Genomic DNA, 243,793 nt, shown 5'->3' on the forward strand with positions numbered 1-243,793 from the left:
GTAGTGAGCAGTATCTCAAAGCTTGGCTGGACCTTCCACAAGGGAACTTTGTGCAGTTTGCATATTTTACTTGAAAAGCTTTTTGTCTCTTCTGTGTGTTCTCAGTGAATGAAATAATAACACATTTTATTTGCATTCATTCCCCAGTTCTGAAACTGAACTGCGTTTCTGATCTAATTATCCCTCCTTACCCAAACAAGTGTAATGGCTTTAAAAAATTTCCCTGCCTTATTTTGACACACCCTACATCTGGGTTTTGGTACAACTGTGGGAGACTTTAAACACTACTTGTAGCATGGAAGAAAAGAAGGTGATATTTAGTAGATCTTCGCCTTCACTTTTAAGAAAAAAAGAATCCAACCATCAAACCCATTGCTGGCAATCGAGAATGCTGTTAGACTGAACTCTCTTCTGAGTGAACAAACACTTAAAGATCTATTTATACCTGCCCTTAAGCAGACGTACTGTAGGTGGAAATGCTATAATTATTTCCTTGTACTGGTTTCCACTGTCCTATAAAGGTCTCCTGGCAGCAGTTTGTTAAAGAGCTACTGCCAGACGTAGGAAAAGTTTAAACAAACCCAAGCTAATAACAAAAGTGATTTGACTGATACCCAGTTTACCAGCTGTAATAAAGGTAAGACACACAGGAGTGCTGCTAAGAGACAGGTCTTTATTGTCTAGCCCTGGTCCCTTGAAATGGTTCAGGATTACAAACTGATCACATGACAGGGATCAGTATCCAATGTCTCCAATAACTACTGATACAACAGCCCAATAATTTTTCTGCATTCCCCCTTTCTTGTCAGTGCATATTTTCAAGTTAATTTTGTTTGGGAAAGAGCAGCTCTCCTTTAATCAGCTTCCCACTTCTCTTATTACCCCTGGACACCTGGCTTATATCTCTGAGCTGAGGACCCACTCCACCCGCCACCATGTTAAACAAACAAGATCACAAAAGCTGAAAATAACTTTTACTGACTGCCATTACAACACAGAAACGTCTCGTCACCAGATAGGAACTACAGCTGCTTCCCAGGCAGCTTATGTGAGAGTTACACACATTCCGGTACTCCCAATATTATGGCCACAGGCCATCATGCTGGATATCAGTTCACAAGTTTCATGGCATTGATCGCAATGTCATAAATACAGTAGATTGTGGGCCAGGTAGGAGAAGATAATGAACACAAGAGGAAGCAGCTTCTGTTAACACATGGCGGTACTATGGAAGTAATTTTTAATTTTCTAGAGTGGGATTTTTTTAAAGGCGCCCAGCAGGTTGATTTATTTGTTTGTTCGTTTGTTTGTTCTACGCTACAGTGTATTACAATGAACTGGCTAGTGATTATGTTTACCGCTGCCCTCTACTGTGTGGAGTCCAAACTGCTCAGCTGTTTGACATAAGACATATACACTACTAAAGATGATTTTCCTTCAGTTAAAATGACGAGAGCCTGTGCTTTTGGAGCAGGAGGATGTGTGTTCCATCACTGATATTGCCATGAAGTTCTGGCTGGTGTGATGCGCAGAGCAGTAGCAACTGTGAATTACTAAAAAAAGTAGCAATTTAGGGTGATTTTAGCAAAATATATTTTGGAAGATTTGCCAGACGGCTGACAAAGGCTAATTAAACTCTTGTGTTTTTCAAAGCCAGCCATATTGCCGTCCTTAGACAGTCACTTAGGACTGACATTGCTCAGTAAGGCTCTCTTTTATGTTTGCCTTGTTTCTATTTATTTCTAGCTGCAGAAACAGATGGCATGGTTTCTTTTGTTTCATTAAAAAATTCCTTAATCTAAACTTTAAAAGATTTGTCTTCAGAGATCAAAGTCAGCCAAATATATGTTTGCCATTTTTCTGTTTCTCAAGGATACAAGCTTTCAATTCAATCAGGTAAAGGTGACACCCTAACAGAGCACCAGATTGAAATATTGGATGACTCGGCTAAAGTAGTGCTGATCAGCAAATTACAGGGTAATAGTAAACACCTAAATCATCTAGATTATCAAATGTAAATTTAAACCAAGGACCAATGGAAAATTATGCCCCAGCTACCACCAGCTTACACAGTTTACACAGCTGAGTGAAGGCACTGATTACTGACTTAGGAGCCACACGCTTCCGAGTGCTAAGTCAGGTCTGCCACAATCTTTTGCATACTTTTGAGCAAATCACATACAGACAGTTTTTCAAAAGTGGCCATTGATTTGGCTGCCTCATGTATTTAATGTTTGGGTGTCCAACTTGAGACACATTGGGCCTGATTTTTCAGATTGACTGCTGTAGACAACAGCCAGGACTCATCTGTGTCACTCCTTTACAGTGCAGGACAGTGTGATTTTTGGGGGGTGCGCTGAATGTATTTTTCATCCTGGCCAGTAAGATTATTCCTTGACCAGCTGTTGCCAGGTACATTTTTCAGAACCTACTACTTGATGGCGCTACTGAAAGGATTCAATGTTTGTAAAGTGCTTTGCAGATGTAAAGGCCTATAGAAGTGCTGAGCATTAATATGGATGGTTTGTGTATGCTTTAGATATAAATCATCTTATTCTGTCTGACCTATTCTCCTAAGTAAGAATCATTTATTCCTTGGCAACTCATCCATGCCACTATTCTACCTTTTCACAATAGAGCAGCAGCCTCAAGCTGCAGATGTTTGCCCCGAGGACCCTGATGCCTCATTGCATGACAAATTAAAGGAGATTTAGTAATCTGACATGCTGAATCCTGGTTCCATCCCCAAAGGTGACATTCAAACCAAACCCCTGAGTTTTGCATTTCTTTTCGTCTTAGGTTCAGACTAGGACATGGCTCTTCAGTTGACTGTGTGAATTCTGTTACTGTGTCTGTTCCAGTAGGATTAGAAGGCCTTAGAAAGGGATTCTGTTCAAGCCTTTTTGTCTCTGTCAATGACTTTAGACACACTAGCTATATTTTGGGGCATGGGGCACAAGCCACAAGGCATAACCAAAGCAGCTGCACTCATTTCATTCTGTGGGTACTGCTGCAAAAAGCCTAATAACCTCCTAAATCCTTACTAAGAAATGCTACTACTGCTGCTGCCATTGTTTCCGCAGCACTTATTTTAAATGCATTACTTCATCTGGTACGTGCTGCCTTTTCCTCTGTTTGCTATGGAGGACATTGATTTGGAGGACATTCTCTCCTGGAATTTAATTTAACTGGATTCCTCACTGCTCCCTGGGACGAGACCTTACCCTTTTTGCTCTGGGTGTTCCCCTGTATATTTGAAGAATTTCTTTCCAAGGGCTGGTTTTCACTGCAAAATTAACTCACGTTCTTACTTGAGTCTCGTCCACGCACCAAAATCTCTCATTTGTGTATGGTGGTACTTTGTGCCTCCTCACATTTCATTGCAAAACTGTCCTGATTTCATGACAAGTACTCATGCAAAAATATTCAAACGTATTATGTCTCAAAATACAGGATTATTTTCAAGCAAAAGGATATTTCCAATGAAAATATTTGGAAACGTATTTGCATTTTCAAATGCTTTCGAACGGAACAAATGCATTATAAGAAGTTTCACAAGTTAAAAATTATGTGACTCAAAATCAACCAAAATGAAATTATTAGAATTTCTAGGGAAAAGAATTAAATGTTGACATTCATAAAGTCTTAGTTACTAGAGGGTTATGAGTCAGAGTCCAGGGAAAGGAGATGAGTTTAGAGAGTTGGGAGTTTGAAAGACCACAGTGGGGGGAACTGCACTTGTCAAGATGACAGATAAATGAACAGATAAGGTTGCAGCAGAAAACTGATCAAGTTAATGCAGAAGGAAAGTGAAGTCTTGTGACAGCAGGTGGATTTGTAGCATCTAGCCCCAAGAAGTGGAAATAGGACTATGGTGAAAGTAAATAGTAGATTTACTTATTTGGAGTACAGATAGCTAAATCAAGAGCTTTCAACTCTGAACGTGAGTCTCAAAAAAGTTCCAAGACAGTTTAAAATGCTCCACCATTCACCCTAATCAGAGGGTGAGTCAGTACTCAATTATGTTCATCCAATTTTGTATTCCGTTTTCTATGTGTTGGTGACAAAGCAGTTGAGATAATATAGTCATATGGCAGAATCATCTTCTTGACAAAAGCTGAGATATATTAGCTAAAATAAAAATTATGTGGCTCTCAATCCTAATGCTCCACTGCATAAGCTAATCATCATAAGGGGTCAGGAAGAAATCTCTCTCTCCCATCTCCAAACCTGGTTTGGTGGTGCATCATAGGGTTTATATGCCTTCCTCTGAAGTATATAGTCACTGTGGATAGTTCTCTGAAAACATCCACTCAATGTGCAGCGGCAGTCAAAAAGTGAACAAAAATGTTGAGAATCATTAAGAAAGGGATAGATAATAAGACAGAAAATATGTTGCCTCTATATAAATCCATGGTATGCCCCACATCTTGAATACTGTGTGCAGATGTGGTTGTCCCATCTTAAAAAAGATATATTGGAGTTGGAAAAGGTTCAGAAAAGGGCAACAAAAATTATTAGGGATATGGAACGGCTGCCATATGAGGAGAGATTAATAAAACTGGGATTTTTCAGTTTGGAAAAAAGGTGACTAAGTGGGGATATAATAGAGGTCTATAAAATCATGACTGGTGTGGAGAAAGTAAATAAGGAAGGGTTATTTACTTCTTCTCATAACACAAGAACTAGGGGTTACCAAATAAAATTAATAGGCAGCAGAATTGAAACAAACAAAAGGAAGTATTTTTTCATACAATGCACGGTCAACCTGCGGAACTCCTTGCCGGAGGATGTTATGAAGGCCAAGACTATAACAGGGTTCAAAAAAGGATTAGATAAATTCATGGAGGATAGGTCCATCAATGGCTATTAGCCAGGATGAGCAGGGATGGTATCCCTAGCTTCTGTTTGCCAGAAGCTGGGAATGTGTGATAAGGAATGGATCATTTGATGATTATCTGTTCTGTTCATTTCCTCTGGGGCACCTGGCATTGGCCACTGTCAGAATACAGGATACTGGGCTAGATGGACCTTTGGTCTGACCTAGTATGGCCATTCTTTTGTTTTGTATATGCTTGTGGCTACCGTTAAATACAGAATATTGGACTAGACTGGCCATTAGTCTGTTAACAATATAGCAATTGCTACTGTGTTCAAGATAAAATCTGTAATCTTGCTTATTAATAAAAAAATGTACAGTATAATAGTTTCTACTTGCTTGTAAATTCAAGAGAAAATAGTCTGTTGTAAAGAATGAGCTGGCTTGTTTGTGTGTGTGTACGTACATTTATCACTGCCTTGCACTGGGTAGATTCAGAATTGCTCAACTATGTATTATAGGCTCTTTACTGTTAATGACAAAAAAATATTCTTCTTTGGTTGAAAAGGTAAGGACCTGTGATTTTTGGAGAAGGGGGATCTGAGTTTTATCCTCACTGCCACGGAAGTACAGAGTAGCCATAATGTGCAAAATGGTAGTTATAAAATCCTGGGAGACCTAGACTGGTCGCAACAGATTTGACATAATGTATTGCCATTAACGGAGGTTGGTACAGGGTTAGATGGACCATTCGTCCAATCTGGCAAGGTAAATACAGCACTATGTTATTTTAGAGAAAGTGTGCCCACCAAAAAGAAGGAATTAAGGGGTTGGAGAAGAGAGTTGGTGGGTTTACTATGCTTTGGAGTTGTTGTAATAAGTGGATGATTTATTTTGAGTGAGCAGTGACAGATTCAGTCCTCCCATAGTGATTCCTTATAAAAATGGGGAAATTGGACCGTGTTAGAACCTGCTTTCCAACTCTCAGGAAGAAAAATAGGACTTGAGTCTTCTCTCCATTACACTAGTTTCACATCTGTGTAACTCCATTTTTTTTAATAATAGCTGAATTGTGGCCAGATCCGAAACCCACTGAAGTCAACAGGAGATTCCCATTCACTTCCTGGGGCTTTGGGTCACATCCTTAGAGGATTGGGACCAAATCCTCAGCTGTTGTAAACTGGTGTAGCTGTATTGGGTTCAGCTGGCTCTTTATGTCTGCAGTGGTTATTTCAGGCATCTGGAATTTCTTTCTCTATCCCCCACTCATTTCCTTCTGCAATCTGTTTTAGCTGCACAGCCCTCTAACACAGGTACATTTTAACTGGAATGGTTTCAAATTTCTCCTCAAATGCAACTTTTTTTTTTTAAGCAGAGATTCCAGTTAGTCTCTCCTCAAGCTACTATCCTCTTTGGAGGTGGAAAAGTTTGGTGGGTTCACACCAGGGGGAGAGTACCTACAAAGGAGTCTTAAGTGATGTTCAGTCTTGGAGGAATTGTCCTTTGAAATGTAGTGCCCCAAGTTCAAATCTCACTTTATCTGGATGGGGACTTCCTCATTTAAGGCAGCTTTGAAAGCCTGTTCCTCTTGTGAAAACAATTTCCATGCTTCAGAGTAGCAGTCGTGTTAGTCTGTATCCGCAAAAAGAAAAGGAGGACTTGTGGCACCTTAGAGACTAACAAATTTATTTGAGCATAAGCTTTCATGAGCTACAGCTCACTTCATCGGAAAATACAGTAGGAGCATTTTATATACACAGAGAACATGAAACAGTGGGTGTTACCATACACACGGCATCGAGAGTGATCAGGTAAGGTGAGCTATTACCAGCAGAAGAGAGGAAAAAAACCTTTTGTAGTGATAATCAAGGTGGACCATTTCCAGCAGTTGACAAGAACGTGTGAGGAACAGTAGGGGGAAAAAATAAACATGGGGAAATAGTTTTACTTTGTGTAATGACACATCCACTCCCAGTCTTTATTCAAGCCTAATTTAATGGTGTCCAGTTTGCAAATTAATTCCAATTCAGCAGTCTCTCATTGGAGTCTGTTTTTGAAGTTTTGTTGTTGTAATATTGCGACTTTTAGGTCTATAATCGAGTGACCAGAGAGACTGAAGTGTTCTCCGACTGGTTTTTGAATGTTATAATTCTTGACATCTGATTTGTGTCCATTTATTCTTTTACGTAGAGACTGTCCGGTTTGGCCAATGTACATGCTGTGTGTTTTAACGAGACATTGACATTCAAACTCACTCTACTTTGAAGTCACCATCATTTATATTGTCACAGCTTGACAGCACAGCAGGTTACTGGAGGCTTCTTGAATTAATGCTCTAAGACTCAGTATTAATGAATGTAACTATCAGCTTTACTGACTATGTCTACTCTGCATGGTATCTATTAAGGACTAACTAAGCTACCAAATTCCTGTTCCAGCACACACTGGGCTGTATGCAAAACACTATTAATTATTATTATTTATTATTTGAATTGCAATAGCATTTAAGAGCCCCAATCATGGACAAGGACGCTGCACTGTGCTAGGTGCTATAAAAACAAAGAACCAAAAGATGGTATTTGCCCCAGAGATCTTACAATCCACGTAAAATACAGGATTAATTCTTTGGGGCTGCATCATCAATGCTTGTTCTAAGATATTGATCAGGAATGTGATGGGATCTCCCACGGACATTACAAAAAATTTTTTTTGCTTTAGACTTTTTTTCTTTTAAATAAACACTGTACAGCAAGAATTCAGTCATCAGTGCTGAGGAAAAGGTCATAAAAGCAGTTCAGACAAGGTGTCTCTTTTACAGACTACATACAGGAGCAGTTGATGAACTAGCAATGCTTCCATTTAAAAGTGACGTGAAAAGGATAGGGGGGAAGAAATAACAGTTTTGCCCTCTTTTCTTCCCAAGATGAATAAGGCCAGAAAGGTTGGGGTTCTCCCCTCCTTATACAACCAAAAGGTTAGCTTTTTTTTTTTAACATGACAAATTCAGGACATATTTACCTTGTTTTTCCTGTAACACTAGAGAACAAGGAGGGGATGATCGTCTTCCCACTGGCTTTATGGGAACATTGTTATTGGCTTCAGTGGGAACAAATTCAGACTCGCAGTTTACAGGATCAGATAGCAGAGAACTGTTGAAGACTTTTATTCATATTATTTAATACTCTTTGCTTGTTTTACTTTTCTGAAAAAGGAGAGGTTCTGCTTTAAAAAAAAACACCTTAGAAATGTCTTGTCTGTTTGTTCTAGGTCTCTCATGGAGGATCCAGAAGTGTGGACTGAAAGCTCACTGTTTTTAAATGAAGAGACTAGGGTGTTAAAACTTTAACAGAAGAGCTTCTTTCTCTTCTGTTTGTCATGACTTTGTGCTAAACAGCTGTTTAAAAACAAACAGAAACCAAAGAGTTTAAACAGTCTGAATGAAAATCACTTTCTCTCTCAGTTACTCAAGTTTCACACCCTTAATATCTCTGATAAACTTACTAGTTTTCCAGGAAAAGAGGGTCTTCCAGCAAAATACAGGGTAGATAAGACTTTATTCATAATGTTGAAAAACTAACAATCCCTGGTTCCCTTTAAAGGTGATCTGAAAGGAAGAAGAGACAAGAAATGGGGGTTATGCCCTTTTTTGCTCACTAAATAACAGTTAGACAGTCACAACTCCATAATTTGTCCTATAGTCAGGTACCATGGAACTAAATGACCATAAACTGTCATTCTTCCATTTAAAAGGTACACTGTAGGAGAAAAAGCATCCTGAGTTTTAATAAAATTTTCCTTAGATGCTGGTCAATCTAGTGTATAAAACATTTAAATAGCAAGCCTTCTAGAGGTGTTTTTAGAAAATCTTTCTTTCCTGGCTTGTTTTCCTCATTTTCTACAGATTTTTTTCGCTATTCATTAACAATTCCCCATTTCTTTTTCTATATCATTAATCCTGTAAATTTATATATATATATATATATATATATATTTCTCATTGTTATTTTTCTTGACGTTTTTATTTATATTCCTCCTTATTCCCTACATTCTCTCACTTCTCTTTTTGACTGGCCATTCCAGGACCTCCTCCAACACTCAGATTACCAACTGGCTTTCCTGTTGGCCTGTTCCTCTAGAACAGAGCCTTCCCAGCATCAGCCATTCCTTAGGGGGGAATAGAAAATATGGGAGCTGAAGCTAAATGGGGAATGGGGCTTTGACCCTAGATCTTCACAAAAGGATGTCAAGTTTGTCTTATTTTTATTCCTCTGTCTTAGCCAGCAACTGAATTTTGTGTCTTGCCCAAGACTCTTGTGATTTTTCCCAAGGAAGAGGCAACTTCCCAGCATCAGCCATTCCTTAGGGGGGAATAGAAAATATGGGAGCTGAAGCTAAACGGGGAATGGGGCTTTGACCCTAGATCTTCACAAAAGGATGTCAAGTTTGTCCTATTTTTATTCCTCTGTCTTAGACAGCAACTGAATTCAGTGTCTTGACCAAGACTCTCGTGATTTTTCCCAAGGAAGAGGCAACTTTGATACCATCTCACTTTAGATTAACAGAGACCACCCCCACCCCTCTGCCCCAACACACTGCTGCTGAATGACAGATCACCTTTTCTTTATAGGCACAGCAGTGCTTTGTAAAACAGAGCATATTCCTTAGTGGAGTTTAATGCCATTTTATAAAAATCAGTTGTGCCTATCCTGCAAAGACAACACAGGCTTGGAGAAGTTTTTCCATAGTGAACTGATTGCAAGGGGCTGAATGTAACCATACTGGCATGTTGACTCCTGACCCTTGATATTCAAGCTCAAGTTCTTGATAGCAATGCTTCTAGAATGTGAACCAATGAAAGACTCTCATTAACGTCATTGGATTTTGGAACAGGACTCCAGAGCTTCTAGACACTGGACAAAGGTAATTTGTTCTCTTTTGGATACAATAACCCAATATAAAACCCAAATATGAATCCTGACCTGAAGAAGACCCTGAAATGAATTGTTTCCAGACCCAAATAATGATCTCTGCAACAGAATCCAATCACTTTGAATTACTTGTTTGAGTGACCACTCAAATTATCTATAGAAAATAATGTCTTCACTACTCATCAGTCCTGCTGGGGAAATCTTTAGTGACAGCTACAGAAAAATCACTTTTTCCACATTCCAGAGACTGTCTTTATTTATCTCAGTTCCTACTTCATTATCACCATGGCTACTAACACCAGCAAAGACCAAAAACTGGATCTCACAATAAAGTCAGGACTTGTCTCATGCAGTCCACCTCAAAGCCCTAGAACATCACCACTTTGAACTTCTCCGCTGATAGTTATTCCACATTTTATAGGCCTGATTTTTCACTTTGTTAAAGCAGTTTTACAATAAGGTTCTTCCACTGACTGAGCCTGATCGAACTCCTTCGGAAGTGGTGGTCAAAGATCTTTTAAAGTTAAGCAGCATCTGATGCAGTCACGTTTATGGAGAAATTATTGCCTGAGTTGATAAAGTTAAATATAAGAGAATCTACTCTACATTTCAGGATCACAGTAACAGGAGAAATGTGTGGGAGAGCAATCAGGATGCATGACGCTGGTCACGTTTTAGATAATAGGGATAAGTGTGTTAAAAGCTGCTGCAAGGATAGAAATGTGTGTGTTGGGGGGGAGGGGGGCATACAGGGGAAATACATTCAATATTTTCCAAATCCAAGCCCCAATCCCGGCTGAAAGGAGAGATTTGCTTCCACAAAGAAAAGCATTTAAAAAGAGACTGCGTCTGCTTCAGTCCTGTACTCTACAAAGCTTTGTTTCATTATCAGCGTAAATGTTATATACTCTGCAAAAGGCAGCATTCACTCACAGGAGAAGATCAAAAGACATAGTCACTGAAGGTGTGGATAGTGAGAATAAATTCTGTGTGTATATCAATATACTGATAATTCTCAATATGTTGCTTCACTTAAGCTAACTGTATTTATACAGTACTAATAATACATTTTCCCACGATAATGTAAATCTTTTAAATTGTAATTTGGTACTTGTGGGTTTACCGGTGAGGACCCACAACTCTATAACCACCCCACAAGTACCTTTATGTAAAAGGTACACTATCAATTATTTTAGGTACCAAATTTAGATTGTTTTTTGGGGAAAAAGAGGTAGGTATTTTTGTTCTAAATGTACACATTCCTTTACTGTGTTATGTGAAGCCAAACAGCACTAGGCCAGTGTGTGCACTGGAAAGTGAACAGGACTAGAAACAAACAAAGGGGCAGATCCTTCAACTGAATGTATGTGGGTAGAGCATTGTGTCCTTGCCGAATTTCTGGGGCTCTACATGAAGGTAGGACCTGATCCTAAACCTAACCAATCTATTTACATATAGTTTGTCCAGTTTGAGTGAAATGTAGAAAGTAACCATGTTGGAAAGGTGAAGAGTAAAAGCCCTTAGGTGTCTATTTAAACCTATCCCTATTTAGGACAGCACTTCTGCATGTGCTTAAATCCCACTGGCTTCAAGTTAAGCAAGTGCTTAAATGCAGTCGTGAATCGAGATGTTTTCCTAAACTGGGGCCTTAATAATTAATGGTGGTGATAGTATCTCTCATTGACAATGTCCTTTATTTAACAAAAAAACAAACAAAAGATCTCCCTGAAGATAAAGTTTTATCCAGCAAGCCTGTGTTCTAGAAAAGTATGTTTGCTGCAGCCATGTTTGTAAATCAATATTCAAAATAAAGGTGGATACACACTGTTAGCTTGATTCTCCCCTTCCTTGTATGTCATAGAATTATTTACATTTTGTGCAAATTAGGTGTAAAACCATTGTGATGTTGTAGCTCTTTGCCCTCACTTTTCACAGATGGAAATGACTACACAAGAGGAAGGCAGTGGAGAATCAAGCCTAGTGTATTAAGCTGGCTCTGCTGAGATTCCACATTATTTCACTGGAGTTCTTTTCAGTTTCCTTTGTTGCCATTTGCTGTAAGTAAATGAAGCCCCAAGCTCCCCTGTCATATAGCTTGGGTCCTGCCTTTTCAGAGACCACCTCTCTCCCTATGCTACTGTAACTCATTGGTCGCTGTACATTACATGCTCCCCTCTGAAGATGTGAGTCTGTTACCACTCTCCACTATAGAGCTCAGCTCTTTAGTTCAGGCTGTAGCGATTCATTTATTTTAGCTTTAGAGGTCCCTGATTCAATCTCCAAGATGGCAGCCACCACATGATACTGCCACCACTGTTGTGTTTGGTGGCTGGGCTCAAGATGGAGCTCCCCACTTCGATTTAACAGAGAGGGAACTGCTGATAGGGCCTCCCCGTGGCCTTTGACTCCCCCTCCCCACATTGGTCTGAAATAGCTCATATTGTGCTGGTCTGGTAGGGAAGAAGGTGGGCTAGGTTTTTCAGGAAGGAAAAGGCACTATACATATTTTCTCTTAAAATTAATCATCTGGTTGGATAATCTTAGTAATGTGGATGAAGTTTCGCTACTGGACATATTTTTATTGGTTTTATTTTAAAAAGATTTCCCTAGAGCATAGGGATAGGTGCTTTTTTGGTTGTATATTAATAAAAATAAATAAAAGACATTGTAGGTACAATTCCACGTTCCTTGTGAACCCAAAACTCTTGTTTAAAATCAGTTGAGAGTTTTTGGTGTGCAAGGAATGCTGGATTAGACCCTGTATCTTTTAAGATTCTGGAAATTCGATATTAAAGTATTATGGAACCCTACTTTTGATGTACTGTATGTGGAAGGCATAAAATAGTCACTACAGCGTTGGAGTAAGTGTTCTCTTCCCAGACAGATGAAGGACAATGTCATGACTTCCTTTGGAAGTGCATTTCATTCTTCCTGCTGAAGAGGTTATGGTTAGCGTCTTTTCTTGCAGTGAGAACCATGTGTCCCAAAGTGTAATGATTTTTTCTATAGTGTATGATAGCATTACTACATTAAACATTTTCATTAAACTATAAAAATGTCCATTTCCATCTTTAGAACTATAAAAGAGGTAAGGATCCCACAGCTGCCTTAATTCTGAATTTGTTTTCTTTGTGTATTTAAGTATTTAATTCAGATCACAACGGTTTCATGTATTTAATGTTAAAAGCATTTAAAAGAAAAAGCTTCCGTTTTTTATAACCTTTTAAGGCTTGATCATCACAATTTTGTTTAGCAGCCCAGCAGCAGAATTCTTCAGTTTTTTAAGACAGCTTGCTAAGCGGATTTCCAGTTGGTGACTTATAAATGCAATGAAAGCACTGAAATTTAGAGATGGAGTGCGGGGCAGCATTACTACGGTTAATTCTGATTCCTGCCTCCAAAATCCTATCTTCATCACTGGACCTGAAAAGAAGCCATTTCCATTACCTGATCCATGAAGTTGTGTGTAGCTTTTTACTGCTCCCCAACAAGGGAAGGGGAAAACTCCTTCTTCCATCTCCTTTAAGACTAGACTCTTAAGCAAAATAATATGATGGAATGTTTATTGAAGCAACTGACACCTGCTAATCTGTTGCAAAAACAATCAATTCCTTTTTTTGTTGTTGCCCCAAGTAGCCCAATGATATTTTAATTTAAAAAATATAGCTTTGTCCTTTTACTTGAAATTACTTTTTGCAATTATTTCACATTATTTGAAAATCAGATTGTAAAAATAATAATCCGCCCCCCCCCCAAAAAAAAAAAACCAAAACAAAACCACACTGTCCCTAAGTCGCATCTGGGGACTAGATCCTGCAACGATTACTCATGGGAGCAGTACCAATATTGCAAATGCTTGCAATATTATCATGAGTCTTGTGATATTTGATGATTTTTTAAAACCCCAGCTCCTGGAGTCTTGTGATAACATGAGAATCCCAACTTCTAGATTCCAAAGATTTAAGAGTCCTGATGTTTCTTATGACCAGTACTTTCAAATTTCTCCTGGGACTTCATGCCAAAATTCTGTATTATTACACAAACACAGAGAAGGAGAGGGTGGGGGCAGTTTATATTTTGTTTTCTAAAGACTGTTCCTGCTCATTTGGCTTATTGTCTGGTTTGAAGCTAGCCATAAAAACTAAGGTTTAAAGCAATAATTGCAGCCTAATAATACACACAACTGATATTAAAAAACAAAACAGTGAACTGACTTTTAAGGAGCCTGCATACTGAGGGCCTGATTCTCCACTCACATAGAATGGTTTTAATCTGATATCACTCCATTGAATTAAATGGTACTATTCCTGATTTCCATTGGTGTGTGAGGAGAAACAGCTTCTGAATATTTGGACTCTTGACATTCCTGAAGCCCAGAACCAGTGCTGCATTCTTTGTTACATGCAATGATTTTTTTGTTTGTTTGTTTTTAGTTGTGGCAAGGCCTCATCTAAAATCATATGCCTCTAGCATTAGTCTTTATCCAGTTAAGAGGTAAACAAGTGCTCTGTTTTACTATTTCTTTTGTGGGTAGTGCCCAAGGGCCCAAATCAGGATCTGGGCCCCATTGTATTAAGCTCTCTACAAACATTTTGGCATCTGCCTGTTTTCACTAGGGCACACAGCTCATTTTAGATTAGCTGTTGCTTAACTTTCTTAACCAGCTGTGTACTGCTTTCCTTGCTCCTGGACAAGTCAGCCCTGTGCCTGGTGTTTTTTCGTGGCAATAATGAATAGGGGAAGTGGGGAGATGGCTACTCCATTCACTGCTTCTTTCTTTCTCCCCCCCCCTTTAATTATTTCCCCTCCAAACTGAAGTTTGACGTATTCCTCCTAGATACTGAATGACCAATCAGATGGTTACTAAGGAGTGAATCTAGCCAATCGGTCATCGTTGCTACCTGTGGGCAATATTTTTAGCAGGGAAAAAAAAGAGGAGAAGGAGAAAAAGAAATATAGAAGACAATTACATTCCAATCACCTGGTGTGTTCCTGGGTGCTGGTTGTGGCTGCCCCTCCCAAAAACTGGTTTTGAATACTCTGCCCATCCCATTCTCCCTACATTCTGGGGATGTAACTCTCCCCACCCCCCACCCCCAGCAGGGGGTACCAGCTGCAGTCAGCCTGGCCTAGTGTGGCTCATCTGTCACTCCTATAGAAACAGGATCTTTGCCTGCTCTCCCTTTTCTTTTCTCATCCCTTTCCTCCCAGCCTCCTCTCTCTGAGTGACAGTTTTCCTCACCCAATGGCTTTTCAAGGATCACCCTTCCCACCTTCTCTATCCTTCTTTCCCTTCCTCCCCTCCCTCCTTGTCTCCCCCCTCTAACTCCTCCCTCCTGCCTCCCCTCTGACTCTCTTCCTCCTTTCCTCACCCTCCCTTTTCTTCTCTCCCTGCTCCCCCCAGGTGACTCAGTGGCAGTACAGGCTCACACTGATTGGAGGAGGTGACACCAGTGGTGGTGCTAGGCCTTGGCCCTTGGTGACTGACACCTCTGGCAACCCGTGGCAGGACACCAGGAGGTGTGGCTGCTCCCTGCATCACCCCCCCCCCCCCATGCCCCATCCCTGTGGAGAGGGAAGATAAGGGGTGGAGGGGGCAGGCCCAGCCAGCCCCCTTGCCCTTGAGGTGGCCACAAAGGGGGCTAGGGTGACCCTAGCAGGCAGCTTCTGCAGTAACACTTCTCGGGGCAGCGGGGGGGGTGGTATTTACTGTGCCACATTCACCTCACCAGCTCCCTCCCTCCCTAATCGGTTCTCCCCTCCCGCTGCCTTCCAGGGCGCTTCCTTCCCAGGCACCCCAGAGATCATGGGAGTTGTAGTTCCACGCAGGCTGCCTCCATTACTGAAGGGGGTGACGTAGGGTGTTGATGCAACCAGGCTCTGGGAATGGGAGGGGAGAAAGGGGGGGAGGGGGTGAATGAGTTGACGTAGAGGGCGGACACTCCTCCTTGGCCCCTGAGATGGGGGGGATGGGACACAAAGGGAATGGGGGAGGGTATATGGAACTTGGGTGGAAGCACAGGGAGGAGTAGATAGATTTAGGGGGAAGGAGAGAGCTGGGGGGGGGATATACAGGGAGGTAGTAGAGAACGAGATGGGGATGGGAGAGAATGTATGGAGAAGGGGAGGGGATAAAGAGCTAGGAAGAGACGTGGGGAGGATGGGATGCACAGCAGTAGGGATGGGAGAGAGGGGTATATAAGGAGGAATTAGGGGATAATCAAGGGAAAGCAGCAGGGGAAGGAAGGTTACAGGAGGAAGGGAGATGGAGGAGGCAGGGGAATGGCAGGTGAGGAAGGGCCAGGCAGGGCAGTGGGAGGGGGAATAGGGCAGGAGGAATCAATCAAGGTGTGGGAAGGAGGAGCATGGGAGGGGTCAGGCAGAGGTAAGGGAGGGGGGTGGGTGTTGGATGCAAAAGGCAGGTATACGGGAGAGGGAAGGAATAGGCAGGGGGTATAAGGGTTGGGAGGAGAAGGGGCTCGGGAGTGGGAGGGCGTTGGGTGGGACAGACAGGTATATGGGAGAGAGGCAGGGGGTAGCAGTATCAGCAGAGTTGGTAGAAGAAGGGGCGAGGCAGAGTGGTGGGAGGGGGATGGGAGAAGGAGCGGGTAGATCGGTTGGGAGGAGAAGGGGCCAGGCAGGGTGTGAGAGATGGGCAGGGGTGTAGGCAGGGGAAGGGGGTCGAGAGGGAGGGAGGGAGGGGCAGGCAGGGGGATGGGGGCAGATGGGTTGGGAGAAGGGGCCAGGCAGGGTGTGGGTGTGAGGGATGGGCAGGGGTGTAGGCAGGGGTAGGGGATTGAGAGGGAGGGGCAGCCAGGGGAAGGGCGGGGCAAGGCAGTGCGCTGGGGGCGGGGCGGTGGGACGGGTAGGGCGGTCATGGCGGTGGGAGGGGCACGCAGGGCACGGCAGCGCGCTGGGGGCGGGGCCGGACGGGGGGGGCGGGGCAAGGGAGGCGATATATACGGGCGCGGTGGGAGCCCCCCGCTGGAGAAGGAGTGAAGCTGCTGTGGCGGAGCGCGCCCGTCCCGGGGTGTGAGCAGGGCAGCCCCCCCCCCCTCCCTCCCCCGCAGCGAGCCGGCTCTCGGACATGGGGCTTCGGCACTGAGACCCCCGCACGCTCACTGGGACTGTTTGCACTACCCCCTACACCCACCCCGGGTGAGTACCGCCGCCGGCTCGGGGGCGAGTGCCGGCTGGGCGGGCCCGCTAGGGTCCGGGGCGGGGGAACAGACGCGGTGAGGTGGCTGTGAATGAGGTGCCGGCACAGACCGGGAGGGGCAGTAGAGTGGGGGGAGGGCAGTGGGGGGGTTGGCACACGCGGGGGGGGGGAAGGGCAGTGGAAGGGCAGTGGAAGGGGAGGGGGGTTGGCGCGGGGGGGGAAGGGCAATGGAAGGGGAGGGGGGTTGGCGCGCGGGGGGGGAAGGGCAATGGAAGGGGAGGGGGGTTGGCGCGCGGGGGGGGAAGGGCAATGGAAGGGGAGGGGGGTTGGCGCGCGGGGGGGGAAGGGCAGTGGAAGGGGAGGGGGGTTGGCGCGCGGGGGGGGAAGGGCAGTGGAAGGGGAGGGGGGTTGGCGTGCGCGGGGGGGGAAGGGGAGTGGAAGGGGAGGGGGGTTGGCGTGCGCGGGGGGGAAGGGGAGTGGAAGGGGAGGGGGGTTGGCGTGCGCGGGGGGGGAAGGGGAGTGGAAGGGGAGGGGGGTTGGCGTGCGCGGGGGGGGAAGGGGAGTGGAAGGGGAGGGGGGTTGGCGTGCGCGGGGGGGGAAGGGGAGTGGAAGGGGAGGGGGGTTGGCGTGCGCGGGGGGGGAAGGGGAGTGGAAGGGGAGGGGGGTTGGCGTGCGCGGGGGGGGGAAGGGGAGTGGAAGGGGAGGGGGGTTGGCGTGCGCGGGGGGGGGAAGGGGAGTGGAAGGGGAGGGGGGTTGGCGTGCGCGGGGGGGGGAAGGGGAGTGGAAGGGGAGGGGGGTTGGCGTGCGCGGGGGGGGGAAGGGCAATGGAAGGGGAGGGGGGTTGGCGTGCGCGGGGGGGAAGGGCAGTGGAAGGGGAGGGGGGTTGGCGTGCGCGGGGGGGAAGGGCAGTGGAAGGGGAGGGGGGTTGGCGTGCGCGGGGGGGGGAAGGGCAGTGGAAGGGGAGGGGGGTTGGCGTGCGCGGGGGGGGGAAGGGCAGTGGAAGGGGAGGGGGGTTGGCGTGCGCGGGGGGGGGAAGGGCAGTGGAAGGGGAGGGGGGTTGGCGTGCGCGGGGGGGGGAAGGGCAGTGGAAGGGGAGGGGGGTTGGCGTGCGCGGGGGGGGGAAGGGGAGTGGAAGGGGAGGGGGGTTGGCGCGCGGGGGGGGAAGGGGAGGGGGGTTGGCACGCAGGGGGGGAGGGGAGGGGGGTTGGCACAGCCCCATGCAGGAGGGTTGTGGAGCCAGAAGGGGGGGTGTTGTCATGGCCCCGTGGGGGGTGAGGGCTGTGGAGCCGGGGTCGGGGGGTTGGCACAGCCCTGTGTGTGGGGGGGTGGAACTGGGGGGGTTTAGCACAGCCCAGTGGAGCTGGAGAGGGGGGTTGGCATGGTCCCATGAGGGGGAGGGCTATGGAGCAGGAGTGGCGGGGGTTGGCTTGGCCCCATGGGTGGGAGGGCTATGGAGCCAGAGTTGCGGGGGGTTGGCACAGCCTCGTGCGGAGAAGGGCTATTGAGCCGGAGTGGGGGGGGGGTTGGCACATTCTGGGGGGGGCTGTGGAGCAGGAGTGGGGGGGGGTTGGCACAGCCTCGTGTGGGGAAGGGCTATGGAGCTGTAGTGGAGGGGTTTGGCACGGCCCCGTGTGGGGAGGGGCTGTGGAGCCGAGCTGGGGCGGGGGGGTTGGCACAGACCCATGCGGGAGAAGGAGCAGGACCTGGGAAGTGGGATTGGAACAGGCCTATGGGGGGGGGGGAATTGACCCAGCCCTGTGGGGGGGGTGGGGATCGGGGCAATGAGAATGTGGGTAGGGCCTGACACAATTGCATAGAGGTACTTCGGTCAGTGGCAAAGCCATGGCATGGGGTGCGAGGACCCTCCCAAAGGGGTTCATTTTACACATCATGGTTCAGAGGAGTGAGTTTTGCATAAACTGACTCGTATATATCGTTGTGCTTGGGCATTTTAACCGGCACTAACAGCCTTTAGGGCTCTGCCTAATCAAGCGAAGGTTGAGGGGTGTCACTGGGAGTGGGGTACACAGGAGAACTGGGTATTGGCCTTGTTAGTGCAGGAGAGAGTGCCTGGCTTATCCCCTTTCTCTCCAGTCATCCCTCTTCCCCTTCATTTTGTCTCTTGTGGGCTCAGAAAATGCTCTTCCTCCTTCTCTTGCTGCTGCTGCTGGTAGAGCTCCCAGGGCTGTGAGCAGAAATCTAATGAGACCCAACTGTCTGGTTATGTAACTCCCCACACAGTGCTTAAGGCTCTTGTTTTTAACCCCCACCGCCATTGCCATTAGAATAATTAACATGCTTAGATACCTTAGAAATGTCATCCTCCCTTTAAAAAAAAAACACCTGTTTGCAGTGTTCAAGCTGTTTGGTTTATTCAGTTGCTTGTACCACGGCTCAATTTTGGGGCTTACAAGAATTTGTAGTTTCTGCTCGGTGTTTTTGAGAATCATTTTATCCTAAAGGACATTGGGAAGGGGAGATGAAACAGATGGATTAATAAATCATTTTTAGTGTCCCTTTTAACTACCCCAATCAACTTTTTCCATACCGAATTAGTCTCCTTTTGTAAATATCTTCTGTTTGCCCTTGATCTTTCCTTATCCCCGCCCAGTGCTGATCCAGCAAATGTTTAAAGGTCGCCTTATCATACAGCCTCTCAGGCTGTTCCCATATCATGTTTGAGGGGGAAGAGGGGGGAGATTAAAGGAGGCTTTAAAAATGGGGTTAAATTTTGCAGAACTACCCAATTGGGGCAGGATATAAAAAGGGATTGCAGAATTTGGAAATTGGCTTTGACTTTTCCAGTTTCTTAATGACTGATTTACTAAATTTTGTAAATTGTCATGCTGTGCCAAACAAAAAACTTTTAGGTAAAATACTGCTGTAGGTGTTAACTCAAAATGTATTGTTTTTTTGCTTAAGCTATGATTGAAACTCCATCTTTAAATCAGACTGTTATACTAAGGTATTGCAGGATTTTCAGTAGCAAGGCATGTTATTTTATATATTGCTCTTGTCCCTTGTTTTAACTGTATATTTATGTGAACTTCTGTTATACCCTTAATGAAGGAGTGACTTCCATGGCTCCATTTTATATACAGTATAAAATCTGAAGAGGGAGAGAGGCAATCTCATGAAAATGAGGATTGACCCTATTGGCTATAATAGCTTTATAAAATTCCCATATATGTTGATTTGTTTTAAAATGTGCATTTAGCTGATATTTAAGCAGTTTTTATAGAAGATAGGAATGGATTCATTGACCATTACTACCAGCCATAATTAAGACTGAAAATGTGTATTTGCTGTATTGTGTGTGCATAATGTGTGTTTAAAGTATTCTTATAATAGTTCTAGAGGGAGAGGAAAAGAATACCTGTCCTTGGTCAGTAGACACTTTTTTCAGTTGTATTTTCCATCAAATGCACAGTTGGTGCAGGTGTTTGGCTTTGACTTAAAACGATATATGTGGCATAGTTAAATTATACAAGTGCCAAAATGCATCTAAAACAACCAGTAGATTTTTTTTTAGTATATCTGTAACTTAAAGCCCAACTGATATGTTTGCAAACCTTAAAATGAGAACTGGTTCTTTGACTGAGACCTTTTACACTAAATTAATAGCTTGGTGCTAAATTTTGCAGCTGAGTTCTATAAATCACCCAGAATAGGGGATTGGTAATTGAACCCCTGACAGGCCTGGCACGGTTAGCATTGCTATGACGTCCTAGACACACACTTGCTGCTTTGCAAATAACTTAAGGGCTGAACTGCAAGCTCAAATGATTTTGAAATGACTTATGTTGTACTCATGAAACACCTTCCTAATGCATCTTCCATAGTATTGTTTATAAGTTCTGCAGAATGTATTTGAGGTCCTCTGTTTTAACTGTCATGTTCATAGGCAATATGTTACAAATGTCTTCTGATGGGAAATAACCTATTCTAGGTAGAGTGAGAGACCAAAATATTAGGCTTTGGAGCCTGATCTTACGCTTTCCTTATTTGGATATATTTGCTTTTGTTTTTTCTTAAAGGAACAAGAACACTCAAGGTGAAAGGATAATAATCTACTAGAATCAGCACTTTGAATGAAATTTTGTTTCCCTGTGGCATCTTGAACACTTTTTTTTCTTTGGGTTTTGAAACAGACATTAAACTTTGGCATAGCAGCTATGCAGGTTGAAATCCAAGTAGCACTCAATTTTATTATTTCATATTTGTATAATAAGCTTCCCAGACGACGTGTCAACATTTTTGGTGAAGAGCTTGAAAGACTTCTTAAAAAGAAGTATGAAGGGCACTGGTATCCGGAAAAGCCATACAAAGGATCAGGGTATAGATGTATACATGTAGGGGAGAAAGTGGACCCAGTCATAGAACAAGCATCCAAAGAGAGTGGTTTGGACATAGATGATGTTCGCGGCAACCTGCCTCAGGATCTTAGTGTTTGGATTGACCCATTTGAGGTTTCATATCAAATTGGTGAAAAGGGACCAGTGAAAGTGCTTTATGTGGATGATAATGAAAATGGATGTGAGTTGGATAAGGAAATCAAGAACAGCTTTAACCCAGAGGCCCAGGTGTTCATGCCAATTAGTGACCCGGCATCTTCAGTGTCTAGCTCTCCTTCTCCTCCCTTTGGTCACTCTGCTGCTGTGAGCCCAACTTTCATGCCCCGCTCCACTCAGCCTTTAACCTTCACCACTGCCACATTTGCTGCCACCAAGTTTGGCTCGACCAAAATGAAGAATAGCGGCCGTAGCAACAAGGTCGCCCGCACTTCTCCCACCAACCTTGGCTTGAATGTCAATGACTTGTTGAAGCAGAAAGCCCTTTCCTCCTCCATGCACTCGCTCTATGGGCTTGGCCTAGGCAGTCAGCAGCAGCAACAGCAGAAGACTTCTGCCCTTTCTCCTAATGCAAAGGAGTTCATTTTCCCTAACATGCAGGGTCAAGGTAATACCAGTAGCATATTTCCTGGTGACAGCCCCCTTAACCTCAGTCCTCTCCAGTACAGTAATGCCTTTGATATGTTTGCAGCCTATGGAGGTCTAAATGAGAAGTCTTTTGTTGATGGCTTGAATTTTAGCTTAAACAACATGCAGTATTCTAACCAGCAATTCCAGCCTGTTATGGCTAACTAAAAATAAAACAAAAATGAAATTCAAATAAATCCTATTGTACAAGTTCAAATGCACGTACCCAAGGGTGTATCTTTTTTTCCACTTCTTGAGACTTTTTTAAAGCTTGTAGTATGAATACATTCAAGCTTGGTTAGATAAATAAACATGCATCTTTTTTCATTTGCCAGCCAAGCACAAAGTTATTTTATACTGACTGTACATTAAAAAATATACTCAAAATATGGCCTCTTACAGTATTTAAGATATAGCAAGGACATGGCTGATTTTATATATATATATATATATATATATAAAAAGAGGCACTAATAAGTGGGTTTATTGGTCTTTTTCTAATTGTATAATTTAATTTAGTACAAAGTTTGTAAAATATCAGAGTATATATATTGTTTCTACAACATGGTATTGCATTTATATCTTTTTACTACAGTGATCTGTGAGAGCTGCAGCAGCTTCATGTTGTATTTTTTTTACTGAAATTGTAAAATATCCATCTTAGACATCAATTATTCTAAAAAAAAAATTTAAAGTGTACAGAATATTCCTTAGTGGTGGAATTAAAATGTACGAAATATTTGCTTTTTTCAAAAAGAAACACAAATTGTATTTTCTGTTAAAGTTTAAAGATTTTTGCTATATATTATGGAAGAAAATGTAATCGTATATATTAATTTTGTACCTACATTGTGCAATACTTGAAAAAATGGTATAAAAGTATTTTGAGTCAGTGTCTTACATGTTAAGAGGGACTGAAATAGTTTATATTAAGTTTGTATTAAAATGCTTTAAAATTAAATGGCTGTTGTGGTCTTTGTTTTAGTATTGTGCTGAGCATAAGAGCACTGCAGTTATTGTGTTGTAAATGCTAATGATGCAAAAAGGTCTGACTCAGTGCATCACAAAGGAATGATGGAAAGTGGTTGCTCTACTTGACACACCGCGATAATAGGTTGCTTTACCTAAAATAGTTCTTGCAAAGCACACAGCTTGATTAAGTACTTGGCTAGCATTATTTGAACAAACATTCACAAACAAGTTTTCCATATGTGCAGTCATTTACAACTGGATCAGGTGGTGGTTTTTTTAGTTTACCCTTGAGAATTAAGATTACAAGTTTTTTTTAATGTTGAGTTACTGTGTGATATGACCTATCTAGAAAGGACTCAGGTATTGCAGTGAAATTCACTTCCCATGTAATCTGAGTGGATTTGAACTATTATCTCTAGAGGTCATAGACCAATACGTCAGCATTATGTTTCTATGTTAAGAAGTAATAGCTCAGAAAGTAGAGTGAATAAAATTTTTGATTTACAGTCAAACATTCTTAAACTTTCATCTTATAATCTATTTAAAAAATTAATGTAACTACAGTATTTGACAATGAATAAGTTATATTCCAGAAATAGATGGAACAGCTGCTGTTCTAATTTACTGGGCTTCCAAAGCATGAACATTTTACTTGAGTTATCCATATGAGTGTCTGGAAGAAAATTCAGAGGCTGTTAGACTAGCCTGCTGCCTTGAGCTGACAAAACAGGTTAACTGACAGAATATTTTGGAGGTATTTTCCCCATTCTTGCATGTTCTTTTGAGCACTGATGCTCATTGATTTTCTTGAGGGGTACTGGAACTGTCTTGCATTAGTTTTAATCCTTAAAGCAGCTAACAGAATCAACAGTTTGTTCAAACTGCCCACTGTAATTCTACTTTTACAATGGGAGCAAGTTAATGGAACTATAATTGACAGTATAGTGCCTCATATTAAAAATGCATTTTAAGCTAAAACTCGATAGTTAAATTTGTCTGAACCTTGATTTTTCTAAAACCGGCCTTTGTGAATGGGGCTTGGTCCTAGCCCACTTGAGTTTACAAGACTTAGGCACAAAATCACCACATGGTTTGGTTTGAGAAGAAGAGTCTAGCTTTTTCTAGGAGTAGCCAAGTACAGTACTGGAAGTAAAAACAAGGTGAGGTGTTTGGCCTGCAGTGGAGAGAATGGGGCTATGAAGAAGTATTGGGCTAGCAAAGGGATTTGTCAGAGATGCAGGACTGACAATGCTATCCTAAGTCCCATGATGACTAAAGTTCAAACACAGCAATAGTGTGTGTGGTTTTTTTAGGCGTTCATTCCTCCCTGTGTTTAACTAGCTTGTTTGTATTGAGTTCACCATCTGGCTTACCTTGACATTAATCAAGCAACAATGAACAAGTATAAATGAAATTCTACAGCTTAGTATCCAGTTTTAAATTAAGGCTTTTATTTTAAAAAGGAAGTAAGTACCTCTGAAAGGTGTTCAAATTCAAATCTGGAAAATGTCAAGTAAATAATACCCTGAAAAATACACTCTTTAACCTAATAATGCTGTTATGTTGTTCATGTGTCTAGACTTAATTGTTTAAAAAAAAAAATTGTCCATTCAGCCTGGATGATGATGATTATCTGAGCTCTCTAAGACTAAGGTGGGGAGATGTGCAGCTGGTTTAGGAGGCTTGGATAACTGGGATCATAATATATAGTCCAGAGATTTTTCATTCCCCATGTTTTAAATAGGTGATTTTTCCTATTACAGGCTATTGGGGTTTCTTCTTTCATTGCTTATCCTCTGCCCATTCCAAGTCATTCACTTTCATAGTATCCATCTCTGGTGTTTTATAGATGGAGGATGATACCAGGTGAGGAATAATCTGCAGGAAGGAGAGACCCTTTTTTAAAAATCTGGTATGCGGCCTATTTTATTCACTTAGTTGATCATGCACTAAAGTCTTGGAGTTCAATGTTGCCTCAAACATTTCCATTGCAACATTCTGTCCTAAATGAGTGCCAAGTAAATCTTCTCCTGTTCAGTTTACACATACCCAGTATTCTCCCATCACAGAAATACTTCCTTGTGAATACAGGGAGAGAAATGGCCAAAAGGTATTGGGAAGGGGAAAGAATTTGCCCATGTAAGCAATTTCTTCATATTTTTTCTTCTGAACGTGCAATTTATTCCTTTAAAATCTCCAGCGTTTAACTTCCAAAGATGCCTTTGACACCAAAGAAAGGGGCAAAAATGTAAGTCTGCTTCTTTCCTCTATGCATGAGTAATTCCTGCTCTTCCTTTGAGATACTGCACAACACAAGTTGAAAAAAAATTCCCATGTCCTACTGTTAAAATCTTAAACCAATCCAAAGTAATAAACTCCTTAGAACTAAGTTTTTTATAAATTGTGCAGGCTTGTAATTGTCTTGATTTTTGGATTGAATATGCACTAATTAATAGTTGTATAATCACCATTTGTGACATTTAAGTGCAATTTATTTTAATAGTCCCTTTATAAAATACTGGCAGGCTGTACATATTTTTCTATGATCACACAGCCATAAAATATGTGGAGATACAAAGCACCTCCCCAAGCAGAAAATAATGCAGGCATTGCACATGTGATACTTATATCCTTGCTCAACTAGAATAGAATCTTTTGTTATGGACAACAGATTGTAGGACTTCATCGCAAGATCAAGCAATGAAGATTAATCTGATGTGTGGAGATAAAAATAGAACACCCATCCTCACATATTAGTAGGAAATCTCAATTACTCTAAATAATTACCCATTTTGCCATCCCTGTCCTTCAGATTGAGCACCTGGTGTGTCTTTATTTAGATCAATGTTGTCCTTGTATTGTACAACTGGGACCAGAGTCTGATGGCAGTTATCCCGGTGTAAACCTGTACTGTATCAAAGTATGTGAAATAACTCCAGATGTACTGGTGTTATCTCCACTGAAGTTACAGGAGCTGCTGTGGTGTAAATGAGATCACCCACTGCTAGAGTATCATGTGCTGCAAAGTGCCCACAAAGGGCATTCTGCAGTACGGCAGTTTGAGCTATGGCATTTTTTCACTCAGCTCCTTAGGGGTGCTTTAGAACTGATTTTTGTTTTACTTGCACTCTTTTCTCAATCTCATGTGTTTTTTTTAATGACTTTAGTTCATTTCAAATATCTAGCATTTTACTTTCCATTACTTAACATAGTGTTAACTCAGATTAAATTTGTAGTTTAAATAGAGCCTAGTGACAAAGAGCTGAAGTAAGATTATTGTTGCACAGCGCACAGCACACAGCAGTCAGGAGCAAATCCTGTCCTAGCCTTCAGGCTCTCAAAGGCTGCCTTTGATACACAAGGTGGAGAATGATTTGAGGGGTGAGGGTGCACACCCCTTTATGCAGTGTGAAGCAAAGCTCTACGGTCCCACTGTATGGCAAGGGTGTGCAGGCCCAGTATGAGATGGATACAGATTCTACTCCCCAGATCTTCCATGGCGGGTGGGTTTTGGCGATGGAGTAGGTTGTGGGGGCTGCTGCAGGAGGATTTCCTTCTGCCCCCAAATATCTGCTTGGCTCAGTTACTTGGGCTGGGCACGGTATTTTCCCCTTATAATGTGAATCTGTTCCTGTTAAAATCAATTGCAAAACCCCAGTGGCAATAGGTTCAGGACCGTAGCGAGTATCCAGCATGAGCATCCTTAATTTTCTTTTAACTTTACGACAAGCCTACATAATATTTTTGTCTTTTAAAAATAAGCTTTTAGGCTGGGGCTTGGCAAGAATTCCTCACATTTTACTTGTGTTTTTTGTTTGTGCAATAACTCAAAATGAATAAAGGTCTGAAGTCTTTATTTTATTAAATGGATCTTGGTTAATAAGTTTTAGCCACAAGGTCTTTAAAAGATTCTGACGATAAACCTACAATTTCAACGTTTATAGTGGAAATTCTGGCATAAATGTAAGTGTTCTACAGAATTTCATAATGAAACTAGAACCTAGTGGGGAAAATATTTTTCAGGACAGTATTTCATCCCATTTAATAGTATTGTAAATGGAGAAATAATGTTGAGGGCATTTTTTAAAAGTTAATTTAAAAAATTGCTGCACATTTTTGCAGAGTTTTTGATTTTGTCATTGAAAATATTTTTGATTTAAAAAGTTACAGATTCTAAAATTGGAAAGGAGCATTATGATCATTTAGCCAAAGAACCTCATCCTATAATTTCTGCATCAAGCTACTGCATATCTTTTAAGAGATGCTGTATAAAGAGGACCCTCTCAAATTCATCATGACCATGAAAAATGCGTCATGGACCGTGAAATCTGGTCTCCCCTTCTAACCTCTGCCAAAGTTGGTCTTGTGTGTGCTTTTACCCTATACTACACAGATTTCAAGGGGGAGACCAGCATTTCTCAAACTGGGGGTTCTGATCCCAAAAGGGGTTGCTGCGGGGGGGTTGCAGTATTGCCACCCTTACCTCTGTGTTGCCTTCAGAGCTGGGTGGTTGGAGGGCAGCAACTGTTGACTGGGTGACCAGGTCTGAAGGCAGCACCCCACCAGTAGCATTTTTAAAATCCTATGACTGTGAAATAGACCAAAATGGACCATGAATTTGGTAGGACTCTATGTGTAAAGCTACCTTATTCAAATGATTTATTTTGCATTTTTGCAAAATTGCTATTTACCAGTGTCTTTTCCTTTCACAATACAGTAAATATAAAAGGTATTCCTGCTTTTTTTGTATAGCGTAGGATCAGACAAAAGTAAGTATCAAATGTGAGCAAACAGAATAAATTTGCAATAAATGTGACACAAAGCATTTATATAATTTGACCAGAACAACAAACTTGGCCAGCTGCACAAAGGCAATGAACAGTTGTTAGCTGAGACAGACTAGTGCCATCAATATTGTAGCAAATGTTTAAAAAAAATCAAATCAGTAAGTTTAAAATCAGATTAACTTGTAGCTGATGGGTTTAGGAACTAGTAATGGCAGACACAAGCTTTCATTTTTAAGTCTATCTCAGTCCAGTCCAGGATGATAGCGTTTAAAAAGTCACGTTTGAGGTATCTGTGAAATGAGGTTAGAGGCTCATTGGCATAGCAGGATGTGGAAGATTCCATAACTGATGCCTAGTTATGTCACTTGGATAAAGGATCTAACTCTTTTGGGCTGAAATCCAGCAGCTTTCACCAGCACAATTCTCCTGATTTTTAGTTTTGCTAAGAAGGAGATTCAGCTCATTTGCTAATCATACAGCTACTCCGTGGTGCTGGAACAATTTTTATAGTTGGGGTACTGAAGGCAGAAACCATGTATTCGGGTTGTTAGTAGTACTTCAAGCCAGGAGATGCGCCAGTACCTCTTGTTCCAGCACATATGCAACTACTCAGACAAGAAGTTACTAGGTGGTATGTCACATGACTTCTTGGGGACTCTAGCCATTGTTGTTACAGTATCTTCCAATCCATTCTGAAATCAATAGTGTGAACCAAGGGGGATATGGCACTCTGTGAATAAAGAGGGAATTGAGTGGCATGGTAGATACAGCAAGCCAGATCCTCAGCTGGTATAAATTGTTGTAACTAGAGTTGCCAACCCTCCATGATTGTCTTGGTGTCTCCAGGAATTAAAGATTAATCTTTAATTGAAGGTTATGTCATGTGATGAAAGCTCCAGGAATACCTCCAACCAAAATTGGGAACCCTAGTTGTAGCTCCACTGACTACAATTGATTTGAACTATAATGATAATCCACATGTTGAGGATCAGTCCCGCAGGCACAAAGGGACCCACCTCCTATATATTCCTTTCCATTTTATTTCACGTAATCTTAGGCTGCTGCACAAAATAGCTTTCGGTGTGGCCAGACAGCCACGGTAGATGATTACCCCTGGCTGCCATAGCAAAGTCACATGGCCAACAGTCTAGTACTTTGTCTGTGCCACTGCTTTGGTGGAAATGTTTAATAAAAAAAAAAAAAAAAGCTATGACTAGCAAACCATCCAGTTGCATTTCTGCAATATCAAGTAACCAAACAACTAGTTGTTAAATCAGCTGTTTGCACCAACATGGGACCAAATCAGAGTTCACTTTAGAGCTCTGATACCCTAGACTATTCTATTAATGTTTCAGTAATAAATACCTCAGTTTGTATTCCTAGTTTTGAAGCAGATGAAGCAAACTGACAGTTCAGCACTCTTTTTTCATATCATCAGCAAGTTGATTTAAATTGAGTGTACAATGTTGGCTGCATTCCTTTTACAAGCAGCATAAAAACTTTGCTAAATTGAAGTGCCAGAATTGTAAAATCCTGCTGAAGTGATTGTTTCCAGAAAACAGTAATGGGAATAGTTAACACTGTTACTGTGGCAGCATGTGTGGCTTTTGTCCTGCTGGCTTTATTTTAGTGCAGGTAGTAAGGAGGTTTGCATTACAGAAGGGAAAAATATTTAAGACTTATATAGATAAACTGCATTCCTTTTGGCAGTATGAGTTCTTTACCTCACTGATAAAATATGATTGGTGTGCACAACTGAGAACAGGTGTAAAATATTTTTAGAAAAACCTTGGCATATAATGCAGACCACTACCCCTTTTTCCTATATTCTTATTTTTATTAAAAAATAACTCATGGAATATTGATGTTTGTAGATTTTATGGAACTTGCCGTGTTTTACTGTGTATATTTGATGATATCTGTGAGACTTCATCAGAGTAACTGAGACTGGGGTGACCTCTCCTCCTCCAGTTGTTCACCGTGGCTATTTTAAAACTAACTTGTTATCTACATGCCTTCATACGGTTTACATAACTGCATTTTCTTTCCTCCATTCCCAAGAAGAACGCTAAAGGAGAACAGTGACACCTTGGATGGAAGCTAATAGTTGGAGTTAGCTCAGCATCCATATCAGTTTCTATGAGTGGGTTATGATGTCAACAGATCTGGGCAATGCATTTAAGTTCCTTGACCTCATAGACCTTAAGGTCAGAAGGTACCATGCTGATCATCTAATCTGATCTCCTGTACATCTCAGACCACAGAATCTCACCCAACTGCTCCTGTAATAGACCTATCACCTCTGGCTGAGTTACGGAAGTCCTCAGATCATGATTTAAAGACCTCAAGTTACAGAGATTCCACCATTTACTCTAGTTTAAAACAGCAAGAGACCTGGCCCCATGCTGCAGAGGAAGGAGAAAGCCCCCTGGCTGTCTGTCAATCTGACCTGGGGGAAAATTCCTGTCCAACCCTGAATATGGCGATCAGGTGAATACTAAGCATGAAAGCAAGACCCACCAGCCAGACACCTGGGAAAGAATTCTCTGTAGTAATGCAGAGTACTTCCCAGCTAGTGCCCCATCTCTGGCTGTTGGGGATTTATGCTACTAGCAGTCACCGATAGGCCACACGCCATTGTAGGTAGTCCCATCATACCATCCCCTCCATAAACTTACCAAGCTCAGTCTTGAAACAAGGTAGGTTTTTTGCCCCCACTGCTCCCCTTGGAAGGCTGTTCCAGAACTTCACTCCTGTTTAACAATAATTAATTCCCAGCTCTTCCACTCAAATGTCTTCTCTTGCTTCTCTGCCTCTCCCTCCCCACCCCAGTAAGGACCTGCTCGTCTGGTGCTCCTCTCATGCAGTAACTGATCTCCAGTTGCTCTGCTTCACTAGGATCACTTAACCTGCGACTCTGGAGGACATCCAGACCTCTTTTACACTCCATTTCATCCCATTCTCATCTCTTAAAACCAAATGTCCTGCCAGCCCCACACATCCATATCAGAAACTGTTTCAACTCCGACTAGTAGCCTCAGCAAGAGGCCTGGCATTAACTGGCCCAGGGAGCCTGAGCCACACTCTCATCCCATTTCCTCCAAGTTGAGGCACAGTGGACTTTCGTTTCTCAGCTGTTGAGAGAGCATCCAGTCACCAGCACTCCCCTCAGTAAAAACAAAGCAAGCTTATAAGGATAATACATGGCAAACGTGGTAGAGTTAAGGTATGTACAGACATGAGTGCTCTGTATGTCACTGATATAAAACCCAAGTGCACTTGATGTCTTAGAGCTCCGGGGCTGGTGGCTCAGAGCTCTGGGGTCCCCCCACCCCCTGCTCCGGGTCGGAGCTCCGAGTCCCACCACGGCAGCTGGGAGCTGGGGGAGCCCCCACCACCCATGGTGGCTCAGAGCTCCAGGGCCCCCACCGGCTGACCACTCCAGCCTTGCTGCCCCGGGGCTGAAGTGGAAAATGTCACAGACATAATCTTAACCTTACGTATAAATGAAACGGCCCGTTCAAGTATCTGTGAGTTCCCTATTAACAGGGTGACCAGATGTTCCGATATTTGGGGCTTTGCCTTATATAGGTGCCTATTACCTCCCAACCCCTGTCCCAATTTTTCACAGTTGCTGTCTTGTCACCCTACCTATTAATGCTGAGACAAATCAAGGGAGGCAGTGTGGCATAGGGGATAGAGCACTGGACTGGGACTCAGGAGCCCTGGATCTACCACTAGCCTGTTGGATGACCTTGGGTAACCCAATTCACCTCTCCTGTTCCTCTGTTTCCCCATCTGTAAAATGTATATAATGGTACTGACCTCTTGTGTAAAGCGTTTTGAGATGTACTGATAAAAATTCTATATAAGAGCTTAGTATTATATTATTAGTACTTTTCTGCCATCAGTAGTGACCTTGTATTGACCTTGTCCAGTTTTCTAAATACCCAGTACATTTCCTCAGAGGCCAGCCTGGCATTCTCTGCTTTCATCTCCTTTAAGTTTTATGGCCTTTGATGGTCTATTTTGCATCTTGCAGTTCAGCACATTAAGATGACTTTTAATGTTCAAAACAAGAAATGCACAAAATAAGCAAAGCACTTGACTTCCATCTTTTGTCATGTGCAAGAGCCTGACTCATCCACCAGTGGAGCAGGAAAGCTCCCACAGTAGCAGGATCTGACACGTTGTCTGTTGTGTACCTATATTTATGAGCATTTGTGTATGTGCATGCATGCACCTTTACGTATATAAGTGTAGCAACCTGTATGGAACTTGGAGGGAGGAGCACAGATTACAGGAGGGAAGGGCTTGGAGGAGGTATCATGAAGTTAGTCTGTATGGACATGGCTTGAATGCTAACTGCAGCTGCAGCATCTCTGTAAATAGTTCTCTTAATAAAGAGCCAATTTAGTTTAAGAAACATGGAGATCTCATGTTTTTACCTAGCATGTACTACATGAAACAATAAGTACAAATATTTCAAGATAAATTGCGTGAAACTCGTGCACCAGCATATATACTGAAAACACCTCCAGACAAATCAAAGATTAGACTCACACGAACATTTTGCAGAGTAAAGGGAAAAATAAAAAACCTTGTGACTTATATGAGATTCTTAAGGTGTTGCCCCACATGTGGGCACAGAACAGGGAGTCAGGACTCTTGAGTTCTATTGCTGGCTCCGCTATTACCTCCCTGCATGATCTTAAGCAAGGTATTTGGCCCATTGTCAAAAGTTGCCTATGATTTTTGGGCATCCAACTTGAACCTGATTTTCAGAAGTGCTGGGCACCCTCAACTCCTGTCAAAGTCAATGGGAGCTGCGGGTTCTCAGCCACTCTCAAAATCAGATATTTAAAGCATCTCAGACTGGGTATCTCAAAATCATGGCATGCAAAATCAGAGTCCAGATTTGAAAATGTTACTCATCTGGAGGTAATGCCTGCTTTACAGGGATTTGTGAATCTCACATTACAGAGTCACAGAGTTTAATGCCAAAATTAGTCCGAAGTATTACAGCCCACATAGAGGCAGAGACTAGGAGGGACCAAGGTGCACCAACACCTGAGGCCCGCTGCAAAGGCAGGAATTGATAAATTGATAAAGTCAGATATATCCGGATGATCCTGGCAAATGATCAGGATCATACTACAGAGGAAGCTGAAAAAACCCGAAGGTCACTGCCAGCCTGACCCAGGAGAAAATTTCTTCTCGTCCCCACATCTGGTGATCAGTTATGCCCTGAGCAGGTGAGCAAGATCCAGCCAGCTAAGCGCCTGAGAGAGAAGCTAATTGGTGCCATTGCAGAGTCCTGGTCCATCCCATCCACTATCCCATATCCAGCTGTGATCACATCTGATACTTCAGAGGAAAAAGGAGGGGGAAGAACCTTCCTGACCTCTGCAGGTGATAAGCTGAAGCCCTGAAGCATGAGATTTGTAAAGTGCTTTGAGCTTCTTGGATGAAAGGTGCTGTTTACCTTAAGCACAATTTCTTTAGTGTGCAATGCATGATGATTATGGCCGCAAGTTTGTCACAGAAGGGTAAAAAGTTACAGACTGTGATTTTCCCATTGGTCCTGGGTTTTTGTGTGTCCCTGACTCACCCCACAGCAGTGGCTCTTGAGGCTCCTGTCATGGGGCTGGGCCTGGCTCCCTGCTCCAGATGTTGCAACCCTGCATGTGTGGTTGCATTGCCACTCAGGTTTGGCCCAGTTGCCCCTCCATATGACAAGGGGCTGAGCAAATGCTAAAGAGCTGTGTGACCTGGCACACAAGGTCACAAATTACAATGCCCAAAGTTGAGAGCCAGCCCTAGCCTGTGGTATGCAAGAGCTGTTGCTGTCTGCGCTCAAGGTAAGTGTGGGGTAGACTCACTCTCAAGATCCCTCCCCTCCCCACATCGGCTGGGTTGGGATTCAGGTTGCAGTGCCATGGCAAAGGGGTCTGCTGGAGGTAGTCCGTTCCCCCTCATTTGTCAGAGCTTTTTTTCTTTTTCTTTTCTTTTTTTTTTTTTTAATAAAAAATCATGGAGAGGTCTCTAAGCCTGTGACTTTTACAAAATTTACCATGACTGCTCCAAGACTTTTGATAAAAGATGTTGTAACAAATCTGCAGTCCTAATGATGATATTCCCTGTTAGTTCATTAGACCATTACAATGCTGTCCTTAAAGACTCATCATTTCAGTATTGCCAGCCAATCAAAAATCACGATAAAGCCCTGCAAATCATCAGATTATTTTAACCATCATGAGATTAAAAAAAACTTAGGAGGCATTCAGTCTGGTTCTAACCTCTAAAATGTTTCAAATCATCCAGCTCTCCTTCTTTTCCCCTCTCTGGATTTTATGCCGCCTTCAATGCCTCCTCCCTCTCTTCCACAAATTCTTTCCTAAGTATCACTCCTTTTACTTAAAAAGAAAAGGAGTACTTGTGGCACCTTAGAGACTAACCAATTTATTTGAGCATGAGCTTTCGTGAGCTACAGCTCACTGTTTCTGAAACCAAGCCCCTCTCCCCATACCACACTAGCTCCATAATTTGTGCCTGATCACTTACAGTTTGTACTAGTTTTGTCTGAGCTGGACTGTAAACTCCTCAGAGCAGGGATCTTCCTCTGTTTTCAGAGCCCTGTGTACACCTCAGCAGGTCTATTAGGGAAGACACAGAGAAGTGAACAAACACTCCTCAGTAATCTGTGCTCTCGTTAACACCGTTCAAGGAACAAATGCTGCAAGAATGACTGTTATAAGCAATACTGTTTACATGATATAATTAATTAATCACATAATCATGCTGTAATAATCGCTTGTATTTATATAACCCCTTCCATCCCAGAGCGTCCCAAAGCACTTTGCAAACGGATTCACAAACTATATATATGGGGATTACGATACCAACTACTGAAATGCAGCCATCTTGTGGGTGAAATGCAGCAATACAGAGCAACGTGATACAACAGTTTCTGACAGGAAGTGAAGTTAACTATATCTACTTGGAACTGCTGGAGTGAATTTAGAGAGTCAAAATATAGCTATTCACTACTGGTATTTGCCTAGGACACTGAGGTTAATGCCCCTCCTCTTAAAATGAGTTTTGGTGAAGGATTTTTTAATAAGAGGTCAGAGTTTGGTTTGAGATCTCATTTGAATTTGGTATTTTGATTGATGCACAAGCTGCTTCCTCATGCTTAAACTTCGGACTGTGGTTCCTGTGCTGAAATAGGAGATGAGCTATGTATAAGAGGAGTGGGGATGATATGTGAAGTAGACTTGACTCTGACGTGCCCCAAAATTCAGGGTATTTGGATTGAATATCCTCATGCGGCCCATTATAGAGGTAGGCCTAAACCATGCCGTTCTGATCCAAATCCAACATTCCTGGGCTTTAGCTCTGGAATCCTTATATCTGCATTTGCTTGAACAAAAGGGTTCATTTTAACTGGGTGCACTGGGAGAGGCTCTCTTTTCACTTGATTCCCAGTTGGCTTTCTGGAAACTAGCTGTGCTAGAGTACTCAGCTTTGAATAACTTTGGAGAGTGTCCCTCTATAGGGCATTGTTGCGTCAGATATTTTTGTCATTTGTCAGATGTAATTAGCTATATTTGCTAGCAACAAGTCATCCAGTAGCTGGAACAGGGTTGTTTTTTGGAAGGTGGTGAGGATCATATAACTCTTTCATAGCCAGATGGAAAATGCCCATAGCTGTTGGCATTTGTCAAATTACTGCTGTAATTATCTGTTTGATCCATAGACTCTTCTTTCACTCCCCACTCGTGCTCCTGGACTCTAATCCTGGATCATATTCTTCAGCCTTCTCTGTAATTCCATTTATTTTAGGGGTTTGAAATCAGATGGGCAGCAAAGACTGAATAATCTTCTGGCAGCTTTTTCTTTCTTTACATATTTTTTTCTTAGCTATATAATAAATCTTTCTGTGGAGACAGGACTGCTACTTAGGGATGAAAGGTTATGGCCTATTGATTTGAGCACAAAGCTCAGTATCTGCTACTGTCCTTCACCTCACTTTGCTTCAATTTCCCCATCATTACAACAAGGGTATAATAATATTTACCTACTTCACAGAGGTGTTGTGAGGTTCACTTAATGTTTGCCCTCAAAGTGAAGTCTATCTATATGAGATACTTGTATGACCCTCATCATTATAGTACCTGAGCACCTCACAATCATTAATGGATTTTATCCTTACAACAACATTATGAAGGAGTAGCAGTCTCCCCATTTTACAGATGAGGAGCTGGGAAGATTAAGGGTAGGAAAAAGATCACCTAGGAAGTCGGTTACTTAGCTAGGCATTGAACCTTTGCATGGTGAGTCCCGTCCAATGTCCTATCAAGTATCCCATCCTTCCAAAAGTGACTATAGAAGTGACACTATTAATTTGTTTTTCAACTGTACAGTATACTCCACTTAATCAGGAGGTGCTTCATTGGGACAGCTCCTTTATTGGGACAGCTTCATGGGAATGGATGTAGCGCCTAACGAGTTAATGGCAATGACTGCTGCTTAACTCAGACAATAGTAGCATAAATTCTTCTCAACAGGGACACATTTGGCTGCATGGTGCCAAGGGCTGATGTAACACTTCATCAGGTGTTAAATCGGTATGTAACTCCAAACTCCAGCTTTTCCTTACAGAGGTTGGTAAGAACAGATTAAACGAAGAAGAGATTAAAGAAAACTGGAATTCTGTTAACATTATTTTCACCCATTTGTAGTCCTTTTTTGACTGTTTTTTAAATGGTTTCTTTTAAATGGCCACTCCGTCAGTGCAATCAGCTGTCTCAGTCAAAGGCTTTCTGTGGTGTCTGGTTTGTTCTCATGTTGCCAGCCAGCACTGACCTTTTGCTGTTTGTGGCATAAGAGCTGTTTGTTTTTATGTAGATCAGGTGCCAGTGATGCTAAGCAAAGCACTAACAGCAGCAGAAGCCTTGATGACCATATGTCTCTCTAGTTCACATTTTGTTAGTGAATGAGAAGAACCTGAAAGGCCTGTGAAACAGGGATTCATGCAACCACTTTTCTCTTTGGATATTTCCCCCTATATTTAAAAAATGACACATGATTTTTTTTAGGCTGAGCCTTTTGAAAAGGCTATTAACACCGAATGCTAGTCTGAGGCCTGGTTGAGATGCAGAGCCACACCAAAACATATGTGACAAATGTCCATGGTAGCCTTTGCTGTATCAACGACTCATTCGCTGAGATACAGCTGTCCCATTAGTTGTTGTAATGTATTGGTATAATCGATTGTTCAGCCATGCCCTGATATTGCAGAAAGATAAGGGAGAAAATATTTCCTTCACTTTTCCTTTTTTTAAAAAAACCCTAATTGCTCTAAAATTATACAAAGCTTCACAAACAAATAAAAGTGGTGAGAGGTTTTTGGGTTTTTTTAGTCGGTGATAACCGCATTAAGCATGTGGTGAAGGAAACTAAAGAAAGAGAGAGAAAAGAACTAACAAAGGGAAGAAATATAGAGGAAATAGAGAAGAGGGGAAATTTCCCCAGCATTTGCCTAAGCTTCCTCTTTCGTGAAACTCGTTTATTCCTTTTTTTTTTATTATTATTTTTTTACATTAGTAAAAATGGAATGTCAAGGAAAAGTGTTGGATTGACAGCTCTGCAGACTAAGGGCCTGGTCTACAGCCCATTGAAGTCAATGGAAAGACTGTCATTGACTTAATGGACTTTAGCTCGGGCGCTGTAGTCCCCTGTCTATCCACAGCACAGGCAAAGGCGGCAGTGCAAGCTTTCCCCACTTCTCTGGGCTGGAGGTTCCACTTCTAGGGGTGAGAGCATAGTTCAGTTTGCATGCCTGAACCATACCTGGCTTCTGTCCTACGACAGCCAACAAGGGTGTCCAGCCAGAAGATTTTTTTGAATGTGTTGTCTACATTTGTGCATTAGGAATGGGGTTGAAACCACCAGCTCATTTGATGCAGGCAGCTGACCAGCCACTGGATAATACAGTGACCTAGCCCTTCAATAGGGCATTTTATGAATATTAATGAATTGCAGTGTGTTCTTGTATGTGAACTGACTTTTTCAGCCAAAGAAGGAGGCTGATGATGGAGTATGGAGAATTGGGTTCATATGAGGGTCAGTGCCATCTAGGATGCTCTATTCTCTCAGATGAGATAGGGTAGAGGATGGTCCTACCTGGGGTGCCAACCCCTAGGTAGAGGAGCAAGAGACCAAGCTCTGCCTGCTCATACCTCTGCAGCCCACCTCCAGCAAAGCTTACATTCTCCTCCTGTTCCATGGAGAATGCGCATTGAGGCTGCGGAGACTTTTACCCCTGTGGAGCAGAGCAGATACTTGGGCTGCATGCTACTGCCTAGGACTTGGTCCCATGGGCCTGAACATAAACCAGTCAAAGGCAGTGACCAATTTTGCATTGACCTCAGTGGAAACAGCTTCAGACCCTATGGGTCTATGTCATGGAAAGAAAATAGACAGTAGTTGTGTGATGCTGGAGAAGCCTTGTGTTGGATTAATGGGCATGTGAGGGTGGAGGGAGAAGGAGGTAGCTCTGTGTTTCCACACCCCTGTGTGACAGTAGCCTAGGGTTGGCTCACCACTCTGTAATGCCCATCCCTCCCACCACTCTGCATGGGCCGTATTGGGAGATAACTGATTAGGATTGGGTGATTAATTAGTTAACAGAGGGATTCAGCTGTCAGTGGGGACTGTTAAATGGGAGACAGGAAGGGAAAGAGGGAGGTTGAAAGCAAGGGTAAGGAAGCAGAGATTTCAGAGAGGTAACACCTCCCTCCCCTCCCTTGTGTCACAGGGGCAGGAGCACCATTGGGGTCTCACAAGCAGTTGGTGGGGAGGTTGCCAACAGGCCCTTATTACAGGGGACCTCCCGTATTTTTTGATCTCTGTACAACAAGATCGGGAGTTGCTGAGTGCTGCAAAAAGTAGCAAGAAATATGCCTGGCGAATGTAGGTGAATACTGCTTAGTATTATTATTTATTATTAATGATGATGATAATAATATCGGGTGGGGGGGTCTTAAGAAAACAGGCCCTTATTTTTGAAATACACTAGAATGCTGGCAATCGGGTGAAGGTGAAAAAACATATTGAATATTTCCAGAAATTTTACTGAATAGTATCAATTTTGCAAGCTAGCACAGGAATTCTGCAGCCTATGAAGAAAGCACTCAGGGGATAGGCTTTACTAGGTCTGATCCTGAGCCACAAAGTTGAGTTGCTGAGTGGGGTTGGTGCTTTTCTGTGCCACCCCTCTTCTCCACCCTAGTGCCCCCTGGTGGCTGGGCTGGGCCCTTTGCTCTGGCTACATGCCTGGCGCTGAGCAAGCCTGGCCCGGCCCCGCCCCAGGCATTGTTAGGAGATGGTGGCGGAGTATGGGCTCTTCGGTGGGGCCTGTGCAGGCTGCGCAGCAAGGCCTGGCTGTGGCAATGCTGTTCCCTTGGCAACCACTGCTCCTCTGTGAGCCAGCATCAAGTGCTCAGCATCCCCCCTCCCGCACAGGCAGCCTGCGGGGAGCCCCAGAGAGGCCGTGCCACCCCCGCCAGCTGGCAGCAGTAGCAGCCCGAGTTCCTCCGCCACTTCCATTCTCTATGGGTAGAGGGAGGAGACCCGCCGGTGGTGGCTTGGCACCATGTTGCCTCTGAGGCCACCGCAGCAGCAGTACTATCAGCCGGGGGATAAAATTTTACCACATGTGTTGGGTAGGCTTTGCCCCTCTCTGCCACCCCCTTTGGGCACCCCCACCAGGGGCACGCTGAAGCTTGGGAAAAGCCTGATGATGATAGGGCCTGAAGCTGCATAAGATGTTGGTAAATAAAGTACACTGTGGTGAACTGACATAAGAGTGTGTGAGGACTGCTGGCAAAAAGAACTCCAGAGTGAGGGAGCGCACCTTGGGACACCCTCCCAAATCAGGGTTTTTTGCTGTTGTTTTTTTCTAAGCCCACTGACTTTGGGATTGTTGTAGGAAGATGGCAGTGGCATGGTATAATGCACCCTGAGGAATAGCCGTATCTAAACAGAGTAAGGCAGTGGTTCTCAACCAGGGGTACGCGTACCCCTGGTGGTAAGCAAAGGTCTTCCAGGGGGTACGTCAACTCATCTAGATATTTGCTTAGTTTTACTACAGGCTACATGAAAAGCGCCCCCAAAGTCAGTACAAACCTAAATTTCATACAGACAATGACTTGTTTATACTGGTCTACATACTATACATTGAAATGTAAGTACAATATTTATATTCCAATTGATTTATAACTATATGGTAAAAATGAGAAAGTCAGCAATTTTTCAGGAATAGTGTGCTGTGACACTTTTTTTTATTTTTATGTCTGATTTTGAAGCAAGCAGATTTAAGTGAGGTGTAACTTGGGGGTACACAAGACAAATCAGACTCCTTAAAGTAGTCTGGGAAGGTTGAGAGCCATTGGAGTAAGGGACCATCTTGTCTGGCCACCAATGCCAGATATTGCAACCCCTCAGCAGCCAATATTAACTAGGACACTCAAGCCGAGAGTGGTTTAACGTGAGTGTGGTTGCAGGCAGGGCATTCCAAGGCATAGGTGTTTGAACTAAGGGTGCTGCCGCACCCCCTGCCTTGAAGTGGTTTCCATTATATACAGGATTTACAGTTTGGTCCAATGGCTCTCAGCACCCCCGCTATACAAATTGTTCCAGCACCTCTGTTCCCAAGGGGGATCAGAGTTGTGTATTCTGTTGAATTCTAAGGTATTCTGCAAGGCCCATCTGTTCTCTCTCACTTTGTGAGTGGGGGTTGGTTAGAAAGGGGTGTAGTAGCTGGGGTAGGGGTGGTGATTTCTAGGAAGCCACAATAACACTTCCCTCCTCTGTATACAGTGCTGTAGCATGCTGCTTGGGGTTGGAAAGATGGAGTATTATGGCTCCTTCTAAAATCACCCCCTCCCAAACCCATTTCTTTGAACCCCAGCCAGCGATGAGCTAACAGCCTGCCTGGAGCATAAGCATGGATAGGTCTCATAATTGTATCCTAGCTCCTATAACTGCAGATGCTGCTGTTCATATAAATCTCTGATCCTCTTTTAAAAAAGGTACTAAGCTATTTGCCCCTCAGTAATATCTTGTGGCATTTCAGCTTTCACACCACCCAGAGAGCAGAACCTCTGTTTTGCAGCCACTACTGATCTGTGCTATTTGAGTGGCCATTTAGCTCCAATGCTGATTGAAAAAACCATAAAGACCAGAATTTTCAGCCACAAAAAAGAAGAGAGAAACATACTCAAACATGTTTCCTCTCAGGCCCTTTATCAGCTGATGGGATTTTTTTTCAGTTGCTTTTTTTGGGGTGGGGAAAATGTTGTTTTTCCTCCTTTTTATTTTACTCCCTGGATATGGCTAGTTGAAGCCTTCTTCAAGCCACAACTCAAAAAATCCCTCTCCTCCAAAATAAATACACCAGCACAAAATTCTGCCTTCAGTTTCATGTGTGTAACACCCTCTGGACTTTAATGGAAGTCCCATGTGACTATCTTTATTCACGTGATCAGTCCAGTTTAGATCAATGGGTCTGCTTGCGTGAGTAAATTTGCTCTCCACTTCAGTGTTTGCGGAATCAGACCATTTGAATCTGTTTTCATCCAAACCCATTTTGTACTGACAGGCAGAGCAACATATTATCGCTGATGCAAATTAATATTAAATGAAACAACTGTCTTGCACATAAACCACTAATGCTTTATGTAAACATTACAAATACATAGTGGTTCTAGATCCATATTTGAAAAAACAAATTTAATTTTTAGACAAACCAATATAACCTGCATGAAAACTAAGTGAACTGAAACTCCAAGCCAGTAGCAGTTTTGGATGAATGCAGGTTCTGGTCTGAATACATTGTATAAACAAACTAACATGTTTGAAAGCAAAACCAACAGAGTTTGCAAACGCATTTATTTCAGCCACAAACCCATCTGCTATTACCAATAATGGATTCACAAAATGATTGTGTATTTGCTCAGTTCACAGTCCAATGAGTTCTGCACAGATAGCATGATTCACATAAATCAATATGCAACACACACACACACTGATGATAGGGGTTTGCATTGTCACCTGTGCAGCATCTAATGTTGTTTGGATTAGAGAGGAGATATAAAGTTTTTAAAAGCCCTGTGATATTTTAAGGCAGTTGATAAAACTGTAACAATGCACACTTAATTTTGTATGACTCCTGCAGGATGGAGCTTCTTTTAGCCCCAGTCCTGGAGCTACTTCTCAGCTAACTACAGCCTATAAGTGAAGGAAAACTCCAAAATACAAATGAACATAGGCCAACTAGATCTAATATCTAATCACTGCAAGTGAGTATAGATACCTTTCTTCTCTGGGTGCAGTAAAGGAGAAGCTTTAGAGGAAAGGAGAAAATATTTGGGCTACAAAATGAGAAACATATGGAGTGATTTAAAAAGTACCAACTGATAACGTAGAGCCTGATCCTGCAAAGTGCTGAGTTGTCAGTGGGAATTGAACCCAGAACATCACACACTATAAAAGCATAGACCTCCACTGCTAAAGAACTAAGTACTGTAGGAGGCAGCTGTAGCAGACTGATCCAGCCACTAGAGGGGGGATGTTGTTCCCTGCTGTAGTAATGTGGGCTACTCTGAACACTCAGCTCTTCCTGAAGTCATGTCCCCTAGCTTGAACTGGAGCTGAGCAAAGGGTGCAAAATACTATCTGCAGATGTTTGGCTGACTCTTAGTGCCTGTCAAGGTTCCTCCCCCACTCTGAACTCTAGGGTACAGATGTGGGGACCTGCATGAAAAACCTCCTAAGCTTATCTTTACCAGCTTAGGTCCAAACTTCCCCAAGGTACAAAATATTCCACCCTTTGTCCTTGGATTGGCCACTACCACCACCAAACTAATACTGGTTACTGGGGAAGAGCTGTTTGGTTACTGGGGAAGAGCTGGTTACTGGGGAAGAGCTGTTTGGTTACTGGGGAAAAGCTGGTTACTGGGGAAGAGCTCTTTCCCCCCAAAATACTTCCCAAGCCCTTGCACCCCACTTCCTGGACAAGGTTTGGTAAAAAGCCTCACCAATTTGCCTAGGTGACTACAGACCCAGACCCTTGGATCTTAAGAACAATGAACAATCCTCCCAACACTTGCACCCCCCCTTTCCTGGGAAATGTTGGATAAAAAGCCTCACCAATTTGCATAGGTGATCACAGACCCAAACCCTTGGATCTGAGAACAATGAAAAAGCATTCAGTTTTCTTACAAGAAGACTTTTAATAAAAATAAAAGTAAATAGAAATAAAGAAATCCCCCCTGTAAAATCGGGATGGTAGATACCTTACAGGGTAATTAGATTCAAAACATAGAGAACCCCTCTAGGCAAAACCTTAAGTTACAAAAAGATACACAGACAGAAATAGTTATTCTATTCAGCACAGTTCTTTTCTCAGCCATTTAAAGAAATCATAATCTAACACGTACCTAGCTAGATTACTTACTAAAAGTTCTAAGACTCCATTCCTGGTCTATCCCCGGCCAAGACAGAATATAGACAGACACACAGACCCTTTGTTTCTCTCCCTCCTCCCAGCTTTTGAAAGTATCTTGTCTCCTCATTGGTCATTTTGGTCAGGTGCCAGCGAGGTTACCTTTAGTTTCTTAACCCTTTACAGGTGAGAGGAGCTTTCCCCTGGCCAGGAGGGATTTCAAAGGGGTTTACCCTTCCCTTTATATTTATGACAGTGCCCCTGCAGCATTGGTTTTCCACAAATATTCTGGGAAACTAGTTTCCTGGCTGGGCTGTTTGTGAAAACAGTGCATTTTTTCTGTTTAGTTCAGAATGTGTCTGGAAATTAAATTTCAAATTCACAGTTGTGATCATTTACACTGTAAATGTGATCCAGAGAGTGATGCTCATCCAGTCAGACAAAAGAAGCCCGTCCAGCTGAAACAGTAGGTAAAGTGAATATCAAACAGTTGAAACGGTCCTCATTATGGTTATTATGATTATTTTATTCTTTACAATCTAGTAGTGCCCTGTGGCCCAAATTAGAGTTTAGAGTCTCATTGTGTTAGGTGCTGTAGGTTTATATAATAAAAGGCAATCTTTGTCCAAAAGTGCTTACACTCTAGCCTGAGAGTAGCCCATGGGCGGTAATATGTCTCCATAAAACACGCATGGAATAACTTAAAATACACCCGTAGACAATAAAACAAACAAAGCTGTAGAAAGACAAAACAAACAAATCTCCCCCCAAAATCCACCGGCTATGTGTGAATCAGACTAAATTTGTCAAATACTTCATTTGTTACACATCACTTGCTAGTGAGCAAATCTCACCACCCAACAGCAGCAGTAGCAACAGCAGCAACTCCTCCTGAACGTTTCCTCCTTTTGCCGGCTTAAAAAGTTGTAAAGCTAAACCTGAAAAATAAAATTAATAAGTACCTGGTGTTCAGGTGCATCTTGGGATGAATGAATGACTGTGTGTGTGTGTGTGATAGGGTGTGTGTTTATGTGTCAGCTGTCTAGATGTATGGGTGTGTTTGTGACTGTCATGCAGGACTAGACCACTGCAGTTTATAATTTTGCAGGATAAAAAAGCCAGATCCGGAAGACCCTGTCCAAAGAGGGAAGGGGGAAAAAAGGCACACAATCTTAAATTAATTTTTTTTAAAAAAGATAACATAAAGTCCAGAGGCAGAGAGTAGGGCACAATGTTGCTAACCTTTGTGATTTTTTTATAAGGTATATCTTGTGATATTTGGTGAGTTTTTGAAAGCTTCAGCTGCTGGAATCATGTGGCTAGATGAGAACCTCAGCTTTCATTTAAAAAAGAGTTTGTAGCCCTTGTGGCTGCAAAAAAAGCTTGAAAATGTGACACCCCCTGCCAGTGGCCCAGTCATCTTAGCAGAACTGTGTTTAAATCCTGTTTTATGCCATAAAACAAATTACTGGAGTAGATCTGATTTGTTTGGCTGTGATCACAACATGAATGTTCAAGCACTGGAGCTTTGCTTACATTAATACTTCTGAAAAGCTCCTTTTTACCTTGAGTGCCAAAACCAAAGGGAGACTTTTGTCTTTGCCATTTACCCCGAGCTGGTTAGTTACATCAGACACAAGATACTGTGTCCATCTCCTGATTGGAGGACTCTTTTAACTCACTTACACAGTGCAAATTGTGAGTTGCAAATATTGCAACCAAATATCCAACCTGAAAGTCATGGTGTGTTAGTTAATTACCTGAGTCAGACACATGTGTTAGCTACAATAAGTTGTACCAGGAATTGTGAATTTGATTGCAGTGTTCATCTTTCAGATGATTTGAAGCTCCAAGATTATTCACTGAAGTGATTCATGAATAACTGGGCCAATACAATTAGATATTTTAAATTTGATACTTTTTTCCTCCCCCTCTATTCAGAAATAAATTATTCATTGTGGATTATTTCCGCATCTCTAGAAATGTTTGATTGGCTCATTGTACTTTCTAATGAGTGTTTTCACAATATACCACAAATCTCTCCTTCCATATTACAGAGCAGCTAAAAATAAAATCAATGAAATGGGGGGAGTTTTGCCACTGATTTCAATGGGGCCAGGATTTTGCCCTGAAAGTATAAATAATTCAGCAGAGTATCTAAATATCAGTTCAATTGGTTAAAGCAAGACAAATCTATTCATAATAAAAACAATCTTCACTTTAAAGGGCTAATTAAATAAACAAATACAAAGTCAACAATTAAAAAAAAGAAAAGGTCTCGTTAGCAATTCATACTGTGATGTCAAGTGCCACCTGGTGTTAGTTTTAGGGACAGCAACAGGATATTGCCTCGTGCACCATAGGGTGTAATTTTAATAAAGTAGCAGTAGCACGTTTAATTTTTTTCCAGAGTTTCAGAAAGGAATTTTTAGCTGTTCTGGGGACTTGGGCCTCCAATATGCTGGGATCATATTTGCTGTAGTAACCGCACGTGACACTTTTCAGCTGATGGCATTGTATTTTGACATAAGTAACTGAAGTCATAAGTGGTTCGATTTTTTTAGACAGACCAAGAGCCTAATCCTACCTATTTTTATTCATATGACTAGTCCCATTAACCTTAATGGGATTAGTCAAGGGTTTCAGGATTGGGTCCAAAATGACCTCTCACAATGGGAAGGGGTGGTTAGGACGAGGATCCATATTCCTCTGCTTGTTTGTATCTATCATACACTCATCAGGCAGCACCTTCTCTACAAGGTGATGATAATACTTTGTGCTTCTAGCGTGCTTTTCATCCAAGGATCTTCAAAAATGGATTAAAACTCAGAACACCCCTGTATGGAGATAAGTAACTCCATCTGGTGGTGGAGAGATGAAGTGACTTGATGCAATGTGACTTAGCAGAACTGGGAGGAGAACCCAGGTCTTCAAACACCTAGTTCCAGCTCTGCCCAACATAAGACATGCCCTGTGGTGTGATCTGGTCATGTTAGACTTAGGGCTCCAGAGTTTGAAGCTTGTGTGAGCATGGCTATTGCCATTCCCTTTCCTCTAGCTGTAATGTGTGTATTGCATTTTTGAGGACAGCGTGGTAGGAGATTTTGCCTTTAGCAGAATTGAACTTTATGGGATTCGAAAAACTCATGGATAAAGCTGTCCCCAATTTTTAAGGGAATCCCAGTTTGCTGGACAGCCCCTGACAGGATGTGGAACTGTGAGGTCTCTGTCTGCTCAGATTTGTCTCTGTTCATTACTAGCCTCTACTGGATGGAATATCATTGAACCATGTTCAGCAGATCCAGCTGTGTAGCAGATCTATCAGCTGCAGCCGATCTGAAACAGAGTAAAGATTTGAGGAGGGAAAGAGAGCTTGGAGGTGAGTTGCATATCACAAGTGACCTTATTGGGGGGCACCCACATTCCAAAAGCTGGCCCTGCTCTCATACAGCTGTAGTTGTTGCATTGTTCCCTTCAGGTCTCCACTAAGAACAACTTTCCTGTTGCTCCTATGAATATCAGTGTTGGGGGCTGGTAGAGAGCATTGCAGTCTGCATTCTTCTTCCTCTACCACACGTTCCCCATTCAGTGTAATTCAGTCCATCCCTTCAGTGAAAAGTTTGGTCTTCACCAGCTGAGGCTCTGGAGTGAAATGGTCACCCCTAGTTCCGTGCCATACTCAAAGGACGGCACAGTTTACTGTGGATAAACAGAGAACAACAGAGCTGATAGTCTGACATCTTTCACTAGCTCTGAATTCTCTCTCCTTGACTCACACACACACCCAGAGACGTATACGCCAAACATACACACACACACGCTTGCTGAGCCTCACAGTTTATTCTCAGAACATATGGATTCTATGTGTAGATATGTACATAGAGTTCTCAGTAAAACTGGCATTCGGTGCAGGATAGACTGTACTTCTCCAAGAGAATTTGCATGTGTGGATGATATCAGAGAGTACAGCAGCTGGTAAAAAGGCACAAAAGCCTAATGCAGCCAAAGCCCTGGGAGGGTGAATTGTGGGATAAAGTGAAACCATATGAGAGGTTTTTTCCTTCTTCCATGACAACGGCTCCTCTCCTCTGCAAATGGTTCAGCTATAGAGAAATACACGTGGACTCCACAGGCTGAACCATCTCTGACACAATGGGGAATGGGCTCTTCATACTATAAGGCAGTGGTCCTCAAACTATTGTACTGGTGACTCCTTTCACATAGCAAGCCTCTGAGTGCGACCCCCTTATAAATTAAAAACACTTGTTTAAATATTTAACACCATTATAAATGCTGGAGGCAAAGTGGGGTTTGGGGTGGACTTCAGAAAAGCAGACTTTGACAACCTCAGGGATCTGATGGGCAGGATTCCCTGGAAGAATAACATGAGGGGGAAAGGAGTCCAGGAGAGCTGGCTGTATTTTAAAGAATCCTTATTGAGGTTACAGGGACAAACCATCCCGATGTGTAGAAAGAATACTAAATATGGCAGGCGACCAGCTTGGCTTAACAGTGAAATCCTTGCTGATCTTAAACACAAAAAAGAAGCTTACAAGAAGTGGAAGATTGGACAAATGACCAGGGAAGAGTATAAAAATATTGCTCGGGCATGCAGGAGTGAAATCAGGAAGGCCAAATCACACCTGGAGGTGCAGCTAGCAAGAGATGTTAAGAGTAACATGAAGGGTTTCTTCAGGTATGTTAGCAACAAGAAGAAAGTCAAGGAAAGTGTGGGCCCCTTACTGAATGAGGGAGGCAACCTAGTGACGGAGGATGTGGAAAAAGGTAATGTACTCCATGGTTTTTTTTGCCTCTGTCTTCACGAACAAGGTCAGCTCCCAGACTGCTGCACTGGGCAGCACAGCATGGGAAGGAGGTGACCAGCCCTCTGTGGAGAAAGAAGTGGTTCGGGACTATTTAGAAAAGCTGGACGAGCACAAGTCCATGGGGCCGGATGCACTGCATCCGAGAGTGCTAAAGGAGTTGGCGGATGTGATTGCAGAGCCATTGGCCATTATCTTTGAAAACTCATGGCCATGGGGGGAGGTCCCGGATGATTGGAAAAAGGCTAATGTAGTGCCCATCTTTAAAAAAGGGAAGAAGGAGGATCCTGGGAACTACAGGCCAGTCAGCCTCACCTTAGTCCCTGGAAAAATCATGGAGCAGGTCCTCAAGGAATCAATTCTGAAGCACTTAGAGGAGAGGAAAGTGATCAGGAACAGTCAGCATGGATTCACCAAGGGCAAGTCATGCTGACTAATCTAATTGCCTTCTATGACGAGATAACTGGCTCTGTGGATGAGGGAAAAGCAGTGGACGTGGTGTTCCTTGACTTTAGCAAAGCTTTTGACACGGTCTCCCACAGTATTCTTGCCAGTAAGTTAAAGAAGTATGGGCTGGATGAATGGACAATAAGGTGGATAGAAAGCTGGCTAGATTGTCGGGCTCAGCTGGTAGTGATCAATGGCTCCATGTCTAGTTGGCAGCCAGTATCAAGTGGAGTGCCCCAAGGGTCGGTCCTTGCGCCCGTTTTGTTCAATATCTTCATTAATGATCTGGAGGATGGCGTGGATTGCACCCTCAGCCAGTTTGCAGATGACACTAAACTGGGAGGAGAGGTAGATACGCTGGAGGGTAGGGATAGGATACAGAGGGACCTAGACAAATTGGAGGATTGGGCCAAAAGAAATCTGATGAGGTTCAACAAGGACAAGTGCAGAGTCTTGCACTTAGGACGGAAGAATCCCATACACCGCTACAGAGTAGGGACCGAATGGCTAGGCAGCGGTTCTGCAGAAAAGGACCTAGGGGTTACAGTGGACGAGAAGCTGGATATGAGTCAACAGTGTGCCCTTGTTGCCAAGAAGGCCAATGGCATTTTGGGATGTATATGTAGGGGCATTGCCAGCAGATTGAGGGACGTGATCATTCTCCTCTATTCGACATTGGTGAGGCCTCATCTGGAGTACTGTGTCCAGTTTTGGGCCCCACACTACAAGAAGGATGTGGAAAAATTGGAAAGAGTCCAGTGGAGGGCAACAAAAATGATTAGGGGACTGGAACACATGTCTTATGAGGAGAGGCTGAGGGAACTGGGATTGTTTAGTCTGTGGAAGAGAAGAATGAGGGGGATTTGATAGCTGCTTTCAACTGCCTGAAAGGGGGTTCCAAAGAGGATGGATCTAGACTGTTCTCAGTGGTAGCAGATGACAGAACAAGGAGTAATGGTCTCAAGTTGCAGTGGGGGAGGTTTAGGTTGGATATTAGGAAAAACTTTTTCACTAGGAGGGTGGCGAAACACTGGAATGCGTTACCTAGGGAGGTGGTGGAATCTCCTTCCTTAGGAGTTTTTAAGGTCAGGCTTGACAAAGCCCTGGCTGCGATGATTTAGTTGGGGATTGGTCCTGCTTTGAGCAGGGGATTGGACTAGATGACCCCCTGAGGTCCCTTCCAACCCTGATATTCTGATTCTATGAACCCCCCATGTAATAACCTCATGACCCCCTGAGGGGTCCCGACCCACGGTTTGAGAACCCCAGCTATAAGGAGTCCTTCCCTCTTTGCACGCCTGCAGGGACCATAATGGTGCAGAGCATGAAGGGAAACATTTATACATTGGCATGCGAGAAAGTAAATTTGCAGTTTGTGGGAGGCTTGCAGTTTCATTCCTGTGTGGGACTCCAGCACAAGCTTTTCTTTTACTGAAGGGCAGGATTTGTTGTTCTGAAAATACGAGTTATTCGTGCATGTTCTCAGCTTGTCTTTGTTCTGACAGAGTTGGCCACAAACTGAAGTGTGCAGAGCACAATATGCAGATGTGTAATTTTCACAGAAAGGTGAGAGATTGAAAATAAAGAGCTTAATGGAAGGACAGATGCTATGATAAACAGCATGGGTCAGATTCAACCCTCATGTAACTTCATGGACTGCAGTGGACCTACAGCATGGATGGATTTTTCCCTCTTAGATGATGCTACAAAGACTAGATGTCTTGACATCTTTTCACATAGAGAAGCAGTGCAATGAACTGCAATGTCTGACCTGGCAGCCCTGCAGAGAGGTGCAGACAAAAGGCTCCAAGGCTAGTTTTACAAAGGTGTTTAGATGCTGAAAGATGAAGATAGATGTTGAGTGAAAATCAGTGGGATGAAGATAGACGTTGAGTGCCTAGTCTGCATAGGCACTTTTGAAAATTCCACTAGGCACTTTTCTGCATATTTAGGTGCCTATACACCTTTGAAAATTTGGACTCAAGTGACTTGAAAGAAACATGGGGCTCAATTCTGCTCAAGGTTACTTTGAGTCAATCTGGACTGACTCCAAATTAGTCAATTGACTTCAGTCTTTCAGGAAGTCATATATGAAACTGCATGTGAACTTTGTGGCTGAAGCTCATCTCAAAAGACGGATCCAAACCAGAACTCCAGATCCAAACCCGAACAGACATTGTAGAGAGTCAGTATGAATCTAATTCAAATTTCATGGCTCAGTGTCATCAACTGACCGTCTTTAAAGCCACCAAACTCCAAAACCAAGCCATTTTTTATTTAGCTGTCAACACGGATACAAGTTTGAGAATCCAAGGGTGATATGGTGTTTTTTTAACAAAGTCTGTAAATTTCTATGCATACTAATTGTAGCCCTCAGGTTCTCAGCAAGTGTTCGGAGTGGCCCTCAGAGTTGTGATTATTAGGGCCTCACTTCAGCCTGCACAGCTGGATCTGCTGAACACTGCTTGATTATATTCTATCCAGTAGAGGGTAGTATTGCACAGAAACAAGATGGCTCTTTACGATCCTAATGCCTTTTGGATATGGTAATCAAATCAGCAGCTACTCTTCCATTCAGAGCACTGAGCCCTTCATGATTCAGGTCTGGTATGCTTGGGCTGAGAGAGAGAGAGAACAGGCCTGAAACTCTATATTGTTAGTTTCTTTCCAAGTTCCTTTTCTGTCTGCACATAGTCAGCTCAGCCTGACTCTAAAGTGCTTTGCCAAGCCAGTCCACAATGAGTAATTGGAGAGCTTGAGATTTCTTTCAGGATGGATCACTGACTTTCTCTGTCTCTTGCTCCCCACCCTTTCCCCTTCCACCTGCATTGCTTTGTGTCCTTAGTAAAATCAGACACCAATAAGAGTATAGATATTACTAGACCAGATCCATTGTCTTTACAGTCCTGTATGCTGTCTCTGACAGTGGCCAAAACCAGATGCTTCAGAGGAAGGTGCAAAATGCCCCAAAATGGAAAATTCTGCAATAAAATGCTCACTGAGGAAGTTTCTTCCTAACTCCAAACAGGCAATGGCTGACCTATGCTCTGAAGCAGGAGAGGTTATATTCATCCTCTGTTCTAATGAATGTCACTTTCGCTGTGGCCCCTGCAGAACCCACAGAAACGTGGCCTGACACAAGTCCTGTGAGTTTTGGAGGAAATCCTCCAAAATACTGAGGCTTGGGCCAAAAGCCTACGGTTAGGCAACTGTGCACTCTGCATGCTTTATTAAGAAAGTTCTTCTGTGGGATTAATGAAATAGGGGCAGGTCCAGGGTCTCATTGTAGCCAGAAAGAGTTTTGCTTGATTAAGGACCCCAGAGTCTCACGTACAGCACAGCCTTAAATACCTTTCTGTTGGGTCCCTTAACTTTCAAGTTTGAATGTCACATCATTTGCCCAGTCATAAATAGCTGTGAATTAAACAGGCTGTGCTGTTTTTTACTAATAGATATGTGCAGTCATGTTGTGGTGTTATCTTCATATCCCACCGGTGTTTGCATTAGTAGGTCAGGACCTGGATCTGATGTTTTTGATGAGATTTAGAAAGTGGGCAGAACTTTGATTCAGTTGTATAATTTCCATTCAGAACACGTCTCAGCATCTGGGCCTGGGTTTCATTTTTTGTTCTCTGACAGCAACAGTAAATCAATAAGGCAGTTGGAGGTCAGGTGTAGTCAATCATTAACTACAGCCTGCTTTGGGGGAAATATGTAATATTTGACTTTAAAGCACAGGGCCTAAACCTGAAGGTCTCACTGATGAGGCCTTGTCTACACTAGAAAAGCTTTGCTGGCTTAGCTATACCAGTATAGTTATACTGGCAAATACAGCTTATACAAGCATAAAAGTGCTCCTGCTGGCATAGTTTATACCAGTTCCCTGAAGGCTTGTCTACACTACAGAGCCTTGGCCAGTATAGTTATACCAGTAGAGCCCCCTAGTGTAGCCACACTGTAAGCAGGCAGGAGTTCTTTTGCCGACATAGCTACCCCACCTCCCCCAAACAATTTTGGCTATGCCAACAGAAGCACTCTTTAGTTGGCATAGTTGTGTCTACACTGTGGGTTCTAATCGCATAGTTCCTCCAGGTAGGAAGTGTAAGCAGGGAGGTAGCCAAACTTCGTAATGTAAATCTGGCCCAAGAGACATACCAGCAAAACCACTGTTTAGGATGGTGTAGGTGCACGAACTCTAGGGTTTATGCCAGAATAGATATGTCAGCTAAAAACAAATCACATCCTCTCGGTAACAAAGCTATGCCAGTATTTTAAGTGTAGACCAGACCTCAGGGTCAGGTTCTCCCACCCGTACTCACACTGAATAGCATGGTGCTCTGTGAGTGGTCCAACTGAAAGCAATTCTTGACATTACTTGGAGAGTGAAATACAGCTTAGTGTAAGAGTGATGGAATCTGGGCCTCTGTTTTTATTCAAGCACAATCCCATTGATCTCTGAGAGTTTTTTCCTGCATTAGAATTCAAGAGTTCAGAGGACTGGGTCCCCAAATTTTCAAACCTGGACACCCAGAGATAGGTACTTTTGAAAATCCCACCTTAGGTGCCTAAGGTAGTTAGGTACCCAAATCCCACTAAAAGTCCATGAAAATATCACCCCTAAATTCATATTTAGGTGCCTCATTTTCAGAAATGGTTGTCATTTTACTTCAGAAGTTGATCTGGGATCTCAGCACCTTTGAAAACCATGCTCCATGAAGTCTGGCCTTAGGCACCCAAATCTGGAAATGTTGGACAAATTCACACTACATACACCCCAAGCTTCAATGCCCCATTCTGCTCTGACATGCTCATTTCAATTTCACCTTCCCAGACCCCTTCCTTCTGCAGAAGTACATCTATGTGCCTGTTGAAGTCATTCATGTACTTTGTTTCAATCACCCTCCCTAGTGACTTATTCCATGGGTCTAATGCATTCTGAGTGATGTTTGCTTTTCAGCCTACTTCTTGAGACTGTCATTTTCTGATTCATATGCTGGTTGGCTTCCATATAACTGTAGGCTCATTGTGTGAGGCATAATGTGTTGCCCTTCTCATCCTCGCAATGGAGTAGGAGGTGAGTAAGTATCACTAACGTCCATTACTCTGTCCGATTTTGGTTCTCCTCCTACCTCTCTAATTGCTCCTTTAGCGTGTCCTTTGGAGAGTCCTCTTCAGACCCGCCTCCAATTGTCAATAGAGGTTCCACAGAACTCTGTCCTTGGTCTCCTTCTCTTCTCCCTCTGCACCTTATTTCTGAGTAATCTCAACCACAATCGCAAATATAGTTACCATCTTTATGCTGATGACTCTCAGATCTATCTCTCTACCCTAGACCTGACTCCTTTCTGTGCATATTAAACTCTCAGCCTCTCTCTCTGATATCCCTTCATGAATTCCACCAACATCTCAAGTTCAACATGGCTAAAACAGAGTTCTTAATCTTCCCCCAAAGCCTGCCCTGCTACCCCCTTTCTCAAACACTGTGGACAATCCCATCATCCTGCCTGCCACTCAAGACTAAGGGAAAATTCACAAGCCTTTCATCATGTTTATGAGACAGGTTAAAAAACCCCCAGAATTGCTAAAGTCACAATAAAATTGAAAGAGTTGGCAATCCTGTAAGTCCCGACCTTGTGGTTGTAGAAGGTCCCCGTGGCACTTTTGGAAGAACAGGGATGCTAAACGTAGATTTCCTTCCCAATTTTAACTCAGTCAGTTACATTCTGCCTCTCTTAACTTGCCCAACAGTTTCAGGCCTTGCCTTCACTCAAAAGCCATACTGCCTTAACTAAACCAGTCCATTCCAGTATAGTGCAATCTATACAAACCCAGTTAAAGCCGTGCAAGCTCCCTCGTGGGGATACAGTTATGTCAGTATAAAGATTCTTTATACCAGTATAGCTATTCCCAGAAAGGAAGGGGCACAAGTGATACCATTATAAGGTACCATTAGCCAGGATAACTATTAAGGTGGCAATGTGTCCAGGTTTTCCTAGGATTGTCCCTCTTTTGAGGTAGCTGTCCTGGGAAATATGTAAGGGTGCTCAGTACACACTTAAGGTTGACACCTGGCCAGTTTTTGTAAGTGCGGGGGTTTTGTTTCACTGGGGACACATTACAGTGTTCTAAAGCTCATACCCTCATGGGCCAGACTGCGGTGCCATTAGTAGGAAAAGGTAAGAAAAATGATAAAATAACATAAAAATACTGTGTGTGTGTGTGTAAAATAGTTATCTCACATTGTAGTAGTAATTAGCTATAGTTGGCACTAGGACCCTTTTTCTTAGGGGGGATTGGAGTATGGCTAATGGCTGTTTTTGTTCGTGGAGGGTTGGCCAGTGGGTAGTGTTTCTGCACCTTGGAAGTGGCAATCCTATAGAAACTGCCAGTTGTCCAGTTCTATGGGCTCAGGATCATCCTGGATGTCCCGGTTATTTTGTACTTCAGAGGTGACAACCCTAAAAACTGTATGCATACTAGGGGTTGTACCAATATAGCTGTATCAACCAACTTAGTTATACCAGTGCAAAAGCTGTGTGGTGTAGACTAGGCCTTAGCTGGATACAGTACTACTCCTCATGTCCTGGCCTAAACTGTTGTCTAACAACACATAGAAACATTAAACAGCGGCCAAACTGTCCCTCACAGTGGACAGCACTTTGATAGTAGGTGACATGATCTTGATAGATCCCTTATCTACACACAGCGGAGTGTTGTGAAGTTCAATTAACTAATGTTTGGGAAATGTGTTGAGATCTTCAGATGAGATGCAATGGCTCATTCCAGTGCTAAGTATTATTAATGGATTGCACCCCTTTTCTGGTATCCGCAGTATGTCATAATGATGTTCTCTTCTTGCCCAAAGATGGGGTAGCCAGGAGACATGACAGCCTTTTATCTTTTTTAATAACTGTCAGGAAGAGGCATAATCCTGAAAGGAAAAGTGGGTGTATTCCATTTGCTTTGGTTCATATCCAGATCTGCACCCTGCCAGCAGGATTGTAATTAAAAAATAAATAAATATTTCCACAGATGAAATTATACAAAACCTACTGCAGTGCAGCCTCCCTCATATTTTGATCATGGCAGCTCCTGTCACTTTGAAATAACCAGTTGATATTGCTCTCTGAATGATCCCCCACAGCTTTCAGTGTTCATTTTACTGTCACGTGGGCCTTGTATGGACTTTGTTTTAATTCTGTCTCATGCAGAATTTTGGCCACTCCCTTCGAGCCGGCCTGTCCTGACCATTGTATGGGTATGCAGCGGGGGAAGGGTTTCAAGGGGACTTTCCCCGGTGCACCCTGTGCAAGGGTTAGCATCAGTCAGAGTCTCTGTGCAGGGGGAGCACAGGAACTATGCTCACTCTTTGCACCCCCCAGAGTGCAACAGGAGGAGGTGGGCCAGTATGCCCCAGAGTGCAACAGGAGGAGGTGGGCCACATCCCCTCTTTACCGTGAGCAGTAGAGCTGGTGGGTAGGCCAGATGGAGCAGGCCATACCAAACCAAGGGGTAGGTAAACCAGCACACTTCTACAAGCTGCCATAGGGACCGAGCCACCTGCACTCACTCTGATGTGGTGCACCTCCACGCTGTCACGCTGCAGGCCAGATTTATTTACACAGTCTGTCCCTTAGCGACCAGAAACTGAATGATCCCATAATGCATGCCTGTGTGGAGGGGAGGGGTGGAAACAATTAGGATAAATGCTGAATGTTATTTTTAATACTCATGTTTTTGCTCCATTTTGTTTCAATGGAGCTATTCATGGAATAAGGTAATCGGTGTTATCATTTTTATGACGCTGATTCATCAGTCCACCCCTATTCAGCAGAGTGCACTTTGCACACATGCACTTTATGCACATACTTAACTATTAGGTATGTGCTTAAGTCCCATTGACTTCAGTGTGACCTAAGGTTAAGCATGTGTTTAAGTGCTTTCCTGAGTAGTGATCCTGAGATTGGTTCTGACACCAGATTTCAGGGCTTTAATTTACTACCTGAAGGCAGAAACAATTACCTGATATTTGCTATTCAGTACATTTTCACCCCTCGGAGTATGCCTCCAGAGTCGTTTGATCATTCCCCTGTTCGCAAAGAAATCCTCTAAGCTCCTGGAGAAAATAACTGTAGAAACCCAGCCTTTATTAAACACTCACACTTAGATTCCTTCATGTCAGAAAAGGCGATTCAGTCCGGAAAAAATATGTCAGACCTTATTTCCTGGCTGCCTAAAAAATGACAAACAAGCTGCAGTAATGTTGGTGAATGACACACAGCAGAATTACCTACAGTAGGTGAAGAACTCCAGTGGAATGCAAAGCATGAGAGACATTGGCATAGCCCAGCCCATAATGCGATCATCATAAGAATGTATGTAAATGTTATTACGTTTTTATTGTAATTCTTCTTACATCCATTTAAGAAAGAGACAACAAAAATTATACACTTATTGTGCTGGACAATGTGCCGCAGTACAGACTAATAGAACACTTGGCTTTTTAAAAATTTGGTAGCTAAGAAGAGCTTTAATACTGACTTTGTTTTTTGAAACTCTTCTATCAGGCTTTGCTTAAAATGTGCTTGTTGATGAATTGTATCCCAGACCAGGGTAAAACGAAAGGGTTTGATTCTCACTTACACTAAAAGCCCCTTTACCTTGCTCAGAAGCCTTAAGGTGGGTGAATGGCACCTTTAAGGCATCTTCATATTGCCAGAGTAGTGTAAAGGAGCCTTAGTGTAAATGAGTCAGGGCCTATATTTAAAAGTTGTGTCAGGCCATATTTAAAACATTCTTATTGTCCATTAAATTTCATCCTTGAAGTCTTTGTTGCCACATGCAAAATATACAATATATGTAGGCCTTAGGGATTAGGAGTCTCCAGTGAAGTGCTTAAACCCAGCATCTAGCCAGGTAAACTTTTTACATGGACTTCCCCGTGTCTCATTCATAATCAGACCCAACATACACGTGTGTGTGTGCATGTCAGCACCTTTTACCATCTAGAATGCAAAGCTTTAGCTACCTCCTGCTGCCTCTTGGATTAGCCAGTAGATGGCACCACAGAGTAATATTAACAACACCCTCTTACCTTTAAGCTAAAACATTTCTGGACCCAGACCATTGCTTGAACTGGTCTTTGTGCAACAGTAGACATTATTGCTGGAGCTCACTTAAACAATTGAACAAAGAGACTAGTAATAATGATAAGAATGACATCTGTAAGCATACACACTCATAATCTCAGCTCACTGACATTCCTTAACAGAGGCAGGGTATTTCTGAGATCACCCTTCTTGTTATTTAAAAATTGTGGATATGCAAATTTTACCTTTTAGACACATAAATATTAGTAATGATCAATATTGTTTATACACACATGCATATTTCTTTCTCTTGCTGTATGTGTATTTATACATACACGTATATATAGTGGCCACACTTAGAATGTTTTAACTGATTTGAGAGAGATTTCCTATATATATATAATGGGGAATACTGTTTAGAATGGGGGAAGTTCAGATTAATTGAAGCTTTTAAAGTGCACCTACTGTGTGTTTGTTTATGAATGTGTCTATAATGTGTGTATACTGCTCTGTTTTTCTCTGTGTGTATCACATAATGGTTAGAATGTGTATGGCACTTTTCTATCTTTAATTTTATTCTGACTGCTATAATTCTACTCTATTACCTGGAAAATCAGGCATGTTAACAATTAAGCAATAGATCCCCACACATGCTCAGATGCAATGGCCTTCCAAAACCAAGATAGGAGACATCCCACTTCCAAAGACTCTTCATGTTAGCTTTACACCACATTTATTTAAAACAAAAATAGGAACGTGCATTGAAATGGGTGGTGTTGATGTTGGACTCAACACATTGTGAAATTGTGGTTCTGGCTTTGGACATGTATTTGTTTTTGTGGCTAATAGACCCAGAATGATTGCCTAGTTTACTTCAGTGTTTTTTCTTCCCGTGAGTAAGGACTGCAGGGCTTGTATTCATTGTATTCAAAATTGGCACAATCCAGAGAAAATTCCTTTGTGGATTTCTATGAAAAGGTGAGCACATTCATAATGCATAGATTGACTTGACATGTGTAATTATAGTCAATATAGACAATAATTTACAGTTTTGTCTCTTGTAATGTACTTAATGTTGCCATGAGGAAACAAAAGTTTGTGACTTATTTTTAATGATTTATCATAACATTTCCATGCTGTAAGTGAGACAGATTAAATCGACAGTACGTGCAATTTAGCTATGTATCAATTAGCTACAAAAATGCTAAGAATTTGGTCCTTTATGTTGGAAACTACACAAGAATTATATAATTATTGCAGTAAATCAGCTAGTTAAATGGCAATTCTATATAAACAGGTTGATTTCAAAGTAAGATTAATAGCCATTCATTGATATTTTATGTGATTGCCAAAGAGCATACTACATTGTTGCTAAGAATCATTAATGGATTAAAATAAGGGTTCTGCATATTACATACAATGTATCTTCAGACAGTAGCTTGTCTTTAGTTTCCACACTAGCCTTGCTTTTGTTAGCCCTATACAATACACAGAGCTGAAAGGCTGACTCACGTGAGTAAGGTTAGTGTAGTCCTAAGAATTCTTTCAGAAGCTCACAGGTTTTCTTGTGGATGACTTCACGGAGCTTTCGTACACGCCGGACACTGGAGATGCCCACAAAGCTGTCTGGCTGCAGGACGGCCATCCCATTGTGGACATCACCCATGATGATAAGCTGACCATCCACTGTGGTCATATTGGGGCATGGGCAGCTCCAGTCCATATTTAAAAGGGTGATTTCTAGAGGTTCCTTCCCCAGGAATTTTAATCCCATTTTTTCATCTTTTAGAATCTCCTCCACTGTCACCAAGGCGTGTCCCGAGTCTTGGTCTTCGGTTAGTTCCGTTATATGGCCCAGGATAACAAAGTCGCTTTTGCAGAAGCTTGTCACCAGCTTTTGGCGAGGTTTGCAGGCTTTGCAGTGCGTGTTCTTAGGGAAAGGACACATCTCTTCGCAGGCCTCTTTGCTCTCAAAGTTATTCTCATTGCCTCCACAGCCACCATAAATGAAAGATTGGCATTGCTTTGTCAAACTGTTGTATGCCCATCTGGGCTCATAGGCTTTGCAATGACTCTGAAGGGCTGGCAGGTTGCAGATGTTGATTGGGCCATTCATACACGTTAACATACAGTTCTCATAGGTCTCAAAGTGGTTCAGGTTGCTATTACAGTTCCCATAGATGAATGTAAAGCAGTTGTTTTTCTTTGCATCATAATACCACCTGGTCTGCTCTTCCCCACAGTCTTCACTGTCTGGCTGCTTCAGACATTCATCGGTTGGGAAATGGGTTTTGTTTTGGGACGCTTCTTTTGATGTAGGTTCTCCTTTGACGACTGACAATGGGAAATCAACCCTGAGAAGGCCACCGATGTTTTTTGCAGTGCATGTGTAAATGCCTGCATCTTGCAGCTGGGTGTTATAGATTACCAGCTGGGCAATGTTGGTAACCACAACATTCCCCCTGACGTGATTCGGCCTCATAATGATTTTTTCCTTACTGTCTATTTGCTTCTCCCAAGTAATTTCTGGTTTGGGTCTGCCTGTGACATCGCAAAGAAAGCTAACAGTCTCTCCCACATACACTGACTGATGGACTGGATTGTTAACTAGAGCAGGTGGCAGGATATCAGTGATGGTTGTCTCTGAATAGGCTGTGGTAGGGCGCACTGTAGTCTCTGGTGGGATGGGGCTGGTATTTGGCCAGGTCAGATGGTACCGACAAGTGACTACATTTAGAGTAATGCCTTTGGTGCAAGCTTCTGCATCCATATAACACTTGTTGTAATAGGTGAGTCCATCGGAGGCACAGGTAAAACTGGGCTCTTTTTCACACCTATCTTTGCATTTGCATACAGGCTGTCCATCCCAGATATCACACTCTGAGCCTTGCTGGATACACATGAAACGGTCACAAGTTGCCTCTTTGGGCATCCCGACGGGTCCTTTCTTCCCCTTGATGTCCATGTACCGAGCTGCCACACAACTCTTTGTCCCACAGACATTAGGACAGCACTTCTCAAAGGTCTCGCATTCCTAAGACAAAACAAAACAACCAAACTGTTATTGGGATGGTTTATCATTTGAGAACTACAAACAGATGGAGAAATTCCTTCTTGTGGTGACAGGGTGCTCTAGTGGTTAAATCAAAGGGCTAGGTGCCAAGGGACCTGGGTCCTATTCCCAGTTCTGCTGAAGACATCTTGTATGACCTACGGTAAGTCATTTCATTTATTTGAATGTCCACTTGCCCATCAGGAATATGGGAATAGCATCACTTCTCTATCTCAGTGGGGATGCTGTGAGACTACATTAATTGGATTTGTCAAGTGTTTTGAGATCTTTGAATGAAAGGTGTGAGAAGGGCAATGTATCATTATTTCTAAGCACCTAAAGCAATAGTAAATCCTTCACAAAATCATATCGAACATTTGGTTATAGAAGTAACAGCGAACCCAAATGAACCCTCTTTTAGTGCCAAAGGACAAGCCTCCTGAAATAAGAGCAGATGGAAAGTCTTATCATATGGTTATAGTCATTAATCCCTTTTATTGTCCTCAGAAGTATGTAGAGTATTATTTGAATTCCATGAAACTAGCAGCATACTCTTGGAGTGGAAACTGCCAAACATCTTTAATTGTTCACAACATATTATAAATGGAATAGCTCAGAACTAAGGCAAAACTAAGTTCTTGCTCCAAAATTATTTTGTTTTCCATGGAAAACAAAGTATCCACTTATGGGCTAGCCGTCACTTATGCGTCTCTGTCAGTCTTAGTTTTAAGTGCAGCATCCATGTTAAATATAATATTGGTTATGATCATTTTTAAATTGTGGTTAATTATAGTAGTTGTTTGCCTTTCTAAACAGAAAACATATTTTTGTGTGGTTTGTAGAACTGTAGACAATATGTGGTTCATGGATTATTGTAATGAAACATGAACATTGTTACCCTATACAGAATAGGACAAATTCTGCCCTTAGTTACACAATTTTGATCTCATAGAAGCCAGTTGGGCATCTCTGTAACTGATGGCAAAATTTAGTCATGCTGTCTTTTAATGCCATCAGACTAAACAGTGATATGGCCATTATTCATGTGCAATATCCTTTCATTGACGGGAACCAGAGGATCTACTATTTTAGCTCCTTCCCCATTTCTAACTATGCAGCGCTGTGGTCCAAAAGCAAATCTGCAAAACATAATGGACTAAACATAAGGCTGGTGTAGCTCTAATAAAGCCATGAAAGCTCGGCGGATTTACACCTGTAGAGGATCTGGCCCAAAGGCTCAGACTCTGAATGGGACTATGGTCTGCCACTCTGCAAACCTGACTTTTTTTTCCAAGTGGTTTCTGGATTTTCACTGTTTGACCGGGAACCTGTGAAAGGAATGCCCGCAACCTTTGAAAGAGAGTAGTAGTCATTCTTTAGCGTACCTGAGAGTTGAATTTAAAAGGCAACTTAATATGCCATTGTAACCAGAAAAGTAATATAAAAATAACATCCTAATATATCAGCTCCTTTTTTGTCTTTAAACAATATCTGCTTAATTGACTGCCACACATAAGTTTTTGCTACTTTTAGCACTGCAGAAATGATCCAGGTAGTGGAAAGAGAGCCAAATCTTTTCCTGCATCATGACTGTCAGCTTGGTTCCGACTGCAAAATCTTTCCTGCTGAGGAAGTTGTAAGAAGCAGAAAGAGCAAGCATGGATTTTCAGATGCCATTGAGTGGCTATGCAGGCAGTTTTAAAAATGACCTTTTGACTTGTAAGATATGTGCATTTTGTTCTGGGGGCATCATATGAGAGAGCATCTGCATGATTATTTTTACCATGTTATTTTTTGAACTACAGTCAGACATTACATTTCAAATGTAGCAAAGGCTGGTGATGTGTATGCCAACCAATAGGCATCATACAGAACTCTCTCTTGGGAAACATAGCACTTGATGATGGCAATGAAGAATGATGAGGTTGTTGAAAATGCTAAAATGCAGTGAGCTGGCCCAATAACATGTCAAATTCCCGAGTCTAAGCTGATGAGGTTCTCTTTGGTGAGGCAGTGAGTGAGAAGGATGAACTATGAAAGCCATGTAGTCACAAAGTCATAGGGTCAGTTAAAGAAGTGACTCCATTAAAATACCTCTTGACTTAACCAACAGGTCATCAAACATTTTTATAAACACAGTTTCCGTTAAACACATGAGTTGTCTGGGTTGGATCATGTACACATTATCAGTGCTCTTCCATTTATAATTGAAAGAGACTGCAACATCATGGAGTAAACAAACTAACAAACCAACCAACAAAAAATCCATTTCCCATGACGAAGCATACAAAACTGTGCATCACTTACCAGGTCTGTATCACACTCTCTCTTGCAGGTGCTTTGGGCATCTACCCACAGGTTGGGGTTCATCTCATTTGGACATATCCCAGCGTGAGAATACCGTATTGGAGGTAAAGCTTTACCCTCTAGAGGAAGCTCCAGAAGCAACAGGACAGTGGTCTTCCCCAGCAAGATCCACATCCACCGAGTGAATAATGCCAACAACATCTCAGAACTTCTCCAGAGAAATGTCAACAATTGGGTTGGGTTTCGGTTTTTTTTGTGTGCCTTATATTTTCAAAGAAGTCCAAATCCACCTGCCCTCTATCAAACTTCCGCAGGTTTCCTTTCTGTCTTTGTTGGTAGTGCAGTCTGGTCTAGACCGCACTGGATTAAAAGTCTTAGGAAGCAACCCCTTATTTTAAGAGAAATGCTAATAGTCCGTACAGAGTTAGCGGTATTTATACCCTGCCTCCGTTTAACAAGTCGGAAAAGGTAAACTTGATTTCTTTGACAGGCACACGTTTCCTATGTCCTGGTGGCAGTCAGGCAGATTTGTTGCAAGAAAAAAAAGCTGGAAAGAGTTTAAAAGGCTGGAACTGGCACGGTGGGACCCCTGCATGTTTCTGAATGCAAGGAGGCCTTCTTAACCCCTTTAGACCTAAAGTACTTCCCTACGCTAGGAATGGCATTTACTACTGAAAGAGTGCTTGTCTAAATAATATGAAGCCACAATCAGAGGGATTTCTGTACACTAAAGGAATACACAATCACGTGTTTAAAAGAACAACTAATAGGATTGAAGCAATTAAAGCTAGGATATCACATTTTAACAAAGGAAGCGGGAGGAAAAATAACATATTTAAACTTAGGATCTGCAAAACAATATGTCTTTGCAATTTGCCCCTGGACTCCTAGGCTGCTTTCTTCTTTGCAGCACTGGGATTTCCAGTATGCTTTTTTTATACTTCACTCCAACCCCACCATCTAGCCATTAAAAGTTTCTCTGAATTCCTCCACATTTCATAAAAGTGAAATCGCATTGTACAGAGCTTTGCTGACCTCTTTAACGAAAAAAAAAAAGAGTAACAGTTCAACTCTATGGAAACCTACGTAAAGGAATGTACAGCATTTTTGCATAGGGGAAAAAATGCAATCCAGCCACGGTCATAGTTCCTTAATTATTACAGTAAGGGGCTGATCCTGCAAAATGCCGAACACCTGCCAAGAGCTAAAGGGGAGTCATGGAAGTCCATGGGAGATGAGGTTGCTCAGCACTTTGTAGAATTAGACCCTTTTGGGGCAAGATTCTTGTCTCGCTTAGGACCTGATCCTGCAAGATCCTGAGCACTTGGGAGGCCCTTAACTCCCATTTGATTTCAGTGGCTGAGGAGGGCTCTCAGGACTATGCAAGATTGTACCTCTCTACCAGACTTACACTGTTGTAACCCCATTGACTTCAGTCACGTTACTCCTGCTTTATGTTGCTACTAATGAGAGCAGCATAAGGTCCTGTGTCAGTAGGTTTTCCTATGGGACTTACCACCTGGATGTAGTTTTTTTCAGTGTACAGTTGTGTCTGATTCTCTTCTTGCTTACACTGGTTTCACACCAATCTAACACGATCTCTGTGGTGTTACTCCTGAATATAGGCAAGCTGCCCAATAAATACAAGGCCTACTCTTCAGCTTTTGTACATCAGCAGAGCTCCGTTGTCTTGAATGGAGCAGTATCTGTTTGCACTAGTTGAGGAGCTGGCTTAATTTTTTTTTAAAAAAAAAGGGGAAGGAGGAAAAAGCAAATTGGAAAAAATAAAATAAGACACAGCTGTGAAATGCTTGTTCTTCCCCATTCCTAGTAAACAGTTCTATCTGTTATGGATTGTGCAAAGCCACTTGATGATATGCATAAGATTTGAATTTCTGAATATTCAGAAAAAAGTGTTTTTTTTCTAAATTAGATATTCACGAGTAACTAAGTCAACTGTCATGCAATATTTTACATTTGATTTATTCCTTCTGAAACTTTACAAACCTACATGATGTTTGTACAAAACGTGGCTGGGATCAAAATGTTTTATTCACTAGTCGTTTACAAAGACTAGTACAACACCCTGTGATGTCTAGAAAAGCCAACTGAAAATGACACACTTCCAAGAGAAAAGTACCAAGTGGTACTTAAAATTCTTACAGCTCTATTAAGAACAAAATCACTTGTATTAGTGCTTCTGTTGACTAAACAAAGACACTTTATACGGTAAAACTGAGTCAGGAAGGAAACTTGGTAAGCTTTGTTTCAGAGTAGCAACCGTGTTAGTCTGTATCCGTAAAAAGAAAAGGAGTACTTGTGGCACCTTAGAGACTAACAAATTTATTAGAGCATAAGCTTTCGTGAGCTACAGCTCACTTCACGAAAGCTTATGCTCTAATAAATTTGTTAGTCTCTAAGGTGCCACAAGTACTCCTTTTAGTAAGCTTTGAGACTGATGTTTATATGCAGAACTAGAAAGAAGTATAATAATTATGAGTTCTATTACAGGGCCACCTAGATGACCCAAACGAGATTTGGCTCCCTTCTCACGTAGTCATACAAACAGGAGAGTTTAAATGGGATTTAAGAGCGGTTTGAGGATAGGGCAATAGACTGGAAAACTTGAAGGTTCCTGGCTCTGCCCTGATGTATCACCTTGGGTAAGTTATCTCACCTTTCCATGCTCAGTTTCCGCTGCTACCCTTTGACTGCCTTGTCTGTTTAACCTGTAAACTCTCTAGGAAAAGGACTGTCTCTGACAATGGGTCTGTACCCTGCTTAGCACAATGGGGCTCCTGTAATACAAACAATGACAATACGTGCCTAGACCTTGTGTTGGTCTTCTGCACAGCAGTGAATTTCACCCTATGTTTGGAGATGCTATATTTAACTTTTATGGTGCCCAAGTGTCCCACTCCAGGGTACAAACTGATCACTTCCTGACAGTAGGAAGGAATAAAATTTCTTCCATATACAGTCCTGCCCAAGGGCATAATCTGTGGTTTGGGGAGAGGCAGAAAGTGTACCGTCCTCTAAAGAATCAGGCATTGGCCAGTGGATGCCAGACTTGGTTGATCAATAGTCTGCTTCATTGTGGCAAATCCTATGTCTCCCACAGAGTTTCTGAAAATACTCTACTGCCATAATGAAATATATCTCTGGGAAATATTTCATTCTTCCTAGAGGTGCCCAGATACTACTAGTGTATTAAAAATGCATAAATAGACAGACTGAGCTATACAGCTAGAGAGATTAGGTGGAACTCCGTAATACACAGAAGAATTCTATGGAATGTTTTGGGAATGTCTTGAAAAAATTCTAAAGATCAATGACTCCATTTGGTGTGGTGATTGTATCAAATATCCAATCCAGCTGACTTAGCTGATTGTCTGTTGCAAGTCTATTGAAATTTTCAAGGAAAGTCCATTAAAATGTCTACACTTGATGTATTTATGCCCATGATCTTGTGGGCTGCAGCACTAAGGTTGTAAATGAAATATAGGAAATAGGTGTTTGCTGAGAAATCAGCCTTTTTTTGGAAAGCTTTTATAAAGGGAACCTGTGAGAGAATCAACTCACAGCCTATTCCTCTAAGATGCTGAGCATCTTCTACTTAGACTTACATGAGCTGACAGCTCTTGGATCTGTATCTCAGCTGATTTTTCCCCTGCTGGACTGGAGCAATAATAGAGGTGCACTAACAGAGTGACCCAAAGGCCATTGACATCAATGGTATGTCTCCTATTGTCTGTCTTGGGCTTTGGATCAGGCCCCTAGGCTCGGTGGCAGAGTAGTGATGAGTTCTGTTGAGCAGGTCTGCACTACTTGGGCATCTATCCAGCACTGACTAAGCCTCCTCATAGTCCCTTCCCAGCATACTCTAGGTGATGTGTAAAAAATTAGGATGGTCATATGCAGTCTCTTCATTTGTTGGTCATGAATCTAGAGGGGGATCTTTGTAAGACATTTCACGCTGGAACATCAAAACTCCCTACTCAACACCTGATTGCCGTAGGAACACCACCTTCCCGAGTGATGGTAGCTAGGTCAGCAGAAGTGTTCTGCCATCTAGCTACCTGTGTGTACTTCACAGGTTAGGTCGACATAGCTGTGGTGCTCAGTTGTGTGGATTTTTCATATCTCTGCACACTGTAGCTATGTTGACCTTAAATTTAAGGGTAGACTGGACCTGTAATACAATGGCTGTCAAAGACAGGAAGGGGCAAAAAAGTGGAGGAAGGAGAACAGGCCGATCCTCAGGGGTCCATTACGACACAAATCATTTCTCTGTGTTGTTTGGAAACAAGATCCCTAAGACGGCCCTTGTGGCTCTCCACTCGTGACCTCGTTCCAGCCAGAAAAGCTGCTTTCCTGCTCCTGATGTGGAGACAGATTTATTCTGACCAAAATTCTAGGTTACTCCCAATTCCACGGCTTCTTACGTGAGCCAGTAATCCTCACCCCAGGGAGTGCGTTTGAAGCTCCATAGCTATAATGTCAGCAGTTGCAATTATACCTTCCTCAATGCCCTCCAAATGTCCCCCACCTCCCTGAAAGCTTGAATACCCTCTTTCATATCCACAAAGTTTCTTCAATACGCACCATTACTGGGGCATCCTAATACGGATTTTCTCCCTCTTTACATTCATGGAGTCGCCAGATAAATATTCCCTTCTTTAATTGAGGAGGCACCAGCTTTAGGTAATGATGGATGGGCTATGCAGGTAGTATCAAGAGAGCTTGACCTGTGTATCTGCTCCCGAGGACTCACATACAGTGAGAAGGGGCTGAGGACAGTGGAGAAGAACCTATGCAGCATGTCCTATGTATTTTGCCGTCAGTATACCTGCTTAGGGCAAAGATCTGGCCTGTTCCTCACTGATGCTCTGGAGAGTAGGGGAAGTGGGGCAGGAGAGGGCCCAGGTGAAACCTCCCTCTCTATCCCCATCTGGGCAAGAGCAGGGCAAGATGAGGAACTACCATTTTCTGGAGTACTAGGTGAGGAGATGACGAATGAGCTGGATGGTCCCTGGGGGTATGCCCAGCCAGCCCAGCAGTGTGACTGGGCCTCCAGCCTTCCTGCACCTGCCTCATCAGCAGGCACTTCTTGGAGCAGTGATGAAGGGCTGTAGAACACATTTCCCTCTTGGCTCTGGGGAGCCATCCTCTCCTTGCACATGCAGAAGGCCCCAGGCACCCCTCAGTTCTCCACCCCAGTGTGGATGCCTCCCAAGAGTTTGCCCTTTGGCGGTGGTCCAGTCTAGTGCACAGCAAGAATAGAGAGCAGATGAAAGTTTAAGGCCTAAAAAGACTCTGGAGAAAAAAATATTTTTAAAAAAACTCTTTTTAGCTCATTTAAAAATTAAACATGTTCTGTTTTATATGATCATTTTATTGCATGTTAATGTTGAATCTATTGCTCAGGCACTCGTAGAAAATGACACTGCCAGAGACCTCCTGGAGCACAGAGATGGTGACGGAGCTACCAATCGCTTTAAATGAGAGATGAACTTCAGCTTTGTGGATGGTGACAGCCCTCCCATGTGTGTGGGGAAGCATGGGAGACTCATGAAGGTCCATGTTTGAAAATGTAACAAGTGGGCATGGTATGGTGGGCTGATCAGAGGTGAGCATTGACAGTTTACTAGTAAATGAGAGATGATTGGTAGCATGGGGAGTGACTGTGAAGGGCCTTGAAAGTGAATATAACCCCACTGAAATGGCACATTTGTAACCGAGGGCAGATTTGGACCCAATATACACAATAGGAATAGTGTGTCTGGGCCATATTTCTGAGGCTGTTTGCATGTATAATTAGTGACAGAAGCATATTTCAAAATCCCCACATTTCAGATTTTGCAAGTGTTTGCTGTTAGCGCCCATAGCTAATAATTATTTGTTTCTGAATTCTAAAATAACTAATCTCAGATAATGGTGTGTGAGGACAAACGGTGGGAACAGGGACATGTTTTAGAGCTCCAGTCGCTCACTGAAATGAGGCTGATGTTTGTGCGTGTTCTGATGCTCAGTAAGCAGAAGTTAATATAGTTAGACAACAGGGCTCAGTTTGGGGGAAAAATCAATAATGTCAGGGAATTTATTACAGGGTTATGGGCCACCTGCTAGAACTCAGCATTAGGCCTGTATTACGTTACACTTCAGCAGAATCTATTAACATTGCAGTAAGTCCACGCTAGTGCTAGAATTGTTATTTTATGCTTCACCAGATGGCTTCTGCTCAGGGGGATTTATCTTTGAGTGCAGACATATGACTAATCATCACTTGCTTTCTCTTTCTTTACTAACGCAAGTGGGGCAGGAAGCAATTGCCACTCTGATGATGGTTCATTATTGCTGGGTTTATTCTGTCTGAAACTGCACAGCAAGAGGTGAAGAGAGTACAAAAGAAGATAATCAACCACTTATCAATGAGATATGCGGGGAAGCTGGGCTCAGAAGAAATTCCAAGTTACCAGGCCATCATATCTCTCTCTTTGTTTTGTTTACAGCTGGCCCACCCCGTCCCCCAAAAAAGCGGAGGGCGGTAATAGAAAATACAGTTTTGGGGTTGAATTCAGAGAATAGTTTTGACTGAAAAAAATGGGGAAAAAATTCTGACAAAGTCAAAACATTTCATTTCAATATTTTCAAAACAAAAATGTTTTGACTCTATTCAAAATGACATTCTGAGGAACTTAGAGTTAAATAAAAAAATGAAAGAAAAGAAAAAAGGTGCATGAAATATCCCAAATGATATAAATAAAAATGTTTTGTTTTTTGTGTGTTGGTGATTGTCATTTTAGGTGGACTCAAAATGAATTTTGTTTTTCAATGTACCCCACAAAATGAAAACTTGGTTTTTTGCCTAGCTCTAGTTTTCATGCCAAAGCTTCTGTCAGCCTCCATGGGAATTTCTCGCACAGACCAATGATGGGAAATGGCCCTTTGATTAGGTTTTTGGTGTTCAAGGAAAACGTAAGCACTCCAAAGTAGACCTGAAACGCCAGACTTGGAAAGGAGAACTACGGGGGCAATGGTGGTGGGAAGCAAAATTAATAGTGAAGGGTCAAACTGGTTCCTCCTAGGGAAAAACCTGCAGCAGAAGGACTGAGGGGTGTGGGAATTCCATAATGTTGGCTTGGCTTTGTAGCCTTTCTCCAGTGATTGTTGCTTCAGATGGTGGGGGACACAGCCTCACCTTGTAGGAAATCTGCAGGGAAGGGAGGCCTGCATCCCTGATGGCAAGCGCATCCATGCAGAAGGAAGGCTTCCCATCTGAACCCTCTTCCCACATCTCCTCTTCCCATCCCCCACCAGCAGCAAAGCTCTTTCTGCACACTACCTATTTGCTGCACATTAGCTTCCCATTGGATTTCCACAGGGAAATCTATGAGCTGACCAAGGGATAATGCCATGGGGAATGTCTGGTCCCCTGACTCACTCCCTATCACCTCGCCCTTAAAATCCTACAGAACTCAAATAGAGTGGTGGAGTTTCTGGGGAGGTAGCACTCTTCCCTTCTGCATCTCCTCTGAGGAAGGTCTCTTCAACTCCCAGTAGCTCAGGGAACAATCCAATGAACTTAATGTGTTTTAAATAACAATAATAATCAGAAAATTGCGTTTCTCCTTTAGATTTCAAAAGGCTTTACAAATAAATCTTCATTTAACTGATGGGAAAACTGAGTCACAGAGCCATGAAATGACTTGCCAAGGTCATCCAGCAAGTTAGTGGAGGAGCCAAGAATAGAATTAACATCTACCTCTGGTCCAGTGTCCTAGCCATTAGACTATGCTGCCTTTGAGGAGTAAAGGGGTTTACTTTGCTTGGGTAAGTGCTTAGTATTATATTTGATTAGCTATAAGTGCTAAGTATTATTATTTGATTAAGAGAAAATTAATGCTGAGCAAATCATGGAAAATATGTTCAACAAATGCTTGGTTTGTACCTTCCCATGAATTTGTTTCAGTTTTGACCTTGCCCCATCTGTGTTTCTCCGAATTAATTTTACTGGCAGAAATGCCAAATGTCAAGGTTTTATGTGCAAGTATTCAGGACAGCAATCTGACACCAGCACATATAGATATTTCCTCTGGAAGCACTTGCTCACTTGCCCAATCAGGAAACAGAGACAATACTATGTGCCTAATGTGACCAATCACAACTAAGCAATACAGTACAAATTTCAAATGACCCCAATAAACCCATAAAGGAAAGTATTTTTGAAATGATAGTAAAATTAAAATTGTATTCATAATTAAATCAGAGGAAAACACTACCAGTTTGTGAATGTTCTGTGGACAGAAAAAGAGACTGAAATTGCCTAAGAAATCATCAGTTGTGAATTTGTCATTCAGCTGTACAGGCAAAATAAAGAAAAAACATGAAAGAAAATTTTCTAGGCCCCTCTCACTGTTTCACCCTATATATCATTACACAGCAATTACCACAATATAATTCCAGATACTCTTAGACTATCAATAACAAACATAATAATAATACACATTACTTGTTCTATAGTAGTGCCAATGATCCGTAATTGAGACAGGGCCCCATTGTGCTAGACACTCACAATAGTTATTTACGTACTGTACCAAGGTAAATGAAAAGAATGTTGAGGTCTGCCTAAGACTTTGTCTACACTGGAACTTCGTCGGCAAAACTTTTGTCATTCAGGGGTGTTAAAAACACACACACACACCCCGAACGACAAACGTTTTATCAATGAAAAGTGCCAGTGTGAACAGTGCTTTGTTGGCAGGAGCGCTCTCCGGCCGACAAAGCTGCTGCTGCTTGTGGGGGGTGGAAGTTTTTTGTCAGCAGAAGAGCTCTCTCCTGCCGACAAACAGCAGCTACACTGCATGGCTTTTAGCAGCACGGCTATAGCGGCACAGCCGTGTTGCTAAAAGTTGCGTGGTGTAGACAAAGCCTGAAACACAGCAACGTATGGGAATTCAAGGTTAAATATCAGCCCTTCTGTACCAAAACACAACAGGGGATCAGCTACTGTAGATAATGTTAAGGATGCTACCTTGGTTTGAGCAATGATCTGGGGTTTGAATATGAGCTGTAGTGCTTTAGTGAACTTAAGCCAAAATGCATAATGTTATTTTAATGATTTTTTTAATGTAAATGTCCTTTGGTTATTTTAATGTGGTTTTTATTGCAATATGATCTGTAGCATTAGAACAGTGCCATGCACTTTTATAGCATCTTTCATCCAAGCAAATCAGGGCACTCTGCAGATATGCATTAATTTAGTCTGAAGCAGAGCCGTGACTATTATTAAGCCCATTTTGCAGATCAGTCTGGATACTCAAATGGCCCTTATGGATCTGAGCACTTCTGTCTATTTACAGGTACTCACAGTGAGGGAAACTGACATGTTAAGTGACTTGTTCAGTGTCACATAATGGCAGCTTTAGAAAGACTCCTGCTTCTAAGCACTTGACACACTACTTTCCTTTTTCAGAGCTTATGAGTTGCAGATACAATTGCCATGCTGGTTATTTGTGATATGATATTATCTAATGCAAGTATCTATTCTTTAATCTCTCCATCTTTAAAACTCTCACCTTTCCTTCCTTTTCTAATTAAAACCCAACAGTTTCACCTCATTTTGCTTTGTAACTGGGAATTTCATATAATTTAGATACAATAACTATAAATCATCCCAGATTCACTCCAGACTGGGCCCTCTTGTTCCCTTGAAAGGTTTCTGAACCTCTTAATGAATGTGGTCTGAGTTGTATGTTTGTAATGAAAGACAACACCGGCAGATTTTTGCCTGGTTTTGTGTTTCACTGCAACCTCAGCTCCAATGGAAACTAGAGACTGGCTTGTACCAAACCACTGGACCCAAACTCCCCTGAATTTTGGAAAAGTTGGGAACCAGATTTGGATTCAAACTTTGCAGCTTGGGCATATCACATGCATCATTCTGAGTGATTGGGCTTAGTACCAAAATATGAACAGTGAGCACATATTTTTATATAGCTAGGCTGGGGTTTTCAAAGCAGCCTAAGGGAGTTAGATACCCCATCCAAGCCTTAAACAATAACTAGTTTGCATCAAAAGGAAATATTTCAATCAATTTCTGCAAACGTCATGGGATCCTTTTAGACTACGTTCCATCCTCTCAGATTTAAATATAAATGTGATCAAAATCTTTTTCACTAAAGAGTTATTACATTCCCTTAGGCTTTCCTCCTTGTTAGTATTTCTGTATCAGTTGCACAACAAACACACTCAGCTCTCTGCTTCTGATCATGCTCACAGTATGTACTCTGGGACTAATGATCCCCATAACTGGTAAGTTGAACATACTCCTAGCCTTTCCAAGAGGTGTCTTCATCCTGTAAGCTATTTTGTTTCAGTTTGCAAGAACCCTGCATACCTTTTCGCCATCAGACACCAAGACTTCACATTCTCAGCATAACACAAACCCAGATGAAGGCTGTCAGAAACAGTTAGCAAATCTGTTCAGGCTCTGGAAGACCTGGAGAGCAATAATACACAAAGAGGACCAAATTCAGATCTGGTGTTTCTCCATTGACACCAGATCTGAAGGTGGCCTGGGGGTTTTACACGTATTGCCTACCAGTCAAGTTTGATCTATTTTGATTGACCACTACATTAGTGAGATAATCCTAAATGCTCTGGTTATAAGATATTTATCAGCAGTCTAGCATTTAAGGGCCCTTAACAAAGTTGCTGTTTTCAATTTTACGATAATTAAACTAATCTTTTATTTTAATCGCTTATTATTTCTAGCATGTCTAGTCAATTTTCAGAAAGTATCATTGCAGTTTTGAATGATCTATTGCTTTCAGCACTTTCTTCTACCCTGGAAAGGTCCAAGAAATCAGACCTTGACATCATGATGGTCATAGTGTATGGAGAAGCTATTTTCAATAATGTTTGAAAGGGTCTTACACTTTATTAGTTATAATTTTTCTCTGCCTCCAAGGTCTGTACAGTGGGCTGATGGTATTAATAATCTATCCAAGTGGTAGCCCTGTATTTTAATGATCAGAGCAGCAAGTCTTTGTGAGTGGACAGGTACAAAAATAGTATAATCAGAGAGTGAGTTTTGCTCTGTATTGGCCTAAAGTACTCTGTATTGGCCTAATTTTGCCCCCATTCATGTCAAATGATAAGACTCCCATTGACTTGAACGGGGGCATTAGGCTACTGCTGAGCCCTCCTGAAAACCCCATCCATACAGCTTTCAGAGTAGCAGCCGTGTTAGTCTGTATTCGCAAAAAGAAAAGGAGTACTAGTGGCACTCAAACAAACCCACTCTCCTGTTGGTAATAACTTATATAAAGTGATCACTCTCCTTACAATGTGTATGATAATCACACACGGGGGGGGGGGGGGGCGTGTTAGGAGAAAACCTGGATTTGTGCTGGAAATGGCCCACCTTGATTATCATACACATTGTAAGGAGAGTGATCACTTTAGATAAGCTATTACCAACAGGAGAGTGGGTTTGTTTGGGGGGAGGGAGAAAACCTGGATTTGTGCTGGAAATGGCCCACCTTGATTATCATACACATTGTAAGGAGAGTGATCACTTTAGATAAGCTATTACCATCAGGAGAGTGGGATGGGGGGAGAGAAAACCTTTTGTAGTGATAAACACCCATTTTTTCATGATTTGTGTGTATAAAAACAAACATCTTCTGTATTTTCCACAGTATGCATCCGACGAAGTGAGCTGTAGCTCACGAAAGCTTATGCTCAAATAAATTGGTTAGTCTCTAAGGTGCCACAAGTACTCCTATCCATACAGCTTGACTCTCATTTACACAAAGGCCTCCTTACAGTGCTCTGGTGATATAGAGAGGGCCTTAAAAGTGTCCTGTTACACTAGCAGAATGGTCTTGATGTAAAATGAGAATCAGGCTCACACTGTGTTAAAATCTCTACTTTTCTGAATCCTATGGATTGCATATAGAATACCTGATGCTGTGGTGTGGTATAAACAACTCAGATGCTCTACATAAATCATTCCTGCCTTTGTCACACATCCTAAACTCCTGTCAATAAAACCCTATATGATGCCATCATGTATTTGTTTTCTGTGTCTCACATAATTTAGGCTGTAATCATTCTTTCTTCCATTGTAAATCGTGAATTCAAACTACTTCTATCTCTATCAAATACAAACACACAGAGAAAACAAAAGTTTGGTTATTTTTTTCTAAAAAAAACCAACCACATTTTATTTATGGAAATTTCACAGATTTTACTCACCAAATAGTTTTTTTTTTAAATGATATATTATAAAAATACTGAAAAATGACAATCTATGCCCCCCAAAAATCACGATCCTTGTAAACCACTATTAAGAGAAGGGATGCAGATGGGAGAGAGAACAAAAGTAGCCAATGGGTCAAAATCAGTGTCAGACTACATCAATTTGTTCTGCATTTGCAGAATGCCCAGCACACGGGGGTCCTGTGCTATGGCTCTTGGACGGTGTGGTGATATGGATAGTAATTTTATTAGTAGTAGTATTAGTTATAGTGCCCAGCTTGGTGGGAGGACTCCTGGGTTCCCTTCCTGTCTCTGCCACTGACTCAGTCTGTGACTTTGGGCAAGCCCCTTAGTCTCTGTGCTGCAGTTTCCTCCTCTCTATAATGGGGATGCTACACTATCACATAAATTGTAAACATACAATGACTGGATTTAGTATTTTATATTCCTTCTTGTTGCTGTTCCAGAAATTCAGGCAGTGGAAGCAAAAATATAAACCGTCTCTCACCTTCATCCCAAAAATTGTTTTTCATAATATCCATATCCATTGCTTTGCATTTCTTAAAAATATATATATATATATATTTATTGAGAGATTTGAACTGATTTTGGTTACCAATGGGTAGTTACACAGAAAGTATTTGCATTCCAAAGTTCCCAGCACCTTTACAATGGTTAGCATTACAGTCACAACCCTCCCTTCCCCATTATGTTTTTTAACTTAACCAGTATTCCTCAAGCTCTGGGAACCTAATGGCGGTAGCATCTAAGGGTACATCTACACTGAAATTAAATGCTGGTGGCCGGCCCGTGTGTACTGGCTTTGGCTACAGGACTGTTTAATTACACTACAGTGTAGATGCTTGGGCTGGAGCAGGCTCCGGACCCCCACAAGATGGGTGGGGGATGGGAGGGGGTGTCCTAGAGTCCGGGCTCCAGCTCCAGCCTGAATGTCTACACCATAATTAAACAGCCCCTTAGCCCAAGCCAGCTGACATGGGCCAGCTGCCTGTATTCAATTGCAGTGTAGACATATGCTCAGAATGTACATTTGGTTTCTAAGTTCCCAGTTCCTTCCTGATTTTTTTGAGGAATTTCTGCTGTACCAATGGGGTGGCACATAAAACCAAGTTAATGCACAGTAGAAGCTTTCATGGTCTCTAATCTTGATGACAAAACTACTCGAACAAACACGTCTTGTGTCACCAATATATATTATGTAAAACCTTGTGACTTTGATTATATGTCTATAATACAGATTAGTCTGTTTGGGTGTTTGGTGCTGACCTCCGATAAGCTCCTAAAGTATTAGCAAGAATTTGCAAGTGACAGGCAGGCAGAGGCGCTACTCTGTCTAATCCTATTCTAGGAACGCCAATCATATTGTTCTAAACAGTTTGTTTCCCTCCTCATGGCATTGGATTATTTCTACCCCTCTGCCTCCCCGCACACACAACTGCTTTGATGTATCACACATATTGAAAGATTTAGCTAACGTTATGGACTCAAGCCAGGGTGACAGCAAAAACAACTTTGAAATAGGACACAGGGACTGCACCCGCAGGAAGGTAATGCTGTCAATCACCAAGGAGAGTACAAGCTACCCTTTAGTTACAGCTCTGCTGATTACTGTATTGAATGGTATAGGGTCTGATCCAAAGCCCAGTCTAGTCAATGGAAAGACTCCTATTGATTTCATTGGCCATGTATCAGGAACATGAAGAGGAATATCAGACACAGAGGTATAGTCCATAAATTTAAAACACTGTGATTCACATTTGTGATAGTTTTGCACACTTGCCTGAAAAGGTGAAGTGCTCTTTGCTCTATGCAGACAAATAAGGCTTACGTGGTGCATGAATCTCACCCTGACCTTCTGCATAGGGGGTCAGTTTCATGTAAAGAAAATAAACTAGTTGAATCAAATTTAGGCCTCACCTCAGCAAAGTACTTAAGCAGTTTCTTAACTTTATGCATGTGCTGAAATGCATTGCTGAATTGAGGCCCTGTCCTTGTTATAAGCAGCTACAACTCCCGGTATAATCATAAGAACAGCCATATTGGGTCAGATCAAAGGTTCATCTAGCCCAGAGTCCTGTCTTCTGACAGTGGCCAGTGCCAGTTGCCCCAGAGGGTATGAATGGAACAAGTAATCATCAAGTGATCCCTGTCACCCATTCCCAGCTTCTGGCAAACAGAGGCTAGGGACACCATCCCTGCCCATCCTGGCTAATAGCCATGGATGGATCTATCCTCCATGAACTTACCTAGTTCTTTTTTTAACCCTGTTATAGTCTTGGCCATCCACAACATCAAAAGGCAGGGATGGATTTAGCCCTTAGTCATTTGTTGCCGTGATGGCTGTCATATATGGCTTGAGAGAGTCCAATGAGGGAAGGCAGTCTGGGGGGGAGGGAGGGACAAAATAATGTCAGAACTAGCGATGGGTCTCTGCCAACCCCTCCCCCCATCCCCCATGAACTCATGGTCCATCTTTTTATTCTGTGTGCATACAGCACCTAGCATAAGGGGATACTGGTCCATAACTGGGGCTCCTAGGTGCTACTGAAATACAAATAAATAATTAATAATAACTCTGAGAGGGGTTGGGATCCATATATTGCAGTTGAGACTTGCTATGAGTCTGAGCCAACCCAGTTTTAGACATTAATCCACTGAACAATTTTCAGTTGTTATCCAAAGTTTTTGGACTTCTTAACATGAGCCTCTGAGCTGATGTACCACTACCCTTGGGTTCCAAATTCCCTGCCTTGGTGGTTCAGAAATTTTCTGTGCACGCCCCAAGGAACAGCAGTGCTCAGTGACTCATTCCGCCGCACTTAGTACAAACATTTCAAAGTGTGCACATTGAGCACTGATGTAGATAAGACCATAATAAAATCACAAGGCCAACTGAGAATATGGTTGAATGATATACACATATATTCATAGTAGTCACTTGTGTGGTGATGTTCTTCCCAACACTGCAGTCCTTACATAAGCAAAATTCCCCTTAAAGTCAATGGGAATTATACCTCTGGAAGGAGTGTAGGACCTGGCTTCAACTACATGTCCCATCACAAGATGTGTCAGTTTCATGAGTCTGATGTAATCAGAAATCTATTCTATACAGGTTCTTATGTTGTGCTCATCACAAGAGTATCTGGTTACATGCGGTGGCTGTGACATCATAGCTGTGAAATAAGACAGTTTTAAAGTGTAAAAAAATCTCGAACAGCTCTCACATTTTAGCCAGAGTTCTGTATACAAATGAATTAAGATCAACTGAATGTTGATTGGCTGAGTCACATATGATGTCACAATTCAACCACACAAAACTTTGGAAAAGAATATTGGAAAAAAATATAGAACAAACAACTTTGTTTATTTAGAACACTTTGGAAGGAAAACAACTTTGAAATTTTGATTTCCCGCTCCCTTCCCTAAAACAGGTTTTTGACCAGCTCTATTCAAAGTTTCTCTAAGCAATAGCAACTTATACTGTATCCGCAAAAAGAAAAGGAGTACTTATGGCACCTTAGAGACTAACAAATTTATCTGAGCATAATAAGACCTAAAAGTGGCAATTCGTCAACAAAAAAACTTCAAAAACAGACTCCAACGAGAGACTGCTGAATTGGAATTAATTTGCAAACTGGATACAATTAACTTAGGCTTGGGAGTGGATGTGTCATTACACAAAGTAAAACTATTCCTGCCCCCACACTGTTCCTCACATGTTCTTGTCAAATGCTGGAAATGGCCCACCTTGATTATCACTACAAAAGGTGTTTCTCCCCGCCCCCCACTCTCCTGCTGGTAATAGCTTCACCGTACCTGATCATTCTCCTTACAGTATGTATGGTAATACCCATTGTTTCATGTTCTCTGTGTATATAAATCTCCCACTGTATTTTCCAATGAATGCATCTGATGAAATGAGCTGTACTCACAAAAGCTTATGCTCAAATAAATTTGTTAGCCTCTAAGGTGCCACAAGTACTCCTGTTCTTTTTGCAAATACAGACTAAAACAGCTGCTACTCTGAAACCTGTCATTATACTGTATTGTTATTTAGGTTGAAAGGAGTCAGAGAACCATAGCATAGTGGAACGTGGAGGCCATTAATCAATGCCAACTTAGAGCCTCCATATCTCAGCTTGTGTTTATGGTCTAATTGATAAACACTGTGTCACTACCAAGGCAAAACTCGGGGATTTATGGGTTTGTTTTAGACCAGATTGGAGCAGCTAGAGGTCACAGCAGGATTTATTTTCTTGGATTGGTTTGCATGCATGGATTAAAAAAGAATATCCAAAAAAATATGTGGTGAATGACCAGCATCTGCACCTCATGTTAGAAACGTTACCTCAAGTCAAAGTTCCTCTGAGAACAAGCAGGCAGGAGCAGCTTTTAGTGGAAAATAGCATGGCAGAAGGTATGGTGGGTTTACCACACTAAGTTAATGGGATGGAGTGAGACAGGATGGACATTCCCAAAAGTTTTAGAGTGGGAATTTTAAAAGCACTCATCACGGGCCTAACCCTGCTCTCATTGGTGCCATGGCAGAACTCTCATTATCTTGAGTAGGAGAAGAGGCAGGTCAATACCAGGCACTTGTGAAAATCCAAGTGAAATCCACCCTTGTGTAGAGAACTGGCACTGTTTAAACCAGGCATAAGTGGAACTGAAGTGGCACCTAAGCCTCATGTATTTGCACTTTCACTTGAGATGGAGATGAAGCAAACAGCAGAGGTGACTAAATCGAGCCAACATAACTCGTTAGAAGACTTTTGGCCCCCCACCGGATAAACACAAAACTTGAAAAGTTTCAGACTGACAATGACCTGTTTTGAAGATCAGTGGTTTGTCAATCATACTATTGGGTGATACTACGTAGCACTGCCATAGTGCATTCCAATTGAGGAACTTTAGATACAAGAAGGGAATCTTTGGTTTCAGTGAAGTGCTTTTATTTAACAATCACATAAATGACATCATAGATGAAAATGAATTAAATATTTTACTCAGAGAGCCCCTAAACTGACTGACTCCACTTTCTTTGTAGCCAACTTCGTGTTACATTCCTTCATGGTCCACAAGATGGCCACACTCACACCTTCATTAATTAAGCTTCACAACACCCCAGGGAGGTATTATTATGATTGTTTAATACTTACATTAAGGTAGCAACCACAGGTGCCAATCAGGATCAAAGGCCCATTGCATGAGGTGCTGTACAAAACACAAAGATAGACACAGCTCCAGCCCCGCTGAGCTAATGATCTAAGAAAAGTGACCCAGAAACAGTGGGAAGAGGGTACAACCGAAACATGCCTCCTTTTTACTGGTTTTAGGAATGGGCAAAATGGGGTGCAACGAGGATATAGCGACAATTTTCAAACTTTGCTGCCTAAAGATAGGCAGTAACATCCATATTTAGGCTGCAAAGTTAAGCACATGTGTAAATCTTTGCTGCTTACATTGACTCTGTCTCTGTCACTCATTAGAGTTTTAACCGAACTCCCCAACAGAGTTTAGATTTTCCTGCAGAGAGCTTTCTGGGAAAACCACAGGAGTGATGGGGACAGGGAAGTACCCCATCTTCCTCTCACCCCTCTTTATTCAAACACTCAAGTTTCTTCAAACACTCAAACTTGTCAGCACCAATCAGGTTAAATGCATGTTTTAATCTGGGCATTGATTTTTAGCTCCTCCCCTCTTCTCCCCACCAGACCCTTCATCCCCCCAGCCTTAAAGCCATAAGAGCTTTAAAAATGTTTTTTAAAAGTATAAATTTTAAGGTCCCTGGCTTTACCTAAATCATATTTCTAATCGCCTTAACCAAGCCTGGGGCATGTTCAAATTGTTATAAACATCATTTTGGGTGGGTTGGGGGGATTATATGTTTCAAATGCGATTATACAGCGATATATACGTTCCCTGTGTAATCAGAAATAAAACAATTATAATCCTCAGAAAGACATTTAACAACAATTCTAAACTACTGAGGATTTGATTAAGGGTGTTGGGGAATTAGAACTGAGATGTGAAAAGGGGGAAGGGAAAAGACTTCAAATGCTATTTTCAAAACAATAGGTCATGGTTTTCCAAAAAGGCTTATACAAGGAACAGAAAATGATTCAGTGAGGCTGCTTCATTTTTAAAACAATTGATACAGAGTTTGAGTTACATTAAGTAGTTCACAGAAGATGTGAAAGTAATAAACAATCGAACAACAAATCACAGGAGCCTTGATCTCAGACCAGAAAAGGCAAAAACTAAGGCCCTGATCCTGCAAATACTTACCCGTCTATTTAAGTAAGTGAGTAGTCCTACTGATGTCAATGCAACTACTCACGTGCATAAAGTTAAGCACGTCGTTAAGTGTTTGCAGGATCAGGGCCTGAATGTTGCTCCCAAGGTTATATAGAAGAGCTGTATTCTGTTTTATTAATGGAGTTGCCAACATTATATTTAAAAAATATGGACCAGACCTCAGATGTCTCCAAGCTTGACTTGAACCTCTGGGGGCAAGTCCCTTCCCCCCACCCCCATGCTTTCTAGGGGTTCTCTCTCTCCAGCTCTGGATGCTGCAGAGAACCCAGGGACTCAGGTGCTGGGCCAGCAGCGGCTGCAACTCCTGTTTAGGTTGTGCACAGGTGCCAGGAGGAGCCGAGCTGGAGGCTGCAGTTGCTGGTCTTTTTCTGCTGCGCCACTTGCATGTGTTGTCGGGACTTGGAACCAGAACCTTATGATTCATAGCACAGATCTCTACCACTTGAACCAAAGGAATATCACCATTAGCGTGTAACTGCAGTAGGCTTCTATCCTTTGTGCAGACTAGCCATTGGAGTGGGACACAAGGCACATGGTGCAAGTGTGTTACATACCCTCAAGGCCCAAAAGTTTCCAGGGGAGTGCAGTGTGTACAGAACTTTACACAGAGCCTGATTCTCTGCTACGTTGTATTACCATTTATTCCTGTGCCAAATGCTCTCAGACCAGACCTCTCCACTCCCAGCAATGGTAGAATTTTACATTCACCCTGCAGAAACCAGTGGAGAACCACATCGTGGATGAGCTCAGCACTTGATAGGCTTGGGCTAAAAATGAATGTAATATAGGGGTAGGGGAGCTGGGGGAGCATGTGATTTGGTCTGGTTTTTCTGGCATACATTTTGTTAGTTCCAGTGTTTAGGGGTATTAGATAAGTCAGAAAATCCAGAGTACATGGGGAAAAGAGGGAAGGCTAGCGGTGGGAGGCTGGAGGCAAATAAACCCTCAGCTAATCCTCTCTTACATAGACTTTCATGAGAGAACCAGTCTCACCACTCTAAAGAACACTGTGTAATTATGGGGTGGTGAACCCGCGTAGCATTTAAGTATAGACATAGTAATTTGGGCATAAGAACCAGATTCTCAAAGGACTATTATAGTCACCTAACACCAATTGAAATCATTTGGAGTTAGGCACCTAAATACCATTGAGAGTCTAGGCTTTAGTCCCAGCTGGGAAACTGTCTTGCTGAGTGACCCGCTGACCTGAAGTGCTCAGATACCACGAATGATGTGAGGGGTGTGGTATAAAACCTTATGTAGAATGAAAAAGAATTCTGAACTTGGGCAGCCAGGGAACTGCTCTGTGCCTCAATTTCTCCCATTTTTAAAACGTTGCATAATATGCTCTTTACTGAGAAGTCCTTTGAAATCTGCTCTGTGAAAATGCTGAGGCTGTTGGGTTTTGTTTGTTTTTTGCATTAAAGGCATATGACAGAGTATTACAGTATACAAGTGCAAAACTGGGTTCTGAAACTCTTATTGTTGTTCTACTGCGACCCCTAGTGTCACAATATATTTTTACTAATAAAGCTGTTGATTATTCGGGGCCCACTCATGCAAGCCTTCCGCACACAGAATCCCCCTTGATGTCAATGGGAGTAACACAGAGGGAGACCTTTTAGAATAGGACCTTCTGTCCTTTTTTCCTTTTGGATGGAGCAGTAATTCTGCCCTCATCTTTATGGATTTTCCAGGCCCGTATATGTTCAGATTTCTTGTGTTTTCAGAGCACCCCAGAAAGTATTTGATGTTAGGAATTAACATTTATTGCCACTATTGCCTTAAATTTTAAACTTCATTTTGTGTACATGTAGTATCAAATGATGTCAGAAACATTGAGGGCCATCCACTCAGCTGTCTGAAAGGGTCTGACAAAGTGTTGGAACTGTGGAATTGAATCACTGGGCCAATGTGAAAGTCAAATTTTAATGCACAAGCCTGTGAGCAAGACTTAACAGATACATATGGCAATGAAGTTCACTGCAAGGAGTACAGGTGTAGGTGACCAGGGTTCTGTTTCTGGACTGACTTGTTGTGTGGCCTTGGAAAAGTCACTTGACATTGAGATAATCAGAAGGTGAATAAAAAAAGCCTAAAGCTTTATTATTATTAATTAACTTGAGGGAGAGATAGCTCCATGGTTTGAGCATTATTCTGCTAAACCCAGGGTTGTGAGTTCAAATCCTTGAGGGGGCCATTTAGGATCTGGGGCAAAAATGGGGGATTGATCCCGCTTTGAGCAGAGGGTTGGACTGGATGACCTCCTGAGGTCCCTTCCAACCCTGGTACTCTATGATTATTATTATTTAAATCTCATGATTTTAAGCCCAGCTCCTGATTTTGTTTTGGGGGCTGGGGAGCCGGCTTCTGAACGCTTGCTTGGGGTTGGCAACCCAGACAAAGGGTGGGAGCTGCAAACTGCCGACTGAACACGATGCCCTACCCAGGGCTGACTGAGCCTCCGCACCAGCCCGGGAGTGGGGGCGGCTGGCGATCACCGTGTCCCTCCCCACAGCCAGGCCCAAGGCAGCCCTGGCGGCCCAAGGCCCTGTGACGGGCTAGGAACGAAAGGGCGAGGCGCGGGGTGTCACTGGGAATAGGGCCCCTGCGAGGCGAGCTCCGGAGCGGCGGGCGGGCAGTCCGCTCCCGGGGGCGGGAAGGGCCCTGGGCCCGGGCGGAGGCGGCCAGGCCAGGCCGGGGGGGCCCTGGTCCCCAGCGGGAGAGCGATGAGCGGCCCCCTGGAGGAGCGGGAGCTGCAGGAGAGGCTGCGGGAAGCGGCCGCTCTGGGGGACCTGGAGGAGGTGCGGCGCCTGCTGCGGAGCGGGGCGGACGTCAACTCCCCAAATGAGATCAACGGCTGGTAAGTGCCCCCCCCCGGCTGCCATGACCTTCTGCGCCCCTCCCCCCCCCCCGGCTGCTATAACCTCCTGCGGCCCCCCCCCCCGGCTGTTATAATCTCCTGCACCCCCCCCCCGGCTGCTATAACCACCCGCGCCCCTCCCCCCCCGGCTGCTATAGCCTCCTGCGGCCCCCCCCCGGCTGCTATAATCTCCTGCACCCCCCACGGCTGTTATAACCACCTGCACCCCCTCCCCCCGGCTGTTATAATCTCCTGCACCCCCCCCGCCTGTTATAACCACCTGTGGGCCCCCCCGGCTGTTATAACCACCTGCACCCCCTCCCCCCGGCTGTTATAACCACCTGCAGGTCCCCCCCCCGGCTGCTATAACCTCCTGCACCCCTTCCCCCCTCCACCCCCCTGGCTGTTATAATCTCCTGCACCCCTTCCCTCCCCTGGCTGCTATAACCACCTGTGCCCCTCCCCTCCCCTCACTGGCTGGGACAGCTCAGTCGGTCACCCCCTGCCAAGGAGCTGTGTGCGGGTCTCTGCTGGGAGGGCTGGGGCTGGGTAGTGCTGCCTGAGGCAGGGCTGTGTGAGAGCAGGGACTGGCAGCCCGAGGGGTGGGTGTGTGGATGGCCGGCTAGCCGGCCCCCATCCCTGTTGGTATCAGAGGAGGGGTTTGCGCTGGTGCCCTTTTTCTAAGTCTCTCTGACCCGCCCTGCTCTCCCGCCCGAGAAGTGGCTGCATGACTCGTGCTAACGTTTGTACGGTGCCTTGGCATTCTCGGGATGAAAGGCTCAGCTCTGTGTAAGGGAGGCAAGCGGGGCCTGTGGATAGCGCACTGGACTGGAACGAAGGAGACTTGGATTCTGTTCCTAGCTCGGCCACTGGCCTGCTGGGTGATCTTGGGAACCTAAGGTCGGGGCTCTGTGCCTTGGTTTCCCCATCTGTAAAATGGGATAATTATATTGATCTCCTTTGTAAAGTGCTTTGAGACCAAGCCATGAGAAATGCTATATAAGGCTAAGCATTATTATTAACAAAAGTATGAATGCATGTAGCCTGTAAGGTTGGCACCACGCTTTATTCAGTGTGATTGTGTTAACGTGGTAGCACTCTGATTTGTAGTATCAGGGCTTGGATTTATCTGTGTAGATGGGACCAAACTGAGTTATCTCATGTTACTGAACCATGATAAAGCCCTGGGTCAAAATTTTCAAAAGTATAACCCTAAAATGGGGGTTCCAGAGTTCTTATTTAGGTGTCTTAAGTCAGTAGCTGGATTTTTCAAAAGTGTTGAGCACCCTGCATCTCCCATTGACTTTATCGAGAGTGGCTTGATGCACTGTAGTACTGAAAAAAACAGACAGTTTTTAGTGGAGAATGGCATAAGAAGACTCAATATTTGGGAGCTGAAGTACAAATTTTTAACAGTGCAAGTGCTTTATTACTGAAACAAACTACCAAAGGCAGTGGTAGATTCTCCATCTATTGATGTCTTCAAGTATGGATGCCTTTCTGGAAGATTTGCTTTAATCAAACACATTTTGGACTCAGTACCTGGTTGAAATTGAGTGGCCTGTGAAGGTCAGACTTGGAGATCTATAGGCCCTTATGGTCCTAAAAATCTATGAATATATAAAATAGGACTGCTCGTTTATATGACTAAATGCGGACTTAGGAGGTCTAACTTTAGGCCCTCGTTTTTGAATTTTTAGTCCAAGTCTTTACAGGGGTCTACTAAGTCTATTGTCTGCTTTAATTTTTATTGCACTATATTATATAACAGTTAACATTGCTCAAATACAGGGACTACCAACACTATTTTATTAATAGCATGAAGCAGTGTTATTTTTGTTTGTTTAGCACTGACAATGTACTCAGTGCACACTGGCTGATCGAGGTAAAGGAAGTCCCTGCCCCAAGGAATTTACAACTGAATCATGTTCAGTTTGAACGTGGAAGCGATTCTGGTGTCTCCCAAGTCACCCTTATTCTACATGCAACCTGAGGCAAATGGATTATTATTATTGTTGGCACATAATGGTTTAGAACTCTGGATTTTGTGGTTGGGGTATAGTTCATTGGAACTACAAAGTCACCAATATATTTTCTTTACACACAGGACTTGTTTGCACTGGGCATGCAAACGGAACCATGCTGAAGTGGTCTCTTGCCTGATTGATGCTGGTGCTGATAAGGGGATTCTCACAGCTAAAGGAGAACTGGCAGCCCAGTTAACGTCAAAGAAAGAAATCAGGAAGATTATGGGAGGTACAATTTACATATTTTGACATTTATTCTAAAATAGTTGGTCTTAGTATTTAGTGGTTTTTCCTTAGTTCAATAGACTGACAGCATTTCTATTATAAAGAGAGGGTCCAGTCTTGTCCTTAAGTCACACCAGTAATGCTTACTCATACAAGTAGTTTCATTGTCTTCAGTGGCATAATTCATGCAAGGAAGGATTGCAGGTTTTTCTAGGGTTTATATCTTTGCTGTGAACATGTTTTGTGCCAAGATGAAACTTGTGTTAGATGAATTTTGTGGCAGTGAATTTTATGAGTTTACTTTTTTACTCACTTTCCAAGAAGTTTTGCTCTTCCAATTCAGTTACCTGTTTTAAAAATTTTTTTTAGATGGAGTGTGCCTTTCTATAATTGGTAATCCCTTATCTATGTATATGAGTTTAAAAGATTATACCCCATGTAGGTAAATATGTTAACGTCTTTTGATCTTCCATGTGCATGTACCTAGTGCCTTGCAGATATTTATAAATGTATTCTAATATGTTGTAAGAAATTGTTGGAATCAGGACTCCCGAATTTTACTCCTGGTTCTGATACTGATTCACTCTGGGCAAGTTACTTTGGCCTCAGTCATGCTCCCTCGGAAATCAGTATAAATATAAGTGGAAGAATATTTTATGTCAAGCAAAGCCTGAGACAGAGCAGGTCGATATGGACCTTGCTATAGAGAGGAGACGGAGAGTAAGAGGGTGTATGCCGTTTGATTTGCATGACACATTCAGGTTTAAAGGTGATTGCTGATGTATTTCCTCATATGATTTTCAAATTTGTTTAGTGTGGTTATTATTTCACTAGTAGATAAACCTATTTTACTTTTTTTAGTATGATACTATAAACTGATGATTGCCAACTGCAGTTCAAAAACTCCTCTTGCTAGGAAAGTGCTTTCTCAAGGCTTGTCTATATTGTCTTTACTACAATAATTATACCACTGTAGTGAAAGCGACATAAGCTAAAATGGAAAAAGGTACTCCTATTCGGGAGTGTGTGCACTATAGCAATATAATTATACCGGTATAACTTTATCAGTAAATTTCCCTGTGTAAATAAGCCCTTTGAGACCTCTTTTAGTTACAGAACTCAGAATGAAACTGCTTTTCCAACTCTCATTGAAGTGTTTCCATTGAATTAAATGGAGTTGAATCAAGCCTCAAGCCAAAGGCTTTTCTTATAAGCACAAATAGACCTGGTCAAGCTGAACCAAAAGTCTTACAAGGCCATTGTATACAGAAGCAACTGCTACGTTTTAGGAGTGATGGCTTCCCAGAATGTCATAGCTGTGTTATGACTTCCTGGCAGTAAAACTTAACCTTCTCCATACACACGACAAAACACGTTGGTATATTTAAAAAGCTTATGCCACACACATGCAGAGAAGCAAGCCCAAAATTAGATATGTGACACTCTTAGAAATAGTGCAGATATGTCTGATTGAGCCCAGTGTTTCTGTACCATAGAAATTTCACCTTTTGTAACTTTCAGTGGGCATGCGTGTATATGTTAATAATATTTCTATGGGGAATAGGCCTCTTTTAAATTCAGGCTGGTAACTGACAATCCACAGAGTGTGTAATAGCTGCATGATTGCTGTGTAAATGCATGTGCAGCTAAGTACAGGCTGCCATTACTATTTTCACAGTCATTTGTGTGATTGGTATAATCTTTGAAAACTGGTTTTTCCTTTGTCTGGGCAAAAATCTGTATCTATTACACACACGCACAGCAGGACAACATGACTTGGGTTCTGACTTTTGAAAGTTTAGGCTGACTTGTCCAAGGGAAATGAGCTCCCACATAATTCCTGCCTGATACGTTTGTCTGGTCACTAATAATTCATGCCCAGCTTTTTAAAGGAATTTAGGTGTCTAGCTCCCATTGATTTCAAAGGAAGTTAGGTATCTAAATACTATAAAAGCTGGGCCTCATTTACCAGGTATAGGATATGTGTCACTTTCACCCTCCTAAAGAAATTTAGTTGTGCATCCCCAGGAAAACTGAGAGCATCTTGTTTGGGCTGCCTTGGCATTCTTATTGTTAATGGGCCTACGCCTGCAGTTCTTATTCAAGCCAAATTTGTTGCAATAGTTCAGCGAATGTGAGGACTGCAGGATTGGACCCTATGTTGAACACCTGCTAACTGAGAAAAATGTTCCACTTCCTTTGCTGGCATCTATGAAAACCAATTATTTTAAATAATGTCTTTAAAAAAAATCATATCAAAACTAAGATTTAGCGAAGAAACTACTTCTCAATCTGATCCTTTCCGAGATGGTGAACAGGCATTGCTGTATTTAAAGGCATCGCTTGTATCTGCTTTTGATGGTTTAATTATTTTTCTTTGGCTTTTTTTGGCTTCCCACTCAGAGTTTGTATAAAAATTTCTTCCCTCTTGATTTTTATTCTTTTCTTTCATTTCACACTGCCAACATTTTGCCATGTTTCCAAGTGCCCATAGGCTCAAGCTACATTGGTGCAATTCTTGTGATTTTTGCAAGATGATATAACTTTGTGAGACACAGTAGGAAAACTCTAATTTTAAATTTAAATTGGGGAAGATGGTAATATTTAAATAACAAGTTTTTCTCTCTCTCTCTTCCCCACCCTGAAGTGGAGGAAAATGAATTTCAAGAAGTGGAAGACTTAAACTTGCCAATTGTTGCGAACTATTTGGCCAGTCCACCCTTCCCTTATGTTTACACTAAAGAAAGCAACAGCATTCCAGCCATCTCAACAGCATCCCAGAATGAAAGCACTTCCGTCTCTTTTGTTTCTCTGTGTGAAACTAGTCCTTGCTCATCAGCAACTCAGGTCGAAAGCATATGCACATCCATGTCGTCACACAGCGAAGATTGTTTTCCTGTGGTACAATCTAAGGAAGGCCAGCCCACCCCATCAGCACCCATCGTGGTGCCAGAATATCCAAAACCTAGAGTCCAGAATGGCCCCATTTGTCAGCCATCTATGTCTCATAATAGAGGCCTCTTTTCTCCAGTAGCATCTAAACAGCCTGCATCTCAGCAACAGAATGGCTCTCCTACTGGGGCTGCACCAACATTTCAGCCACTTTTCTTCACCGGAACTTTTCCATATAATATGCAAGGTAACAAAGTGTAATTTTCCAAGATTGTGCATCTTGCTACCACATTGCTGATCCATGTTTGCATCTCTAGTTGGGAACTGAAGTGAGGGTGTGTTTCATGTTGCTCTTGATCTCTCTTTCCATCCTCTAGGAGGAGAGGTAGAAATGTTGCGGGAAATGTCAAAGGGACAGTATGGTGGCAGAGAGAGCGATCTAGTCCCGCTCTATTTCAAATGCTCTCCCCATTCTGCTAACTAGAATAATTGTTGTATTATTTATACAGTACTATAAATGTGTTACAGACAATTACATCTGCTTTTCCACTTCTGGAGAGATTCCAGTCTAAAACCCAAACAATATAAAAATCACAAATTTTGCCAAATATGATACAAGGTGTAATAACTCTCTTGTAAACCAATACAACTTGTAATTTAGGGCTTGTCTATAGAGGGAGTTATTCTGGAATAGCTGGAATAAGAGTCAATCCACTTCAAATTCACACCCTGCTTTGTTCCAGATTATTTTGTGTGTAGACAAGCCCTTAGTAACAAACTTAGCTTCTTTTTCTGAGGTTCCTTTACATCTCCTAATACTGTTTTCAAATGATTTTCATTGCTGTTGAAACCAAACCCTTCATTAGTCATACTGGGTCTGCTCTGTTACACTGATGTGAATCCAGAAAACCTTTCTTAAAGTCAGTGGAGTTATTCGCAATTTACTCTAGTGTAACTGACCAGAATGTGGATAATTACATGCATCCTGTTTGCTCTCACAAGTGGAAGATCTGATATATCATTGTAACATTATTATGAAGCTGTGCTGCTGTTTGTGTTTAATCAGAAAAATCTGTTTTAATTCCCATTTCAGCCATAACTGAATTGTTAGAACCCCCAAAATAGAAATTGTATTCCAAACCAGTCATTTTGTCCTGTCTCCCGCCACCACCTCTTTATCAGGCCCCGCTGCTCACTGTAGACACAAATATACCACAAACTCCTAACATTGCCATCTCATAGAGCATGTGCAAACTGATTCAGCATTTCTGGTAGCTAAGAGGGCTCAGATAAAGAGAGATGCAGATTTTCTTCACTTGAGTTGCTGAGTCAGATCCAGCTTGAGCCCCTGAGCCTGCAGGCGACTCCATGCTGCAAGCCCCAGATGTCAGTGAGGTTCCATGCAGTCACACGGGTGTGAGAAACAGTTTGAGATTGGAACCTCTGAAAATTTTTCTGTTAATCCTTCAGTTTAATCTTTGTGGGCTTTGCAACATTACTTTGTCTGGCTGATGGACAGGTGTCCATATCACAAAACTAGCACTATTTTCCCCCTTGATGAAAGGGCAAAGACTGACTAGACTATCAATTCTCAACTACTTTCTTGCCTCCTGAGGTGGTCCCTCCAGCTTAGAGTTGAGTGTTAATAAGTTTGCACCACACTTGTCTCTGCTGTATCTGATCTGTGTGGAAGGCTTCCAGAGACCATGGTACATATCTGGCCCCTATTACAGTAGTTAGTCCTGAGGGCATTCTCACCAAAAAATTAAAAATTCTGTGGACATTTTAAAATTCTGCAAGTTTTATTTGTCAATAAATAAATACAGAGGCTTCAGCATGGCAGTGGGGAGCACAGGCTACTGGCTGGCAGGAGGTCTGGGTGCAGGAGGGCTCCAGATGCAGGGGTTGAGGTTCAGTGTGGTAGGGTTCGGGTATGGAGGGCTAGGGGAGTTCTGGATATACCTGGTGAGGCTTGGCAGGGGTGTCTGGGTATGGGAAGTCCAGATGCATGGGAGTTCGGTGGATGGGGGAGCAGCTCCCCATACAGTGACCCTTTCCCCCACAGTTGAGGCGCGATGAGGGCAGGAGGATGCTGAGCTGGGGGAGGTTTCTGGGGGTGGTTCTGACACAGCCCCAGACACTTCTTGCACGGGAACTGGAAGTCCTGTCCTTTCCTGCCTCCAGCTCAGCCACAACTAGCAGCTGATCCCGGGCTCAGGGTAGGAGCTACTGGCTGGGGTGTTCCCAGCCCTGCGGTGATTTACCTCTCTGCCGGCTGCTTGAAACTATGTACCTGCTCTGCTAGGGAGTGGTGTGTGACTGCTCTTGCAGCTTCCCTGTCAGAAAGTCATTTTTCTGCTGGAAAGCAAAGAAATCTGGGGGGGACATGAATTCAGTGCACGCGCAGTGGTGCAGAATTCCCCTAGGAGTATACAGTAGTATCTGTGCTATCATGAGCACTAAATTCACAGGGGAGAAGAAAGAGGAATCCATTCTGATAGAGGCTTTAGAATATTGTATAATTTTCTTTTAAATAAGCCCATATCATTTTAAGGTTTCCTCTGCAGTTTTGGGTTGTTTCCTTCATTGTGGATATGTGTTACTGGACTTTCTATGGGTATCTCAGGTTTAAATCCTTGTAAGAGTGACTCTGGTGTTATGCCAACAAAATCTGAATTCAAATAATAAAATGTAAATTCTCCCTCAGTTTCAGTCAAGATTGTATCAGACCTCTTCCCACACCATAATTATTATTTTTTTATTTTTACTAGAACTGGTGCTTAAGGTAAGAATTCAGAACCTTAGGGAAAATGACTTCATTGAGATTGAATTAGACAGACAAGAACTGACCTATCAGGATCTACTCAAAGTCAGTTGCTGTGAACTGGGTGTTAATCAAGAGCAAGTGGAGAAGATTAGGAAGTTACCAAATACGTTGGTAAGAAAGGTAAGAGGAACTTCCATATTTAATTGCTAATCAGATATTATTCATTTTATTTCTCTGTTACCTTGGACTTTGGAGTACAAAGATCAGCTACTGACTTTAGACTCCAAAGAATTGCACTCTGTTCACGAACTGACGACCACATAATTTTTTTTTAAGTATTCAGGCCCAAAGAAATATTTCATAGGAGGGAAATAATGCAGTTTCATCATGATCTAGTAAAAAAGTATTTCTTTTTATCAAAGTGGACAATAAACTCTTAAAGCAGGAGAAATCACAGGCACCTATAGTTGCCAGGTAATTGAAACATAAGACAGAAAGCACAATGTGCATGTTTCTCTCTTAAGCATGTCATTAGTATGTGGAAATGGAAGTATCTTTGTGTGCATGGGGGGGGGAGGGGAGAGTGGAGAGAATACCCTACCTCAGCTTTTGTTGCAAATCATGTATAAGGGTACCCCATCAGCAATGTAAACATTCCTTTGTGTTCAGACAACACAGCTCTGGTGGGGCTGTGTCTGAAATCAACTGACCTTGTCTGCATGACTTTCAGTTAATCTGACACATGCACTGACCTTAGCAATGTTCCGGTCAGATCCTTTTACTGCTTAATTCAGTAAGTACAAACAGTGGGTACTTGAAGAATGGAAAAGTCATCTTAACGGTATTGAGAGATTCCATCATGGAGCAAAACAAATAATGACACATCTGTTAACTAGAAAAAATAGTACTTGTACCTCGGAGTGGGCAAACTTTTTGGCCTGGGGGCCACATCTGGGTGGGGAAATTGCTTGCAGGGCCGGGGCAGGGGGTTGGGGTGCAGTGTGCAGGAAGGGGCAAGGGGTTGGGGCAGAGGAGGGGTGTGGGGTGTATGAGGGGGCTCAGGGAAGGGGGTTAGGGTGCAGGAGGGGTGTGGAGTGCAGGAGGGGGCTCAGGGCAGGGGGTTGGGGTGCAGGAGGGGTTCAGGCTCCAGCCTGGTACTGCTTACCTAGAGTGGCTTCAGGGGGCAGCTCCCTGCCTGCCTGCCCTGGCCCCACGCTGTACCACTCCGGGAAGCGGCTGGCACCTGCGTGGCCCCTTGGTGGGGTGAGGGGGCGCGCAGAGGGCTCTCCATGTTTCCCTCGTCTGAGGGTACCTCCCCCAAAGCTCCCATTGGCCATGGTAACCTGTTCCTGGCAGAGCTCCCCCCTGCCCCCCCCCAAAAGCCCTGAGGGGCCGGATCCGGCCCATGGGCTGTAGTTTGCCCACCCATGTTGTACCTGGCAATTGGTTAATGCTTGCTTTCACAGGCTTGACCTTGTTTATACACATTAATGGTAAATACATTTGTAGACATTTGCTTTTTTTGTTTTCATCCATTTAAGGACAAAGATGTTGCAAGACTTCAAGATTTTCAAGAACTGGAGCTGGTTCTAATGAAAAGTGACAACTCTCCTTTTAGAAATGCTGCATCAACACTGACGGAGAGGTCTTGCTACAATAGTAAAGCATCAAAGCTGACTTACTGAACTTTCTAGGATGTGAGAATTATATGCTGCTGTCTTCTGAAGCAGTGGATTAATTGTGTGTGAAACCTTAAGTTATTGTTAGGGTTAATATTTTAACTAATAATAGTATATCTTTGATATTTACTATCCCCTTTGCTTTTTTTTAACTTAATATTGTATTCAGATGAAGGGTACCTCATTTGTCTATTAAGCTGACATGCTTCAGATACAAGTCAATAAAGTTTATTGGTTGTATCTGGCATAAGAAGACAGCTGGTCAACTGTTGGCATGAAAAGTAAAGACTTCTGGAAAAATCAGTCAGGCACAGTTAGATAGCTGTATCTTTTTTGCATAAATTATAAATTTGGGCTTCTATGGCTTGTTGCCCCCTGAAAATGTAAATACTGCCCTTATTTCTCAGACTCCTCTGGGTGCAGTCTCTGCTGTCACCAAAACTTTTAAGTGAACTGATGAAGATGTAAGGGTTTGTATTAGAGAGAGAGAGAGTCTTCAAGAATTTGGTTTTCTATTGCTTTCTCCTTCCTCAATCTATGAAGAGTCTCAAATCCATGTTTGGGAGTGGAGTTTAGCCATCTGATTACTGTACACAGTACCCGGCTCACTGAGTCTCTTACAACTGCCCTAAGTGTGAAGTAGCATGCCATGATGTCTTTTAGAGCAGTGATATTACTGCTCAAAATGAAAAGGAGGACTTGTGGCACCTTAGAGACTAACCAATTTATTTGAGCCTAAGCTTTCGTGATGCATCCGATGAAGTGGGCTGTAGCTCACGAAAGCTTAGGCTCAAATAAATTGGTTAGTCTCTAAGGTGCCACAAGTACTCCTTTTCTTTTTGCGAATACAGACTAACATGGCTGCTACTCTGAAACCTGCTCAAAATGGTCCACAGAACTCACCCATTGTAACAACCACACAGGGACAACTTGCTAAAATCAGGTTCCCAGATGTCAAATTGCCATTGATGTTTAGTAAATACCTTTATTTCTCTTCCCCAAACTAATATGTGACCCAACTGAACAAAATGGGATAACTTTTAATATTTTGTTCTTAAAATATTGATTTTTTTAAAAGTAAACCTTAGCTGCACTGTTGAAGAAATGTATTAGATCGTCAAAGCAAATGAAAGTTACATATGTGGTTGTGTTTAAAAGGAAACTGCCATGTTTGACTGTATATTTAAATATTTTTGTGGGTATCAATTTCTTTTAAAAAACCTATATACTTGTCCACTTGGCAAGCATTAATTACACCCTATGATTCAAATAGTGCTTTGCTGCTTTTTAAAAAAATCTCTTCTAGGAACTAGTCTCATTGATACTCACAGTTCAGGGAAGCTGGGTTAAATTCAGCGGCCTGTGCAGTAGGAGCACAATACTAGAAAATATTTGTTGTTGAGAAGTATCAACTCCAGAGGAGAGAGTCTGCTCTTGCTTAGCCAAACCCAATTAAGGGAACATGTGAATGGAAATAGAGGCACCATCAGAAGCAATTAACACATGCACCTGGAGCTGTTTTTAAACTGATTCTGTATGACACATTCGTCCCACAACTGTTGCATTACATTGCATGAGCTGGTGTCACTTAAAGCGTGTCAAAAGCTTCAGCCAATTGAGTAATCCAATAGCTTAATGTTGCTGGATGCTTTATAGCACTATGTTAAACACTTGAATCTAAGTTACTTAAGCTCTTAATTTTTCAGAGCAAGTCTATAGACTTAGCCTGGGCAGTGTAAATTTAAAACATATATCACATTTGCGATCAAATACTATATTTTCAAGTTGTTTTTTCTCCCAAGGAGACTGGGTTTACTTTTGTTGCTGGGAGTACTAATCTCTAGCAGTTCTGAAAACACTTGGCTACCCTGACTCTGATGAAGGCTAGGTGGATGTGCAGAAAAACTAGAAATGGCAATTCCAGATTGAGTAGGAAAGCTGGCCTTTCTTAGACTTAAATAAACATCTCCTACCAGAGTGACTTTCAATTAAAAATGTCACCTAATTTATAAGAGATCTAATATTGATTCCATCTCCAACTCTGTTTCTTTATTAAGCTATATTAGAGCAGCTGCATTTAAATAGCTTCTTCTTGCACTACTAAGAAAAATGTGATAAACCATAGGGATTTTTTTATGTGGATTGCAGCGTATAATATTGGAAATGATTTAGTGTAATACACTGCATAGGGGATAGCTTCTCCTTGCAGTAACTAATGCTCTTTTTGACTAACGTGTTGTCACACGCCATACAACTGATGGCACATATTAGTTTATATCTATACATTTCTGAATTTGACTAGACAATAATAGAATGTGGCAAATGCAACATAGATAAAATCCAAAACCTAAAGATGAGTTAAAGTTACTAGCACTTTCCTTTTGATCACTGAGCTTTTGCTTAACTAGCTCAAAATACATTACTGCATTCTAGGTCCTTTCCCTATTCTAACACTCCACCAATGAAAGCCTCCAGCGATATGCATCTGTGGTCTAATCCTTCTGCCTTCTAATTCAGTCTGACAGTACTCTCCCCTGTTCTGTCCATACAGTGGCTGGACTAGCTCATGAGGCCTGATTCAACTCCTATTCAACTGAAGGCCCCATCAGTACTTAGTCCAACCTGCTACTCCCTGTGGTGGGGATTTGGCCTACATACTTGCCACTGTAGTGTCAGGGTTATTTCAAAGTGAATGTTTAGAAAAAACAGTAGTTATGTAGATCAAAATTAAGAGTATTCACAGCTAGTTTTGCCGATCCTATGGTTTAATGCGTGTAGAACATTGTCATGTTTACATAAAGAATGTAACAGAATTGTCCAGCAACTAATAGAAGTGATTCTATTTTAATAAGCTTTATTTTCTCTAATTCATGACAACTAACCATTAACTTGATATGCAACACAACCTTTGCTAAAGAACTATACTAACTGTAAAAATATAGTGCTGGTAACTGAGCAGATCTATGCATTCAGAGAAATATTTTTGTATGTTTTATGAAGTTTGATAAAATTTAAAGGACACTAACTATGTTAATGGTGAATTTATTTCTGTTCATTGAATAATAATAAAGATGTCAGTGTAAAAAAAGTTTAAACTTCTTCCAGGGATGATGATGATTTTTTTTGCATTACCAACTTGTATTGAAATGACAGGGCTACTTTTAAAGCTTGCAGATTTCTTTTAAATTTGTTTTTAGTCCTAGACCTCAGTTCCTAAAGGCAGCATCTCAAAAGTCAATTAATAATGAGTACTTAACACCAAGCATGTAAGGTCAGGTGTGAGCCCAGCTGAGGAAAGAGGCTTGAGGCTGTTTACAAATCTATGCATCTTGTCTTTAGTATACTGTATCAGCTAGTCAAACAAACAGCACCTGAGCTTAACACTGGCAGAGCTTTCTTGCTTTCTATAAGGGCAGCTCTGTGCCAAATTCAGCTAAGGGGGTGTAAAAATGCTGATTGCTAAACAAGTGACGTTTGCCTTTGTAAAAGACAACAAGGCTAATGTAGAAAAGGGGTCGGGAATGATAAATAAATTGCTAAAAGAATTGACAGCAAAGTCTTCAGAAATAGGATTAAAAAGCCTTTAAGTAGCTCAACTCAGCCTCCAGGCCTGAAGAATAGTGATGGTGGGTCAGACCAATGGTCCCTCTAGCCCAGTAGCCTGCTGTCCAAAAGTGGCCAATGCCAGGTATGTCAAAGGGAATGACCAGAACAGGCACTTACTGTGTGATCTAATCCATTGGTCACTCCCAGCTTCTGGCAATCAGAGGCTAGGAACAGCCAGAGCATGGGCATTGCATGCTGACCATCTTAGCTCATAGCATTGCTGGACTTATCTGCCTTGATCTTTTTGGTCTTCACAACATGTTCCATTGTGTGAAGATGTCCTTCCTTTTAAACCTGATGCCTATTAATTTCAATGGCAAAAAGAAAAGGAGTACTTGTGATGACACACATCCCCTCCCCACCATCCTGGGTCTTGAAGGGGTAAATAACACTTTCTCCACATTGGTCATGATTTTATAGACCTTTGTCCCAGTCTTTTTAATCTCACCTCATATGGAAGCTGTTCCACACCTTAATCATTTTTGTTTCCCTTTTCTAATTCCACACATCTTTTTTGAGATGGGGCAACCAAAACTGCAGGCAGTATTCAGGATGTCGACATACCATGGACTTCTATCATGGCATTATGCTACTGTCTTATTTATCTGATTCCTAAGATTGTTTTTTTTGACTGCTGCTGCACATTGTAGAGTCATGGGGCTAGTTCTCTGAAAACATCCGCTCAATCTTTTTAAGTGGTAAGAGCTAAATTAGATCCCATTATTCTGTATGTATAGTTGGGATTATATTTTCCAATGTGCATTACTTAACGTTGAATTTCACCAGCCACGTTGTTGCATAATCACTGTTTTGTGAGATCCCTTTGTATTTTTTCAGGCTGCTTTGGTCTTGAGTAATTTTGTCACCTCAATGTTTTCCAGCTCATTGGTGAGTATGTTGAATTCCACAGGGCCCAGTAGTTGGGGGTGGGTAGGGTGAGTGGTCACTACTCTCCATTATGAAAATTGACCATTTACTCCTACCCTTTGTTTGCTGTCATTTACTGATCCATGAGCACACCCTTCTTATCCCATGATTGCTTACTTGGCTAAAGAACTTTTGGTCAGGGACCATCTCAAAGGCTTTCTGAATGTCCCACTACACTGTATCCACTAGATCAGTGGTTCTCAACCCCGAGTATATATACCCCAGAAACATGAGGTTTTCCAGGTGGTGTATCACCTAATCTAGATACTTGCCTAGTTTTACAACAGGCTACATAAAAAGCACTAACGAAGTCAGTACAAACTAAAATTTCATACAGACAAAATGAGAAAGTCAACAATTTTTCAGTAATAGTGTGCTATGAAATGTATTTTTATGTCTGATTTGGTAAGCAAGTAGTTTTTAAATGAGGTGAAATTTGGGAGTAAACAAGACAAATCTGACTGAATGGGTACAGTAGGCTTGGAAGATTGAGAACCATTGTGCTAGATCATCCATGTCCATGTTTATTACATTCTTTGTGGTGATTAACAGATTGTAAAGGGAAATCATGACTCAACAAACACCACACTGACTCTTCTGCCAACAAATCATGTTCATCTATGTGTCGGATAATTCTGTTCCTTACTATCGTTTCAACCTATTTGCTTTGTACTGAAATTGAGTTTAGCAGCTTGAAAGTGGCAGGAGCACCTCTGGAGCCCTTTTTAAAAAATGTCATTTTAGCTATCCTGCAGTCATCTGATTTAAATGATAGATTACATAACCTCAGAAGTTCTGAAGTCTTGGGGGGGGGGAAAACTATCTTCTCCTTGCCTCTGCTGAGTTTACAGACCAGTTCTTCACAGGAACCCTTAAGAGCTTTTAAGTTATACAACTGAACTAAAAAAATGCCCAGCTTCTGCCTTGTTCTTTGGAGAACTGGATCTGTAGCATCTGGACTGCCTGTTTTGAAGTTTATCAGAATCTGAAAGAGATGTTGTAACTGAGAAAGCATGTTTTACTGTGCATTTTTCCTATTAATGGTGGTTTATCAATTTTTCCTTAGTATAGATCATACTGACTTAGAAAAGCTACATCCCCTTTTCTACGTTTCATAGTTTGCAATTAATCAGGCATTCAGCAAACTATGTAATTTCAGTGACAACCTTCAGAGCACTGAGTTTGTGTAGTGCAGTAGAATTCCTCACTTTTTATAAGAAAATAGTTCTGAGTTTCTTGTTCTACTCAGAATAATGGTCTAACTGATGTCTTAACATGAACTTTAGCATGTTAAGCTGCCTTTTCTTGACTAGTGTTTTAGAAGATATTAGATCAAGCTAGTGAGCTCAATTTAATTTTAAATCTTAGGCAAAACAAGGCCTAAGCTCATCTAGGGGCTGAAGTTCCACTGCCTTGCCTCCAAAGCTTGTTTAATCATTTTATAAAAATGTGTAAAGTGCAAAATGCTACTATATAACAGAGAGGTCACGTGCCTTGAATGGGCAGGACAGAGTGGAGCATCATGTCTACAGTTTCAACTACAGTGGCCAAAACCTAGGGATCACATATCAGAATGACATTTTCAACTTGAACAAGATCTCCAATTTCTAAGGACAGAGAAAGTCCATTTGACATTAATCCTAAGATAGATAATTAGAGCCATTTAAATTTTGATTATCACTCCCCCAAACTGTTAAATTCTGTGTGTGCAACTGCATAGAGCACTCAAAACGTGTGAGATTCTTTCCAAAACAATGTTTACTATAGAAGACTCACTTATCTGTATGCACAAGGGCAAATATCAATATTAAGAGACACTGCTTTAGTAAGATTTGATCCACAGAATCAAAATGCAGTGTACAAATCACATACAAATCAGAATTCTACTGTTTATCATTTCACCAAAAAAGGTATCATTTTTGTGGATTCTCCATTTTCAAGATGAGATGCAACATGCTTAAAAAGGTATGAAGTCAGCTGAAACTGGTGAAAGGAAAAGGCACCATATTAACTTCTCTCAAGCCACAGGTTTTAATAAAAACATTTATCATTCCTTCATAAATTGGTGTTCAAGTCCAGGATACATACAACTAACATGAAGGAAAAGTCTGACATGGCCACAGCCACCATATTACCTTCTTGTGACTTCATTTTGAAGAGTGTAATGCAGCAAAATGTTTCCTTTAAACACATTTCTTTCAAAAAGCACCCTTATTATTTAATCAGTTGAGCTACCCTTTAATACAATAAAAGTATCACAAAAAAGCTGAGGAGGAGAGGGGAATGAAATGAACACGTTTACAATTGCTTTAATATACAAATTACATGCACTTGCTAATTATAACTGCTCTCTAATGACGAGATTTTCAACTGCTAGTAGGATGCAAGTCTGAAGTCAGTGTGGTGCCTTGCACTAGAACAAACATTTGCACCAACATCTCTATTTGACACTGCTCTAAAAATTTAAAGAAACTCTAGGATTTAACTTACCCAAAACAGGATGAGGGAAAGACAGATCCCAGCCTGAGTTCCTCACTGATCCTATTCCCTATCACCCAGTTTAGGTAAAATAAAACCTAGATTTGTGTTCTAATCTCCATTTTTTTATTATGAAGGGCTGGCATTAAGAATTGGTGCATTAAGAGAAAAATTCAAAGACTTTCCAAAAATACTGGATATGAACCTTATTAGAGAATTGCAGCAGTATCTTTGTTCTGTGATTCTGTGTTTGACTGCTAAGAAAAATACATTGTGGCAAAAATCATGCCACTTGTGATAATAATGTGCATCTGTTCAATAAAGGACCAGGAGTTTGATGGAGGTGATCAGCTCAGTTTTAAAACATGAGACTAACTGGAGGAATCAAAAGCAAACACCAGCTGAACAAACTAAACAAAATCCATAAAAGCCAAATTAATGGGCTAAGCTTGAAGATACGAATAAATTTATTAGGAAAAAAGTGTATTAATACTAAATGTTTAATGACAGACAATCAAATTTGTAACAGAAATTCAAAGATACTTTATTTCCATTTCTGGTATATCAAGCAGCTAGATATATCCTAGTTGTAAAAATGGGATTCAATTTAGTTTAATTCACACAAATACTAAACATTTATTCTTGTGTTTCAAAGTCCAAGAATGAAATCTTGCAAATAAACACTGAGCAAGCCATGGGTTCATGTTATGTTTGTTTGTTTCTTATCTTAAAAAGTCTTAAAGAAAAAAAATGATACAGGACTTATATTCTCAGTGGCATGTATCTTATTAACTCATCCCTCTGCACTTTGGGAGGTAACAACAGTCCTGAATTAATTTTATTAAAAAAATTCTAACTGAACTTTATATTTTTTATGCCACTACAGCTTTCTTTCACCTCATTTAAAGCAGATCTTCATTGCAAGCTGTCTTCCGGATTCTTCGCAGATTCTTCATGTGGTAGTCCTATAATGCAAAATTTTGGGAAAGCAAACAATTAGACAACGTAAAGCAAGGTTAGTTTGCCACTTCTAAATATCGGCCCAGTTCTTAGCTGTCATCTTACTCTACTAAAACTTCAACATTGAAAATTAGGGGCTCCAAAAGCAATAATGCAATCTTAATGGTCTAATGATCAAACCTTAAGTGTTTAAGAGTTCATAGTGTAAACACTGAAACTATACTAATAGTTTATATTGCAAGTAGCTAATTTATCAGCTGTTTTCTCCAATGTTAGCTCCTTATTTTAGGAATACATCAAAAACCATTTATGTACGCTTAAGTTAGGTCAAAAATGGAAAAACTTTTAAAGTTTTTTTAATATCTATATATTTCCTAATGTTTAGTTTCTTCATAATAAATGAGAATTGTCAGCATACATCCTTGCCATGTAATATTAAAATTTTTAGGCATCAGCCTTTGTATTTACATTTGCTTTACAAGTCTGGGATCAGCCATTATACTGCTCTGTACTATGGCTGACTGCAAATTCTCCTACACAGTAGGAAATATTAAACACATACCTCTTAAAGACTTGAATTGCATTGAATGTAACAAGGCGATTATTATGTAGTATTTATTGCATTTAAAACTCTTAAAGATATCTAATTCTGGGCAGCACTGCATCCCTACACACAGTTGAAAGAAAATTCCATTCTGTTAACATCAGATTTATAGTTTTCACACAATACACAAAAAATCCTTTTCACTTTCTTGTAAATAAAAACACAACAGTAAGCTTAAAGATTACAGGCAACAGCATTCAAACATGGATGTGGGTAGAGAAAGGAGTACCTGGCATGAGTACCTGCTTAGTTTGACTGAATCCTTGATTTTTAATTTGGCTTTTCATGGGCCGCTCACAACACCAACGCTGTGTGAGGTATGGTAGTCAGCTGCAATAATTCATAAACCCTACACTTCCATCAATCCAATGCTACTGGCTCTCGAGTTACAGAACAAACTGCATTAGAATGCAAGGCAATAAAGCAAAAAAACTAGAAACATCCTTGACAAAGAAATACTAGCAGTTTATATAAAAACAAAGTAGTCCAACATGTGCCTCAGAAATATTAAGTATTAAAGCAAATGTTTCTGCTGATGTACCAACACAATATGGACTTAAATACAAAAACAGTTCAATTTTTTTAAAAAAACGACAAAATCCCTAAAAATAAAAAAAAAAAGGATAATTAAATTTTCTATGGAGACTATATTACAAATATGTTCCAAAGAGGCACACTAATGGGGGCATGAGTCTGCTACAAAATAGCTGAGACAAAACAATGTACCTCAAAATGTTTTGCAGGACTACACTGTCTTTTCCTTCAGAAGGTGCTTTAGTATGTCTTCTTACTTGGCTTAGTTCCATCTTCATCTGTGCATACTTACGCTGCACTGTTAAACAGTAACAAAAAGCCCTAATCAAAGTTTGAAATAATGCACTTACCTCTGTCTGATCTGAGGTCATATCAGATCAGTTTTAATTGGACTGAGTGTCACCTTCAGATTTAATGTCTTCATTGGTCCCATTGACCTCATTCTTAGTATCACTGTCCTTCGAGTCTGTATTTCTGTCTTCACTCTGTTTTTCTCGACTACTGGACTTCATACTACTTTTTTTATCATCAGATGCCCTCTTTTCTGCCATGAAAGAAGACATTAACCATGGATTTCAAAGTAGAACACATTGCACATGTGAGGAGTGGAACACAGGAGGTGGGAAAATCTCAAATTGGAAACAGTAACCAAGTCACAGTTATAGACATAGGCTTTAGAGTAACACATTGAAGAGGGAAAAAGAAGCAAAATTAAAAGTGGTGAAAAGGAGGAAGGACAGCATAATAGCAGTGTGACGATTACTCAACTTTACCATGAGATATATAAATTGGGAAAAAGTGTAATGAACAATGTATGTGGATGTGCTTCATGACTGCTTTACCACTGGATTCAGTATTATGCTCTGAATAGATTTGTGTGTGTGTGAGAAATGTGCCGAGGGAGGCTATTCAGTCTGTTATAGTTGCAGAGGGAAGAAAATAAATCAACATCCAGGAAAAACAAGCAACCATAACTTAGCTAGGTTTAAAATAAGAATCAAAGGGAATATCAAAGTCAACTTCAACAGGACAAAATGTAATGGTGCTTGTCTGAGGTATGTTATTAATCCTTCACCTTTAAATGATAAAAGACTGGGGAAGAAAGACTGCTAGAGATATAAAGGCACTATTTTACAAAACAAATGAGCAACAGATTGATGGGACCCCAGTTTCTTCAAGAACTAGGAGGGTGAATGTTGAATAAAGAATTAGATATACTGCTGAAAAATTGGTATTTTCTTTTCCTCTACAATCATCAGGTAGAGTGAAGAAAATGTAACAGAAGCAACAAAGTTTTCCAGGGAAAGAAAAAAAAATTCACACATTTACAGTTGAAGTTTAAAATCCGTATTGTCCGTAAACTGAATAATTGCAAATTTAAAAACAAAAAATTAACCTGTATCACTTCAAACCACAGGGCCAAGCTTCTGCCCAGTAGGTGGAGACTGCAAAAACAAACTCTTTGAAGTCAGTATATAGACAAGAACATTGACTCTCTCTCAGATTGGCACAGCAATTCTACACTTTATAAGACAGAAGGGAAAAAGTTAAGTTTGAAGAGAGAAGTAGTATATCTACACAGAGAAAGTTTGCACAAGTTTTATTAGGACAGACCACCAAACAGCAAGGAAAAACAGCCAAAAGCAAACCCACAAGAGGCAGGACAACTGCCTAAAAAACACTGGAACTGAAGAAGCACATCCTGCCTATAGTGCTTGGAAAGAGCATTTAGTGATGTCCAAATAGCTAACTGGAGAAGTCTTTTGATAGTGTTGCATATCTGTCTGCCCTCAGTATTGTAGCTACTCAGGTGGACTGCACTCTAACTGACCTTGTTGAAAAGTCTTCTCTTTGTGCCTTATAGGTATCTCCGATGCACACATAGATCCACTGAGGAACAGAAGTCTTGTTTCCCTGCAGAGGACTAGTAGTCAGTCCAATAATCTGATCTTCTAGCCTATGTAAATATGATAGATCATAATAGCCCTATGGATGTGCAGAGTGTGCAGTTTTTGGGGTTTGGACAGATAGGAAAGAACTTTTTTGGAAGATATAAACATTAGCCTGTGGTACAAAAGATGAAGCTATACAAAGAACCCCCCGTCTTTGAGGACCTGAAGAACAAGAAAATTACATCATAGCTCCTGGAGGTTGCTAATGAGAACTGAGCAAATATTTGTAACAATCTGTAATGAATTTAGCTTCCTTCAGCACCAGTGATAGCTGCAAGCAGATAGTAAAGTAAGTTCCTTCACAGTTATTCAAAATTATCTCACAAAATTTTATTTATTGTTGTGGATAGATCACAAATAGTTCTCTGTAGATTTTTGTAGGCTCCCTGTATGATTTATGTTGATTAGTTATGATTCATCAGGTAAGATCACCTAATATTGGTTGTTTCTTGACTGAATGGATGCACAATTATTTCTGGATGAATATTTGCACTGGCAACTGAAGCTTGCTTTCCAATGTAAATTCTTACCATTAAAACTCAAGTTACCTGATGTTCATGGAAAGCACGCTCTGAATGAAATGTGCTCATTAGTCAATTTCTTTGTAGTAAATAAATGAACTCTGTCGCTAAGCTTGAACACTGGACACATCACTATCACGGATGAATTTTTTTTTAAAAAAATTTGTGAACCAGATCAATGAAAGTAGTGAGCAAATGTTTCAATATCAATCCCTCCTGACAAAGGCTGGTCAAAGAACGGAAGAAGCTCACAAAAATGGAAACAATTTTGTGGAAACTTAAGTTTTTTGACCAACTCCATCTATAACTATTAATTAGCTTAATTTCTTCAATGCAAGTCATAGTTTGGAGGTAAAAAAACTCCTTTGCAAGTAGTTGCATATCAAGAGTTTAGATTAAGCTAACTGCCAACCTATGTTTATGGTAATGTCATGCATTTCAAAGGAACAAGGAAAGGTGTAACTCAGATTTGTTTAACCAAGGAAGAACCAGTTGTCTCAAATTTTAAATATAACTTTTTTCAGAACCTTCGCAACTTTACGGTACAGACATTAGGGAATTGGAAGTCAGGGCTTCTGGGTTCTAGTCCAAACTCTGGCACAGATTTATTTTAGAACACTGAGTAAAAGTCTATCAACCTGTGCCTCGGTTTACCCAGCTTCAAAAACCATTAGTAGCATGGGGCCTTAATTCATGTTTGTAAAGCAATTTGAGATTTCGAGATGAAAGGCACTATGTAAGCATTATTTTCAGGCAACCTTTGCTGCTCACTTTAAAATCCTGACCCACAGTAACTATGAAAACTACTGTAAAGTCACAAAAAAGAGCAAGAATTCAAATGGCAGGAGTCTTAGCATCCAGAACACACACTATGCATGCACACAAAGTAGACTAAAGCCATGTCTACACTGAAACCTTTGGTTGATGAAAGCTGTGTTGGTGTACAGCTGCTGAAGTTAGTATATCGCTCCTACGTGTGCATACTTAGTTGCTTGCATCAGTGCTGTGTGTACTCACCAGGAGTGCTTGTGTCAATACAAAGCGTGGTGCACCATTGGTAGGTATTCCACTGTGCCATGTGCCACCATCCAGCACAATGCCTTTTGGGAAATTTTCACAAGGTGTTGTGGAATGAGTCATGCAGGGATCTCTGGGAGCTAGGGGGTCAAGTTCCCAGCATACAACATTTGCCATCCCATAATGCTAACCACATCCCTTAATTTTCACACCTTTAAAAAAAAAAGTCCCACAATCCAACATGGCACTTTTCAGAGTTCACCACCTCTGACAGAATCATCAAGACTGCATAGCTCTGCACTGTGCTCATGAATGTTACAAATACAGGATGCATGACCCTCTTGTATTTGCAAACCCGCAGGAAGAAACACAACAACGACATGATGATTTCTTCAAGGACAGAGTGCTACGGGACATAGCAAAAGGTGGCATTCATAGAGCAGCTGCAGACAATGGAGTGTTGCTTCTGGGCCCAAGAAATGAGCACTGAGAGTTGGCATCACATTAACAGTGTCTCTTTTTCTTGCAATTCTGTTGCTTGGACCTTCAAAACTAAATACTGAAGTACCCTATGCATAATGTAATGTAATGTAAGTTTTGCAAAACCGGGGGTGGAGTAGACCATAGAAACATTTTACCTCGCAGCAAAATAAACTTCCCTGCTCTCTGCAGTGAATGCAGACTATTCATTCTAGATTTTAGAGCACATGTACCCCTCTACTGGGAAAACGCGCGTCACAGCCCTGTTCCACGGCCCTATTCTCTTTATTAATGCTCTGATGGTTTACTGAACAGATCATTTCTTTCCCTAAATCTAGTATTACACCTCTAAGGTTACCAGGAGCTGAAAAGACTTTGTAGTGCTGGGGAGGAGCTGGTTGTCGTGGTACACGTAGGTACCAATCACTTCGGGAAGGCTAGGAGAGAGGTCCTGGAGGCCAAATTAAGCTGCTAGGTAAGAGATTGAAGTCCAGGACCTCCATGGTGGCATTCTCTGAAATGCTTCTAGTTCCACATGCAGAGCCGGTTAGACAGGCAGAACTGCAGGGTCTCAATGAGTGGATGAGATGGTGTAGGGAGGAGGGGTTTAGATTTATTAGGAACTGGGGAAACTTTTGGGAAAGGGGGAACCTATACAGGAAGGATGGGCTCCACCTAAACCAAAACGGAACCAGATTGCTGGCACTTAAAATTAAAAAGGTCATAGAGCAGTTTTTAAACTAAAGGCTGGGGGAAAACCAACAGATGTGGAGAAGCATGCGGTTTGGACAGACACATCCCTTAGGGGAGGATCTATAAATGGAGATTCTCTATGTCCTAGTAAGGAGGAGAGGATGGAAGATGATAAAATAAAGGTAGGATCTGATGAGAAACAGTCAAATGAAAAAAAGTCCCATTCAATTACATTATGTAATGGCAGACAGCTAAAAAGTGACAAGTTTTTAAAGTGCTTATATATGAATGCTAGAAGTCTAAATAATAAGATGGGTGAACTAGAGTGCCTCGTATTAAATGAGGATATTGATATAATAGGCATCACAGAAACTTGGTGGAATGAGGATAATCAATGGGACATAGTAATACCAGGGTACAAAATATATCAGAAGGACAGAACAGGTCATGCTGGTGGGGGAGTGGGACTATATGTGAAAGAAAGCATAGAATCAAATGAAGTAAAAATAGTAAATGAACCATAGAGACTCTATGGATACTAATTCCATGCTCTAATAATAAGAATATAGCAGTAGAGCTATATTACCGACCACCTGACCAGGACAGTGATAGTGACTGTGAAATGCTCAGGGAAAGTAGAGAGGCTATTAAAATAAAAAACTCAATAATAATGGGGGATTTCAACTATCCCCATATTGACTGGGTACATGTCACCTCAGGATGGGATGCAGAGATAAAGTTTCCTGACGCCTTAAAGGACTGCTTCTTGGAGCAGCTAGTCCTGAAATCCACAAGAGGAGAGTCAATTCTTGATTTAGTCCTTAAGTGCAGCACAGGATCTGGTCCAAGAGGTGAATATAGCTGGACCGCTTGGTAACAGTGACCATAATGTAATTAAATTTAACATCCCTGTGGCAGGGAAAACACCACAGCAGCCCAACACTGTAGCATTTCATTTCAGAAAGGAGAACTAAACAAAAATGAGTTAAAACAGAAATTAAAGGTACAGCGCCAAAAATGAAATCCCTGTAAGCTGCATGGAAACTTTTTAAAGACATCATAACAGAGGCTCAACTTAAACATGTACCCCAAATTAAAAAACATAGTAAGGGAACCAAAAAAAATGCCACCATGGTTAAACAAAGTAAAAAGCAGTGAGAGGCAAAAAGGCATCCTTTAAAAAGTGGAAGCTAAATCCTAGTGAGGAAAATAGAAAGGAGCATAAACTCTGCAAGTGAAGTGTAAAAATATAATTAGGGAGGCCAAAAATGAATGTGAAGAACAGCTAGCCAAAGACTCAAAAAGTAACAGCAAAAAATTTTTAAATACATCAGAAATAGTAAGCCTGCTAAACCATCAGTGGGGCCACTGGATGATCGAGATGCTAAAGGAGCACTCAAGGACGATACGGCCATTGCGGAGAAACTAAACGAATTCTTTGCATCTGTCTTCATGGCTGAGCATGAGGAAGATTCCAAAACTTGAGCTATTCTTTTTAGGTGACAAATCTGAAGAACAGTCCCAGATTTAAGTATCATTGGAACAAATCAATAAACTAAACAGTAATGAGTCACTAGGACCAGATGGTATTCACCCAAGAGTTCTGAAGGAACTCAAATGTGAAATTGCAGAACTACTAACTAGTTTGTAACCTATCATTTAAACCACTTCTGTACCAAATGACTGGAGGATAGCTAATGTGACGCCAATTTTTAAAAGGGCTCCAGAGGTGATCCCGGCAATTATAGGCTGGTATGCCTGACTTCAGTACTGGGCAAGCTAGTTGAAACTATAGTAAAGAATAAAATTGTCAGATAGATGAACATAATTTGTTAGGGAAGAGTCAACATGGTTTCTGTAAAGGGAAATCATGCCTCACCAACCTACCAGAATTCTTTGAGTGGGTCAACAAGCATGTAGACAAGGGGGATCCAGTGGACATAGTATACTCAGATTTTCAGAAAGCCTTTGACAAGGTTCCTCACTAAAGGCTCTTAAGCAAAGTAAACTGTCATGGGATATGAGGGAAGGTCCTCTCATGGATTGGTAACTGGTTAAAAAATAGGAAAACAAAGGGTAGGAATAAAGGGTAAGTTTTCAGAATGGAGAAAGGTAAATAGTGGTGTCCCTCAGGGGTCTGTACTGGACCAGTCCTATTCAATATATTCATAAATGATCTGGAAAAGGGGGTAAACAGTGAGGTGGCAAAATTTGCAAATGATACAAAACTACTCAAGATAGTTAAGTCCCAAGCAGACTGCGAAGAGCTACAAAGGGATCTCTCAAAACTGGGTGACTGGGCAACAAAATGGCAGATGAAATTCAATGTTGATAAATACAGAGTAACGCACATTGGGAAAACATAATCCCAACTATACAGATAAAATTATGGGGTCTAAATTAGCTGTTAACACTCAAGAAAGAGATCTTGGAGTCACTGTGGATAGTTCTCTGAAAACATCCACTCAATGTGCAGTGGCAGTCAAAAAGAGAATAGATTGTTGGGAATCATTAAGAAAGGGATAGATAAGATGACAGAAAATATCATATTGCCTTTATATAAATCCATGGTAGGCCCACATCTTGAATACTGTGCGCAGAAGTGGTTGCCCCATCTCAAAAAAGATATATTGGAATTGGAAGCTGCTTCCATATGAGAAGAAATTAATAAGACTGGGACTATTCAGCTTGGAAAAGAGACTACTAAGGGGGGATATGATAGAGGTCTATTAAAATCATAACTGGTGCGGAGAAAGTAAATAAGGCAGTGTTATTTACTCCTTCTCATAACACAAGAACTAGGGGTCCCCAAATTAAATTAATAGGCAACAGATTTAAAACAAACAAAAGGAAGTATTTCTTCACACAACGCACAGTCAACCTGTGGAATTCTTTGCCAGAGGATGTTGTGAAGGCCAAGACTATCCCGGGGTTCAAAAAAGAACTAGATAAATTCATGGAGGATGGGTCCATCAATGGCTATTAGCCAGGATGGGCAGGGATGGTGTCTCTAGCATCTGTTTGCCAGAAACTGGAAATAGACAACAGGGAATGGATCACTTGATGATTACCTGTTCCGTTCATTCCCTCTAGGGCACCTGGCATTGGCCACTGTTGGAAGACAGGATACTGGGCTAGATGGACCTTTGGTCTGACCCAATATAGCCGTCCTTATGTTCTCATGTATGTTCTCAGTCCTGAGGGAAGGAGGTAGTAAGTAGCAAACAAAACGATGACCAGAAGCAAAATTTAACTAAATGAAATCACTACACCCCTATTTATAAAACTATCAAGAAGAATTGTGAAGCTATAAGCCTAATTGAGAGCTCAATAATGGAAACAATTTGAGAACTACTGCATAAAGTTTAAGTATGCATACATACACACACAGTATTAGTGAAGGATTAAAGAGGGCTCCTCCAACTGAATACCAAAAGTCTGCTTTATAATCTAGATCAATGAAATAACAAACAGACATATTAGGTGGTAAGAAAGCTACAAGCGGGTATACATTACAGGCCTAGCATGAGATCTAACCACGTACAACAGTGAACAAGCAAGCAGCAAAGCATAAAAGCTTGCAGAGTGCTCACAACTACGCAGAACAGACTGGAGAGGAAACCAAATAATGAAATGCATCACAGTATACATCAGAAAAGTTATACTGGCCTAGAAAAAAAAGTCAGGCAAAAAAACATCTGAAGTGTTATCCATATTTTGAGAACCAATCCACAGAGTCTACTGAAGAAATGGAAAAATTAGAGCAGGGCAAATAGGCTAACGTATAATCCACATTTATATAGCACCTTTCATCCCAGAGGATCTCCAAGTACTTTATAGATATATAGGAATAATTTTACCCACCACTGAAATGAAGCCGTTTCTACTGTGAAACGTGCCAGCCGTTTGAAAGCACACAGCAGCCCAAAACGGTTTAGATCAGGAAGTGTATCCAAATGAAGTTGCAGAGAAAATTAAAAACGGGAATTTAGCGAGGATATGGAATTAACAACTTTGTATTATGAAAAGTACTATGGATCTTTCATATTCACAAGTGGTCACGACCCGTTTTACATCTTTCATGAATGATGGAACCTCCAGTAGCATAGCACAACCTAACAGCAGACTGTGTTTGAGCACTGAATCAGTACCGATCCACAGGGAAGAGAGCCACCTTCTAAATATTAATTTTATCACTCGACATAGCATGTATTGCCATAAAACAATTCTGAGGAACAATTTGGTGTTTCTTCAAGATCCTCCATATACCAGATCTTGCTTCATTTATGAAACCTGATGGAATCACAACCTAAGATGGTACGGATGCAGGCCAGGATGCCGAAAGCTCTCAGAAGTTAGGGAAAACTAAGGTTATGTTTATTAGACAAAGAAAATTAAGAGGATATGATTGAAGTATACAAAAAATGAAGATGTAATAAGACTGTCCAGCTAAAAAACCCAAAACAAAATACATACCAACGAGAGAAGCTAGTTAAGATTTACAGAAGTGTCCAAGGGTAATAAGGAGAACTCACTTCTAAAGGCAGCAGTAGAAGATGCAATCAAATATATTTAGAGAGTTAGAGTGATGTGTGGGGTTTTCCAAAGCCAAACAGCCAGCAGGTGTCAACGGGCTAAAATCCTTGGGAACTGCACAGTAGTGTCCTTTTCTTTGAGGATTACAACACTAGGTAAGTAAGCAAAACACATTTTGCAAGGAGGCAGGAGGGTATAAAGGGAAAGGGAAGAGTGCCTCAAAATCATGTAGTAGCGACACATACAGGCTGCTTACGAATCTCTAAAGGGATCCTAAGAGATCTTTCAGTCCTTGACTGAAAGTATAGGTCTCGGGGGTAACATCAGTTCTGCACGTCTTAAGATCTCACACAAACTAACCTTTTTCTTTAGATTTCCTGTCTTGTTCTCGATCTCTGCTTTTGCTTCTGTGCTTGTAGGACTTCCGATCTCGACTTTTTGATCGTCTCCTGTCCCGACTGCGAGACCTATGTTTTCTTTCTGACCGATCATGGCTTCTGCTTCTTCGTCGATCTCGACTCCTTACATTTAGAAGTAGTTGAAAGAGAGAAAATATCAGCTGTTGTTTGCAACTCAAAATAAAAAATCTTCATTCGTTTGTCACTAGGTTACCATTTTGCTCTAATGCCGGTTTGTAAGAAAAGGTTGAATATTTATGAGGAATACCAAGTCTTTCTTATAAACTCTTTCCTTCCAGGAACATTTGTCAGTACTTCACAAGCTCTCTGTCCACCCTTCTCTGCCTTCTTCCCTTATTCAAACATCCACAGCTATAAGAAATAATTCTCAGGAAAAGCTTTAAAACTGATTTTTAAATCAGAGCTTTAAAAATATTAATACTTAAACTTTATGATGGAAGTGTATGTCAATTATCATGCTTACAACATCAACATATATAAAATCATGGTGTTTTCATCCACTTCCAATATGGAGGTGAGTTTTAATACATAGCAGTTTCTCTTTTGATTCATCCTTTGAAACAGCAAGAATTGTCCACCTCTGGAGAGGTTATGTGAGACCTGATAGACAAGCAGTTTGATCCAGAGTGATGATTCCTAGAGCTTCCTCTAACTCAGGCCTGCACAATTTGTAGAGCGGCGAGGGTCATATTACTCCAAAGGAAACAGCTGAGGGCTGAAATCCCCCCTCCCCATGGAAACAACCCCCCCCTTCCCCAGCGCCGCCCGCTCCGTGGAAACAACCCCTGCCCCACTGCCGGCTCACCTGCCCCCCGCCTCGTCATCCCCCCTCCCGCCCGGCTCGCCTACTCACCCCCTGCGGGCCAGTGAGCCCACGCAGGCCAAATGCAGCCCATATGTTGTGCAGGTCTGCTCTAACTGATTTCACATTTTTAGAACAACTAAGTCATATTCTGTTCAATGGTTTGAATGCACCTCCTGTTTTGGCTCACTTATTGTTTAATTTTTAATGGTACAAAATTAGATTTTTATTTTTAAAATCTGTATTTTGTGTTGGATATGAATTATAATAAAGTATTTTCTGGGGTTGAATGAGATTGATATCAGCCTATTCCATTATAGGGTTAGCAGTTTCTGATCAACTGAGATGTAAATCAGAGAGGAAGCATGGTTCAGTAGTTATGGTGTAGCCCAGGACTGGGGGGGTGGCGGGGGTGGGGTGGGAAATGGAGAGGGGGGACTTAGGTTCTATGCTATGCTCTACTACAAACTTCCTGTATGACTGCAAGCAAGTCATGCATCTTCTGTGTACATCAGTTTCCCATCTGTAAAAGGGAGATAATGGTACTTCCTTATGTTCCAAAACTACGAATACAGAGAAACTTAAGTGTTTTCATAAATAAGGCTAAACGTTTTGCAGTTATATACCACTAAAGGGTTGCAAAACTTTAGGAATGTCTACACTTAAGTGGTATGTAGATTACACCTGCTGCATGCCCAGCTAGCATGGGTATAAACAGTAGTGTAGATAGTGAGGCATGGTTGAGTCAAGTAGAGCACCCTACACATCTGAACCTGAGGATATATATCATACATGGTGGCTTTTTGCATGCCCAAGTAGTGCTTCCTACATCTACACTGCTATTTTTAGCAGTGTAGTGTCTCACTGCCAGAGGCTCTCTCTGCCGCAGCAAAAGGCTCTGGCAGGAGAGAGGCAGTGGAGAAAAGCTCCAGCACCCTTCCACTGCCACACAGCTACAAATCAGTGACAAGCGTGGACGCAGCCTGCCTTTCACTTTGGTGTGTAGTGCCTGTAATCTTCACACCACCATAAGTGTACATAAGGCTTTTGTTGCATCAGTAGGCTGAGTACATTACACACAAGGGGCTCTTTGTGTTTCTTCATTCTCTCTCACAAGCTCCCTTTGTGCTACTCTCTCATATCCCTCTATTTCAAACAGTCATGCAACACAACCCCACGCCAGGGGCTCAGTACACCTCTCCCCCCCACCAATTCCTCTCTGCTCATACCTTTATCCCACATTCTTTCCCCATACTAAGGCTTCTTTGTGCCCCCATTCTTCATACAATTCTTATTTCTTTTCTGTCAGTACAGGAGATGTCTAGAACATTCCCTGAATTTTTTGGATCAACTGGATGTGGTATTCAAAAGTTGTTACATACAGCAAAACAGAGAAATGCAATCAAGTTAGCATAGGTCCTTGCCTTGATCGGCCAACAAAATTCTTGACAGCAACCATTCCTTTACAGGTGGAAGCCTGAAATCATATAGTTTAGAGGTTCTCATATGCATGGAATGCAATTATAAATTCACTTGAAAAGTCAATAGTCCCTAATTAAGGTACCTGCTTCGCCTCCTCTCTCTGCTTCTTGATCTTTTGTGGTCCCGTGACCGGCTGCATCTTCTGTCAGATGTTCTGCTTGAATGTCTGCTACGGGAACGACTCCTCTTACGTCTTTCTCTGTCACGTGCCCTCTCTTTTTCCTTTTCTTCTTCCTCACGTCGTCTCTTCCTTTCCCTCTCTTCTCTTTCACGCTCCCTTTCTTTTTCTCTCTCTTCTCGCTCTTGTTTCTCTTTTTTTAACTTGTCATCACGTTCAGGTTCTTCGGTTCTTTTTCTTAACTTTTCCTTACGAAAAATAAGTGTTGACAGCAAGGATTTAATGAAGATAAAATTTATTCAGAGGAAATTATTCGGCATCACTAAACTGCTATAAAAGGACGAGGAGGCATATTAGATTTCAATGGGTTACACGTGATTGTCAAACCAAAGCACAACCTGCCTAATAGCACTTAAGTCAGCTGGACAAGTCCTTTATTCATCAGGGTAGTTCATTCACTTGGGCAGTACCTAATATTTAACATTAAAAAAAAGACTTGGGGACCCCACAAAGTAGGCCTTGCAGAAAGGAAGAAAATTTTCTGAATTCCAAACAAAAATAAACTCTCAACTAACTAAAGTTGGATACATCCCATATTTCAGGCTCCAGCTGAGTGGCACTTTTAAGTTTCTCCAGGATGATGCTAAACTCTGTTGGAGTTCATAAATTCAGAGTTCCGTTGCAGTAGAGTTTAGCTTCAGTTCTTAAAAAGAAAAGGAGTACTTGTGACACCTTAGAGATCCATCCAATGAAGTGAGCTGTAGCTCACGAAAGCTTATGCTCAAATAAATTGATTAGTCTCTAAGGTGCCACAAGTACTCCTTTTCTTTCTGCGAATATTCGACATTGGTGAGGCCTCATCTGGAGTACTGTGTCCAGTTTTGGGCCCCACACTACAAGAAGGATGTGGATAAATTGGAGAGAGTCCAGCGAAGGGCAACAAAAATGATTAGGGGTCTAGAACACATGACTTATGAGGAGAGGCTGAGGGAGCTGGGATTGTTTAGCCTGCAGAAGAGAAGAATGAGGGGGGATTTGATAGCTGCTTTCAACTACCTGAAAGGGGGTTCCAAAGAGGATGGCTCTAGACTGTTCTCAATGGTAGCAGATGACAGAACGAGGAGTAATGGCTTCAAGTTGCAGTGGGGGAGGTTTAGATTGGATATTAGGAAAAACTTTTTCACTAAGAGGGTGGTGAAACACTGGAATGCGTTGCCTAGGGAGGTGGTGGAATCTCCTTCCTTGGAAGTTTTTAAGGTCAGGCTTGACAAAGCCCTGGCTGGGATGATTTAACTGGGAATTGGTCCTGCTTCGAGCAGGGGGTTGGACTAGATGACCTTCAGGGGTCCCTTCCAACCCTGATATTCTATGATTCTATGATTCTATGAATACAGACTAACACGGCTGCTACTCTGAAACCTTCAGTTCTCAGGAGCCTAACACCAACTCAAGGCTACCATTCCATGGTGCATCCCCAATTGCTTGGCATAATATTGATTTCCAGTGTCTGATAACACCCTGCTAATGTCAGGAGTTCTATGTTTGTATGTGATTAACATATTTCCATTAAAGTAAAAACACACAAACAGGTATCCTTGTAAACTGGATATTGTACATAGAAAATTGTTAGGTATGAAAACTCCATTCTTGTAGTTATTTTATATCACTCCAAATGTTTCATTATAGTGCGTCCCTGAGTAAACGTAAGATATTTTTGCAGTGATATCTCATGTATTTAAAAAGAGCTTGCTGGTCACACCCTTCTGTTCTGTCTGTAGGGAAGAACCATAGGCAACTGTCTGCGGGCTGTCATAAAAGAATGAACATAGAATATTTTAATTAACTTATTCCAGCGAATACTTTAACCAATATATTTGTAATATTCAGGATACTGCACACTGGGATATACCAGTGTGAACCAGGAAATATACCAAGAGCATTTCATACACACACAAAAAAAAATCATAAAAAAGTTAATTGAAACCATGTTGTGTTGAATACCTTCAGCAGCCTGGTTAGCGGGGGAATTCAGCACAAAAATCCAGACAATTTGAATTTCATTTTTTGTTTTGTACTTTAGGTAAAATTTTCAAAAGCACATAAGTGATGTAGGAGTCTGAGTCCCATTTTCAAAAGGGACCTAGGCACTTTGGAGCCTAAGTGCCACTGCTAAAATTACCTTTCACCTTTAAATAATTCAAAGCTGGCAATGCTTGGCTGCCAAAAAATGGATTTTGAGAACCTGAGTTTATGTATGTAAGCATTCTGCTAATGATTTGATTCTTAAATAGTTTATATAGAAAGAATTTCAGTTTACCTTTAATTACAGAAGTTATACTCACTTTTAATTCTTCTACAGTAGCTTTAATTTTGGCATAACCCATGTGCTGTTTTCCCATCAAGTGGTCATCCACCCTGGACTGTGCATCTCCTACTATTAAAAAGGCTCCACAGACTTCACAAACTTCCATTTGCTTTTCTTGAGCTGCAAAGCTCTCAATTGTCTGGAAGAGAAGGTAGTGGTTAGAGCAAAGAACAACAGAAAAGTTTTAACCTGGAGCCAGTTAAGGCACTTACTACTTCTTACTTTATCAACTGTTCTTCAGTGTTGTGAAATTACGAATTTCAACTTTAAAAAAGAGCTTATAATTACTTGCTTTAACTTGGCGCTATTATGAAGTAGCATACACATCATGCCTAGTATGACAAATAACTCAAAAGAAAACAAATTCTCACAGACTGCAAGACTAACCATGCTAACTCAATGCAGATGAGTATTTAGAATCATACTAGGTTTTGAAAAGACTTCCATAAACTCCTGAATTATAGCTTTCTTGAACTACGCTATGGTTTTATAGGATGGCAACCTCTCTGACTTCTGCATACAAGACCATTAGAATTAAAGAAAGTGATTTAGGAACTAGTGTAAATGCAACATCACACAAGGAAGACTTAAGAAAAATTAACTGCTTTTGTTGTTTTCAAATACAAGCTGGAGGGAATATCTCCTCTAATTTCTTTCTGGTGCTAGAACTTCTTCTAATCAGGTCCAGCTTTAAACATGTGAGCTTCCAGGAATCAAGAAGTTTAGTAGCTCAGAAGATAATCTGTTGCTTTTCTCTGAAATTATCTATTGAGATAAACTCCCTGTCATGGGGGAGATTTAAAGAAGAGAAGCTGCTGACAGCCAAGAACCTACAGATCCTTGAACAGACTCTGGTTTACTAATCGTTGCTAGCAAGAAAGTTCTCAGTTATGGAGAGTTAAGTGTCTTCACCACAATAAAGGTTGTAGCCACATTTCCATTTCAAGCAGGATTTCTGACTTTCTCAAAATCTTTAATATGCTTTGTGTCCCATTGGAGGGGTGCAAAAGGACTAGTGGGGTAAGGGAGGGTCAGAGGTGACAATGGATAGATGTCAAACTTTAATTACCGTGTATACTTGTTCATAAGACGAATATTTTTGGTAAAAACATGACGCATCAAAGAGCGGGGGTCGACTTATAAATGGGTCTACATCAAAATTTGATGATTTTAAACTCTATGAAATCATTGAATTGAATATCTAATACATTGTCGTTTTGTTTACCTAGAACATCTGCAGGCATGGAGCCCCGCAGTTCCCTGTGGCCGTGGTTTGCCATTCCCAGCCAATGGGAGCTGCGGGGCTCCGTGCCTACAAATACTCCAGGTAAACAAAACATCCCGACCCGCCAGCAGATTACCCCGACAGGCCAGGAGCCGAAGTTTGCCAACTCCTGAAATACAGGGTCAGCTTATGAAAGGGTCATACAGCTCTTACCATTTTTACTTATCCATCTTGGGGGAGAGAGAGGGGGGTCGCCTTATATATTAAAAAAACAAAGTCTCTAAACCTTTATGGTTGAGAAGAAACACTCTGGCCATGTTTTGAAGGTTAACTGATTCAGTGATGTCTGACTGACTTTTCACAGTGCCAGCACGATAGCTATGAGAGGTGAATTGCTTCATTCATTTCAGTCGGTGCCAACTCAAATGGCCAATGATAGTTTAAAATGTTTGTATTGTAAATTATTTCACCGCTCCTTGATGCATGCAGGAAACAAAGGAAGCATCATATTATGAAGATCTCAACTAGTGTTGCTTAAAATGTGTGATGCACCCCCCCATGTGGGGGTACAGAAGAAGGTGACTAGCTCACTAGCCTATCAACAATACATGATCAAGTTGAAGATGGATGCAAGTGTTTTCATTTTTCTGAAGAGGGCTTGAAAATATTCTCAAATTTAAGATGTTTTGGCTCAAGCAATGCTTAGATGGAGAGGTTTAAAAGTTAAGAGACTTTTAGAAACTTGGCAAAAAAAATTAACACTTCATTTTCTGAGGTCTTGCCTTTTTACATTTTCCAATTTAGTTTTCGTTTCAGGATTTTACATTGACTTAGAATAAGTTTCCTGACTTTCTAATTTTTTAGCTATATAAGCATCTTTGATATTTCATTTTCTGTAAATTACCAACACATATTCATAAATTCCCAATTCCAACTTAGTTTTGGCAAAGAACACTAATCTAAATGAGTTTACAATTTAAATCCAAGATTTATCTATCTCACAAAGTACATGATATTGAGTAAGACTAACTGGAGTTTTAAATTAATGAATGTATTGTGTGAAATACAGGCTGGCCTCTCATAAGGAGTAGTATTTAAGCCTGTTAAATTTGAATGTGAGAAACAGAAATTTTACAAGAAAGCAGTAACTGGACTGTTGTAACTTTTAAAACCTCTGATTACATAAGTGGCAAGCCTATTTGGTCAGGTTCTGCTTTTGCACTGAGCCTTGAAATAACCCTAACAGAGCCCACACAGCTTTTACTTACTGAAGTTGTAGATCTCAGCAACTCTCTCTCTTCTTTTAACTGTTCAACAAGTTTCATCATTCCTTGCGCCTCTTCCACCTTTCCTTCAGAACCCAATTCTTCAATCTAAAGGAGAATAAAAACCCTGTCAGGGTCTTTTAATCTGAGCATTTGATTAATAGTTGTGTTAGAAGGTGAATTTTACCTGTTGTAGAAGTACATCGATTTTGTCAGTTAAGACCTGAATTTTCTCTTCGTTTTTACCAGTAGGTCCAGCTGCCTGCTAAATATTAAAAAAAAAAAAAAAATTCAGTCACTAATCAAAGGATTAAGAATGGGTGTTTTTAAGAAACTACACACCTATTAATATTTTTCTCTAGAATTACATACTTGATATCAGATAAATAAGTAGATCCAAGTACAGAGTAGTCCAAGTGCTGCAACATGTTGTACTATCACTTTGTGGGAGGAAAAGGAAATTTATTCACCTTTAATCCTATTTCTCTGAAGGCATCACACACCATTGTAACTCCTGAGTTTTAATTTGATAGCACAAGAATGGCAGAATACCCTTTACTCTTAACATTTGACCCTTGAGAACAGCAACAGCAGGGTGGAGCATGAGCTAAGCCCCTGGCTGACAGCCATATACCACCCTCTGCAGAGAATGTCTTTCAAATGCTTCTTACTCTGCATATTTTTATTTAGGGGAATCTCATGAACAGTACAGCAAAGGTTCAGGATCCCCCAGGGCGTCATGAGGTTATTATGGGGGTGTGTGTGTGTGTGTGAGCTGTCAGCCTCCACCCTAAGCCCCGCTTTGCATCCAGCATTTATAACAGTCTTAACTATATAAAAGAGTGTTTTTAATTTATAACGGGGGGGGGGGGGGGTCGCACTCAGAGGCTTGCTATGTGAAAGGGGTAACCAGTAAAAAAAAGTTTGAGAACCACTGCAGTACAGCTTCCAGGAAGGTGGACTGAGAAGTTCTAACCAAACTATTCCCCCAAAATAAGCATCAAATCTAGATGCCAGGTTCAGAGAACAGTGCTGAGTCAATGTGTGACCAGAACTCCAGTTAGCAGCCCTACACATTTCTTGTGGCATGTTACTGACACTGCCTTGAGCCTAGTAGAGAATGTCCCAAGCCACTTAGTTACTGTTAGCCTAGCTAATGTAAAACAAAAACAATGTAAAACAGAGGGTAATCCACTAAGACATAAGTTGAATGGCAATGGCATTCCCTTTACACTGATTCCCCAAAGCTATAAAAAAGCCTAAGGACATGTCTACAGAACAAAGGCTACAGTGAGACAGTGACAGTGCTCAGATACATCAGTCACATAGATGCTTGCTACAGCAACAAAAGGGTTTCTCCATTGTTGGAGTAAATCTGTCCCCAAGAGGCAGCAGTTAGGTTGACAGAAAAATTCTACCTAGCTGCATCTACGGTGGAGGCTGGGTCGACCTAATGTTGCACAGGACACGAAATTTTTCAAAGCCATGAACAATGTAGTTAGGTCAACTAAGTTTTAGGTGTAGACCAGGCCTAACTGATTTTCGAAACGCCCTGTCCGAATAGGAATGCAAATCTCCTCTGACACCCAGAGTACTGAATTTGGCTTCCCTTGGTTGAGAATAATATTTTGTGAAGAACATTAGGAAATTAACGGTCTTATCAAAGTAGAACTCAGACTTCACTTTTGGTATTAATTTAGAAGGATGCAGGATGACTGTCTCTCTGGAATACAGTGAAAGGAGGATCACCCATTAAAATCTGCAATCCACCCTTGTTGTTACAAGTTCAATTAAAAATGCTACTTTTAACAGGAAGAGCCCTCCATTAGGCAAGTCCATCATCCTTGTAAAGTAACAACTACCCTGCTAATTAGTTATTTAACTACATAGAAGAAACCAAAAGGAACAGAGGAAAAGTGTGTGTGTAGTGAACATCCCACATTCGGAGTTCACTGTGAAGAACAATTCTTTGCTTCAATATAGGCTTTTGTACTTACACCTGATGACTGCTGGTTCTGTGACAGTGCCAAACGAGCATGCCCTCTTCGAATCCTCCGTTCTACCTCTGCAAGTAAGCTCTGTAAATACCGCAGGAAGTCTCTTTCATAGCCCACTTTCATAAAACGAGAGCTCTTCTCATATCTGATAAAAATACACAAAGTTTTTTACTGAATGATCATGTGTCATTCTGTAATATAGAGGTGTGACAAACATGTAAAAACTGCTACGCTTTAACAGCTCCAGCAAAAATTACAACTTTGCAAATTATACTGGGGCTGCCTCAGAGAAGGGGAATGGACTAGATGACCTCAAAGTCCCTTCAAGCCCTGCATTTCTATGATTAATTTTTGAATTACTTTGTGATTTTTTTAAATTACTTTTCATAAAGAAACGGACAATGAAAAGTACAAGGTAAATGATTTACAGCTTATATATGAAGCTACTCTTAAATTATCTTCTTCTTGTCTGGTTTTATGAACGCCAATTTGAACAAATTTATAATTGTTGCATTAACTTATGCTAAAACAATTTAAATACTCACTGTTTACGCAGATTTTCATCATGAATTTTTTCACATGGACCTAAAAATAAAGGAAGGCAAGGCTGAGTGCACGCTCTGGGAAGCCACACAAACTCCTGAAGAGTTAGTCAGCATGCTTTTGGTGCTAGGTTCACAAAAAGACTTAGGCACCTAACTGCCACTCTAGTACATAAATTCCAGAATCAGACTCCACTGGAATTCACAAAACCCTCGCTCAGCTGCCACCAAAACCTGTAGGTGCCAAATTACTGGGCCAGAAAGAGACAGAAAAAGCGTACACAAGCATGAAAATGATTCTGTAGTCTGGTGGCTACAAAATTCACCTGGGAGGTGGGAAACCCGGGGTCCAGTCCTCCTGCTTCCATGAATTTCCTGTTTATCCACAGTGGAACAGTTTCACAGTACAGACTAAGAAATCACCACATTGGAACACCAGAGCTCAGTGGTTAGGCATTCACCTGAGAAGTGGCAGATCCCCTGTTCAAATACCTTCTCCCACTCAGGCCAAGGGAGGACTTGAAGGAAGGATCTCCCACATCCCAGGTAAGTGTCCTAAATGTTGGGCTAGAAGTATGAGGGAGGTCCTCCTGACCTTCTTGCAAAAACAGCATAGAGAGGGTTTGTAGCTGAGAATCCCAAGCAGAGGGAGGCATCTCTCTCTAGCCAGGACTAAGGCATAGTACTCCCTGAGAGGGATAGGTCTTAGGACACACCCTTTACCTTAAAAAGAAAAGGAGTACTTGTGGCACCTTAGAGACTAACAAATTTATTTGAGCATAAGCTTTCATGAGCTACAGCTCACTTCATCGGATGCATGCAGTAGAAAATACAGTGAGGAGATTTTATATACGCAGAGAACATGAAACAATGAGTGTTACCATACACTGTAACAAGAGTGATCAGGTACGGTCAGCTATTACCAGCAGGAGAGGGGAAAAAACAGAACAAAAAAACCCACAACCTTTTGTAGTGATAATCAAAATGGGCCATTTCCAGCCGTTGACAAGAACGTGTGAGGAACAGGGGGAGGGGTGCGGGGGGGAGGGAGGGGGAGAGAGAGAGAGAGAAAGGGCAGAGAATAAACATAGGGAAATAGTTTTACTTTGTGTAATGACACATCCACTCCACTCCCAGTCTTTATTCAAACCTAAGTTAATTGTGTCCAGTTTGCAAATTAATTCCAATTCAGCAGTTCTTGACGTCTGATTTGTGTCCAATTATTCTTTTACGTAGAGACTGTCCAGTTGTTTCATGTTGTCTGTGTATATAAAATCTCCCCACTGTATTTTCTACTGCATGCCTCCGACGAAGTGAGCTGTAGCTCGTGAAAGCTTATGCACAAATAAATTTGTTAGTCTCTAAGGTGCCACAAGTACTCCTTTTCTTTTCTCGTTACAGTGTGTATGGTACCCATTGTTTCATGTTCTCTATGTATATAAATCTCCCCACTGTATTTTCCACTGAATACATCCGATGAAGTGAGCTGTAGCTCACAAAAACTTATGCTCAAATAAATTTGTTACTCTCTAAGGTGCCACAAGTACTCCTTTTTTTTCTGTTGTGGTTTGGCCATTACTAGAGATTTGTAACAATTGTAGCCCATTCTGCATGATCCTCTGCTAATCTCTTTGTGGATGAATAGTCCTTCTGATCCACCCAGGACACCACATCATCCACCCAGGATCTTCTTTTTCTGCCATCCACTTTACTTTCCAGTGCCCATAAACATGCACTGCCCACTGAACTTCTGAAAATGCACCCTGCAAATCTAATCTTTCTTTTCATAAAATCTGACTAGATTTTGCCGAGTCCCAATAATCTCCAATACTTTTTCGTTGGTTATGCAGTCTATCCATGATATTATATCAACATTGCTATTGCTGAAATCAAGTTACTGGCAGACCTGAAAAAACTAGTTTTACAACGTGTTGACAGAATATACACTAAAGAAAATGAATATCCCATGTCACAGATAAAAGGTCAATTGTAACTACTAATCTGGAAGCAGAAGGGAGTTATCAGGTGACATCTTAAATTTCATTTTAATGACAGTGAATGACACGCCCCCCCGCACAAATGAACACTTACCTAAGTCAGAACGGGTATTTGTAAATAATTCAGCTGGACAAAACCCACAAAGGTAGTATTTACAAACCTAAGAGAGAGAGAAAACAAATTAACTATTTTTCTTCTTATTTGGACTAGTTTAATTAATCACATCATATGTTCATTCTAAGGTAAAAAGTGAAACTTCCTTCTATACTTATTTCTATGCAGTCTACAAAGTTTCTTGGAACACAGAACGCACACAGACATGTGCTACTTGGCTACAGCAGAGAAGACAGCATGCCTTCCTGACTACCCCATGCACATGCATAAATCCTCTTTTCCATTGCAACACATGGTGTTCCTTTATATTGTTGTTAAATAGTGTGTTCCTGCATCCCAAAATAGCTGTCATAAATAGCCAGCTGACCATACTGGCTACACGCTCCAGACATGCTCTGGCTTGGAGTAGACAGGAGATAGTGGATGTCCTGGGCCTGTGAGGAGAAGAGACTGCACAAGCACAGCTACAGTGCAGAAATGTGGCCATCTACGAGCAGATTGCATGGAGGATACAGAAGGGGTACACAAAAGGGACCAGCACCCGTGTCAAGTGAAAGTAGAGGAACTGCGTCAAGTGTATCAGAATGCCAGGGAGGTTGACAGTCAATCTGATGTCAGTCTGCAGACCTGATGCCTTTACGAAGAGCCGCATGTTATACTTGGTGAAGACCTCCACACCCTCACAGGCTCCTCTAAGAAGCCCAAGTCACAGGCCCCTGGCATGAACAGCAAAGACTAAGAGGATAAGGGACATGTGACTGGGGAGTGGAGGGGGTATGCCTATGCTGTGAGCCAGGACCTGTTTGAGGCTCCACCACAGTCCAGTCAGTCGAGCATGGGTGAGCCTGATGCAGGGGACGGAATCTCAGGTAAGTGTGTAAATTTATTTCCCATTACAGTGATGTTTGAACCAACTTAACAGGACAGTTGTTGACTTTTCATTAATTTACTTGTACTAGAAGAGGTAGTGGTACAACAAAGGAGGTAGCACTTATCTGTTTTTTATTCCTCTGTAGAGTTAGGCAAGGGCAGGGAGGTGTCATGAGAGGCAGTTTGTTTATGTATACAGGGACGTCCTTTGAAACCTTCTGAGAGATCTCAATGGGACTTTCATGGAGGTGCTCTGTAATCCTCTTCCAGAGGTTTCTAGGGATGGCAGACTTATTTCTTTCTCCAAAGTACAACATTTTCCCATGCCAGTCAGCGATAACTTCGGCAGGAACTATTGTAGTACTTAGGCTAGCAGCATACTTGACTAGGCGGCTTCAAGATGCCAGCAGCAACTGTGCTCTCTCTGCCTTTGCTATCCTCAGAAGCGAGGTATCAGCTAAAATCACCACTGCCTGCAGGTGCCAATATATTCATTGTTGTTGCCCTATACTCAGTTTCAGGCAGCTGAGCAATTCCCGCCTCATTTCCCTCACCCCTGGTGGGCTATACTCACCGCAGCTGCTGTGAATGGCACTGTGCACAAGCACTCAGAAGCAGAAGTGCCAGTAAGCATACTTTGTTGAAAACTGTAGGGGAGCAAGGGAAGGGAGTTCTGAAGATTACATTTCACTTTTTGTTGTGACTATGTGGACATATGTGTTTTATTTGCAGCTGCTGCAGCAGCAGCCTTGAGGGATTTCCCCTTCACACCTGAACCAAGTAAGGAGGAAAAAGAAGAGGAATCAGGATGATATGTCCAATAACATCCTGCAAGCCAATGCTGCGTCAGACCATGAGCAAAAGGCCCGGAGGGTCAATGCAGCAGACAGCCTGGAGAAGGAAAGAGCAGACAGGAGAAAGGCCCAAGGGTCCCTGCAGGAAAAGAAGAGTGAGATGCACAGGACATAATGGGGCTTCTCCAGTAGCAAACACAGATACTGCAAGCTCTTGTGGAATCTCAGTTCAACAATCACGGGCTCACCTCCCTTTGCAGTCCATGAAGAACTGCATTATAACACCTACCTACACCCTTCCCTCCCCCACCCCCCAACATTCCACATGGCATCAGGGGGGCATTAAGGACAACCACAATTTCATCTACAGCAACCGTGGCTTTCACAGGTCAGTGTATGTGCAGGTAAAATGTACATGAATGTTCTTTCTCCTCATTAAGTTCTGTTCCAGTAATATATTAGTTTATGTATTTGCTTTTAAAGTTGCACAGATTTTTTTTTGCATTGGTTTTGTTACTGAATAAAATTCTATTATCTGGAAAACAAGTAAGCTTTTAGTTCACAACATATGCTGCAGAGCGCCTAGCAGCTCTGAGCCCACTTACTTGTTACTGAACTGTGACAACCCACAGGATCAGTGACAGTGTAATAATCATAAATGTGCAACAAGCACAGGAAAATTAATAGGTACACTGACAGTGGTACAGTCAGATGTACAAGCACCACACAATTTCTTACAGGCCCCAAAACAACACAGCAAAGTAGACCATAGTACACCAGAATGCATTACTGTGGCTCGCTGTTGAAGTGCTCTTTCAAAGCCTTCCTGAGCCACCTAGCTCCTCACTGAGCTCTTCCAGTAATCCTTGTGTCTGGCTGATCAAACTCAGAAGACAGACACTCCACCTCTGCCCTTCACCCTGATAGCAACTTTCCCCCTTTGCTTCACGGATATTATGCAGGACACAGTAGGCAGCTATAGCCATTGGGATGTTTTTTCACTGAGATTCAATCTTTGTGAATAAACAACACTAGTGTCCCTTCCATCTACCAAAAGCGCATTCAATGTCATTCTGCACCTGCTGAGCTGCTGGCGGAATCCTTCCTTGGTGCTGCCAAAGTGGCGGGTGTATGGCTTCATAAGACAGTGGGTGCAAGGGTAGGTTGGGTCACCCAGGATCGCTACTGACAGGTAAACAACGACAATAGTAATCTGCTGGTTGGGAAAGGAAGTCCCTGGTTGTAGCTTTCTGAACAGTCCTGTGTTCTTAAAGACGCAAGCATCCCTGACCAGCCAACACTGATGTTGGTGAAACATCCCCAGTGATCCACCAATGCTTGCATAACCACAGAAAGTAGGTTTCAGAGTAGCAGTCGTGTTAGTCTGTATCCACAAAAAGAAAAGGAGGACTTGTGGCACCTTAGAGACTAAAATTTATTTGAGCATAAGCTTTTGTGAGCTACAGCTCACTTCACTGTAGCTCACGAAAGCTTATGTTCAAATAAATTTTTTAGTCTCTAAGGTGCCAAGAGGGGAGGAGGGATAGCTCAGTGGTTGGAGCATTGGCCTGCTAAGCCCACGGTTGTGAGTTCAATCCTTGAGGGGGCCATCTAGGGAACTGGGGCAAAAATTGGGGATTGGTCCTGCTTTGAGCAGGGGGTTGGACTAGATGACCTCCTGAGGTCCCTTCCAACCCTGATATTCTATGATTCTATGAAATAAGTACTCCTTTTCTTTTCATAGAAAAGTAGCCCTTTCTGTTGATGTACTCTGTGGGGGATAGGCATGCCATCTATTGCGACACCACACAGTTCAGAGACTCCATTACTGCCAATCCTTTCACTATGTCCTGCACATTGCTCAGAGTCACAGTCCTGCATAGCAGGAGACGACTAATGGCCCTGCACGCTTACATGACAACAACCCCCAGTGGATATTCCAACTCCAAAATGATTTCCCACTGACCGGTAGCAATCCAGCACTGCAATTTTCTACACTACAATCACCACTTGCTTTTCCACTATCAATGAAGCTCTCATTCTGGTGTCCCTGTCCTGGAGGGCTGGAGCAAACTTGGCACACAGATCCAGGAATGTGGTTTTCCATATGCAAAAGTTCTGCAGCCAATGCTAACCACCCCAAGCCTGCATTACTATAGAATCCCAACAGTCAGTGCTTGTTTCTCAAGCCCAGAGGCAGTGCTCTATATTGGCAGCTGCTCTGTGAACACCACCGACTTTGAATTGGTCCTTGCTATGTCCCACAGCAATCTGTCATCCAAAAAATAGTCATATTCCATACTGATTCAGTTCTTCTTATGGCTCTGCAAATACCAAAGGACTGTGTGTCCTATGCTTGTGATGCTTATGACAATAGTGCAGAGCTGTGCAGGTTCCATGCTTCTGTCAGAGATGGTGGACAGTGAGGAAGTCTGTGCAGGTCTGTGGGATTTTTTTTTAAAAGGTGCAAAAATTATCGGACATAGATGACATGATGAGATAGAGACAGCTGCATGCTGGGAAGTTGACTCCCTGCTCCCACACACCCCGTGTGACGCATTTCTGTCCCACTGCCAAAACTTCCCAAAAGACGGTGCCAATGGTGGGTCAAACATTGGGATACCTTTCCACGGTTCACCGCACTATGCAACGCCACATGGAATCCTAGTAAGCACGTACAGCACCAATGCAAGGAGCCAAGTGAGCATGCATACTAATGATATACTAACAGCAGCTTTATGCCAACATAACTTGTGTCGACCAAAGTCTGTAGTGTAGAAGTGGCTTATGTGTAAAGGATATATAGTTACAAATTAACATGTTTTCATGGTTACCAACCAACAAGAATCAACCTTTCTCTAGGGAAATAACTAAAAAGTACAACTGGAAAAAACATTTAAATCAAGATCTTCTCCTTACTAATTTAAGGCACTTTGATCTAATCAACCCACCCTGACTCAAATCCAGCCTACTCCTTTGTGGTAAGTGGATTTTGAGCTGTGGTGGGGGACACTAATATTCAAAAAGTTACCTAGTTTATTATCCAGTTGTTTTTCCAGGCCTCATAGTAATGCCTTTAAAACCTTTATTTAAAGGTGACCTGCAATAAAAAAAGAAAGAAGAAAAAAAAATGGCCTTTTTTACTTTTTAATATGGAAAAATTAAGGCTGCAAACATTTTTTCTACATCCTCTGACAACAAAAGGTGCTAAAAAAAGCTTGTGTTTTAGATTGGAAATTCAGCTCTTGACTAGGCTGGAAAGTTCTATCTTCTTGCACCTTGTATAAACTTAAGATTCCTGAAAACCCCTCTTATATTCCATTTCTCCCAGCAAAGAAAGACCAATCTTGACATTCTTGATATTTGTAACGTAAAAGACACAAACTTTCAGACTCTTTATACATCATAAAGCAGCAAACAAAAATATCAAGCTCACTCAAATCCTCCTACCCCCACAAAAAGCCCAAAGGTCACCTTAATTAGTTTTTCACTAGAGATTTTACCTCTATCAAAATGACTGCCAATTAACTTGAATTGTTAACACATTTTTAAAAGGCTAGTCTGGACACTCTCCAGATATTTGTTCCAACCTACAAAAATTGTAGTTTACCTGAGGGGTTATCGTGGGTATTTACTAGGGAACACTAGAAAGTAGCCTTTACAATTTAATTACTTTGAATTAATTGGAAGTCAATTAATTAAAGGTTTCAGAGTAGCAGCCATGTTAGTCTGTAGTCGCAAAAAGAAAAGGAGTACTTGTGGCACCCTTATAGACTAACAAATTTATTTGAGCATAAGCTTTCGTGAGCTACAGCTCACCTCATTGGATTCGCATCCGATGAAGTGAGCTGTAGCTCACGAAAGCTTATGCTCAAATAAATTTGTTAGTCTCTAAGGTGCCACAAGTACTCCTTTTCTTTTTAATTAATTAAATGTAAATAACTAGTGTTGAGATACTACATACATACTACGATTCCCTGCAAAACACTAAAAGTAACACACTGGACCCTGTTTGCACCCCAAACGTTGTATTTTCACACTTCAAACTCAGTTTAATAGTTGATTTCTAAAATTCTCCCACTTATGTGGAAGACAGAGACTCGCCCATTCCTTTTTACAATTTTTGAAGTAATGAGAAAATACAATTCTTTCACTATAAAATGCATGTCTACTATGAACAGAGAGTCTAACAGTGGCATGTTTTTCTCTCAGTGACGCTACAGCAAGTTTGCTCAGTAACAAATATGAAGACTTTTTATACACTAAATGGCAACCTCAACTTGGGATATTCAAATCAAACCTGACTTTACTTCTTTCTGGCTTATCCTTCATCACCAGTAAGATTTCTTATTGAAAATTAATTAACAAGTCTGTTAATATATGAGGCAGACAGCAATCTCTCTCAGTACTAGATGAGTATTGGTTCTGTGGTAATAATAGTAGTAAAAAGTAGTTTATTTCACTAACAGGCCATTAAAAAAGCAGATTTGCTGAGTAAAATGCCATATTTCTAACCATAATCCTAATTAGTGACAAGAAGAATGTCTTTCTTTGAAGAGAAACAATCGAAGGCAACATTAATCAAGCTCTTAACGATTTAAGATGACTTCATCAAGAATAAATTAAATCTCAGATGTGGTTAGAAAAGGCTATTCTTTTGTAGCCATACTTAGGCCCTGATCCAAAACCCATTCTAGTCAGGCTTTAGATCTGGCCATAATTAGCAATGGGTGCTTTTTTGTAAGTGCAATATAAGGTGCGATGTGTTATGGGGAGACACTGGAGAAATATAGGTAAATAGTAAGTTGGGAGAGTAATTCATCCTTTTTTGCTTACAAGTAAAATTAGGTTACATAACTGCATTCAAAAACAAAACAATGTAAAACTTCAGAGCCTACAAGTCCACTCAGTCCTACTTCTTGTTCAGACTAAGACAAACAAGTTTGTTTACATTTACAGGAGATAATGCTGCCCTCTTCTTATATACAATGTCACCAGAAAGTGAGAACAGGCATTTGCATGGCACTTTTGTAGCCGGCCTTGTAAGGTATTTACGTGCCAGATACGCTAAACATGCACATGCCCCTTTATGCTTCGGCCACCGTTCCAGAAGACATGCTTCCATGCTGATGACTGATGTGCGTTAAAAAAAAAAAGCATTAATTAAATTTGTGACTGAACTCCTTGGGGGAGAATTGTACGTCCCCTGCTCTGTTTTACCTGCATTCTGCCATATATTTTATGTTATAGCAGTCTCAGATGATGACCCGCACATGTTGTTCATTTTAAGAACACTTTTACTGCAGATGTGACAAAACGGAAAGAAGGTACCAATGTGAGATTTCTAAAGACAGCTACAGCACTCAACCCAAGGTTTAAGAATCTGAAGTGCCTTCCAAAATCTGAGAGGGACGAGGCGTGGAGCATGCTTTCAGAAGTCTTAAAAGAGCAACACTCCAACGCAGAAGCTACAGAACCTGAACTACCAAAAAAGAAAATCAATCTTCTGCTGGTGGCATCTGACTCAGACAATGAAAACGAACACGCATCAGTCTGCACTGCTTTGGATTATCATTGAACAGAACCCATCATCGTATGGACACGTCCTCTGAAACAGCAGTTGAAGCAAGAAGGGACAAAGTTTTTTTAGCGCATCTGGCATGTAAATATCTTGCAACCAGCTACAACAATGCAATGGGAACGCCTGTTCGTACTTTCAGGTAACATTGTAAAAAAGAAGTGGCAGCATTATCTCCTGCAAATGTAAACAAACTTGTCTGTCTGAGCAATTGGCTGAACAAGAAGTAGGACTGAGTGTACTTGTAGGCTCTAAAATTTGATTGTTTTATTTTTGAATGCAGTTTTTTGTACATAATTCTACATTTGTAAATTCAACTTTCATGATAAAGAGATTGCACTACAGTACTTGTATTAGGTGAACTGAAAAATACTATTTCTTTGTTTTTTTACAGTGCAAATACTTGTAATAAAAAAAATATAAAGTTTGCACTGCACACCTTGTATTCTGTGTTCAGTGCGATTAATTTTTGTAATCGCTTGACAGCCCTATATCTAATATGACATATCCTCCCACCTCAATTTGAGAGCTGGGAAAGGCTTAGCTCAGGTATCAAGGTTATTGTGATGCTACTAAACCAAATGTGGTTTTTTAGCAAAAACTGGGAAGTCAAAAACCAGTATTTTTGTATTTCCAATGTAAGAACAAACATAACAGCACCCAAACAATACTGAAATGATTTTATATGTCATACAAAATCAATAAAGGGCACAAAGACTTTTATCCTTATCAAACAAGATGAGGAGGAAAGGGAAGTATGATTCTAAGGAGTAGGAATACATGTCAAGATTTTTTTAAAGTAACCTAAAACTCAATTCTATCACACATAAGACAAAGATGCTCTTTGAAAATAATTTTTCCAGCTTCCAGCACTGTGAATTCCTGGGGAAAGCTTAAAACAAATGTAACACACACACAGACTTACTCCAAGTCAATTATAGTACTGATGGGTGCCAAATTAGATGGCTTGATCCAGGAGGGTCAGTGTCTTGAAAAGCTGCATAGATAAAGTTGAGCAGACTTCAGTACAATTAGATGCCACTGTGAAAGAGCAGGCATAACACCTAATCATGCTGGTATCATCTGTGATTTAAAACAAACAAACAAAAAAACAACACTACTGTTTCAAGCCCACATCTTACTGGACAAGGTGTGTAGCTATAACCTATGGACAAATTTTTCCGAAGTGCGTGTTACAAAAGCTCAGCAGCTCAAAAATCAAGCCACGTACATATTAAGGGCCTAAATATGGATTTAGTTGCCTATCTTGAAGGACCAACATTTGAAAAATTTTAGCTTGTGCTCTGTGGGCTTCCTGGCAGGTAAAACCAAAACCAAGCCTTATCTCCTTTTTAAATACAATATTACCAAAAATTCTTGGCTGTGCCTGCGCCAAGGTTGGTACGGTCAAAATCTTATCTACCTTGCTTTGTAAGACCAGTTGTTGATGCAGTCCATGTAGTTGCTCTTACAGGAGTATTTCTGAAGTATTATTGAAGGGAAAAAAAAAATAAAAATTGAAGATGAAGGTCAACTGTTTGTTGTGCTGCTTTCAAGTACCTAACCAACCAATGTATTGATATAACGAAAAGGGGGAAAGATTTATTAAAGAAAACTTCACTTCAAGATTCTAAGTACTATATTAGTTATGAACTTATGGAAAACTATGAATGATTCCTTGACAGCATTCCTTTTAAAAATGACAGGTTTCAGAGTAACAGCCGTGTTAGTCTGTATTCGCAAAAAGAAATGGAGTACTTGTGGCACCTTAGAGACTAACCAATTTATTTGAGCAGGACAGTGGGGTGGGAGGAGGTATTGTTTCATATTCTCTGTGTATATATAAAGTCTGCTGCAGTTTCCACAGTATGCATCTGATGAAGTGAGCTGTAGCTCACGAAAGCTCATGCTCAAATAAATTGGTTAGTCTCTAAGGTGCCACAAGTACTCCATTTCTTTTAAAAATGGAATGCTTAAGAAGCCCTATTTTTTCCCCACAGAAGGGCAAGCAGCCCGCTCAGGTAGTCATCCTCAGCTATATGTGGCTATATTTACATGTTCTGACTTCAGTAATAGCATGTGCTCCATGCTGTACAAAAAAGTTTTGTACACACACACAGAACAGCAGCTTACTTCTCTTCCCTAACTTGGGATAGTGAAGCAAAGACCCATACCTCCCAACCTAGAAAGATTTCAAGAGTTGAAAATGTGACTTGCACTTTTAAAATCAGATGAGTGCTCCAAAGCAGGCAATTCTGATTGTTACACCATGTTATAAATTACCACTAGGGACTGGTATAGAAGAAAAAAAAATTACTACTTCTATTAGTATCAAGTAAATATTGAACTACACGGACTCTTTCAAGAAATGGTTTGAAGAACACTTGAGTGAAGAAAAATCATGCAGTATGCCTGAATCAAGGGGCAGGGGGGGATCTATTTACAGTCATCAGACAGCTAACTTCTCCCCCCACCATATTTATATTCTAGTAGCCTCCTTATGAAAAATTTTCATATATTTAACCAATTGGTTCTTTATCTTTCCCCTACACAAAGCAAAACTGAGTGCAAGAAAAATTTTAGTTACGATAACAGGTAAAAAATCTGGTCCTTGATTATCAGAGCTGACAAGAGACAAGAAGCAGGTTCATGAACTTCTAACAGGGACACCAAACAAAACTCTTGGAACTATTACTTTGCTCTCCACTCAGAATTTCCCTTAAATCTTCAGCAACAGACTTTGCTATATGCACCTATGATGCTTATAACCACATAGCAAGAGAGAGATTACAGACTGTCTACTTCTCCTGACAAGTGCTTTTCTTTTTTCACGATATGCAACATCTAACCAGAATAAGAGATAATTAGAACTCTTAACTATGTTGGGCCCTTTTCCTGGAAAACTGAGGTATTAGCAATTATTTGTGGTTATGACACACTGTAGTAACAGTGTTTTAAACACAGCTGAGGAAATTTCTTCACTCCAAAAGTTATGCTACAGTGGTTTGCAAGCAATGTAAATAATTAGCACTTATTCAATTGTCTTGCAACTTTTTACTGTTACAACATGTGAACCTTCTAAAGTCCCCCAACAGAAAGGAAAAGGTCCAATATACTGCTGAATTCTCTCTCTCTTAAGTCTCACATTTGAATAGACTCTAGAATGGCAGAGTGCCACAAAGAAATACTTAACACTTTACATCCAATTATCTCAAACCTGTTCAGAAATCTTAATCCTTGAACACCTCTATGCAGTAGGCAAGTATTACTCCCCATTTTACAGATGAGAAAATGGAGGCACAGAGAAGTACCTCACCCATGGCTCCCACAGCAATTCAAGGGCTTGCCTACACAGAGAAATTAAATTTACTGGCAGAACTATCCCAGTATAGCTCCCTGCATAGACATTTATTCCAGAATAAGAGTGTCCTCATGGGGAGTTATACCACAAAAACTACAGCCGTACAATTATACTGGTATAGTTCTGCCAGTAAATTGTCCCATGCAGACAGGCCCTAAATGGAAGGGCTCAGAATAAAACCCAGTAACTTGAATGTCTGTACTGAAAACATTAGAAAAAATTCTCTCATATGAGGAAGTGCCATGGGGACCTTAATGTTCATGTATGTCAGAGGGAATTGTTTAAAAGAATCTTATAAAATCCTTATCAACCCTAGCAACATCAAAATTCTATAACTTGCAAAGAATTAAATACATCTCCCTTTGAGGAACAACAAAAAAAAAAGATTAAAATCTGTGGTTTCAAGGGTTCTAAGTGGATCAAATCTATTTAGATCCTAAAACATCCCTCGTTAGCCACTAAGAAGCAAAATAAATTTAATGTTTAAACAGCTAAGGCCTTTATCAAAACTAAACTAAGTTTTCAGTATAAAGAGAATTTATGGTTCAGCCATTTGAGAAGGCTTGCTCTCTCAGTCACTACTACCCACATTTATTTGGCCATGCCTGTCTCCATCCTGACCCCCCAAATAGCTACATTTTCCTTGAAGAACCCAAGAGCACCTCATTAGATGTGCAACATTTTATTCACACTTGAAAACCACAGGTTTGAGTATCATTGCTCTATAGCAGAGGTTCCCAAACATTTTTTTGCTGAGCAAGCCTTAGGAGCTTCATGCCCCATGTGTGCCCCCAGCTCAAGTGAGTGTGACAAGAAGCTTACCAGGAAGCAGGTGGCCCTGGAAAGTGAGCCCACCCTAAAGACCTGGAGAACCAGGTTCTCTCAATTTCATTTCATTTTTTAACACAGGGCTCTACCTAACAGCAGTCAGATCCTTGCACGCCACTGATAACCTTGCTGTGCACCTCTATTCCAGAGTCATGTTTTGTAATCCAGTTCCATAGCCTCACCAGAGAGTACAAGTTACAAATATACTTTGTATTTTTGGTACCCTGCCTTCATGGGAGGATCTATAGAAATAAAAAATACATTCTGATTCAACGATTATGCAACGAACACCCAATTAGAACAGAAAGTAGGATTCTATTTAATGCTGACCAGGTTAAGATGAAAATACCTTAATTTATTTAAGCTCTCATTGAGTTTCATCTTACATACAAAATAAAAAACTGATAGTCTTAAACCTAGAACTAACCTTATCTCCTGCTATTTTGAAATACACTATAGATGGCAACAGGAATCTCAAAGCTTTACATCAGTGTGCACTTTACTCTTGTCAAAGTTAAACAAAGTAAAAACCATAACTGTCTGACAAAAACAAAGAGGTGAAATCTGTCCTTGAAATGTTTGAAGATAAGCATGTTTTCCACTGGAGTTTCAAACCAAGATCCAATTACCACACACAATTCAGTTCTTACTACATTATTTCAAAATAGTTTGAACAAATTATAAAGACATAAAAATGAGTAACCTCATGAGAACTAAATTATCAGTGTTTAATGTTTTGTATTGTAATGTTTTCACTTTGTTCCCAAGTACTAAAACCCACACACTTTGCAATGTTTTCCAACTCCAGTGAAATCACACACATTTCAAAATGCTAACAGTAGCCTATGCTTCGGACATGGTTCTTTTCATCCCCCTCCTACCAAAAACCAAAGGACTCTTGGCAATTACAGGATAATGGTTCCAAACGTCTAGAAGACAAGAGTACACTATTATCTAATAACAGTTTGATTATTTTTTCACTAAGCTGGCATGAGAGAGAACCATCAGCCTTCTAATGGGAGCCTTGATTTAACCCTACCTGAACCATGCAGAGATGCTAGACCTACAGATTATTGAGATCCATTGTTATAAACGTACTTCTCTTGCACTACCTAATGCCTTTCATTTAGATTGAGTCCAAAACTCTTTATTTATGTTTTTACAATCAGTGACTTCATAAACACAAGAGAATTTGTATGCATTGTTAGGCTATGTCTATACAACGCAGCTTTTGGCAACACGACTGCGCTGCTATAGCCGTGCCACTAAAAGGCGCGCAGTGTAGCTGATGTTTGTTGGCAGGAGAGAGCTCTCCTGCCAACAAAAATCTCCCACCCGCCAATGAGCGGTGTTAGTAGTGTCAGCAGGAGCGCTCTCACCGTTGTTCATATTGGTGCTTGTCGTTAGCAAAACTTTTATCTTTCGGGGTGTGTGTGTGTGTTTTAACACCTCTAAACGACTTGGCAGTGTAGACAAAGCCTTAATGCCACACAGCTAAAATTTAAAAAACAAGAAACACGAAGTTTAAGGTTTCTACAGCAATATTAATGCTTTCATGTTGCGCAAGGAATATTAAATATCAGGGGGTAGCCGTGTTAGTCTATATCCACAAAAACAACAAGGATGCAGGAAGTGTTTTTTTACCCACGAAAGCTTATGCCCAAATAAATCTGTTAGTCTATAAGGAATATTAAAGTGATTTCTTGATTTTTTTTTTTTAAATTTAAACTGTACAACGTTAGACCTGTATTAGCATAGAAAAACACAGTAAAGAACACCCTTGTATTCTAAAAGAAATAAGAGAAATTATATGGGTAGGCAGCTTCCCGGAGGCACAGCTATGTTTCTGATAAGTACAATTGACTGCGAAGCACACACTCCCTTAACTGCACTAACCTACATTTCAAGGAGTGTGCATTTAATAAAGACATTAGAGTGGTGCTTAAATGAACTGCACAAATGCTTCTATGAAAGCAGGAAGCAAGCAGATTTAATAATTTTATTAAGATGATGCTGAAGTAAAAAGAAAACAGTACAGAGTTTAAGCATAGAAGTTTCTGGTTATCAGGGAATAAGGTACAGATTATCGAGGGGTGCGAAATTTGGTTTAGGAACGGGTGGTGTAAGGAATACATAATCTGCAATCTCCCTGATTGGGGGTAAAAGTTTAATGGGTCAAAGTATAGACATTGAGATATGGAAGTATATTGTCCATATAATGGCTATGTTCAGGTGTGGCATATATTGAGTGGATAAGATGATGAGGATGGATTTCCCCTTATTTGGTGGGATTTAATGTTCAGTGAGTTTTACTAAACACATTCCCCACCAGACTGAAAGGGTTCAAACAGAGTCTGTGAACTTCCCACTGGCCAGGGGAACGGTAGCAGACCACCCACTGCTCTCTAAACAACAAAGTTAAGTAGCAGCCTGAGGGCTGATCTCCAAGACCTTGTCTATATAGGCAAAAGACCTATGTTTTTCAATAGTATCAGTTTAACTCAAGTGAAAGTTCCCAAAGATCTTCTGTACTTTCCACAGTATGCATCCGATGAAGTGAGCTGTAGCTCACGAAAGCTTATGCTCAAATAAATTGGTTAATCTCTAAGGTGCCACAAGTACTCCTTTTCTTTTTGCGAATACAGACTAACACGGCTGTTACTCTGAAACCTTACTTGAATGAAAACACATACACTTCATCCCCTCAAAACATGTTTTTTACCTGCATAGATATGGTCCAATTCATCTATTTCAAAGTACCAGGAGTGCATTCTGAGCTCAAAACCACAGGGAAATTTTGAACTGAATGCCTGGCTGAATTACATGTTCAAATAAAATAAGAGTATTATGAAAAGTATGCATACTTCTTGAGTTGTGAATCCTTCCTGTAATACATACCTCTAGATGTAACATTTTGCACAAGTAATTTGTAAACGGATATAAACTTTTCTAAATCAACATTCCACACAAAGATGGACTACAAGCCGTCAGGAACAGTATCCCCGATAATGTCACGGCAAACCTGGTGGCTGAAATTTGTGACTTTGTCCTCACCCATAACTATTTCACATTTGAGGACAATGTATACCTTCAAATCAGCGGCACTGCTATGGGTACCCACATGGCCCCACAGTATGCCAACATTTTTATGGCTGACTTAGAACAACGCTTCCTCATCTCTCGTCCCCTAATGTCCCTACTCTACTTGCGCTATATTGATGACATCATCATCATCTGGACCCGTGGAAAAGAAGCCCTTGAGGAATTCCACCATAATTTCAACAATTTCCATCCCACCATCAACCTCAGCCTGGACCAATCCACACAAGAGATCCACTTCCTGGACACTACGGTGCTAATAAGTGATGGTCACATAAACACCACCCTATATCGGAAACCTACTGACCGCTATTCCTACCTACGTGCCTCCAGCTTTCACCCAGATAACACCACATGATCCATCGTCTACGGCCAACCTCTACGATACAACCACATTTGCTCCAACCCCTCAGACAGAGACAAACACCTACAAGATCTCTATCAAGCATTCTTACAACTACAATACCCACCCACTGAAGTGGGGGAGGGATAGCTCAGTGGTTTGAGCATTGGCCTGCTAAACCCAGGGTTGTGAGTTCAATCCTTGAGGGGGCCATTTGGGATCTGGGGCAACAATTGGGGATTGGTCCTGCTTTGAGCAGGAGTTGGACTAGATGACCTCCTGAGGTCCCTTCTAACCCTGGTATTCTATGATTCTATGAAGTGAAGAAATAAATTGACAGAGCCAGAAGAATACCCAGGAGTCACCTACTACAGGAAAGGCCCAACAAAGATAACAACAGAACGCTACTAGCCATCACCTTCAGCCCCCAACTAAAACCTCTCCAACGCATCATCAACTAAAACCTCTCCAATGCATCATCTACAACCTATCCTGAAGGACGACCCACCACTCTCACAAATCTTGGGAGACAGGCCAATCCTTGCCTACAGACAGCCCCCCAACCTGAAGCAAATACTCACCAGCAATCACACACCAGAACCACTAACCCAGGAACCTATCCTTGCAACAAAGCCCACTGCCAACTCTGTCCACATATCTATTCAGGGGACACCATCACAGGGCCTAATCACATCAGCCACGCTATCAGAGGCTCGTTCACCTGCACATCTACCGATGTCATATATGCCATCATGTGCCAGCAATGCCCCTCTGCCATGTACATTGGTCAAACTGGACACTCTCTACGTAAAAGAATAAATGGACAAAAATCAGACGTCAAGAATTATAACATTCATAAACCAGTCGGATAACACTTCAATCTCCCTGGTCACTCGATTACAGACCTAAAGGTTCCAATATTACAACAAAAAGACTTCAAAAACAGACTCCAAGGAGAGACTGCTGAATTGGAATTAATTTGCAAACTGGATACAATTAACTTAGGCTTGAAAAGAGACTGGGAGTGGATGTGTCATTACACAAAGTAAAACTATTTCCCCATGTTTATTCCCCCCCTCCCCCGCCAGACGTTCCTGTTAACTGTTGGCAATGGCCCACCTTGATTATCACTACAAAAGATTTTCTCTCCCCCTCCCCCCCGCTGGTAATAGCTCTACTCTGAAATTTGTCTATCAGGGTGTCAGTGTTGTGATCAATCCATTAAATCCTAACCTACAAAAAATGGAAAAACCCGATCTTAAGCAAAGTTTTGAGCTCAAAATGGGAGAAGTATCAGAGACTCCATGAAATCCACTATGAACTTTGCTACTGATTTTATGGGGAAGGAGCTGATACAGTTGACTGTGATGGGTGACAGTAAAAACTCTTAAGGTAGATACCACTGAGTAAAACAAAAAAGCATCTGGGAGGGAAAAAAATTTCCTGTACTAAACTGCTCAGAAGAGGAGTTAACATGTCACAGCCACATATAAAGGAAATATGAAAGTATATTGCTAAATAGTAACAATATTGTAAATGAAAAATCCAGAAGTTCCAAGACAAATTTGATTTGTGAAAATAAAACTCTCACATCAGCAAAATCTTCATTTCCAAAGGATCTCAAGTTCTTCATTATCCTCTGTTCTTTAGGTAGTTAGCATGTCCTCTATACCAGGGGTCGGCAACCTATAGCAACCGGGGGCTCTGCTGCTGACCTGGGGTACCAGCTGCAGGACACAGGTCCTGGCCACCGGTCCGGGGGCTCTGCTACTGGCCTTGGGCTCTGCAGCTGCCCACAGCTGTGGCCCACTGGCCCCAGCCTGGGGCAGCGAGGGGTACAGCTCAGCACTCCCACATTAAAAACTGTTCCAGCACCATTGTACTGGGATTTTTAAAGTCCTGCTTACATCACTATCACGCCACGTGGAAGAGTGCACTGCATCTGAAGTTGAGATTAGAATGTACATGCAAGAACTGGAATCAGAATTTTCTGACAGATTTCAAGATTTCCAGTGATTTGGCCCAATGCTTTCTTTTCTAATTAAACCCGAAAAGTTCAACGAAAGCTACTTGGATTTGTCTGTATTTCAGTGGATAGGTGTTGAAGATTTCGAAATGCAGCTCATTCAGTTAAAAAAGCTCAGAATTGTGGGCATCAAAGTTTGGAGATCTGCAGAGTGCACTTGAAGCTACCGAGACAGATCATGGGGCCTCTATTCTGACCTGCTGGACATCCCTGTCGGTAAAATTTAACTGTTTGAAAAAAATTGTGATTGCAATGCTTTCAGCATTTGGTTCCACATACCTGTGTGAACAGATATTTTCACACATGAACTCTGTCTTCTGTCCCTCTCGGAGCCAGTTAACAACTGATCACCCAGAAGCCTGTGTGCAGCTTAAAGTATCCAAATACGTGCCAGACATCGGAAAACTCAGCAAGGAAAAGCAAGGGCAAGGATCACACTAAACTGATAAGACCTACATTTTGATTTAATTTTAAATGAAGCTTCTTAAACATTTTAAAAACCTTATTTACTGTACATACAACAATAGTTTAGTTATATATTATAGACTTATAGAAAGAGACCTTATAAAAACATTAAAATGTATTACTGGCATGCAAAACATTAAATTAGAGTGAATAAATGAAGACTCGGCACACCACTTCTGAAAGGTTGCTGACCCCTGCTCTATACTATTCATCTCCCACCCCAGCACAACCGAACTGCAGTAAGACCTACCCAGAGACTTCCTCCTCCTCAAACTCAGGAACGACCCCTTAAAAAACCTCTCCACATGTCATGCACACACAGGCTTTAAGAAACTTTTCCTTCCATCCGATGCAAAAGAACTCTCTCCCGCATAAAGAGCTAAACACAGACCCTCCCACCTTCCTTCTTCCCCTCGGACTCCCGCCATAAGCAGACCCCCGCCGCCCCAAACCCTACGACCGACTCATTTTTTTTAACTAGTTATTTCTTTACCGGCACAAATCGCCTCACATAGTTAGCAGAAATCCCTCCTGCACTAAGTTCCGAGCAGAGTCACGAGAGAGCACCCCCCGACCCCCAATCCTGGTGTGAGCAGACCCGCCCCTTTCCAATACTCCTCCGTCAGGCTACTACGGATCCCCTCCCTCCTCCCACGCGAGTCCTCAGAAGGACTAGGGCCCCCCATCCAAGCCTAGCCAGGCCCACCGCATTTTCCTTCCCAACCTCCCGCCTGTTCCTCATCCCCCAGGGCCATGAAGGGCCCCAGCCCGATGCAGAACCTTGGCCCCAGCCTACTCCTCCCAGCCAGAGCCCCGCAGAAAGCCCCCCGCCTAGCTCCCTCGTCTCTGCGGCCACAGTCCCCTCCCCGGGCCGGCGGGGCCCCTTCGGTCCTCCGCGGCGCGTGTGGGTGATTACGACAAAACCAGGCCTTGAGGGCCGGGAGGAGGCAGCTCCGTTTCACTCACGCTCTCGTGGTCCCACCGCACGTTGCTGCGCTTCTCATCCGGGGCCAGATTCCTGTCCCGGCCCATGAGCTCGTCGAGGAGCTGGGCGGCCGATATCATCGTGTCCTGATACCCGAGTGGCCCCTTGCCAAGCACCACCGCCGCCTTCGCCCCCCCGCCCCACGCTCCTTCCCCGACCGACCGCGCGCTCGCGCTGCCGCCGGAGTGACAGAGACAAAATGGCGGCGGCGGCGCTCCTAGCTCTTCCCACAATGCAACGCGCGCCCGCCGCGGTCTCGCTAACCGCCCCTGGGGCCTGTCAGGGCTTGGGCCTCTCAGTCACATAGGCCTCATCCCCGGTCTTGCTCGCTGGCGCGCGGTGCTGTCTTTGTGGCGACGGTCTCGCTGAGCTGTCTCTCTCCCATGCACCCCGATGCGGAGGGTGGCAGTAAATGTGCTCAGAGCCCCCTCCGCGTGCAGAGAGCCCTTCACATTGCAGTGCCTCTCTCTGAGACAGGCCACCGCGTCGGCCGTCCATCCTGCTATGGAAAGACACCTCCTCTGCCATGCAGGCCAGGGCTTCGCGGCAGCAGGGGAGGTGCCCTCCGACAGCGAGATCGGCGCAGAGGTTATCATAGAATCATGGAATATCAGGGCTGGAAGAGACCTCAGGAGGTCATCTAGTCCAACCCCCTGCTCAAAGCAGGACCAATCCCCAATTTTTGCCCCCTCAAGGATTGAACTCACAGCCCTGGGTTTAGCAGGCCAATGCTCAAACCACTGAGCTATCCCTCCGCCCACAAAATGGTCCCTTCAAGGACTGAACTCACAACCCTGGGTTTAGCAGGCCAATGCTCAAATCACTTGTATGGAATCTTGGTGGAGCTAGTCGATGCCAAGCCTACATCCCCCAGCTGGGAGCGGCTTACCTCAGCTAGCTGCATGGAGGTACCACTGCCTGTGCCTTGTCTCCACTCTGGTCTGGTCTACGCTAGGAACTTACATCGGCACAGCTACGTCACTCAGGGGTGTGAAAATCCACACCGGAGAGACGCAGCTGTACCAACCTAACCCCTGGGTAGACAGCGCTAGGTTGACCGCGTTGACCTAGCTACCACCTCTCGGGTCTGGTCTACACTAGACTTACATCAGCATAACTACATCACTCAGGGGTGTGAAAAATCCAAACCCCGAGCAACATAGTTATACTGACCTAACCCCAGGTTTAGACAGTGCTATGTCAGCGGAGAGCTTGTCCCATCAACATAGCTGTCGCCTCTCAGGGAGATGGATTACTACACTGACAGGAGAGCTCTCTCCCGTCGGCATAGAGTGTCTTCATTAAAGTGCTACAGTGGCACAGTTGTGCCTATGCAGCATTGTAAGTGTAGACCTGCTCTCAGGGCGGTGAATTACCTATGCTGATGGGAGAAACCCTCCCGTTGGCGTAGGTAGGGTCTGTACTTAAGCACTCGAGCAGTGGTGCAGCTGCACTGCTGTAGCATTTTAAGTGTAGACATACCCTCACTCCTGTTAACTGTCTCAATGTCAAGTCACAGGTGGTTTTGCAGAAAAGGCACAGTCACGCTGTTGGGAGACATTGTTGCACCACCGCAACACAACTAGACTTGGCACCTCTGAGGTCACAAAAACAGGACATCCCTGAGCTGGATTTGGGAAGGGGAGCACAGAACGAGGGAAAGTAGATGGTTCCTGGGAGGGAGCGGGCCCTCCTGGGCAGGGTGAGGAATGGGCGTTGGGGAGCTGATGTCATGAGCTCTTTTTTCTGCTCTCAGCAGCTTGTTGGTCAGGTAGAAAACAGCAGCTGTGGCTTAAGGGCTCCTGCTGGGGAGCCAGCGGAGCAGCCTGGCGGGAGGAGGAGCAGCATTAGCACCATGGAGGAGGAAGAAGATGCAGTAGCCTCAGATGTGACTCAGATGGCAAAACCCAGGACTTTAAATGTCCTAGGAGGACTTACAGATTTCCTAGGACACCATCTGAAAAAAAGGTCTGATCCTAGGAAAACCTGAAAAGGTAGCAACCCTAACCAGAACACAGTGAAGAGATGTGTCACTGCAGAGCAATGAGGTGCTGTGGTCTCATGTGAGGCCACAGTGACATGGCACAGCATTGAGAGATGTCACTGGCTTCAGATATCATTGTCTCTTAGACATATCCATCACTGTGATGTTGATTATTTATAATTATTACATGATTATTGAGCATCAATATTATGTTCATCGTTGCATCAACACATCTGTCCTGATCAATGGTTAAAATAGATCAAATCAGGAAGAGGCTCTTTCATCAAGGAGGAAGGGGGAGATATGGAGGGAGTGCTGTGTACAAAAATCAGGGGGAGGAAGAGATGCTCCTCTCTAGTTTTAGGAAAGGAGGGTGAGTTGTGCTGTCCTCCACTATTTCTTTCTTTAAACCCTAGTCCTGACCTTGCCCTCAGAGCCACATTAATGCTGCCTTGTCCAATAGGAGAACTGGACAAGAACTGTCTCATTGATTACAGAGGCCTGGCATAACTTTACAACTGTTGGACTGTGTCAGGTACTGTATGTCCTAGAGTGTAATAGAAGTTTGCTTACATATTTTTAAAATTCCTTTTTGTTTTGCTTTCAAAATTCCCTTATAGTGTTTGCAATCCAAACATTGCAGCCTGATGCTAATGCATGAGAACCAAAAAGTCACACTGAGAAACATGTAAAAAATGACTGTAGTCTATTTTAATGTTTCAAGTTGGATGAAGTGCAAAAAGTAAATACACATAATAAATGATATAATGTGAGATAGACAGTTACTATTATTTAATTAAATCTAAAATATTAGGTGTGATTCTGCTCTCGCGCTAGTGTATGCTGGGAGCACCTCCTCTAAAGTCAGTGTACTTACCAATATGAACTTAATGTAAAATCATAAGAATTAGGTCCATTACTCAAAACAATGGTAAAAAAAGTTGTTTTTTAAAAATAAGATTTTTACGTGGATTGTGTCTCCATGTTTTGTAAAAAAGGTGGCTCTACTGATTTAATTAATTACTAGTCACATAGGCCCTGATTCTCTAAAGAGAATTACATCAGTAGACCCTCTGCACTTGCACAAAACCCTGTTGAAGTCACTGGGGTGTGTGCAGGCCCAGGGGTCTGTTCCCACAGTTCTTCTTTCAGGATCAGGGCCATAGACACTTTATTTTTACACTATCAGACATTACAGAACAAGTTATTTTAAATAGCTCTAAGTAATTGTTACAATCATGTAATTACTTACTTGAATAATTCTTACGAATGTTGAGATCCCATTACTTCAGTGAAACTATTTGCATGAGTAAGAATTAGGCCATTAAGTCTTTGAGTTTATTTTAGACTAAAGGCCAGATTCTGGCCCCCAATACAGCACCTTTGTGCTGGTCCTGTGGCCCAAAATTGCTTTAAAGGTGCTCTAGCTCAGCGTAGGTGTTATGAATTTTACTGGCACGTAGGACTCCCCAGATGCCATGATACAGCTGCTGCAGGTCAGCTGGATCTGAAGATGGAGTCCTAAGTGTGTATTTTAACTTGTGTTCTATAATAAGATAGTTGTGAAATAGTGTTTTTCTCACCCATGTCTCTCATTATTTGGCTTAGAATGAATAAAGAAAATTAGCACAATAGTAAAAACAATGTGAATTGGTGGAATCAATTGTGGCCCCAATCCTACAAATTGTTTTGCTGGATGGACCCATGTTCCCCACATGGAGACTTCACTTGATTTCAGTGGGGTTACACATATGGTGCTGAGCTACCTAGGCAGAACAACTTGCAGTTTGGGGTTGTAGGAATAAATAATGTTTGGTAGAAGATATTGTACATTCGAAATTCTTTGTATATTAAGCAATAATTCATTTTAGTTGAATAAAAGTAATCAAGTAGGAGCCTGAATATATCTGATGAATCATACAGCAAACAGGACAGCTACAACCAGGAATTGCATGCAAGGCTGTTGGTAGGAACTAAATATCTAGGTCAGAGAGTTGTCACAGATAATAGAGTCCCCCTGAGAAGAGTTTAGGAAACAGCAACAATCTAGAGATACTGTACTATGCAGTTGTCTTTAATGTTCTTCTGAAACGTGTGACTCTATCTGATTTAAACGTAACAGACAGAAAGTAATCAATATATGAATTTAAAATTAAAAGAATAAGAGACACCTCTTGTTATGCAGGGTTAATTTTATCTTTGACTTGCTGCTCAGTATGTTAGCTTTATAAAATGTTAAATCACCTTCAGTTGGCAGCTGCTTAACCATAAAGTGACCTTAGAGAGATGACAACTTTTATAGAGGAGAAAGAACTCCAGGAGAGACTGAGAGAAGCAGCTGCTTTGGGAGACATTGGGGAGGTCCAAAGACTGGTGGAATTCGGAGTGAATGTCAACTCTCAAAATGAAATCAACGGCTGGTAAGCCTTTAACAGGAATGAATTACGTGTATTTTTAAAGGTTAATAAAACTGACAATTTCAGATACCGAGAAGAACATTTTAAGAGCCTTTTATTCTTTGTCTGCTAATGATATGGTGGATGTTATATATGTTTTTCATATGAAATATATTAATGCAAGGCTATCCAGTTTTGACAGTTTGAATTCAGAATGTAATTTAAATGTCCTATTTAAACCCATTGCCTAATCCTCCCTCACTAGAGATGCTTTAAAATTATTTTAAAAGGAGGAAGTAATGGTACTGTTGATAATTGCTGTTCTGAGCTTACATTATTTTGTTTCAGAAGTTTTGATCCTTGGTCTCTGATTTTCTATTAGTTCAATGTGTTGCCACCTTCTATTACTTATACTGATGGGATTAGGAAAGCTGGCTGCACAAACACAGCACAGTAAAATAACATTCAGAAGGTAAACCTCAGACTGGCCAAGCTCGCTCATTTTTAGAGAGGTTTATTCCGGATTACTTTTAAGGCAGCTTTTAAAATAACTTCCTGTTATGAGAAAAGATCTTGCAATGTGTTTCAGTGAGATACATAAAGCCTCACAGATTTTTTTTGTTTTGACATTTCATTCAAATACCACTTGACAACCCTAAATCCTGAAACTCTTCTATAATGAACCATACCCAGACTAGTCATAAAAAATGTTGTTTTTTAAACATGATTTTAACAATTCAGGCATTCTTGAAGATTGTTTTACCTGGATTAGATTCAGTTTATATCTTTATGTGAATTACTGAGCTGTGCTTACATGAGTGAAAATAGGAAGTATGAAACAGAAAGGACAATAAACTAGAATTTTAAAAACTAAGGGCCTAATTTTCAGAAGTGCCAAGTTCCCACGACAGCTGTTACAGTCAGTGGGGGCTGTCGCTGTTCAGCACTTGTGATAATCAGGCCTTCTATGATTTGCTTTCTTTCTTTGTTAAGGAGTAGAAGTATGTAGTGATTTTTCTCCCATTTCACTTTCTCATTATTTCCATATGCATAATAAACTGCTGCTCATTACCAAATCAGTTTGTTCAAAAAACTGGCATTAAGACAATAAACCAAAATCTGGCATAAAATATATTTTTAAAAAATTGCTTCTTGTTCTGTACTTTGGCTATAATCGTGTCTTCCATATCTTTTGAGTCTGTGTGCAGAAGCTGCATCTCTGGAATGGGTCTCATGTATAGGTCTGATCCTGAGAAGTGCTGAATACTTGCAGCTGCTATTGACATAAATGGGATTTGTGGGTGCGCAATATCTCTCTGTATTAGACTGCATGAAATCCTCGTGAAATGGTCAGAATAAAACCCTAAATTAGGCCAGAGTTGCTGAGGTTTACATACAATTGGAGAAAATAGTGGTTGCAATTGTGCACCGTATCCATGGACTTGTGCAGAGCTTTGATGTTGTCATTGGGGCTCAACATGGGCACAAGAGTGTATCTGTGGAGTTCTCAGTACAGACTCATAATTTAAAGAGGAAGCTGTGTGAATCTAAGCATTTATATCAAACATCTCCTTAGTACCTGAAACTTTGTATTGGTACCTATTTTTTGGCCCACACCCATCATAGGGCCTAATCACATCAGCCACACTATCAGAGGCTCGTTCGCCTACACATCTACCGATGTGATATATGCCATCATGTGCCAGCAATGCCCCTCTGCCATGTACATTGGCCCAACTGGACACTCTCTACGTAAAAGAATAAATGGACGCAAATCAGACGTCAAGAATTATAACATTAAAAAACCAGTTGGAGAACACTTCAGTCACTTTGGTCACTCGATCACAGACCTAAAAGTGGCAATTCTTCAACAAAAAAACTTCAAAAACAGACTCCAATGAGAGACTGCTGAATTGGAATTAATTTGCAAACTGGACACAATTAACTTAGGTTTGAATAAAGACTGGGAGTGGATGGATCATTACACAAAGTAAAACTATTTTCCCATGTTTATTCCCTCCACCCCTACTGTTCCTCAGACGTTCTTGTCAACTGCTGGAAATGGCCCACCTTTTGATTATCACTACAAAAGGTTCCCCGCCCCCCCCCCCCGCCCTCCTGCTGGTAATAGCTCACCTTACCTGATCACTCTCCTTACAGTGTGTATGGTAACACCCATTGTTCCATGTTCTCTGTGTATATAAATCTCCCCACTGTATTTTCCACTGAATTCATCTGATGAAGTGAGCTGTAGCTCACGAGAGCTAATGCTCAAATAAATTTGTTAGTCTCTAAGGTGCCACAAGTACTCCTTTTCTTTTTGCGGATACAGACTAACACGGCTGCTACTCTGAAACCACAAAGCCTGGTGACTTTGTCAGAATTTTACTTCTGAACTCAAAGTGACATGCAGGGGGCTTGAATTCAAACTAAGAAAAGGTTTTGCACCAAGTCCAAAGAAACAAAACAGCCAGAGCTTCACAGACCTCTTCTCAGATGCCATGGGATTTTTGCTGTAAATAATATAGGAGTTCTTTCTGTTGAGTTATAACAATTATTTCAGCATTCTTAAAAATAGTGGCTTTTACCTCAAATGCATAGTCCAGTCGTGGAATACAGTACTTTACAATAACTGTCATGTCTTATGGCATTGTCTCCAGCTGAAAGCAGATGATTTGCAGTTAAATTCCTGTGAAAAGAAGGAAGTTATGGCGGGGGACATATCTTAGTCTTATCTAACTATCTTGAAAACTCCTATCTGTGCTGCTTTTATGTTTTTCCATCTTGTACCCATTCAGAGCAACCCCCCTCCCACCCCAAACATTAGTATATTAACACATTCTGGATATGAAGTTAAGCACACAAAATCAGGAAATTTTAAAATGATGGTCCTTGCATTGTAATGTAACTTTTATGATTCTTTACATTAAATATATATATTGAGGCATACATCTAACAACATATGCTTAACATTGGGGCTATGGTGATACAAATAATAAATAATAATAATGTAGATACAAGGGAGCTGAGTCACAGACACTTGTTGTGCAACCTCCCCTTTCTGGCTTATCCACTGGGTTTTTTGATTGTTTGTTTTTTTAAAAAATGCCAGGTATTTCACAACCCTGACTCAGACACCTTTATGGGAAAGCAGCAGCAGCTGTTCAATGCAGCAGGGATGGAGGGATTCAAATTAAAAGTCCAGATCCCCAAAACTCTGCTTTTGAAAACATGACTGCTTTTTTCTAGATCTCTAAAAGAGAGCTGAACTCTTTTGAAAATCTTGTCCCAGTTGTGGATGGTGAGCATTTTTGAAAATCTGGCTCTTAACATTTCATATGGAGACTTATTCCGATTGCAGACAACACTGTAACATTTTGATTTTCACTCTTGGAATTTTTGTACAAGAACTAATTTTTGTACAGGATTTCCATTTCTCAGTGAGTTATCCATCAATTTCATCACATTTCTGTCTGAAATTTTTTCGTTTATCTACTATTGTTACAAGTAGCTCCTAAAATTACTACAACTAAAAGAGATTAAAGGGGGGGAAATTCTCTATTTCGTTTTCAGTTTACATTGTGCATTTGACATCACTTTGTGTTTAGTCATCTTTGACGGTTGTTTTTCTGGGACTTTGAAACAGCAATAGGATAAAAATGTTTTAAAAATGGGACAATAGAATAAAATTACTAAAATTGGCAAGTGATAAGTGTAGTTCTAGCAACTGTCTTTAACACAATTTTGAATTGAAAAAAATATTTAAAATAGGTGAACCTACTCAGGAACAAAAATTTGAGAATATTGTGTGGTTTTATAAAATATACACCAAAGATAACCAAATGATACTTGTTAAGACAGGCCCTAACTTGCTTCTATATAACCTTTGATAGGGACTAATTTTTGATATAATTAAAAAAATACCCCACATTTGTTTTAACAGCTGTTATTTCTCCTAAAAAGAAACATTGCAAAGCACATCTGAATGACAAATGGTAATTGAAAAATACTCATCAAGAGAGGTAGTGTGGGCTAATGAATGGGCAATGGGCTGGGAAACAAGAAATCAAGGTTTTGTTCCTGGCTCTACGACTGCTTGTGACCTTGCGCAACTCATTTCACCCCTCTGGGTTTCCATTTCTTTTCCCATCCTTTGGCTGTCTTTTCTGTTTAGATTGTAAACCTTTTGAAGGAGGGACCTTTTGTCTCTTATTATATGTATGTATATTGTCTAGCACAATCAGGCCCCAGTCTCATCTGGGGACGCTAGGCACTACTGTAATAATATATATATAATATATATATATTATTATTACAGTAGTGGGTTTTTTAATCTGGGCCCCAGTTCTACACAACAGCACTTACTACAGTGAGTAATCCTATTGCCTTGTATTCTGTGGGGCTTCTTCCACAAAGAAATACTAAACCCAGTGATAAGAATTTGCACAATTAGGCCCTTTGTTTCTTGCAGGATAGTCTTAATCATACTGGCATATAAAACAAGCAAGATTCTGTGTGTACTTTGCTTTCTCTTGCTTTAATTAGTCTGATTCTCACATGCATGCATCAGGTTTTATAGCTACTCTACTATTTCCTCCCATCAGACCCTTCTTCAGGAGTAAACAAAACCAAACAAACAAACAAAAAAACCAACAAGAGCAAAAACTCTTGATGTGTCAGAGGTGGTGCTGTTTGGCAGAACACAACATATTCTAAATTTTAAAGTCAGACAGGTGTGACCACACCTTTTCCTTAAAAAACAAATGTTTCCTGGAGAAGGACTTTGGACTGAAGTGAATCTTTTTAACCACATAAGTTTTCTAAGAGATTTTACACCACTTCTTTCTCACTCTTCTTGTATGTAACTCTAAACTCCTAAGATTCAACATCTTTTCCTCTCCTTGCTATTAGTCTGGGGAAGGATTAAGAGTTTTCATGCAGTTTAAAGAACAGCATTGGGAAGGGTGGTGGAGAAACAGCACTAGAAAATCTTTGAAACTAGGGTACTGCTTTTAAGCTGTGAGATAGTGCTTTGTGGGGAAAATGGGATGGGCCATACAGTTTTTGCATATTATAACATGCAGACACATTGTAAAATCTTATAAACATCAGGGAGACTGACCCTCCCCTACATTTCTTCAGGGGATCAACTCTGGGGATTCCTCTAAAGAACAACCACTCTCCAGGAAAATGTGCCTTTTGCTTGAACCAAAACCACAGACCTTCTCTGTGGGTGAATTCTTTCCTTCACCAAAATCTCTGTCTGTATGAAGTAGGGGTATGTTTTTTGGAGTATATTTTTTCTCCCTGGCCAGTATCTGAGAATTTCTTTCTTGCGGTTGTTATGCTGACAAATCCTATATTCCTTACTAGGGGTTTTGCCTGAGTAAGAATGCCAGGATCAGGATCTGACTCTAATTGCATTATTCACTATCTCTGTAAAGCCACTAGGACTACAGTTTATATGAAAGTTGTAATGGAGAAAAGTGTTGAAATTGATCCACTAAAAAGTTAGAGTTCTGCAAAGGTCTTTATTGGGAATTTACCAGTGTTTGTGTCAGTGTGATAATTTGGTGAAAACCAGTGTAATACGAAAACTCAGTTCTTCTTTTGGTTGTAAGGTACTGCGAAATGTCCTGGTGAGGAGTTATTTCAGAAAATAAAGATTATTCTAGTCAGCTCTGTTTTGAGATTTAATCAAATTGAAATCAGTTTGGTTTTCTAAAGATCTTTGCTCAGGAACTAGTCTGTTTCATTTTGGTTGGAGTGGTGCAGAGAAAAAAATTCTTTTTCTTTTGATTAACAAAATTAAACCTATTTCTATGAATTTAAATGATCACTTGAAATATGGTTCTGCTGTTAAGCTTATAATATATTCTGTCATCTTATTTTGAAAAAACAAATGTAAAAAGATACAGAAGGGTGACAGCTATTTTATATTTTTGAAATTAGTTTTAGCTTTTAAAAGCTAAAAGTGAGAGATTTAGTTAAACTTTAAAGCAAAAACCATCTGCTGTTGTCAAAAATAGTAACGTTGGTGGTAAAGGCATTACTGCAGGGAAAGACTATCAGCAGGTGTCACTGCAGACTACAAAAAATGTTCAAAGAATATATCTCAGCTTGGTAATGTATATTAGAAATGAATGTTGTTCTTTTTGGGGAAAGCTAGGCCTTGGCTTTTTTATACACAGTGGTATGAATAAAACTAATCTCCGGTAGCATGTTTATTTCATATAACACCAACATTTTCCTTGTGCAGGACTTGTTTGCACTGGGCATGCAAACGGAACCATGCTCAAGTGGTGTCTTATCTGATAGAGTCTGGTGCTGATAAGGAGATTCTCACAAGTAAAGGAGAAATGCCAGCCCAGTTAACCTCAAAGAGAGAGATTAGGAAAACATTGGGAGGTAAGTTTATTGGTTAATATAATAACTTTGAAGACTCTGGTAATGACCAATTCTAATAATTATGGTCATGTTCTGTTGTGCTTTTGCGCGGGTGCTGAATCTGTATTTAAAAGCTTACAATTCTGTGGCAAAAAGAAAAGGAGTACTTGTGGCACAACCTTCATCCGATGAAGTGAGCTGTAGCCCACGAAAGCTTAGGCTCAAATAAATTTGTTAGTCTCTAAGGTGCCACAAGTACTCCTTTTCTTTTTGCGGATACAGACTAACACGGCTGCTACTCTGAATTCTGTGGCAGTAATTCCCATTTGGCCTTCAGAGTCTTTACTGAGAAAGAAACCACAACTTCAGGAATGTTGGTTCCGTGGGCTTTTATGGTGACAATTTTTTTTTGTATGTGGGAGGGAAAAAAGCTTAATTTTGAAAAATTAAACTGTCACAGAACATGTTCACTACAAACATTTGCGGCTTGATACATATTTTCAAATGGAGATAAGGGGAGGGAAATCTTACTTTTATATATATATATATATAAATATATAAAGCCTTTAGTGTATATGACTGATAATTCCATAAAATATCAGGAAGCTTATTTAAGGGGTTAACTGCATTGATCTCAATTGAAGATTAGTATTTTATTCCATAAAAGTATAGTGATAGAGTAGCAGCCCCAAGGGATCCATTGGTATATTGTGCTTGTAACTGTCAAAGTAACAATGTTGCTACTAAACATGAGAATTAGTTTGAAGCCTGTTCAGAATCTTTAAGTTTTTCCTACCTTTTGCACTCCTTTCTTTCTGATTTCTGCCTTTGTTAATATCTATCTGCTGTTGAGTCAGTAGTTCTTTCAGTTCTAAATATATTGTATACTTTTTCCCCCCACCCACTCTTTTGGTATCCACAGCAAACCTGAAAATCTACTGCCCTCCATTTATTCCTCTGGTTTATGTCCATTATGAAGACAATGAAGTTATGTCAGCTGAGAATATGGCACAAAATATTGGCCACAGGACATTTTTCTTAGAAGATGGCAGATTCTATATCAAGTCCAAGTGTGTAGGGGGAAAGTAGAGGTGTTTGTGGAGTATCTTAGTCACACAAGCTTTGTTTTTATGGAACCCCTTAGCACAGTTATGTGTACTGTACATAGAGCTTTAGAGCTCTTTGTTTTGTTTTATATCCTTTGTGTGGGTGTGTGTAAATAGTCTGAATCTAAAAACCACGATGTACTAGGACAATTTTAGTTCTCCTTAACCAGTTATAACTAATTTTGTTCACTGGACATTTTTTTCTTTCCTCTATAGTGGAAGACGAACTTGCAGATTTGAAGCAAGACTCAGACTTGCCAATTGTCCCGAATTATTTGGCTAATCCACCTTTCCCTTATGTTTATAACACAATGAGTAACAGCATTCCAGACCCTTCCACTGGCTCGCTGAATGGAAACTTCCCCATATCCTTAGAATTGCAAGCTGTAGATTATCCCACTTCATTACCTCGAGTCAAAGCATGCACTTCTGCAACATCACAACATGCAAATACTGCTTCTGCAGTGGCTGATAATGAAGATATGTCGACATCCCCTGGAGCCTGTACCATGCCAGAATGCCCAAAGCCTGTAGTCCAGAATGGTCCCTTTCACCAGGCATCTGTGCCTGAGAGCAGAAGTTTCCCTTCTCCAGCTGCATCTAAACAGCCTGTATCTCAGCAACAGAATGGCTCATGTATGGGGCCTATGCCAACATTTCAGCCATTTTTCTTCCCTGGAGCTTTCCCATTTAATATGCAAGGTAACATTAAATTATTATTACAAATTTTAAAAATTAATTTTACTATTCCTTTTTTGCTCTGTTCTTCCTGGAAGTGGTCATGTTGGAGAATGTAAATAGACTAGTCAATGTTATTCATGTCTATAGTACTTCTCTAGTCTTTAACTTTCATGTTCTTATGCATGAGGCATGATTCCATGTTTGTGTCTCAGGCATTTCAGGGAATGTTTAAAAAAATTGTATCCACTGGAATTTTTAATACAAATATCAATGAAAACATGTCTTACTCATCTAAGGTTTTGTAAAAACATACAGATGCGAGGGTAGTCTAACACCATAACTGTGGTACAGAACTCTAGACTCTAATACAAAACACAGGCCTATGTCCAATTAATTTGAAAGAGAAGCTTTGTTAGCTCAGCTTGTACAGGTAGCTGACCACTTAAATGTACAGAGAGGAAGTATTATTTATCATTCCTTGGGGTTAATATTATATATATTTAGTAAAATCACCCCATCAGTTCAGTGTAGCCAGTTCTGGAATTGCAGTTAAAAGGTCCAGACCTCTATTTGAATGTGAGCTGTGAGAAGATCCATATGAATTTTAATGTGCGATCACCAAAAACAGAGCACTGAGTTATGCAATATTGGATTGCTCAGAAAATTGGTAATAGAAGATAAAAATGTTGCCAGATGAAATTCAGTTCAGAGCAGTAGGAAGTGGGTTTTTTACCCATGAAAGCTTATGCCCAAATAAATCTGTTAGTCTTTAAGGTGCCACTGGACTCCTCGTTGTTCAGAGCAGTAGTAACTCAATTATACTATAATTTTATAAGTAATATTGTCTGTATTTGATTATTATGGGTGTCTATTGGCCTATATAAAATAAACTTGACTATCTCAGATCAGTTCCTAATGGGACTCCACAGAAACAGCTACAAATGGTACCTTTGCAGTAGCTTCTCTGTGAAGGAATGAAAAACATGGAGGCTGAGCTACCTCCTCTCCTCTAGAAGTTGTCCTTTCAGACATGGTGGTTGTGGGAAGTTGATGAGTTATGTGGAAGCTTACATGGCCAGTGCCTGTGCTGTTCTTGTCCTGAATAGGATTCCAGTCTCCAGAGCTCGGAATTCAGCTCTTTTCACCTACCTTCGCATTAAATACAAATAAATCAAAAGTAATGAATGAAATGATTTTAGGGTAACATTTTGAGATTTATTATTATTATTGATGTAATGAAGTCACATTTATTTTTTTCCAGTTCTTATTTAGATGATCGTGCATACTTATATGTATATAGGTATTAATGTCTGTATGTTTATCTTTTACTAGAACTGGTGCTTAAGGTGAGAATTCAGAACCTTACTCTTAGAGAGAATGACTTCATTGAAATTGAACTGGACAGACAAGAACTAACATATAAGGAACTGCTCAGAGTGAGTTGCAGTGAACTGGGTATTAATCCAGAACATGTAGAGAAGATTCGAAAATTACCAAATACAGTATTAAGAAAGGTAAGAACCTTCAGCTTTAAGCAAAAGTTATTTTTATTGCTGTTGTGGACATCATTAAAAATGCATCATTCATCCCTCAACCAACCTGCAATATTCCTTATGTCTTTGAATATGAGATTTGGCTTACTGCTAAATTGGCAAACGTCGTGTTTTTAACGGTGTTCCTTGTCTTAGAGAAATATAGTAGATCCATAACCAGTAATTAATTTTCTTATAATCCCCTGGCCATGGAATAAGTGGGCTGTCATTGAATGTTTCAGAGTCTATAGAAGAAGAATAAAACTTCTCAGTCAGATGCATACAAGACTGGTGGGAGTGCATCTGATGGTCAGATCAGCCAATCATGCATAGCTATGGCATAGTTTGGGCCTGCAGCACTGAAGAAGGAAGCAGAGTTTGGATGGAGGATAAGAGACCATCCAAGGGGCAGGGACAAGGGAGGCACTTGGCTATAACTGTACTGTCAGTTACTCTACTGTTTAACATCATGTAAAAAGACATTAAGGAGAAGTCTTTGTATTTTATATGCCTTTCTTCCTCCTTTCCCTCCATCCACAAGTTAGGTCTAGGGGACAGAGCAGAAGAGTAGAAATCAGATCTGCATTCTGGTTCCCAGTCTGACTCCTTGTGTGACCTTGGGCAAGTCAATGAACTTTTCTGTGCATCAAGATAAGAGGGGGATTGTAGTAGTTGGGTAATTCAGAGGGTTGTGGTGTTTGTAAAGTGCTTGGAGATCCTCGTATGACACCCTAAAATCAAGATATTCAACTTTACAGAATTACCTAATTTTCCCTCTTGCCTTCCAATCTTCAATTCATGTTTCCTAAACTAGAGGGTTGTTTTGACTGCAAAGTATCACAGATCCTGGGTCCTACAGTTAATGGTCCCCATCAGCATATTTCTCAGTTTGGGACTGATCCATGATCAACCCTTGCACTCACTGATAACACTATATTGCAAATATTGTGTTGAACAGTATTCTTTCATATTGGGAGGTTACAGTCAGAGCATCAACTATAGCTGAATTGCCTTGTTTTATTGACATCACCTTACTTCTGTGCTTTGAAAGACCTGCACTGATTTTACCTATACAATACTTGTAAGCCACTGAGAGTTGTGTGGTTAAATAAATCCTCAAGCAACTCTTTAAACCTTTATTTATACTGGATTTTTTTTTTTTTGGAAATAGGTTCCTCTCTGTAAATTGTACAGTGGAACATCTTATTAAATGAGAGTGCTTTGTTTGGGCTGCTGCCATTTTTCCTATTTAATAAAATAAGCTCTAAACCCTTAACTTCTTGATGGCTTTCCTGCACTGACATTCTGTACTGTGTGACTTATATTTAACTATGTTCAGAAATTCAGTGTAATAACATACCCCATGACATACTGTCATGAATGGTTGAAAGGTTTATGATACCGAGGTGAGCCTTACTAATCTAATTAAACTTTAAACATTCCTTTTAAAAAGCAACTAAATTATAGGGAAAACGTTCTCAATTAGGAACAGTTTGTGCAGTCCTTACACAGGCAAATGTCCCATTGAAGGCAATGGGACGTGCCTGCATAATACATGGAAGACTTGGACTTTTTGTATCTGTTTTCCTAGTTCACTAGTGACCCTTCCTTCACCCTCAAATCCTTAGGACATTGTTGGCGTCAAATGGTGGAGCTAATCTGATTAATGCTAGATTAACAGACTTCAGTGGACCGTACCTGCATCCAATATAAGAAGACATTCTGACTCTTTACTTTTAAAGATTCATTTCTTGGGTTGCAAAGGAATAAGTGGTTCCAAAATATGCTAGCTAAGTCTGATTGTTCAAAGTGTCCTCTGTAAGAGTGTCGCTAATTCTTAGACATTTTTGTCAGCAAAACTGGAGGACACTTGTTTTCTGAGATTTCAAAAAATTTAATTCTTAGTGCTTAATTCTAGTGACAAAGTATGGCCACTCAGGGGATCAGAGCCTGATCACTTACTTACTGTTTGCGACTGCCTTCTTTTACTCTCTCTGACTTGCTTCAGCTAGGTCAGGAATGGGGGTGGTCGGTGTGCTGCTCCAGAAGAAGCTGGCTTCAGGGCCCCTTGGAGAGGAGGCATGGATCAATGTGAGAGGTTTTTAATGGGTTGGGGAGAAAGAAAGAAAGATTATTGGGGTGAGGGGTCCCAGAGGACCCTCTTCCAAGCTGTTTATAGATAGTATGCAATAGATCTTTAAAGCACATAATACAAGCTTTAATTCCACTAATAATTTTCACTCCCTGTCAGTAATATTGAAGAACTCCCTTGAACTATAAATCTTCCCTTCATCTGTTGGTAACCTTAATTTTTTGTACTTGCTTGGCACATTAGTCTACAGTTGATACTGCATGTTGGAAACAAAAAGAATTAGAATTTCCGAAGAAGGATTCGGCCAAACCCAAATCACACGACAATGAAGCCAAACAGACTGATCACAAAGGGGTCAACTGAGCTTATTAATACTGTGAACTTGTCTGAGGATCTCACTCCCATTTGTATACATTTAGTTAACTAAGGGCTTGTCTACACTGGCACTTCACAGCGCTGCAACTTTCTTGCTCAGAGGTGTTAAAAACACCCCCTTGAGCGCAGCAAGTTTCAGTGCTGTAAAGCGCGAGTGTAGAGCTGCGCCCCTTGTGGAGGTGGTTTTTTTAGAGTGCTGGAAGAGCTCTTTCCTAGCGCTCTGCTGCGACTACACAAGCCACCTTAAAACACTGCCACAGCAGCCCTTTAACGTTGCCAGTGTAGACTAGCCCTAGGCTCACAGCACTCCTGTGAGAGGCAAGATCTGCATCCATTTAACAGATCAGAACACAGAGGCAGAGAGCAGTAAAATGACTTTTTCAGAGTTACACAGTAGCAGAGCTAGGAGTCTCCAACTAGGAAACTTTCTCCCACTTAAAATAACTACATTTAAAAAAAAATGAAATCTAAAGTAAATAGAATGCTAAAGTAATGCAACATGCAATAGGAGTGCCTGCTTGATAGCTAGATAAGCAAAACGGAGTCAAACTGCTGGGTAAATACTTGCCCCCTGCTAGCATACATCTGTTTTATCCTCTTTAAATCTGCCTAACTGAACTCCTGTACAATATTTATTGTGGATGCTACTAACATACTGCATTTTTAATTTCTTTATTTAAGGACAAAGATGTTGCAAGACTTCAGGATTTCCAAGAACTGGAGCTGGTTCTAATAATCAACGACAATAACTTTCTGTTTAGAAATGCTGCATCTACACTGACTGAAAGGCCTTGTTACAACAAGAAAGCATCAAAGCTGACTTATTAACTATTTAAAGCAGCATCAAACAAAATATTTGTATCTTGTCTTTTAAGCAATGGATTCAATGTTCAAGCATTGAACTTATAAGGGCTAATATCCTGAAAAAATCTATTTTATTACTTTTGAGATAAAGTTGACATGTTCTGCACAGTTACAGCCTACAGCTCATGTCAGACTAACTTGCTCTGATATGAAACTGTGCTTATGAAAAGAAAGCAATGGTAGAATTCTCAGTCTATTCATGTAGCTAGCATTCTGTTCCTTACCCAAAATAATCCTGACTTCAATCACTGTAGAGTTAGCAGTTCTCAAGGAAAGGCTTAAATTGTTCTAATAATTGTTAGCTATAAAATAGCACTTATGCTAAAGGACAGAACATGAATCCCATTTAGTGTTTGTACCAAATTACTTAATGTGCACAGACATCCCACTGTCATTAATAGGTGATACATGCGTGACGTGACAAGCAAACACACCCCTTTTTTAGGAGGAAAATGGAAGGATTGAAGTCTGTGGAAGAAGCACAAAACTCCATTTGTCTCATTTAAGTATTAAAAAGTTACTAATTAGATGTGGTTTCTTAAACTGCATTTATAAATATTTCTCAGGTTGAAGATAAAATATTACAGTTGTTACTCAAATTGTAAATATACCATTGACCAAAATAGCTAGGGTTTTTTAAATCTCATGGCTGCTTGTCAACACACGGTATTGAAATGTTTGGCAACAAACGGTCCACTCCCTCTCTCTTTTGTTGCTTTATAATCAAGAAGTTTCTCTAATGCTTCTTTAAAATGGCAGTTATTTTTCACTCCATGGACAAGTCAATGTGATTTCCATATGAGAAAGGAGCACAAATATTGCAGTTCCATTTTCCTCCAACTCATCCTTTCATGAACAAGATCAGTCCTTGAAACCGTACATTTATTATGTAAAAAGGAAACTAATTAAATGCTTAGCATTTTAAAAAATGGGATGACATTTGAATCTTGGGCTTTCTAGACATTTTTTTTCCTTTTTCAAAGACAACTATTTATGTTTCTGATTGCATGGTCACCTTTTCACATTCCTGCTAACTTAAATTCAGTATTATGCTCCTCTGCTATGAAATCCTGGAATAAATACATTGGAAAACATTAAAGTTGAGTAATTTGTTAAGGATTTTTTTATCCAGTTTATTCACTCTTTTTTTAATTTACAAAACCATCCTCTTTAGAAGAAAGGATCTAATCTGTTTACCTAGCTATAGAAGTATGTACTGTACTGAGAATTAGATGGATTAAAGCTCTAGATAACAGGGAGAACATAGTTGATTGCTGATTTGAACTCCCCACTATTAAGATTTTTTCTTAGTGCCTTTCTTTTCCAAAGAACCTAACTTCCTAACTCTTAGTTAATTGGATTTAAGCAGTACACATTAGCTTAGGGTTTATAAAATGGATAATATCAGTAGAACAGACTGTAACAAGATAAGTCTTTTCTCATGGCATAAATGTTAAAGTAGAGATGCGATGCAGCCTGATCCAGTGACAATCTGTTTCTTTTATACCAGCTTACTGATGTTGATCTAACCACTGTGATGGAAGTTTATATAGTAGAACAATTGCTCACCATACAATTACAGACCTGCATTCTTACTCACTGACAGAAGAGACTATTTTAGGCTTTTGCCATTCAGAAGCCATTTTTTCTGTAAAAGTACTGTAGTTTTTATGAATAAACTGGTATGCTGTACCAGTGAAAAGATCAGCCATTGGATTGACTGAATTCATTTGCTATACTGATGATTATATTACGCAGTTGCTGGTAGCTATCTATGCATTCAAAGGAATATTTTTATACTTTATATCTTATGCAATTTATAACTGAGCATATTAGCTTTGCTAACTGAATTAATTGGATAACTGTATCATGTGAACATTTTTGTGTATGACCATCAAGGATTCATTACCTTTGTGCATTGCTACATGAAAATGTTTAAGTATTATTTAAGTATTAAATGAATTGCTTGGCTCTAGATTCTTGTTTCTATTTAAGTTGTATTCTTTTTATAATTAATAAATTATTATTTTTATGTTCTCAAACATGGACATAGAATTTTTCTTTAGAAAAAAAATTGCAACTTTTCTACTACATAAACTGCTTTCTGTGGTGGTTGGTGTAGTTGCATGAGTTAACTGTGATTAATCGACAGCCCTAGTACAGATTCCTACAGACTTCACCAGGCTTTCAATTGTTTGGTTCTATAAGTACAACTATTTGCAGGCCTTAGATTGGTGGGAGTAGAAAGGAATGTTATAGACCCTGATTCTGCAAGTTGTTCTGGCCTGCTGGCCCAATGAAGCTCCACCAAGGCACTAGAACAAACTGCAGTATTGGGACTGCAGCATCCAATGCTCTTGCCCCAGGGATATTTACTTACACAGGTGAAACATTCCTTGATTACTTTATTTTTAATGGAGTCATCACAGAACATTGTCAGTCTTCCCATTTTAAAACTGTGTTTCTGTATAGAAGACAGACACAGGTGTATTTTATATCACTGGTTTTACTTTACTAATGATAAACCAGAAAACAATACATGTTGGCTTGCGATACATACATTTCCTTGGCAGGATATTTGGCATTCTTTTAAGAAAAAATAAAAGCAGTTATAAAATACTTTATGTATATATAAAATATTTTAAAAAATATAAAATTCATTTTTTCATCATTACGAGTGTGTAACAATTCACGTATCACAAGTTTAGTCTATTACAAAGACTGTTCTGTAAAATACAGTACATTCATGAGTCACTTTTGGGATGAGTCAGTCATTCAATGGTATAAAAGTCTTGCTAAGCTAGTCCAGCATCTTTAGCCATACTGTAGAAGACACCCCGGGATTCTATAAGGCTTGAAGGTGTATCAAATTCAGCTACTGTTCCTTTGTCTAGAACGAGAACCCTGTAAAAAACAAAAGCAGAAAACTGATATTGCAGAAGCTTTCCTTATAGGGAACTCAATTCCTTCAACCACAAAAATCAGGCATTTTTCCAAATCTTCTCTCCTTATGCTGAATCATTTTCACATGCTGCAACGCAACAGGCTAGACAGAACACCTCCGTGTGAGTTCATGGCTAATTTACAGAAGCACCAAACACCCACAGCCTCCAGAAAAGCCAGTCAGTACCTCAGCAATTAAGGCCATTCATTCCATGGTTTTACCAGTCTCCCAGTAGTAATAATCCATTTAAAAAACCTTTAACATGCAATAAATCTATCAAAGAACATTACACCCATTGCTGGTCACAACAGATCCATACAGGAGCTGGAGACGCCTCAAAGGGATTGTGAGACTTGTGCAGTGGTGAGTTAACTAACACAGGACCTGCTCCTAATTAAGCCAATGGAAGCAGAATCAGGCCCACCTATTCAGTTATACTGTTCATAACCTGATTTGTAGGTCTAGAAGCATAACAGTGTGACAGTGAGAATTTCTGGTAATATTCTGATGTTCCTATGCATGCCTCAGTTTTCCTCTGTGCTTAGCATTGTTATCCAGTGTCAGCTCACATAGCTATTTGGGGTGAAATGAATGGATTAAAGGACTGGTTGAAACTGACCCATATAAATGGAGAACCTGGAAGACAATGGGGAATCCCAATGGCTAAGATGTTCACAAATAGCAACTAAACATCAAGAGGAAGGAGGTTTCTCTCCACCTCTTAGGAAAGCAGAACAAAGGGGAAAGGCGTCAGCTGGCTTGGATAAGAGTCACATCTGCTCTTTCTTTTGACTGACAAAAAGCCAGAAGGGATTCCATGGCAACTTGGCTGGGTAGAACGCTGGTGGCCAGAATGGACTGTGTCTGAACCATTATTGCTCTATACGAACCTAAAGCACAAGGTAAGCAGTGTGTCAGAGGATTAATAAATCCTACTCTGTTTTGAAAAGGCTGGCTAGTGTCACTGCAAATACTTGCCGAGGTGCACCGGTCTCTCAAGACAGCATCTCTTGAGGCTGCGTGGCCTACCCTTAACGAGCAGTGGGATCCCTTGGGCATCTGGCATGCTGAAGGGGTTCCTTGGAGGGACTGTTTAAAAGCTGGGGCATAGCACAGATCCTGTAGATTTGTGATAACAGGATCATACAAATTCACTGAGAGGCAAACTGGGGCCCTTTTGAGTGTTTCTTCCTCCTCCAATTATATGTAGGGTGACCATATTTCTCAAAGTAAAAATGGGGGGGCCTGGGGCTGGCCCGGCCTGCCCCAACCCCCTCACAGGACTCACAAGAGCCGCCCTCCCTGTGCCATCCGTGGCTGGGGCTGACCCACCAAGCCCCGTGTCAGGTAGCAGCCACCACACTCCACTCTCCTGCTGGCAGTCAGCGCTGCCTTCAGCTGACCTGCTCTCCGCTCTGCCTTACTGCTGGGACAATGCGCAGTTTTTGTGAAAAAGTAGGGACAGAGCTGAAAAAGGGGACTGTCCTGGCCAAAACAGGGATGTATGGTAACCCTAATGATATGTTACCATAGGAACATCATGTTCCACTCTGCATCATGAACAGACAGGAACACAGAGTGCACCCTTCAACTTCATGCAAGCCTGCTTTTATTTTTAAGAGGCGGAAGAGAAGAAAAATTGGAGATCGACTTACAGAGAAGGGAAATAGTATAGAAGTTTCAGAGGTTTCCCAGCACTCAATACTCTTATCATTCCTATCTGCGTGCAGGGTTACACTGACAAGATAACTCTCTGGGAGAGATAGGCGGCACTGAATTTGAATTCTGGCACGTTGCAGAGCAGGAAACAAACTATACCACATAGTTAATTCACGCTAAGGCTAACGCCTCTGCTGTGTGAAACAGTTCTGAGATAAGCCATCTGTTAATTCTGTTTGATACTGACTACTGAGCTTTTGATGAAATTACAAGTTTAGTTGATAGAATGAATAGCAACTTTGGTGATAATTTGCTTGATAAAGATAATAATGTTGATGTAATATAGTTATGCTTCTGTAAGGTACTTGGTACTAAAACACATTTTGATTAAACTTGAATGATACAAAAACCAACATGGCTAAAACCTGACTGATAGGTCTCAAAACATAATTGCAAATCATCATTGAGCAAGTGTATTTCACTTGGGGTCCGACAGAAATCGGTTCTTGGCCCTACATTATTTAATATTTTTATTTGTGATCTGTGTGACAGCGTGCTAGCTAGGAAACCCTGAGCCAGCCCTCTGTCACACCAGCTCCAATCAGGAAAGGTGAATTGGAGTAAGCCCAGGCCTAAGGGGCAAATAGGGAACAGCTGCCAGCCTTGTTAGCTGGGGCTATATAAAAGCTGACAGGAAGGAAGTCAGGGGGAGAGGAAAGGGAGAAGCCAGAAAGCTAGAGGCCACTCTCCCCTTTTGGCTGCAAGCCTGATACTGTCTGTAGCTACAACGTGGTGGGAACTGGTACTGTAAATAAAGAGCATGGGTGATTGCACCAAAGCAGAGGTCTCTGGCTGGTTTGTGGGTGCAGAAGTGGCAGGAGATAGAGGGGTCCACGTGTGCCCTGTTACAATCTGGAAGAAGACATAAAATAATTACTGATCAAGTCTGCAAATGATACAAAGATTCAGGAAGTGGTAAATAAAGAGGACAGGTCACTGGTACAGAGTGATCTGGATCGCTTGGTAAGAGTTGCAAGCAAACAATATGTGGCCAAATGTAAAATCAACAAAGAATGTAGGATAGAGGACTTTATCATGGGAAGCAGAGTCTCGAAAAGGACTTAGAGATGATGGTGGATAATCAACTAGACATGCACTCTCAGCGTGACATTGTGGCTAAAAGAGCTAATGCAATCTTTGGACGTATAAATGGGAATATTCAGTAGGAGTAAGGAGGTTACATTCTCTCAGTGTTGTCACTGGTGCAACCGTTAATGGAATACTGTGTTACGGCAGGAGTGGGCAAACTTTTTGGCCCAATGGCCACATTGGGGTGTGAAACTGTATGGAGGGTTGGGTAGGGAAGGCTGTGCCCCCCAAACAGCCTGGCCCCCACCCCCATTTGCTCCCTCCCACTGTCCCCCTCAGAACCCCCGACCCATCCAACCCCCCTTGCTTCTTGTCCCCAAACCGCCCCCCTGGGATCCCACCCCCTATCCAACCCCCCCTGCTCCCTGTCCCGTGACTGCCCTGACCTATCCACACCCCTGCCCCCTGACAGGCCTCCCAGGACTCCCATGCCCTATCCAACCCCCCCTGTTCCCCAAACTCCCCCATCCTACCGCTCCCTGCTCCCAGTCCCCTGACTGCCCCCCGGGACCCGCTACCCAACCTTCTTACTGCCGCATGCGCGTGCCACCGCCACCCCCTTACCATGCCACTCAGAGCGGCAGGAGCTTGCAGCCCCGCTGCCCACGTGGCGGCATAGCTGCACAGGAGGGAGAACAGCAGGGGAGGGGCCGGGGGGCGAGCCTCCTGAGCCAGGAGCTCAGGGGCTGGGCAGGATGGTACCGCAGGCCAGATGTGGCCCATGGGCTGTAGTTTGCCCACCTCTGAATTATGGTATCCCACTTCAAGAAAGATGTTGAAAAACTGGAGAGGGTTCAGAGAAGAACCAGGAGAATGATTAAAGGATCAGAAAACATACCTTATAGCTCGACACTCAAGGAGCTCAATCTATCTAGCTTACCAAAGAGAAGGCTACAGAGTGATTTAATCACAGTCTGCAAGTACCTACATGGGGAATTGTAATTTAATAATAGAGGGCTCTTCAATTTAGCAGAGAAAGGTATAATATAATCCAATAGCTGGAAGCTGAAGCTAGACAAGTTCAGAATAGAAATAAGACACACATTTTTAACAGTAAGAGTCATTAACCCCACACTGGAACAATTTACCAAGGGTTGTGGATTCTCCATCACTTGAATTTTTTAAATCAAAATTGAATGTTTTTCTAAAAGTTCTGCTCTAGCTATTGGATTTGAGGCAGGAATTAATTCAGGGAAGTCCTATGGACTGTGTTATACAAGGTCAGACTAGATGATCACAATGGTCCATGCTGGCCTTAAAATCACTAATCAATCTACAAATTCCAAGGGAAAGCCAGTATTGGTGTTTAGAAATATGGATTGCAGAAATAAATATTCCTGATACAGGTCAGAAGACTTTATGACTTTCTTACGGATTTCAAAGAGGTGTTGATTAAAAGCTCTCAGATTTGTCAAAAATTTCTGCAGGGTGATCAGAAAAGTAACCATTTTTTCCCCCCAGAATTGTGATGTTCATTCTATATATTTGCCATGAATCGCTCTGCTTTTAAATTTACCTTGTATAATCCATAATTGTGTTCAGCCGATGTGCTATTGTTAGTACAGTGCAATCTTCAAACTGAGTTCTTATTGTCATCTGAATGAGATCATCCGTCTCGAGGTCGATAGCTGCAGTGGCTTCATCCAGCACTAGGATTCTTGTTTTGCGAAGAAGGGCTCTTGCCAAACAGACAAGCTGCCTTTGACCGACACTGAAAGCAAAGACACAAGGTTTTTCACACACAGGCTCTTTAATACGCATATTAGAGCTGGTTGCTGACCAGATAAAGTTATTAGAGAAATAATAAAAAGAAAAGGAGTACTTGTGGCACCTTAGAGACTAACCAATTTATTTGAGCATGAGCTTTCGTGAGCTACAGTTGAAGTGAGCTGTAGCTCACGAAAGCTCATGCTCAAATAAATTGGTTAGTCTCTAAGGTGCCACAAGTACTCCTTTTCTTTTTGCGAATACAGACTAACACGGCTGTTACTAGAGAAATAATGTATTTGTCCAATATTATTCAACTATCTGTAGAGCTAATACAAAAAGCGAAAAATAAAATAAAATTCATCAGAGAAATAAACAGCATTATTCAACCAGCTCTAAAACATACATTTACTTACCAAATACCATACTACAAACAGTAATAAGCATCATTTCCTTCATGGCTCTGAATGACTATAGCTAGGAAAGGCTTGTTATGCAAAGGGCCAATAGTGGATTTGAAGAGGCGTATCATACTGTAGTTGCTATCCTACTGTATGTTCCCAGAGGCACTTTCATCAAGTCCAGCATTAGCAAAATAGCTGATAAGTCAGACTGGCAAAATTAAAATTTAGAGTTGTGAGGTTTTTTTTTTTTTTTTTTTTTTTTTTACAGTGAATCAAGTGCTTATAAAAGGAGCTAGCATCTCTTACTTATCCAGGAAACAGGTATAGTAAGGTCAACACAAACTTTCCCCACATGCCCCACCAATGGGTCTCAACCTTAGCCCAGAGACAATACCTTTGGGGTATATAAGGGAGTGGAGTCTCCACCACCCATTTAGTCACTGGCTGAAACAGTGCTTTGTCATGAGAAAATGGTGTGGCATTACAACATGTTTTATCTTTCCTGGTCGTATTTGTACCTTACAGAATTCTCTTTTGTACATTTTAATTGAACGGAGCCCTTGAAGATAAGGTGCGGACTTAGAAAAGCATCCCTGTTCAGCCCATCCCGAGTCGGGGGCTCAATAGAGCCTGGAGAAGAGAACTGATATTCCTTATGACACCAAAACCCCCATGGTGTCTCAGGACATTCATTACCTCAGATTTTCTCCCCCTTCTGAGCATTCGTACTCCAGCGTAGCGGACTGACTGCTGACAAACTTCTTCAAGTGCGACAGCTCAAGAGCTTTCCATATTTCATCATCGGAATATTTATTAAATGGATCCAAATTCATTCTCAGAGTTCCAGAAAAAAGAACGGGGTCCTGTATAAATAACCCATTTTCTTTAGACAAGAACTTTAAATGTTTTACATACACAAGTGATAACATTTCAGTTATCTGCTTTAGGATATCCAAGTTCATTAGCCGCGGCATTGTGGTAGCACCTACAGGCCTCAATATAGGATCAGGGCCCCTTTATGCTAGGCATGGAACAAACAACGAATTCGTACCCCAAAGGTCTTACAATCTACAATATGGTGAGGGACAATAGGTGGATAAAACTAACAGAGAGATGACAAGATAGCAGTGAAGAAGTTATGACTAGCATAAGCAGCTGTGGTCTTAGCACACTAAAACCTGATCCAAAGCCCATTGAAATCAATAGCTGTATTTTCATTGATTTCAGTAGGCATTGGACCACATCCCAAAGACCTAGCAAGCTTCAGTTTCAGCTCTAAAAGCATCTTAAATATAACCTGTTATGGATTTGGCCACAATAAGCCAAACATCAAAATGAGCCTCAACATTTGTGCTCTCATAGCAAAGGATATAGGTTAGCTTATTATTATCCTATCTGTGTGCCATAGAAACACTAAGATACATTGAAATACAAGGTCCCAGCTCAGCAACAACATATTCTAAATAGAGCAGGGTGAATTTTTTTCAGCTAACAGTTTATTTGCCAAAAAATGCCATTTTGGGATGTTCAGAACTGTTCATGAATTTGGGTGGAAGCTGGCAAATAGTTTCAGCTGGAAAAAAGAAATTATTTTTTTTTAAAAAGTCTAAATGTTTCATGTTGACATTTTAGAAATAAAATGTTCTGACATTTTCTTTTGAAATGTTTTGTTATGAAATTTAGCTACATTTAACTAAAAACAAGGCTCCTCCCACCTCCCAAAAAATTAAAAGGGTAAAAAACACCCAAAGATGAAGCAAAATGTTTAGTTTTTGGTCAAGTGGAACATTTTGTGCAACCTGAAATTTTTTTATTTGGTTTTGTTTTTCTTTCAGTGAGAAAAGCCACCAAAAAAAGGTCAATTTGAGTGGACCCGAAACAGGAGTTTTTTGTGGATTTGTCAGGTCGGCAACTGAACTGAAAATATCAATTATTTGCCCACCCCTAAACTGTAAGCTCTTTGGGGCAGGGACTGATGCTTATTATATATTTGTCCAGTGTCTTGTGCAACGGGGCCCTGACCTGCTTGCGGCCTTTAGAAATGACCACAATATAAATGTTAAATAATAATATTTTCATGCTCACAATCACTCCCCTTAGAAAAGGATATTGATTTTCAAAGGCTATAGCATGGCTCCATAGGCCTGATGAGGATTCCTTGAATGTCAGAACAATATTCATTTCCTAACAACAAGGCACAGCACCCATTCCACGTGGGTAACTTTATTCGTGGGAGCTGTGCCATTAATTGAGTCCAATAGGACTTCTTTTCTGAGTCAAGCAACTCATGCAAGAAAGTGTTTGGAGGGTGAGGCCCACACCCCAAACTGATCTTTCTGACACTTAAAGAGTTTAGGGCATGCCTTTGCAAGTAGGATATTTTCCCCTGCTATATTTTAGCCTGTAAAAATCCAATAAAACATTTAAACTATACAAAAAATAAGTCACCCCCAATAATTACACAGTGTTAATAGAATGTGTAAACTTTAAAACAATGTAGCTATTAGAAGGGTCAAATTAAATGGGACATAGTTCAGGCCACTAACTTACCCTTCCACTGTTCTTTCTGCTGAGCTTAAGAACCCCAATCATAGGGTGAGGTTAGAACTAGTTGCCTTGTTTACTTTTTGCGAAGTCCAATAGGGAACAGTTACCTACACTATGGTCCTTTTTCACAGCTTGGTTAAATCCTTTACCTTGACTTTCAATTTACATCTGAAGCATCCTCAACTGGGAGTGTTATAAAACAGAGTCATGGAAAAACAACTTTGTTCTACCATAGATGTGTGCACATATGTAATGATCAGTTACTGATTTTGTGGATACATTACGTGGTAATTTGCTGTTTGCTAAGTTACTAGAATTCAGACCCTTTACCACAGGTGCCCATAGGAAAAATCGGTGAGTGCTCTGCACCCACGGGCAGCTCCCCGCTCACCTCCGCCTCCGCTCCTCCCCTGAGCGTGCTGCGTGCCCGCTTTTCCCCCCTAGCTCCCAGCGCTTGCGCTGCGAAACAGCTGTTTCGCGCGGCTGGGAGGAGGGGGAACACAGTGTGCTCCGGGAAGAGGCAGGGCCAGGGTGGAATTGGGGCAGGGACTTTGGGGAAGGGGTTGGAATGAGGGCAGGGCAGGGGCAGGGAAGGGGTGGAGTTGGGGCAGGGCTGGGGGGCGCGAGCACCCACGAGCGCCGGGGAAAAGTTGGTGCCTATGCCCTTTACTATGAGACATACAGAGAGGCACTGACTTACCTGAGGAATAATTGTTATCTTGGATCGTAAATTGTGAAGACCAATCTCCGAAATTCTCACCCCATCTATTTTAATTTCTCCCTTTGCAGCTTCCAAAATCCTAAAGAGGCAGAGGGTCATGGAGGACTTCCCAGCTCCAGTTCTTCCAACAATTCCAATCTAAAACACGCATGGGAGAATTAGGAACAGAGCACATTTATAAATGGGGTATTAGCTTTACTGAAGGAGCAATTATACAAGATCTGATGCTAAGAAGAGAGACTAGAACCTTACTGTGATCTTGCTTACTCCCTAATGGGCCTTATGTCAAATGTGTCTCAAATTATTCCCAGAATTTGAGCAATATCAACTATAAATAGGTACATAATGTATGAATTTGATGATGTCATTATGCAAAATACATATTCTCACATCTAGAAGGTGGCTCCCATTCTGGATGCTTAGCTCAAGGGCTATTCTCCCTCTTTTTTAACCATAGCTTCCTAACTGGGGGAATCTCCCAGGAGAAACAAAATAGGGTTGTTGGGGAACACCATGCAAGGCCCAGCACTTTCAAATATACTCAGAAGGAGCAAAGCCCACAAGATAAAGCCTTTGCTGGATGCTTGGGTAAGAAGAACGGAGGCATTTGGGCTAACAGGATCACCTCCACCCATGCCAAGAGTTGTCAGACATCGAAACTGACTGGAATCTCTCTTTATTCAGGAATGGACAATCCCTCCTTCACTCAGCAGAGACAGCGGTGGTAGCAACTTCACGGGATGCTTCTAAGGCATTGTGAACACATCAGGCCAGATTATCAGTTGGTGTAAATGGACATAGACCTCAATGGAGCTGTACCCATTTAGCCTAGCTGAGGATCCAGCCCATCCACTTTTGTTATTGCAAATCCCACGTGTACCATCAGCAACAGATTCACATATGATAAACGGCTGTACTCTACCTTTTCTCCACCTTTCACTCTGAGGCTGAGGCCTTTCAGCACCAGATCCAGGCCTTTCCTATATCTTACTGAGTAATCAACAAACTCCACCTCCCCCTGTGTTGGCCAGTCTTCCGGTGGCCTCTTGTTTTCAATTATCCAGGGAGCCTAAAGGAGAACAGTAGCTAGAAATTATTCCCTTAAGTTTTTAAAAGTTGCAGGCTGCGATTTAAAATATTAAACTTTTAGGGTTACTAAAATCTCACCAGGAGACTAATTCCCTTCTGTCTGCTTATTATTTGATATGGTGGAATAAGCAGCCAGAAAAACAGATTCCTTAAACGGAACTGTGCCATTTTACACCAGATGAGGATCTGGTCCATAATGCACTCTTGTGTATCTTGTCTGGCTTCCTCCTCTCTGCTACCATATCAAGTTCAAGCACCTTCTCTTGTCCTGTATACCCTAATCCTTACATTCCTCTGAACTACAACTAATCAAGTCCGAAACGTCGACAGAGCAGCCTATTTCCAGGCATAACCATTTATCTACCAAGCTGCACAACTATGTTTATGTCAGCGTGCTTTGAGAAAAGCTGGGAAACAATAGCATACTGCCTCAGCTGCTAGCACTGGGGGCAGAGGACTGAGGTGTGCTTCTGAATAAAAATGTGGGAGACAGGAGAACCGGCTAAGGTGGTTAAGAGAAGAACCTATATAGAGCCGGAGAATTGTGTTACAACCCTGCTCATGAGCAAAGTTAAAACCCATGGTTATGAACAATGTGTTAACAATATTATACGCAGAAATGGACTGTGGGCCAAGTTTTCTGTTGATGAAAAATGTTCCACTGACTTCCATGGAGTTGCTCCCACTTACAACTGCAGAGAATTTGGGCTCATGTTTAGCATCAACTATGTTACAACCTGTTAATAAAGACAGACAGTAAAACTGAGTAGTACAGACAAACCCAAACTAGTGTCTAGAACATCATATTTGTCTAGGTTACGCTATCAGGTCCTCAGAGTAGGGTCCTCCTCTGTCTAAGTGTTGAAAGAAACAAATGGAAATTATGGATTTCTGAGAATAAACATGTTAATTGTGAACAGTTCAGTAGCTGACCTCCGTCTCAGTTTCTGAATACTCTTTCACTCTCTCGACAGCCACAATGTTGGATTCTAGGTCCGAAGTCATCCGCACCATCCAATTCAGAGACATTGTCACCTGGACAATATAAAGAGTAAAATATTACCCCTTGAAGAACAGCAAAAGTATGCTTTATAAAAATGCTGTTTCTAATATCGGTCTGTTATATATTGTTTCTACAGCTACTTCTTGAACTACAATATACATAATTAACTTTATGTTAAGAATGATACAGACCACAGGGCAAGAAGTTTACAGAGAGGAATTATGGGACTTGGAAGACATGGGTTAAATTTCCACCTCTGCCATAGCCTTGCTCTGTGACCTTGGTTAAATCATTTCTTATGGTGGAATCTACAAAGTTACTTTCGTTCCCAACTTCTATTTAGGCTCCTAATTTCAACTGAAATCAACAGAATTTAGGAGGCTAAACAGAAGTTAGAAGCTTAAGTTGCTTCGTAGATTCTACCCTTGTCTCTCTGTCCCTCAGATCCCTATCCCTAACATGGGAATACTACTACTTCATTTCTCCCTCCTACTGCCTGTCTATGTATTTAGACTGCAAGCTTTTGCGGGCAGGGACTGTCCCTTACTGTGCATATGTATAATGCCTAGCACAATGGGGCCCCAATCTTAACTGGGAGCTCTAAGTGGTATCACAATGCAAGTAATAATTACAGTAAAGTATACTGATCTTGGCCAGTCTTCCACTGGAAGTGACCAGGATGGACTATGTTTTCAAGCAGTAGGGTCAAACCTACAGATCACCATTTCACTTTGCCTTTGCCAGTTAAATCCGTAGAATTTTGAGGAGCCTTGTATGCGAACATCTAACCTACTGCAAATTCTCATGAGGCATTCGGAATGGAGAGGTCTTGTAAACAACGATTATCGGCAGGTTCTTGAAGGCCTTTCCCTGACTGTTTTAGCATCTGGATTGTCCCTTTTTAAAGAAAAAAAGATTTGGTCTAATTTTTTTGGAAATCTTTGACTGATCCCCAGACGATGGAAACCAAGATGTCTCTCTCTTTGCCCCCCACCATCCTTTCTTTCCCTTCATTTTTTTGTTCATTTGTCTTTTTTTCTGCTCTCCTCTTATTTTCAAGAAAAACATTCAATGAAATATAAATTAAGAAACAAAAGATTACAAGGGATAAGTATTTATTGGGGAGTAAGGCTGGTGCAGTGGTCAGGTGTTAGCTTGGGGTCAGTTCTCTGCTCTACCACGGACTCCTTGTGTGACCTTAGGTGAGTCACTTTGCTTCTCTGTGCCTCAGTTTCCCATCTGTAAAACAGAGACAATAGCACTGCCCTGCCTTATGGGGCACTGTGAGGATAAATACATTAAAGACTATGCAGCACTCAGATACTACAGTAATAGGACCTACATAAGTACCTAAAATAGACAAGCAGTAATTATTGGTGTGTGTATATATATATATATATATATATATATATATATATATATATATTCAGGGTGTTTGATCTAAATGGTACTGTCACAGCACCTAGAGCTGTAATTCCATCATATCCATGCTGGTGATTCAGTAAGTGGCCCCCTTTCTTCTGAATCAGTATTGAACCAGTGCTCCAGCAGTATTAGTTTGCAGATGAGGCCTAAAAGTCCTGACCACTCATGGTCACTATAGATCCTATAGCAAGAACAGTGAGGGTGGTGGTGACAGGGAATTAAAGAGGGGCAGAGGGGAACAATTAAATTGTCTTGAGTCAATAAGTCAGCCTCTGAGTCAGCAGTGTTCAGCCTGGAAAGACCTCCAGGGAGCCCCACACAAAAAAAGCGACCATTCAGCACGTGCACGGCACTTTCCACAACATCACAGATGCAGTGGGCTGTCCTGGATGCCTCAAGCAAGGTTGGGCTGGGCACAAGGAACCACACCACACCTGAAACTGTTAAGCTTGTCACTCCAGAGGCGGGTTCATCTGGTCTGGTGATAATGTGGGAGTTCCTGGTAGTGGCAGAGGCTTTTCTCACCCATTCTGCTGCAGTGAGCTGATGATGTTATCAGCTGGATGGAGAACATGCAGTACTGCCCAGAGAGGTTTTCTGCTACATAGTCAGTGGTGGGGCACATCCCATATATCCCTGAACAGTGGCAGGTTTGGAATTTGCCGTATCTTGGTGATCAGATTGTTGGCTGCATTCTGACATCAGATATTAGGTGGAGGAATATTGACTAGGACTGGTAACAAGTTTTGTTGGCTTCAGTGTGCTTCTGATAACTCTTATGATATGATTAAGCTCTGTCCACTAGGCTAGCATGGACCGAGTTTATTCAAACTGGGACATGATATTTGCCAACTGAGTAGCAGAGAACAAGCCCCAAATTATGCAGTGTTTGCCTACTGACTTGCCAGGTGAACCCTAGCAGTTTGCTCAGGAGACAGCTTCTGCTCTCCATCTTTTTTTAAACTACATTTGTGAGGTGGTATTTGGAGGTCAGTGCATGATCCAGAGTGACCCTAGGTACAGTGGCTTTAGATTGATGTTAAGCTCAAGTTGGCTCGGACCATGGTGTACATGAAAACAAGTTGATACAGTTTTTGATGTGCTTGGTTTCAGTCTCCATTTCTTGCAATAGTCCCCTGTGGCAGTCACATGACTGTTCAGGTTTTCTTCTACCTTTTGGAAGTCATGGACCTTTGAGGCCAAGCAGATACAGTCAGTGTCCTTGAGCTGCCCAGAGATGGTGTTCAGTAGGTCACCGGTGAATACATTAAATACAGTTGGTGCCAGCACTAAGCCTGGCAGGATTCTGCCTTTCTGGAATCTCCAGATGCTGATTTTGTGGCCCAGAGCCAGCTAAAAATGTCTGTCTCAGAGCCATCAGCTCAGTTGCCATGACAACTCATCCAGGAAGAACTCCTGACATCTTGTACAGCAGACCAGTGTGCCAGATGGTGTCATAAGTTGCTGTCAGATCAAAAAAGACAGTTCCAGTTTTCTTCTTCTCTTGAAAAGCATGTCGTGGATGAAGATGGACAACCAGTGCTGACTTATTTTCCCAAGATGTTGTAGTAGTTCTTGTGATATCACTGTCAAAGCTGCATGCTTTTCCTATTTTCACTGATTTCAGTGCTTTTCTATTTCTTCCCTCAAGACTGCCTGGAGTTTTCATCTTGGGTTTGAGCTGTGGAGATTGCCTGTATTGATGCCACTCTTTTTTGATTTACCCTTCGAATATTTTGTCTTTGGTCTGTTTTAGTGATGTTGGTCAGATGTATGGCAACACTGTTTGGAGAGACCTTCTACTGCCATGTATCTGGTGGGTTTTATGCCTGCTCCTCCCCTACCATCACTCCAGCATCCTTCCATCTATGACGGAAACTTTAATAACCACCATACCAGATGGACCTACAGAGAATCTCATTAAAGTGAAATAGACCTTGCAAATTGGGCCTCCCGCAACAAGTTACACCTTCTTCATGACCTTAAGCAACCAGCAACTTTTCACTCTGCCCGCTGGAACCAGGGCTACTCCACATATCTCAGTTGGGTCGCTTCTGCTGGGCCTGCCCTCTACCAGCCACCTGCAGGGTCCTTAAAAATTTCATCCACAGCCAGCATTCTCATCCAAATGAGGCTTACCATACCTATAGTGACCACTTGCCCAAGGCTACAGTGGAACTACAGAAAGGCAGACAGGGACAATTACACTAAGCTCATTGATCAATATGTCATTTGTATCCCGCATAATATTTCAATAGATCAAACATACTCAAGAATTAGCAAAGCAAATCTTTAAGGCCGCCACCAAATCCATCACATGTGGCTGTCAAAAAACCTTTACACCATGTCTGGACAAGGAATGTGCAAGTCTCCTTAAACAGTACCAAAATAATAATAATAAAAAAAAATCTAGTGATCCAGAAATAGCCTACCCCCCGAAAGGGCCTGAATGCAGCCTGACGAGCACGCTGGGAAAACGCAGTCTCGGAAATAGGCATGTAAAGACCTAGGAGGAGAGCCTGGATACTCACTAGGAAGTTTGGGAAGTACAGTATATCCTGCCTACCTAACTCCCTATGGATCGTCATTGGAATAAGATAATTTTCTTCCCTTCCTGTCTTAAACCATTGTGCAATGTTGCTGTGGGCTATTAAAGAACAACTGTGATCCATCTTAAAGGTGACCATATTTCACTGGTGGGGGAAGCAAGTCCTATATACTGTATGCATTTGTGTAGCACGTGGCCATGATTTAAGTACTATATATGTGTATGTAAGCTATTACTATTATAACCCTGAACAGCACTACTCACCTATTAACTCAGGCTTTTAGGAGTGCTTATTTAACCTCCGTCATATAATAGTGCCCTGTATGAGTTAATATTTAGCAACATCCCGCAGCAACGTTATACACACCTGTAATGCGTAGGATACCGACAGTCCTACCAGGCCAGCATTCAGGCTGTTTTTACCTAACACAGCAAAGAGGGCAGCAAACAGGACAACACAGTTTCCTATTAATTCAATTCGAATGCCCAGCCACCTGTTAAATAAGCAAACAGAAGGGTAAATGATCACTTGAAGGATTATGGAAATATATGCTCACTTCAGCAAGGATGACATACCACTCTGTGCTGGTTTTACCTGTTGGAAACAATGCTAGGAAAATAACACTTCTGATTTTCATCTACTTTCAAGTCACTTAGGTGTACAAAGGAATTTTCTCTCCCGTAGGCTCGGATGACACTGGCCCCTGTGATTGTTTCCGAAAAATGGGAATATATGGGGGATCTGCTGACAGATTCCAGGCGCTTTAACTGGCGAGAGGTAGCCACATAGAACCGCTGCCATAGTTAAACACAAACACACAAAAGAAATATTAGTAATTTATGCGAATGAAGAAAATAAAATTATACCTGAAATAGTCCAGACGTTAACACTAACGGTAAAGAACAACAGTGATTAACCACGGCTACTTAAATAATAGTGACAAGGCCACTCTCTAAAGGTTTTCCATTGGCTTCAGTGGCCTTTGGATCAGGCCCCAGTTGTATCCACATGCAATCAAGGAAAATGGCATCTCACTGCCAAAAAGTTGTGAACCTACCAAAAAATTCAGAATTGTACCCACAGATACAGCATACAATGGCAATGCAGGCCTGCCCCAATGCCCACTTAATGTGACTTTAGCATGACTTAGAGGCCCTGCATGTAGGAGTTAGAAGGGAATTCAGTCTCCATGACCCATTCATACATCCTAAGGCCAGATGGGACCTTTGTGATCATCTAGCCTGACCTCCTGTATAACACAGGCCAGAGAATTTCACCTAGTCTCCCCTGTAACAAAGTCCAATCATTTGTACGCAGTATCGCTGTAGCCATGTTGGTCCCAGGTTATTAGAGAGAAGGTGGTGAGGTAATATTTGGTATTGGACCACGTTCTGTGGGTGAAAGAGACAAGCTTTCAAGCTTACCCACAGCTTTTCTTCAATCATTTTTGTTAGACTAAATCATATCTTTCAGAAGTGAATCCAGTCCTAATTTGAAGACATCAAAAGAAGCAAAACCCAGCACCTGCCTCGACAGTTCATTGCAGTGGTTAATCAGTCACACAGTTAAAAATTTGTGCCTTATTTCTAACTTGAATTTGTCTTGTTTCAAATTCCAGCCATTGGTTCTTCTTATGCCTTTTTCCACTAGATTAGCCCTTTCATGCCTGGTATTTTCTCCCCATGAAGGTACTTACAACACCATAATCAAGTCACCTCCTGATCTTTTTTATAAGCTAAACAAAAGATTTAAAAAGACGAGTCTCCTACCACTGCCCAGGGGAGGCCATTACCAGTAATATCAGTGCAGAGATAATATGTTCCAAGCTCCTAAATTAAGTGCTCTAAACTAAAAAGAGTAGGAACAGTACCATAATGATCATCAGGTTGGCAGTCAGACATAGTTACCTGTACAAAGAAATATACAATTGCTAGAGGTATTATAACCACAGCGAAGAGCGGAGTGCTCGATATGATTACAATCATAGTTGACACAGAGGTGAAGAAGGTTCCTAGGAACATCAGGATAGTGGGTGGTATCACTTCATCAATCACATATATGTCCTTAGAGAAGCGGTTGATGATTCGGCCTGTGGGAGTTGTGTCGAAGAAAGACTGTGGGGTGTGAAACTTGTTCTCCAGCAGTGCAGCATGGAGTGTTCGAGCTGCATTGATGCCACCCATTGCCAGGGTGAAGGAAGAGATCAGCACTAGCAGGCCTGTTAAAGAAGAAATTTGCAGAGGTTTGTGAATACGCCATTCGCAAGATGCAGCTTTTGACTTTTACTGATCCAGCAGCTTTTATTGTGCCAGCAGACTTTCCTCGTTACTACATCAGGGCCCTGTAGTCTTCAAGTACATTCTGGGTGATTTAACCATTGACTTCAGTGAGATTACTTACAGGATCCAGACAGCCAACCCTTATTGTCTATAAATATAGTTTCCCTCGCCCTTTTACAAGTCCTCCACACAGTGCGCCTCAATCCTGACCTCTGCATCAACTCTACCATCCAGGAATTCACACCTTCCTGTACTTCTCAGCCTCTTTCCCTTCTCCCCTCCTTCTCAGTTTCCATCATTCTCCAGCCTTCTAATCCTTCCTTCACTTCCACCATGCCCTTGCTCAGGTTACAGAGTTTATGAAGCTCAGAGCCCCCCGTGGCTATTGTTACGCTTTTCCCAGTATTCTCCTCTTTGCTCGGCGAGGGTGCAGCTAAATATTTTAACTGTATTAACTGGAGAAACGCTCTTACCTTGCAAGAGTCCCAAAGCAGCATATACTCCGACTCGCATGCTTGTATTATGCTGAGTGCCGTTTATGACAGGTTCATTGGTCCAGTCACTGAGCCATACATTGGCCCCAATCGCAGCAGCATTCTGACAGCCATACAGGAAGCATATAACTAAAGAAGTCACAAGGCCAACAGCCTTCATGTACTGCCAGAACACTGTCAGCTTTACCTGTAAGTTTGTAAAGCACAATATATTTACAAAGTACATTCAGTTGCTGTCTGGAGTTCACAGAAATAGCAAGAGTGACCAGAGAGGAAATTTCTCCAGTAGATGGCCTAGTAAACTGGAAATTGCCAAAAATACTAACATATTGTAGTGCAGGGAGTGCAATTTATCTGACTGAGCTCAAAATCCAGGTCGCTGCTTTAAAACAGGTAGTTCTGTTGCATCTCTACTGAGAGTCAATGGTGATTGCTGTGAAATATTCAGATCTCTTTTCTCTTTTCCAACTAACTGTATTTTATTACAATGTTTAAAGATATAGGGTGAAAGGTAGCAAAGCAGAGCTAGGACTATAGAAGGCAAAGGTCAAGATTATCAGGAATGAGTAGTGATTTGGGGTGATTTACAGAAAGTGCTGAGCACCCCTTGAAAAAATCTTTACCACATCTCAGGTTGGGCACCCAACATTCCTGAGTCACTTTTGAAAGTCTTGGCCAAAAGCTGGGGGGGGGGGGGGAACGGGGGGGGGGGGGAAGGGGGGAAATCACACAAAAGCACTTGAACAAAAGAAACTTGTGAAGCAAAGTAACAGGGTAAAAGTTCTATCTCCAAGTTAACAACTCTGGCTCAAAAAGTCATTACTGTGGTAAGGGACAGAGGGGCCCCAATGAAATCTCAAAGAATATAAGGGGAGATTATTAGATACACAAATCCCATTGATTTAGGTGCTTTTCAAAAGCTCATAAAGACAAATCGACACCACCAACAAATAACGCTTAACCAACAACTCCCCTGATGTCTGTGACACTGAGCATCTACAGCATTTAACATGTAGAAAATACTCGCACTGTTGCTCAGTTGTGTGACATTCTAAGAGCCTTCTTTGGTGATACAAACTCCCTGGTTATTTTCATTATATTTTCTTTCTTTCCTGTGCTCAATCTTCTCAATCCCCTCCACCCCCAATTTAACCTGTCATCCTTCAATATATCATAGTTCCCAATCCAATGTGGCAAACAGGCTGCAATACATACTTGTCTCAACATTTGTGTGAAACAAAAATCTCTCTCAAATGGTAACCAAAGCTAAAATTTAAATTAAAATAAACATGTATTCACATGGCATGAAGTTGGCCCATAGAATTTGCTACTGCAGGTGGTGAGAATCAAATCCTACAGCTGGATTTAAAAAGGGATTTGATCACTTTGAAACAAACAACATTTAGAGCTAAGCCGAGTGAAGATGGAGTGATCAAACATCATACTTCAGGGCATAAGATGCTCACAGCAGGACCAGGAAGAAATTCTCTCCCCTAAATATATAGCACAGGCCAGGTGCAGAAGTTGCTGGAAGGACCCTAGATTTAAAGAAGCAACAGCCTACTCCAGTAGGACAAATGCAATAGTCTTTTTGGCTTCTGCAATGCCAATGTCTCTATATGTTAAATGAAACATTTAATAGAATAGCTTTTTATATATGTAATAAAAAGTGACCTTTTATAGTTGGAGAAAAATAAGGGAAAAAAAAAACCAACAGCCCCCTACCGTTCCTGTTTCAGAGGTTTCTGCCTGAATGAGCTTGTCAGTGAGAATTTTTTGTGGCGGAGACAGCTCTGCAGACTTCTTTTCACACACTCTTTTTCTCGTGGACATTTTCTTGGGACATTCTCCCTCTGACGAGATCACACTAATTTGCCTAGTTGAAACAATGGATTTATTAGTGGAGCGGAGGCATAGCATAGCAGTTCAAACACAGGACTGGGGCACAGCTCCCAGCTCTGCCCGACTCCCTCTGAGACTTGTGGGCAAGTCACAGGTGTATACATGGGTGGCCGAAGGTCAGACACACAAATCCATCGCTAGACACCTACTTACGTGGTCTGATTTTCAGAGACGTTGAGAAGACAATTCCTATCGAAGTCGATGGAAGTTGCAAGTGCTCAGCACATCTGAAAATCAGGTGGCATATTTAGGTGCCTAATTTGAAGGCCAGCATTTTGAAACTCGGGTGCCTAATCTCACTCTTCTTCTGTTTCCACACACGTAAAATGGAGCTAACAAGGCTCACAGCACCCATAGTACCTCCCAGGGGTGTTGCCAGGCTCCATCCATTAATGCTTTTATAGAGTTCCGAGATACTCAGATGAAAGGTGCTACTGCAAAGGCATATTATTAATCTAATCAGCAGCAGATCGAAGCTGTGTGTGTGCAAATATTCATGGCGGCACCGTCTGAAAACTACAAAATTGCTCATATTAATACACTTCTCATGAAGGGGTTCATAGGAGTACAGGTTTTGTCCCCTGTGCTATGTGTTATCATTTAAATTAAAAGGACGCAGGAGGCTTTAATACAAAGAGGAAACTAAAGTCTATGTTGAAAGATGCAGAGTACAGTGGGGTCAGACTGGAGAGCAACATTAATTAGCTGCTTGTGTTAAAGACAGGCTCCTCAAAACGTGCTTCAGCTCAGCTGAGGGCTTTATTCACAAGGGGACATCAGGCCTACCTAAGGAACTGCTTGCGGACCTCGTTTGTCACAGGCTCATTATCTGCCAGATCAGTGTGGTTGCTGAGTGTATCTTCAGCGAGCAAGACCTCTTCATCCTCCAGCACTGCAATAGAAGATTGTATTGTAGCTTTCTGCTGAAGGCAGCTTATAGGAAACTGGTGTCAAAATCCAGAGGCAAATATGCTAGCTGAAGGATAAGCGTTATGAAGCTGACAGTGGCTTCAGAAGTCTGTTTGACACTGCAGTGCTGCGTAACTGCAGGGAGCTAGTGCGTTTGGTAACTTTTGCAATTCTGGAGAAAAGTGTGATCCGAACACAGAACTAGCAGCAAGGAGCTCCTGATTTCTAAAGCTAATTCTGACACCAGCTCCGTCTGCAACTTGGCTGATTCACATCCCCTCTATGCCTCTCTCTCTCTCTCCCCACAACGCTCCCATCTCACAGAGCTGTTGTGAAGATTAAATGTTGGTAAAGCACTTTGGAACCTATGTGCTGTAAGAGCTAAGTCGCAGTAGTATTGTAATTAGTTTTAACCAAACTCATGAGCAGAACCTGCCCTGATGTCCCATTATCTTGGGATGAAGGACTGAGAGTCTAGGAAGCTGCTATAAATTATTGCTAGAAGGTTGTGTATAGCCTCTGGCATCTTGTTTGTCAGGACATACACTTCTGCTGCCAAACATTATGGGAATACAGCCATACATACGAAACATTTGCCAAAATACTTTCATCTTCCACCATCTAATCAGGGACAAATTAGGCCTATAAGAAATCCTAATTAAAATTACATTTGTGTCATGCTATGTAACAGAAATACTGTGCTCTGGGTACCCCTTTGGAAAAATAGAGTCCAAAGGGCACTACGTTTTCCCACTGATCCTGTCTTTGCCAACTGTAAAAAGGATTTCTCTGTATTAAAAACACGGAGGAAAAGTAATTTCTTACATTATCTTAGAATACAAGTACTTAGCCTCAGGCAGATTGGGTAAGTCCTTTTGCAAGAGGAAAGAAATAGGTTTGCTTACTTAAACGTCAGTATTACCAACTTGCATTCAATACACAGGATGGGTTAATTTACACCATGACAGCTTAGTAAGCATAAAAAAAACTCCTCATGGTACATAACATTTTCATTACTAGCAAGAAAAATAAAGGAATCTAAGGATGGATTATTACATTTCCCTACAGGCATGTATCGCAGGAGCAGGTAACATTTATATGTAGGGAAATTCATGACCTGATTGATACAAAAGCTATGATTTAAGATGAATAAGAACTGCTGTACTTGTTAGCTCATCCTCTTCTATGTCTTCATCAGGTGCATAATTTCGAAGAAATTCTGCAAAAGCCCCATTTTGCTTCAAAAGCTCTTGGTAGGATCCCATTTCAGAGATTTTGCCATCCACAAGGACCACAATATGGTCCACCTGAGGCAGAAAGGTGATGCCATGGGTCACTAGCATTCGGGTCTGTATGGGAGAATGAAACAAGTCAGTGCTACCAAGCCACCTCTGGGGTGGAACGCTGCAGCTGTTTAACAACATGCAGCCAATCACTATATAACATTTTTAGGATAAAGAATGAATATCAGATACAGTTGAAATATCAGGAGGAATTTAGACAGAACGTAATGGAATTTGGCTAAGACACTAGGTGTAAAACCCTGACTCTTGTGAAGAGAATTAAGAAGTATTTACTGGCGACAGGACCTTGGCTTTAAAAGAGGTAGCAGCCCACTAACACCACAGTGGGAAACTAGCTCAGTGCGGACTCAGTGGCGAATGACAATTGCTGAATCATCAAGACTGCTTCCTGTAAGACTGTTTTTCTTGTGGTCTCTCCTCTGAGCTCTGACATAGCGTGATGCTGCATAGGAGATCTGACAAGACCCTGAATCAGCGACCTTTAGGCAACAGAATACCACAGGGCTCTGTGGACACGCTAAGTGGTGCAGAACATTCCCCGCCTCCCACCCCGGGCTGCCCCAGGACAGTGACCAGCAACACTAAGGACAGTACTGCTCTAAATTCCTCCATATATTTTGTTTTCAGCAGTGTCAGGTGTCAGTTTCCAGGGGAGAGCAAGTTTCCACAGGACTTGAAGAAACACTATCCAAGCTTAAGAGCTTTTCACATCCCCACCCTTGGGCATGTCAAAACAGTAGCTCTCAACTGAGAATCTGGCAATGGGCACCTTTTCCAAAAGTACAATGAAATGAAGAAATCAGGGAGCTATTCAGAACTCAACTCCCAGTGTTAAAATAGCAGGCCAGTTCATCCCCCTGATAGTTCTGGGGTGGGGGGGGAGGGAGAGAGAGAGAGAGAGAGAGAGAGTGTGTGTGTGTAAAAAAGAGAATCCAAGCACAGGCATACTTTTCCTTTAAGTGCCCCTTCTGGTCCAATAACATTGTCAAAGATGTGCTTAGCAACGTGGGAATCCACAGCTGAAAGAGGGTCATCTAACAGGTACACATCGGCGTCACTAAACACAGCGCGAGCAAGGCTGACTCTCTGCCTTTGGCCACCCGAGAGGTTGATGCCCTGCAAGGTGGAAGGAGAAGACAAAATACATCACCTACAACACAATTTAATCCAAGCAATAGCAGGGATATCCTTACAGTTCACAGGCACTCAGATGCTAAGGTAATGGGCACAGTAGAAGGGCCTGAATAGAATAGCACAGGTAGAGTTGAAGTGGGAAATGGAACTCTAAGAAAGCTGTGTGAGCATGCACTGCTATCGGAATGGAAAGAATTTGGCCACTTACAAATGGAAAATTCTTTGTAGCAACTTACAAGAGCCCTGGAACCAAATGAATGCTTAAATGGGGCTGCTAAAAACCAAAACCAAAACCTGCCAAACAAGACACAAAACACAAATTCAAAGCAAGATGCAGCTGAAACGGCAACGTTTTGCCACATTGTTCCTGCTTTCCATGTGATTCACTATATCCACTCACGTTCGCGCAACACTGCCCACGCTGGCATGAAACCTGTGAGCCTCCGCAAAACCATCTTTAGTTTGGGAAACAGTTGTGTAACAAGCTGATTTCTATTTTGAATAGAGTTAGGAGAGGATCCTCTGCCATGCTTGGTGTGAGTTGTATCACATTCCCTTCATGTGAAGGAGCCTGGATTCTGAAACTGCCATGGACAGAATTCCTTATCACACTCAGAACTTGATTGGGAGTGGAGGACGCGCCGTCTCTCACAAGATCAGGTCTATGATCCCCAGTCAGCAAAGCACTTCCACACACACTTAAAGTTAAGCTCATACTTAAGAGCTTTGTTTAATAGGATGGACTTAAACATAAGTTTAAAGTTAAGCAGCTGCTTAAAAGCTTTGCTGGATCAGGGTCTAAATATAAAGCATTATTTCTATTGCACAGACAGAGCAGCCATCATCATGCATGTTTGCTGTTAAGGGCCCTACCTTCTCTCCTATCTCAGTATGATCTCCCCCTGGAAGTACTTCAAGGTCAGTTTTTAAAGCACAGGCCTCCAGGACATTTTGGTACTTCTGTTCATTATGTTGTTGGCCAAACAAAATATTATCTTTCAGGGTGGCATTCTGAATCCAAGCTTGTTGTGGAACATAAGCAACAGATCCCTAAAATGAAAAAACCAAAGCTCTGTGATTTACTATTCATTGTGGAATTGATTTACCTTTAATGAGCTGTGATTTGCAATTACAGAGCTAATTCAAATCTATATGTAATATGCACATACACAGTCACACACTACAGTACACATGAATTGTACATACACATGCACTAATTGCTGACGTACAGTAGAAATCTCAGGAAAAACCACTACAGTTGATTAAATTGAACAGTTATGAGCAAAACCCAAACAAGCATGCAGAGAAGTTGGTAAAATTACAGACAGCCCTGAATTCTCTGTCCAGGCGGACATACACTAATACACTATGTGCATGTATACAATATGCTAGGTGTGTTAATACATTATTTTGAAGCACCATCGTAACTAGAACCCACCTTCACTGCCACTTGTCCTTCTAGCTTTTCCATTTCACCAAGAAGAGCTGATACCAGTGAAGACTTCCCACAGCCAACATGGCCAACAACAGCAACCAAAGAACCACTGGGGACCAACAAATTTATACTGTGGAGGAAACAGGCTGAAAATTAATTAAACGTTCATTTACTAAAGACATTACTGCTCCTTTTGTCAGGTCTGATGTACGCACTGACAATCCCCCTACCTCAGTAAATGCACATAAAATGATACAGTAAATGTAGCTGGGTTGTTGGTTCCCCCTCCCCCGATTTCTTTTTAAGCATGCTTATTATAATTATTATTTTTACTGCGGTAGCACATAGGAGCCCCTGTTATGATTCAGGACAATTTCCTCATTACCCTTGCAGTATGTGTAACCCACATGCCTCCTGGATGTGGTGTTCTGTCCCATCTAGTGGCACCGAGATCACTTAGAGAGATTAATGAGTTTGCTCTACAGTCAGTTGGCTTTTAGCTCTTGCAGTAGAGGCTCATGCACTAAGCTCCAGAGATTCCAGGTTCGATCCCGCCCGCTGACGATTGGGGTCTGTCAGCGTTACATATGCACCAAATTCATTGAGAGTATCAGGAGAGCTGGTAGCAATGCCTATAGATAAGACTGACCTATACTTTCCATTATAAGACCCTGTTTTCAAATTCTATCAGTTTATTGGGTTACAAAGGGTTAATAACCTTTTTGGAAGGACTCAGCTGATTTCAGGGCCTTTCTCAGCAAGAACACCTGTCTGGAAATGTTGAGGGATTAAGTGCCTTGTTTAAAGACATTTAAGCCATTTAACTAAAATATTTATAGTGCTAGTAAATAGAATGGACAATGACATAACAGGGGAAAGCAAAACGCTTACAAATATAATTTTCTTTTTTTTTTAAATGGTCTAAAGTCTTGACTCAGGCCCTAATCCTCCAGCAGATCTGTATGATCGGACCCCTCTACCTTTACATAGCCCCTCTGAAGTCAAAGCCAGCCCCATATGCACAGAACTAGACGGAGGATTGGGACCAGAGCCATTCCTCAGACTCCTTTCATTACCTACAGGAGTTTTTCATATGTAGCCAGGCTTTCAAAAAAGCATTCAAAGCAGGATTGACCACCAAAATTCAAAACCTTTCCTCACTATCTTCCATATCCAGTAGCATATTCCCCTCACCAGCATTTTAAGGGACAGTAATTTTGGTGGCTAATAATTCTAGTTACAGCTGCATGGATCTTTCAGAATGAAACTCCAGAAGAAGGAAGTTCCCCTGGTTTCAGATTTTGTTACAAAACACAGGCTGGCTAAGTTGAGCTTTTTGCAAAACCTGAGCTTTTCAAGCAGGTCTGAGCCACGCCAAAGTTTCTCCTTAAGCATTTATAACATGTTCAGCACACAGTTGCATGAGTGCCTTTGATTTTGACCTGAAACTAGGCAAAATGTGCAACTTTTTAGCCACAATTAGATTTGACTTTGTTCAAGCAGGGAGTGAAACCCAAACTGGGAGGCTGGGGGAGAAAGCTGCAACGAGATTCTCAAAAAGACCTGAGATATCACGGTGATGGGTCTGACACAAAATCCTTAACAGAACAGAAAAAGTGTTCTCATGTCCATGAACTTAAGTCTTTACGTCCCAACATGTACATCCCAACTCTCTTAAGAGCACTACCAGCAGCCCATCAGATAATCTGATTTGCCTAGTCAACAGATTGGGCCAGTAAATATGTATTATCTATATTAGATATTAATTTACTCCATCTGTCCCTTAATCTACCTATGATATGCCAGTCACTGCAGTTTCTAGGCTCTGTAATATTTAGGCTTTGTATAGCATAACAACACTGGACAAGCAAACTGCTCTGATGTTTATAAAACAAAGACGTGTGCAGGAGATCGGATAATATAACTTTGTAACAATGAAATCGAACACACTACTGGTTTAAAATTAAACAACCCTGAAATGGATCTCGCTAAAGACAACAAACAGAGGGAAGCAGGTTGATGCTGTACTGGAATTGTATAAAGAAACCTTACTCTTTCAGAGATGGCTTGAGCTCCTTTGCCCAGCTGAATGTCCCATTTGTTACAGTGATGGCGTAGCCTGTGCAACAGAACAGAAGAGAGACGGTGGAAAAAGTTTTGCGCATAATGGTGCTGAGTGAGGCTTTTGTACTGAGAAGGGAGAACAGTTAGAGGGCGTTTATTTCTACGGAAGTTTTGCATCCCTTTTCTCTGGGCATGGGAAGTAACATTTGTGATCTGCTCAGTCACAAGGGAACACTGTTCAGAGTAAGTGAAATCACAGAACTGTAGAACTGAGACATGAGAAAGCTGTTTATCTCCCTCCCAGGCAGGACTGGTCCCTAGAGCAGCTTATCACCTGAATCGTCCAGTAGAGCTTTCAATATCCCTCTGTGATAATTACATCACATCCCACAACTCAAGGGACGATTCCATAGTCAGTAAAAGGCTGACAGTTTGCTGGGGAGGTCGATGTAGAAGTTTAGGCCTGCCTGCCTCTGAACGGCTCTACATTGCCAACCTAACAAGTTAGGGATGGGCAGGTTTTAATCACCTCCTTGTGGAATGGTAGGTATGTAATAGTAATCACACAACAGCTGCCTTGCATCTCTTGCCCCCTTAGAATCTTGAAGACAAAATAACTTTTGATCTTTTGTCTTTAAATCAAAGAACAACAAGGGTGTGTTACAAGAGAACACATTGTGAATCTTATGAGATCAGACCGTTCTCCCACTGAATCTGGGATCCTGTGCCTCTGGCAGTGGCCAACAGAAGCAAGTGACCCCCTTCTTCCCCGCCCCCCAAAACCTCCATATCATCCCTATGCATTTATGCAATGCCAAACATGGCCCTGCCTGGCCCCTGATGATCAGCTGATGCCCCGAAGCACGAACCATTACATTACAAATACAGAGCATTTTAAAGGAACAGCTCATGCCTCGCAAATGCAGCCCAGAAACCTTGGTAGTTTCCACATTGTCTCGAGGGCAAACAAGCATTTTCCAGGAAAGGACTTCCTTTCTGAATTCAATGACTTTATCATGAACTGATTCTTTTGTAATCCAAGTAGCCTAATGATAAATATTGCAAGTTTGGTGTTTTCTATGCACTCTCCCTCTCCAAACCCACACAGACACACACATGCACATCATCTCCTCTTTACCTGGAGTAACCACCTTGGTTTCTACACAATTTGGATCAAGCTCATCGTGACTCAGGAACTGCTGAATTCTCTTCAGGGAAACACTTGTCTAACAAAAAAAGGGAGGCATCATTTCACAGTCTTTAAAACGAGAAACCAGTTGCCTTCCTGTCGGAAGGGAAGCAGGCTCATGCTTTTACTGTGTGGAGTTCGTGAACCATGACTCATTCCTTCCCTGGGATGGGTTGTATCCCAAACGTCAAGATCTGAGCTATGTCATTTTTGAGATAAAGTAAATTTGCTTAAGTGAAGCAAAACTCACACGAAATGCCACAAAACACAGGCTCACTCACAGCAATGAGGCTGCTAATAGTGCAGTGCTAATAAAAGAACATTAAAAAGAGTACGGGAGACACCTGGAATTGTCATATTTCACAGTTCAGTTTAAAATCAAGAGAGATCATTGTTTTTTGCATTTGAAGCAAATAATGAACAAGACCTTCCTTACCTGTGCAAGGTTGCTAATGACCTGGGGAAGCATGTTGAGTGGAAACCTTAAGATATTAAACAAGGAGAGGGAGACAAAGGCTTTCTCTGCATCCAGAATATTATTTTCATCCACACTGACATATACTGCAAATGTGGTCAGCGCAACCTGAAAGCCAGCAAGTGTGTTTGATTAAAAAAAACCTCTTGATTTGTTAAGAGCATTCAGGCCTAACTGCTAAAGTTAGAAATGAAATCATCAGAGTCAGAACTGGACCAATTCACTACTGCTTTTTATCTTTTCATATATCAAATCCCAATGTGTTTTAAAAGATAAGCCATCGTACCACACAAATGACGCTAATGATTACCAAAGTCTACAGAACAAGACTATCTGCTGATTACTGTTGATTATATTTCATTGACAGCTGAGATTTAAAAGTGAACTGCAAGGCTCTTGAGAGTACATAAAAGTTTAAGGTGTATTTATTAGGGTGTGGTGTGTTCTGGGGAAAGCTCAGGCCACTTTCTTGTTCCTTCCACTCCAATTTGCCCACTGTTAACTTCAGTATCATTGGCCATTGGAGGCTAACCACAAAAATGTAAACTAAAGAGTCTTGGCAGAAAAGCAAAGGAGAAACTCATTTTCTAGTAAGTCAAGAAGGCATTTCTTAGCATTTACTGCACAGGATACTTGGCTTCTATTCTCAACTATGCCACTGACTCTGTGTAACCTGGTGCACCCCTCCATAAAATAGGGACAATAATATTTACCACTCACAACATAGCTGCAATCACACTCAACAAGTGAGTGGGGATCAGTGATAAGAATGCATGAGATCCACAGCTAAATCAAAGGGAATTTAATAGGAAAGTCTGAGAGGGAGGAGAGAACGTGGCTAGCTCTTCATCTGCCCCCAGTGTCTGTGTCTATGTCACACGTCATACAAGGACATAGTAAGGAGAACTGCTCAGGAACTTGGAAACAAAATATTTCTTCATCAGAAAAATGCCAATTCAAAACCAACCTTTTCCCCACAAACAATTTCAGTTTTGATGACAAAGTTTCCTGTTAAATTTCAGAATTGTTGACACTTCCCATTTTGACATTTCCAGAATGAAAAAAGTTCAGTTTTTAAGGTCAAAATGACTTTTCATTTAAAAATTTAAGTTCAAGTAAAAATAAATAAATACATACAATGAGGCTGAAATCTATACAAGACATTTTGATAAACCCAATATAAAATTCCACACCTCCCCCCAATTTTTGGTGCACAATATTTTTCAAGATTTCAACTTTTTGTCTTGATTTGGGACGGGAACATTTTTTGAAATCTCAAAAATTTCCACAGGATCGGAAAGCTATTTTGTGCCCAGCTCTAACTGTGAGACTTCACTGAAAAATACTTTGATACCCTCTAATGAACAGTGTCATAGAATAGTAAAGTATTCAATTGTTTTAAAGCGTATGTATGATTTTTAAATATACACATTTATTCCAATACCCATTTGATATGCAGACAGTCGATTTAAGGGATTTGCATTTCACCTTCTATTTTATGCCTTGATAGCTTTCAGACCTATTTGTGTAAGCAATACAAATGATGTTTACCAGAAATGGTGCGCTGACCCACGCAAAGGTGGACAAAGAATTTAGATATGCTGCTTTCTTCAGAACACGGAGCTCATTCTTTCGTATCTCCAGCACTTTCTCCTGGAAGGATGGTTCCCACGCGTAAAGCTTCAGTACCTTTATGCCACTCAGAATCTCATTCATTAGTTTAATGCGGGAATCTTTATACCGCATCTGTTCCACCTAAATTATTCCAAATAACATTGTTTAAAAAAAAATCTGTCTATATTTTTAGACAGACACAAAAGGCAGGCAGTGTATTACATAATTTGTTAGAAATACAAGTGCATTCTAATCAACTTTACTGTCTAGAGGTAAAATTTTCAAATGTATTGGGACTTGGGCACTATTGAAAATGCTACCCTAATTCTTGCCTTTCTTTAGTTAGATTTTTATTGATGTACAATTTTAAAAGTGCCTATTTATATGTCTGGGTGCCCTTCATTTCTTTAAAATACACTGATGAAACAAACAGTCTCCACTCCATTACCTCCCAGATCAAATCCCCAGGATAGAACGTGGATATAATGAAAAATTAAATGTAACACCTCACCTGCTTGGAATCCATACACACTGCTACTCAACCCTAACCATCTCCTTATAGGGAGAAAAGAAATGCTAATATTTATTAGGTAGTGATTAACTGGCAGATCTGTTGGCTGTCCCAAGGTTTTGTGGAATGTAACTATATTGTTCTGTTACTAAAGCTGAAGCTATTATCACTATTTATCTTTACTTTTAAATTCTGACACTATTTAACCTCAAGGGTTGGGCTCTTTACCTCAAAAAAATATTCCAAACAGTCACTAAAAGATTACGACATCCCATTACTCAGCATAATCTTGTAGCTGGAAAAATCCAGCTAAGAAGCCAAAGGACTTTGTTGCATTAGCATTGCACTACTCATGGAGTGTGAATGACCACGCAGATTGCTAATGGAATAAAGGCTCCTTTCAGCTTAAAGTCAGCAGTTCAAATTTGGCCAGGGTTGGCACTGATGAAAGGCATCATCATCTGCTGACTATCCAATGGTCTACAAGAAATGAGCGGGCAGTTTTAATTTCTACCACAGGGGATAGAAATCCAGAGCACAAGTACACCAACACCTCTGCCCTCTTTCTAGGCACTCTCAGTAGAGGCCACCAAGTGAATGGGTATAGAGATGAGGGAATTATCCTCTTGTCCCAGTAGAGGTCCCCATCAGACTGGAGGTTGCTTGGAAGAGCACCTGGCATCATTCTGCACACCCTTCGCTTGAACAGTGAATTGATCAAGCTCTCAATTTTCTTGCTTGCCTAGGGAAGGCCTGTGAGGAGAACTGGCTATTTAAATTATTAGTGCAATCTCCATTAGTATTAAAATTGTTAGCACTAACTAAAATGAAACTTGTTCAGTTTAGCTCATGCATGGTAAGAGATGAGAACCTGCAGAGAATGTGTAACGATTTAATCTGGACTCAGTCTGGATCACAGCCTCTGTCTGTCACTAAGAATAGCTCTTATATTTGCTCTTCTGTACTCAAAGCAAACAAAATAATAGCCTAATCTTCTGTATACATTTGTCCTTTTTGTGGCCCTGATCCCACAGAGGGATCCAGCCTTGGAGACCTGGCTCATTAATTACTTGCCCAAGCTTTCTTCAGGGCCCCTTTCATTTAATCTATGGCTTTGATCTAAAGTCAAATCAAAGAGCCTCTTACAAGGGATTCTCTCAAGCAGCTGAGGCCTGGAAAGCAGATTTGGTTGTTTAAAAAAAAAAAAAGAGAGAGAAAGTTTTGTCTTTACATTTCAATGACTTCTTTCAAAAAACTCCCCTGCAGTGCTTGCAACTAAAACATAATAGCATTTGGCTTGTGTCAGAGAATGTAATAAAAAATGACCTGTCCAGCTTCAATATTCAAGCACAGTGAAATGCAAAACAGGACCCAAGCAACATCAGTGGAGAAATGTAACATCAGATTTTAAAGATTCATGAAGTTGAATCACTGAGTTATTTGTAGTAACACAGAGAAGGAATGTAAAAAGAAAAATATGGAGTGGGATTTTCAAAAGCGTTGGCCGCACTCTGCTCCTATGGAAATCAGTGGTAAAACTGTCATTGACTTCAATGGGAGCAACAGAGTTAAGCCAACATTGGATGATACTGAAAAGTGCCATTCATGATTCTTTTGACTGACAGCATCTCATCCAACGTACACAAACACATTGCACTTTTGATGTAGGCACTAAAAAGACTGTGACTCCTTCCACTTTTCTAGAAGAGCCACCACCTTGGGTTATGGATAATCCTTAACGTTACCTACCTGGAACGCTCTGGTTTTTATAGCAATTGCAGCATTCAATGGGATTAGTAAGATCATCACTGCAACCCCTGCCAACACAGAAGGCCCTAAAGTCTTGATAGGAAAAGAGACAATGTAAGTTATTGCTCTCCATGAAATGAGGTCATCTCCGGTAGATAGCACTGAAAGAAGCTGGGTTTGGTAAAAAAGTAAGGCATGGCTTCATTAACACGTAGTTGAAGTGACAGTATGAATTTTCACCCCCCACTGGGGAGTTCTGACTCTGCTTCCCCTCTTCTTGTTGTATAGTCTAGATCACAGTATTGATCGAGAGCTACCAGTACTAAACTAGCATCGATGACATCTGAGAGCTCCTGCAATTTATTTGCGAAATTGCTCCTGGCGGAAGGGGAATACAGCAGTGGACTAATGCAAATAGAGCATCTTAACAGATGTAGAAAACAACACCACAAACCTCATAAAAAAGAAAATACAGTCCGTATATGAAAAGATACCAAATATTTACAGGCAGGGAATGGAGAACCTAGAGGGGGGGCATTTCCCCTGACTTCTCTCTGATATAGGGAACAGCAATTGACAAAAAACCTCAATCACCCTGAATGTTAATACAAGAGGGATTACATCCTCAGCCTGAGTCCCAGGGTCTGTCTCTGTATTTGGTCATAAAATGCTACGAAGTCACTAGTGGCTCATTATGTCGTTATGTACCCCAAAGGTAGATTATTTTACAGCACTAAGAAAGAGAAAACTTCTAAAGCAGTGGTGTCCAACATTTTTACCCAAGATCACTTTGCCCCAGCCCGGAGCCCCCTTCTACACCTCCCCACACCGCTCCCGGAAGGGGCCAACGCACCCCTGTGGCCCCCGGGGGGAGGGAGGGCGCAGGGGGCACGTGGCTCCGTGCGCTGCCCCTCTCTGAAGCACCACCCCCCGCAGCTCTCCCGGCCAATGGGAGCTGTGGGGGCAGTGCTTGCAGGCAGGAGCAGTGCACAAAGGACACAAAAGCAGTGCACAAAAGGACACCTCTGCCCCCCCACCACCGGGGCCACACTAGCTGCTTCCAGAAGCAGTGTGGGGCTGGGGTAGAGAGTCTGCCTTAGCGGCAGCCATGCTGGAGATCGCGATGGACTGGGAGATCTTCTAGGATCGACCAGTCAATCGCGATCAACGAGTTGGTGACCACTGCTCTAAAGGGTGTAACAGCCCGAAGTCCACACATCCGGGGCACATTTAGTCAACCAAATGCAGGAAAAACGAATTTCTTTCAGAGCCGACATCTGCACATACTCCATGCTGCTCAAATTGCACATAACCACCGGCCACAAAACATCCGCTCTCCATACCCTGCCACTGATTTCCATGCAGAATTCCTATTCATTTCAATGGTGGTACACTGCAGTTTTACGTGGGCAGAAGATGCAGCATTAGAGAGGAAGGATAGCCTTGTGAGTATGGCACAGAACTGGGACTCGGGAGTCCTGGATTGTATTCCTGCCTCTGCCCCAAACGTCCTCTGTTAATGAATCACTTAATCGCTCTGTGCCTCAGTTGCCCCATGTGTAAAGTTGGACTAATAATCCTTCAGTTTCCCTACCCTTTATCTGTCTTGTCTCTTTAGACTGTAAGTATGTGTTTGTACAGCACCTGGCACAAGGGGTCCTGATCTCAGATGGGGCATTCGGCTTGGAGCCACTGTCTTACAAATTAAAAACATTCAATTAGCATGAAAACATTTCAAGTGGATGGAAGTCAATGCTTTATACACACATAAGGATAGTTTCCACCTTGGTTGAAGTGGATGCAACTTCACTGAAGCAAATGGCATGGTATTTATACTATTTATACTAGGGTGGAATTTGGTCCATACTTAGTGTTTTGCACATTTTCTTAGGAGGCATAATATTGACTGTCTACTGTAGGATAGCTGTACAGATTTCATTTCCTCAGTAATGTTTGTACCATATGTATTCAGTCCTCACTAATACATATAGAAAGTCATTTGCATCAGCTGCTGGGAACTCTGTTATGAACCATAGGTTGTATACGACAAACCACAGTATATGGCAGTAATTAAGAGATTAATTAATTTGGTAAGTTGGTGTCAATCAGTCTATGCCAAAACAAGACAGAATGAGAGGAGGTTTCTGAAAATGGTGGAGAATTCAACAAATAAAAACCAGTCTGCGTGTCACTGAAATAAAAACTCTGACAAATGTGATGGTTCCTGTACCTGCCAGAGGAAGTATAAAGCTAGACAAATCTGAAGCGGCGCCGACCATAACATGTTCAGGAAAGTCACCAAATCCATGAACCGCTGGGCATCCACTGACATCAAGTTGACAATTTCTCCAACAGTAGAGGAGCGCTTTGCTGAGTTTGTGATGGCCAAGGACTGAAAAGTGAGAGACCCTGACGATTATCAATCTTAGACACATGCGGAGAAATGCAGATAATAAATCCTCAGAGAACAGGAAAGCCAGATAGCCTCAGTAGCTACTTCTTCAGTAGGAATAAAACAATTAAGTCAATCCTAAATCATCTTTAATTCATTTGGAGAATAACATTTCATGAGCTATATTTTGTTTTGAGCTCCTCAATCTTGATCAGTACATGATGCCTCTTTACTAGATACAATTATTTTCTGAGATAGTCAAAACACATTAAGGATGCACCCCTTGATTTTGAATATTTAAATAAAACCAGTCTTTGACTGTGCCATGTTTGGTGATCCAACAACACACGCACACTCAGCTGCTACTTTCTTTGAAAGTACTTTAAGGTGCAGTGAGGCATGTTAGAACACTGAGCATTCATTTTATTTTCCAGGAGACTGCTTTCTCCCCATAATCAAGGTCCGGTTCTCTCCTCATTGTCTAATGGCTAAGATCACTCCTCCTTGGCTATATATAGTTACATTGACCAATTACATGCTTCCAGTCTTACCTTTCTGTATATCATCCCAATGATGCCAGTTCTCAGCCTCATCCCAGTAACAAAGCAGTACTGGAAATGTTGGTGAAGAATTATAGTCTGCAGCACGGCAGAGAAAAACATCAAAGCTGCAATCAAAAATCCCCACCAGGATGGGGCATCTTTATCCTTAATGAAGCCAATTAATATGCTGTTTTTAAGAAAGTTGGGGAAGAAAAACAAAACAAGGAGAGAGATTAATGGGACATAACATAACACACAGCTTCTCTTATTTATAGCAGGCTGCCACATACTCTCTCAAATGACAAAAAATTCTCCTGGTCACAAGCTAGGTTATGGCTTTATTCAAATAACATTAGATACAACAGCTAAACATTAGGTCTTGCCAGGGAGAAAGCCCAGTTGTGAACTAACTAGTCAGAGAGGGAATACAAGGCAGAACATCAGGCTCTGCTGAGCTCCAGCCTCTATAATGCACTGTCCCCTATCTGGCCTGTCTATCTAAGTAGCTCCATGTAGTCATGAGCTGAGTGATGCATGCAGTGGGACACCAGCCTGTCTACTACATAAGGCAGGTGTAGGAGACTGTACTCACCCTAAGAGCACTCCCTAGTGTCAGGTTAAGGCATTACAGGGACACATCTCTAATGCCCCCATTAGCGGCCACTTCCATGGCCCCAAAATAGCGTGTCTCCATCTGGGCCTTCTGTGGCCTGGCCCTTGGGAAGTTCAGTCCCCTTCTGAGGTTTTGAAGTCCAATCAAACAGTCCACACGAACATTCCAACACAAACCCAGTTTCTGTCTTTTTGAGCTAATTGTGCTGCTACCCGCTGCTTCTTCTCAGGATTTTCTCACTGCATTCCTTCCACAGAGATGCCAGCCGCTTCCCCCAGCAATCTCCCCATTTCTTCCAAGTCCTACCTCAAGGCCTTCACAGACAAGAGTCTATTTCACTCACTGTGACTCCATCTCTGCTGGAGAGCCCTGGGTCTCCGGCAGCTCTCTCCCAGCTGAGCTCCCTCAGCCTACTTACAAATGCCAAGGGGCTAATGGATCCCCAGCTAACTCTGCCCCTCTGGCAGAAGACAATCATTCAATTACCCCACAGGTCTGGAGCGTGTCTCTAATTTTTTTTTCTTCATCTCCTCCAAAACTCCATCACAGCAGATCATAGTCAAACCATCACCTCATCTTAACCTTCTTCAAACTCCTGGACCACCAGTGCCTCGGGCTGGCTTTTCCCTCAGGGAAATAGGCTCCAAACCCCATTCTCCTAGATGTATCCATAAAGAACTGACGTTCACGTCTACCTTTTAGCTAAATGGTGGTGCCATTAATCTAGCCATTTATCTTCATTAATAACCCTTGACTTCTACTACACACAATTGCTTTCCCAGTGAGGCCTGCATGGTAAAGATATGGCTAATAAGCAGAAAATATCAAGTAATGCACAATAACCCCAGTAACTGCATTTCCAATTTCAGGTTATTAGCCACGTAAAGTGGATCTGGCACTATGAATCAGATAATTAAGCTCTGCCACAATAATTCTGCCTTTTCTTATCAGAGGAAAGTGGGACCTAAGATTTCATTCAAAGGGCCAGAGCACCAGCTGCTGTGAACTGGCATAGCTCCAGGGACTTCAGTGATGATTTGCAAAAGCTAAGGATCAGGCCCCAAATCACTTGTTGCAAAAGAATGGAGGCCAGGGTTAACATTCCTTTTTGGCCCCAAACCCACCTTCCCCTGAGCAGCTCCAGGCAGCATCAGCGGACTGAGACATACTAGGTGGGGAGCTCTGTAAAGGCTCTTCCTGATGAACCCAGCATGTGACCTAGTGATCTTTCTGGAAATACAAAACTATTGTTTTGCATGCATCAAAACTTGCCAAACAGCCCTACTTTTTCCAGGCGCTAGAAACAAATTTCCTGAGGCTGCTCACAAGAGTTTAGATGCTTACATGAATGCACGGCAATGTGCCTTGAGATATCATCGACCAGGACATTAAACTTGTCTCTGAATTGATACAAGTTTGAGAAGCTCCCAGGATATAATGACATTTAACCCACTTTCCCCTTAAAAGCCTGCCAGCGCTCTCTTCTCCCCCCAAGGCTTGGAAAGGAGATATGTTGTAAACTACAACATGCAGATACGGTGGGTTGGGTCCTCCTCTGTGTAACAAGTTTTTGTGCGTTATACAAAGCACTCACATATCAGCAGGATCTCAGAAGACAGCTCCGCACCAAGCATTATTTTAACAGAGGTTTTTATACCACATGACCCCATCCTTTTCCACCCCACCCCCTACCTTCATTTAAAACCTTAATCCATTCTCCACTATTCTCTCCAAAAGCATTTAAAATGTCGGGGCGTCTTTTAAAGATCGAGAGCGAAAAATGACTGCTTGATGGAACGCAACTGCTATTCCCTGCAACTCTGGTATTTCCTTCACGACATTCTTCCTAGTTAATGAGCTGGTGGGCTTTGTGCCACATGAACAAATCAACACAGAAAGAGAAGTGAGATACCACTTTACAAAGACGCACAGCCCTTTCATCACTTGGGCTGGGAGAGCCGATCTCCCACGGAGACAAACAGCAAAGTATTTTTAGGAGCCTTACTCCATGTAAGGAGAGTGCAAGAGAAGGCGGGAAAGGTGCTACTGATGCCGCTTCTCGGCAAGGACCTTCCTTCTTGTATCCGATCATTTCCTTCTTCTGGAAAATGTATTCACCCCACCCCATGTTCTCACCACTGCAACACCTTTGAGAATACCCAAGGCCTTGGCTCTGTCTAGAATAAATCTACATATAAGGCAGGAACTCCCAAATCTGTCCCAGCCAAGAGCTACACTGGCCACCTGCCAGGTGTCTAAGGGCCACACTTCATTTGTATACAATGAAGCATATTGCAGCTGCCTTCATCATTGATATAGGCATCAGACATGCAAAAACTACTGGTCCCAGCATGCAGTGCTCTGCCTGCCTGGCTGCGGATGCTCCTCAGCAGTAAAGAATAAACTACTTTAGGCTGCAACTCAGAAGGCAACAGGCCATTTTTTAGCCCAAGGCAGTGCTTTGGCCATGCCCAATTTATGGGTCTTTTATTTGTAGGTGTCCTAGTCAAGACTGTCCGATTTCCCTTTTAGTACACAAGGAAGAACGGCCACCTTTTGCCATTTCACGACGAAAGCTGCAGGGTGTGCATACTGTGTGGGGAAAATGAAATGCACTTCAAGAAGCATGCTCATCTCTGAAGCGGAGAGTTCATGAGGACTGGGGGTAAAAACGACTGATAGGAGAAACCAACCTTAACAACTGAGGGTTGACAAAAGAAAGCAGATCTTGGAGCAGCTTGTAGAAAGAGCCGATCAAGAAGTATGAGCCAAAGGTTCTTAGCAATGCTTTGAGGAAGGAAGGCTCTTTATGCTGCCTCTTATCCTGGATCAGAACTTCTGCCTCCTCTGGGCCACCATCAACATGGTTCAGCATATGGTTAGATGTCTTCACGTATGCCACCTCTTCTTTCCTAAGGATATGAAACAAACGATTACGGCAAAAATTCAGGAGCACTATGGCGGCTGTGCGACCTAGTGAATAGAGCCCCAAGCTAGAACACAAGAGATTTGGGTTCTATTCCTGGCTCTGCCACTGGCCTGTTGGGTAACCTTGTGCAAGTCACCTCACCAGTCTGTGCCTCAGTTCCCCCCATCTGTAAAACTGGGAATGATGATACTCCCTTTGCAAAACACTGAGAGCTACTGATGAAACATGTGATACATTTATGATGATAATACTATTTGAGACTCTGGGTGGGATTTTCAGAAGCACCTAAGGGAGTCAGGCATCCAACACGCACTGACTTTCAATGACAGTTGGGTGCCTAATTCCCCTAGGTGCTGTTGGAAATCCCATCTTCTGTGATACTCTCACTCAACTCTCCCAGAACAGGCTGGCAGGATTTTTTGCTGCCCACCCTTTGTCAGCAGGTGTTGGAACCGTGCTGTCTCACTGAGGCAATTCTGTCTTATCAAACTCCACCCTGAATGTAACGCAGATGGGTGAAGCCTCCTGGATGTTAGGATCAGCTACAAGGAAGGACAGGAAAAGAACCGTGGGAGCAGCCAGGACTGAGACGTTAGTTTTGAATTAACCTCTTTTGTTAATAACATCAGGACAGGGCCTTTTTGACTTTTTCCAACGACTGAGTAGTTTTTTTGGAGCTAGCTGAGGTCTGAAATTTGAACAGGCCACAGATTCTCAAAGTGACAAAGATTCCAGAGGCAGAAATGTGTTCACATACATCACTCCTTGAACAAAACTGTGGAAATTCTGATGTGTTCACAGACCATTTGTGAACAGAAAATAAAGGCTAAATCAGACAAATAAATTGTTTGCTGAAAATAGTTCACTGGGTTTCACAGTTCGTTCTCTTGCTCAGTATCTGCCAGGTTCGATTTGCTCAGTTTGCAAGCAACACACTTGGTTTTTTTTCGGGGAGAGGGGGCTACCAGCACTGTAAACTCAGCAAAAGGATCTGAAAAGCCATGATGAGTTCTCTCTGGATTTCCCTTCACTGCCTGAAAAGGCAGTGGAAAGGGTTTTAAAGCAAGATAAACAAACGTGCAATAGTTATCTTGCTGTAAAATATTAAGTTGAGACAATGCACTTGTGGTGTTTATCAGGAAGGAGCTAGGTGAGATCAGCATTATCTTCCCACCTAGGGTGGACTACACTTATTTAACGCTGCAGTGAAACTCCTGGGCTTTTCTTGACTGTGTTTTTACAGCAAGATAGCTAATATACATTAGTTACTCCACAGGAAAACACACACCTTTAACGGTCAGTGCAGACATGCCCTCTATTTCTGACATCATCCCTCCCCAGTTGGAAAGATTCTGCAATTAGATCATAAGAACTAATGATTTTGCTGACATGAAGTTGAATAGATGCCAGCTCTGTCTCCCACAGCCAGATCGGCTCTGTAGCTTGGATAGGAGCAAAACTGTATTTTTGTCAGTAAAGCAAGCAGGCAGGACTTGAAGCACACCCAGGGAGCACATACGCAAATTATAATACCCTATTTTCCAATTCTTTTTATTATTATTATAGCTAAAACTTAAATCCTCATTCCTCTCTTATAGTCCATTTACAGAGCTGGTTAACAGCTATGGTTCTCAAACTTTTGTACTGGTGACCCCTTTCACATAGCAAGCCTCTGAGTGTGACCCCTCCTTATAAATTAAAAACACATTTTATATATTTACCACCATTATAAATGCTGGAGGCAAAGCGGGGTTTGGGGTGGAGGCTGACAACCCCCCTGTAAGAACCTTGTGACCCCCTGTGGGGTCCCGACCCCCAGTTTGAGAACCCCTCAGTTAGACTCATTGAGGAGAAAGTCATGACCCAAAACGCTAAAGTTTCACACCCCGATGGACAGGAACAATAGGAATGTGAGAAACAAACACAGTTCTCTATAAAGTTGAGGCTCTGCCTATGCCAGCCACACACAATTTGTTTGATTTATAATGCAGCCCTGTGTCTGGTAGGGACATTTCCAGCCCCCCTTCAGCTCCCCGAGTGTGGCACTCTAGTGTAGACGTACCCGTGTCTGCCATATCATTTTTAATACAGTGTCATATAACCCTTCTCAGAGCAGGTCTAATTGACACAGCATTAAAAACACAGATGGCAGCCACCAGTCTGTCTATACATGGGCTCCCAATGCTGTTAACATCGGTGGAGCTGGATACAGAGCAACTAGGAGCATCTGCTAATCCCTATAAGGTAAGTGTAGCCACCTCACTTTAGCTGTTTTAGAACTATGTGAAACTCAGTGAGTTTGGGCAGGGGGAGGTTCCTGGAAGGTTCTCTTTTGCTTTAGTTCACTTGCACTCCCTCTGAGGGTATGCCTATACAGCAGCTGGGAGGTAATTCCCAGCTAGGGAAGAGAGACCTGAGCTAGCCGCCTAAAATAGCTGCATGGCCATGGTGATGCAGATGGCAGCTGGGGCTAGCTACCTGAGTACATATCCAGGGAGTCAGGCAGGACTAGACTCAGGCACCTAGCCCATGCTGCTGTCTGTGCTGCTGTGGCCATCCTATTTTTAGCCACTAGCTTGAGCAGAACTACTATGTGCATGTCTGCCCCAACTGGAATTATATTTCCCAGCTGTTGTGCAGACGTACCCTGCATTTCAGAATCACTAGTGCCTTTACCACCAAGTTTTACCAGTTGGTAACACAGACCAGAAATTCCATCCAAGTTCACAGCAAACTGGCCTGGGTTTGCTTGAAAGAATCTCAAAACACAATGAACTTTTTGACAAAACCCCAGGCATGGTTTCAGAATGGAAGTTCTGCTGGGCCCTAGACATCTCTGTAAACTGTTTGCCCTCATTACACAAATCTCATTAGGGGAAGTTGGGTTTATGTCCGTGCACCAAGAGGCCAGATCCCACATAATGCACGTTACACCCTTCCATAAAAATAGACAAGTTATTAAAAGAACCGAACAGCCAGCGGTATTGGTACTGGAAGCTCTTCAAATCGCAGCTGCAAAGCAAAAACTCCCCCATCACATTTAACCCTGCCAAAAATACTATTATGAGCATTAATACTATTAACCCATAATGGGGGCTTTCCAACTTGGCATGATTGCATGGAACAGGGAAACAGAGGAAAACCTCTGTCCGGAGAAGAAATAGATCCACAATTAGAGAAAATGGAAATGAAGGACCCACTTATTGACGTTTCTGACTATAAGCACATCCTCAGTGAGATCTATTTATTTAGAAGTGCTTTCTGACACCAGTCAGTGGGTGAGAGAGACACAGTCACAACAAATAATTGTCCTTTTAGATCAGATTAGGACAGAATGTGAGACTGAAAGGACACCTCATCTAGTGTGCGAACTACATGCAAAGGCCAAGCCGGATGCTAGCTGCCCGTGAAGACAAGGGGAATTCTGCCCCTAACTTCGCTAGGAGCAGGGGCCTCTTTCATAAGCGATGTTGGTCATTTTTAAAAAACTTGTTATTACTAGTTGAAAGTGAGAAGCTGTACTAAGCATCTCATCCCTAGTTCCTTATTCCTCACCCCAGGAGCTTATTCAAAGGCTGAAGGTGGTGTGAGATGTGAAAGCCTCATGCATGTGTGTGTGGGGATTCCTTTTGTTTCTTAAGATGCACATAAAGTCTATTCTGAAAATTGATTCAGAATGAGATCGTCAGGCTCCAGCTCTATTGTCTCTCAGAGATTCCAGATGAAGTCTGCTCAGTTTCGAGTAAGGAGATCTTCCCCCACCCAAATTACCACCCTTGCAAACTCAGCCTGGTCCTTTTGGCTCACACACTACCAGGGGTGGAGATTCTGCACTTATACCTAACTTAGCAATTCTACAGGTGATGTCTGAGCCAGAGAAGACCCCAGCTCACTTTCTCATAAGCGTGTTGGTTCTGCAGTGCCAACAGGAGTAAAAGTGTATTAAAGCAAGCACACGTGACTTAATACTTCTGGAAAACAGATTGGTTGAGTTAGTAGGTGGCCGTTTTACATAGGTCTTGTCTACACTACAAAAGTAAATCAACCCAAGTTAGATTGTAATTACCACAGTGGTTCACGTCTACACACGCCCCGTCTGTCGGGGGTGCACATCCTCACCAGAAGAGCTTCCACCAACTTAACTGTGTGGGGCATTGTGGAACGCTGACAGCTGGAGCGTCCCCCGCCCTGGGGCCAGCCCTAGCTGTCAGCCCCGGGGTAGAAGGGCTCCAGCTGTATTAGTCTCTAAGGTGCCACAAGTCCCCCTTTTCTTTTTGCGAATACAGACTAACACAGCTGCTACTCTGAAACCATGAGGGGCTGACAGCCAACAGGAAATGTAAGTAATGCAGTGTCTACACAAACACTGAGTCATCCTAACTACATTGACCTAAGTGCTGCACCTCTCACGGAGGGGGAAGTTATTAGATCTGTGTAGTGGGCAACTTACATCAGCAGGAGAACCAGACCTTTGCCCCTTTTCAGAGCAGGACTCATTTTTAACGTATAGACAATTTAGAGACCAATCTCGGTTTGCTAAAATGTGGAAGTACTTACTGTTTCCGTTCGTCTTTTTGTTTATCCCACTCTTTATGCAGCTGTTGTACAATTATACTGGAGGTATCTTCTTTATTCAGAGACCATAAGTCTTTATCTTCCAAAGGCCTCTTATAACCAAGAATTGCCATGCTGTATGAATATAAAAATAATAGTTCCAAATCCATTTGGCTGATAAAATTAAAGACATTTATTAACATTGGAAACTTCAATACCATTTAGCTAACAAAAGTAAGAGAAATCTCTTTCTAAACCAAAAGTGATAATTAGACCCTAAAGCAAAAACTGAGTTACAAACTCAGGGAAAGGAGGTCAGATAGTTTAGGTTCCACGTTTAGGTTTAGTTAATAAACAACATTTTAAAAACCCAATATATTATAGAAATATTGTTGTGATTTTTTTTAAAAGTCAACAAAAACAATTTAAAGAATTGTGATGAATAATGAAACCCTCTCCAGAAGTGTTTGAGTTGAATTGTACTACTGCATGAGAATGGTGAAGTGTTAGGAAGTTAAAATAACTAAACTAGTCGAGAGTCACTGTCTGACGTATAAAAATCAAGAGACCATAAACCACCAAAGGAAAATGGGATTTTTTCCCCACATATATCTGAAAATTATTATTCCTCAATGGCATATTTAGGGTGAAGTTTTCAAAGCTGCCTAGGGGATATGAACAGCTAATGCCCATTAATTTGTAATAGGAGTTGAGCATTCAAATCCCTTAGAAGCATTGCAAATATGACACACTTTATTAGAAATGGTCTTACTGGGTTTACACATAGGATAATAAGAGGACATTGCTAATGACAGTGTAACTATTATCACTGAAGCCAAAGCAAAAATCCCAGATGCCACCACCCTCAAAGAAAGTTTGAGTCTGGATGTGAATTTTGCAGTTTGCCCATCTCTCTATCAGGGATGGGCCAAAACTTTGGATCTGAATCCTGATCTGAACTTTGCACCTTGAACCCATGTGTAACACCAACAATTCTATTGTTGAAAGTTGTCATGTTACATATATGTCTCGATTTTCTTTCCTTATGCTTCAGAAAATCCCCTTACGAACACAGTACATGAAAACTTCCACAGGAAAGTAAAGACATCCCCCCTCCTGGAGTATAAAGGTAGCAGTATTACCCCTGTGGTGCAATATGTTCTTATGACTCACCAACTCTCTTGCTGTATGTTAGCACTCCAGTGCATAGTAAGCAAATTGTATATATTGTTTATTAGGCTACTCTTCAGTTTCACCTCTACAGTTCTGAAAGGTATTATGAATCTTCTTGGCACTTTATGGACAGATTTTTAAATCTCTTTCACTGCTACCACTGGTGTCCTGACACCTCTCAGGGGAAACATTACACTAGAATGAACAGGAAGCGAGTAACTTTATCCACTAGATACTACAAGGGAAATTTTTGGTTGTCAGAAGTCCCGTATTTTTGCCAACAAAAATGGAGGTTATCCTTGGGGTTATAAAAGCCTTAGAAGGACATAAAATGAAAAGGAGGACTTGTAGCACCTTAGAGACTAACAAATTTATTTGAGCATAAGCTTTTGTGAGCTACAGCTCACTTCATCGGATGCATGCACTGAAGGACATGCTCACCTTGTAAACCACCAAAATGTCATCTTTGAAAGAAAGCCTGAATTTAACTCTGGACATGGATTCTACAAGAAAGTTAAATTAAAAACAAATTAAGAAGTTTAAAATAACATTGCTTCAAAAAGGACAAAACACATTTTAATCATTTTTGATCTATCATGGAGTATAACTTATGCATTATGTGCTAATAATGACATAAAATTATCTCTTTCATTCTCCATTTCATACAGGACTCCTTTCTTTCCTTAACAACCACACCTCATACTGCTTTTTAATCACACTTGTACAAAATGAAATGTCATTCTTTGCTTTCAGAAATGTTCGTTTCAGAAATTAATTCAATAATTCAGCATTCTCTCCCAGCTTGGTTCAAACATAAATCCAATTATGAAAACAGCTTAAAGAGATAGAGAAGCAATTTAACCTCTAGACAGCACTATTGTCTTATCGTAAGGTTATTCCTTATCCATCCTCAAGTCCTATAGGAATGGCTCATTTATTAATAAATTAAAATCCCAATGGCTTCACATATCATTAAGAGGACATCCATCAAACTGAAGTCCGTCTCTCCAGAGATAATCCTTGGAACAATTAATATCACATTTTAATTCTCATAAATATATTTGCTGCTGCATAACAATTTAATAAATGAGGTGCGGTATTCTCAGTATTTCTAATAGTGAGATCTATTTTCAGCAACCAACTGCTCTGAGCTGGATTTGAACCAGAGATCTAGTGGTGAAAGGCTCCGTGTATCATTACCAATCTCCTAAACCAGTGTTTCTCAACTGGGGGATCATGACGTGTTGAAAATTTTATTATAATATAAAGCAAAGAAAATCTTGCTCCCCCACTCCCTGCATACAATTCCCCTTCAAGGGCAAGCATTCTCTGTCAACCTCTTGAAACACACATATGAGCCAATTACACAGGATTATTACTGTTACTACTGCGCATTTTTAATCTTAGTACATATAATGGGGGGGAGGCATGTTGTGAAAATTTTTGACTTCATGTAATGGGTTGCCAACCTAAAAGGTTGAGACACACTGCCCTAAGCCACCCGAACACTCCTCCCAATAGAGACTATCTCCCTTACATGTCACCTAAGAAATTCTATAAAATACAATCAGAGGAATATAACAGTACTTACAGGATCTGAATTAACAGGGGAGAAAAATGGAGGGTTTTCTTTAAAACACGAAAGGATCAGCTCAATGAGTATCAGTGCAAAGTAGCTGTAAAATGTGGTAAGTCTGAACCTGTCTTTTATCTGGCCCTAGAAGGAGAAAAAACAGTAAAGGGTTGTTTTCATTCGACTTAATTCTTGTAGAAGCTACTAATTTATTGAGCTTCTTTCTGGCAGTGCATTTTCTCCCCTAGGGCTCTATCCTGCAAACGTCTTACTATGTGGAATAATGGTTATAAATGTGGGTCCCTATTCATCAAGGCATCTAAATATGTGCTTAAAGTTAAGTATGTGCTTAAGTTTCGTTGACTTCAATGGGACTTAAAGTATGTGCTTAAACGCCTTTCCTGAATAAGGATACTTTTCTGAATTAGAACCACCTGAAATCTTTTTCGGAGATTGTGGTGATGATATGTGCAGGATCATGCCTTTAATATACAGTCATAGGAACTGCCACACCAGATCAAAAGAGGAATCCATTTAGGCTAGTATCCTGTCTCTGACAGGGGCCAGTACCAGATGCCTTCAGAGGAAGGGGCAAGAAACTTCGTAATAGACAATTACTGTACACTCTTCCCTTAGGGTAAGTTTCTTTCCAGCTCCTCTCAGTTAGTGGTTGACTTACTCTTCATAGCAGAACTGTATAATCCCTTATACAGTTTTTGTTTATATCCTGTCTGATGTAATTGTGCACGCTCTCATTAACCATAAAAAATCTGTAATCCTTACAGTCAGAGAGGGGGCGTTTCTGGCCACTGATGGTTGCAAACACAATAGAAGAGACGTTGCCTATGGGTTTACTTTAATGGTCCAGGTCTGTAGGCCATCCAACCTCTTGATTTAGATTTACTACAGAATTAGCCATTGATAAAGCCTCTCACCCTTGAAAAAAGCTTTTGGTGCTGCATCATGATGTAGTTCAACATTTTAACTTATTTATATTAGCCAGATGGAATTTTGATTACGTTTGAATTTTAGCCTCACAGTTACACTGTGAGGGTGAGAGGGGCCATAACAAGGAAATTCATTATTACTGTACTTGTTAAATTTACACCAGTTAATTCACAAGGGCATCCCACTCTGGCATGTAGTATTTTCTAAATTAATATTGCACAGACTATCATTTATAGTTCAATTCAAGCTCCATGTTTTATGCAGCCCAGTATATCAAGATCTCTCCTATAGAAATGATATTAAATGAATAAATAATCATTTAAATCACCAAATAGTGCAGAACTCCCATTGACTTTTATTGGACCAAGATTTTATGCTTAGTGTTCTTAACATGCTGCTTTTCTTGCCAGGCCTTCAATCATCTAATCACTAAATCCACAGGACTTATTCAATAGTCAAATGGAAATTTGCTTGGATCAGGGATATGGCAGTCCCTCTCTCATTGTGGCAGAACTAGCTATGTTTTTAAACATGATCATATCAGCACAGCTTTCTTTTCTCTCCATCTAACTTTCTGATCTTTGCTCACAACCACAGTAAGCGTGAAATCCGGTTCCCATCACATCAAGAGTTGACTGTGCAGCCCATGGAGTTATACAGTGCAGCCAAACTGTATGATCCAAGCAGGAGTACTGGATATTAAGACATATCGTCTCTGCTACCACTGTTCCTTATTTAAAAAGGTGGCTGCGATCTGCTCCACTGTATGTGAAACTGGTGCAGCCCTCAGATTCCTGCCAGGTGTCCAATGCATCCTTTGATTGAGCATAGTCTGGGCATTCCCTTGGCATGCAATGATATGACTCAAAAGTTCCCTTTAAATTACAGACAGAGTGAATTCCATCTTTGGAGCCAAACTTCCCCTTTGTCTGGTAAAGTTCAGGTTCAGATATGAAATCTAAACTGGGTGACTCATTCCCATCTATCCTTCCAAGTCATGGTAATGCTATACCAGCTGTCCCCTACACAAGCACAGTATGTTTACCTGAGCTGTTGCAGCCATGATCTTGGACCGGAAAGGACCCACAGCACAGAGAACAGACAAAAACCAGAATATTATGAGCACTCCTGAGGACTGAACCCCTCGCAGCCTCTCGTACTGAATGAGTACTGTGGCTAACACCTGTGAAAAGTAAACACAGGAACACATAAATACATGCCTGACACTGCTTTCCCCATTCATGCTTTCAGTGGGTGCCCATCATAACCCTCCCCCCCACAGCAGCAACACCACTAAAATTACAGGATTACAAAAATGGTTTCTTGTGCACTTAAGGTTCGGTCGTGCTCCCATGGAAGTCAATCGCAAACTTTCACTTGTCTAATGAAAACAGGACAGGGCCCTTATGAAATAATTTCTCTCCCTGTTTTCATGGGCTCTGATTCAGAAATTTGTTTTTTCTTTTAACCGACATTTCTCTTGTTTGTGCCAAATTAACAGTAAGGGTGAACGTATTTTTAAACTTCATTGGTTCTGCACCAAAAAGTTCACTGCTTCCATCTAGATAGGTGGAATAATAACCTGTCTGTGAATGTTTTCATCCCACATAAGGAAGCAAAAGCTAAATGGATAAGGATTAGTATTTCATCTTCTAGTTTGAGTTCTTTAGCAAAATGCTTTTGGTTTCTGTCCAATAAAGAGCCAACAATAATATAAATCAGAAGCACAGTTTGACACAGGGTAGAACAATACACAAATAGGGCTCCAATACATTGCTTTGCTCAGGAGAGGTCAAAACAAGCCCAACATAAAAGACAAGTCACTTATCTCTACACAACAATCACAAGTAAGGTAGCATGAAGAATTTTACATTAGGAAATAAATGATGCAAAACAAAGCCTTCCATTAAACTGACATTACTCACAATCTCTTCAATGCAGACTGTTTGCACTAGGGGCTTTTTTCAGGAAGCAACATTTTTCATATATAAACTCAAAAAATATTAATAATTCATTCAGCAACTTTTTTTAAAAAAATAGAGAGAACATTTAACGGCGGTGAAAGGTGTCAGACTGACAATCCTCCCAAAGTTCTGTTTGACCATCAGAGAGATAGAACATGATGAAGCTAGCCATTCTGCTTCACCCCACAGCACTCTGCCATCCTGCCCCAACCAATAAAAGCATCAACTCGAGAGCTCGGAAAGTAGTTCAGTTTCCATGGCCCAATTACTCCTCAACCTCTCTGCTAAGGCTGTCAACATTGGACCAATTCCAGGGTTTTGGTGATCAGTAGAATCCTGTGGAGAATGCACAGGAAGGTTTTTCTACCCCATTAGTCCACAAAGGGTAACTTCATGCCAGCGAAAGCTACTCCCATTAATAGTCACTGATAGAAATGCATACTAACCATTGTGATGCCAACAATTAGGGGAGTGACAAAATAGACAGGGGATGGGGCTCTGCTTTGTAGGAGTTCATGGAAGGAGACGAATAGGTCTGCCCAGCACACACACCACAGCAGAACACCTAAGATCTAAAAAGAAGAATAAGAGTTAAATGGGGAAGGCATATGATAAATTTGCCTCCAGGTGCAGATCTGCAGAAGTAGTTATATTTGGATCAACGAGAAGCTGATTTAAAATAAAACAGTGCCATTACTTCACCCAGGTGAAGAAACCATGAGCTAGGTCAATGGAGGGTACATACACTGATTTATACCAATTGGGAATCTGGCCTCATACTTTTTGGGGGGGGGGTGTGAATGTGATATGGACACAGACATACATATCTGCCTATTTTCACTATATTAATCAGTTTTAATTGGAAATCCAGCGGCACAAATGAGAGAGAGAGAAAGAGATGGATCTAGTGACAAGTGCTCTGGACTGGGAGCCACGAGTTTTACTCCTGGATTGAACCTGATTCTCTTGTGGTCCAGCACAAGAACTATGTACCACTTAAACCCTCAAAATAGGTCTTAAGTGAGGATTAAGTGGTCTCATGTTGGCCCTTTGCACAGGGGTGAGTTCCAGCAAGCCCTTCTCTCAGGTCTGTGCATCTATCTCCAACATCAAGAGCATTAACATCCTTTACATTGCCGAGGTGTGTACAAGCCTTAATCTCATTATTTTAACCCTTGCCCTACTCTCCCTTTCCCCTCCTTTTGTTTACTCCCCTTACTTGCCTCATCCCATTGGCAGGTAGATTCTAAGCCAAGGAGGTTCAATTCAGGGTGGTAAGGCATGAAGTGATTTATCACGTACCTACCTTGTGTACACAGTGGCTGGCTTAATGGATTTTACGGGTCCTCAGTGTTCAGCTCCCGATACCCTCTCGCAAAGCATTTCATTGTGCTCTATAAGATTAGCTAATTAATATATTTACAGTGTGCAAAGGGAGCTTTTATAGCTACCTGCCTTAGCTCTTGAGCTGGCCATTAGGGTTTCTATTGCCATTTCAGTTTATGAAGTTATAAACTAACGAGATGACCTCTGTGTGTGTGTGAGAGACAATTTAAAGTAAATTTACCCCCATGGGTTGTGTTCCATTCATCTGGAGCTAGTACACAGGGCAAGATGACGCAGCGATGTTATATTCTCAAGGTTACAATTCTTGTCAGCATATACACCTGTGTCAAAAACTACCCAAAGACATCGGGGCATAGCAAATCTGTTTGGAGTTCAACCAGCCCAACAACAAGAGGAAGGCTTTGGGAGGTACGCAGATGGGTTCCACGTGACAGGAATTAAATCTCCCAAGCGAGAGATGGCTCACAGTGACTCATGAACTGAGAATGCGAATGGAGAGAAATGGAGAGAATGGCAGCATCTGCAGGGTACTTCCAGTGTTACTATTCACTAGCTGGAGGGAGTGTGGGAGATATGTCACAAACTGAAGAGGATGGAGATAATTAGAAAAATTTTAGTGAGCATCCTGTGAAGGGCAGTGTGCGAGCCTCCATCGAGAGGACACCTGACCCAATTGTCACGGTACGGTGAGTTGGGAGACCTAGGTCAATTCCCCATTCCACCACAGACAACCCTGTGGGACCGTGGGCAAGTCACAGTGGGCTTGGATACAGGGTGGGGTAATGCGCTCTACAGGGGTGTGATTTTTAAAGTGCACTAACATGTTGCACATTAATTGGTCCTTGTAGACCCTGCTGGTGTGCACTAAATATTCCCTGGTGTGCTTTAAAGCAGTATTGTTTCATATAGTACTATGGAACCTTTACTGCACACTAATGCAGCACTTTAGTGTGCTTCAGAAATTACACCACCTCATAGTGCGTATTACCCCACCGTGTAGACAAGCCCTCAGTCTCTCTCTGTAAAATGGGGATACTTACCTCACCACCGTGTTGTGATGATACATACATTGAAGATTTTGAAGTGCTCAGATATAGGGGTCATATGAGTGCGACTGATTGATCCATAGATGGATCGACAGATAGCTGTACTAAGGAGATCATTGGGATGATAAGTAAATTGACACTGGAGGGCGAACTTTCACTGCACCACCCAAGGAGCGGGAACTCTGCTTATCCAAGCCAGGGAGAGGGGTAGCTTGTAACCTCTAGCGACAATGCCTAGGTATTTCAGGGATCTCTGTGCATATTGTTACCTACCATGAGCCTGATCCAGCTGCCCTTACTTGCACCCAGACCTCACTGAAACCAGTGAGAGTGGCATCAGCCTAACGCTTTGAGCCTGAACCCAGACTTGGCCAGGGCAGAGACTGCCCTTCATTATCAAACATTTGTAAAGCTGTATTGATTTGCTAACTTTAATCTAGAGGCAGATAAAGCCATTGATCTTCCACCTGGTACTGAGTTTCCCTTTTATGTGCCATTTGCCTGGAACTTGCATGTCTCTGCTTCCACTCCCACATGTGACCTCAAGGATACACATTTGTGCAGCGAGTTACAGAAAGATCTTACCGTCTTGAACCTGCTCAGCATGGAGAGTACGATGTATCCTCTTTTGTAATGTTTCAGATAAAGGAGATAAAAGGGTAAGACAGCCCAGAGGTAAATGCTAGGGATCCATGCTAAGATGGTATTCTGAAAACACGGTGTTAGGTCCGGATTGTTGGTGTGCACCGAAATGTTGGGCTCCTGAAGAAAAGATGCATAGACATGAATTAATGGGGAGCCTTGCTGGCTACAATGGCTTTTCAAAGGAGCTACTTCTGGACTCTGCTAGAGGGTGTAGGGGGCACTGAGCTGTTATTCAAAGGAGATGCAAACCCAAGATCCTGACTGTGATGGATTTGGAGCTGCTCTGTAATAATTGATGAACACTGCATGTTGGCCTTGTTATTGGGGTGTTTAGTGTATGAATATAAGGGGTTAATACAGTAGAGGGCTGCCTAGAGAAACAGGTGGCAAGGAAAAGAATGGCACAAGATAGCCAACCTATAAAACTGGTTTGGACGAGAACGGGTCAAAGCCCAGGAACACAAAAGAACAAAAACAATCCCCCTGCCAACCTATAACGGGGTTTAAAATGGGATTCTCTTTCAAGAAAGCGTAGATTTTTGGGGGAACTAGATGGAGACTCAGGGACGTGCTAGGAGCTTCTGGAGAAGCTACGCCTACCTAGGTCACTATCACAGCATGGTAATGCATTCGGCTAGACACACATCCATGTAGATAGTTCGTTGTTTTAAAATCCATTTTTCTCTAAAAGCTTTGTTCCCACTGGTAAAAAAAAACAATACTCCTGTTTTAAGGCGGCCATCTGATCGCTGTACACCACTGGTCCTATAATCCCAACCACAGGTGCTCAAACTCAGTCAGAGCTACTGGATAAGCACCGTGGATACACAAACTGCGATAACCCAGGGCCCCATATAAGAGTGGGAGAATTGCGGAATTGCACCCCAGCAGAGGTAAACACACAAGGCCTGGCCCCGGTGGGGGTGCACTCACTGACAAGTGAAGGGACAGAGGTGCAGAGAACCCTGCAACTGTGACACTGACCATTTGTGGTCATTAAAGATCTTGTGACCTTTGTCCCAACAGAAGGGCTATGAGTAATAGTTGTAAATGTTGTGTAATCCCATACAGTAAATTCCCCCAACTAAACCCAACCTGTCTATTACAATGGTGACTTCTGGCTTTGTAACTTAGAACAAAAATGTACATATTGTATTATGCAAAACCATTACATTTACCTGTATTTGTTAGGGCTTAGTTGGTTCTATTTAAAAAAAGGTCACCGTAATCTATATTAGTGACATTACAGCATTTGTTAGGCTATTCGGAGTCTAGGGCACCCCAGTGTGCATTTCACAGCACTCCCAATTTGCAGTACAATTTTAAAATGACACTTTCAAGGTAAAATCTTAAATCTGAGTGCCCATCTAACACAAACATCTGGTATTAAGGGAGATCATCAGGTTTAAACAAACTTATTTGTTGAGAGTAACTTTGAGAATCTGGAAAAAGGCTGCATTTATGGCCAAAATCTTGACCTTATTACTAATACTCCCGGAACAGTAAGTAAATCCCTACTGTAAACAGAACTCAATAAAATACAGATTGTGTGAAAGAAGGAAAATCTGCTTCCTTGCAAACATCTTTGCTTGCTAGCTTCCTTGCTACACTTTTCATCTGCAACTCCAGATGTTGAGATTCTTGTTCCCAGTTTGTACCTATTGGTTGGAGAGCAACTTCTGCAAATAAAGAAGTTAAGAGGGTGAATAATTTAACTTGTCAAAACTAAGAACCAGACATTTCACTGTAGTTAGTGGGAACTTGTTTTCTGTCTTATCTAAGTTAGCTGATAACACTTACATCTTAAATGCAACAGATAATGTTAAGTTTCCTGTAAAAATTTATCAAGCTGTAGAAGATTTTAATGGGGAGATAACAACTTTTATCTGTGCTTAAACCTCTTGCTATGTTTGATTCTCTCTGTGTTTTTTGGACTGCCAGTTATCAATATAATTGCAAACTTCCAATTAATCCAACTTCCCTTGTAAACTGATAACTTCTCCAAATGGGAGGTTTCTTCAAAAGTGCTTCCAGGCTATTATATTTGTTTTTCTTCCAAATTAAAAAAAGAGACTCTGAAAGCAACAGCTTCTGTTTAAGTGAATTAAACAGCTGCAGTCTGCTGATAAGGCTTAGAGTAACCATGGTTTCAGAGTGGTAGCCGTATTAGTCTGTATCAGCAAAAACAACGAGGAGTTCTTGTGGCACCTTAGAGACTAACACATTTATTTGGGCATAAGCTTTTGTGGGCTAAAACCCACTTTATCAGATGCATGGAGTGAAAAAGACAGTAAGCAGTATATATACACATTACAGCACATGAAAAGATGGGAGTTGCCACACTATCAGGGGCTTGTTCACTTGCACATCTACCAATGTGATATATGCCATCATGTGCCAACAATGCCTCTCTGCCATGTACAGACAGTCTCTATGCAAAAGAATAAATGGACACAAATCAGACATCAAGAATTGTAGCATTCAAAAACCAATAGGACAGCATTTCAATCTCCCTGGACACTCAACAACAGATTAAAAGTGGCAATTCTTCAACAAAAAAACTTGAAAAACAGACTTAAACGAGAAACTGCATAACTGGAATTAATTTGCAAACTGGACACCACCCACCATATTAGGCCTGAATAAAGACTGGGAGTGGATGGGTCACTACAAAAAGTAAATTTCCCTCTGCTGATACTCACACCTTTTTGTCAACTGCTGGGAATGGGCCACTTCCACCTTAATTGAATTGGCCTCATTAACACTGACCCCCCACTTGGTAAGCAACTCCCATCTTTTTATGTGCTGTAACATATATACTGATTACTGTATTTTTCACTCCATGCATCTGATGAAGTGGATTTTAGCCCATGAAAACTTATGCCAAAATAAATGTGTTAGTCTCTAAGGTGCCACAAGGACTCCTCGTTTTTTTCATAGTAGTATATGGTCACACTGATGAACTGCTAGAGATTAGGAAGTGCTGTGTCAGTTTATGTGATATACAAGGTAGCCCCTTTGACAAACATAACTACAAGATCAGACAGACAAATTTCTAGCAGGGTTGTCTGAATCCTGGTCATCACAAAGCTTAACACTGCAGCTTTGGCAAAGATGAAACAAAGACACTGGGCTACATTCTTAACTGGTATAAGAAGGAACATGTCCTCTGACTTCAAAGGAGTTGTACCCTTTTATGCCATGGTCAGAATCCGACCAGCTGGGAAAACGGTTTGGTTTCAAGTATTATGCAAAGATTTGGTATGAGGGAGGAGGGGCTTAGAAGGATTTCTATTTTACCCAAACTGTTCTGTCCATCCCTACAAGCAACCTCTGTAATGCATAAAGGCAGTGAGGTAGAATCATAAAATCATAGAATATCAGGGTTGGAAGGGACCTCAAGAGGTCATCTAGTCCAACCCCCTGCTCAAAGCAGGACCAATCCCCAATTAAATCATCCCAGCCAGGGCTTTGTCAAGCCTGACCTTAAAAACTTCTAAGGAAGGAGATTCTACCGCCTCCCTAGGTAACGCATTCCAGTGTTTCACCACCCTCCTAGTGAAAAAGTTTTTCCTAATATCCAACCTAAATCTCCCCCACTGCAACTTGAGACCATTACTCCTTGTTCTGTCATCTGCTACCACTGAGAACAGTCTAGAGCCATCCTCTTTGGAACCCCCTTTCAGGTAGTTGAAAGCAGCTATCAAATCCCCCCTCATTCTTCTCTTCCACAGACTAAACATCCCCAGTTCCCTCAGCCTCTCCTCATAACTCATGTGTTCCAGTCCCCTAATCATTTTTGTTGCCCTCCGCTGGACTCTCTCCAATTTTTCCACATCCTTCTTGTAGTGTGGGGCCCAAAACTGGACACAGTACTCCAGATTGAGGCCTCACCAGTGTCAAATAGAGGGGAACGATCACGTCCCTCGATCTGCTGGCAATGCCCCTACTTATACATCCCAAAATGCCATTGGCCTTCTTGGCAACAAGGGCACACTGTTGACTCATATCCAGCTTCTCGTCCACTGTAACCCCTAGGTCCTTTTCTGAAGAACTGCTGCCATGCCATTCGGTCCCTAGTCTGTAGCGGTGCATGGGATTCTTCCGTCCTAAGTGCAGGACTCTGCACTTGTCCTTGTTGAACCTCATCAGATTTCTTTTGGCCCAATCCTCCAATTTGTCTAGGGCCCTCTGTATCCTATCCCTATCCTCCAGCGTATCTACCTCTCCTCCCAGTTCAGTGTCATCTGCAAACTTGCTGAGGGTGCAATCCACACCATCCTCCAGATCATTAATGAAGATATTGAACAAAACCGGCCCGAGGACCGACCCTTGGGGCACTCCACTTGATACCGGCTGCCAACTAGACATGGAGCCATTGATCACTACCCGTTGAGCCCGATGATCTAGCCAGCTTTCTGTCCACCTTATAGTCCATTCATCCAGCCCATACTTCTTTAACTTGCTGACAAGAATACTGTGGGAGACAGTGTCAAAAGCTTTGCTAAAGTCAAGGAACAACACGTCCACTGCTTTCCCTTCATCCACAGAAGCAGTTATCTCATCATAGAAGGCAATTAGATTAGTCAGGCATGACTTGCCCTTGGTGAATCCATGCTGACTGTTCCTGATCACTTTCCTCTTCTCTAAGTGGTTCAGAATTGATTCCTTGAGGATCTGCTCTATGATTTTTCCAGGGACTGAGGTGAGGCGGACTGGCCTGTAGTTTCCAGGTTCCTCCTTCTTCCCTTTTTTAAAGATGGGCACCACATTAGCCTTTTTCCAGTCATCCGGGACTTCCCCCGATCGCCATGAGTTTTCAAAGATAATGGCCAATGGCTCTGCAATCACATCCGCCAACTCCCTTAGCACTCTCGGATGCAACACATCCGGTCCCATGGACTTGTGCATGTCCAGCTTTTCTAAATAGTCCTGAACCACTTCTTTCTCCACAGAGGGCTGGTCACCTCCTCCCCATGCTGTGCAAAGCTGAGGGCAGTCATACCAGTATACTGTAATTCCCTAAAAAAAAAATCACTCACCACTCTCTCTCTCTTCTTCTTCTCCTCCCTATGGGAAGGTTTCCTGCAGGTAGGAGGAAAGTAGCAACACTCGCACTTTAAGAGACTCATAAGCAAACCTGTTCCCTGCTCCAAGCTTACCATGCTTTCAGCTTCCACCCACTCAACCTAACAGGATCACGAGACACCCTAACAAAGTGGCCAGCCACAAACCTCCTTCATAGCAGGAACGTGTCTCTTAACATTTATTTAGTCAGGATCCTTGTTTCCAATTTGAATTGCTAAACCAACTATCCTCTACCTTAAAAAGAAAAGGAGTACTTGTGGCACCTTAGAGACTAACCAGTTTATTTGAGCATGAGCTTTCGTGAGCTACAGCTCACTTCATCAGATACATACCGTGGAAACTGCAGCAGACTTTATATATACACAGAGAATATGAAACAATACCTCCTCCCACCCCACTGTCCTGCTGGTAATAGCTTATCTAAAGTAATCGTCAGGTTAGGCCATTTCCAGCACAAATCCAGGTTTTCTCACCCTCCACGCCCCCACACAAATTCACTCTCCTGCTGGTGATAGCCCATCCAAAGTGACAACTCTTTACACAATGTGCATGATAATGAAGTTAGGCCATTTCCTGCACAAATCCAGGTTCTCTCACTCCCTCACCCCCCTCCAAAAACCCACCCCCATACACACACAGACTCACTCTCCTGCTGGTAATAGCTCGTCCAAACTGACCACTCTCCAAGTTTAAATCCAAGTTAAACCAGAACATCTGGGGGGGGGGGAGGAAAAAACAAGAGGAAATAGGCTACCTTGCATAATGACTTAGCCACTCCCAGTCTCTATTTAAGCCTAAATTAATAGTATCCAATTTGCAAATGAGTTCCAATTCAGCAGTTTCTCGCTGGAGTCTGGATTTGAAGTTTTTTTGTTTTAAGATAGCGACCTTCATGTCTGTGATTGCGTGACCAGAGAGATTGAAGTGTTCTCCGACTGGTTTATGAATGTTATAATTCTTGACATCTGATTTGTGTCCATTTATTCTTTTACGTAGAGACTGTCCAGTTTGACCAATGTACATGGCAGAGGGGCATTGCTGGCACATGATGGCATAAATCACATTGGTGGATGTGCAGGTGAACGAGCCTCTGATAGTGTGGCTGATGTTATTAGGCCCTGTGATGGTGTCCCCTGAATAGATATGTGGGCACAATTGGCAACGGGCTTTGTTGCAAGGATAAGTTCCTGGGTTAGTGGTTCTGTTGTGTGGTATGTGGTTGTTGGTGAGTATTTGCTTCAGGTTGCGGGGCTGTCTGTAGGCAAGGACTGGCCTGTCTCCCAAGATTTGTGAGAGTGTTGGGTCATCCTTTAGGATAGGTTGTAGATCCTTAATAATGCGTTGGAGGGGTTTTAGTTGGGGGCTGAAGGTGACGGCTAGTGGCGTTCTGTTATTTTCTTTGTTAGGCCTGTCCTGTAGTAGGTAACTTCTGGGAACTCTTCTGGCTCTATCAATCTGTTTCTTTACTTCCGCAGGTGGGTATTGTAGTTGTAAGAAAGCTTGACAGAGATCTTGTAGGTGTTTGTCTCTGTCTGAGGGGTTGGAGCAAATGCGGTTGTATCGCAGAGCTTGGCTGTAGACGATGGATCGTGTGGTGTGGTCAGGGTGAAAGCTGGAGGCATGCAGGTAGGAATAGCGGTCAGTAGGTTTCCGGTATAGGGTGGTGTTTATGTGACCATTGTTTATTAGCACTGTAGTGTCCAGGAAGTGGATCTCTTGTGTGGACTGGACCAGGCTGAGGTTGATGGTGGGATGGAAATTGTTGAAATCATGGTGGAATTCCTCAAGGCCTTCTTTTCCATGGGTCCAGATGATGAAGATGTCATCAATATAGCGCAAGTAGAGTAGGGGCTTTAGGGGACGAGAGCTGAGGAAGCGTTGTTCTAAATCAGCCATAAAAATGTTGGCATACTGTGGGGCCATGCGGGTACCCATAGCAGTGCCGCTGATCTGAAGGTATACATTGTCCCCAAATGTGAAATAGTTATGGGTAAGGACAAAGTCACAAAGTTCAGCCACCAGGTTAGCCGTGACATTATCGGGGATAGTGTTCCTGACGGCTTGTAGTCCATCTTTGTGTGGAATGTTGGTGTAGAGGGCTTCTACATCCATAGTGGCCAGGATGGTGTTATCAGGAAGATCACCGATGGATTGAAGTTTCCTCAGGAAGTCAGTGGTGTCTCGAAGGTAGCTGGGAGTGCTGGTAGCGTAGGGCCTGAGGAGGGAGTCTACATAGCCAGACAATCCTGCTGTCAGGGTGCCAATGCCTGAAATGATGGGGCGCCCAGGAGTTCCAGGTTTATGGATCTTGGGTAGTAGATAGAATATCCCAGGTCGGGGTTCCAGGGGTGTGTCTGTGCGGATTTGATCTTGTGCTTTTTCAGGAAGTTTCTTGAGCATATGCTGTAGTTGCTTTTGGTAACTCTCAGTGGGATCATAGGGTAATGGCTTGTAGAAACTCGTGTTGGAGAGCTGCCGAGCAGCCTCTTGTTCATATTCCGACCTATTCATGATGACAACAGCACCTCCTTTGTCAGCCTTTTTGATTATGATGTCAGAGTTGTTTCTGAGGCTGTGGATGGCATTGCGTTCCGCATGGCTGAGGTTATGGGGCAAGTGATGCTGCTTTTCCACAATTTCAGCCCGTGAACGTCGGCGGAAGCACTCTATGTAGAAGTCCAGTCTGCTGTTTCGACCTTCAGGAGGAGTCCACCTAGAATCCTTCTTTCTGTAGTGTTGGTAGGGAGACCTCTGTGGATTAGTATGTTGTTCAGAGGTATTTTGGAAATATTCCTTGAGTCGGAGACGTCGAAAATAGGATTCTAGGTCACCACAGAACTGTATCATGTTCATGGGGGTGGAGGGGCAGAAGGAGAGGCCCCGAGATAGAACAGCTGCTTCTGCTGGGCTGAGAGTATAGTTGGATAGGTTAACAATATTGCTAGGTGGGTTGAGGGAACCATTGCTGTGGCCCCTTGTAGCATGTAGTAGTTTAGAAAGTTTAGTGTCCTTTTTCTTTTGTAGAGAAGCAAAGTGTGCGTTGTAAATGGCTTGTCTAGTTTTAGTAAAATCCAGCCACGAGGAAGTTTGTGTGGAAGGTTGGTTTTTTATGAGAGTATCCAGTTCTGAGAGCTCATTCTTAATCTTTCCCTGTTTGCTGTAGAGGATGTTGATCAGGTGATTCCGCAGTTTCTTTGAGAGCGTGTGGCACAAGCTGTCAGCATAGTCTGTGTGGTATGTAGATTGTAATGGATTTTTTACCTTCAGTCCTTTTGGTACGATGTCCATCTGTTTGCATTTGGAAAGGAAGATGATGTCTGTCTGTATCTGTGCAAGTTTTTTCATGCAGTTGATAGATTTCCACTCCATACGGCTAAATGCAGTGCCTTGCATAATGACAGGTTTCAGAGTAACAGCCGTGTTAGTCTGTATTCGCAAAAAGAAAAGGAGTACTTGTGGCACCTTAGAGACTAACCAGTTTATTTGAGCATGAGCTTTCGTGAGCTACAGCTCACTTCATCAGATACATACCGTGGAAACTGCAGCAGACTTTATATATACACAGAGAATATGAAACAATACCTCCTCCCACCCCACTGTCCTGCTGGTAATAGCTTATCTAAAGTAATCGTCAGGTTAGGCCATTTCCAGCACAAATCCAGGTTTTCTCACCCTCCACGCCCCCACACAAATTCACTCTCCTGCTGGTGATAGCCCATCCAAAGTGACAACTCTTTACACAATGTGCATGATAATGAAGTTAGGCCATTTCCTGCACAAATCCAGGTTCTCGAGAAAACCTGGATTTGTGCTGGAAATGGCCTAACCTGACGATTACTTTAGATAAGCTATTACCAGCAGGACAGTGGGGTGGGAGGAGGTATTGTTTCATATTCTCTGTGTATATATAAAGTCTGCTGCAGTTTCCACGGTATGTATCTGATGAAGTGAGCTGTAGCTCACGAAAGCTCATGCTCAAATAAACTGGTTAGTCTCTAAGGTGCCACAAGTACTCCTTTTCTTTTTGCGAATACAGACTAACACGGCTGTTACTCTGAAACCTATCCTCTACCTTGTGCTTTGTTTTTGCCTCCGCTAGTAATTTTGTTCACTGGAGAGAGCATGGAGGAAGGATGAGCATTTGAAAGGGAGAAGAATCTCATGAGACCAGCATACAACAAAAGACTCAGACATCATTTAATTTATTCAAGGTACATAGAAAGGAAAAAAGCAAGGTCCCTAAACTTGCCCTTTTTTATGACCATGACCATGATGAAATGGGTCTCCCTACAATCTGGGTGAGCCACCTATTGGAAGCACAGACTTACCCAGAAATCTGCTCCATCCCTCCATTCACTTTGATCTTTAAACAAAGCCAGTTTATTCTATTGCCTTTGAAATGCAGACTGTATGGCTGTAAAGCCCATTCTGGGTATGTCTACACTGGAATTAGACACTTGCAGCTGGCCTATGCCAGCTGACTCAGGCTCATGGGAGCCCAGGCTACGGGGCTGTTTAACTGGGCTCAGGTTGCAGCCCGAGCTCGGGGACCCTCCCATCACACAGGATCCTAGTCCAGACTCCAGGCCAAGCCCAAATGTCTACACTGCAGTTAAACAGCCCCTTAGCCCTAGTCCCGTGAGCCCAAGTCAGCTGGCAGGGGCCAGCCATGGGCTTTTAATTGCAATGTAGACATACCCTTTGTAGCAAGATGAGGTCCTGAAACGTAAGTCCTTTCATCAGAGGCCTGGTATGAGGCCTATGGCCTGCGCTAAAGTAATGGTCAAGACTATGCCGATATAAAACAAAGTTAAACTGTGAGCAAGAGGCAGGCTCTGCTCACAGAACGTGACATGAAGAGAGCTGATGCTGCAGAAACACACATATCTAAAAGGTACTGGGCACAAGTGATATAAACACGTGCCAGGATGGTACCAGAACACTCCTGATACTAGCATATTCCTCAGATAACAGGAACATGCTGACCCATCCTAAAGACAGAGTTAAAAGGATAACATGATGGATAGGGTTGTTTTGATCAAACCAACATGTACAAGGTTACAGGCGGCACCTTATTATGTAGAGGAGTTGTACCTCAATATGTCAGTAGTGAGGTGTAACTTGTTTGTACCTGTGTATAAGAATGCACCCCTGAGGGGTTGTCTTTGTCTGGCTGAGGGGGCAGTGGTAAATCCCGCCACTGACTGAGCCGGTCCATTGTCAGGAAGAGCATATGTACTAGCAAAACTGTAGACATCTGATCTGGGGAGCTAGAGATTGCTTCATTTGGCAATAAACCTGGGCGGGTGCCTTCGTACCTTACCGGAGTCGGTGGTCATTGTGGTTTCTCTCGGGCTCTGCTGTGCCAGCTTTCTGCGCAGAGCCGGGGCAGCACACAGAGGGAACACAAGCACACAGCCGACTGTTATCAACATTGAATAGAGCAGAGCACCACACTGGTGACATCTGATGACACCCTCAAAGGTCTGCATTAGCTCTTATTTAAACAAGGCAAAAGAAATTGCACAGCTACATTCAAACACGAAGGGAAGAATACTCACTGAAAGTCAATGGGGCTTATATGCCAAAATCCCATTGTTGCTTTGGAGAATCTCCCCCCTAAAACGAAGCCTTTGCTGATAACAAAAGAGATGCTGATCCAGCATGAACAGTGCAGAGAGTACAGAGTAAGTGATGAAAATGAACAAGTTCTTTACAGCAAGGCTGAACTAATGGGGCACGTTTCTGAATAGCAAAGGCTAATCTGATCTTGCTTCCCTTATGCACATGAGCAGCCCCATGACTTCAAGTCACCTCTTTTCCAGTATCTATATACCATAGTATCTATGCATTTGTAGATAGATGGGGGACTTCAAAATTTTCACTCACCAGAGACTGATAGAAAAGTTGGAGACCCCTTAACAAGAACCATGAACAGTACCTTGCTAAGAATCCCCAGCACCTTCCTCCTTTAGCAACTATGGGTGGTTGCTGAGCTTTCTGGCAGATAATTGGCCACAGAGCTCACTACTGCGCTTCTGTCATAAACATACAGCTAAGGGTAGCATAAAATCCCTCTGTTACCTATAAAGGGTTAATCAGTTCCAGTAACCTAGCTGGCACCTGATCAGAAGGACCAATGGGGAAAGATGATACTTTCAAATCTGGGGAGGGGAAAGGAATTTTTTTGTGCTCTTTGTTGTTCTCTCCAAGACAAAGAGAGAGACCAAGCACGTAATCCAGCTCCTACTGAATGATACAACTAAAATTACAGAAATAGTAAGTAATAGCAAGGAAACGCGTTAGAGTATCTTTTGCTTTAGCTTGTGAATTTTCCATATGCTAAGAGGAACGTTTATTCCTGTTTTTTGTAACTTTAAAGTTCTGCCTAGAGGGGAATCCTCTGTGTTTTAAATCTTATTACCCTATAAAATTACCTTCCATCCTGATTTTACAGGGGTGCTTCTTTTACTTTTTTTCTTTATAATAAAGTTCTGTTTTTAAGAATCTGTTTGGGGTTTTTAGTGTCCTAAAAACCCAAGGGTCAGGTCTGTGCTCACCTTGTTTACTCTCAAGCCTCCCCAGGAAAGGGGGTGAAGGGGATTGAGGGGATATTTTGGGGAAACAGGAACTCCAAGTGGTCCTTTTCCTAAACCTTTGTCTAACTCACTTGGCGATGGCAGTGATACCATCCAAGGATGAGGAAGAATTTGTGCCTTGGCAAAGTTTTTAACATAAGCTGGTAAAAATAAGCTTAGGAGATCTTTCATGTTGGTCCCCATATCTGTACCCTAGAGTTCAGAGTGGGAGGGAACCCTGACAGCTTTCCACTCAGCTTTCATATTGACTCCATAAGAACATAAGAATGGCCATACTCAGTCAGACCAAAGGTCCATCCAGACCAGTATCCTGTCTGCTGACCGTGGTCAATGCCAGGTGCCCCAGATGGAGTGAACCTAACAGGTAATGATCAAATGATCTCTCTCCTGCCACCCATCTCCACCCTCTGACAAACAGAGACTAGGGATACCATTTCTTACTCCCAGCTAGTAGGTTTACTGCTCTGGCTACTGTGTGTCTGATAGAAGTCAAGGCTTGAAAATGTTATCAATCTCAGTGTCTATCAGGTTGCCCACCATTGTAGTGTTTCAGCAACTTACAGGGGATGAAATAGTTAATAAAACCTAAATATTTATGGCCAATAAAAGATAATGAACATAGGTGGAACTATTTATAAAGCACGGAAAGTATCTAAATAACTGACGATGTTCCCGGGATAACCTAATTTTTTCTTGATGATTAGCTATTTCAGGAGCAGGGAGGGAAATGCTGACATTCTATTTTGCCCTGAATCAATGAGTTAGGTATGAATTTTGTATCAGCAGGGACACTGGGATCCCTTTAAAATCTCTCATCAGACTAAAGCAATTTTCAGGGAGCAGCCAGTTACACTTTACTGGTGAATTATAACCTGTCACGCTAGTGACAACACCTCCAACATCCGCACTACCACTGAATCTCAGTGCAGAACATCACAATTAAGCCATCGCTGTCACTAAAGAGCCATTAAGCCTATGCGCAAAATGGGGGGACTGCGATCCAGAAATAAACAAGTGCAAAGATACTCCTTGCATCACACCTCTCAAGATCCCAGATACCCTAGCCCTATTCGCCCATCTCCTAAACCCTGCTCTGCTTGGCTTAGAGGCTCGATGCATCTCATTCCAATTGAAGGTGAGCTCAGACCCACAACATTCACGAGGAGGACCTAAAAGCTCAGGGGTGTTCGCATCCGGAGTTTTGCTTCGGCCCATTACAGACAGAAGAGTGATTTGCTAAATTCAGATACAAGCTCTGTTTCAGATTTCAAGCCTCAATCCCCACCCCCAGTTTTGGGGATGTCTGCAGTGTGCTGCTCTGCCTTCCTAAAAGTCCTGTGCATTTAGGGGCGCCTGGGAGTTGCACATAAGGGTCCCTTTCAATTACAACGATCGTCACATCTGCCGGCAGCTCGCTCACCCTACAGAAGATAGAGCAGAATCTGAGGAAAGTCACTGAGGGACCACCTCTCCCCAACAACTGGAGCCGGCCGGGGGAAGGCCAGGGATATTGCTGATTGCCACCTTTTCTCAGAACAGGATCTTCACAAAGAGACTGAGGCAGCCTGCATCTCTCAGCAGAGCTGTAGAGAAACTGCTTGTGGCTTGCTTCCGCACAAGCGGCAAAGGCTAAAATAGGATAACTGGCAGCCCACTTCTTCAAAGGAGCTGTTGAGAAGGCTCTGGCACCTCTCCCTACCCCAGACTGCTGGAGTTCCACAGTGTCCCACAGCTCCTACAGCCTGCAGAAGGCAATTTGGCAGCAATTTTCTTTAAGCCTCACCACTTCTGCTGCAGTGATACTGTGCAACCGTCTGGATGGCTATGCTGTCAAGACGCAGACTTCTCAGAGCACTAACTTGCCATACTTTTATATTGTTCTGATATTAACTCACTGGCTATGGAATTTATTTACTCTGTAACTGTACTTGGCTATAAAAGACAACAGAAGAGAGACTAGCAATGTTTGCTATCGCATTATGGCAGAGAAGGCCTCTCCTTGATATTGCATGCAGGTTGTGAACTTGTGGTTTGTCTGCTAATCGGTCAAGAATAGCATCAAGAACACCCTTCCTCACTGTGGACTTGAATCACCTCTCTTATTCTAGTCTTAGTCCTTTGTGTTTATCAAACCTCCAGCCAGTACTCCGCCAAGTCAGGATCAGGATTTTGATTACCAAGTTCATTTCACTTGACCTAGATTCAAATGGGAGCCAGATTTCAGGCAGGCCATCGAAAAGGTAGAAGCTGTGAGCTGCATTAATTCGCTGCAGTGCACGGTACTCTCCCACCACCCTTTCCTCTTGCGTGGGGAGTGAAATTTCCCTTCAAAAGGTCACTCTTAAATTGGACATGCCCGTGACGCACACCGCAATACATTTTACTCTACACTGAGCTATTCACCCAGGGTCCCATAGTGCTTTATGGCAGGAGAAGGAGCATAACAGTGAGCACAAAGCTTGGCTGAAAAAAATTAAGAAGGGGAAGGGGATTCTGACCCGTACACGTGGTTGTGTGGGAACTTTCAAGACCACGAATGGTCTTGACCTCTGCTTTAAATCTTACCTATCTTCTGTGCTATGATCCAGATATCAGGCTAATGGACATTACAAAGGAATCCCTCATGCTGGCTTTAAAATGTTGGCTTCACCGTATGTGAAGTACAGATGTTACTGTAATAATACTCCACCGTACACCTGCAAGGCAAGCTTCCTATAGCTCAGAACTAGAGGTAATTTAATAATATTTGTTGGGATTTGGGCAATTATTTTCACTGAATTCGTTCATTAATACGTTATTTTCTCACTTTTAAAAACAATAATCTTGAAATCTTGGTGGCGGCATGAGAGTCAAAAGGAAGCATACATATGAATTCACTCAAACCATTGGAAAGGTGAAGGCCATGGGCACAAGCAGAAGATAACCAACATTCACACAACGGACAAGGTTAATATCTACCATACTATTGACTTGTGTTGGTTATCACTATTTGGTGCATTATTTAAGGTTAAAGTCAGAGTGGTAGGAGGTTGACACAAGAGGAGAGCAGCAGAGAAGGAGAAAAAGTTAAAAGAAGGGGAGAAAAGAGGAAAGATGGTAGACAGGTGGTGGATCTATGGCTCAATAGGTGATATTTAGATCCCATGATAGATCTGGTAGAATTCATCCATGATACTTTTAAGTGATGACGAGACCATTTGCTTAGCTCTGTTGATGGGTGAATAATATTCTGAAAAGAACATTTATTGCAAATCCTGGCAATTTTTTTTGTTTTGCAGTATTTCCCTCTGATATCATCTCACCTCCTCTAAAACAGGAAATGTGGCCTTGTGGTCAGGCACTAGACTGGGACTCAGGAGACCCAGGTTCAAGTTCAGGCTCTGCCACAGACTTCCTCTCACACTCTCTCCATTTCACATTTCTTCGCCTGTAAAGCGGGGCTAGTAATGCTTCCTTTCCCCCACCTTCTGTCTATTTAAACAGTGAGTGCTTCAGGACAGGGCCTCTCCCTTACTATGCGTTTATACATCACCTAGCACAATGGTACGGTGGTACCCAATTTCAGTGGGAGCCTGTGGGCATTACCATAATACAAACAGTGACAATAATTCTGTTCAAGGTCTCTAGTGAGCTGCTGAGTTCCAGAAGCCCTTTCACCTTTGGGAACAAAATCATTTGCATTCCTAAAAAAAAAAATAAAGTTATTTCTCCCTTCTATACAGAAACCACAACATGCTTCACTGATCCCAAGATGATTGCTGTCCAACTGACTTGCTGCACCGAATTCCACAAATTAAAATTTTACCAGGGCAAGGGAATGACATTATCTACTGCTTGCAACTGTATCCTAGCAACTTTGATTATCAAAGGTGAGGTCAAAAGGAAACAAGAGTTTATATTACCACAAGGCTCAGAGCCTGTTACTTTTTCGTGTGTGCATGCACCAGATCTTAGTTTACAAAATATAATGCCGAGTTTGTTGTCTGTGCTAGCGAAGGACAAACATTGAAAACGTTGAGTTTTCATTTCTAGAGGTAAAAATATAAGGATTTCCTTAACGGTTTATTTTACAGTGTCGAACTGATCTTAACATTCGTAATCCACCAGAGAGAGGACACAATGATGAACCAAATTCTGTCATCAAGCGTCCCACACAGAGTATTGCCAACTCTATGCATTCAACAATCATGGCTCAGACCCCTAAACAATCTTGAGATTGGCTTAAACATCATGTTTAAAAAAACCCATAATATTTGTGTTCTTTCTCTTTGCCTTCTGGCGCTGGACCATTAGGTTACACTGGGTTGCATTTTCAAGATTTTCTCTGCAATCATGAGGGTAGGAACTTTACTCTTTTTTTTTTTAAATGAAAGCTGAGATTCTGCTGTAATCACAGGCATGAACTTTAAGAGAAGCATAAAGTATCATGAAGCATGTGATAAAACCGTGAGAGCTCGCAAAACTGCCCATGTGCATTGGGCCAAACTGCCCTTGGATGCAAAAGGGCAAAGACCAAAGGACACAGGGACACATACTCAGATTAATTATTCTAATAGAATCATCAGCAGCACTATTGTGGTTTTGAATCACAGGATATTATTGCCTTGGATAGAGGGCAGTATGGAGCAAATAAAGTGATGTAAGATCTTGTGAATGAAAGTCAAGAGCAAAAGCAAAGGGAGTTGGGATCATTCTTTCCAGAAAAAAGAGTCAAATCCAAGAGACCTCAGAGAAATTGTTGAAGTTACACAAGGCGGAACGAAGAGAAAGACCTCTGTCAACTGTCCTAACCAGCAGCCTGCCCTCGGATACCGTTCTTGCGGGGGGCAACTGTGCAGGCTGCTCTGCTTTGCTGAATAGAGCATTTGAAGGAGGGGTGTCTCAAACTGAAAAACTTCCCATCATCCTTCAGCTAAGAGGGGGGCAATCTTGACAGTCAGAACAAGAGTAGCTTGGTTAGAAACGGGACTGAAGAGCTAAAATTACAAATGTGGCAGTTTCTGCTCCTCTTTATACCCCCTTTCCGACTCCATTTTTCACTGGCACACCTGGGTACCCGGCTGGACAGAAGGCAGACAGACTCATGCTCAAGCACGAGATGAAAGGGGACTGTTGGCAAGAAAGTTTCTTAATGCTGCTTGGATTGTAGCAGAAGAGGGAACAGTCAGGCTAACAGATTCACTGCAGTGCTGATGAGACTCAGTCAGTATCTGGTTGAGGCTGTCTTCAATATCACACTAATACGGGTGTTCACTGATGTAGTATCCAAAGGCCACATGCCACTTAAAGTGACTAAGGATGCTCATATTCCTTAGTTGCAGTGACAATGTGCAGATGAATGTCAAGTCTTGGGGGCAACATCTGAAGCAATCAAATCTAGTGGCAGGTTAGAGGTAGAAGATGAAACAGTTTGGCTAAGAGTTTATACACTGAGGTTAAGGCACATGGGATGCCTACAGAACAGCTTGAACTAGCTAACGCCGACTGGTATCGCAGCACGAATCATATGCTCTAAAGGCTAGATTGCAATGCTGATACTCATAAAAATAGGCCCATTTCATTGAAATGTAGTGAAAAGGAGCTTACAAAATATGATTTCAAAAGTCAGGATATGACCCCCTCCCTGACCTGAAAAGTTTTTTCATCTATTTTTTTTTTCCTAAGTGGAATTGGCTGCCCTGTCAGACAGGGCAGCCAAAACAAGGAAGGAGGAAAGATGGGATCAGACTATGACGATGAAAGAAAGCGATAATCCTGGAATGGAAACGAGAGCAAAAGGAGAACTGGTCTGTGAACACTGTCACATTGTTCTGCCACTGGTTGCGTTCACGTTATAATTCTTGTGCAATATAAATCCATCAGCTTGAATGGGACTCTGTTAAATAGTAACCAATTTTTAGTGTAGAAGAAATACATTAGATGTTTTGTGGGGGTTGTAATTTAGAATTGATGTCTATAAACCAGATTGACACCTTTCATTGACAACGCCTTGCCTTTCCCTTATCTCTTGTAGGATGCTTTCTCCATACGGGAACAGTATGGTATTAATAGCACACAGAAGTATAAAGAGACCCATCATTGAGTCCATCTCCCTGTGAAAATAAAGGATGTATCAGACATTAGACAAACATGATGCCTGAAGTCCAATGCTGAAGTCCTCATTCAGCTGGAAGTCCTCATCAGCCAACATTACCTAAATAAGAAAAATTTAAAAAGCAGCTAAGTGACTTAGTCCCACTGAAAGATACAAGTGTCTAAATCACTTAGGTACTTTTGAAAATGTATCCAATGTTCCCTAACACTGGTATAGCAATTTTCAACTTCAAAGTGCTTTAAAAATACTAATTATATATAATAAGACAGAAGATTTTTTGTAAACAATAAGATGTAGAGATTTTTTGCAGAACAGTATTTTAAAAGGTCTACTGAAAGAGCAGGCATATCTCTGAAGATAACTGATTACAGAGCACTGGGAACTGTGTTACTAGAAAAACTAGTCAACAAGGTTAGCAGAAAGAGATGGCGTTAGGATATCAAAGTACAAGCTAAGGGTCTGATCCTGAAGTTGGATCTACACAGCAGATCCTGGTGCGCATACAGAGTTCCCTGGCTCCAGTGAGGTTCTACATGAGAGCAACAGTTCAATTGTGTGATGGGAACATAAAAATTAGACGTTCTTGAAATATTTGAATTATATGATGCTTTTTGTATTTCACTGAAGAGGAGATACTTTGTTCAAAGTGAAATACTGCACGTCACTAATCAATTCACAATTTTGACCAGTTTGTTTACCAAGACAAAAATCAGGAAAGGCATATAAAAAAGGAAATGCTACATATTAAAATGGAAGCTGATTGCAATTTTTATTTGAACCTTTTTTCAACCAAAAAATGGCCTTTTTGCAAAACTAAACTTTTTTTATGAAAAGATTTGATTATTTTCAATATTCTCAATCAAAACCCAGAATGTCAACATTTTAAATTTGTTTGTGTTTTCTCCATCTTCTTTCCCCTTCTGTACTGAATACAACACAATACGCAATAACCAGGGTTTGGAGGGTTTTTTTCCCCATTTCACTCTCTCATTTTCTTTCTCTCACACATTCCCCCATTTTTCCTTTCCCTGCTCTAACTTTTCGGCAGTTTAGGATGTTTGGAAAATTTACAAAATGGCAAAGAATACAAAAGAGCCCAATCATTCATTCATTCAGTTGCATGGGGGTGGTGAGGATGCAGGGGAAACAAGTAGACATTTTTAATTTCAGAAGTTTCCATTTTTTATTTTTGAAAAAAGATTTTGCAAAAATTTTGGAAAAAATGAAAAAAAAACATTACTTTTTGAAACAAAAATGACTTCAACATTTGAAAAAAAATCATGTAAACAGTTTTTCCCCTGTTCCAACCAATTCTAATAAAAATGCTATCGGGTATATATTCACTAGCATTTGAAATGGCTGAAAATGGCATGAATCTTGTTAAGTTGACCTCAGCTCTGATCCTTCAATGAGATCAGTGAGGGGTCAGGTGTCTGCCCATATGGTCCTTGCTGCAGGATCAAGGCCATGACATTCATTAAAAAAAAAAAAGATAACTATAAAGATGTCTGGCAGCTGTGACTGCTGCTGTTTCCTTTAGCTCAGCCAAGTAAAGTGTAATTGGACATAGGCCCACCCTGGACAGCTATAATATCAAGCTAGGAGGGGACAGATTTATAGCCATGAGTAAAACTCAGCTTTACTGTATTGAGAAATTAAAGATCCCTCTTTCACAGACTGCCCAGGGGAATTTATTTAAGTTTTTAAACACTGAGGTCTTTTGATTGAATTTTAATACATCACATGAATAGCAAATGGGAAAAAGAGAGAAGTCTCAAATTTTTGTACTGGCGACCCCTTTCACACAGCAAGCCTTTGAGTGCGACCCACCCTTATAAATTAAAAACACTTTTTTATATATTTAACACCATTATAAATGCTGGAGGCAAAGCGGGGTTTGGGGTAGAGATTGACAGCTCGTGACCCCCCATGTAATAACCTCGGGACCACTTCAGTGGTCCCGACCCCAGTTTGAGAACCCCTGTTTTATACTCTTCTCTGTGGCCATGTAATGAGAAAGTAATCAATTGCTCTGTACACCCACTTCTCAAGTGATTCATGGTTTCATCTCAGATATTGTTTCCATAGGAGAGAAAATTTATGGAATTCATATCTTTCAGACGGTTGGGTGTTTACATACATTCTCAGCATTGCTTAAGCTGAAAAGGTCATAGCTAGAGTTGGATAAAACTTCATGTCAAAACCTGAAGAAATTCACCTGGGCTTTGAATTTCACTGTGCAAGTCAACTTCCCTGATTGCCTTTAAATCTCAGAGAAAAGTCAGATAGGCCTGGGACCATTACTCTCTCCACGTAGACCCTCCCTCACATAGACCCCCTGTTTCCAGAATCTCCATTTCCCTCTTTAGGTGTCCGGTGGGGCTTCTTGTACTATTAACATTTCCCCAAGAAGATTTTTTGGGGCGGGGGGACAATTAGGTCAACCGTCCTCAATTCATTGTAAGAGCCTTCAAGGGAATAAGCTACCTGATATCCCTCTCCTGCTCCTCCCCACCCCCCCCGCGAGTAGCATCATATCTGCTATGATTAGATGGCTTCCCAGTAGGAGGTACTATAGTATTTAGGAATTTTCCTTTCAGGATGTGTCTGATGGGAGAGTACAGTGTTTGAGGAGAAAGGAACAAAGCCTGAATGCTGCACTGTCTTGGTTCCCTCTTCTTATGCTTGAACACTGAACAGCATCCTAGAATCTCTCCTCTGCTCCTGCTTATACCCTTGCTCATTCCTTTTACCACAGCCTGGCACTCAAGATGGCCCTAGGCCGTACAGCAGTAAGGGATGGGTGGTAAAAGTTAGACTAGAATGGGCTCTGTTCTCTTGCACTAAGAATTGTGACATTTTCAAAGATGGTGCCAAATTGATGCCCACACATTTCTCAGTTTAACCAGACCCGGAGGTGGTGTTTTTCCTTACAAAATACGAACAGCAATACCAGAGCAAAATTATCCTTGTCATGATTTAAAAAAACAAAAACCCTACATTATAATGAAGTGTCGTCTTCATGGGGTCTATTAACTGCCACAGTCAACCAGGGAGTGTCACAAATTCTCATACACTGGAACATTTCTCTGTGCTACATTTTACTTCTGAATCTCTTCTTCTACAGATGTGAAAATACACATCAGTCCACTCTCTTGACTGCACATAGGAGGATGCTGATGGGTGCAAGTCATTCTAGATCTAATGGTGCATTTATACTATGCTCATCATTATATTATCGGAGTGCTTAATTGGCATTAGTTGTGTTCAGGATATTGAGAACACAACTATCCTTTTAGGGAAGCAAAATATAATAGATTCCAAGGCCTGAAGAAACTATTATGATCATGTAGTTTGATCTCCTGCATAAAATAAGCCACAATAATATAGTTTACGGTGATTCTTTACTAATAGCATCCACTTTTAGATAAATGAAATCTCCTTTTGTCATCTTTGTTGACATAGTAAACATGGGGATACAAGGATCTTAAGCTGCTTTATAAACATTAAACACCTCTCTGATGTCCTATTTGATACATGGGGTAACTGAAGTGCAGAGACCATGCAGTCTAGCCAACATCACAGTAGAAGTCTGTCCCTAAAAGTTGTCCTGCGTTAGCCACTAGACTCCACCTGTTGGAACTAATGTTACAGTAAAAGTGCAATGGGATAACTTGAAACTTCACAACTTTATTTGGGCTTTAAATAAAAAAACTTTTCCACCAGGGACTTTTACATTGAATTTTTATTTGTTTAAAATAAACTGACTATAGATGTATTGAACTATATCGGCGCTGACTCTGCCAGTACAAAAAGACTCACCCCGTTCTTGAAATAGCCCACTTCCTCCCCCTCACAGCCCCCTGCATTGTTTTGAACTGAAAACGAGGTTAAATGTAACACATAAGTGGCTAAGAGGGGAAATTACTCACATTTGAGAGGGATGTTTTGTGCAAAATGACCCATTAGGTTTGTTTCTGGAATGACAAAATGAATGAAAGTCACTTGACCCAACTCTGCCCAGTTACACAGCATGCCTGACTCAGAAAGAAGGGATATCATGCCAGCCTGCAGATCATGGAAAGCTTCCATTCTGGTGCCTGGAGCTATGCTAAAGACAAGCACAGACATCTTGCTCATTTTCACATGAATTCAGCATTGCCACTGGTTATGTCTTTCTTGAAATTGCATCAGAGTCCCTGGATAAAATAAGATTAGCTTCAAGTGGGATGGGAAAAATGAGGCATGTGTCAAATGTCAAGGCACAGATTAATCTGGGAGCAGAGAATCGTGGGTTAAACAAGGGTATCAAGAGAGAGGAATAAGCCCTAATCTGATCTCCAAAATGACTAATTAGTTGTTCTCTCATTTGAAACACATCATTTGCCTATCTATTTATTTATAAAAACAGGCAGCTTCTCCTCCAGTCTCCTGGTGCAATTACATTCTATCTATTTTAGGTACTTATATGGCCCCCCAATGCCATAATATCTGAGTGCCTCACAACATCCTTGTCGTGAAATGGGGATAGGAGGCACAGAAAGACAAAGTGACTTATCCAAACTCGCACAGGGAATTGAACTCAGCTTTCCAAAGCCCAGGTTGGTACTCTAACCACTGGACCATCTTTCCTCAGCTAAGAACGAATTATAAGAAGCAACTCACTGTCTGTGATGGGCAGCATCCCTGGACAGCTCTCCCCACACTTCTTGAAACACCCTCGGCGGCCCACCCATCAGCAAGGACTCCATCACTCCACTGACCCTCAAGCCTATGCTTGAATAAACGGAAGGCCTCTTGTGCTCTGAAGGTTCAACTCAGTCAAACCAGTAAGTCATGACCAACCAACAGGGAGGTATGTCCAAGAGCCCTTAGGAAGGGTAGGCGATGATCACCGTCCCCCTGTGGGGTCTCTCTGAAAGAAATGATCACAGGCACCTAAAAGCAGCCTCATCCACTAGGTTTCATCTCATTATCCACAAAAGCTGGTTACATAGCTCGTAATGTCAGAATGAGCATCTGCTTTGAGCTGATCCTGAGCCAAAAAGCCCACTGCCGACTCCTGAGTATGCAGGTCCAAAACCTGACTAACTGAGGACCATGAGTTACAGAGTTGAAGGCTTTCCTCCAAAAATACCTGGCTTACGCAGAGCTGAAGTAGAGGGACTGCCATAGGAGATGCTCTCTACCATGGGCCAAGATCAGGAACATAGAGGACTTAATAGATTCAAATCAAATCAAAATCTACAGTTATACGCTGAAGCGTCAATGTAACATGCCCGTCCCAGCCTGTGCCACTAACACAACAGGGACAAGTTCGGCTCTTCGTTAGTTGTATGCAACTCCTGCTGACCTGGAAAATACTGCCAACCATTAAAGCACCACACTACTATAAACTTCCTTACGAAAGACAATGCCATTGGTTCAATACAAACTCCACAGATATAAAGACCGTCCTTGCCTGGGCAGACACACTGAACAGAGACAGGGATTGATTATGATGTATTTGTATTACAGAAGCAATCCGAGGCCTCAGTAAAGATAAGAGACTCAAGTACGGTACAAAAAAATAATCACATGAACACAAGGTCTTAATAGTGAGGATAATTAACCACTGGAACAGCTTATCAAGGGATGTTGTGGATTCTCCATCATGTGAAGTCCTTAAATCAAGATTGGAAGTGGAAATCCACGATTGTTGTCACTGAAATTCAGGAAGACAGATAAGGAAACGGTTGTAACAGAAATGTAAAAACACCGAGGGAGATTTTCAGAAGCTCCTCAGGGATCTAGGGTAAAATTTTCAAAAACACTCAGGGGATTTAGGCTCCTAAATCCCACGGGCTTTCAATGAGAATGGGGCAGCTATGTCCTTTAGGTGCTTTTAAGAACTCTACTCTTAGTGAATGGGACTTGTACTTCTAAAGCCCTTAGATGCTTTTGAAAATCTTACCCAACATTGTTATCGCATGATTTCTGCTAACCTGGTCATGCTAGATCTAAATGAGCACACAACTCAAGGAGGAGAACAATGATGGCTTTGAATCTCATATGCATACCCACCCCCCCTAGTCTGGATCTGGCTGTGCACCAGTCCACTCCCCCAGTGTATGCAAGAGCAACTGGAAGACTGCTCTATCTTATGCTAGGGGATCCCTAACCATAACCCCTCTTGCTGCCCAGAAGAGATGTGTCAAAGGAACTCTGCACCACTGGATGATCTCTGTATGGCTGGCGTTATGGCACTTTGTGCTAGGTTCATCATAAAGCAACTGCAGGACAGCCGAGGATCAGGGCCATAATCGTCAAAGATGTGTGCCAACCAAACAAAATAGAAATCTGACTGACAGACAAAACAATGTGACAGAGTCAGGAAAATAATCCTAATTAATTAGAAAAGATTCACAGATTTTAAGGCCAGAACGGACCAGCGCATTCCTCAAATCTGATCTCTTGCATAACCCAGATCAGAGAATTCCACCCAATAATTCATGCATCAAACCAGACACGTTGTTGAGCTGCACACAGCATCTTTCAGAAGACATCCAGATCGTAATTTAAGGATTACAGGTAATAAAGAATCCATCACATCCCTAGGTAAGCAGCTCCAATAGTTACTCTTGAAATAGTTAACTACTCTCAAAAGCAAAACTCCATGTGATTATAGAACTTCTACCCCAGCTCCCGTACTTGTGAGTACACTTATGTGTAACAGTACTGCATAAAGTATTAACACCACACCTACAACCTGCATCATTGCCGGTACATTTTACACGTAAATATTGCGCGCCCCCCTCCCCGCACTGTTTTGTTAAAAAATATTGCTACTGCAGTTTAGTGCTGTGGACCAATGTTCTCCCAGGAATTGTTAAACAAGAGAATATTTCTTTTATATGTAATCAACATTTTGATCTGTGTGGTGAATAACTGCCAAGACATATTATACTGTTTTCACTTGTACTTGTTTATAAGGGATTACACTAGTAGTAAGTGGAAATCTTGATTGAACAGGTATTCTCTGTTACTAGCAAGACATAATCCCCCATATCGAGAAATGATATATTTGATAGTGAACTGAACACAGACAAAAGCATATAAATCTCAGTTTCAAAGCGACTTGGGGCAGATTTTAAAGATATTTATGTGCCTGACAGCACAAATAGGCACTTACTGAGATTTTCAAAAGCACCTAAATTCCACTGATTTTGGAGAGGTTAGGTGCTTAAGTACTTTTGAGAATTCCACTCGGCCCCAGATTTTTAAATGTATTTAGGCATTGGTGCACTCAGAATTGCAAAGCCTAACTGATTTAGGAGTCTAAATCTCTTTCAAAAGGGATTTAGACATTTAGGAGCCAAAATGGGATTGTCGATCATAAGTGCCTAAATCCCTTTTTAAAATGAAATGTAAGCATTGCAATGCTAAGCACAGCAAAGCCTGAATACCTTTAAAAATCTGGGCCAAGGTACCTGTCTGCATCTTTAGACTCCTAAATACCCGTACAAATCTATCCTTAGGCCCTTAAATGCACAAGTCACTTTTGAAATTAGGGCTGAGGGCATGTCCACACGGAACAGCAATGCACATTACAGGAGTGTAATTTCCATGTTAAAGTGCACTGGGGAACTTTTAATGTGCATCAGTAGGGTCTACATGGACCAGTTAGTGTACTTTAGAAATCACACCCTGGAGTGAGCATCGCTGCTGCATGTAGACAAGCCCTTAGGCGGGTTTGAAAAATCTTATCCTTGCTATTGTATGCACATTAATGAAATAAATACTTTACTGTTCTACAATAACAGACTAGGGCCACAGTTCAGCAAAGCACTTACGTCCATCCCCATTGAAATAGCAATGGACATGCTGTCAAAGTTCCAGGCTAGCCATACCTCTCTCCACGCTGTGGTCTCTCTCACTGTACCCCACAGGCTTTAGGTCTTGTGGCTTTACCTCTCCCAAACTGGAATTCTCCCACTCTTACACTGGGCTGCAGCATCTTGTGCAACAACTGAGTTTACCCAGCAGGTCCGACAGCTTCTGATACCCGTGGCTTTTCCCTTCTGGAGCCTGTGACCAACGGTGAATATACTGACCAGACAGCCTTCTTAAAACCAAGGTATTGTCTATTTTACAGCAGGAACAAAGCTTTTAGAGAAAAAAAGATTTTAAAACAGTCTCTGTGCGTGTCTGTCTTACCATTACCTGATGGTAATCTCCATGCCTAAATTCTTCAGAGAGCCCCCACAGGTGCCTGTTATCGCAGCCTAACCGCTCTGAACAACTCCCTCCTCTCTTAAGAGAGTGTCCCATTTTAAAGTCGCAAGATTATTTTGTTCTTCTGCATTCCTGGGCTTTGGCCCTTCTGGTTAAAACCACTCCTGCAGGCTCAGCAGGAGGTGAAGCCAGAGTCCTCAGAGACCAGGGCTCTGCCATTGTCCTGTAACAGCCCTCAATTTTTTCTGGAAAGCAGCTTAGCTTGAGTAGAGCTGGGTGGAATTTTTCAGATGAATAATTTATTGGATGAAAAATGCAGTTTCAGTCAACCCAAACCTTTTCCCGTATTTAATACAAATACTTTCGGCCTTTCACAAACCAACTAGAAGGCAGAGACAATGTTTGTAATGGTGCTACTGTCCCTCTCCTTTTAACCTTTAGCCCAGTGTTTCAGGCCCTCACCTGGGGCATGGGACACCCAGGTTCAACTCCCCACCCTGAAATGGACTTCAAATATTTTTGGAACTGCCACCAAACCAAAAAATCATTTATTTTACCCACTCTAATCTTAATCCATTCTTTGTCCTTCCTGCTTGTTTTTCTCTCAGTAGCCCTCTTATTAAACTAAACCAACATAATTCATACAGTAAACAACCTCATAACCAGGTCCTCATGGAGTATTCATAAATTATTACAGAGCAGCTCCAAATCTGTCACACACACTTGCGTGGCAGCGACTTCATTGAGCTCCATGTGAAGTTTGGGTTTGCCTGTGTGGATCAGGTCACAGGACTGAGACCTAGAGCTCTGAGGTTTATTAACAGCTGTTACTACAGTTTGGGGAAACACTGAAGAGTACATTTTATTAATAACACTTAGCATTTAGACAGGGCTTTTAAATTTCAAAACACCTTACAGTAATGACAACACATCCCACAATTAACACTCTAGCAGGCTTAATATGGTCAGAGTTTGAAACACTCCCCAGACACCCAGTAGCAAGACGAGTAGCCTTGCAAGCCAGAGGTGATATGAAAGATGAGACTGGGGAGTAAGGTGTCCCACCTGCAAAAACCAGGGGCATGCCCTGGTGACAAGCCCAGAGCGTTGTGCCAAAGGACCACCACCAGGGTGTTGCTCCTTGACCCTGCCTGGGGACTCCATCTTTTGTATTATCTTCTAGCTATTATGTCTTTGATAAATGTGTAGTTTCCCCCCTAGTTGCTCGGAAGGAGAAGGTGATTTCTATTTCTTTCCCTACTCCACAGCCTCCTGGCTGCTGCAAGAAAGGAAAGGTTGCTTCTATGATCCTCGCCCAGTGCTACTCAGCTGCTACAAGGGGGACAAGTCTCCGCTCTTCTACCATCTCCCCCCTTGCCTGCCTCTGCAGCTGCTCAAAACTTCCACTAACAGCAACAGTATGAAACTGATACGGTTCTTGATCCTTTGAGCGATGTTGGCTGGACTCTGAATGACAGTACCTGAGGTACTGTCTGCAGACTGAGGAGAATAACACAGCAGTAGCTGGCATTTTGATTGTGATCTTCTCAACCATAAGGGCTAGAAATAATTTTATAGAAGAATGGAAGCTTAATCTCTGCAGAAATCAATAGACTCAGGACAGCTGTAAGTGAGGGCACTTCTACAGCACTTTCCATCTCAGGGTCTCAAAAAACAACAACACCCAGCTTCCATAGAGTCCTTTTCATCAGATCTCAATGGGGTTTAAGTACATTAAAAATCATTCAAGATGAGGAAACTGAACCAATGAGGTGACTCGCCCCAGGTCACCCAGCAGGCTAGTGACAGGGCTGGGAGTAGGCCTGCTCTCTCAGCCACCCACGTGGACCAAACCTCCCCAGCCTCATTGGGACTGCTCTGAAGTCAACACAGCAGGCTGGAAAAGCTCTATGGTGCCAACGGGGGGGTCTTTAAACCCCTCCTTATACCGCTCTGCACCCCTACCAGCCTATAGCGGTGAGCGGACACCAGCCTGGGAGCCGCCTCTCCTCCAGGGTCCCAGACTTTCTGGGTTCTTTTCAAGCAGTAGTTTTCAACCTGCGGTCTGGGGACCCCCGGAAGGGGCCGCAGACTCTATCTAAAATTTTCAGCGGGGTCTGCGCCCCCATTCGAAATGCTTTAGGGGCCTGCAATTGAGAAAAGGGGAAGAAGGCAAGGAAAAAAAAAAAAAAAAAAAAGGTCGAAAACTCCTGCTTTAAGCCCAAGACACATGGCAAATCCCCTCCATCGCTGCGACAGAGCCCACGGGGGGCCTCCAGCGCATCTCCAGGGGCCGGACTGCTCCTTGCTCCCAGGAGCTGTTTTCAGGGGCGCTCTCCCGCCCCCACCGCTGCCAAACCCCCAAGCGGTGGGGCTCGCCCCCCACCCCGAGCGCCCTAGCAGGGGGTTCATCCCCCTTGAGCTCCCCCCCCCCCCGCCGCCGCCCATCAGTACGTCCCCCTTGACCGGCTGGGAGGGAGCCGATGAGCCGGCGGAGGGGGCTCTGTCTGTCTCCGGGGCAGCTCGCCTGGGACGGCAGCGCCCCTACCCCTTGCTGGCGGGGACGGGACCCGGGCGCTGCTCCCGCCGGGGGATGCCCCGGCCCGCGGGGCGCCGCCGCTTACCCAAAAGCGGGAGCCGCAGAAAGCCTCCATGGTGCGGGGCCGAGCCGAGCGGCAGGGACAGACCGGGCAGCGCTCGGAGAGGCGGCTCCTTCCCCAGCAGCCGGGCGGTGAGCGCAGCGCAGCCCGGCCCCCTTCCGCCACGCTGGGGCGGGCGCTCGGCTCGCACGGCAGGGAAGTGGGGGCGGGGAGCCGGGCCGTTCGCCTGGGTGGCCGCCGCGGGGGGGGGGCCCTAGCCGGCTTGGGCTGGCCCCCGCGGCCCGGGGAAGGTTCCAAAGCCGGGGAGTCCCTCATTCAGGAGCGGCTGAATCGGTTACAGGTTTCAGAGTAGCAGCCGTGTTAGTCTGTAGTCGCAACAAGAAAGGGAGGACTGGTGGCACCTTAGAGACTAACCAATTTATTTGAGCATGAGCTTTCGTGAGCTACAGCTCACTTCATCGGATGCATTCAATGAAGTGAGCTGTAGCTCACGAAAGCTTATGCTCAAATAAATTGGTTAGTCTCTAAGGTGCCACGAGTACTTCTTTTGGATCGGTTACCTGGGTTTAACCAGGGTGGCGGAAATGGTGCTGAACACAGTTTTGTTCTCTTCTGCGCTTTCGGGTAAAGTGGCCAGCACCAGTTCAGCGGCATCTGTTGCGGACACCCCTTTATCAGCAAGGGATCGTTTTCCTAGCGTACGCAAGGCTTATGAGTAAGGACTGACCCGACTTCTAAATTCTAGGCGCTACGGTGGGTGCTTAACTATTTTCAGAGCAAGTTAGGCAAGTAACCCCCTTCGGAAGGCCACAGCCCTAATTAAAGCACTTTCCCCACTCCTCCTACCAGTACGCCTCAGGGCCAGCTTTGCGCTCCCCTGCCT

At 41.9% G+C, this 243,793-nt stretch overlaps 6 protein-coding genes across 12 annotated transcripts; 3 read left to right on the forward strand and 3 right to left on the reverse strand.

Moving 5' to 3' along the window:
• The first annotated feature begins 16,749 nt into the window (after nucleotides 1-16,749).
• On the forward strand, nucleotides 16,750-22,846 carry TOB1 (transducer of ERBB2, 1). Its single transcript, XM_077833922.1, has 2 exons — nucleotides 16,750-16,905; nucleotides 20,944-22,846. The coding sequence occupies exon 2, from the start codon at nucleotides 21,082-21,084 to the stop codon at nucleotides 22,051-22,053; it is 972 nt and encodes a 323-aa protein (XP_077690048.1). The 5' UTR covers nucleotides 16,750-16,905; nucleotides 20,944-21,081; the 3' UTR covers nucleotides 22,054-22,846.
• A 36,190-nt stretch (nucleotides 22,847-59,036) lies between these two features.
• WFIKKN2 (WAP, follistatin/kazal, immunoglobulin, kunitz and netrin domain containing 2) lies at nucleotides 59,037-63,074 on the reverse strand. Its single transcript, XM_077833793.1, has 2 exons — nucleotides 62,874-63,074; nucleotides 59,037-60,548 (listed from the first exon to the last, which is right to left on the reverse strand). The coding sequence occupies exons 1-2, from the start codon at nucleotides 63,072-63,074 to the stop codon at nucleotides 59,037-59,039; spliced, it is 1,713 nt and encodes a 570-aa protein (XP_077689919.1).
• Nucleotides 63,075-84,092: 21,018 nt separating this feature from the next.
• Nucleotides 84,093-97,031, forward strand: LOC144274240 (ankyrin repeat domain-containing protein 40-like). The gene is made up of 5 exons (XM_077832897.1): nucleotides 84,093-84,342; nucleotides 86,450-86,598; nucleotides 89,242-89,733; nucleotides 92,258-92,433; nucleotides 93,795-97,031. Exons 1-5 carry the CDS (start codon nucleotides 84,209-84,211, stop codon nucleotides 93,936-93,938), a joined length of 1,095 nt encoding a protein of 364 aa, XP_077689023.1. The 5' UTR covers nucleotides 84,093-84,208; the 3' UTR covers nucleotides 93,939-97,031.
• A 3,446-nt stretch (nucleotides 97,032-100,477) lies between these two features.
• On the reverse strand, nucleotides 100,478-143,083 carry LUC7L3 (LUC7 like 3 pre-mRNA splicing factor). 5 transcript variants are annotated; one of them, XM_077832893.1, is made up of 12 exons: nucleotides 142,898-143,083; nucleotides 124,547-124,613; nucleotides 122,459-122,498; nucleotides 121,914-122,058; nucleotides 120,104-120,181; nucleotides 119,920-120,024; nucleotides 117,404-117,565; nucleotides 115,026-115,309; nucleotides 112,601-112,761; nucleotides 103,445-103,585; nucleotides 103,234-103,339; nucleotides 100,478-101,908 (listed from the first exon to the last, which is right to left on the reverse strand). In XM_077832893.1, exons 1-12 carry the CDS (start codon nucleotides 142,994-142,996, stop codon nucleotides 101,896-101,898), a joined length of 1,401 nt encoding a protein of 466 aa, XP_077689019.1. In that variant the 5' UTR covers nucleotides 142,997-143,083; the 3' UTR covers nucleotides 100,478-101,895. The 5 variants fall into 5 exon arrangements, 4 of the variants coding, with proteins under 4 accessions (XP_077689019.1, XP_077689018.1, XP_077689022.1 ...); XR_013347844.1 differs by having other exon boundaries at nucleotides 103,234-103,585; nucleotides 142,898-143,081; XM_077832892.1 differs by having other exon boundaries at nucleotides 100,478-103,339; nucleotides 142,898-143,082.
• A 3,854-nt stretch (nucleotides 143,084-146,937) lies between these two features.
• ANKRD40 (ankyrin repeat domain 40) lies at nucleotides 146,938-162,375 on the forward strand. The gene is made up of 5 exons (XM_077833844.1): nucleotides 146,938-147,320; nucleotides 153,556-153,704; nucleotides 155,006-155,491; nucleotides 156,803-156,984; nucleotides 160,151-162,375. The coding sequence occupies exons 1-5, from the start codon at nucleotides 147,187-147,189 to the stop codon at nucleotides 160,295-160,297; spliced, it is 1,098 nt and encodes a 365-aa protein (XP_077689970.1). The 5' UTR covers nucleotides 146,938-147,186; the 3' UTR covers nucleotides 160,298-162,375.
• Nucleotides 162,376-162,823: 448 nt separating this feature from the next.
• On the reverse strand, nucleotides 162,824-243,056 carry ABCC3 (ATP binding cassette subfamily C member 3). Of its 3 annotated transcripts, XM_077833841.1 has the most exons (31): nucleotides 242,935-243,056; nucleotides 214,256-214,432; nucleotides 211,724-211,849; nucleotides 210,359-210,496; nucleotides 208,384-208,509; nucleotides 207,234-207,295; nucleotides 205,623-205,754; nucleotides 200,830-201,048; nucleotides 197,533-197,710; nucleotides 196,820-196,981; nucleotides 194,590-194,682; nucleotides 192,267-192,470; nucleotides 190,677-190,823; nucleotides 190,190-190,277; nucleotides 189,040-189,106; nucleotides 186,991-187,117; nucleotides 186,426-186,602; nucleotides 185,367-185,534; nucleotides 184,280-184,463; nucleotides 182,992-183,097; nucleotides 182,029-182,179; nucleotides 180,283-180,490; nucleotides 179,438-179,748; nucleotides 178,125-178,324; nucleotides 177,897-178,023; nucleotides 173,487-173,588; nucleotides 172,387-172,533; nucleotides 171,444-171,602; nucleotides 168,893-169,059; nucleotides 167,602-167,796; nucleotides 162,824-163,237 (listed from the first exon to the last, which is right to left on the reverse strand). In XM_077833841.1, exons 1-31 carry the CDS (start codon nucleotides 242,962-242,964, stop codon nucleotides 163,129-163,131), a joined length of 4,587 nt encoding a protein of 1,528 aa, XP_077689967.1. In that variant the 5' UTR covers nucleotides 242,965-243,056; the 3' UTR covers nucleotides 162,824-163,128. The 3 variants fall into 3 exon arrangements, with proteins under 3 accessions (XP_077689967.1, XP_077689968.1, XP_077689969.1); XM_077833842.1 differs by lacking the exon at nucleotides 190,677-190,823; XM_077833843.1 differs by lacking the exon at nucleotides 172,387-172,533.
• Nucleotides 243,057-243,793: the final 737 nt, after the last annotated feature.

This window comes from Eretmochelys imbricata, chromosome 14 (genome assembly GCF_965152235.1).
Source record: "Eretmochelys imbricata isolate rEreImb1 chromosome 14, rEreImb1.hap1, whole genome shotgun sequence".
Lineage (NCBI taxonomy): Eukaryota > Metazoa > Chordata > Testudines > Cheloniidae > Eretmochelys > Eretmochelys imbricata.

Bases quoted from the DNA above. Each gene is read 5' to 3' on its own strand.
- TOB1 (XM_077833922.1), top strand. From the start codon at position 21,082: ATGCAGGTTGAAATCCAAGTAGCACTCAATTTTATTATTTCATATTTG.
- WFIKKN2 (XM_077833793.1), bottom strand. From the start codon at position 63,074: ATGTTGTTGGCATTATTCACTCGGTGGATGTGGATCTTGCTGGGGAAG. The intron at 60,549-62,873 runs GTAAGTGATGCA...GTTTTGTCTTAG, and splicing joins GAGAGTGTGATACAGACCTG to GAATGCGAGACCTTTGAGAA.
- LOC144274240 (XM_077832897.1), top strand. From the start codon at position 84,209: ATGAGCGGCCCCCTGGAGGAGCGGGAGCTGCAGGAGAGGCTGCGGGAA. The intron at 84,343-86,449 runs GTAAGTGCCCCC...CTTTACACACAG, and splicing joins CCAAATGAGATCAACGGCTG to GACTTGTTTGCACTGGGCAT. The intron at 92,434-93,794 runs GTAAGAGGAACT...CATCCATTTAAG, and splicing joins CAAATACGTTGGTAAGAAAG to GACAAAGATGTTGCAAGACT.
- LUC7L3 (XM_077832892.1), bottom strand. From the start codon at position 142,996: ATGATATCGGCCGCCCAGCTCCTCGACGAGCTCATGGGCCGGGACAGG. The intron at 122,499-124,546 runs GTAAGTGTTCAT...CTTTATTTTTAG, and splicing joins AAATACCCGTTCTGACTTAG to GTCCATGTGAAAAAATTCAT. The intron at 112,762-115,025 runs GTACCTTAATTA...TCTAAATGTAAG, and splicing joins AGAGAGAGGAGGCGAAGCAG to GAGTCGAGATCGACGAAGAA.
- ANKRD40 (XM_077833844.1), top strand. From the start codon at position 147,187: ATGACAACTTTTATAGAGGAGAAAGAACTCCAGGAGAGACTGAGAGAA. The intron at 155,492-156,802 runs GTAACATTAAAT...ATCTTTTACTAG, and splicing joins TTTCCCATTTAATATGCAAG to AACTGGTGCTTAAGGTGAGA. The intron at 156,985-160,150 runs GTAAGAACCTTC...TCTTTATTTAAG, and splicing joins CAAATACAGTATTAAGAAAG to GACAAAGATGTTGCAAGACT.
- ABCC3 (XM_077833841.1), bottom strand. From the start codon at position 242,964: ATGGAGGCTTTCTGCGGCTCCCGCTTTTGG. The intron at 205,755-207,233 runs GTGAGCATGTCC...ATATTCATACAG, and splicing joins ACATTTTGGTGGTTTACAAG to CATGGCAATTCTTGGTTATA. The intron at 180,491-182,028 runs GTAGGGGGCTGT...ACAAACTTACAG, and splicing joins AAACCTCTGAAACAGGAACG to GTAAAGCTGACAGTGTTCTG.